Raw genomic sequence first — 283,603 nt, 5'->3', positions numbered from 1 at the left:
GCCCAGCAGCCCAGCAGCCCAGCAGCCCAGCAGCCCAGCAGCCCAGCTCTGATGGGCTGGTCTCAGCTAGAAGTAGTTGATGACCCTCCGGATGGACTGGACGTTTGCACTGAAGCCCTGCCATGCTCGGAAGTTGCTGAACTCGCCCCGCTCCACCACATACATGCGGCCACGATAGTTGGGCTCCTCGTAAAGCACCCACCTGAGCAAGAAGGAAAGATTAATGGTGTTCCCACGGCTGGGTGATGCCAGCCCCAAAGCCCAGAGCAGAGGCTTCCCCCTTCATGTCGCTGTAAGGATGGTGTGTTTATGGTGGAACGTGACCTTGCTGATCTTCACAGCACGCAACAAAACAAATCCACAGCACTGGTGGCAGAGCAGTGGAACAGACTGCTCAGGAAAGCTGTGGAGTCTCCATCTCTGGAGATATTCAAGACCTGCCTGCGATGCCTTCCTGTGTAACCTACTGCAGGAAACCTGCTTTAGTGAGGAGTTGGACAGGATGATCTCCAGAGGTCCCTTCCAACCCCTATGATTCTGTGGTTCTGTGATTCTATGATTTGGTAGCGCTACAGAGGGATCTGAGTCCCCTCAGCCCCATTCTGGACTAAAAGCAGAAATGTCCTCGCTGCAACTCATGAAATGCATTTTACCTCCTAGAGTGAGTCTTTAGTCATGAGGGGAACCATACCTTTATCTGTACTTAATACATCCTCTTTTTTCCAGCAATTCTCAGCAACCCTTCTGACATTTCCTAGCAGGCACAGATTTGGGTTCTGTTTTATTCCCCTTATCTCTTATCTCAGCAGCTCACGTTGTTGCTCTTCTCTCTCTTCACCTTAATATGCACTGTGCCATGGTCTCAGTGCAGCAACAGCTACCAGCTCTGTCCTCTGTTCACATCTCCCATGCTTGTTGACCAGGCTTTGCCATTGCTCTGACACTTCCACGTTCAGGTTTCACTGCTGAACTTTTCATCTCTGCCTCATTCTTCTTAAATCAGAGGTCACGGTTACTCGCCCCACCTATGGGCTCAGCAATGACAGCAGAGCACGACTTTAATCTCCCAAATTATCCCAAATCAGTTGGTTTTTGTGGCCCATCTCTCACCAGACATCCAGCAGTGACAATTTGGTTAGGACCTACTGCTTGTGGGAAGAATTCCTTTAAGCACAGCACGGGGCAGTGACTGCTGCAGGGTCAGCCAACAGCTGGCGAGTTCAGAGCAGCCTGACCCAGAGCAAAAAGCTGCATCTGTAGGAAAAACATTCATTTGTAAAGCCAACCACCCGTGAGCACTGTAATACAAAAGCTGGGAGCATTCAGCTGAGCCACCCCAAGGACTGCTGGGTGTGTTTGGGCTGATGTGCACTATTGGGATGCCTCCAGGTGGGTCTCAGCTCCATCTGTCCGCACAGCACCGGCTGCCTGCCTGGTCCCACTGCACTGCTGGCACAGCTGCGGTCTGCAAGCATGCAGCATTGCCAAAGAGTGCTTGGCCAAACAGCTGGCTCTGGGGTGTTTCCTACAAATGAACAAGCTCATCCTCCAGTACTTTTTGCAGCCAGTTTCTATCCAAAAGGAGATGACAAAGCCCTGCACAGGCTTTCCTCCAGGTTCGCTTCACGGCGCTGCTCACACAGCTGTAGGGCAGGGTGCCCCAGATCTCCATGCCCTCGTCGTGTATCCCAATGTGCACTCTTGGAGAGGTTGCTGAGCTCTTCACATTAATTAAGAGCGATGTATAACATCATTATCCTCCTCTGAACACACCCCAGCCTCGTGCATAATGCACACATGGATTTCTTCCTTTTCTACCCCATCCCATCAACTTATTTCTCTGAGTATGGAACGGAATCATAGGCCAAGTTGGAAGGGACCCGTCAGGATCGCTTGTTCCTCCACCTAGGGGAAGGCTGTGAAAAAAAGGGAGCACAAAGAACACCAGAAAGATGGGACTGAGGCATATTGGTCACACAAGGTGACGAGTGAGGACTTGTGTGCTTACTTAGCCCTTCCTTTATTTCATAGCATCTCAGAATCATTTCAGTTGGAAGGGATTTTTCAAGGTCATCTGCTCCAAATCCCCTGCAATGAACAAGGACAGCACCAGCCCTTCTGCTGCAGAGGGGCCATCATCATGGTGGGATGTGCTGTGTTGGTTCCTCTGGTGACGGATCCTGAAGAAAGCTGGATGGCCAAAGACAGTTCCCATTGAGCAGGTGCAGCTAAAGGGACAGGGACACCTCAGAACTGCCCCACAACAGCACTTCCATTTGAGAACTGCTTCCACGGCTTCATCAGCACCATTTCTGTCTGCTTGTCCTCAATCCCAAAAGAAAAGCCCTAAGACATGCAATGCCAAAGGCATAGAAAGCCTTCAAAAAGTCCCATCACATGAACATAAGCAGGCAAACATCTACACTCACATGCGAGGGAAAGAAAGTTTTGTGGCCCTTATTGGAAGGAGGGGGAAATCAATCCGAAAAATTCAAGTGCTTGAAAGTTTCTGGGCCGCATCCCAATTTCTCCGACTCCGGTCTCTGCTACAGGGACACATATGGTGAATCATTGGTCCCAAAGCTCTCATGGGCTCTTGGCTTTATGGCACCAGTCCTCCCCATGGTGCAGGGCCCCTGCTGGGCTCTGGCTGCTCTTCCCTCCAGAGCTCCTGATGGTAACAAACCAACACTGTTAGTGGGCAATGAAGACATCTGGTGTTCCAGAACCGTGGAACTGTGGCACTGGGGGACGTGGTTATCGGGCATGGTGGGATGGAGTGGGAGTTGGTGATCTCAGGGTCTTTTCCAGCCATAACGGTTCTGTGATTCTATGATTCTAAGCCTGGTTGGTTGGTTTTTTTCTTTTTCTTCTTTTTATGAAATGGAAAGGTCTTCTGTTGAATCAAAACAAGCTCCACAGCACACCTGGTGTTGGGATGTTGCAGTCTTGGAGTGCAGCACAGTTCTTCCTGTTCTGCAACGCCCAGCATCTCATGAGATGTGCAAATACAGCAAGACAGGCGAAATGTAACGGCACTGGGGCACTCTGCCACCCAACAGCTGGAACAAGGCAGAGCTGCTGCCCTGCAGAAGTGTTTGGGAATTCCGTGGGGCAGAAGGATGGGGCAATGCATCCACAAAGCAGCTTCACACGGCACCAAAGTCTCCACAGGGGGATCCCAGCATCCCACCTCCTCACCACAGCAGCTGCTGTTGTCTTTAAGAAAAAGGGTCTAATGTGAAGGCGAGGTGTTGCTGCCTCACATTTGCTGTCCAAGGAGGAGGTTTCTGGTGTCGTGGGAAGCCCTGGGGAAGCCACTTAGAAGGCGAAAGCCCTGACTGCAGTGCCCAGCAGGTTTCACGTGGGCTTTAAAAAGGTGTTTGGAAAACACAAGGAAATGTGAAAGGAAAAGAGAAAAAGGGAAGGGATGGGCCGAGTGTTGGGTTGCACACCCCTTGGATGCATCTCCAAGTTCGTGCAGCTTGTGCTTAGCTTCTACCCTCCTGAAATCATACCCTATGATTTCATACTCATACTAGAGCTGCTCTCATTCTGCCCTCAGTTTCAGAAGCACCAAAATCCCCGGTGCTTCTGACCACAGCCTTGGCCAGGCTTGTAGGCTCCCCAGTTCCCATTAGCTGTAGCACACTGTGGGTACTCACGCGCCATCACCGTACACCCTGATGGCGTTGACGTGGGGCTGCTCCCAGCCCCGGCCCTGCAGACAAGAGCAGTCCTCAGTGAGCTCCATGCTGCGGCCTCCAAAGCAGCTCCCTTCAAACAGCTGGATGCGGTAGTGCTGCCCGTGCTGGGGACAACGGGGCCGAGTCAGTAACAACACCAAAAAATAAAAGCCACAGAGAATTACATCCCCCAGAGCACTCGCTGATATCCCCTGGGGAAATGAGAAGGCGTGAGGAGCTGCGGGCTGAGCACTCGGGGCGCATCCCATAGCAGAGGGATCAGCACCAGGAGACCCGTGTGCTGCAACCCAGCTGAAGAGCCCTCAGTCCAACCCTGGCACCCCCTGGGATGCACGCTCCCGTCCCCCCACGAGCATCCCCTGCCTCTTGAAAACCACTGCAATAACCCCGTTGCCATTGAGTTTTACGCCCGGATTCGTATCTCCACCCCCTGGGGCAATCAGAGCTGCTCACCATGCCCACAGGTCTGCAGGAGCCCATGCGGTCGCCGCGGCCGTTCCAGCGCTGCCAGTGTGGGTACTCGCCGTGCTCCAGCACGAACTGCTGCCCGTGCAGCTCAGGGTGGTCAAAGCAGACCCAGGCCCCGCTCTGCACGCGGATGGAGTTGACACGGTTGGGGAAACCTCGCTGCTGGAAGCTGCTGCAGGTGCTGCACACCTCCAGCTTCCTGCCCGAGAAGCATTTCCCTTCGTAGAAAGTGATCTGGGGTGGGGAGGAGAGGGGGATGGAGGTGAGGATCTCAGTTGCAAGCCAATGGGAACCTCTCACCACTGCCTCATTTTGGGGTCAGCTTGGCTTTCGGTCTCTTTCCTAGCATGCAACCATCCCCTCACAAGCATTCTGGTGAGGCACTGGCACAGGTTGCAGAGAGAGGCGGTGGGTGCCCCATCCTTGGAGACACCCGAGGTCAGGCTGGACGGGGCTCTGAACACCTGATGGAGCTGTGGGTGCCCGTGTTCACTACAGGGGGGTTTGACCAGATGGCCTTTAAGAGTCCCATCCAACTCAAATCATTCTATGGTTTCCAACACGAAGATTCAAACACAAAGCCCTGCTCCCAACTGCACTCCCATCCCCACACCCTCCCCATCCCTGCTGTACTGAATCTGTACCTGAGTGGAACATCACCCAACCCTCACCCCACTGCAGCCCGTCCCAGCGTGAGGCCATACTTACTTTTCCTGAGTACTGAGACATTTCCTGATGGCTGCTCTCCAGGACTGTAAATCAGAAGCTGACCCAACCCCGCAGCACGCGAGGCTGCCCCGCTATATATGGGCCAGGCAGTGGGGCTGCTGCCACGGGGCTTTTGGGACAAAGCAGTGGGAGCTGGGGCTTTGCACAGCTGTGCTTAGTTGGCAGAATGGAGCCCAGGGCTGCTGAGCACAGGGTTTTGACTGGGGACAGGCAGTGAAACAATAGATTTGCTTGGCAGGGTTTTGGATGATTAGTGGTGCACATTTGCTGCTTCTTTTGGAAGGATTTCTTTTTAACATCACTATTTGGAACAGACAGCAATAAGAAGGCAGACTGGCAGCCTCAAAGCCCACCCAGTTACCATCCCTGCCGTGGGCTGCCTGCCCATCACCACCTCGGGCTGCCCAGGGCCCCATCCAACCTGGCCCTGAGCACCTCCAGGGATGGGGCACCCACAGCTCTCTGGGCAGCAATGCCAGCATTGCTGATGCTCAGTCGTGTGTTCCATTCCATTCTCATGGATTGAAGATACCTCTGCAAGGGTCTCTGCCTCTCCCCAGCTGTGAGAGAGAGAGATGCTGACCTCATCAAGAAGAGGTTGTGAGGTTTACCCAGCATTAGCAGCACGCTCAGAGGATGAGCAGTGCTGATTGCATAAGGACTAATTAGACCCTGCTGATTTCTCCTTGCAAAGCCAGAGCCCAGTGGCATTAATTAGCAGCATGAGCCCAGCAGGTCCTCGTGGATCAGTGCCTGCAGCACCTGCATGGGGCACAGAGACACAGGTGGGATCTCAGCCAACCCAGAGAACTTGCCATTTCCTTCCTGATTTCCCTTACAAGCTGTGCATCACTTAGCACAGCTCTTGGGAACCCCTGGTGGGATCAAGGCAGCTGCCACACAGTGCTCCCTGAATTCCAGGCAAGCTAGACAGAGTTCTTGCTTCTATATACATAACACTGGGCTACCAAGAGCACCAACCCATTTAGGGCTCTCATGCTGAAGAGCCAAACCCATGGAACACCTCAGTAAGCACAAAGGAGTGAGGCTACCCAGGATCCTCACTGCTGGAAGGTGCCTTCCACACACCTTGGGTTCCACTGAAGGTCAGGTTCTGAATCCTGAAAGTAAAGTTTTTCTACAAGTGCTAATTGTTCAGACAATTAACAGCCTGAGGACAACCCACAGAGATGAGCCTTGTCACATCTGCAGCATTTAGCACAGACTGAAAACCAAAAGCCAAGTCTAGCTGCAGAACCGCTGCAAGTATCCCTTCCATTTTATTCCTGCCAAGAATTAAAACTTTTCAATGGACTCAAATGTATGAGAAAACATTTAATAAACAATTAATAAAATATAAATAAAAAACAATTTAATAAACCTCTCCCTATATCAGCATCTTCTACACAAAATAGGCCAACTGCACTTTTTTTTCCTCAAATACCAAGTTCAAGTAGCTTGCCTCCAGACTGAAGAAGCTGCCCAAGACAGCTGGGAACAGGCCTTGGTGAAAGGCCAGGTGCTGGGAGCCCACATTCGCTGGATGCACGAGTACAGAAATGCATGATAAGCAACTCACATCTATTTGTTCGACGTGCAATTTATTTTAAACAACAGTTTTGTTTTCTTAGCAAGTTTAACTTGGCCAAATCCATTCCAACCCGAGTGCACAGCTGCATGTCAGCCTGTTCCTTGGAACAGATGCGTGCCCTCCAGCCTGCAGCTCTCACGGTCACACAGAGGAACAAGCAGTGCTGTTTGACAAAATCCAGCTGCTCCTCCACACCTTGCCCTGACACCCTTACTAAGGTGTCCCTTGCATCTCCTTTCTATAACCAGCACAAAATCCAGCTGAGTTATCCAGGCACCTTGGATGGGATTTCCTCCTAAGCCACTGCATGCTCCTCTTAAGGCCAACAGGTGAACACCTCACACAGAAACTGGCATGGGGCAACCACCACAAAGTTAAGGAGAACATGAAGGTTTGCAGCTATTTTATTTACAAGTATACATTTAACACAAAGAAACACTGATATCCAAGCCTAGTTAATAGTAGTGTAACAATATGCATCATTTTGATGATTATTCTAACCAACAAACTACACTGAAAAATTAATGCCAGTAAAATTCTTGGTCATAATATTAAGAAATACAATATATAAATTGAAAATATGATTGCTTAAAATTTGAAAATGGAAGTGAAGCCATTTGCACAGGAGTCAGAGTTTAACATAATCTGAAGGGAAAGGCTCCAAACCAACTGTGTATCTCTCAGGTTAACAGAAGAAAAAAAAAAAACCAAAAAAATAAAAAATTAAAAAAAAAAAAAAAAAAAAAAAAAAAGAAGCATAGTTTATCCTTGAAGATAAAGGGCAGTTTTGCTTCTTCAGGTAGAATGTATTCCCATTGTTTTCAGGCTTTGCAGTGGAATTACATTACTGAGCACGAAGACTTCCCTTGTGAAGCTGCCCCATCGATTTTTTCTGCCTCCAAAATTATCCTCTTAAAAACATCAACGGCGGTCTGCAAAGAGAGAGCACACGGTGAGCAGCAGGCAGGGCCAGCCAACAGGCAGCAGTGCTCAGCACTTTCACCCCCTGCACCAACACAGAATGCACCCCTGCACAGGGAAGCAGCAGATGCTGTCAGGCTGGGAGTCGCCTGCTGACGACGGCCCTCCACAATCCAAACAGGACCTGGAGGACGAGGCTCATCTGCCCTGTGCAGCACAACGCAAACGGGCAAATGAGATGGAAGGCAAAGCATGGGCAGGACCACAGCTGCCAGCAAACTGCTTCCACTAATGAAGAGTCGCCCTTAGTCACAAATAGGTGGTATACTGATTGACAAATAGGTGATGTACTCATTTACAAGTACGCTGTACTGATATTTCATTGCTTACAGCTGACATTTTAATGCACCAAGTCTTTCTATTCCTGCTTGAAAGCACCTACTATAAAAACCCACGCTTTATTCCAACAACCAAGCAGCTATATATTCACTGTCAAAGCCACGCTGCTGGGAACACTGAGATGTAGGAGTTCACAGGGCTGCTAATTCATTTCACAGGGAACATACATTCAGTGAGAAGCTTTAATCAGTGCCCTGCAGTTAACCCGTAGGAACTTGTAATTCAGCCCAAATATGCTGAAGGATTTTAGAATGAGCTTTTAAGCGACGCAGGAAACTGTTTTGCAACAAGGAATAAAGAACGCAGCCAGACTTTGTATGCATCTGTCTGCATATGGTGCAGTTACAGGATGTGGGTCACATCTAGCCTACAGAAAGCCATCTGCCTCCCTTCTACCTCCTTCCCTTGAGGAAGTGAAAGAGATGCCAGGCAAGGCAATGGGTGCTGCTGTGTGCGAGGCACCAGGAGGCTCAGTGCTCCTGCACACACACCCGTGGATGACAAAGGAACAGAGCCCAGGAGGTGCACAAATGGGAAGGTCTGAAGCCCTAAACCCAGCCCACAGCTGCTGCTCAGCTCCGTGCTGCTTTCCAAACACAACTGCTTGGTGATTTTGGAGAGGAAATTCTCTGCTGCTGCTACTGGTTGTTCTTGGCACAGAGCTGGGCAAAGGAACTCGAACAATAGTCAGGTAAGGAAGAGCATTTCCCCTCCCCCCAAATGCTCTCCCAGGGAAAGCACTCCCAAATCCCTGAGGGAGGAGAGGGGGGGAAGACTCCGAGCCCCTCTCAGCATCCTCACACACTGCACCTTTCAGGCTTGGATATGAAACTACTCTTGAAAAAGCAGCAACGTCCCAGAACTCATTTTCAGCAGAGTTGTTTTGGTGAGCAGTGGATTTTTTAAATTGTTTTTTATTTTTACTACTTCCTTCCCCCTTCTAAAATAAACCCTTCTAATGAATTCTGTGTAAGTGGATGGGCACATGAATGCTCATTACTCTCTGCCTTCAAGCAGGTTTAGGGACCAATCTGGGTTCTGGCTGTATTTCACACCATTAGCAATTTACTGTGCTGGGATTAAAGACAAAGCACTGCGCTGTGGCTCAGGGGAACGAAGCAACAAATTCCCCAAGAAAAGCCTGAATGAAGCTCCTGAAGTTAGCCCCATAGATACACAGCACTTCAACACATCCAGAAATAATCAAGCAGCTTGAGAAAACACAACAAGCACATCTAGGGCCCAGAGAAGGGATTTAATACCTGAACTCAGCTCCAGGTCAGAGCTCAGCAAGATGCGATCCTGTGTGCCTCGCATTTTGCTTACAAGATACACGATGTCCTTAAACACTTCCAGCTTGAAGTTGACTTTTAGAATGAACCAAAAACGCCCCCAAATACCCCAAATTCTTCTTGTAGGAAGCATTCACCCAATCTGGCCGATGATCTCCAACCAAGACTTAATTTAACCTGCATCTTTTCCTGGGCCCAGGATTGCCCTCTCAAAGTCCAGGGATCTCCCCAGGTGCTCAGTATGATGCACAAGCTCCAAAGCCTTAGCAGGCCACCAAAATCTAGAAGAGAGGACACAAAGCCTAAAGGAGATCAGACACGAGGTACCCTTACCAGCCCCTACCACTTACCCTCATGTCAGCTTAGATCTCCGAATAGATGGGAAGTAGGAGAGCCAAAGCCATGCCATTTCATCAGTATGGTGTCTTCTGACAACTCCCAGCAGAACAGGCCTGGTTGGATTAAGTTCATCTGCACAACCATTTGAGTTGCCTGCTGCAGCAGGGATTTGTTCCTAGGACTCCCACAGATGCTCCAAATAGTTTTTGGGTTTTTTTTGGGCAAAGCAGGAAGGGAGATGAGTCAATGCTTTCCCACCTCCTTTCACAGAGAGAGAGAGAAGCCTCTGCTAGAACTTCTAACAGGGAATGCCTCCTCTCCTCTTAGAGTTTAATTGAATTCCTTGCTAAGAGCTGCTATAAAGGACAGACCAAGTAGGTCAAACTGGAATCAGCCTACAGTCTCTCTGTAGGCTGCCCCACGTACCAAACCAATTTCAGACCAGCACACCACAGACTGCCATACTCCAGCTCCACATCCACCAAAAGCAGATAGATTTCAGAGACGAGACTTCTTTTATCCCTAGAACCTCACAGCTCCAGGCCTTATACCTTATACAAGCTCAATCATCCACCTCCTTCAGCAACTGTCTGCAGGAACATGAAGAGAGCTGCCCCACTCTGGGCTCCATTATGCTTTCTCACATACGTCCCACACATCCATGGAGCCCATCAGATGCCCACAGAGCAACACACCACCTCCTGAACATCTCAGGTCAGCCAGTTTCTAGGTGTATTACACACAAGACATGACCTTACTGCTGTACTGTAATGTCCACAGCAAGGAGGAGTTCTACCCCAGCACCAGTTGCCCATACGAATTTCAGCTAGCAGCTAACTTAATGCAGATACTCTGAGACCAAGGGACAGGCACAAATACATGGCAGTCAATGGGACTTTGTTAACACAGCAATTTAATATGCAAGGCATGCCAAGCATCATATAAAGCTTGTAGCTTCTTTGCATAAATATACACAGCTTTCCTTTTTTTCCTTTGAACCAAGACAATACACAATACAAACTTCACAAGAGTTATTAGTAAGATATTCTCTAAGATATGAATTACTACACTGTTACACACTGTGAACCACGTCCAAAAAAAGGACAAACAATGGCTCTGCCTATTCCAGAAGTACTGAGTTGTTTGAAAATAAATAATCTCATTCTTTTAACTGCTTTATTCCTCAGGCTGGCAATTTAGTTTCTGCAGGTATGCATCTGAGGCTCTCCAGAAGTAAAGATACTAAGAAACTGCATGCTTTCATCACAGCCCGTTCTGACACGGTTAGTGCAACTCTTAGCCAGAAACAGAAGTACTTAGAAACTAATTCCATACGTGGAGAAAAAAAAACTGCAAGTTTCCCTCCAGGGAAAATCCAACCTTACCCAAGTGTCTGCTACCAGCAGAGCCACAAGTTATCAGTCAGCAGCTGCTTGTTTCGCAGCTGAAAAGTGGGAAAAGAAAGGCTGCTCATGCAGGTGCTGCCCTAGCTATGGGACTGCCCTTCTGACTGCTGCTGAGAACACCTAAGGATGTATTAGGTTAAACAGGAGGCAACGTAAGCAGTGTAAGCACGTGTGCATAAGGACAGATTTCTTAAACACAGCCTGCCAGTGCCCCTGTGACCCCACCATACATCCACATCTGCAAGAAGCAACAGTGCTGACTTTGGCAAGACCAACAACAACAAAAAAGCAACACAAAATAAGTTAGAGAGGCTGACACCTTCAACCTATAGTAGCTTCTAATTACTTCAAGCTCAAACCAGTAGGTTCTTGTAGCTTAAATACTCAAGTGTAGGGCATCAAATCAGTGACAAAGGGTTATGATAAGTCACAAGGACAAGTTCAAATGCCAGAATATATTGAGAAGGTGTTTTGAAGGAAGTTAAAGCAACTTCACTACAGCTGTAACACATCAGTATCTGCCTGCCTCTGCTCTGGTCAAACATTTTTCTCCTTAGTTCTGCGCCCATACAACTATCATTCCTCCCACCAGACAGACCAGCTCCTGCCTAAAACATGAGGTTCATTCCCTTACACCAACTCACCCCCATGAAGCAGCAAAGATCCCTATTCAAGGTCACTGCAGAAGATCACAGGCCCTGCTCCACACACAGCAGAGACGCAAGTTTGAGTTTGCCACCAACTGTTTTGTTTTGTTCAGCAAAGCTCAACTTTCAGTTCTCCATTCCCGTTAAGTTACGGTTGCATCAGAAAGCATATACATGTAAACCTGAATGCAGACACCCAGTTTGTTTCCAGCCATCTACATAAGCTATCTGGACAGGACGTGCAGATATTTATCTTCCTTTATTAAGTGAAACTACGAGACATTCCACAGCACTGCTACTCAAATAAGTGAATCTTAAATCTGTTACCTGATTTTCTTTAGCAGAAGATTCCAAGAAAGCTGCATTCCAGGATTCTGCTAAAGCTTTCCCTTCTTCATAGCTGATCACCCTGGCAAAAGAGAGGAAAGCATGTTTCTTTGTAACTCACAGGACTGAAGCTTCAGGAACGTCCCCACAGTACTGAAGCACTGAAGGCAGTTATAACATTTTGAAAGGCCAAACAATTGCTATTCCTTGCTGTCAAACTCACTGCTGGGCCAGGCAGAACTCCTGTGTGACCCAGAAGAAAGCAATTGTCCCAAACACTGACTTGTCTGCCTAAGCTGCAGCATCATCTCACGTCTTAGAGTGGTAAAAAAGACACTTCCTTACTTGTCTTGAAAGAAATGTTCAGCTACTTTTTTTGGAAGCTTTTAGCAAGAATCAACATTACAACAGAAGCTGCTAGCACACATTCTGGACAAAATTCCTTGCTGGTACCTTTGTTGTAACCTATATTTTGATTTTAGTGTTGGAAAGCCAAGAACAAAACTGGCCATGGCAGCCACAGGAATGCTGGCTGCTGCCCTGCATTTCCCACATACTGGAGTTCACATACCGTTCCATATGCAGGTCTTTTTTATTTCCAACCAGCATAATGGGTATTCTGTGAAAGAAAGTTCAGAACTTCAGAATAGTTATAGTATACTGAACAAAGTATTAGCAACATGCCTGCAGTGAAATGAGATGAAAGTGTCACTACTTACTGGACTTTTCCCACCATATCCAATAACTTGCCATGGATAACTTTTATCACTTCAAAACTGCAAAATAAAGGGATGAAGTCACACGTGCACTCCAATGCTTATCCTTAATACCCAATCAATACACAAGCAATTAAATGCATATGTAGATTGCTGTGTTAAAAATTACGTATAGTGACAGAACTACAAAGATGCTGAAGTGTTACTGGTTTGTGTACAACAGACAAAACGGTCCCAGAGGCAGCAGCAAACAGGACTTTGCACATCCTTCCAGCCCACCCAGTTCTGATGCTTGCAGAAATAAACAATGTTACCCAGGACAGGTGCAGCTAACACACAAAGCCTCCATGCCCTCCCCCCGAATCTGGTTTGCATTCACAGTAAGAAATTCAGCTGCTAGAGTCCAACACACCTGGATGGACATGTCAAATTGAAGCAGAGTTTCAAAGGAATAGCATTCAATTAAGCACAATCCAACAAGAAGGAATACATAACTTCTAATAGATCTTGACTCATACAGAATTCTTTGAATTTCGTTTTGGCATTCTGTGAAAACCAAGAGAAGGCTGAGTTCTAATTTCTTTAGGATAGTGAGGAACCTGATGTGCAAGACAGCAGCAAAGCAGTGGTTGTTGAGGCACCTGACAGCTCACCTGCTGCCCACGTGATGTCTGCATGACTGGAGATAAGGAAAAGCACTGCACAACACTGTGAGGCCTGAAACCCCACGTCTGACACTTACCACTAGAGAAACAAGCTATCAACAGAGTGAAAGAGCAGATGTGCTCTTCTGATTACACTGGAAAAAAGATGCAGGTGCATGAAGAGCACACCTGAGCTTTAAGAGAGGTGAAGGTTCACAGACCCAACACACGGCTACACAAGAAAGGGGTCCTCACTTCTGTGCTTAAATTAGAATTGAAGCTCTTACAAATGGGGCAGCACTCCAATGTACATCCAAGCTCTGGTTCTCAAAGAACTGGTGTATGAATGCACCACTCAGGCTGTTGGGACTCCTTAGAGCTTCTCACTTCTGAGCAACAAACAGTACTGTGGTTCAGAAGGATTTTGTGTCAAGGAGGTCTGTTTGCATTACTTCAGCAACAGTTTTACAGACTGAGCAAAACTCAACTTCTATGCTGAGCTGGCAGGTTTAGTATATCCTGTATAGTATATCCAGAAATTAATTGTGTACAAAAAGAAGTAACTCAGTCCAGCACATCTTGCTGTTTCTGATTCAAATACAACACTACAGAATACAGTAAATGTGGAATCAATGGAAGGAATTAAGGGCCATGAAAAACTTATGCTGAAAAGGTCTAAGAGAAATTCTGGGCTTGAGAACTGGTCTTGGGCTTTCAGCAGAGTATCTCAGAAGTAAGACTCAAATGGTGTTGAGCTGTGACCAAGTGCAGAAGCAACACTACAGAGATAATCAGATGACCCTGAAAACTGAAGGAGAAATCATTCAAAGTAATTCTGATACAGACCACAGAACTGTTTCTCAGCCTGAAGCAAGAGGAGAGATGTAGCATATTAGCCACAGGATGACTGAGTCACCAATGTAACACAATCACTTTCTTTCTACTACTAGGTAAGCTGCTGCCAGTGCAGCCAGAAAAACACTGCACCACTGCACAGCACAGCGCATGCCCTCACCTATGGTTCCACCTTGTGCTGCTCAGTTCTCAGTTTCTGCTCATCTAGAGCTCAATTTTTAGCAAAATAGACCAAGGATTAACAGCTGATCTTTATTAATAGATCAAGGTGAAAACCAAAGGGAAGGCTATTTAAATTCCCACGATTCTGGCACAGAAACAAGTTGGCAAGAACTATCCAGAATGAAACTGGACTGACTGGATCAATTTAATTAATTTGGAAAGCTTTCTCAACTGGAAGGAGCAAAGGCACAAATCAGAACCCTTATCAACAAATCCCACCCCCCTTCAAAAAAGAAAACAAAACACCAAACCAACATCACACCGAGTCATGAAACACCAAGAGGTCTGCAGACCACAAGAGGTCCTTTCCAGTTCTGTTAAGCAAACAGGGTTACAGGAAACCAGTGTGAAACACAACCTGAAGGATTACCAGCTGTGCTATACAAGATCATGGAACATAGCATGATACAAATTTGGAATTTAATTAAGCTGAGCTAGAGCAAAAGCCTTCCAGTAACCTTGCAGCTGAGAGTCTGGGAATATTACAAATGTAGGGCATCAGCTTTCACTCGAGCCCCATTATAAACTTCCCAGTGGAGATCAGCAGGGAAGAAAATAATTTTAAGAGGACATTTCTATTTAGTTTGATGTCAAAGCTCCCACTCAGTTGGATCAGCACTCCAATCAATACCACGCTTCCACAGAAACTGAGACATGTGCTTCCTGGGAAAGACACCTGAGTTACCAGAGCACAGTGGAAGATCTTTACTGCTGCCTTAACACCATCTTGATACTGAACTTAGATAAGAAACTGAACAAGAAAGGATCATCAATACTTTGAAATCTGGAACAAAAAAAAGCAAGAATTGGGATTAAGTTGATCAAGATTCAAACACTGAACAACATGAATTTCTTCTTAGGACTGGGAATACTACTCCAACTTCATACAGGTCACTCAGCACCAACAACAGATCTCTGATTAAGGGAGGGAGAAAAAAAGAAGGAAAAAAAAAGTAGTTTCTTAAGACACACATGAAAGCCTCACATCTGCTGCAGTTCCCCCAAAACACACGTGCTTTCTGTTCACTACTTCAAAACTACTGATGAAAACCAAGAATGAAGAACTCCAAGAATGAAGAACTGAAAATCTGCTCAACATTAAAGAGCTCAGAAGCAGCTAAAGTTGACGACCAGACCACATCCATCTTCTGAGAAGTACAGAAGAGCCAACAAGAAAGCTGTTTCACCTGCAGTTTATGAAGTTTACTGAAAGACACTCAAGATGACTTTTTCCTGCTTTAGAGGAAAAGACATGGAATGCTTCAGCGCTTGCCAAAAGCTGGTCAGCTTACAAGTGAAGCAGTGCTTTTCTTCTATCTGAAGTGAAAGGCTTCAGGTCTTAACATCATTTTCAACAAATGAGAAAATAAAAGAGGATTATTTTGGCTGAAGATGCTGTACAGTATTAGGAAACTAAGAGTGATTCAAGGTTAACCTGCACTTAAATCAAGTAGACCAAAGTGAAAGGATAAAATAACAGAAGTTGACAATACCTTAAAAAAGGTTGAGACACTTCTAAGTGCTTCTCCAGCTATGATGGAGCCTGTCCTCATGTGAGAACTGACTACAGTTAGCAGTGAGGACTAGACAGAAACCCTGGAAAAATCTCAAAGAAGAGATTTGCTGTAGCATAGCAAGACTGAGCCTACAGGCCAGAAGTCTCATATTGCTGCTTATGTCAAAGTTTTTGATGGTTAACCAGAGTGAGTCAGGATGGGAAACCAAAGGAGTCTCAGTACTGTAACAAGCTGCTAGGCTGAGGGAAGATGAACACCTAGCTTGGCTCTTCACACAAACGTGCAGTGCCCTTGTGGTTCGTGCTGGACTCCATCTTTGCCTCTTATGCTACAGCACAAAGCCTGCTTGTTCCTGGAACCAGTCTGTGTGCTTTCACTCACACTCAATCACTGGAGCTCAGCACTGCCCCATTTCTCACACAAGTACCTCCTGCTTCGGTCTGCAAAGTGCTAGGGACATTTGGATCTGAGGGGAAAATTCTAAAAAAGCCATTCTTTTGTATTTCAATTGCATTTCTAAAGCAAAGAGACTGAAGGGACTACACATACGTAAAGAAAAATAAAGCAGAGGCAGGAGCAGAGCTGATATGTATATGGCTAACATGTGAAGCAGGAGAACACAACAGACTTTGTTACCTTTTTATTGATGTGACTGAATAAACAAGAATGTAGCCATTGATGTCTATGGAGTATGTCTGAGGAAATATGGAGTATTCATCCTGTAGAAGGAATATTGCAATTGCATTATTTATTGCCAATGCTGAGAGCTGGATGCTAGCACATCAGCAGCAGCCATTGGTTACATCTGTAGAATATTTTTGTGTAATTCTAAGAATTAGGTTCATGCCTGGTGTGGAATCTTTACCCAATTAAGAGAAAGCAAAGCAAGCTTGGGGCACCAGCTTAGTTAGCCTGTTAGTCTGTATACTCTACAACTTAATCTACAGCTTTTTCTCTTTATTCCCTCTAAGACTACGGATCAGCTAAAGCTATCCCCAATCCTCTTACACTGCTCAGTTATCAGTTTACCCTAGCACAAAGCATCCACTCTGTCCTACCACTAATCAGCAGTTACACCTCTTACCTTGCTAGTGATACACTTCCATCAAATCCCAAATTTCAGCAGCTGCGGACAGGATCTAGCAGTTCCACATTTCAAAGGGCACTGACCACAACTAACTTACCTATGGGGTCTCTTAGGCAGCTGTGGCACACCAAACGAACTAATGCTCATCACAGATGCAAAAACTGTAGGCATTAGCTGCTTTATGGCTACCAGAAGTTTGCACTGTATGGCAGTTGTTTAATAAAAAATAAAAAAGCACCAAAGCAATACCACCACCAGCACTGAGCAACGTGAAAAACAAACCCAGGCAATAAATCTCTAAATTTACAATGCCTGTAAAAATGCAAATGAACAACTCAGTAACTGAAACAGATTGACAGAATGCAGAAAACACAACGCTAATACTAAGAATTTCACGTTAAACACTGAAATAGAAACACTCTAATAGAAGTTCCCAGGTAACATTTGCATTTTGACAAGAGCCATACCTCTTACTGTACGAGCTCTCCATTTTTCAAGCTTGTGTTTCTTAGGATGTTAATTTTAGCTGAAGATTCATAACCTCCCTGTATATTGTCATGACTGAACAGATGGAGCGGTGCAATCATGCAGCTTAAATCTAGACAGCTAACAGAAAGCAAACTTCCTTAATAGGCAAATGCCAAAAAAAACCCACAACCTTTCATAAATCAACTTCCCAGATTCTGCCAAAAAAGTTTGAAAGAACGACACTTGCACATGATGCCCTTATTTGCCTTTAATGCTACACACTGAGGGCAGCCCTCCCCCACCTCTGCTTAAATGCCAAGCTGCCCTCTCTGCTGGCTGTGTAATCCCAGTGTCAACACAGAGAGATGTGAGCTGGCCTGCAAGAAAAACAGGTGAAAGTGCAGCTCTGCAGTTATTTGCCTTTATCTGCAATTACTGAGGATTGCCACAGTTTGAATTCAGGTTCAGATAAGATTTGTTGTTGCATCCTGTCCTGAGGTCCCACAGTGAGCCTCCTCTTAACTCCACCATGTAAACCTGAACATGTAACTGTGAGAGGCAGAGGCACAAGACAGAAAATAAGTACCAAGAAGACTATTTTTTAGCTTGTCAGGAAAGGAAAAAAAAAGACCATTAAGCTCCCTGGAACTCGGGGATCAAATTGAGAGCTTTGCTAAGTGACAAAACAAGCAGAGCTGTAACTTTTCAGGCTATAGCCAAGTTTTCAAGTGCATGACATAAATCTGCAATATGATCTTTGCTATACTGCATACGTAAGGATGCTCTATGAATCATTAAGCAAGACTGAACTGAGAGAAATTTGTTCAAACCACACCTTCCATAACCCAACATTATCTCTCCCTCTAACCCTTGTGAGCCACAACTCAAAGTTCAAGTCATTCACAGAAGAATCAAGGCTGGAAATGACCAGACTGGGAAAAATACTAGCTGTGCAATTCTATTTAATTTCAATTTCCCAAGCAACGTATTTATGACCCCAGTATGTGTGGTCAATGCTGTTACTAAACTCTCTGACTGATCACTTGTGGATCTAGTGCTGCTGATTAGCACCACAAGCTGACAGCATGTAATTATGGCACACAGTTATTCTTACATCATGTAGCTCTCTTTGAAAGTGATCAAATAGTCCTAGAAGGTCACAGCCCTGAATACTCTCCCAGCTATGAGCAAATGTCCTGCAGCTTTCATGCCTAAAGCATTGCCTGTGTACTGTACTGGCTGCTTAACACTAACAGTTTGGGAAAACCCAAAGGCACGATACCAGAACTCACTCAGAAAGTAAGAGCATGCAAACAGGAAGATGGTAAGGGACTTAGCAGTCCTTTTTTAAGCACAGCCCTTCAAGAGACAGAGCACTCCTGTGTATGGAGCACACACTCACCTGCAGGTCCTGCCAAGCATCCCTGTGTAATTAGCACCTCTATTTTATGAAGCCACTGATCATGCCACAGACATTTGTTTACCATCTCCTTCTGCATTCCCCCTCATTACACTCAGAAGCATGCATGAACCTTCACTTACTTAGCAACGTAAACAAACTGCAGGAGTTTCTTTGCAGCCTGGTGAGCGCTGCCCATGCGTGTTGCTGTCTACTCTGCCTGACTATTGCATGAACACAAACCAAGGTGCTGGAGCACAGAAACTAAAGAAAGTCAAGAAAAACTTCTGCATGGCTTACTGAATTGGCATTTTCCAATTAATGAAGACTACCAGACCATCACGCAGATTACTTAAGAACTTTGATACACTGAAGTTAAGGGAGCTCTTTCTTTGCTTTTTTAGGCATGTGTACTTTATGCACTAGCTACTGTTTCAATTTCAATAGAAAAAGTTACATAAACACTACACAAACACTGTTTTGGGGGAACAAAATAAAGTGGAATCATTGAAATTGAGCTTCAGCTTTGAAGACATGGTCACAATCAGGGTAGCTCTTCCCAAGCACCAACGTCTGTTGTGTTAACTCCAAAGATGCAAAGGGAGAAAGGTACTTACCTGGCCAGCAGTGTCAACCAGCTGAAGGTGATATTCTTGGCCATTTACAGTGATCAGTTTTGTAAAAGCTAGAATAAAAAACAGCAGGTACACATTTCAGAATGATGAACAAAGAAAAGAAGTCACTCATCTCTGCCACTGCTAGCTGATGGGTTAATAACACATCAGTTACAGGCTTTAAACTAGAAGGCTGCATCAGGCTGCTGTGCTTTTTAACTCGATTACAGTAGGTATTGAAACTTAGAAATTGACTTTAAAATCTCAAATTTCAGAAGATTCTTACAACATGTTTTTTTTTTTTTTTTCCTTTAGAGCTGCTTAGAAACAAAGAGTAGAAAGGCTCTACTGCTACACATCATTTCAAAGAGACTTGCAGGCATCTGTAATTTGTGGTTAACACGAGACACAAATGCAATTAACGTTAAAGCTAACTCTGAACTTCACACAGGTTATTTCCCCCAGTTTCCAAGCAGTTTAGCGAGATCGATTTCCTGGATACCAATACCACGAGGTGAATGATCTGGATTTACAAAAACCTCTTTGGGGCTAAGATACACACACAGGCTAACTGAAGAACATGCTAAACCTAAATAATGAGAATTCAGCTGAAGCTCCCCACAGTACTTGCACATTCGCCGCAGCTACCAGTCTGTTCAGTCCTTAGTCAGGAAGTACATTCGGTTCCTACGAGATGAGAACTGCTGCTTTTCCCAGGGTTTATGAAATGCCAACACACTGCAAGCTGAGGAACCTTTCTCAGTGTCTGCATTATGCAACTGCAAAAGCAAACCGTGTCAGAGCTCGTGGAGCACAACGTGCTGCTGAGTACCACGCATACCAACCAGAGCACGCAAGCTGAGCTCCAGGGCTTCATGTCGCCCTCAGCCTGAGATCACGGGGCAGCACACACACATTGGTTACGTGTGCGTTGTATACAGGTGAAGGCAGTCTTCCCAGCTGCTAATGGTCAGAGGAAGTCATTTCGTTCCTCACAAGGATTACTGGGGAAATAGCCAGCAGTGCAGCGCTGTGCTGACCACAGAACGTTCATCCTCAAGCTGCAGCAGAGCTGACTCCTCTCCATCCAGCTGCGCAGTCCTCCTCCATCCAGCTGTGCCAGCTAGCTTCTGCTCACACCTCCTGACTCTCGCACAGCGTCTCCTTGAAGCTGAGCTCCACCAGCTTTCCTCCTGCCCCCAGTGCTTGCTGCTCTGTCACACCTCCACAACATATTACCTCAAGTCACCGGGCTAGCTCCACATTGAAGACAGCCAAAACTCTTGGATTCAGCCTGCCTAAGTCACTCAAAGCATGCTCATGAAAAGGAGCAACTGAAACACGACAAAGCCACATTTTGCTGTTTGGAACAGGCTGCCAAGGGAGGTGGGGGAGTCGCTGTCCTTGAAGGTGTTCCAAAACCATAGAGATGTGGCACTGTGGGCATGGGCCAGCAGTTGAACATGGTGATCTTAGCATGTCTTTTCCAACCTTAATGATTTTAATGATTCTGTAAAGCAAGTGTCTACACGCACAGCACCATTACAGTAGCAACACATGCAGTGCGAATGAAGCTTCGCAGAGAGCTCCTACCAACCATACCCCACCTGTCCCAGCACTACAGCTGTGTTAGCACCTGTGCCTGCACACTGCAGTCAGCGAGCTGCTGGCACCACGGCACAAGGTTGCAAGGTTATGAAGCAACAATGTACAATAGCTTTTTGGCTGATACAAATTGTTGTTTGAACAGATGTTAACATGCAGGGCTGCTGTATGCAGCATCAGTGCTTCAAACATGAAGACGACACAGTGCATTACAGGTGCCAGAGCACAGCACCCTCCAGACTCCCAACAACTCCCATCCACATCAAAGCACTCTGCAATCAAAGTAGGTACAAGAGCATCATGAAGTTAATATTTAAAAAGGGACAGGGACAGATGGCAGCTCTTCTAGAAGCCCAGAATAGACCAAGCAGAAACACCATCACCATTGGTACCAAGCAATGGGTAGCAGATCACGGAAGAGAAGCTGTGGGGCAGTTACTGCAGGCTGGGCAAGGAGCTGCCAGCCCAGAGCAGAGACTCCCAGCACCACGAAAGCCTCCTCCTTTGGCACAAACCCACTCTGATGCAGTTGTAACTGCACAGCACAGCCCCAGCAGCTGCTACAGCCAAGAAGCAGTGTGACTTGCACAGCAACTCCATGGGCTGCTGACTACTGCTTGCCTAAGATCAGTTATTTCACTGACACAAACATGAATGAGAAGATTTGCAAATGCTGCTCAAATGGCAGCTGTTGTGAAAACAAGCCACTGTGCTAAGGATTCAGAGCCAGGCACACACAGACCTTCAGATCAACAGCGCTGTTGAGCAGAGATAGGGGAGCAGTATAAAACCTTTCCCAGAGCTACTGAATGGTAAATATAACCTCCTCATGAGGGCACATCAGTTACCACCTTCCGCAACCCTTTCTGACTGTTTTCAGTCCAAGTCAATGCCTATCACCAGGACAGCTTTTGCAGCAGGTGTGTAACACAGCAGAGCCCCATGCCCAGCCCTGGAGAACACTGCTCAGCAGCAGCTTCCAAGCACAATGCTGTCACCCTTGCAAGGCTTCATGCACATGGCAGCTGAGCCTTAAGGATGCCTTTAGCCAACCATGTGAACCTACACGCATTGCCTTCACAACCACTGGCATGCCTTCAGCCCCCTTCCTTTTCTAACACCCTTTTAACGACAACTGTACCAAAAAATACTGGATCTGTGTGCACATTCTCGTTTTCTATTCCTTCTGACTTGAGTTCCAAATTAAGATTCTTGGCTGATCCCAGTTTAAGAGTTCCAAATTCCTCTGTTTTTCCACAAAGAGCTGAGAAAGTCTGTGTCCATCCAGCTCAGTGTCCATACAGGCTCCTTCCATGTGCTCCTACTCTGCAATGGCTTTGCTTCTCTTGCCACCATTTCCCAAGTGATTGTCCCACTGGTTTCTCCACCCTGCTGCCTCACTAACAGCCACCCATCACAGCGTCACTCTTGTTAGGACATTAGGAAGAGGAAATTCTACTTTGTTAAGCAATTAACTCACCATCACTGCTGCCACAAAATGCTATGAGTTACCCTTCCTGATGCACAAGTTTACTGGAAGCAACTGAATTCAACGTGCTTATTAGCTTAGATAAACTAACTTTTCTGGTTCTAATGTAATAGAAGCAAAGGAAAATGCAGCACTGAAGAAGTGCTGACTTTTCTGTACATTGAGTGAAACTTGATGCAGCTCATTTTCCCTGTGCCCCTTCCAAAGAAGGTAGAGGTTTTTTCCACTGGAAAACAAAGCCACTAGAATACTCAGTCACATCCTTTAATTCAAGACTTACATTTTACACTTGTTCCTAAGAAAAATGTAGAAAGACCATTCAGAAGAATGGTTTTATACTAGGCTTCCTGCTATTTTGATCCCCAGGGCATATCTTCTAGGTCTCACCCCTACTCCCCAGCAACAAATCTCCTGATAGAAGAAGGGCCCTTCAGTTCTACCTTTCAGAAAGCAACTTTCTCCAGCTATGCCACAGATCACAAGGCTTCCAGCAAAATAATAATGCTGCTTGTTTTCCATACAAAGGAATCACACAAAATGATGACATTTTCAAGATGCCCCCTGCTCAGTTTTCATGGCCACAACACACTTCATATTAAGTGAGCAGTGCCAAGTAAGAGCCAAATACGTGCAGAATTCGCCTACAAATGAATCATCCATCCATACGTAATGAAACCCAGTGGAAAAACATAGACTCTAACCAAAACCAGGTAGAAAGTAAATCTGTATGAGGCATTTTAACATGAGTACACGCAGTTAAATGCTGCCAGTGATAGATGCACAGCTGGAGAGCACCAATTACAGCCAATATATTTCTGTGGATAAGAGTTTGTAAGGAGTCAGTCTCGTAGCAATGTGCCAAAATCCTAAACCAAGACATGCAGGCACTCTCCACACTTTAGAGACAGCCTCTGACCCCCTGTTTCTTAAGTCACTCCCATGTATCTACAGAAATCTACAAGTTTACTTTAAAAACTTTGCATTTGTAAAGTGCAGACAATGAAAAGTTACCTGACCCAAGAGATGTTAAAATGGTGGCCCTGCATGTGGCAGGGGGGCTGGAGCTTGATGGCCCTTGAGGTCCCTTCCAACCCAAGCCATTCTATGATTCTATGGTAAGATTTATAATAATGAAATCTAATGCATGAGACACCTTGTTTGATGCATCTCAAAACAAGCCTTGTTTACAATTCTAATAAAACACCTCATCATAATAGTGTTTGAACATTCATACATAGACTATCAGATCATTTAGGTCAAAGGAACAAATTAACCAGTTTGATTTGCTAAAGCAAAGCAAGAGATTCTTCAAAAAGTAGTATCTGAGGTTCAGTTCTATCCAGTAAAATAATCCTGAGTAAAATGTGCTGATGGCCACTGACTGCTAATTATTATGATATAAATCAAAAACCTCGTTCTGCTGATTACTTTATTCCAACTTCCAGACAGGGGCTCAACATCCAGTGCATTTACCTGTTCAAGTAATGAGCTGGTATTATCACTGACATAGTAACATTACAACAAAGACTTCTAATACAGTTAGTTACAGAAGAGCAGCTTATCAGTTATGTACTTACTGTTCTCTATGGTTGGATCATAGGAATCAACAAACTGTCCTTCCACAAACTGAATCGTCAGTGAAGATTTTCCTGCAAAGCAAGGAAAAGACAATTGGTACTAAAATAAGCCTTCAAGCTGTCACCCCCTTATACCTGGTAGCAGGCAGAGCAACACTTTTAGATGAGGCAATATGAGCAGTGTGGTACATGTAAACTGCAGATGACAAGTGACCTATTTTAGAATTACATCCCTAAATTTAGCAACTGGGTCTCCTAAACTTTTATCAGAAATAGTGCAAAAGCTACTCAGAGCGTGTTCTGCTTCGGTTCTAATGCTGATCCAACAGCACTATTTAAATGCCTCCTCCAGTTTAAAACTAATTAAAAGCTGCAGAGCCAAACCCTCACAGAACTAAATTCAGTGAGTTGTTCTGCTTGGAAGGTTTGTCCACCCAGAAGCAAGGAAAACCAGACATCATTTTCAGTCACTGCACGGAAAACAAGGCCTTCAGACAGAACCAAATCAGTCTTGAAAGATTTTACAAGATGGTAAATGAAAGTGAGTCACATACATTGACCGTAAGAAGCAACTTTAAAGCTCTGCAAAGAAAAGACTTTTCAAAGCTTTACCATAACCTTAACACAATTTCCATTACAGCACATCTTCCACATTTGGGAACCTACCAGATCCTATTACATGCTGTTTACTGGATAAATATACCCTTATAAAGACTGCCAAGTGTGTTAGCTGCTTTTGGATGTGTACATGCTCTGTACTCCTTCATACTCCCATCAGCAAGAAACATAAACAAAGTATGACCTCAAGTTAGAATTTAGAATCATGACCATCCTGCTCAGGAGTACTTCAATGACATCATAAAGAACAGATATTTGGGACAAACTGGTTTATGGTAAAACTGCTTTCCCATATTTAACTGCTTTCGATACCGTTGTCCACTGGCAGTGCTCTGACAGTGCTACGTTAATACACTGCAGTGGAAAAAGTTCATTCAAAAAACCAGCACACAACATTCTGAAAGTTGCTTTATTTAAAATCGAGTTCCTAGATAACTTAGATATGTAGAACAGAAAAGCACAAGCTGACTGCCCAACACTTCTCCCCCTAAGAGAGATCCCAAACCGAAAGCCATCGTCTGCTGCTGCGTGTGCTAAGTTTGGAAACAGAGCCCTAGGAAGGAGTCAGAGCCAACAGACAGTGCTGCATTTAACATCCAGCTGTATTAATTACTGCTTTCCTCCTAGCAGTGAAAAAGAAGGAAGCAAACAAACAAACAAGACTACAGCAATATTCCACCACTCTCTTCCTACATCCCCAAGCTTTGTACCAAGGCTCCCTGTAACCCATCCACGTGTACCCAGAACGTGTACCCTGCTGTCCTGCAGGAGCCACAGGGGAGCTCCCCAGACTTGGGGTCAGTCAAACCACATGGGTAAGAGCAGCAGCAGTGTCCTGCTAAGCCAGGGCTTCCTAAGTGGGCACCAGAAACATGAAACCCAGCTCAGTGCCGGTGCCATGTCTCAGCCCATGTCCAAGAAACACACAGGCCAATGTCAACAACAGCTTGGCTTGAACTTTGTCCCACAGGTTTTATTCCAAGCCTTTGAACTACAGAAAGAGAGGAGAATTAAGGTCACCACTGAACTCTTATCTCCTCTTTCCCCAGAAAGATCAGGCAACATTTTCAGAGAATTACAACATAAATACACGGTCTGCCAGGCATGGGCCAAGGAACTGCACGCAGCCGTGTTCTTACAGAAGGGCTGACTGCATCCCCGAGCTGCCATGCAGGGAGGAGGGCACAGCAGATGCTGCAATCCCACTGCACCAACACTGTAAGCATACTTCAGCATAGGATGGGCTTCTGATGTCAGGCTGCTCACACCAGCAGCAATGGCTCCATCGCTCACAGGTGAATGTCTCAAAAAAACCTCCACTCAAATATGCCCTCATTTGGAATAGACAGCAAATACTTTTCAGTTTGCTAAGCTTTTCCTCATATTATCCTCCACAATACTACCTTTCCTGTCTTCAGGTTTTAGGGAAATAAACATCCGCTGAAACCAAAAGAAGTGCACTGAGCAGGAGCAAGGCAAAGTCCCCTGGGAGCAGCTCAAACTGACAGAGCTGTGATTTCCAGGTGAAAAAGCACTTGCTAAAATCTTACTGGAGGAAGGTTGTGGTTTAATCTTTTGAATCTCTGTTCAACACAAGAGAGTTTAAGCTTACTATGAAGAAATAAATGACAGAAACGTTAAGGTTGGAAAACACCACTAAGACCACTAATCCAACAGTCAGCCCACCGCCACCATGCCCATGGACCTCAGTGCCACATCTCCATGGTTCTGGAGCACCTCCAGGGATGGTGACCCCACCACCTCCATGGGCAGCCTGTGCCACTGCAGCACCACTCTTTCCAAGAAGAAATTTTTTTTCTAATATCCAACCTGAACCTACATTGGTGCAACTACAGACCATTACCTCTAACTCTGCACTGCATCAAGCAAAGGCAACAGGGTGACTCTTCCAGCCACACTTGGTTACTGTAACTCAAAGCACTGGCTAGTCTGTGGCAAACAAGTGTAAGCAAAACCCTCCACACCTCCCACTCCTCCCATCCCTGAAGAACCAGGAGAAAGAGAAGAGTTTGAACTAATGGACTTATGTTACCTGGAATAGAGTCCCAGGGGACTCATAGCTCGTCCAGAAGTATGGGAAGGGCTATCTACATAGATGATTCATTATTTATGATTTTATGTTAGAGTGGTAAAGAAAGGCGTTTTCTACTGTCAAAACAGAAAAGCAGCAGTTTCCAGACAGAACACCATTTCAGAGAACAACCTGTCCTACTTCTGTTCGCACACCAGACCACTGGCTGAATAAAGTGAAGCACACCATGGACATTCTGATCAGTGCTCTCAGAGCAAACAGCTACAAACACCATGGAATGGAATCACAGAATGGTCTGGGTTGAAAAGGACCACAGTGCTCATCCAGTTCCAACCCCCTGCTATGTGCAGGTCACCAACCAGCAGACCAGGCTGCCCAGAGCCACATCCAGCCTGGCCTTGAATGCCTGCAGGGATGGGGGCATCCACAGCCTCCTTGGGCAACCTGTTCCAGTGCCTCACCACCCTCTGTGTGAAAAACTTCCTCCTAATATCTAATCTAAACCTCCCCTGTCTCAGTTTAAAGCCATTCCCCCTTGTCCTATCACTATCCACCCTCACAAAAAGCTGTAACCATTGTAATTGTCAAGGCAAAACGACTGCCAAACAGAGTTTTTCACTCACCCTTTTACTCCTTGGACAAGAACCGGGCTGTTGGGCCCACCCATAAAATCTGAGCTTTCTAACACCAGGCAATTCGCCCACAACGTGAACAACTGAGTACATGTGGGCACTCAAAAGGGGACGCACCACCTCTGGGGTGCCTGCCCTCCCCTCCCCACATCCTCCTCTGTAAGACAGAAGGAAAGCCCAGCTGAAATCCTCCCAAGTGCCAACTTCCCCCAGGAGACAGATGACGCAAGCGGCCCACCAGCAAGGCACGCAGCAGCTCCACAAGCAGGGCATTGTGCAAGCTGCAGCTGTCCCAAACTCAGCATCTCTGCGATGATGGCCATGGCGCACTCCTATCTCAGCAGGGTTTCTCAATGCAAGCCATGGGCTCCACAAGCAGTCAGAAAACAGCTGCTAGGGTTAAGAGCTGCCAACTAGCAAGGAGTCGTACTTCCCTTTTCTGGTGGGTTTTCAGATGTTTACAGATGCAGATGGTGTCTTTAACCCATCTTTTTCCACAGAACAGCCTACTTACTTGGCTTCATTCTGAAAGACCCAGCAGCTGGCAGCACCTAATGCATCCATGCCACAAACCCAGCAATTTATGCAAGTTTGTCTCTGCGCAGAACTGCTCCTACCCACAGAGCAACCACTTGAGGTTTGATCAAAAAAAGGTTCAGTGAATTTCAGAATAAAATGCTGTCAGCCCTATCAGATTAGATAAACCCCACTACATCCCAGAATTGTAGCATCTCCTGCACATTTACACTCAACTTTCTGAGCATGAGAAAGTCTTTGTGAAGCACAGGGAGGTGTTCAATTTAACTGTGAGAATTGGGATCTTTGTCTTTTTTCGAATTTGGAACACCAGTGCACAAAATGGAGACAGCAGCACATCCCAGCTCAACTCAGCACCACACGGTGCTTAGGTGCAGAACACAGCATGACTTCTCAGAGCACAGTGAGGTGCAACCAGGCAGCAACAGGCACAGCAGCACTGCTCTTGGACAGAAGTCTTTTCACAAGATAGGAAGGATTGCAGAATTCATCACTAGCTCATCACTCATCTCAGACTCCATCATTAGCAGCTTTCTATGTTAATTAACATTTTATCCCCCCAGGTACTAATTATGCATAGCTGCTGTTTTGCTGACCACGTCCACACAGCTCAGTGAATCATTCTAATGACTACAGGAATGATACACCTGGGCCAGTGAAGAAGTTTCTAAACTTCTGGAGATGATACCACGAGCTGTGTTTTACTGAGACACAACTTAATTCTACTATTACTACCTTTGATCGCGAAGGATTATCACTTAAACATAGCATATACATCTGCTTTGGGACATAGTTTCATTCACTTCATCATTATTTCCTTGTGACACCAACATCACAATGGGATTTTAAAATGACCCTCAGATGCTTGCAGAGAAGGATCCTGCTGGCACATGTCTCCACTGAAGTCAGGAACCTCAGGAAACATTTGTCACAAGATACAGTTTGGGTATTTTAGTGCAGTCTGGTTACCTCTGCTCTTTGCCTTTGTAGGCAGAAAAGCTGAGTGACAAATCAGGCCCAACTGTTTCAGTTTATGACACACTTAGAGAAGAAGACTCAACTTCATATTGATTTTTTTTTTCTTCCCCCACAAAATAAAGCTCAACTCACAGCGCTGGGCAGAAGCCAAGCCCTCCCCTGCACACGCAGCTCAGACAGGTAATTAGGTAGCTGAATGAAGCTGACCTTTCCTTGGATCGCAGGGTACGTGTAATATGAAATGTCTTTCAAAGACACTTCCAGTACCTGTCATTGTTTCATCATTAAATCAGCTTTAAAATTCTGTCATTAGAAATAAAGACGTGTGTATCTTGCTGTAATGCATTCTGCGCATTCCTTTTTTTCCTGGCTTCAAAGTTGCAGCTTCAACACGAAGCAAATCTCAGCTCCCAGCCAGCTCTTCCTTGAAGCTCAAGGTCAGTATACTACTTCAATTACCTTTCCATACATCAGAACCATCAGGCTTAGCACTTATTAAAGAAGTGGAGCTCTAAGTCACAGCACCAGCCCTCCATCCACTGTACAGGCACTGCAGAGGCAATGACTGCACCTGTAACACAGCTGAATTCCATCAGAAGAGAGGTGGCCAGCAGGGACAGGGAGGTGACTGTCCCCCTCCACTCTGCTCTTGTGAGGCCCCATCTGCAGTACTGTGTCCAGGTCTGGAGCCCCCAGTACAAGAAAGACAGGGAGCTGTTGGAGAGGATCCAGAGGAGAGCCACGAAGATGATCAGGGGACTGGAGCACCTCCCCTATGAGGACAGGCTGAGGGAGCTGGGCTTGTTCAGCATGGAGAAAAGAAGGCTGCGGGGTGACCTCATTGCAGCCTTTCAGTACCTAAAGGGAGCCTACATACAGGAGGGGAATCAACTCTTTGAAAGGATAGATAACAGCAGGACAAGGGGAAATGGTTTGGAGTTGAGGGAGGGAAGATTTAGGTTGGATGTCAGGGGGAAGTTCTTTACAGAGAGAGTGGTGAGGTGCTGGAACAGCTGCCCAGAGAGGCTGTGGATGCCCCGTCCCTGGAGGTGTTCAAGGCCAGGCTGGATGGGGCCCGGGGCAGCCTGGTATAATATTAAATGTGGAGGTTGGTGGCCCTGCATGTGGCAGGGGGTTGGAGATTCATGATCCTTGAGGTCCCTTCCAACCCAGGTCATTCTGTGATTCTGTGAATTCAGATGGAGCAGCAATGTGCTACGTTCCATCCTTCACACCTATACAATATACCCTACCCCATAAAATATACAAAGTTCAATGAGAAAGGACTTTGTCTAGAAGGTCAACATACCAGAGCAGCCTCTATAAGCAAAGGAAAACCAGGGGACTGGAGCACCTCCACTATGAGGACAGGCTGAGGGAGTTGGGCTTGTTCAGCCTGGAGAAGAGAAGGCTGCGGGGTGACCTCATTGCAGCCTATCAATACCTGAAGGGAACCTACACCCAGGAGGGGAGTAAACTCTTCAAAAGGGCTGATAACAGCAGGACTAGGGGAAATGGTTTTAAGTTGAAGGAGGGAAGATTTAGGTTGGATGTTAGGGGGAAGTTCTTTACTAGGAGAGTGGTTAGGCCCTGGAACGGGCTGCCCAGGGAGGTTGTGGATGCCCCGTCCTTGGACGTGTTTAAGGCCAGGTTGGACGGGGTCCTGGGCAACCTGATCTGAATGTGTATGTTTGGTGGCCCTGCTAGGCAGGGGGGTTGGAACTACATGATCCTTGGGGTCCCTTCCAACCCGGGTGATTCTGTGATTCTGTGAAAACCTCTGTTAACAGCAAGGAATGGTATAAGTAATATTAGTAATAATATTAGTATTAAGTATAAGTATTAAGTATAATATTAGTATTAAGTAATAATATTATATAGTATTAAGTAATAATATTAGTATTGCTAATATTAGTAATAAGTAATATTAGATGTTGATGTCCAGCACAGCCCCACAGGCCAGTGGGGTCACCCTGCAGCACTCCAGCACCAAGGCCACCTTCAGAGCAGAGCAGCACACACATCCACCTTGTCAAGTCTTGCATCCCTACACAAATAACGTTCTCAAAGCATGGTGCTGGCTATTACTCCGCTATTAGCCAGTTAAATCTTAAGTTAATCCAGTTAATCATAAATTCAAGTCTAGTCTAAACAGTATCTAAGGAGCTAAGTACATGACATCCACTTGGCAGAAACGGGTAAAACCTGAACTGCTGCAGGCCAATGGGTCAAGGGCTGAGATTTCCTGTAGGTACAGCAAAGCCTCTCAGAAGCAGCTTACACCCTCAGCCTGCGTATTTGGAAAACAACCCGTCTTCACTGTTGGTTTCCACATGCTGAAAGAAGCTCCAAGTTCTCCCACGGCAGGCTGCCCTTAAAAGCCAGCTCCACACACACTCATCCTGTGCTCTTCTCTATTCACCACCCTCCAGCTCGTACAGCCCACGCCCCAGTAAGCAGCTGAATGCCATAGCAGGATGCTCACATGATCATCTTCAGATTAAACAGAGGTATATCCAACAGTACCATCACTGTCTATAAATTATAAATGAGATAATGGCTTTTTCAGATCACAGTCTTTTTGCCCGGAAATCCTAAGAGAGAAGGCATCATCTAAGTTTTCTATAGGAACATTAAGTTGCACTTGTTCAAAGTGGTTTGCATTGACCGAAGTGAAGCCAGCACGACATGCAGGAGCACCAGCAGCCAGCTGCACTGGGACTGCCCCACCACCACACAACTGCAGCTGAGGGAGGGCGAGCAGGAAAACACTTTATGTGTGAGACAAGCTGTATAAAGAATGTGGTTCTGAGACGGTCAGAGGGCTCAGCCTCTCTGCTCAGAGAAACAAACTTGCTTGTCTTGCATTTAAGCCATTTCTAGATTCAAGTTTACCAACCAACAACAGATTGACTAACTCCTTCCTCCAAACACAACACCTCTCTTTAGGATTCCTTCACCATGCTAAGCCACGTGGCCGAAGCAAAGCACCATCACAAACACTCATCCCCCAAGGAAGCCGTGCAGAGAACAGCAGTGCCAAAAATGAAGCAGCAGTGTCAGCTGACATTCAAGCTTCCAAGCAGAAACTTCCAGACCTAATTCAAAACGGTAATTCTGAAACACTATTTAGAACATCAAAACATTTGTTACTGACGGTAGACTTAAAGCAAAACATACCCCACTGCATTCACATCAAGAGCTGGACTGCTCTGTCAGTTTGCAGGACAGATTTCCTGGCATTCTCCTACACACTGTGCATCCCAGCTCTCCTTCATGTAGCAGGAGTACCTTTAGAGGAGGTCGGACATCTTGAAGGAAGTTCTGGCAATGCAATCTGACAAGCTGTTGAAGCCAGACAGATGTATCCCACTAACTCAGGAGACAATGTTGTCAAGGGACACATTAATAGCATCATTTCGTTTTGCACTGGCACATGTAGGCACCCACACACTGCAGACCACTCATGCGTTCCCGCTTTTTCCAAATTAACTTAAGGACAGTGATATAACCATTCCAGAAATATTAACCCCTCATGCATCAATGTTAGATTATAAAGATCTCACTGTTTAAAGCATTCCATAATGGGGATGAAGCATTTCTTCAGTTATCATCTATTTAAGATACGAGCACTGCAGCTCTTCTGGACGAGGCTTTTGAGCATCACACGGTAGGGTGTTTTGCTCTTTAAAAGGCCTTCAGAAATCATTTATCTAGTCCTATGCCTTAAAAAAAGATTCATCTTTGGCCTTTAGACACAAATTGTTAAGGATTTCATCCAAACTAAATAACAATAAATTTCCTCATCATGTTCTAATTCACGTAGGAATTCCCAGAAGTCCCAGCTTTCCCTACTGCAGGACCTCCCAGCACCCACAAGCTGCTCTTCGCTTGTCCTCTCCTGGTCTTGATTGGCACTTTATGCTTAATAATCCACCACCTGCTCTGAGGAACTCACAACATCCATTTATCTACTCTATTTCACCACCCTCATGCCACATCCTCCATGTGGCATCTACCATTTGCGTGTACACTGATGGAATTCCATATGGCGAGCTGAGGAAGAACCTGTGCATCCAAACAGGTTAAGGACTTCTGAATCACTCCTATGCTGCCAGAGTGCTGAGGAACACCTACACCTAAATGAGGAGTCAACGGACATTTGCAGGCAATGGATATTCTGTAAAATACCCAAAGGTTTCTCTGCAAAGCAATAGAGCCTGTTGATTAGTTTCTGCAGGTTTTCAAATCAGAGAGGGAAGCGGTGATCCTGACTCCCTGGCACAGTCTGCACTTTCGCCCTTGATCCACTGAGCATTTCCACAACTTCCAAGCAGACTGTATATCACTTGTAATCCTCAAATGCAGGAGATGCTTCCAGACTGAACACAACTACGAATTTTATTTTAACTGAAGGCAGCACTTGAGGTGTGGCCTCACCAGGGCTGAGTACAGAGGATGCTCACTTTCTGCTCCTGCTGGCTGCACTGTCTCTGACACAAGCCAGGACACCATTGGTCTTCTTGGCCACCCGGGCACACTGCTGGCTCATACTTGGTCAAGCATCAGCCGACACCTCCAGGTCCATTTCTTCCACACAATCCAGCCACTCTGCCCCCAATGTTGCTTGGGGTTGTTGTGGCCAAAGTGCAGGACCCAGAACTTGGACATGATGAACTTCATCCCACTGGCCTCAGCCCAGCAAGCCAGCCTGTCCAGAAAGCCTGTCCCCATGCTTTACCTTGTTTAAGTCCTATATAAAGCATCCTTTGTTCAAACAACAATTCAGCATCCACTGTACTTCAGAGGTCTGAAAATGAGAATTCAGTTTCAAACATCCCACATTCCAGTGGGGGTCTTACAATCCAGTAAGATTAATAACCTGAGGCCCCATGCAGAGATCTGTTAGGTGACACAATGTGGACATCCTCCACATTCCTCCCATGTGCAGGACCTGCTCTATCTCTGAGAGCACCGTAACCAAAAGCCCATTTCCTGATCAGGATTGGAAGAGCAGCCACCCTTCCTCCTCCCCGCCCCCAGCTCAGGAGAGACCTTTCAGTTTCTCATGCTAGCACACTCACAACAAACTTGCTGCTCACTTCAATTACAGGCCCCAGAAAACCCAAAGTCCTCAAGCAGACAGATTTACAGCCAACAAGGGCAGCTCCGTGTTCCTACATACCGCACTGCAAGCTTGCAGCTTCTGATTTATAGTAATTTAGGCTGACAGCTGGACGGGTTCACTGGGACTCATGCAGCATTCACAACATTGGATGAAGATCCCACAGAGAAGCTGTTGAGATTTTGGACCAAACACAGAGTTAAATCGAACAGGTTCTGTAATAAATCCCTGAATGTCATCTTCAGGAGCCGCAGGAGGTTGACCACAGCCATTGGGTCACCCTGCTTTAGGCTGCTCTCCTCATTCTGGGTGTATGGTCACATCAGGCAGCACATACCGCAGAGGTGCCTGTCTCTCCAGAGCCTGTGCTTAGGGCAGTGTAATGGATCTGAAGGAAGGGCTTCGGCTTTTCATAGCTTAGAAATGGCAGGATCTACGTTTTGTTTGGTTTCCCCTGCCAACTGTAAGTCTCAGTTGAGTAATCAAGTGACAGAACGCTCCAATTGCCCAGCAAAGCCTGTGAGCGTTGCCATTACAAGAAAGCAGAGCAGGCAAGCAAAGAGTTAAGGCCAGAGCAGCGTCCTCACATAACCCCGCTGCTGCCGTTACCGCTGCTGCCATCAGATCACCGCAGAGTGCAGCAGCGCCCTGGAATGCAATGAGAGCTGCCGTGCCTGCTCCAGCCAGCAATGCTGTGCAGCTGTAAGGAGGGAAGCACTGGGAAGGTCTTCTGGCTGCTTGCTGCCTACGGCTCAGCACAAACTGCCACCACCGGCTGCATCCCAACCCGCTCCATTTTCCTGCTCAGCCTCAATGATTCCCCACATCGCAGACATTGCTGATCCTGTAAACTCAACTGCACTGAGCCACAGTGCCCATTTCTTCGTTCCTTCTCACCTAACAGCCGTGTGCTGCCTCCCAGATCACCTCCTCCCTTTGCCCAGGAACAGAGGGACCCTCACAGGGCGCCATGGTAAGAGGCCATCTTCCACAGGAGACAGCAAAGCTTCAGCCCCATTTGACAATACAAGCCCAATATTCAAGTAACTCTTGCTCTCAAAGCCAGGAATCACTGTCAATGATTACACATCTGTATTAGAGATATGGCAGGTGATTCGGCTCAGCTCATTTTTCTGCTACCTGCCTACTGCAAACACAGACCACAACTATTTCTGTCTGAGAAGTGCAGCACGGACCGCTTTTCACCTACACAACAGAGGAAGCTGAAAGTCACAAAGTGCTGCTTCACTGCAGAAAAGATGAAAGGTACGCAGCAGCCACCAGGAACCTGACTCCAAACTGAGCAGGGAGCACTCCCAGCTCACCTGTCTGCACCTATACAATGCAGGTTCCCAAACACCAGCAGCAATAGTCCTATCAGCTGCAAAAACACAAATGATAGCAGCCTGGCACTGAAGCAGACGATCCAAGCAGCGCCTCCCTGCTCACCTTACATCACAGAACGGTTGGGTTGGAAGGGACCTCAAAGCCCATCCAGGCTCAATGCCCACCATGGGCAGAGCTGCCCCCACCAGCTCAGGCTGTCCAGGGCCCCATCCAGGTTCTAAGCCCTCAAGGATGTGCTGAAGTGTGTGTGCCACAACACAGAGAATTCCAGCAATAAGCTCTAGTACAAAATGACCTAGGAAACCTCACTGACCCAGACAGAATGCATCTTTTTCTTTCTATGAGCAAAAAGAACCAATGAGACTACAAAGCATTTTGGACAACTCCGTACTGCTTTTCAGAGTGGACACTGCTCTAAAGAAACAGTGACCATCCTGACATCAGTACCTCAGTCTTGGCTGAATCATTTCCACAGACCCCAAACATAAATAGAAATAACGAATTACGAGCAGGACACAACGAGGGCAACATGACGATTCCTTTTAGTGAAGGCTTTGTTTTATAACTTTATGAAATCATATGCTCCATCACACACAGGACAGCCTTCTTCTGGAATCAGATCTCAAGTAGCTGGTCCACTCTGGTCACTTCACTGACAGCAGCACTCAAAGGCAAACTCTTCCTATTAGCAAACAATCCAATTTTAAGCTAAAAATCCATCTTACTTCTATCAGAACCTTATACAGGACTAGCATGCTTACATAATGCAATGTAACTTTCTTTTTAGATCCATTCAAGCACCCAAAGATAATGTTCCTGTGAGATTTCTGTCTAGCTTCATGCCACAACCAGTATGCTGTGTGCAAACAATTGGCCTTCCCCACCAACAGGTCCTGAAGTTCCTGGCAATGCTCCTCTGCATCTCCCTGCCCCAGGATGTAGGCTGCTGGGATCACTCCCACAGCAGAACACGCTGCTTTCACGCAGGAAAGGCTGATGGCAGTGTTGAAAGATAAGGGAGTGGATTGGAACAAGCAGGCTCCTGAACCTTCTATACCAACAGCCATCAGAACAGCAGTCCCAACCTGCGCTGTTTGGCATCGCTGGGATAAGAGGATGGTTTCATACAAGGGAAAACCAAGGGCTGAGCATGAAGCCAGCGAATACTCAGAGTCGTGTCTCACAAAGCCTCGTGGGGCACGTGCCTGCCTGATGCCATGTGTGCTGCTCAGAGCCTGAGAGAGCCGCAAAGCTGTCGAATCATCAGCTGCAGGGAACAGCTCACGGCCTGAAACGTGTCAGCTCGGTTATTTCAGCACAGAACTGAACAGGGAGAAAAGGTCGCCATTTTCTAATCGTTCTCATCTCGTGCTCTATATGCAAATTACGAGATCACCCAACCCCACAGCCCAGCTCACCTCAGCTTCACTCGAGCCATAGAGCTGGAAAGCTTGCACAGCATAACAGAGCAGCAGGGTCAAAGCTAAGGTTAAGGTTAATGGCAGTTCCCTATTTATAAAAGGAAGCTCAGGAGCCTTCAGCAGCCCTTCGGATCTTGGAATTATTCCCCATCCTGATGAAAACTAGCTCTGTTCAAAGGGTGATTTTTCCCCACAAGTAATGGCCCTCATTTCCTCTTCTCTTAAAAAGAGATGGGATCCTCTCTTTTATGCAGAGCTCAAGTGGTATTCTTGCCATACCAGGTCAAGACTTACTTGAAAGTCTATCTGAAGCCAAACCATACCTTTACTCTCCTGGACTTTACAAGGCACTCTTGGGTGGACAAAGGACCCAACCTTCATCTCACAGTCTATGTTTCTTGTTTTTCTGCCAGCCCTACATGATGGTACAACCAACAGCTCGTGTCTACTGCTGGAATGTTTACGTAAATATTTGCCTAGAAATGTAATGCTCCCATACTTAAGAGGAGTAACTCTGTGGCTTTAACATGTAAGATTTGTACCTAAGAACAAGCAAGGCAACAGACTTGTCAAGGTTAATAAAAGGCAAACTACTACATCTCTTTTCTTCCATGTGTCTACAACAACCAGCTGTCCTAATGGAACAGACCACGTCCCACAAGACCCCAAACCGCACCAGTCTCGGGAAGCTGCAGGTGAAAGAGCACAGCACTACATCCTAACGGGCAGGAGGTAACTTTCTGCCCACCTCCATCCACACGAGCACCATCACCCAAAGCATTCTGGGTCACATCCACAACGGCATTAACAGTGTCTATATGCTGTGCTGTCAGTCTCATTGGTTTATCCGCCCCAGGACCATCCAATCTTCTGACAGCTGAAAGCCCAAAGCGCCAAATTTACAGCATTCCTCCCACCGCCTCACACTGCCCATCGCTTTTCATCAGTGATCAAAGAAGAAAAGAGGAAAACGTAACAAGACAAACTCTGAGGCTGACTGTGACATGTCAGCCGCTCCGTGCAAACTACAAACGTCCTGCTGGCTGCTCCCTTCCAGCACCATACAGACACAGCACCGTTTTTCCACCACCTCACCCTGAAGCCAGGCTGCCGCTATGCACACGGCATCTAAGAAACGCCGGCGCTCACGTAACCTTTTTTGATCTCGGGAAAAGAAAACGGCGTCGTTACAGGTCCTTCGTGCCGAGTGCGTGACCGCAGACAAATCACTCACTTACAGCCAAAACCCTCCTACAGCAGAGCACCATCTCCCTACAGCGGCTTCTTTTCCAGCCGCGCATTATCCTTAACATCGACCTACGCTTTTAAGCCGATCGATGCCGAGAGCCGCACTACGCGGCCGCTCCGCTCCTGCCCCACGAGGCTGCAGCCGGCGGGGCCGTTCGGCAGCGCAGACTGCAGGAGGAAGGCCGGCCGCTGCGGGATGCCGCAACGCTCCCGGCTTCGGACGGCACCGAGAAGTTCTCTCCTTCTCTGAGGAGAGCCGTACGCTCATCCTCCATCGCCGCACGTCTACAGAGAACGGAAAAGGGCAGAAATCGGAGCGAAGGGCACGCGGTGCGCCCTGGGCCGGGCCGTGACTGAGGGGACGCGGAACTTCACCCGCAGCCCGCAGCCCGGAGGACGCCCGGCAGCGCCGAGCCAGCTCCCCGCCCCCGTCCCACCGCCCGCAGCCCCTCTCACCCCGCTCCCCCCGGCCCGTGCCACCCCCTGGCCAATTAAGGGCAGAGGCGCACGGCGGCGCGGCCCCGGGCCCGCAGCGCTCTGCGGCGCCGCCATGGCGCCTCCCGGCCGCCTCCCGCCCGCAGCTCGGACCGCCCCGGCCCCGCACCTGCCGCCGCCGCCGCCCGCTCCCCTCGGAGCCCCGCGCTCACCTACGCTCCGGTAGCCCAGGATCGCGATCTTGCGGGACTTGGACGGCGGCATCTTGTCCCCCGCCCGGCCCCGAACCACATCAAGGGCGGCGGCGGCGGATGAGGAGGAGGCGGCGGGCGGGCGGCTGTGGGAGCGCCGTCAGCCTCATGCGGCGAGGGGGAAGGGCGGCGGCGGCGGCGACGGGCCGAGCGCGCGGGACCCGCGGCGCCTGGCGGCAACAGCGGCGGCAGCGCCCGCCCCACGTGACCGCCGGGCTCGCCGGCCCCTCACGTACCTGTGCGTCACGCGTCACAGGCCAGAGCGGCGACCTCGCCGCCGCCGCGCCGAGAGCCGGCGCCAAGCGCCGCGAGGAAAAACTCGCTGCGTCATGCCTGCCCCCTCCGCCCCGTCCCTCCGCGGCGCCGGCCGCCGATTGGGCCGCTCCGCGCGGTTAAGCGGCGGGGGTTGGCTGAGATCGGCGTTCAAAGGGAGGGGGCGGGGCTAGGGAGCTGCGCGGGAGGGGATTGGCTAGACGGGGCTTGAAAACCGCGCGTGCGTAGTAGCGCTCTTTTAGAGGGCGGTTGGGAGCGGCGCGGGGTGTGGGGTGCTGCGGGGTCCATGAGGGACTCGGCGCACCTCTCGGGGCGGTGGGATGAGGTTTTCAGCTCTCTGGGTAGCCTGGGTACCGCTGCTTGACTGCCCTCCCCGTGAAGAAGTTTTTCCTAACGTTCAACCTGAACCTCTCCAGGTGCAACTTGAGCCCTTCTCATAGAATCACAGAATCCCTTGAGTTGGAAGGCACCTGTGAGATCACCCAGCTGCGATGCCCTGCTGTGGGCGGTGTTGCCAAATGCTAATTCAGCCATTAGATCAGGCTGCCCACTGCCCCATCCAACCTGGCCTGTAATCCTATGGATTACAGGATCTCCATGGCTAAGTACTGGTGACCTGGGAAATGTCACATAAGCATTAGAGAGAATGGTAGTTGGTCAGGATACTTTGAGCTGTGGGGTTGGAGATCATTCCCTGATTATACAGCCAACCTGTTCCATTTCCACGCATCACAGGAATAGGTTACCGCTTGCTTTTTCACCACCCTGGAGTATTCCCTTTAGGGAGAATGGTCAGGCTGAGGAAGGAAAATAGCACGTAGAAATCCTATCTTTGTGTGCAGACAGGTTGTTCTGAGCTCTCTGGGAGGTGTGGAGGGGCAGTTCTGCCCAGGGCAGTCACAGGATTCCCTCTGGCATGGTGTGATATGTTGTGGTGCAGTAGCATCCACTGAATCTCTCTGCAGCTTTGCTGTTATCTTTGCTCTCTAAACCGTGGCACTGCCCAATGTTTGTGCCATCTACCAAGCCAGCAGACTGGAAAGGCTGAGGGAGGAGCTGCAACAACGTAAATGGGTCAGGAAACATACATGAAGTTCATGGTAGCTGCACTTTCAACTTCATTATCCTTTCATATTACTTGTCTGTAGTATTCAGGTATTCTGGCAAGCACCAATTTTTATTTTTTTTATTTCTCTGATTGTTTTTGCTTCTTCCTTGACACCCTACTTCTGTTGATTAGGCCTTTCCCCTTATTCTGTTCTCTTACCTCACTTTTTGGACCTTCGTGTATTCGTTTCATTCCTGTTAACTTCCACTTGTTCACTGTCTATAAGGAGAGCTCACTACTGCAGATTTTCTGCTCCCAACCAGCTGATTTACTTATTGCTTCTAACTGCAATGGAGATGTTCCATCCTAGGATAGTGTCCATGCTTGCTCAGCAAGTGGGGCAGGAACCCACGGCTCATCCCTCCTGGCGTGTTTTAAAATTAGGAAAAACCTACAACTTTCTTTTCTTCCACTGGTTCTTTGGAAGGAAGTGGCTATTCCCTATGCCATCAGGAAAAACTTTGTCTTGTCTGGGCCACTTGAAATGGGCCAATGAGAAACTCTCAGACCAGTTCTGTCCTTTCTCCATGCACCGAGACTTGGTGCTATCACCAACTGGCCTTTGGGAGCAATCTGGGACGCTGCTGCTCAATCAGTAGCTAAAGCAGAGATGTTCTGGATCTGAGGAGGTATTGTTGCATTTCTCCTACTGGGAGATAAGCTGAAATGCTTCCTGTACTGCTCAGGTTGTGTCTTCCCTGCAGCAGGCTGGAGCAGCAGCATTAGCAGTAGGGCTTTTCCTTTGCCCTTCCCTAGCACTACTCCAGCATCTTCGTTCCTAGAGTGTTTGCAGGTTGTCCTGTGAACTACAAAGGAGTTCATAGAACACTGGAATGAGTTACTGACACCAGGCACCTATGCTCAGGGTGTGTTCCAAGCCAGTTCTGTACCAGATGCTCCTTCAAATTAAATGGTTGTACTGGTTATACAAAGAATACAATCGTTGATAAGTTATATTCATTTTATTGTAAACATGTTACCAACAGACATGGTCAACAAATGCAACACATCAGGCATGGTCTAGGTTCCAAAACAAAAAGTGCCGGCACAAATAGAGCATGTATATGCAGTGAGATCAGGAACAGATGTGGAGGCTGAGAAACTGGAAAGCGTCTGTCTTTTGTTGCCTGTGTCTGCTTTGCTGTGATGGAGAAAAAGCTGCGATGAATTTCCTCCAGGAAACATAACCCAGCAGTTAAGTGTTTTTATGGCAATCCAGCACATACAAACCCACGAACACAGTGCTACTCAGGTTCCAAATGCAAAACACATCTGACTTGTACATTCAGTTCCTATAACAGCAATTACCAATTTAATTACCTGCTCAATCCTCTGGCAAATCAGCAGCTTCCCGAGGAGTTATTGGAACTGCACCCAATGTTAGCACTGGGTGTGCTCCTACATGTACGGCATACGCTTTGCTGCCCACTGAAGTTAGGAAGTACACTCAGTTCCATCCTGCACTTGTTCCTGGCCCCTCATGGATTTTGATGGAGATCAAATTCTCCAACATTTGTATAGAAATGCTGACAGAATAATAGTAGAAAAAAAATTAAAAAGAAATAATTCTGCATTAAATGGTACCTGCAACTCCTATCACTGAGACTATTGATGTTATGGGCTTCTGCCATTCACTGCTGGCAGGGACACCCCAGGGATCAGCTTGCTGTATGTGTACCTGTCACCTCTCTGCATGCACCTCAGTGGGAATCAATGCAATCATCATGAGTGCCAATAAAGTAACACTCAAAACTGCCTTTAAATTTGGACCTGGAGTTAAGAGCAAAAAGCACTGTCTGCAGAACATTTTTTTTTTGCATGATGCACGTGATGTGGATACAAGGGTACTATAAAACTATTCAGAATGACGTTTTCTCCTGGAGATTACCCCTAGTAAACATTTAATGTGGGAGCACATAAGGTGTGAAGATTTTGAAGCAAACTGGCTGCTCCTGAGAGCTGAGCATGGAGAGCCTGCTGTTCAGCAGGATTAGGCACGCATGGTTTCACCTCTGCTTGGACCGAAACTGAATGACTCCAGCTTACCCTGAGCTCAATTGAAAGATGGCAAAGTGTGTTCTCAAAGCAGTTTTGGAACTGCTTCAGTCAGATTCCTCGCCTGCTGGGAGGACAAGAACTCGAGCCTTGGAAAGCAATGTCGGTTGTTTCTGCGTTACCCAAACATTCCCAGCAGAGCAATATTCTGTAGGACTGGAGATGAATAGGCCTCAGACTCAACAGTTGCAATTCAGTTGCTAGTAAACAGCAAATACAGTCTGCAAGGCTTACAGACCTCAGACCTTTTAACTGAAAGGAGTCCAGAAGTAAAACAACATGAAAGTGTTTTTATCAGCCAAATGATCAATGTCAGCAAAGGACAATTTTCTGAAGTAATGAGCTCACAGCATCTCTAGATAGTGCAAAATACTGAGGGGCTGAGCTTAATTGAAAAAATAATGGCAAACATAGTTCTACAAAGACATTTCCTTATACTTAAACACATCCACAGCAGGTCAGTAGCAAACATCATCTGATCCCTCGCAAGACCAAGAAGTACTTTAGAATAATTATCTTTTGCAGACATCTCTTGCTGGCAAGGAAACACATGGGGCAGCACAGGAATCAATCACATAGGCTTTCCCATCCGGCTGGCTGAATGGAATCCACTTCTTCAGCACCTCAGCATACCTGGGAATGACAATCTATGCCATGGAATAGTCTATCAGAGCTGTAAGAAGAACTCCCTGAGACCTCCACCTGCAGCATCACCACATCTGTGTAAAGAAAGGGAATTCTGTGGTCTCAGCTCCATAGGTACCAACTGCTGTCTGGTTTTCCCTAGCGAGCTACGTGAAAGGGAAGTGTCCTACATGAAAGCTTTAGGTGCTCTGGCAACACAGCGTGGTACATGCTGCACTGCTGCCAAATCATCCCTCCTTTCTCTACCCCCATTTACTTCTATGCCTTCGTTAAGCTGATACAAGCAGTTTCCCAGCTCTGTAGTAAACCGATCTGCATTAAAATGACATGGTTGGTTTAGTTTGTGTAACAGGTACTTGTGCCAGGACAAGGAGCATGGTAAAGGAAAATGCCTTTTTGATGATACTTTTGTCACGCTTAAATTAATATTCAGAACTGAATTTCAGAAAGCAAGGGTAGAAATCCTCTGAATACAGTTTTGCATCACTGAGGATCCCAGCTTTCCATGATTCTGCTAGCTCAGTGTCCATAACACATGCATGGCACTTGTAATAATGTTAAAACAGGGACTCTGTGCATGGCTGTTTGAAAACTGCAAATTCATTCTGCATGCTAATTTATGCAGACAGGCACAAAGCTGTCTGGATGGAATATGGCCAAAAGACTTTGTGCTAAATATAATGTAAGAAAAAAGCATCTATCAGTGGCTCAACCCTTCATTTTTTCCAGAACTACCCTAATGTAGGACTGAAAATGTTGTTCCTGCAGACTCATGCTAGGCAGAGTGAGATAGAGTGCTGCACTTAGGCAGTTCCATCCCATACCTTCTAAAGCTGGCTGTAATTCTGGTGCTGGAACAGCAAGCAGGCTTTCAAGAAGTCACACCTGTGCAGCTTGGATGGCATTTACAGGTAGTGATGACCACGTGAAATTTCAATCTACCACCAATGATCCCTTTCCACACAGCTCACGAAGCACAAGAGCTGCTATTTCTGGTTTCTGTCGCTCCTTTCCCCAGCAAAGACAAGCGAGCTGAGCTGCTGGTCTGTAACAGCAGCAGTGAGCAGCTGGCCCCACCAGGTGGCTGCTTTCTCAGTTTTGTGCCTCTCAGAAGCACAGGGAGCACAGCTGGCAGGTCATTAGTCAGAAAAGATGCTGGACAAGACAACGGTTTGCAATGAGAGTGTGAGAGAATAGTTTGTCCCTGTGTACAAGAATGTTTTTACACACGAAAAACATCAGTAGGATGAAAACTTTCACACATTTTGTTCCAAAATCTCCTGCAGGAAGTGAGGTCTGAAGAAAGGGCTTTCCATTGCTCTTAAAAACCTCACATGTTGTCAGCAAACTGCAAATCGTTCACCTTTTGCTTCAGTGTTTATACATGGAAAAATAAAGGGTCAGCCTAGTGCCATTATTGTGGGGCCACGTTCCCACTGGAAACACAGCACTGCCAGAAGCAGCACTACCTGCACCGTGCCATCAGCACAAGCTGCCTCATAAGCTGAAGGAAAATGGGAACATCTGTGTGGAGCTTACATCACCCAAAACACACATACATCACACGTGCAGAAAAACGTGGCGAGAGCCGCTAACACCAAACGGATGTTGGAGGGTTTAATTTCTTCCATCTACAATTATAAAAATCTCATCATCAAATGTTACAGTACATTTACATCAGCAAAACCCCACGGCCTTCCTCGGCTTCTGTACAAATCACATACAATACAGAGTTGCATTTTAGTCGTACAGACATCATTTTACATCTTCAACACAGTGGAAAGTCTGGTTCTCTGGCACGTCCCTTCCCACACGGTGCCTGCACAGCACAGCACGGAGCACTGCTGGGATCTCCAACTCCACTCACGTGGACTGACCAACAGCCCTACAACTCCAACGTTGTAAATAATGAGAAAATCTGCCACTGGTTTGTATAACAATCAACAGTTTATTAATGGATATGGTGAAATTTTAGCTATCCACCAAAGATGTGTAAAAAATTGTCATGAAAGTAAAAATAAATAAAGCTGTTTTTAAAATCAGTCTCGTTTTACAACTCGGTTCAGAATGCGACATTTAACACAAAACTGTCATTAAAGTTTTAAAGAAGTCTACTGATATTCAAATTACAGCTTTTATGACAAGTCTAATGAGAACTGAAACTGATTTGGTTTAGGTTTAAAGACTTTCACATTCAAATACAGTGTCTCATTTAACACAATACTTCCTTTGACAGTGATGGGCAACAGTGATGACATATTGCTGTATTTTGACATAAGGCACTATGATATGAATATGCCATACACTTGCCTTATGTCACATATATCCATTGCTGACCAGTGACTTCTGTCAAATACAAAATGAAAAAGTTTCAGAATACAGTGCATTTTAATGAAGGACATCGTGTGAAGTCTTCCAGCAAATGTTCTGAAGACGTTTTGAAATACAAGCCTACATTGTAACATAAGCTTTTGTCATGCTGCTTTGTTTTTTTGCGACATCACTGGGGGGGAATAGACTCATCATCCATCACTAAGTCCCAAAACACATTCTCAACCATCCTGCTCTGTTCTATTGCAGTCACTGTTCTCGAGACAAACTTGACCCAGAAACTTTGTTCAAGTTCTCCTACAAACGTTTATACATTCACAGCAGTCATTCACTTTCATTCTCCTTTTGTTTGGCACCTGTTAACAGAAGAGGAAAGCACGTGTGATTTCCCAATGCATACAGCAGCTGCCTCACAGAACTGCACCGCTCGTTCTGAACGCTGCAAGTACTGTCTGACCACGTTACCAGAACCATAGGACTGGACTGCATCCGTAAGGAGCACACTTCAGGACTGCTGAATGCTAACACAGGTTGAAGAAGGCCTGGAGGCCTGCCTCTAACTTCATTGGCAGGGTAATTCTCCAAGTCACAACTGCCTTTGAAGTACCGCTCCCCAAAAACGCCATGCTGCAAGCCTGTCCATCTGCCCAGGGAGCCAAGTTTAATCATCACAGTGCTCTTAAAAAGTGAGGTCATACTTGGGGAAAAAAAACCACAAGGTAGGAATTCAGTTTAACTACACTGCACTGAGTGGTTTTTCTGGCTCAGGGGCAGATTCTGCTTACAGTAAGAATCCAAAAGAGCTGTTGAGCAGAACCATGTAGTGCTGCGCCTCCTCTCCAAGCACTGCCTACACGCTGGGCAATGAGTGACCCCTAAGGTGAGCTGGCTTCGACACCCAGCTCCAGTGAGCAGAAGCTCTTGCCAACAACTGTTTGTAATACGTCATCACAAACACTGAAAAATCCATTACATTCACCCAGTTTTCATGTCACAACTGATTTCCCCCCTCCTCCTGCACACCAGTCTCAATTCCTGTCAGTCAACACATTTTTCTTTCTGGTCAGTAACAGGAAAAGGGCATTTACAGGGCGTGATTTACCTGGTCGTCCTCACACATCCACTGTAAGAGGTGAATCACATTCTGACCTACGTTGCAGACATCTTTACTTTGTCACCCCACATTGCTGGCAGCACAGCCCTGCCTGTGTGTTGTGCTACCTCCTGCTCTCTAGGGCTAGGCTCTTTTGTGACACCTGATGAATCCACAGCTTTTTTGCTGGCCAAGTTTCCCATCAGATCAATGGGATAAAGCAGCTCACAGAGGGATCTCATGAGAAGCTGCCACATGCTAAGCACCAGAAGCACATGACCTGGAGTACGGGAGTGGGAAACCCCCTTGTAACTCCCCTCAAGGATATGCTCAGCTCTGTTTCCTCAACGTGGTATTTTGAAGGCAAAACTGTGACCTTCAGACATTTTCTGTCTGTCTTTCTCACAAAGCCAGAGGAGAACTTTGCTTTAGTCGTTGTGACACTGAAGTCATTTACACAACCAAAGTGAAGTTCCAGTTAAGAACACGGAGCAGATCAGTGACTTGGGCAAAAGTAAAAAGCAACAAAACAATCCAAGTAAAAGTAGCAGAAAAAATTAAATGTGCTGATAGGTTAAAGGGAACCTGATCAAGTTTAGTGATACATCAGAGTTCTACCGGAATAATTCACTCTGGTGTGACATCTCTAACACAGCAAAAAGTGACAAATACTGACAATTAAGCACTTTGTTGGCTTTTACTTGCAGAGAAGTGAAACACTTATTTGAAGAGTATAATCAAACTTACACAACTTTTAAATCAGCAACGTATTTGTTATCATACCAGCAAAGACCAGCAAGCTGTATGCACTACTGAATGACTTACGGCAAACATCAGAATGCAACATCCATACCTGCTGGCGTGAGTACCAAAGCCTGTAGAATGTCAGAAAGGGAGATGATACCCACAATGCTATCTGCTTCATTCACTACCACCAAACGATGAACCTGCGAGCAGGGAAAACATTTTGAGAGATTTTCCTGATGTGAAGTAAGAGCTAAAGGCACACAGCTGCCTGACGGCAATAAAATCATACCTGAAATGGCAGACAAGCCAAGATCTATGCCTTGAAAATACTACAGAATGGGAGAGTGCCCTCATCTCAGCACTGCAACCCAGCTCAAGCTGGGAGCTGTGCAACCAAAGGGTCATAGCTGAGCCACCTCATAAAGAGGTCATCCTCAGAAGGATGTCTGTCACAAGTAGAGACCTTGGTACTGCTTTACTTCTTACCCAAAATGAATTTGGGCTTCAAGTCTAATTAATCAAATGCAATTGTGAAGAAAGTGAAAAATATTTCTCATCTTTTCACAGAAGTGACAGCAAGAAAGCTGCAGTGTCTTGACTTCATACAGATGTGAGTTTATTGTGGAGGTCAATAACTTCGCCGCCAGTCAGATAAAGCAAAAAGAAAAAAAGAGGATCTCAGATGTATTTGCAGAGTCACACTCAGCTGACACTGTGAGGAAACACTGCGAGAGGGGGAAAGTGGGAGAATATGTTTTGCATTTTCTTTCTGCCAAATCTATGTTGGTGATATTTTCAGTGCACACACACACACACACACACACACACACACTCTTTCTTCTCTCAGTGTAATGAATTCAAGAAGAATGGACAGTGTAGTTGTTTCACATCCAGTGAGATCAAACATTTTGTCTGGCAGCTAAAAATAGCATCAATTAGTGCCTCCCTTGTGGCTTTGACTGACTCATTTTTGCATAGCCTCACTATGTTTAGACTGAGCCAAAGGGTAGGAGTTGTTCTGAAAACCCAAATGTCTAAAGCTTCTGAAGACATTAATTAGATCAGCCACATTTGGAATCTGTGCATCAGCAATGCTAAAATCACTGAGTTTCAGGAAGAAGCTCAAGCTGATGCAGGAAGCTGTGTCAAAATCACCTAATGGAAGTTCTGAGGGGTTTTTTTTTTTTACAACATGGGAATTCTGCTCATATTAAGCAAATGTACAGTTATGGCCCCAAAAATGAAAAAAAAATGTTGTAAAATTGAAGGAGTCATTCATATCTATGTGTAAGAAGGTTCCCAGAACTAAAATCAGAGGATAAACCACACAAGAAGTACAGGAAAAAAGCACTGAGTCATTTACAAGACAATTGGTGAACAAGTTCTTGGTAAGACTTTATTCCCTGGCTTTGTTTCACAGTTTGTATTCTTTTAAGTATATGTAAGTCAAGAAATCAAATCAAATCTGATCCCTACATATGTAAACATGAACAAAACATATTTTCTTCAAGTAACCAAAATAATTCCAGAAGGATAAATTTGTCCTATTTATTAGTTTGGTCACACAACTTTTACAGGGAGGGGAAATAAAAAAACAGTGGCAAACTCACCTCAGCCTTCACTATCCTATCAACAATGGTCTCCAGTGTTTCCAGCATACTACACTTTACAACACCTTCAAAATACTGAGAACGGTGCTGTAGGGCTTGTGTCACTGTGATATCTAGGTTATTATAGGTTTTTTCAGCAGCAAGGTTCTGAAAAACAAGGCACACTGCTCACTACTTAGTGATAAAGTACTCAACAGAGCAAATATCTTGGCACCAAGTAGACACACATTTCGGGGGTACATTGAGTCTGTTCCAAGTCACATATTAAACAAAGCAGATGCTCTTCAGTTGCAGTTTTTAGGAACAGTCAAAGGTGCAACTAAATTACACATCATAGAAAGACTGGATTAACTGATAATAATGTTTTGTGACTATACATTAGGCCCATGAAAGTCTCCTTACTTCGTTACCTAATATCTGGCTTGATGTCACTCATCCTGCTTCTGCCACAAGGAAAAAAGGAAAGATGATGTTCTATAGATTTCAGAATATACTAGAAGAACAAACCATTTGTTTTGATTTTCAAAGGCCAGGTGAGGACAATATTTTGGCTAGTCTGAACTCTACCCATTAAGTAGATCCTACTACAGAGATCCAAGTGGAAAACAAACGGTAAGTCTTCTTCAACCTTTCTATCTGCAGGCTCGAACTCCCTCTCCTGGACTGTGCTGGAACTGCCACTCGACATACATTGCATCTATTTTATTAAGTACAATAAAAACTTATATATTAGCACATTAATTTCTAATTGCTCACTACATAAAAAACACAATAGAATTTAAAAGGCATACTTACTATTACATCAAATTTGGAATAAATATCTACAACTTTTCCTAGAAAGAAAAACATGTATTAATAAAGTGCTTGCAATAGAAAGAAAGTTTTCTTGTGTCCCGTTTTCATTTGTTATTTTGTAATGATACAGAGAGATCAAGAAGGAAAGATAGAAAACCAAACAAACAAAAAAAAACCAAATCAAAACTGGCCACCCATGATGAATCTTCCACGTCTGTCAGCCTCTATCTTGCATAATCATTCTACATATTCTAATCATATATATATAAATTACATATATACACACAATGTTATACATATATAAAATCAATCCAGGCTTCAACAGCATTTATCTTACCACACTTGTGTACAGCAGAATCAACACACACCTGACTCATCCACAACAGGTAAAGCCGATATCCTTCTCTCTACAAATATATTCAAGGCTTTAATGATAGGAGTGTCTGGATGTATGAAGGCAATGTTGTGGTAAGTTCCTATTCCAAGTTCATCCAGATTCTTCTTCATAAAGGCAGGCTTTGGCATTTCTGACATCTAGGAAGGGCAGATGAATGTATTTACACAATGCAGTTTTCTGCATGACACACCACAGTTACCGAGTTTTCCATACGTAATTAGGAAACATATTCACTCATCCATCTTGAGACTCCAAACAATTGTTACAGATCATTATGATAATCTGTTACTAGGTTTAGATAAAGCCAAAACAAGCTTAGATCTAGAAGCATTAGTACTGTTCCAACAAGATTTAAATTGAGACTACACATCTAAGCTGTTTTGCTTGTCAGTTTTTCTAATGGCCCATCACTAAAATCTTTGGATCCTAAACTATGTCATCCCCATTGATCTGAAAAGGGAAGGCAAAGATGTGAGATGCTGCATGCTTATTTTGACATCCTTTTGATTGCTTTGCCTCCTGTCCATTCCTGTGACCAACATACAGTACAGTAACTTGTGTTAAGCTTGGCTCTAGGAGATGAGACATTATTCTACTCATGTAATCAAAACAGCTCCTGCAGCTGAGATCACCCAGAAGACGATACCAAGATACTCAAAAAGCCAAGACATATCCCTGGTGTTTTTTGTTTGGTGTTTGCTTCTTTGCCTTCAGATGATTAAAACCAAATAAAGGTAATGTCTAGGCTACAGTGTATCACCTGAGCTTCTCTGTTAGCAGAAAAGATGCACGGAGAAACAACAGAGTGCCCAAACATGGAAGATTACCATGAAGTTTCTGAACACGTTGCTTAACATTGGAGAGGTCTACCTGGGCTGGAGGTGAGTGGGTAGAGGGAAAATATCAGTTAAAGCAAAACAGAAGTACTTACAAAAAGCTGGAGGAACTTGAGGATTCTTTTATGGGTAAGTATATAAAGTGCATTTCCACTGACGGGATCTATAACTGGCAATCTGTGGATTTTGTTTTTGATCAATGAATATACAGCATCAAAAAGGCTGAGGAGAAAAGCATATTTTAAAATAAATGGTTGCCAAGAAAGAGTAACATCAAGTGATGCATGTACAGGTTTACAAACCCATAGAAAGGACACAGTTAACGGCATTACCTTTAAATGTTACAGAAGTTAAGGCCTTTCAAATTATGTTTTCTAGGATATTCCATGCAAGCAGCTCCATTCAGACACAATCCTTATGACAAAACTGAATAACCTGTTCATGGCTTAACAGTAACAATACTACTGAGGATATTACATGCAATTACTTGGAGATAATCACTACAGCTTACTTTAAATGGTATAAGCAATCCTATCCCAAAAACTAAAAGCAAGAATCAGAAGTTCACTCTCCTGCCCTAGTTTACAATAGAAGCTGTTTCTCTGTGCGAAAGACGACTCAAATTCAGTGTTGAAATGGAGTTCGTTTCTTTCAAGTTAAGCAAAACAGAAAGGGAAATCCTACCTTGCATCTGGGGAGATGTTCACTAAAGGTTTAAACGTCTCTTGTAAATAAAGTTCTGTGCATAGAAAAGCAAACCATTACCATTTCTGTGGGAAAGCAGCAGCAGTTTCATAAAAGCACTTCATGAATTCCTTAGCACAAAATTAAACGAGCAGAGGAGACAATGACTATAGATACCCTACCACCTGTGCATGTTCATCTATGCCGACAACAAAGAGAGGCTGAAATTCCAACAGGATTAAGCTGACTACCACCAGGGGTCACTGCGACCACAGCAAACCATTTGCTGATCTCTTCTGAGCAGACTGGTTTGTGCAGAGGGCTGATCTATGTTATAACACGGCATGCAGTCCGTTTCCTCACAAAGATTCCTGGCTGCATTCAGCATTTCTGCTCACATCCCCCACATGCTATGAGTGTTGTAACCATACTGTGCAGCTCTCTCAGGCACGGCTTGCTGCTCAACTCTCACTTCACTCAATACCTACAACCATCTATTCACTCTGCACCCCGGTTCAGTTACATTCCCATTCCAGGTACAGACATCACTCTGAGGCCAGTGCACCCCCTGGTGTGATTCCATTTCTTTTTAAGAAAATATCGAGATGGTACTGAACAGGGAAAAGTAGTGAAGCAATACATAGCATAATCCTTCTAGTTCATGTACTGTTCCAGGTAGAAAAAAAAAAAAAGAGCCCCAGGAAGAAGCAGACAAGCTTTTATTATTCCTGCTTCTATTAAAAAGTATGTGGAGAAAAATATGTTATGATTAATTAAAAATCCACTGTACTTAACATTAATGATAGACTTTTAACTAGCAACTGAGCAGTAAATGAACTTACCCCTCCAGGTTTCTATTTTGTGCTCCTCCAATTCATAGATCTGAACCTACAATAGATGGAAGGTATTAATTTTAAACCCAAAATAATTAACAATATTATCTATCTCTGAATTATTCCCTTATTTTTCATTGCGGGCAATTTAACAAGAATCCAACTAATTGCCCAGACCAGAATAATATTTCTTGGCAACATTGAGACAAAAGTGTGCAATCCTGCTCGGTGCAGAATACCACACAGGACCACATCTCAGGGGACAGGAGAGATGTTTCACTTGCCCAAGCTATAGCCCAGATCTCTTCTAGACTCACCTTGAAATAATCACCCAGAGGAAAGTCTCTGATAATCCCTCATACACCTCAACAAGAGCTTATCCTGATCACCTCTTAATGCTAAAAAGTGATTAACTTTACATTTGTTGAACTACAAACAAAAATGCACTTGTTTTAGCTCCTTCCACACTGCTCATGGTTCTCTGAAAGGGCTTAAGATGCAGAAGCTGCTTTTCTCTTCAGGTACCAAGCTGCAAGCCAGCCACTCCCAACAGGTAACAGTTGTGCTTGCCATAGCATAGGCCAAAGCAGCCTGTTGCCTTCTACACTGCTCCTCTCTGCCTGTACCTCTGTAAGCCCTGATGGAGCTGAAGAGTGTGCAGGTGAAGGGTAGGAGCCTCCACAAAACCTACTCCACTCTTCTGTGAGCCAATGGAGACCATTTTTGGATCACACTGGAACTGGCACCCTTCAAAGAGTGTAAGAGAATGTTAAATTACCACACTATAATTGGGCTACGCAATGTACTCCTTCTGGGTGGTATAAAAGATGTCCAGATGAGTAGTAAAGACTTCTTTCAGGGTATTTAAAAAACAAAACAAAACAAAAGATTAAAAAAGAAGCCAGCTAAGCTTGTGGAGCACAGTTCAGTCTATCAAAGTGATGAGAAGAACAGGAGAACTCCTCAGCTGCTGAGAAGATGAGGCCAAGTCCAGCTCTGTGATGACACCATATGGATGAACGTACCTGAACTTTCCTGATTAGTCATTAAAGAATACTATCTAGCTCATGAAGAGTAATATGCTTCACACCGTGAGGGACATGGTGTGTTTAGGAGTGATTAAAATACTTAAAAACTGAATTTTCAGCACAATTGCACTTGGTAGAACTAGAGCATCCCCCAACCGAACATTTACTATTTCTTTTTCTTCTTCTACAGGAGATTGCATCAGTCACCCTTCGGTCAGATGTTGCCACTTCTCAGTTATTCACCCTTCCCCAGCCCAGAGGCTGTGTTTAGCACCACCTCTTCTATGGACTTCTGCACAACAGCATGTTAGATAGCACAAACAGGAATGGCAACTGCTAGACCATAAGTGAAACTGCACAGGAGCACTGGTTATGTGACAAGATATATCACTGTAAATATCAAGAACAGACATGATCACCTAACTTTGAGAAGCCCGATATCACAGAATGGCCTGGGTTGAAAAGGACCATTATGAACATCTAGTTTTAACCCCGCTGCTATGTGCAGGGTTGCCATCCAGTAGATCAGGCTGCCCAGAGCCACATCCAGCCACATCCACATACATCAGAAGCCTGTTCCATCCAACTGCCAATTCTTTAGCTACTAAAACACAGTACGTATATTTTAATTCAGTGGGGAATTGGCATTGACAGGAACAAGAAAGGGATGTAAATGTTTGTATGAACATGTAAGCAAGAGAACCTCATCAACCGACTGCCAATGGGAATTTTTTAAATTACAGTTAATTGAAGTCAAGAGATCTTCAACTGATTGTGTAACTCAGCCACGCAACTAAAACCTCTGCGTTTGTTCAACTAGGTTAACTCATTCTTTCTAAAGCACCACTTCAGGATTTGAGTTACCTCTTAATTCCCCCACGGCTCCACAAGCCAGCTTTGTGCTCAGCTCCACATATTCCTCTCAGAATAACTCTCTATCAGTTATGAGACAACGCTGATTTATTTATAAAGGTATACATTAATAAAAACAACACCAGCCACTGTGCAGCCACATATTTGATTTTTAAATACAACTAACTTTTTCTTACAATTTCAAGCACTCTCCAGCCCTGCATACAATATTGTTTGATAATGTCCATTTACATGGAGTTCTGATTAATTTTAATTCATGTGTTTTGAAACAATCTGGACAAAAACACATACAGTGATCAATAATCAAGTATTTCACGTTCATACATTTATACTCTGCCTAGTTTTTAATAAATAGGTTATTGCAGGTCCTTCATTCCAAGAGACAATAGCTGCAATTCCAAATGGAGCTTGGTACCCAACCCCAAGGCTCTCATGGTGAAGCACCACACAGAACACAATAAATGGCAGTGCTCATTAAGGAAATTCCTCATGTTTACACATGTCTAACAGAAGCAGAAAATTATTTTACCTGCCCAAGCTCATAGGACCTTAATGGTTAAATGGTTATAGCCAGGAATTGAATAGATGTATCCATACACCATTCTACTTCCTTGAGCAAAGCATTTTCTCTCAAAAAATTCTGAGTGTACTCATGACACGTCTAAGCTTCCAGACACTTAAAATAAGTACAGTCCATCCTTCAAGCAGTTTGATATTTCACTTTCTATACTGTATGACAACCGATAGAGGCTTAACATCATACTCACCATCGGAGATTTATAGTATCTATGCAGTATGTTAATGAAATCTGTAATTGTTAACATTCCTACAAAAAGCGATACAGAAAGAAAGTTCTTCAGACATGACACTTCAAACACAGAACTTCAGTTATTTTCTCAATTTACAGTCACACTCTATAATGTAATAAACAATAAATCTGTGCAACACACTGCCCATTTGCTACGTATGTAAATGTTCACATTGATACAAAACTTCACAATAAAAATATACAACTGTGAATTAACATTCAAAGCCACAACCTATGTGCTTCTCCTCTTCTTTCAGTCTCACGAAAGAAAATCTATTTCTTCCACTGTGGGATATAATATCCATGGCATTCCAAGTTAGTTCTGGCACTCAATGATTTCACAGTGCACCTTACTGAGAACACGCAGAGAACCACAAGCACATGGGTGTTATATTTTTCTTTCCATAGTTCTTATTTTCACGGTTCTTTTTTTGTGACCATTACGGTTATTTTTAAGTGCACAGGGAAAAGCATACACTAGATAACAAATTTCAGAAGCTCAAGACCTCAAAGAGTCACTGTGACTGTCAAAGAACAGCACAACTATGCAAGCTAACAACATTTCGTGCCTCACAAGAGAAAACAAAGAAACCCAGCAGCATCGCTTAGGATGTCAGACCATGGCTAAACCCAGAGCACCTCCCACAACAGTGCAGAGTGCAGCACGCTGAAAATTCAAATACAACTCAATCACGTTAGAACAACTTACCTACAAAACTCTGTTTTTTACTCTCCCACAGTGGAGCTGCTCTCACACCATTTGCCACCAAGGCGAAAAAGGCCTTCTTTACCTGCAAAGAAAGTGAACAGCGACATAAATCTTTGCTCTTAACTTAGCACACCAGACAGCAGCAGAAGGATTTCCACAGTTACTAGGAAAAAACATGGTTATGAAGAGGTAGCTGCTATTCAAAACAGAACAAAAACCACACGCGCTGCCAAACAAAAACCTTAAAGCCTTTTACTTCCATAGAAGGCTTAAAAAACTCAGCAAAACCAGACCTGTTTCGTTCCATTATGTGAATGTGCCACGTGAGAACCTCTGATGAACGAGTATCTCTACATCCATGGCATTGCTCTTTGGTCCAAAGAGCACAGAAGTACCAGCTGCAATCGCCTGATGATCGCGAGCTGAACAGACAGCATTTACACACTGACACTTAACATCCACTGACAGCTCCGTGCTCAGAGGTTCCTTTCCACAACAGCCAGGAATAAAAGGGCTTCACGTCAATGGAATTTGTACACAAAAAAGCAGCAACAAACAAAAATTCAGGTAGGCAAAGAGCAAGTCTGTTACTGTTCAGTGCAATCTACCCAGAGGAAGTTTGCAAAGCCCTCCAGGTGAAAGCCAGTGTAATACCACATTCAGCGTGACACCTATTTAGACATCACTGAATTATAATTTATCAGCTTCAATTTCTAGAAGTGAATAAGCCTCTCAGTCTGCAACAGAAAGCAACACCTCTTCCTGCAGCTCTGTAATTCACACTCAGCATTTTGCTACCTGGCGCTGCCCTACTTGCATGCAAACCCCAGCCTTTGAGGTGGGACTTCTGAAAGCAACCCGTATTTCTTGCAATCTCTCAACAGCCAGTCTGCCTCTGCCCTTCTCACAAGAAGCTCACCTGCTTCCCTGATCTCAGCTCAGCTCTCAAAGCTGCCTTCAGAACTCACCGATCGTTCTGCCACACCATCCATGAGCAGGAATGATGATCCACATCCACCCCTCATCTGCACTGAAACTGAAGAAACCGTATGGGAAAAAAAATACCAAGCACCACAAATAAGACTGTAGTGCACACAGCATGCACTAATTTTCTAGAAAGTGGTTAAATAGAAAGGTGCCAGAGGTATTAAGGCACCCTAGTGACACAGGGAGGTACTGAGTAAAACAAGCATTAGGAAATGCACCACAGGAGCACGCTAACTCAACAGGAATACTGAAACCACAATGAAACCCTGCAGGCAGATGCACCAAGTGCTCCCACACAGCAACATCACGCCTGCTGTTAGCACAGCAAAAGCTAACAGCAATATTTGGAGAGCACATAGGAGACAGAAGTGAGGTCACACAGACTCCACCTTGGGGCAAATTAAGTCGGTTCTAATGAACCTTCATTAAAAAGAAAGAAAAAAAAAAGAACACTCAGAGTGCCCGAAGCTGGGAACCTTCAGCTTCTGTATCTTTCCATAACACTATCACGCATTTTAAGAGGTCACTGTCAACTCACATCCCAAGCCTTCCGCAAGATTCAGATGGTCAAGCTCTAGCATAACACTAAGATTAAGATGCTTCAGGCAATCTCCAAATTCATGCTATTACTACTCTTTCTCAGACAAAACAGCACCAAAGTACACCATCTAGAAAAGTGTCCGGCTGGTAAAAATGCAAGATTAATTCTTGCCCTGGTTCTTTGATTTATTAGCAAGCGATTTGTGCCAAAGAAACCCAAATCTTCTGTTAGATGCCATCCCAACGAGTTTACAAGATGGTTTTTGGAAAAACTGAGACCTGCTGCAATGATACAACTACTAAGAGAGTGGAGCCAAAACTTTAAAAGCCAGTGAGTTCAGATTGGGACCAGCAGTATTAAACTTTTAAAATAAGTTATCATCAAAATGCCCCATGCCTGGAGGCATTAAAAGCCAGGCTGGATGCGGCTCTGGGCAGCCTGCTCTGGGGTTGGTGACCCTGCCCATGGCAGGAGGGTTGAAACCAGATGATCTTTCAGGTCCTTTTGAACCCAGGCCATTCTATGATTCTACAATTCAATGAAAACTTAGTAGGAGTTGCTTATATTATATTGTATTATATTATATTTTCCTCCTAAACCACAGCTTAAGCAATGGCCCTACTGTTCTCTCCAGTTTTATACATGAAAGTGTTATATAGTTACCTTTCAAATAATGCCAACAATTAAAGTTACATTAGTACTTGCCTCTTCTTTAAATAAGGTCGTAATGAAGCAAACACCAACTTCATTCTTATTTGCTAAAACCACTTGCAAGCGCAAGCATCCAGTCCCCCACTCACACTTTCTGTGATTTCCCAATTTCAGCTGCCCAAAGCACTGCTGGGTGGGCAGCCAAGGCACTGGGCTGTGCAGCTGGGCTTCGATCCAACACACGCAGACATTTCAGTGATGTTGGTGCAGAAAATATCCACAAGCACCTTTACTTCAGATTACGTACAGCCTGCAGCCTTTGAACATTTCCAGCACATGCCGTCATTAGACCTCCAGCAGTACTGGTAATTCCCAGCTCCACCAGCACTGCTCGCTTGAGCCAGCTTTGTGCTGTGGTCCCCTGATCTCAAGTAGAATGCTGGAATGGCCCGACCTTCCCAAAGCCATTGTTCTGTAGCCAGGTCCCAAAGAGCATTGCTGTTCAATGCCACGTACAAACATTTCAGAACAAAAGCACTTTCTTCCTTATTAACCATGCAGTGGTTCTGAGAAGCACAGCGAACCGTTCAAAGATGGTCCTTGTCTGCTCAGATTTCAAGATGGACTTGATGCATGCTGACCTTATTCACCTCACCTCTTCATAATCAACAGGGGAAGCAGTTATTTCTGGGGCACGACTCACCAGCCTTAGACTGAGACAAGCTGCATCCCACAGACACCAACCTGCCTCACACATACACGTTTACGTGTTGTTTTATCTAACTGCTCTCATAAGCGACCAATGGATTTCAAACTCACCCACCAAGCCTGCCCCATCATGAGGGTGACTGCTAACACTGCAATCATTTGTTTCATTCACCCAGCAGAAAGATTCTCATCCTGGAGAAAGGTTGTAATGGGAACCTGGTGGTGAATGGAGAACGCAGAGCACAGCAGAGCACAAAGCCGTGCTGAAGGAGACATCTCAGCACTGTGGTCTCAGTGCCAATGTTAACTTGAAAAAGGTGGAAGATAAGAGAAGTAAGAAACACAGCAACTCCAAATCTGCCACTGTGAAGCATAGGAATGACAGGAAAGATTAGCAGCACAAGCAGCATTAAGAGATCTTCCAGGACCCTGTGGTATGGCTGTTATCCAAGGCCAAAGTGATTAACGCTGGTTGTGCTCCAGAAGGGCAGGCTGAAGAAAGAAGGTGAAGCCCAGGAGAGGCCCACAAATGAAAAGACTGACCTCTGCAGCCTGTGGACACCATGCAGAGCACAGCTACATGTGCAGCCCATAGTGGAGCAGAAGGTCTGGGGAAACAACCCCCCCCTGGGGCTCTGTGCTGGAGCAGTGACTGAAGGATGGGATCCGTGCTACAGAGCCATGTTGGAGCAGTGCTTGAAGAGCAGCAGCCTGTGGGAAGCCCACAGAGGGTCAGTTTGGGAAGGACAGCATCCCATGGGAGGGATCCCACATGGAACAGGAGCAGAGAGCAACCACAAAGGAACAAATAAGACGAAGCATTAAGGACTGACTACAGCCCTCATTCCCCTAGTTTGCTTCTAGTTCTCACTGCTCTGGCCCATTATCAATAGGTAATAAATTACACTAATCTCCCTCATGCAGTCTGTTTTGCCTGTGACAGCAACTGACGAGCAATCTCCCTGTCCTTATCTCAACCCACAAGCTTTTCTCCATTGTATTTTCTCCCCCGTGCTCTTAAGGAGGAAGAGTGAGAGAGCAGCACAGTAGTGCTGAGCTGTCTATTAGCATTAGGCCTCCACAGTTCCTCACAAAAAGGAAAATAAATTCCATGTTTGAGTGATAAAAAGCATTTGTATGTTTACAATAAGAAGTGCAGAGTGATTGACAGCCTCTGCTCTGCCCTCTCATTGCAGCCTCTCACTGTTTATAGGAGACTTATAAACAGGACAGAGACCAACCTATCTGATAGTGACAGGACAAAGGGGAACAGCTCAAGGACAGGCTGGATGGAGCCCTTAGTAACCTGGCCTGGTGGGTGTCACACCTGTTACAGCAGTGTAGAATGAGATTATCATTAAGGTCCCTTCCAACCCAAGCTGTATAGTGATTCTATGATGATTTTATGACTGTCCTAGTTTTTTACATTTTGCACAGTCGCTGTAGAGTGAAGGCATAAAAGCTTTCCATATTTCTTTCCTTTCAGGGGCCAAAGCACATTTATACTTCCAACACTTCCTACTTGCTAAGCACATCAGAAGTAGAACAGTCAGTCTTCGCTGTACTAGGAAAACAGCAGGCCTCTGCTGTGATCCCTGTACTGCAAAAGAACCCCAAAACCTCAGCAGCCTACACTCCATTCCTTTGGTTTAGGTGTGTTTATGAGCTGATCGCCTTTCAACTTCTTTTGATGCAAATATCCAAAGAATGGAGCAAGATCTCTTCACCCAACATAATCTGAACTATACTTCTCAAAGCAGCACAGCTAGTCCTATGGATGCCCACATCTTGGCACACCTGGGGAACACGAAAAACACAACAAAACCCAAAAAACACCCAAACACTCACAACCGATGTATGAGATGCAAGCCTGATGCTGTCTAACTGCAAGAACATCTTCCCAGCAGAGGGAACTGTCCCTCTCTGCTCTGCTCTCTTGAGGGCCCACATGTGCACCATGCTCAGCTCTAGGGACCCCCTCCCAAGGACATGGAGGGGCTGGAGAAGGTCCAGAGGAGGCCACAGGGATGCTCAGAGGCCTAGAGCACCTGAGCTATGGAGACAGGATGTGATTTAGAGAAGGCTCCAACAAGACTACAGCAACCTTCCAGCACCTACATGGCCTACAGAACAGCTAGGGGGGGACTCTTTATCATGGTGTATAATGACAGGACAAAGGGTAACAGCTTTAAACTAGAAAGGAGTAGATTTACATGAGATATTTGGAACAAATTCTTCACAGTTAGGGTAGTGAGGCTCTGGCGCAGGCTGCCCAGAAAAGCTGTGGATGCCCCATTCCAGAGATCTTCAAGACCAAGCTGGATGAGCCTTTGGGCAAGCTGATCTAGCAAGAGATGTCCCTGCCTGCAGCTGGGGTTGGAACAAGATGGTCCTCAAGATCCCTTTCAACTCACACCATTACATGATTTTAAGTTTGAAAACAGTGTAACTTTCCCCCAGAAGACTATATAGGAATCCCCCTCTTCCACAGTTATAATCTCCAAGTGATTTATTTCTAAAGCATGAACATTTTTGAGTGGTGAGGCTGCCCAGAGAGGCTGTGGATGCCCCATCCCTGGAGATGTTCAAGGCCAGGTTGGATGGGGCCCTGGGCAGCCTGGTCTGGTATTGAATGTGGAGGTTGGTGGCCCTGCGTGTGGCAGGGGTTGGAGATTCATCATCCTTGAGGTCCCTTCCAACCCAGGTCATTCTGTGATTCTGTGATAAGCTAAACTGGAAAAAAGGACTTTAGAATTCATCTCCAGTGCCCACAAATATCCATCACCTTGAGAATCCAAGAGCAAAATAAGACAGTAAATACCTCATAATTCACACCCAGATGGCAACGACATTTAAAACACCTTTGAGGATGAAGTAATTCTCCCCAAAATCAACCTGAAGCAAAGACATTTCAGGGAGGTGAATCCTGGGAATCTCACCATTAGCTCTCCAAGCAGTCAGAAGGAAACTGAGAAAAGCATATCTTAATTTATAATCTAGGAATGACACCCACTATCAGTAAACACTTAATTTTCCACAGAAATACATATATTTTTAGGGTTTCACTAATTGCTTTGTCTGAATGTTTCTCAAGAAGTGTCAAGCAAAACATTGTGGAGGACACTAAATAACGTATAATTCCAATTTTTCTTCAAATTAAGTTTTAGCTGTCCAACTCACTTTATTTTTAATTATTTTTAAGTTATATAAAAATACAGTCCTGTAAAGGAGCTGTTTTCAAAAGCCAGATCCCTTTTTCATAATACAGATACAGTCCAGTACTTATTAACTGGCTTACTGGGGTTTGTATGCAAGACTACAACCATTAATCTCAGCATGATAACTGCTGCATTCATCTTTACTTTCTAGTTACTTTCTCTTCACTCAATGTATTTAGTAGAAACATTTCCTCATTAGATGTACTAAGCCTTTAAAAAAAAGAGCCTAATTAAGGAGTTAATAGCAAATTACACCTAGGGCAAGGGCCAAGGAGGTCTTGAAGCAAGTTTCTTCTTCTACCTTTATCACACCTTCTGCTAAAGGTGTAATTGTAATGCAGAACTATACAGACCTGTTATTAACTTAAAGGCTATGTTTGCTCCCCCACCTGAAAATCCCCAACCAACAAACATTTGTAAGCAGCTTCTCCAGTTCATTGAATTTTGGAAAGGTTACACAAATACAAATCAGTTATCTTCTCCACTCACAGGGCACGGAATAGAAACACTCTTAGGGGGATGCACTGAGGGTCATCGAGAGCTTACTAAAATGTAGGAGCTTCATTAGATGATTCAAGTTAAAACTCATGGGAAAGACAGGTAGGGTTTCATTCTCAGTTACAGGATGCAGGTACACGTTCTACATTTTTACCCAATTAGTCTGCCAACATAGATATCCTCCCCTATCTCACATATGCACCAAGAAGGTCTAATCCAACTACAGACACCAAACCAAAGCCCTAACTGACACTGAATATCAGTATGCCCACAGCCTTTAATAGCTGGTTACACTATCTTCCCTCTAACACTACATACAGCTCCATCAAGACTTCTCTGAGACAGCCAATGGTGCATGATTAGTCAACTCCACTATTCCACCTTAGTGAAGTACTCTGCAGATACTTATTTCTATGCTATTTGAGGGGAGACTGAGCCTTCTAGTTTGTAGTACAGGTATGGGAACCATTGGGTCATGGCTTGAACCAGTGGAAGGAATACACCTGTGTGACCAGAAGGGGGCAACCCTGGGTCCACCCCTCCCTAACCTCATTTAAGGGCTAGCAGCCACAAGGGAAGCATCTCCACTCAGAGATCACCTCCTTTGGAGTGTTTGGTGAACCCTGTTCCTTGGGAAAGGGGAAGAGATTCCTTCTTTATTACTGGATTGTGATCTCTCCCTTTCTTGGGTGATCCAAAACTGGTTTAAAGCAGCTGTATCTGTATCACCTATCTATACAGTACTCAATAACTGAAAGCCATCGGTTTGCTTTCTAAGAAAGCAATCACTTCAAGCTAGAATTTTTGTTACTATATGCCACACTAGTGGGCTAGGAGTCAGAAATAGTGAGCCTCACAGGCAGAGCCACTGGACCAGCTGCATTGGAAAGGGCACAGAAATTCTTTCACAGATTAAGAACCTGCCACTCCTGGCAGGAGTGGTGCAGGGAGAGCAAGAACAATGCATGACTTTCACTGAGCCAAGCACAAGTGCTCCAGCTACACCCTGTCTTGACTAAGACATTTCCATTTAATTGGTACAGAAGAACTTGCAATATCTTTCCCCAAGATCAAAGAGTGAATGCTTCCTATTGGTCCTGAGAGCTGCAGGCATCAACCTCTGACGCTTGTTATGTATAGGAGCAACTCTATAGAAAAACAGCCTTCCAGTATTACGCTACTGATTCTGGCCTGATCTCAAGGGTGCTTTTTTGTGGCCTGTCTCAGCCCACATGCCAGCTAGAAACTAAATGCATTGCTCTTTTTACAGCTCTGTGGAATGAGTAAGCAAGGAGGGATGCAAAAATGCAGACAGTTTAAACTTAGGAAACTCAAAGGGAAAAAAACCTCCAAGCCGATTAAGGCACAGACAGTCCCCTTGTAAAGCTGCGAGAACTCTTGTTATGACAGCAGACCCTGAGACTGCTGCATGCTTCTGGAAGCAAAAGATTCTAGAGCATTCCTTCTGGAAGCCTGCTGTCTCATTACCTTGGAGAGAGGGAACACCCCAGTCAAGAATGACCTGGAGGGAACAAGAATAATGAGCCCCATTTACTTCAAGTCAGCACAAGAAAGAGAAATACAAAGCCTCTTGTGCTGTTCTAGTGTGGAATCCCTTGCTCTGCGGAAGTTATACTTACTTTCAGCTTGTTAAAACAAATAAGTTTCCAGAAGATTATTCCAAATATTTTTCTAGTTATGCAGAAGAAAAATAAGTACTTGAGTTCTTCAAAGTATGTGATAGTTACCAACAAAAGCCAAGACACAGCCAGCAAGCGTGCTATTATGCCACTCCTGGAACTGTGAATTACTGCTTGACACATAGCAAGGAAGCCACGGAATCCTAGAATGGCCTGGGTTGAAAAGGACCTCAAAGACCATCTGGTTTCAACCCCCTGCCATGGGCAGGGTCACCAACCACCAGCCCAGGCTGCCCAGAGCCACATCCAGCCTGAAAATGCCTGCCTTGCAACTTAGTTTTTACCCTTCTTATAGACGGTCAATTAGTCTGTGTTACAAAACAAGCTAATCCTTCTCAAAGACAAAAAACGTTTAAATAATGAATCTGTTTGAAGGCCGAGCAAAAATCTGGCCTTAAATAAGATTAGAGAGCTAAGCTGCAGAGACTGCTATATGCTATGCTGAGAGTCATTTCCTTTCAAAATGGAAATAGAGCTCACAGTAGGATGGAGAAATAAATTTTTCTGTTGGAAAGAAGGTATAACAAAGTCAAGCTTAGGCAATAACACTGAAAAATGAAATCACATCAGTATATGATGGTAGTACCAACAGAGAAAAACTCATCTGACTGACAGAATGTGAAGAAGTGCTACATTTTGTTGGCACTTAACTACAATACAGGAATTATTGAAACAGGTATTTTCCTTTCAGAGCAATTTTGTGAGTTTCAAAGAAGTCAAATTGCTTTAAGGCATCAGTATATGCACCCATTGTCAGTTAAAACCATCAAATAAAAAGCACATGCAGATCTGGATGATGCTACTTCCCCAGAATATTGCCATATTAAATGCATTAACACACAGAGTACCCAGATACTGTGCTGAAAACACATGCAGGTAACCAGCCAGACTGCATCCAGCTCAGTGTTCTCTGAGATGTGGATCACCTTTCATTTACTGAAGTAAAAAGGAACAGCAAGGTCCTTCACTGACAGCAGAGTAGCCCTTCAAGGGACAGCCCTCCTACCCCTCCCAAAGGGGCTGGGATTTTGTTCTATTGTTTGCATCCTGGGAGATGTGCAAGAATTTCAAAGGGCAGTTTATCACAGAGAGCTGCATACTGCTGCAGCTTGCCTCGTTTCCTCTCAGTTCACAAAGCTGAACTGGCAAACTTCACAGGGTAGCACGTAGCATCTCATGGTCTCTCAACTCCAACTCTTCATGCTCAGGTCAGACTTTTATAAGTTTCTTTTCTCTGGGAAAAGCAAAGGCAGGGATTTCTCTTGAGTAGCCAGGGGTGTCAGGCAGGGGAGAGCCGTAGCATGGAGGCATAGCTCGATACATTTGAGGAGCAACTGTTTACAGGCTACAATTGCCCTGCGGTAGAAAACAGTAAAAGAACAGTTCACTGTCACTCAATAAGTGTGTCAGTTAGCACCTTCCCAGCTACAGCCACCATTTCTCAAGGTTAGTACAGGCTATGGGTCATTTCAGGTAGGCAGTCAAGTTTAGGAAGAAATATAAGCTGCTATACTGGGGCAAACGGAGCTGTGCCGGCCAGCAGACCACAGCTCTGTCTACTACTTATTTAACATATCTACTCTTCAACTTTGCAGCACACAGCACGTTCTCCTGGTGAAGCACGCCTAACTGAAGTGTACAAGCTATTGCTGCTTTCACAACAGTGCGACAAAGGTGCCAGCGGCACAGGCTCACTCCTGACAAGATGGAGTGCTGTGCTAGAAGTGAGATGTTTGGTAGCTGCTGGAATCAAGAGGCCCCCAAGCATTCTGCCCAATACCAGGACTGAAGAGATTGTCAGCCCATTCCCAATTAGCTAATACTGCTATTTAAGGCCTCCTGTCAGCTTTGCTCCTTACCACGTCCTTTTACTCAGGGATAAAGGAAGATTCCTTACAAATCTTCATATCAAACCCCTCCAAAAATACTGAGACTTAACACTTCTTGATGCTGCTTCACTGGTATTGCTTATGTCACGTGATAAAACAGCTCCAGTTTTCCCTACAGTTAACAACAGTTTTGAAATACTTTCTATAGTATCTCATGTACAAATCTGCAGGGTAAATGCTGTGATTTCTGCCCAGTAGAGGGAGACAGGGCACTGCAGTCAGATATAAACCCAATGACAGTCTGCCAAAGGATAGCATGAGAAAACGATGCAGCTCCACTGTTTCATTCTTCCATCAATTGCTGGTAGCTTACCTTTCTGCCTCACTTAGTGTAATCCCATGTACTGTTTAAGCATTCTCACTGTTAGAAATTAAAATTTCCGAGAGATCTGGGAACTTTAAGGCACCAGGCTTTTTTTTTGTTTGATCTTAAATTAGGAGAAACACTCACGTGGGTAGGAGTGAAACATCCAGGGAAGACATATCTACAGGATCACCTCCCTTTGTCAAGACTCACGGACACTGTTGTTTCAGAGGACTGCACTAAGCTACTAAAAGAGAAACTGATTTTCTATTACCGAGAATGACCCCATAATCATAGGCCAAGGCACGTCCTTTGTTCTTTGCCAGCTGCAATCCACAGTCACTATTAGGCAACCCAAAGACAGGGGTTTGGTAGAGAGTAGATAAAATGTTTTTCACTGAGTCACCTATTTTCCTATAGGATTAAGATTCACTACTTTCTTCACTAGAACTATTTCTCTAAGCGTTACCTTACACTGGCTCACTAAATGGAGATTAAACCACTTCTTTACATTAATAGCATTACTCAACACAGCTCCAGTGAGAATGGTTGGTATCTAAAAACACTTCCTGCAATTCACCAGGAGATTCGGGGAACCCAAAAGGAATGAGTGACTCACGCCATTGGCTCCAGCACCAACTGGTTTTCGTAATAAAGAGGAAAAGTTCATCTTTCTAACTGCAACGATGATGCAGCTCAAGCCTTTGGCCCAGGTGACCACTGACAGCTGAGAAGTCAATGTGTGCAATGTTCTCAAGGATCACATTATTTTCTGTTGTTGTGCAAGTAGGCTTTCCATCTTTTAGCCCACAATACTAAGGATCTTGCACTACATGCTATTATCTGATACACAAGATGGTTCTGGGAACATTTTGAGATCAAGGATCTATTAAATGTTCTTCCTGACAGTGGAAGGCTGTAGTCTGAGCGGTACATTCCATGCCAAGAATACTTCATGTGCTTATTTAAGCCAGAACTGGAACATCATTAAAAGGAGAGCAAAAAAAAATCCACCTCAAAAAACACTGATTGCAAAAATCAAGGAAATAAAGAAAGCCACAGCATCCCACCACAGTGCAAAACAGACTACCCATCTCTACAGCAGGCAGCTATTGCCATCTTTTGGCAAATAAGCTCTTCCCACAGAGCCAAGAGCCTAGCAGATGATGATTTACTGATTAAAAGCAAAAAGAAAAGCTGAAAACAAAAATTTTCTGGAGAATGCAGTAATTTGCATCATTAAGCCACCCATTTTAGTCCTAACTTATCTCAACAATATAGCAGGAACAGGCTCAGAGCACCTGGAAATTTAATTATTGGACGTGGAGCTCTATGTAAGATATCTTTCCACAAATTGACAGATATGAAGAATATAAATTTGGGGTTTTCAGAATCTCATCAGTGATTACAATTGCCAATTATATCTTCTCACTCTGTTCAGCTAGAATACCCCCCCTCCCCTCCACCCTCCAAGATCCTCCACCACCACAATGTGAAAGACATGGCTGAAACAACATGGGGTTCTCATATTCAAAGTACAGCATTATAGGAGACAATACTTCATTTAACACTCAGGAAACACACCCCCATTTCAAAAAGTGAACTGCAAGGAAAGGCAGACTGAAAGAAGAATACTCACTTGTAGCGTAGTGTCGAAAACAACAAGCTTAGAGCTTGTTGGAACAATGTCATAACACTTGTGTGACCTCATGAATCGCACATAAATGTCACTTTCCGATTCTTCAAGTGCTGTAAGTAAAAACATTTTGTTTTATTTAAAGAACCTCAAAAAAAAGAAGTTAAAAGCATGCCAAATCAACTCAACACCATTGCAGAAGGACATCCCTCAAGCAAAACTCAAATTCACACTTTCCAATCTAGACAGACAGTTCATAGTTCTGCACTTTGCATTTTGTTCATCTTTCCTTGCAAATTAAACAGCACAAAGTGCATTTTTCCCCCTTGCTGAGAAGGGATTTCAGTATAGAGCAGTTACAATTCAGGCATTTGGTTTTTAATAAATACTGAATATGCATACTGAGTACTTGAATTGCAATTACGTACAGACAAAGCCAGTTTGAAATTAAAATAGTGTCAGGCTTAACTAATTCAAGCTCCTTATATTAGAAAGGCTGTGATTTCATTTCTGTCCAGCCTACTTTTTGGAGCCCTCTATCTCTTGAAGAGGCAGCAGGCAGGTTGCACAATCACATCGCTCTACCCAAACTACCTTACAAACCACATCACAAACATCACACCATCAGTCATGAAGTCAGGATCCATTTGGTCTGATTGCTTTTTTCCCCTGTTAAACGTGTATGTCTGTAGCCAGGAGTCAGCATCCAGCCTATATAAACTTAAATCAGCTTTGCCTTTGTCTGAGTTTAGATGTATACACATGCAATCTCTACACTTGCTGCAGTATGTTGTTAACTGCGTTATTATTAATTATGCTCTCAAAGCAATTCAGCCCTCCGTTATTCACAGCAGGTACCCAGAAGTCAGACAAAGTTAACATCTCTACCAGACAGCCTTTAAGCCCTGTAATAAATGTGCAGGAAGAACTTGGGCATACACTATGCTTTTTCAGAGTGAAAAAACCCCACAAACTGGAAATAACTACTAACCAAGGAACTTTGCATTAGGAAGCAATCAGCTCCAAAACTCCTTGTTTGATGTATTTGCTCAAACATAATTATCTACTGTTAAAGAAAATACTGCCAGAGTAGCTCAGCACAGTTTCTTGAATCCAGTTCTATAGAATCAAAGCTGAACCTCCCCCTTAAGCAGCTGCTCTAATACACAGATGGTCTCTTCTACATACTAACCAAGCTCTTCATCTCCAGCTTCCACTACTCTTGGCAGGGGTGGGGAAAGAGTCCATTCCCAGCTGAAACCCAAACAGTACGAAAAAGCACTTCCAGAGGAATACAGAAGAATTTAACTGTGAGGAAGCAGAAGAAACTCGTTTGTTGGATTCAGCAAATGATGTTGAACAAGGCTGAGTTTGACAAGGTTTGCCCTACAGTCACAAATGCAACTCTTACAGTCCTTATTTACTTTCAGGTCTTTTCCCACGGGATTGTACACAATGAGAACCAGGCTTGGAGTGGTAAGCAAGTAAGACTGGGTACTAACATGATCAGTAACCATCAGATAGACAGTCCACTACCATGCCTTTCTGTAGCACCACAAGAGCTGCAACAGTCAGCAGTTCTACATAGCAGCAAACTCCCTTCTGCAACTTCTAGTCTCCTGTTTCTTTCATTATATACCTTCTAACTGCTGTGGCAAGCAAGGCTCCAGCAGTTGTGAAACCCACTGCAGACCAAGTCCTTCCCATGCTGACTGAAACAGAGGCTCTCCACAACTTTCACTGTGTACCCAGAAATGGCCATAGGCGCAGGTGCCCAGGGAAATTCTGTTCTCATTCCGAAGCTCGACTTCCTACAGATCCTGTTGTCTTAACAACGTTACTTTCTAGGCAAATAAGCACAGTGCAGGTAGTAACAAGCATAGGAAGACATCAGAAAATTGATGAACTGCAAAGTGATCAGCTATTTTTAGTTGAAGAAAATCTTAAGCAGAGCACATCTTTGCTCAATACAATTAAACCAACAGTTATGCAAATGTAATATATTCCTATAGCAAGTGCAGTAATTGCGCTTAGATTTGTAGTGACACGCTGCCAGGCTCAAACAGTTGAGGCTGCTAATGGCAGCAACATTAAGAACTCTGCATGGAGCAGCATGGTAAGGATCTGCCTATAAAAACTCCTCTCATATAGCACACACTCCTACTCTCCAAATACATGCTGTCAACCAGACCTCACATCACCATCACCCACTTAGCAGCACCTGCCCAGTGCCACACACCCTGCCTTCCCGTTTTGCCTTCCAGTTCAGACATCTGAATTAGGCAAATCACTTCAGGCACCACAAAGAAATCAGTTCCCTCACTGAGGAGGAATGGTTAGTCAGAAGTCTTGAGACACACACAGCAGCTATGTGTGAATGTTGTGTTTAAGACTCAGAAATAGCTAGGGAACCAGAATCTCAACAAGGATCCAATTGTCCAGCTAGAACTGAGGTTTACTTCTACAGAAGACCCTTATACTATAGTAGAGTATAATGCCCTGCTGTGTTAGCTACCAACACACAGAACATAAGTAGCACAGATCCACCTCATATGTTCTAAATTGGTCCATCAAGTGTCTACTGGAAAATATATTCCAAGACCTTCCAAACACTTCAGCTAGCTGAGATTACTTACAGCTGCCTTAGGTCAATTCTTTTTACACACACTGGATGTGAGCTATCAGCCTGTGCAGCTGCTCAAAGGAGAGAAGGTCTCAAGCTGAAGATCTGGTACACCTTGTGAGCTCACTTCCACACCCATCCTTCCTGCACAGCACAGGCAGCCCGGGCACAGCCTTCTTACAGTTCCTCTAACCTTCAAGAGGACAGACTTACAGTTTGTTTATATACAACCACCATCACGCTGCAAATGCAAATAATCAAATACAGATACCCTAATCTCCATTAAGATATTTCTAATCTATTACCTGTTTATCTTCTAGGTCTGGCTTAATTTGCTTTTTGTTAAATGCTCATTCTTTGCAGCTGTTAAGCTACTGCAGCCTTATCCCATATCTGCAAAGCAGTACTCCCTTCAGACAGACGAGAACAAATGCTTTCCTACTTAGACTTAAAACATCACATCTTCTCTGCATGGAAGACCATGTGCCCAACAAGCAGCACTATGTGCATATGCTGGCTATTCTTCCCTTTCACCACAAATCAGTGCTATGCTCAGAAGTAGATAGCACAGTGATGCATACTACATGTACAAGAGGCCATACAGAATCTCTGCTCCTGCCTGATGTGACTGAGGTATCCAGAATTAGATTTGCATAAGGAGCCTCGTTAGCAGAAGTGCCATTACAGTAATGGATGCCCCAAGTTGCACCACACCACAGAAGGACTACGTGCTACAGTAATTTTGAGAACAAGATCTTAAGTGCTTCTCCTTGGAAGCTGAACTAAATTGTAGCAGTGCCAAGCACAGACTGTCTTTGCCGTCCCTTTCAATTTTCCTCCTTCTTCGGTCAGATGGCTGACGTATGCCTCTCATGCTGATTCTGTAACAACTCCTGCATTAAGTGTGAAGATGGAATGGCACCAGACAATTACAGTTACCCTGGCACAGCAAAGGCACTTGGAGAGAAGCCTTGGGGAAATACATCTGTTGGAACTCAGCTTATGCTTATAGCACCAGTCAGGATGCTGCCTCCAGCCAAACAGCAGCTTCCTACAGTTCATTATCTGAACGTTCCTTGCTCACAGACAGCAGATTCCCAGCAGGAGCCATCTCAAACTAGAGCAGGGATTGGGAAAAGCGTGCACTATGATTGATCACACATTTCCATCTTGGTGCTTCCACATGAAAGCCTATTTCTTGCAAGATAACTTTCTCATAAATCTTCAGGTGGACACTGTCCATGTGCACTCCTTCCCCAGGAGTCACAGGCAAAGGCAGAAAAGCCCAAATCCCCAACCCTCCCTTCTACAACTCCTGATAAGCAGAGCAGAAGTAGAAGCCACCTGAAAAGAGACAGACTTTTGGAAAATTAAAGCACCTGAGGTCAACTGATTGAGCCCTGCCATAAAGCTTCTTTTAAGTTCAAGTATCTCCGTACCATCGTTTCAGCTATTCTTACAGGTAAAGACCCTTTAAAGCATAAATGATCCATCCATGTATTTTTCCCAAACATACTCCCCAACCACAGGTACTTAAGTGCGAGTAATTTTTATTCCCTTCTTCTTTCCCACTCCACTACAACATCAGATGTGTTTGTTTGTTTGGTAAAGGGTGTTATTTAGAAAAACATGGATAAACTATTGAGCAACACTGACTCAGAGATTGCAGTGGAACCCGGTGCTAAGTTTAACCCTCTATTTAGAGGGAGAACATAGAGCTAGCACCTGAATACCCATATATGAAAGGGAAACTTCCACAGCATTCCTAAAGCCATTCTTCAGGTCTTCTGTACAGATACCTTCAACTCTACTCACACCTTTATCACCACTTTTATCACCACACTTTCCTCCTGCAGCTTCCCCCTCAGAATTCTTCTCTTTGGAATGCCTTGGAGAAGAAGTGCCCGCAGATGGAGAACAGGAACGTGCAGTAACACATATGGTCAGCACATACTGAAAAGCCTCCAAATGCTGTCACATAGAAACCTACAGGAAGTTTCTCAGAGGTGTTTACTGCAAACTATAGGGTGCCTCTTCCTGTGGTCCATCACGTCTGATTTGCCCAACAATGAGATCCTAGGCCACACGTGTCTTCCAGCTTCAACAATACAACATAACATCTTAAAACAAAACCAAACACCTACGTTATAGATATATTATGCTCTTTATTTCTGCATTGGTATCCAGTCACACCAAGTTTAACACGTGGTTTCAGGGAGCATCTGAAAGGAGGGCATTGTGTCCCATGCAAACTGTTTCCTTTCATCTTTCAACCACATCTCTACAGCTGGAGGAGCACTCCCTGGAGCAGCCCTGCTCTTCACCATTAGGTGAAGTTTATCGATACAATTAAGCTGATAAGCTTTACTAAAAGGTGTTAACAAACTCATCCTCCCATTCCTTAACCAGCTAAGGTAATTAGATACTTGGTTAACAGAAGTTTACAGTAATCTGTGTAAGAACAATATGTCTCACAGTGAAAACAGCAACTGGTTCGTGCACAACAAATGGATTTTGTAACAGAACAAAGCAGTAAGAGGGCATGGCTTCAGTCTGCTGAGCTGACTGCTCCAGAGCCAGGAGCCCTGAAAACAGCAGACAAGAAACAAGACACCAGAAGCAGAATCAATGTCACACTCAGCAGGAAAAGAATACTGACTTCACATAAGAATGAGAAGCACAGAACAAGAAGTGGTGTTGGACTGCATCATTTGATTTATGTTCGTTCATGAGGAAGCTATTCTCAGAATAAAACCAAAACAAAACCCACAACAACCAAACACTGCCAAAAGATCATCTGACTGAGGACGTGAGTGTTAAAACCCAGTGGTAACAAAGAATGGAAAAGGTGGAAAGAGATGATTACAAAGATGCCTATTGTAAGTGGCAGGAGATAAATCACTACATTTTTAGAACAGGCTTGGAACAGCTTTGCTGCTAACAGAGCAAGAAAGGCTAGCAAAGGACTAGCTGTGTCTGTAGAAGTGATTTAGTCTGATATGCAGAAAGCAATGGATTGTTCCATGACAAGCCAAAAGGATTTCATACACAAAGAAACTGAAGAAGAGGATGCAAAGAAAGAAACAAGTGTTTTCTTTTTGAAAGCTGCAGAGAAACAGAAGATACCCTGGCAGACCACACAGCAAACTTCCAGAGCAGCATTATTCATGCAGCCACAGGCTACACGACACACAAGCTGCAGATTGGATGCTTCCCATCCCAGTGTAAAAGAATGCATGAGCTGGCAGCTAAGGAAAGATCACATTAAGTTCACAGATGTAAGACACCCAGATACAACGTGATAGGAAGTGCATCTACAGATCAGTATCAGCAGTTCCAGTGATTCAAGATGAATTCCTTATTGCAATGAGAATACAGAACTTCTGACAAGAGGAGGATTTGAGAAAGCAGGAGCATGCACAGGCACTATTAGAAAGCCTAAATTGTGCCCTCTTAGCATAGGTCATCCCACAAATGGAGGTTCTGGAAATAGATGAAACAAGAGGAAAAGAATAGGTACATGGACAGGTTAAGAACTACATGTAGAATAGCAAGCTTTCCACATCTTCAGATGAAGAATTCTCTTAAGGCACATGAAAAAGAATTAGGATTTCCTGCATCTACTCCTTTTGGCACATCAACCTGCCTTTTAAATTCCAGAATGGCCTGGGTTGAAAAGGACCACGATGCTCATCCAGTTCCAACCCCCTGCTGTGTGCAGGTCACCAACCAGCAGACCAGGCTGCCCAGAGCCACATCCAGCCTGGCCTTGAATGCCTGCAGGGATGGGGCATCCACAGCCTCCTTGGGCAACCTGTTCCAGTACATCACCTCCCTCTGAGTGAAAAACTTCCTCCTAATATCCAACCTAAACCTCCCCTGTCTCAGTTTAAAACCATTCCCAACTCTAGTTTGTGCAACTCCTGCATCACTCCAGATCACTAAGGTAATTCAGATGCTGTCTCCCCTTATCACAAGGGGCTGCTCAATGCAGAGACAAGGTTATCACATATGTAGACAGGAGAAACCCTAACAAAAGAACTAGTTGCTATACTACTTTAGTCTCTAAGTTAGTAACAAAGGGCTTTTACCAATAGTTTGATGATTCACAGGGAAAACATTGCAAAAAGACTCAGAGGATCAAGGTTTCCTTTAATTCAAGGTTCTAATTAGCAATCTCAGAAACAGAACTAGGAGATGCTTCCAGGAGTTTGCAAGAAGATTTAGAAATGGAGACCAGAATTTAAAGTTTATCTTCAAAATGAATTCACAAATGGCTTAGAGTTAATGGTATCTTTCAAAGAATACCAGAACTCAAAAAAAAAAGTGCTTGGTCAGATGAGCACGATTCAGGTAAGTGACCAAATAACAGATCCACTCAGAAAGAACTGTCCTACTGCTATTCATTTCATACATGAACTGTAAGTAGGGAAAAGGCACCGTGTGCTTAACCAGAACAAACCAAACAAAAACAAACAGAAACTCACTGCAGCTGTCACAGAACCATTAACTCCAGAAGCTGGTTAAACAGAACAAAGCAACCCTGGGATTTTGTATAGTCCCCTCTTCCTAAGATCCTAAACATAGAATGAGACAAATATCAGCAGCTGCCTTAGTGCAGAACAGAAGGGTTATCAGTCCCTGAGACAGCTTCGCTTTTCTGGTTCTGAGGCTTAAGTATCTCTGCTTCTCCAAACCTAGTAAGAGCTAAGATATTTAAGAGAAAAGTCATGCAAATAACTGCCTGAAAAAAATGCAAGATACAGAGCTTGGTTTCAGCCTACCTTGCTGTTATCACTCACTTCAAAACCCTGCACTGAGTTCTGTTTCTGAGCTTTGGAGTGAAGGATGTCCAAGCAAGCAGTCAACACTTCCTTTATCCCGCTGCTCTCTGCTGGCAGGCTGCATAAGCAAATAATGTGAGATCTGAGGCAGACAGAAAGCAACAAGCAGCTTAAGAAACTTCACATTCCGGAGCTAATCATAGCAGCTCTGAAGCTTCTTGTCCAGGCAGGCAGAGAAACTTACTCGTTTACAAGCAAAAGCTGCATTGTTTGTGAGCCACCTCAAGTTTAACTGTGCATCTCTGGAATAGCCCAGTATCACTAAGGCCAAGGTCAGGTTTGTACCTCAATTAATGCCAAATCACTGCGCTTCTGTGAACAGAGGCAGCAACATCAGCCTACAGCCTCATAATTCATTTCTTTCCTTGACAACAGGTAGTATGGTTTTTCCCTGAGCATCCCAAACAAGGATCTAATTTTAGGCATTGCCAGTTTGGAATGCAAACGCACTCCTTGTGATTGAGAGATGCCAGCTACAACCCAAGAAACCAAAGATGGTATTAAGCCTCTGAATGTTAACATCAGGAAACATAACGCTGGAGAGCAGAATTCAAGCCAGGTTCAAGGCATGGATAGATGATAGATGGAGGAATAAAGCAGCCTGTATCCTGAGAAATGCTATCTATACAGGAAGACTGGTTAAAAACAACAAAAAAACAAAAAAAACCAACCACCTTAACTTCATGGCAGTTTCTTTAAAGCAAGCACTAATCCTACTACACACAGTCTGCAGGCACTTTAGGACAGAGACACCCATTTACTGTTAAGAGTTAAAGGTCACAACTTAACCAAAGCATTGTCCACAAGATAAACATCTTCAAAATGCATCCATCACCCTCACAAGAGACAACTATATATTCTTACTGAGTACAGCTACGATCTAATCTGCAGGAGACCTTTCACTAAAGACTAACCATGTAAACTGAAAGCATAAAATGCTTTAAAGGAAGAAAAGAAAACTTCCATGTGCAAAGCCTAAGGACTTCAGGCCATATCTGCTACAGAAACAGCTTTGTCAGGTCTAATAGAATGTGTTGAAAGGAAGCACTTCAGGTATTTCCCACCTTAGCTTTTTGACTGCTGGTCCCAAATCTAGAATGATGACTGACAAGACCCACTACTGGCAAGACCCTAGCTTGAAGCTTTGAGTCATTCAGCACTAAGATTCTCATTTCTCGGTAGTTTCCCCTTACACATTTCTTCTCATTCCCTCCCTATACACAACAACCTTTTCTGAATTCTTTTCTACCTTTTCTAAATAGCTATTATTGCTGTATCTTCCGATTTAACAATCTGCATGCACACTTCAATAGTTTATGAAGTCTTCTGGCTTCAGCACATCACTTCAGAAACTCACCTAACAGCACGTACAGATTGGAGCTATGCAGAGAACTGAAGATCCAACACACATCAATATGGCACACTCAAGGAAGCTTTCTGGAACCTGATTCAGACGTTGTACTGATTGTTCTCTTCATCACATATTACTGCAAAGAGACCCAAAGCTGATCTTTCTCTGAGCTCAAGTGACGGCCATACGTTGCAAAGCTTTTTGTTCAAATGGTTGTTTATTATCATTAAAAATACTCAATATCTGAACTAAATCACAGAGAAAAGCACAGTAATCTTGTCCAAAAACAAATAAAAGCAAACACGCCTCTGAAAAAAACTGTAATAAGTGTCGGAAAGCTGCCTTAAGGCAAAATTGAGGATTGCCATCTAATCTCTGCTACAGCATCTAAAAAAACAAGTCAGGCTGATCTGAACAGCAGTCAGAACTACCATGAGAATAACCACACCACGGTCAGAAACGCGTCAGACGTGAGCGACTCCTTAAAGGATGGAGTTATTTAGGCTTCCTAAAGCTCTGTCTTGATGCCAAACTAGACTAGATGCCAAATGCCAAATTCAGCTCTGCTCTAACATAGTTCTGTTTGTACTCCATTGACTGGACAATACGTTAATATCACACACTGGTGTAACTCCTCCACGGGCAGATCTTCTCCTAACCTCCCTACCTGTCCTTTGTTAGTCTTTATACTTCAAGCAGGGCCCCACTAAAGCCCAACACTGCATGCATCTATAGCCCAACAGCCTCAGTGCAGACAGGCATGCTTTGTTTGAAGGAGTAAGAGCTGCTAAGAAAAACAGTACCTCAAGTGCTGTATTTCCTCTGGAAATAGTGCATATTTTGGACTTTCCTACTTCCCAACACCCTGCTAAGTTCTGGAAGCATTCAGATCAGTGCAGTAGATGTAAATAGCTTGCAGCAAGGTCCTAACACAACTTCTGCTGCTTTGAGCAACCTCACTTAAAGTCAAGCCCCACAAACAAACAAATACTGGTGAACATCCAGCCTCAAGGTACCCAAAACACAGTGTGCTTTATAGACAATCCTATCTTAAATAGGCAGTCATACCTGCTGCAGGTGATTCGAAAGCAGAAGCAGAAGGATTATTCAGCATAATTACACTGAGCCAATTCATGCAGATATTCCACTGTCCCTCCTACCACACTGGCATTATTTCAGTTTAAATCAAGTCCCATTCATTCAATACCCAGCTTTGCCCAAAGGCACTAAGTTTTCCAAGAGCACTGACTTGACCACGAAAATCAAATTTAGCAGCTGAGGTTACTGGACTATCAACACAACAACATGATTTCACCTATGCTGTCAGCCCTTCACAGATTCAGGTATTTCAGACCACCTCCTGAGATGTTTATGAAGGAAAAGGCAACAGTCACCCTGCACCACCACACTGCTGCATGCCCAAGCAAGCAAGAGACAACATCTTGTAGTCATCTCTAAGGCAACACTGATATGTCATATCTGCTATTTCTACCATTACTTACTGAAGTAGCCAACTGCCAACTCAGCATCTGCAAATCAACATGCTAGGGTGTTCTCAGGACACCTGGAAGGAAGTGGAGATTATGCTGTTCAAAGTCTTGGACCTTACACATAGCAGCAGTTTACCAACCTGCTGGCAGCTAATCGTGGCATTCACTAGGAAGATCATCCCTGCACATCGTGCAGGTGCAATAATACCAAGACAAATAAGCTCCAACACTTCCTATAAAGTTCTGTTCTCAGCTGCTTGCATCTTGGCTAAATAATTATAAGGACTCACTGCTGCCACGATAGGCCTTTTTTCTACCACTGTTTCTAGGAAGTCCCAGACAGAACAGTTCCACTGTTTCCAGGAATGGATGAGGGGAAAAAAATAAGTGTTTTGGCAAGCTCAATTTTTATGCAAGCTTTTTCTCCTCTACTCTCAAGGCCAGAAGCAGAGGTTTTAAAAGCATCTTCTGTATAACAAGGCTGCATCTTCTGCTGTACTCAAACATCTTTCGCAAAGGTAATAGCACTTGACATGTTTGTTTCCTGACAAAGACTGGTTACGACTTCACATGCTGCTATGAATTGGTTATTTCCTACTCACCTCTAAGTGGGGCTTTCCTCACTGTGAAACTAACCAGTACAATCAGAGCTGCATCTTTTATAGGAGCAGAAAGAATTCTGTCTAGATGAGCTGGCGAGCACTGGGCTGATAGAATACAGTACAAGTACATACAGTACTTGCACAAGGTGAAAGATCCTCGTCTAAGACAACAAAACTCCCAAAAGTTTATTTTATGCTTTTCCAAGTGAGGCTTCATGCATAAAATTATAGGTAAAAAAAAAGAAGTAGAATTTCCATCCTTGAACTCTGAAGATGAATATTTCTTTGGGAATACTTCTATGCTGTCACTACACAGCAAAGTGGCAGACAAAGGACACGAGGTTGCCTAGCACAGCACAGCACTTGATCGTAACTTCCTGCATGAACTACTGAAGCTAACTTCTCTGGAATATTCAAAAGTTCATTCTGTAACCCCTCTTGACAGATTTGTCACAGGAAAGCTCAAAATCCTCTCCAATTCTTTGCTGCAAAGTGACAAAAAAAAAAAAAAAAAAAAAAAAAGCTGAGTAAATTCAGTAGGAACAGATGCAAGTATTCAGTATTACATCAAATCAGACATCCAGAGGAAAAAAGGCACCAAATAACACAAATTTTCTCCCTCCTCACTTGCTGTTATGCCTTAGATATTATAACACAAATGAATTCTAACGCAGAAGTAGAAAATGATTCTCATTTAGGACCATATAGAGTCCATTAATCCCAATTATCCTCTCTACATAATAATTTCTTGTTATGCCCACCCATTGGTGTAACAGGCTGTGAAGGACGCGATGCACAACACCCCCTAACATTATCACTACGTACCCCAGTATTGTATAGCACAGCTCACAAGCAAAATACCATTTCTCAGCTCTCAGCAACAACAGCTCTAACAACCACATGATTATCATTTATTAGAAGCAAATCACAGCTGCAAAAGAACACAGCATCTCTGGTATTTTGCTAGTAATATGAAATAGTAATACTAAATACCATAAAGCTGCGGAGTAATTATCTTTAGTATTTCCTAAACTGATTTGCTAACCAGATTCTGATTCTCAAACAAAATCTAGCATGCACACTCATGTGCATTTTCTTACCAACTTCTTGCAACTGTTTTTGGCACACAGTGACATACTGTCATACCTTGGTTCAGATACACGCTTGCCAGTGGGAGGCTGGCAGATTGGAAGGGCTCAGCAAGGAACCAATCCCCAGAAAATCTGCAGAGTGGGGAAGGAATGACTCCAGACACAACAATTAGTTGAGAGGGGATGCAATTAGTGGTGAAAGTTTACTTCATGAGATAGCCAGTAACAAGCACATGACACAAGAGATGAAGAAAGTGAGATGAACTCCAGGGCATCACTATGAGCAATTCCTCTCACTCTAACACAAACTGCTCATCAAACAACTAAGTGCTACTTTGTGCAAGGGAGAGAGCATTCAAGAATGAGCACACAGTTCCACGACACTGAAGCTAGGACTGCTGCCTGCAGTTTGCAGAATTCTTTTTTCCAGACTAGGAATTAAGCACACGTACAACAGGGCCACACAATAAACTTCTGTCTTTGTAAAGACTCACTGAGTTAATCATGCATTTTTCTGGCATCTGCTAAGTTCTGCTTTATCAGCAGCTGCTGGAGAAGAAAAACGAGAACATGGAGATGTGCAAAGTGTTGCACCTAGGGAGAAACAACCCCAGGTATGAGGACAAGCTGGGAGATACCCAGCTGGAAAGCTGCTGGACAGCAAAGGGCCTGAGGTTCTGGCAGACATCAGCAGAACACGAGCCAGCCATGTGCCCTTGCCACCAGGAAAGCCAACATCATCCTGGGCTGCATTAGGCAAAGTAACAGCAGCAGCACAAGGAGGTGTGTCCTTACCAACCCTGAGTAGAGAGAAGGATACACCTGGAGTAAGGTGTTCTGGGCCCCTCAAATACAAGAGATGTGGACATACTGGAGAGTCAGAAGAAGGGCCACAGAGGTGATGGAGGAACTGGAGCTTCTCTGAGGAGAGCCAAGAGAGCAGGGACTGCTCAGCCCAGAGACAAGGAGGCTCAGCAGAACCTGAAAGGAAGATCTGAAGAAGATGGAGCTAAGCTTGGTGCCAGGACAGGAGGCAATGAACGTGAACTGCAAAACAGGAGGTTCCCTTTGAACATCAAGAGTTGCTTATTTTAGCAACTAAGCACTGGCCCAGAACAAGCAAACCCACAGCATGGGTAACAGACTCATGAAAGGTCTCGCAGCACTAACCTATTCCAGGCTACAAGAAGAAACTCCACTGCCTCCCACAGATAACTTCAATACCTCTTGAGAAACACAGGTAGGTCACCCCCATCCAAGGAACACTGAGCAGAATGAGTTCAGAGCATCTCATGCATTAGTGAAGTTTTATATTTGAACAGAAAGATTTTTCCAGTTCAAAGGTACTCTGGGCTTCTTACACAAGTTATTTTGGGGAAAAAGCCCTTCATGGAGTTCCAAATAAGTCAAACATTCATTAGCCTATCTTGTCCTTCTCCTCAGCACCTGTCCCATCTCAGCTGTAATGCAGCTGCTCTGTTAACCACCATCTCAGAGATGGAAATTCGCTCTTCTACATCCCATAAGAGAAGTATTATTATTTAGCCAATACTGATAATAAGCAAGGTAGTGTTCAGCCAGTAAGTCACAGTGATCCCATGGAGTCCTGTCACATACATTAACCAAACATGCTTTACACACAAAGAAAAAGACAACGATCAGCACTGATTTCAGGGACAAAAGCATCATGTGTAGCACTGCCCAATTAATTAGGTATGAAATGTGGAGGAGAGAAAAAATCCCCCTTTATTTAGAAGCCATTTCATCACGTTGGACTCCACATTTCCTTACATTACAACTTATGCTATAAATCTTCCCTGTATCACTTTTTCCAATGTAACTCTCTTAATTAGAATCCAAATTAAATGGATGCCTTCTGTACTTTCACATCCTCATTTGTGTAACCTCCAAGGGGAATGACAAGCAGGAATCCATTCCCAGCATACTGGATGGCATTCAGTGAACAGATTGAGCCTCACTTTGCAGCTTTTTTTTTTTTTTTAATTAACCTCTATGTTTCAAGAGAGCTATAGCATAATTTGATACACGAGATAATGATCAACTGACACAAACTGGAAAGAGGAAATACTCAAAAGCAAAGGCAAAACAAGTTCCATGTTTCTAGTCCACCTTTCAATGTAGGTATTGCTGGAGAAAGTTCACCGGGAGTTGGACAAAAGATCAAACTGTGGTTGCATACACTTAATTAAATCTTATCAAGATTTCAAAGCTGTTTCTCAACTTCTGAGCACTACTTGTCATCCAGCAAGAAGAAATTATCACTATCAGATGCCACTGTACTCCCCCACCCCCAACATTAGCACAAGCTGCAGCAACTAGTACAAAAATTTAGGTCATAACACGCACTGCAAGTAAGCCGCTGCATTTCCGCCTGCATCTCAATGCGCTGCGACTCTTCTTCTTCAGGCCTCCTCGTGTAGAGCCATCCTGCACAGTTCAGTTCCACATACATCTTGCCTTCCATTCCCTCTCCAGGCACAGAATGAGGCCTGTACTGACGCCAGCTGACAGCTACCTTTCCAAGTTCCCACACTATCTGAAGTGGACACAGGGTGCCATCAGGCACTGCCTTTTCACAGATCCCCAACATCTCTCGCTCCCCCACCTCAAATGCCCCCAGACAAAGCCTTTCTTTGGAAGCCAACTGAATTCTCAAAGCAAGTCAGCAGCAGCCACCAAACTCCCTCACGTTACCTCACTGTTCTCAGAGATGTACGGACACCCACCTGACCCCATCCCTCGCAGTAACACATGCTTATGTTGAAGAGGTAAAAGTGTTTCAAAACTTTGTTTTTTTTCGGTTATTTCTTCCTGCCTGACATGTTTTGCAGACATGCAGACATCTGAAGGGCTTACCATGGTTTAACTGTTAGTGAGTCAGCAGCTTTTAAGAGCCACTATTTACGGTAACCAGGTTAAAAATACACATTGAAAAATAAAATCAGTAACTTGAGTTATTTCTAAGCACAAAAGGAAAGTCCAGCTGCAAGTATGCGATCAGTGCCACAAGGGAGCTACAGGTTAGCAACAAATGCTCACTCTGAATCACACTCAGGACTCAGTATTTCATTACAGATCCAACTTTGCAACGACTCCTAAAGAAAAGAAAAAGGAGGAAAAATCCCCAAACTCTCATAGAATTCAACTGCCAGGAGTTTCCTTCCTCCATGCACAGGAAGTCCAGGATCGAGGTGTTACCTCTCCACAACGCTGCTAACCACCAAGGCGGCTTATTAGCATAGCAGCCCGGCTATTTACCTCTACAGCGTGACTCAGCCTACTATTTTCAAAGTTTTCCTTAAATATTCGTCCTACATTCCGTAACGGCAGTCAACAGCTAGAGGAGAACGCATTCCTATCAAGTTCGGGCCGCCTCGCAGCTCTGAGCGTTCAGACGGGCTCCGAGCTCGCCGAAAGACGAAAGCTGGGGACACTCGACGCTTCGCTGGATGCGATGAGAAGGGGAAGGCGGGCAGCGCTCCGGCCGGGATCCGCAGCCAGGAGCAGCAGGAAGAGCCGGCGCGCAGCTTCACCGAGCTGGGCCACGGCTGGCAGCGCCTATATTTGGTATCGCGGAGATGGGGCACGGCGGGGAGGCTGCACTCCCTAAAGCGGCGCCGGGGCCGCAGGTGAAGGCGGCCGGCCCGTCGCTACGGAGCTCTCCGGGCTGGAACAGCCCCGCCGCCCCGGCCCGGCCCCGCCGCACGCGTGCCGCCCCGGGGACAAAAGGCTGCGGCCCCGCGGACCGCTCGGCGGCGTTCGCCCCTTCCCTCCTCCCCCACCACCCCGGCCGTCCGCCGCTCGCGGTTTTTTTGTTTTTTTTTTTCTTGTTTTTTTTTTACCTTCATCTTCGAGCTCGAGTTTCTCCAGCATCCCTTCGGAGGCGGCCGGGAGCTGAGAGGGAGCCGGAGCCGATGCCGCCGCCTGCGGGAGGGAAGAGAGGAGAAGGGGACGTGATGAGCATCCAGGCGCCGACTCAGCGGCCCCGCGGCGGCATCGGGGAGCGGCGGCGGCGAGAGCGAGCGGGGCACGGCTGCCCCTCGGCCTCCCGCACACGCCCGGCTCGCTGCGCGCCGCTCTTACACACACACCCAGGGGGAGGAACCGGGACTCGCCCTTCCTTTCCCCACCTCCCTCCCTTCTCCCCTCGGCGGACCATTAACCCCGCGACCGCCGGCCTCCCACCGGCAGAGCCGTCCGAAGGCGCCGGCGCGGCTCCGCGCGCAAGCAGCGGCGTTCGGACGCGCGGGGGAAGCGGGGGCTGCCCGTAGGGCCGCGCTGCCAGCCGCGGCTCTCGGCCGCGTCTCCCCCGCGCCCCGCTTCCCCTCCCGTGGGGGAATGGTACGTTCCGTTTTGCTGCAGTCGGAGCCGCCGGGCAGCGGCGAGAGGGGAAGGGAACTACCACTGCGAAGCGCGGCGGGGAGGGCGAGGCGAAGGAGAGGGAGGTTTGGCCGCAACACCGATCTGAGCGCTCCTCTTGGCCAGTCGCATCCCGCAGCCCATCCCGCGGCTGGGACGCGCGGCCGGCTGCGCCGGGTGAGGGCGGTGCGAGAGCGGGCGGGGGGGGGAGGACAGCCCTCGGTTCCCCCCGCGGGGCGGCGGTGGTACGGCCCCGCGCGCTCACCTGCGGGCAGGCGGGCGGCACCACCGCGCCACTGGGGGGGGGGGCAGGGGGTTCCCCCGGCGGGCGCTCCCCGAGCGGGGGCAGCCGCCGTCCCGCGCGCCGCCCTCTGTTCGCAGCTACGAGAAGGAGGCGGCGCCCAGCCCGGCCGTCAGTGTGCGAGGGGCGGGAGTCCGCCAGAGACGGTGTGGGGAGCGTTGTTGTGCTGAAGGTCACTCGTTAAAACCGAACCGAACGTTTGGGGGTATTTCGTCAGTTAGAATTTTAACGATAGTGCCGACCTGGTCTGCTTCTCTCTAAGGATATTCAGTGGACAGGCTGGGAAAGTGGCAATATCCCACTCTTTGCCATAGAGACCCTTTGGAAATAAAATCCTAAAGCATTTCGCTTCTACTCAGGTCACTCTGAAAGTAATTCCTCCTATTTATTTCCGTGGCAAACTGCAACCGATACAAAGAGCACAGTAACACTGTTTGATAGAGCAAATTCTCAGCTGCAAAACACTATTTTTAAACATAGGCAGCACCATTAGCTATGCTTTTTTTGCTAGTGATGAGCAAGAGCCCCCATGCTGCACTCGTACAAATCTGCATGGCCATCCAGAACACGGCTTGTATTCACATCACCCAGCGCCTCACTGTGCTCACATCTCCTGCTTGGTCTCCATACCCATCAATGAATGCCAATGGCTGCCATTTTTTTCTGCATGGAGGAATTCAGTGACATCCCTTTGCTTCGCAGGCACTCCCGTATCAAACACCATTCTGTCAGGCTGCCCCTCTGCTGCCGTCTGTCGCACAGCAACAAAATGGAATATTGGCAGAAAGGCTCAATCTCTACTGCCATCCCACCAAGTTCACCTCTGAGATCATAGGCCAGTATCATAAAAGAGGAGGCGTTACTTTCGGAGCAGCCCTTGTAGTTATGCTTTTAAAAGACATCCAGAATTTCAGTCCGTATCCTATCTGACCGCTCACAGAAGGTCTGAAGGCACTTCCTATTAATCTGTAGCATTTTTAGTCTGTTTTGAGTGTTTTGGAAACTTTTAATGATCTCTGGGAGCTATTTTTAGAGGCTCTAAATGATTATATTCCATGCCATTTGCCTTGACATTGATGAGTTTTGCTGAACACAAGAGAGGAATAAGATGATGCCTGTTTGGAAATCACTGTTCTGGTTTTGTTTCTTGTTTAAAATGACAGGTATTTCCTCCACATTATCATCTCCCAAGCACCAGACACGAGGAAATACAATTCCAAGGTTATTTGTAGGTGGAAGTGAACTGAGTCTTGAAAGGTGCGCGGTGCATTTCACTGCTGTGAAACAGGGATATGTTTATAGTAAGCCAGGTAAGCTCATGTGATACAGTGAGCCCCACTGCACTGGGAACCTCAGAGCTTAATGCAAGATCAGGGCTTTACAGTGGCTGAAACTACATCCAGATAATGAGTTTTATGAGAAACTCAAGATAACTTAAAGGTGGTGATTAAATATAGAACAGTGGTGAGTGGAGACAGGACAAGGGGAAACGGCTGGAAACTGCAGCATAGGAAGTTCCGCACAAACATGCGCAAGAACTTCTTTACAGCGAGGTGACGGAGCACTGGAACAGGCTGCCCAGGGAGGTGGTGGAGTCTCCTTCTCTGGAGATGTTCAAGACCTGCCTGGATGCCTACCTGTGCTACCTACTGTAGGGAACCTGCTTTGGCAGGGGGGTTGGACTCGATGATCTCTGGAGGTCCCTTCCAACCCCTACAATTCTGTGAACAGGGATTTGCAATGTAAACTTCATGCTGTTACATCCATGTTGCTCAAAAAAAAAAAAACCAACTAATTGTGAAGTTAATTGAGAAATAAAGGCTGAAATTCCACCCCTATTCTGCCTCAATTTTACAATTCATTTGAACCAATCCTAAAACAAGCTGCTGTTAATGGTGTTCATTCTGCTCATTGCTTTGCATTCTAGTTCTTTTTGTACTCGTAGGCAACACAATGAGTCAGAACAGGAAACTGATGCAGCTGAAAAGCAAACAGACCAAGAGAAAAGACTGGGCTTTATCCAGATCAGTTCCTGATCCAGCTCTGCGTGCAGCAGCGCTGGCACAAGAAATGCCAAGGGCAGCAGTGGCAGTGGGACCATGCCTCTGGAAACAGCCTGCTTTAATATTCACTCAGATCAACGGTGAGAACGGTGTTGTTGACTGTGAATTGCTACAGCAGTATACAAACCAGCAGACGTTTTTGGCAATCCTGAGTAATACCTCCCTCTACAAACTCTACTTGCTGTTTTACAAAAGGATTACCAGGTGAAGGTAGGGAATGTCTGTCTTTCAAAGCAGCTGTAATTCCCACCAAGATGATACTACATGCTGTAACATTTCAGTATCTGTTTGTTATGGCTGCTCTGCTGCCACAGGAGGTTTCTATTAACTATATCCTAGGGATTTGTCTACATTAGTATTTGAATGTTTGGTACCAGAGTGTGTCAGGTAACCCATCTGAACTGTTTGCATTGCAGTGAGTATCTACTTTGTATGCTAAATATCACTAAGGAAAATAAACTTCGTATCAATCTAGAAGAAAAATTTATGCAAAGTCAAAATTGCCTGAAAGCATTTTTTCTTTGCCATGTTTCAGATTTTGTAGGCCCAAAAAGCGAGGACACGTGACATAACACTGGTAGAGAAGCTTAATTAAGAAGTGCCAGCAATCTTTGTGGAGGCAAAGAAAAGCAAGGCTAATACAGTGGAAAAAGGTACAAAAAGGCTGATGTGACAGAAGAGGTTTGGAGTTCTTGGTAGGAATGCATCCACCGGGATAGGGATCTATCAGTGGCAGTCATCAGATCAGAGTGGCTGGTTGAGCCTGTTTCCTCTCACCTGAGCTTGGACACACGCAGAGTAGCTTTTCCTAGTGGATGAGTGACCCTAGGCTGCTGCTACTGCAACCAGTGGAGAAACGGTCCTTTGTAGGCCATCATTCGTACGACCTCTTTTAGACAAGAGCTCAGTACACATGATTTGTGTTGGGCTCCAATTGCTGCACTGACTAGATCTCTATATCTCCAGTTAGTCAGCTTCATTCTGCTTGGAGTATCTGCCTCTAAGGGAAGGTGGGTGGAGGGAGCCAAGAAACTGTAAACTAGTCACTAGAACTTCGATTCCAAAATGGATGGGAGAAAAAAACACACTGATTTTAAGTTATTAGAGGGAGGGAAGATCACCAGTTACAGCCAGCATGTATGAACAACGACAAGTCAATCTCACTCACCTTAATAACGAGTTAGAAGCCTTGTGGTAGGCAGATGCAGTGTGAGTTAATGAGACTATTGACACTATCTCGCATGACACTCTCCTAAGCAAAGCAGAGAGTCCAGATGAAACTGCTGCTAAAGGTCAGAGCCATACTCACAAGGAAGGCTGTAACATTTCTTTATCTAACTGGGAGCGTTTAACAGAGGATTGCATGGAAGGCTGTGTTCTCTCTATTATTGTTCAATGTTTTCACTGGTGACTCAATGCAGGAATAATGAATAACCACATTTTCACGTGATCCAGTACTAAAAGAAGCTGTGCCTTTATGGCTAGACTTACAACTCAGATAATCTAGAGAATTCCTGAAATGCTTTGAAAAGCAGGATGCACATTGGTATGGGTAAGTTCAGAGCTATACGTAAGTGAGAATAACCAAAAATAAAATGAGAAAAGACTGGCTTTCAACAGTCATGCAAAGAAATGACTAAAGAATGAAACATGTCAGACAGCAATGTCAAATTCATGGGGAAAAAATCACACTATCTCTTAAAGTTTTATGGGTAAGGCATGGAAGTCTGTTCTACGCATTTGTTGATCAGCTAGAGAATTGGATTCAGCTTTGGGCATTGAACTCAAGAATAAACGTAGAGAATCAAAAGAAAAGCAACAACAGTGACATAGGAGTTGAGAAATAATGATGTGTAAAGAAAGAATTGAAAACCTCCTCAAAAGAAGAGGACCAAAGGGAAAAACAATCACAGGTTCCAAAATGTAATACGTTCCTGCAAGAAGGAAAGTGACAAACTATTATCTGGATCCACTGGTTATGGAATAAGGAATTCTCTACTGAGCCTTGAGCAAGGATGTCTTTGCTTGGACTTTGGGAGAACTTTCTGAATATGACAGTAAAGGACCGTTATTTGATTGTGCTGGGAATGGGCTTAAGCACTGCCACAAACATATCTGTTCTCCAGTAAGAAATAGGTGTTTTCAGTTAAATTCAAGGCTGCCCATCTCCAAGCTCTGCCTGACCGTTCTCCATCATTCTCTTCTGATCACTGAAGGCAGCAGCACTGCTGAGACTGATCTATGCCTGGGTGCCACCTGTTCAGCTCATGGTTCAGCAGTAAAACAGAATGCCCTTCGAAGTACTTCAAAAGGAAAAAAAAAATGACTTACCTTATAAAACCTAATGGATTGAAGAGCAACAAGAAGGAATTCCCATCTAAATGCAAATCAAGACAAACCCATTTTGAATGCAAGAGTAAACTACAAATGGTAATTTTCCCACCGTTCCTAGTGCTGCTTACAATTACAGTTGTATCCAGCTCAAGTAGTCAAACATCTCTTCTCCTGATGAGCTGTCAATGAGCAATTTAGATTTTTTTTCTAAATGTATGTCATAGATATGCTTATTCTGTAGCAGTCTGTGCAAAGTTAATTTTAAAAACTTACTGCTTATTTTTGGCTTAATTTAGTCTGGTTTATGAAGTGGAAAGAGACAAAAAAATATCAGAAAAAAAAAGGGTTTAATCTGCTGCTTGCTGTAAGTTGAGTTCCCACTTGTTTTCTGCTCAAGTGTGATAACTGATACCAGTGGTCTACAATACTGGAAAGGCTGGGATCATGGGGGCTGAGGTTCGGATCCCATCCTGGTTCTGCTAACTGCATGGTGGAAAGCATGACTGTAGGATATCTGAGTGCCCATGGTGTGATGAGAGAACAGAGTCAGTCCCAGTGTAGAGTTTTGGTCCTGGTTCTGATGTAGAGTCCTCCTTTCCTCAAAGACCTTGGAGTAAACAGGGCAGCTGTGCAGGTAGTGTAGTTTCTACCATTTATTCTAAGGAATCTGTGTTCCAGCACCAAACAAACTAGTAAGGAGGGGGATGTCTCATACAAAATGCTGGATTCAACTTTTTTCTTCCTGTACCTGGAAGAAATGCAATAAGATTTGCTCTAGTCTCAGAAGGCTTTTGAGATATTAGATGCTGTAGTCATTCCAGTGTAGTATGTATAAATGAAGATAGTGACAACGCAGAAATTACAACATGTTTAGATCACAGTAATAAAATACCTACAATGCCTGGCACTAAAAATGCACTCAGCATTCTGACTTTTATCCTCCCCAGTTGAATCCTGACTTGTGGCAGCTCAGTACTCTGTCCCTAATCTACAGGGCCCTAAATGAATTGAGATACAGCAATCCTGCAGCACGTTTGAAAGTATGGGGCAAGTTGTGTCTGTTCTCTATGTCTTTCTGTTATTGTATAGTGACATTAAAGATGACTCTAGTGGCTTCTTTTTACAATAGCCCTAACAGACTTTGCCACTCAAGCCAGAAAGGTTTTTTCCTTCATCCCAATGCCATCAGAATAGGAATCAATCAGTAGTCCTAACGAGGAGTCTGTTGGCATGGAATACAGATTAACTATGTATTGCTTTTACATTTCATAGGTAATTCCTAGCCTTTGAACTGAATCTGTATCCTCACACGTACCAGAAGCTATAACATTAATTACTTCACAGAGTTAATTATTACTGATCAGCAGTCCCTGTTGGGGATCTTCAGCGGGTTGAACGGATAACATAATTGGAGCAACAGTGAAATTTAGTCTTAAAAAAAGAAAGGAGCACAGAAGCACATTCAGCACCAGGAAAGATGTTGAAATAAACCCTGTGCATTTATAGCAAATCTTCACTGCAATTACAGCACAGAGTGTTGAAATCCTATTACCCCAAAGGCATACAAACTGAACGTGGAGAGTGATTTTGCATTTCTGGTGGAAAGCCCTACCTAAATATTTCTGTATGGGATGATCCCAGTGAGTTCTGTCACCGACCGGGTTGAGAAACAGGACGGGTTTACGAAACCTCTTTTGATCTAACACCAGAAAAGAAGAACCTGTCCCATGTGAGAACACTGCCCTACAACACTGTTGCTTTGTTTGAGAAGAAAAGTTGTGTTCCAGTGGCACAAGAGTTAAGTGATTCTGAAAGCATAAACTTCAAAGGAAGTAAACAAGCAAAGTGAAAATCCAGATCGCCAGTTAACCTCTCAACAAGAAATACAAGTGGAGAAAAGGCGGCCCCTCTTTGCTCAACCTCTGATCTCTGGGGGTATTTCTGTCTCACTCTGCAGCTCTGATAGAGTCTTGAGTCTGGGATATCAAAGAAGCCTTCTCCAATCAAGGCTTTGCAGGCACCATTAATTCCTTAGCTCATTTCTGTAGAATATAGATGGAGACTGACTCGGTATTACTAGCATGAGGTGTTAGTGATCAAACAGCACGACAATTAACATTCTGCCCTTTTTAACACAAAATGAAAAGCAAAGAATGTCCCGTGCTTGGGAGGGGCTGACTAGAGCTTGGTTAGAATACTGATGTCCCAAATAGTGCTATTTCTGCAAACACAAAGATGCCACTTAGCAGCTTGAAGTATTCTGAAGTATTTTGTCTCAAATGTTTGCTATCATACATGCTTGAAAAGAAATACTTCTCTTTGAAATAGGACCTCTCTCTTACCTCACTGGCTGAGGGAAACGAGAAATTATTGCAGTAGTAATCAGGTAATAAGCATGATTAAAGTAGAAATATCTGGTTGTGACAAATGTACTGTTTTGGTTTTTTTTGTTTGATGAATCTAAATCATTGATAAAAAGCAGGTAAGCATTGACTGATATGAACTGGATGGAGGAATAAGTGTGAGCCTGCATTTGCCTGACGCTTCTTACACAGGATTAGTTGTGTTAGTTAAAGTGAAGCATTTAGGTAAGTACTGTTGTTGGATGGAGGCCAGAGTCCTGCATGATGTTCCACAGAGCACAGGCTGCTGAGGATAACAGATTTAAAAAAAATACTAAGAGGCAAATCTGATTTGTATGAACATTTACTATATAGCATTTCTTCATCTTAGTGTGGTGTTTCAAAGCCTTGCTCATGGGTGGTGGCTCTACTCTGCAAACACTTACTGCACCAGCTTTCAGGCATGGTGTTTTTAAACCTAGAATTAAATAGTTTTCCCTTATCAAGCCTGAAGAGAACTGATGCCATATTTCGAGCTTGAGTAAGACACACAAAATTCTAGTAGACCTTTAGTCACTGGCCTACTGTTAAAATGGCATTTCTGTGATCATCAGCAGGTCTCAAAGACTGGAAGCAGTGAGTCCAGATGGTGAAGAGATGCAGGTGAGAGCTGCTGCGATGGGTAACTGAAAGACAGAGGCAGATTTCAGCTCAGAGCTGACTCACCCACAGCCTTGACAAAACTTTTAGCTACTGACATGCAGCTGGGCTGACAAAGAATTGGCTCTGCGGCATGGGCTGCCCTACAAAGTGGATAACTGCTGGCTAAACAAATGAGCTGTGCACTAGGGACTCGCTTTCTAAGAGCTTATCTTAACTGAGGATCTCAACCCACTGAGTATTCAGAAGCTATCTCAGAGAGGCAGGCAAGGATAATAAAGTACATTTCAGCGCAGTTTGTAAACTTGCTTCAACACAAAGCCCATGGTTGCCTTGTAATCTTCAAATAGATCATTTCTGTGACAAAAAGCTATTCTTCAGATGGTGCTCAATCTGCATAGCTTGAGGAACCTGGCCTTCCTCTGAATTATTCTCAGATCTACTGCTGATCACTCCGGGCAAAATTGTTGTGTATTGCTTCTCTTTTTTTTGTTCTGCTTAAAAGAAATCTGCCATGACAGCATCCCTTCTCTCATGCATGCTTTCCCTTTTGGCAGCCTATTAACTATATCGTTCCATCACTTCAGGTACACTACAAGTGAAAACAGATCTTGCATGTACTGCTTCTGTGGTTTGATACCATCTGGAAGGGGCTGAAGTAAGGACTGTGTTGAGCAAGAAGCATATCAAGTGCTTCAGCTAAATGTTTTATGACTACAAACAATACCATAAAGAGATGTGGAAATACCAATAAGGCTTTTCCCTGCATTCCATGAACCAGAACTGAAAAAAAAATTTAAATTAGTTCAATGTTAAGGACCTGAGATACACCTCAAATTCAACACCATGCTTACATTACTGCAGAGTTTATGCAAACATGGATACAAAAGTGTGCTGATGGTCAGGGGATGCTCACAGTGTGGGTATGGTAAGCACTGGGTGTACATGTACATAAGTTTAGATGCAGATTCAGTATTCAGCAATCTGTGTGAGGAGATTTATGTATTAACATAGTGTGGTATCTCCCAGCTATCAATATCATGAAAAAGGACCATTTAAATTGTCATTACAGGTAAGGAAACAGTTGGGCTATGAGCAAATCTAGCCTCTCTGAGGACAGTAGAATAACTGTCACTAACTTTAGTACAGTCAGAATTAAAATTAGAGAATTTAATATGTCTATATATATATGTATATATATATATATACACTAAATTGTGCGTAAGCTCACCAGAGGTGCTTCTTAATTTCTGAAGCACAGTTAAATAGCAGACTGGAAATTTAGTGTCAGTTTCAATTAAATGGAAAAAAAATGAAGTTGAATACTAAATTAAATAATGCAGTCAAGTAGTTTGAGATGAAAGTGGTTGTTTCTGCCAGAGTGGTCATATTTCAAAGTCAATCAGCTGTAGGAACCAAAAGCATCATCTTTGGAGATGGAGTTTTCTGAGAGCTTTGGACCTCTGCATGAGGCACACAACTCTGTTGGTGCTGGATGTCCAACCAGAAAGTGCTCCTGGAAGAGTGATGGCACTTCACAAGGGAAACTGCTGCTGGGTTGTGCCAAGAACACACTGACCCTGGCCATTTGAATGAAGCGTTGGAGTTTCAGCTGGGTTCTTCTGAGATGTCCAAGTAAGGCCCTGTGGGTGAGAGACAGCACGGGACATTCCTGAAAGAAGGGGAGCTGTTTTGGCTTTGACATTTCGGTGGTTGTTATATTCTTTTACAGTTTGTTTGGATGATATTTTGAGCTCTTGGGAAAAGCACGCCAAGTTCAGAACAGAAGCTTGGCTATAGATCTCTAGAACAGTAATTATTTATTTAAGGTTGTTCATCGACTCAGGCATTTCAGTGATTCACGTTTTTAAAAGAATTCTATGGGTAACTGTGATTAAAAAACAGTAAAAATAAGCAAATCCAGTGCACAACATCAAATTTGGAGCATATGTGTATGAATACTAATCTGTATACAGTCTGCAGGACATTATGTCCTATGGGGATGTCTGACCCATCCTAAACTAAGCTCTAAAATAAACATAGAAGTCAGAAAACCAGCCTGCTTTACAATGATTTTTTGCATAAATTTTGATGTGCTCTGAAAACCTGATAGCTTTTTGTACATTGTAATACATTATTATCGTCTGCAATGGAAAAGGCTGCTGCTAAAATCTTTAAATACAATGTGCTATCTGTAGTTATCTTAAGCCACTTACGTCTACGGTTCTAAGAATATCTGCTTCCTGAAGAACTTCTTAATGTACTGTTTGACTTAAGGAGGTGTTGCACTGCAGCTTTTATAAATGGGAAACTGAGGCACCAGGGGAAAAAGGGACGCAGTGATAATCATGTAAGAGATCTCTGATGGGGTGAATATGTGCACCCACCTCCCTGAGCTCTATTACTGATGCTGTGTTTTTCTCTTCTTCAAACTCTTTGTTTTCTGTTACAACCATGTAAATGAAAAGAGAAGAAATCTCGAATTCAAAGAACTAAATCAGCAACAGCCATGTTTTGGGCCTTCAGGAAGAAAAGCAGGAGTGAGGAAACAACTCTTTTCTTCAAAACGTGACCTCTATATTGGTGAAATCTTGGGTAATGGAGGAATCTATTTGGCGCCCAGCTTGTATGATGTGCTTCTGTACTGCAGTGGTGCTCAGTGCATCTTGCCATCCCTTTCTGAAGACATCACTAGCTGCTTCTGCCTGTGTCAGGAGCTGGGTGCAGAGGTGGTGCACACCATGAATATTTCCATGTAAACATGGTCCAAATGCCCACAGCTGGAGAGGCCAAACATACACCAGCAGGCAGATAGCAATCTCACAGCTGCTGCTCTCCTTGCCACTTGGCGATCAGCTATTTCCTGTTGTCACCACGACCTTTCTTCTGTCCTGATTCTCATGCTCTTTCCATTATTTACTCTTTATTTAATCTCTCAGGTTTTTCCCCAATTCCTTTTCCATCCCCTGCCTGTCCATCAGCTTTCATCTTCACTTGTGCTAGTCGTTTGTAAGTGTTTTAATAGACAATAAAAAGTGTACAAAGACCTCGACTGAGCAAAGTGGCCAACATGTATATTGCTTTAAGTGCTCTGGTACTGCTGACTCCAGCCAGACCACCAATGTACTTAAAATTGACCGCACTTTTAAGTGCTTTCCTGGATCGAGGCCATCATTGCATTGACTTCAACCAAAACAGAATAGCACCTGAGATTCAGCAACATAAATACATAGCAACCTCAACCAAACTCAGCGCTGTAACCTTCAGATTACCTTTCTTCAGTGCCTTGTGTCATCACTAGCTATGTTATGGCTACACTTAAACCCATTCTGCAAGTACATACTGGATGTAGTGCTTAGGAACCATCCTGTTTGAGTCAATGCTTATGGTTTTAGAATTTGCCTGGCCTGTTTGCTAGATCAGGCTCTCGGACAATGAAGTCCTCGGGGCAAGAGTCATGTTTATTTCTCTGCTGAAATCATCTGTGCTCACATTCCACGAAACAGCAATTAGTAACTTTCTGTTCAGAGGTACAAGGAAGAAGGATTTCTGCGTGCCACAGACAGACGCGTTGTGCAGCTATGGGCAAAAATTGTGCTAGAGAATAAGCTCAAACACCAGAGGTGCTGACCTCGGCACTGGCAATTGTGCACAACCTTACACATGCAAGAAGGCCAACCAAGTGTCTCCACTCTGTACCTCTGCTGCCTCCTCACCCTGCTGGCCTTGTGCCTTTCATCTTTTCTATGGTCTGTTCAGGAGTTAGGCTCTGTGATCCTCATGGATCCTTTCCACAGCAGGAGACGCAGTAATTCTGTCATCCTACACTCCATTACTTCACCTTTCTACACTTCAGCTTACTCGCCCCGTGCTGTAGGACTTCTGTTCTTTGTTAATCATAAAACACGATTATTCATACCTCGGGCACTGCACAAATTATTACTGTCTTCCTAAAAATGTCATCCACACGGCCCTGCCCTCAGTGCCCGCTAAGAATGCTGTTGGGAACGAGCTCAAGGAATAAATATTTTGCATTCATTTCGGGAGCACAATGGAAACATTTTTCCAAGCTGCTGCCAAGATGGTATCTGGTCCTCCTCTGAGTCAGCAGCCCATGCAGCTGACTTTCAAATGGCCAAACTTGGTTGATTGTTATCTTAAAAGAAAAAGAACCACAGACACGAGCTGTGTTTCTGCAGAGCCGTGTTGCTCTCCTTATGTACAGGCTGACAGCGACACTACCGTACAAATGGAAGGCAGGGTTACTCAAGATGTCCCCCTTTTATCTCCCAACTTCAGCATTTTGTTTCATCCAAACAGAGGAAGGGGTAAGGCTGTGCGGAGAAGAGAAAAGGATATCGCTGCTTTGTGTAATCTGTGACCTTTGGGTATCAGCCGGGGATTTACATTCTGTAAAGCTCTGCTGGCTGTTAAAGATTGTGTATCTAACAATACAATATGGACGAAACCGAGCTGAGAGAGATGGAGATAGATGAGGAATTCATAGAGTTCCCTCTTAAGGATCCCGGCCTGTGTAGCATTTCTTCCTTCCTGTAGCTGTATTTTCCACCCACCTGAATACATGAGAAGGAATGGTGCAACAGAGAAGTTTTCTGAGTGCATGCAGAGCTCTCTTCTAAAAGACTTTGGTTTATATTTTCTGCTGCTTTGTGCACAAGCACACGTGGTACATCATTGTTTTCCTGAGAAATACTTGGTAAGAAACTGGCAGCAATGCTCTATTACACTGAACCTGTGCCTTAAATCAGAAATTAGGTTTCAGGCTGTGATCACAAACAGAGCTCGCTGTTAATAGAAGAGTAGTACTACCATGCATAGTGCAGGACATGGGGAGATAAAGGTAACTTTGCTTTCAACTTTTAACCAGAAACTCCCCATTCAGGATTCTGGGGTCATGAGTTTGGTACCAAGGTGTACCATAGAAGAAACACACAGTGCTCTGGTTTTAATTGTCTTAGCTACTTAGTCATACAAGCACTGCCAGAGCAGCTGGGAATTGATGGGACTCAGCATTTTGGCTGCTCATCCTTTCATCCTGGTCTTTCTCCTTGGGCTCTAGGACTGGCAGGAACAGGAATCGGAGGAGTTTATGCTGTTAAGATAAATTCAGCACAAGGTGCACCCATAGGTATCTGCATAAATCGCTCTGCTGAAAAAGCCACAAGCAGACAGACATGCATTTCCTCAGGGCAAAGAAATTACGCAATATAAATTCTCTACATCCTATGATTGATTGCCAAGAATCCGAATGCTGCGACCAGAATACAATTACAATTACATCCGGAAACTGGCATTACAGCAGGTTGTAACTGTATTTTTTTCCTCCTAAAATAAGTAAGTAATTCTAGAAAAGGCAAATTAACCAATATAAAATTATTAGCAAGGTGCCTGTTGCGTATTTTAAATAGGGATAAAAATGCCAAATGTGGTAAAAGAATAAGACTAATAGGGAGGAGGTAAAGGGACAGAACAGAATATTAGTAGAATGGGTCTCTTCATTTCCAAGCAAGTTTACTGGCTCATTTAGGTTTTACTTCCCACTGAATCTTACTATGGACTTTCAGTGATGTGAAGTCTGCTCAGTGGAGCCATCCTGACACTCTGTCAAAGCAGATAAAACAAATCAGGTGGGCTCAGGACATTTTTTCTATTAATATGGTGTGCAATTGTTAAGTGATTGAATGATACATAATCACAAAGCTGTTGATTTACTAGGTTTGCAACTAATCACGTACCAACAGTTGGACAAGTATGTTCCATTTTTACATTAAATGCACTTTTACACGGACAGCAGCAGCTGCATTAGGGAGAATGTTGCAACCCAGCTGGCTTGTTGGAGCCCAGAGGATCTATTAGAGAACATCTCCCAGAAGGAGTGCTGGTATTAAAGCACTTAGAACTAGTCTGGACACAGCAACACTGCCAGAGCTTTCTCACTGGTAAATGACAGCCTTGCTGGCTCTGGGTTCCGTGATCAGTTTACTGTGGTATAAATCAAAGCTGAATCAGAGTAATGCCTTGGCACTCATTTACTTCCTTAAACCACACGAATGCTGAAATAAAGAGTTCTTGCACATTTGCAGACTGGATTCCATTTCTCCCAGCCTGTGGTTTTTGTTGTTTTCCTTTTTTTTTTTTTTTTTTTTTTTTTAAGACAACATCAGAATCAAAGAGCATTTTCAGTTCTCTTCATCAGATTTAAATCTCTTTTATCAGCCAGGCTGATCACGGCGCTCTGATAGGTGCCATGGCTTTTTGGAGAGAGCCAGATGGGAGGACCTGCTGCACATATCCTGGTTCCCAGGCTGCCTGCCAGCAGGGTGTGATGTAAGAGTCTTTCACGCCAAACAAGTTAACAGCCCTGTTTTTGAGTTTACTACATTCTGGCTGAGAAACAGCACGAATAGCCTCACAGGGAAATGCTGCTGCTGAACAAGCAGGTAGCTGCAGAAACCATTTTCTCTTTACCTCTGTGTTTCTGCCACTGGAAGGGAGAGGCCTGGCTGCAGACTCTACTTCTGTTCCTGGAGCTGAGTAACACTGACTGTGTAAAATGGATGCCAACTGTATCTTCCAGTTTCTCCTGTGTCCTACACGTGTGGCTTGAGGAGGATGTGCTGACACAAGCTCAGTGTATGTGTCAGACTGTCTTCTGCATGAGATGCCCTCTTTGTAAGAAATCTCTGGGAAAGTATTAGGCTCAGAAGTTTGTTAGAGAGAGAGCAGTGGTTCCCAGATGGAAGATGCTGTTTGTATGTTCTGCTTTTGTCCCTTCTGAGCAGAGGGAACCCTGCTCCTGTTTTCACCACAGAAGAGCTCATTTTGGAGCAGGCATCTTACTCTGGCCATGACTCCTCATGCAGAGAAAGAAGAAACTCATGAAGGCCAGGAAATGATGTACCACAAAAATGCAGGTGTTTGCAGAAGGCAGAATACTGCTATTTTCATGGTGCCTTACATGTCAGTGGAAGAAGAAAGGACAAAGTGAGAAGGATGCAAGCACACTGAGCTCAACACACTGCATTCCTCTTCAAAACAGGGCAAAGCGGAAACAGAGAGAACATGTTGGTTACTGAATTTGCAACCTCTCTGCATTCCTTTCATGGTTAGTAATGTTGCTTTAGAGGGGAGTTATCATTCACCACTTAACAGCCTGAAGGTTACACAGTCCAAACAACACAAGGCCGAAGTACAAAGTCATGAACTGTGCAGCAAAAAATCGAGTCGCTCCTTCCCTATTTCATGTGGGGCACGCTAATCTTCTGGAGTAGCTTTGATCTCTTATCAGCTGATTTCTCATTCTGAGCTCCTAACTGAACCACCAGGAACACCTCCGCAGCCATTGGACGCCCACGAGAGCTGCTGCCATGGCCTGACCCAGCCTCACACATCTGCTTTGGGCACCCAACAGAAACACCGTGGTCAGAAATGCAGCACCCGGAGTCCCTCAGTTGTGAGCGAGGCAGAGTGCTGACCAACCCTCTGAAGAACCCATTTATCCTCTCTGAGATACAGAGGCAACCAACGTAAGCAGCTCAGATAGGTTTCTAAAGTTAGGCAGGATAAATCCAGGCCTGAGTGATTACTGCAGGCACCCATTAGCATGGTGTTATCTGCTGAGGTACACACACTGCATTGAGATGCTCCTTGTGGAAGCAGTGTCTCCCTCTGCCAGGGCCTGTCTCCTGCTTTTTATTCCCCTTATCTGAATAAAAGGGTTAAAAATCACAGCAAGATACACACTGAGTGCTACCAAAACACAAAAGTGATGGTTACATCTGCTGGGAAACAAATATCTTTATTCTTCTCTGTTTTTTAGCAGATTCTACCATTCTGTGCCACAGCCTCAAGCGTATAAAAAGCAAGTACACAATCAGCTTCAAATGCAGGTGGATGTAAAAATGGGCTGAGTTCCAAGCCCTGGTGCTACACATTCCTATACTCATCCATTGGCTCATTTGTTGGGTTTTTTTCAGCAGTACTTCCAGCTCTGGCTCCAAGAGTTCCTCTTTGCTGTTGCAGTGTATTCCACAGTCATGAATCATTGATAATAGTTTTAGGATCACACACATTATCATCACTAATTAAACAATGTAATGAGATTTGAGTTGACAGAGCCCTTGTAGGTAAGAGTCAACCTCTCCTTTCAATTGTCAACGTGAGAGCTGCTCTGTCATTAAAGTGAACATCTCACAGTGTCCACTGTGAAACCACTCATCCTATAATTTATAATGCTTTTAAGATTTTTGGAATCGTTATGCCAAGAAAGAGCTATCTAAGTAAGCAAGAAATGGACCTCGATCTGTTTATGACATCTTCACTGGGAAAACAAATATTTAACCCATGACTCAGAATAACTGAAATGTCTAAAATGCAGTATTCAGGGTGTTGTCACATTTGTAAGGGAAATAACTTAGTGAAACGAAAACCTAATGATTCACTGCCACCCTGTGCACTCACTCTTATAAATGAGATAGATATAAAACAAAGAGTACAAAAGCAAAGTATACAGAACAAAGAAAGTCAGGTGTTGTACATCCTATGTGTCTTATATATGTTTTTCTGCATCTGTTGAATAGGAGATAATTGAGTACAATATATTGAGTTTCCATCCAGGCTATCTTGTGCAGGCACAGAACCACTACAGCTGATAAATACTTGCCAAGAATTCTGTTTCTTTATTGTCCCAAGCAGCAAATCATTAAAAACAAATAAAAAATTAGATCTGTGTTTCAGTCGCTGTTCTAGCAGATACAACAGACCCCTGGGTAGCAGCTGAACAGAAACCACGTTCACACGCCAAGGATATGACCAACAGACTGAAGCCTACCACAAACATTCCTGTGTCCTGCAAGCCCCTGAATTTCATAACTTGTGCATCCAAGCCTGCTCCTTACATGGAAAGGCAGCAAATGGTCTGGAGGAAGGTTACTGCTGGAGTTCCTAACTAGGAGTGTAAGATTGGTATTATTCAGTATTTTTAATTCTTTACTTTCGCCTAGTGGCAGAATAGGAAGGTGTTTATTTTGAAAGTCTGGCTTCCTTAGTCTAGAACAACAAAGCTGGCTTTGGATACAACAAGCCATAATGAGCAATGAGTGAAAATGTCTATTATTTATAAGACCAAATGGTCACAGCACCCACACACACACGGTATAATGGCTGCAGCCATTCCTGTGGAGGTGCAGGACTCAAAGGAGGAAATGTGGGACTGCTGGTTTAGCGTATCCAGAAGGCAGAAGAGCACAGAAGAGAACAGTGATTACTGTGAGGCTGAGGCTATCCAGAGGAGGGGAGGGAAGACAGAATCACAGAATCACAGAATGGCCAGGGCTGGAAAGGACCTCAAGGATCATGAATCTCCAAGTTCACCCAGGCCCACCTTTCCAGCCTCTCGAGGTCCTTCTGAATGGCATCCCTTCCTTCCACCATGTCAACCGCACCGCTCAGCTTGGTGTCATCAGCAAATTGCTGAGGGTGCACTCGATTCAGTCATCAATGTCACTGATAAAGATGTTAAAGAGCACCGGTCCCAAGACAGACCCCTGGGGGACGCGTCTCTCCGGCCTCCACCTGGACACAGAGCCATTGATGACCACCCTCTGAATGCGGCCTTTCAACCAGTTTCTTATCCATCGAGTGGTCCACCCATCAAATCCACATCCCTCCAATTTGGAGATAAGGATGTGGCGGGGGACCATGTCAAAGGCCTTGCTCAAGTCCAGGACAAAGACATGCAGTGCAGATGTTGCAGAGGAGAATATCAGAGGTTAGAATTCACGTTTTCCTGGAACTGCTGAGTTCCTGCATTCCCAGGAGCTAAAGAAACCACTCCTACAAAGACGCTGCTACTACCTGGGGTCTGCTTAAATACCCAGGTAGTTCCACCCTTCTGTACTGTGAGCTGGGGCAGACAGAGTCACAGCAACCAGTGCCATTAGACTGCAGTTGTCCCAGTGATCTCAGACTTCTGAGGCAGCAGGAACTCAAAACCCTGCAGCTCACGCTGTGAATTTCTTTTTGATCTGCTCTCCTTGGCTGCTAGCCTTCTCATCTGCTCCTTTCAAGGGATATAAAAGACAATCCTAAATAAAATTGTATCCTTCTCTAAAGCGGCATCTCAGCTATGCGTGCAGAACTGTGCAGCCACTGCAAAGCTCAGTTGAGCTCAATGCAAGAACTGATTGCTATTTGGTTAACTCACAAGAAGAGCTCCCACCTCTGGATTCCTAATGCCTTGCCAGCTGAACGCTGAGAGCTGACACAAGCCTGGGGTCTAAGGCACATGAAATTGTTCTCATTCCATTCCACAGGATGGACGCACCAGTCCTAGCTCGTAGTATGAGAAACAATTTTACACACACCACTGTACATTTCCCGGTGGAGAAGTGGACACAAGCTCTACTTACTGGTTTTGAGGTAGCACAGAGAGATGGTGTCATTATAGGAGGCTTGGCTGCACTTTGGGATGGAGGCAAAGAAAATCTCTGCCCTATGTCCGGAGGAGAAGAACAGTGAATCCGTGTTTCTAGTCTCTCAGGCTCATGCTTATAGGATTCAAGAGGAAACGTGGACTGCTTGGTCACTTGTGTTGGGGTAGATGGAGAAGAGGAGAGGCCAGAGGCTGTAAAAAAGAATAATTACTAACGATCAGAAGAGAAGCAGGCAGAAATCTCATCTTTACAGTAAACCTATATATATTTTTATCACCTTTCCCAGGCTAAAAGCATATATCTCACCCTTATTTATAATAGGGGATTAAAACTCTGTGAATTGTTTGGCTGCTTGAACTGTCTGAGCCATTGTCCAGGGAGGTGTATTTGCAAGATGAGACAGCTCTACGTCTCTGTTCTATTGGCCTCCCATCTGCTTCCTTACTTCTAAAGCAATCCTCAGCACTGGTGTCACTTTCTTGTTGCTATTTTAATGCTTCTGTGAATCTCAGGATTACCTCTATCTCATGGTAAATGGCTCAAGATCTTGAACGCATACTTTTGCTTCATTTTGATGATTCTGTCTCAGCCAGCAGCTAGAACAAAATTAGGAGGAGAGGCAAAAAGAAACAAGGGGTATATCCTGTGAGCTTCAGCCCACGTTCTGTAGGGCTCCTAGCAATGCTTTCCTACAATCTAGATTTGTTTTCAGCAACCTTGGAGAGGAAAGATTATTTTCCTCTTGTGCTGAGAATCAGTATCAGCAGCAGATCATTTGTCTGGTGAGCATCCTGCTTGTGTTTGACACACATGTCTACCCCAGCTGTATTTTAGGTTGTGTTCTTAGGGCAGTTCTGAGCTGTGATCAAACAGATCATTTAAGCCGTATTTATTATCCATTTAAGAACAAGCATCCACATCCAATTAGAAAATTCATTACAACATCTGTGTTTCCTATGACATCTATGTGTTTGTCAGCAAACAAAGGAAGATTCTTTTATACCAGCATAAATCAGAGCTGATTTAAAGGCGTAAAAACTGAAGCCGGACAGAGCTTCAGATTTTGAAGTGGGCTATGGGCACCTCTGTGGCCTCTGAGTTGGGTTCACTTTTTGTGCTCCCAGAGGTCTGTGTGGATAACCAGTGAATCCACAGGGGACTCAAGTGCATCAAAAAGGAGCAGACAGGTAGCTTCTAATAAGCAGGAAACTCCAAGCCATCCAAACAAAACTTCAAAACATGATAAGGCATCTCCAAGGCAAATTCAGTTTGCCTTCTCAGTGTGAGCTTTCATGGTTCTACCAGAGATTTCTGCACACCTCTGTTCCAAGGCTTTGCACTGGTGCAAACACAGCCTCCACTGGTCCTCACTCACAACCCAGGCCAAAGGGTATAAGTACAACTCCCTTGGTACTCCAGCACTTCTGCAATCAAATGCCTGCAGAACCACGAGCACTGGTTGAATGAACCCTTGGGAAGGTTTATATCCTGTCTTGCATTGACCTCAAAGGGTATTCATTACCTCTCGGTGTCCCCATTCTGCCTCACAAACAGCATTTATAGAGAATACTTTGTATTTTAGGAATGTAAATGATAAAGCTGGGCAGTAACTGCTGATCACAGAGCTGTCTTTTGGAATTGCAGTTGCCCACCGAGGATATGTGTTTCATTAGAGCTCTGCCAACCAAGCAGCAGTTATCACAAATGCAATGGAGATGGGTGTTTCCACAGGGAGGGGCAAGGAGAGTGGCCCCAGTGTTTGGGATGCCCTCAGCACTGCTGATTTTAGTGAGATTGGAGCATGTGCCATTTGCTGAAGGACTAAAAGGATTGTTTTTGCTTGCAGATAGAGATGAATAGTTTGGGGAAGATGCTCTGATCTTCTGTGTTTTTATGGGTGTACAAATGTTTCCTGAGCTCTCAGACTGGGGTTTGTGGTGGATGGTAACTGTAATTGATGCAAATATAAAACCACTAAGAGGGAGAAAAACACCATTAGATCTTAAATTCTTACTGCTGGAAAGTATTCACTGTGTGCTAATGTATCAGCAAGTCTACAAACAATTTCCAGGATTAACAATCTTTGCCAAAAGTGTTATTACCAGGCATAAGGGAAGCTGACAAGGCTGCCATACAAGTGGAGAGGACAGCCAGAGGACACAGGAAGATGTGGATGAAAGGAGACCACGGAAGTAACATCACTCACATTCCATGAACACTACTGTAAATGTGTGATGGCACAGGCAGTAAAGTTCCTTGCAGACAGCATGCCTTCCATTTTATAAGAACAGCCCGTGCTGGGGAGCCTCCTCTTGGGAAACTTGGCATGAGTTTTTATAGATGATGAGTGTCTGTCCGGAAACTTCACTGGGAGCACTTTGATCCCTAGAACAGTCTCTGCCTCCTGGGCTCTTAACACAGAAGAACTCAAGGCAAGGCACACCCTGACACACTTCATCTTCACTTTTTCTGTGACTATTTCCACACGGAGGTGGAGAGAAAATCATCATTGTTTTGGAAGGTATTGGATTAAATTATGTGTTAGCCTTTTCAATGTTTGCTATTTAAAAGCTCACCTCGTAGCGTTATTGTGGTACCTATTTTATTCACGTTTCTGTACTGCCGAGGTTGAAGGAAACAACTGTAATTTTATGATAATTAAAACAAAAGCTCAATGTCTGAATCATAGAATCAAAGAATCATGGAATCACAGAATGGCCTGGGTTGAAAAGGACCACAATGCTCATCTCGTTTCAGACCCCTGCTATGTGCAGGGTCACCAACCACCAGCCCAGGCTGCCCAGAGCCACATCCAGCCTGATCCAAAACCCTATAAAGAATTTTATAAAAGTCTGTGACATTAAAGATGGAAAATCTCCAACACACCCCCAGGAGAAAATCACTTCAGGAGTAACAGAACTCTGTGTTAACAGATTACTATTGAACTGCCATCTAAACAGATGGAATAGATGTAAATATACGGGTATGTGTGCATGCAGTCACTGTGCTGGTCTACTAGAGAAGAAAGGGATCGAGGAGACAAGACACAGCTTATATCCCATGTTAGACAATATAGCATTAAAAAGCAGCCACCGTTTCTAGACTTCTCTGTAACAAGGCTGAAAAATTCAGTACAGATGAGGATTTCTGAGAAAAAAGAGTCTTTGAAGCTGCCTGCAAACTCAGCTGCTGCTGATAATGAGATGAACTGTTATGGCACATAATTATCTCTAATGCTAATGTTGCTTTCATCAGACAATGAAATGCGTAATCAAGTGTGGTATTTTCATGTCGGCAAACTAAATAGCTCTTCTTTTTTTTTCCCATTAGATTAATAAAAGAGTTCTAGACAGGAAAATAAAGAAGAAGGGAAAATTCTGGATTAGTTATTGTATCACTGGCCAACAGAAGGCTTTGTCCTGTATTTTCTGTTGATTGCCCTAGTACAGTTTTATCAAAGAATCACAGAGTATTCCCAGCTGGAAGGAACCCATAAGGATCACTGAGTATCTTTACTCATATTCAGCATCTATTTGTGAGACCGTAACAACTCTAAATAGCACCAGTTTTATGTTTGATCAAAATGGGGCAATTTCCAGTTGTCCTTTCCCTACCACAGGGTTGCCTGCAGCAATGGTCCAACATTCAGTTCTATGCCTGCATTTGCACAGCTCCAGCTTGGATCTCACCCACGTCACATGTTGCATAGAAGAGCCTCCCGAAAACACCACTGTAACAGCAGAGCCCACAGCTTTGGCCCAAGATAGCATTTGTTAGTCACACACATACAAAAATAACACTGCTACCACTTGTTTCGTTAGATATGTGCAACTATTTCCTTTAAATAAAGCCCTTATTTTGCATGGTGTTAAAATCTCCACCCACCTACTGGGTGCATTCTGATGCAAACCAGCCTTCTAGCAAGGTATAACAGCAAAGGATAAATGCTGAATGGCCGTTTGTGGACTCCTAAGAGAAGGGTGGCCATCCTCCTGTATCCCTGAGTGAGGCCCACAATTAGCACTGTCACCTGCACACCATGCCTGACCTGGCAGGATGCAGTTGATGGCTCCAGACAGGACGCTCACAGCCCAGGAGCTCTGCCAAAGCCTCCCTTTCATTTATCAGCTGTGCTATGCTTCGATCTGCCCGGAGCTCTGATCCATCCCTCTCCAGAAAGTAACACTGCCCATGGGCCTGCAGAGCTATCTGCCCACACACTGCACTGAAAAAAGTGGGCTGGAAGTCCTGCAGAGCTGCTCTCCCCTGTCCAGTGGCCAAAGAAAACAGCTAGAAACCAGCTGTCAAACATCCCATTTGCATTGATGTGTTTAAGGTGAAATTGTTAAAGCTGCTGAAAGTTACGGGCAGTGTCAAACAAAACACTTTGGCAGTGTAATCATCCTGATGGATGAAAAACTGAACATGAGCCAGCAGTGTGCTCTTGCAGCTCGGAAAGCAAATGGTATCCTGGGCTTCATCAGAAGAGGGGTCAGCAGGGACACAGAGGTGATTGTCCCCCTCTACTCTGCTCTTGTGAGGCCCCATCTGGAGTACTGTGTCCAAGTGTGGAGCCCCCAGTACAAGAAAGACAGGGAGCTGTTGGAGAGGATCCAGAGGAGAGCCACGAAGATGATCAGGGGACTGGAGCACCTCCCCTATGAGGACAGGCTGAGGGAGCTGGGCTTGTTCAGCATGGAGAAAAGAAGGCTGTGGGGTGACCTCATGGCAGCCTTTCAGTACCTAAAGGGAGCCTACAGACAGGAGGGGAATCAACTCTTTGAAAGGGTTGATATGTGTAGGACGAGGGGAAATGGTTTTAAGTTGAGGGAGGGGAGATTTAGGTTGGATGTCAGGGAGAAATTCTTTACAGAGAGAGTGGTGAGGTGCTGGAACAGCTGCCCAGAGAGGCTGTGGATGCCCCGTCCCTGGAGGTGTTCAAGGGCAGATTGGATGGGGCCCGGGGCAGCCTGGTCTGGTATTAAATGTGGAGGTTGGTGGCCCTGCATGTGGCAGGGGGTTGGAGATTCATCATCCTTGAGGTCCCTTCCAACCCTGGCCATTCTGTGATTCTGTGATTTAAATCCTAGGGATCACACTTCAGTTTTCTCGTGTCCTGTACCTGAGCAAGCAGATAAAGCAGATAACATTGCTGCTACAATAGCTTTCCAGGTTTATATGTAGGGTGTATTCATGTATCACTTAGACTGAAACTTCTCAAGAAAAAAAAAAAAAGAAAGGAAAAAGAAAAGGAAAAGGAAAAAGCCAGGGGAGTTTCCATTTGCAGCAGCTCCAAGTGACACTTTCTGTCTGGTTCTTTCCCAGGACAGCACTGGCCTTCCATTTGCATTCCCCAGCTGGCAGCAGCACAGAGAAGCAGGCAGACTTTGGCTGCTGAATTTTAAGTAGCCAGAAGCCGCAGTGGATCTGCGCTGAGCCTGCTGCTCGTTAGGCTGATTCACTCTTCAGACACAATAGCACGTTAATTCTGACACATAAGCAAATCGATGCAAATTATGTGAAATGAAGTTTACTGCCACTTAGTGACAGTAAAACTAGGAAGCTCGAAGCAGGTAAGTGGCTACTGGCTGTTCTCATTCATGTGGTGCTGGTGATATTGACTCCAAATGTTGTACAGCATGTTAGTTAATAGCAAAATAAAAGTGCTCTTAATAGTTAATGTATCCTGAAACATAACTGATAGCGCCCAGGAAGCTTTTCAGTTTCTTTTCTTGATCCAAACCAGATGACTTATGGGTGGCTGCCAACCCATGCAAATAAGCCACGTGCAACAGCTGACCCTTATCAACACCGTGATAACGCTGGAGGAAAGCCTGCACTGCCCTCCCAGCCGGTGTCAGAGCATCACATGGCAGGGATTCACATGGGCACTTGTCCTGTGTGCTGGTCACGGCTGGCTGCTGGGGAAATGATGCCCACTGCAGGGCTGCTTTATTTACTTAATGCACCACCTGGCATTTACACTCTCACAGAGTACCCTGTGTTCAGCATCACGGGCTTTAATGAAATAACTTCGGGTTTTATTTTAGGACGTCGGGTCCGGCTGCTACAGCAAACATCCAGCAGCTCTTTCCACATTAAACTTGGGTATCTCATCCCAGCCTTTCCTTGCTGTTTTGTTTCCAGTTAAGCTATTGTAGAAAGCTGTAACCTACAATTCTTTGGTGCTATTTCAGCAGCCAGCACTGTCTCCTCCATCACGTGGAAGGAGAGGCTATTGCCATCCCAGCTCTGCCCCAGCACAGCTACAGCCATCCCAGTTCTGCCCCAGCACTGCCACAATCATCCCAGCGTTGCCCCAGCCCTCTCCACGTAGCTGCTTTGCATGGCAGAGGTCCCAAACTGCAGGGTTACCATCACTGTGCTTGTTTTGTTGCTGGTGGCACGCATTGTGTGCAGCACAACAGGTAGCACAGGCCTTGGCCTGGAGGATTTACGTTTGGGCAGGTGAAGGGAAATTAAGGGAGGAGAGAAGGGAAGGGGAATGCTGAATGTACAGCATGTGAACACAGGTCGGGAAGTAACAGCTTGCTTGTTCTGATGCTTCATTTCATACTACAGGTTTCATACGCAGTCACTCCACTACATGTCAGCTTTCTAAGAGCACTTGCTTGGGGAAGCACAGAATGGTGCGTGTTGTTGCTTCTGGGAAATGGAAAGAACAGATCCTGGCCTGCAGAGCCCTGCTGAAATCCCACTGGGTGCACAGAACAGCAGCTCTGTGTAACCAAGAGACAGAGGAGCAGTGCACATGAGGACACAGGGATATCTGCACACACCACTGCACACTGCAGCCCCAGCGCCGTGCTGGGGGAATACACTGCAGTGGTGCTCAGCATGAAGGCAGATGCTCAGAATGTGCCATGTGGGGAGGTCTGAAGCAGCAGAGCACACTCTTTAGGACTCAGGTCCTCGGATTTGTGCTCCACTGAATGGCTCCATTTGGGTTACCTTCAGTTGTCTGCTCTCACAGTGTGTGTGGCTCCAGAGCTGTACTGAAGGCATCGGAGTTACTACTGGGTTGCAGCCTCACAGCACACTTTGCTGGTGTTTGTTCTCTGCAGTGCTTACAGGGGAGCAGGGATGAGAGTGCTGCAGATCCTCAGGACAGCCATCGCTAAGAATAAAGCCAAAAAGTGCCATTTCTTTGCTTCTGAAGTTCATGTTTTTCAAAACCTCTGTTCTTCTCTTATTAAAAGAACAACAAAAGTCTCCCTCACTCCAGCTCCATTCAGAACTCAACAGGAACCTGAGGACGGCTGCAGCCTGTGACGTTCGCCTCTCCCCACTGCGCCTGACTCAGGCTTCTGTCTCATCACAGCTCTCATCTTGCTAACCTGGGAATTAATCTCTTTCTGCACATATGGTGCATAGGAGACAGCATGGTGCTCTCAAGCACACCTACCCGAGCCTTCTGGAGAAATGACAAATGACTTTGTGGCACTTGTCTGCTTGAAAATAGATTGCTACTGGCCTGCTTCTCTGCCTTATGCCACTTGGCAGCACAGTTGCCACTGCCTTCAGTTGTACTGCAGCTGAGTTTCGATGCAGAACACAGCACAGCCTGGAGAGTTCCAGCAGCACACGCTCACAGTTTCCAGAGGACTGGCCAGGTGATTTTCCTCTCCAGGAAATCCTTCCCCTCCTGTGTCACCCAACCCCAGCTTCACTTCAGTTCACTACTACAGCGTGGTTCCAGCACATGACAGCAGTCACATTCCTGTCTTGTTTTACTGCTCAGAGCTGTCACCATGCTGCAAAGCATCCGAAAACACCAGCAGCCAAAAGCATTCAACGTGTCCAGAGAGTGAGTACATAAGCAGCAAAATCTACAGAGCAGGGGACACCATAGAAGATCTCCCCCACACAGTGGGGCAATGCGATCTATTTGATATCAACCATTGCTCTTTCCCTCTGCCTTTCCTCCCATCACAAGTGTCCTCATCCCCTTGCAGGTGTCTCCTTCCCTTCTCCCACTGCATTTCCCTCTTTCTAACAAATCTCTAGACTCGTCAGTCTCATTCCTGCCCCACCAGCATCAGCTCTGCATGGGCAACCCCTGTTGCCACTTCAGCTGGCTTCTGTTCGTGTTGGGGTTAATGCTCTACCCCAGGGCAGGGATTTCACAGATTCTCCTTTCCCAGGAGGCCCAAACCTGGTTCTTCACAGACAGAGAAGTGAGAAACCCAGAGGACCAGCACATTTTACACTGCAGAACATAGGCAAATCTGGCAGCCATGCAAATCTCACAAAGCAAACACCGTGTTTGGTGCTTTGATTTGTATCAGGTCAAAACTCGGTGAGTAAACCTGCAGAGGCCCTTCCCTGAAGTTTGCTGCCGCTGTGACTTCAGGACTGAAGGCTCAGGAATCAAGGATGCATATGAAGGCTACAATATGAATGTCAATATTGTCAATAGATTTCAAGGGGAGAAAGCAGAACAGCTCCAACTGGCTGCTGTGCCAGACAAGAGAATTGTAGACAGGTCTTCAATACCTGATTTCATTATATCTTTCTACTGGGGATAAAAGCTACATCCTTTACTAAAAGAAGAGAACAGCTTATGGGCAGTGATGGTCTGCTCCGTGGTTTTCTTTAATTTAACGGTCAAGGAAAGTGGGTGTATAGAAGACACCTACAACCTTTTATTTAAGGCCTTAAACCCACCTGCACACAGGCAGACATGAAGAGGAGGGAACCATAGGCCTTCTTGCTATTCTGGGCTGCATTCCAAAGAGCATGGCCAGTAGGGTACCTCCCGGATAGGAGGGTGATCCTCCCCTCTGCTCTGGCCTGGTGAGGCCACATCTGGAGCACTGTGTCCAGTTCTGGGCTTCCCAGTTCAAGAAAGACAGAGAACTGCTGGAGAGAGTCCAGCATGGGGATACAAAGATAATGGGGGCTGTGAGCATCTCCCTTACAAGGAAAGGCTGGGAGACCTCGGGCTGTTCAGCCTGGAGAAGAGAAGGCTGAGGGGATCTTATCAATGCTTATAAATATCTAAAGGGTGAGAGTCACATGGATGGGGCCGGGCTCTTTTCAATGATGCCCAGTGACAGACAAGGGGCAGCAGCCACAAACTCAAAATAGGAAGTTATGTATGAACATGAGGAAAAGCCTCCGTTGTGAGGGTGACAGAGCCCTGGAAGTTGTGGAGTCTCTTCCTTCTCTGCAAATACTCAGAACCCTCCTGGATGCTCTCCTGTGTGACCCACTGCAGGGAACAGCTTTAGGAGATTGACTCAATGATTCACAGAGGTCTCCTCCAACCCCTACAGTTCTGTGATTCTGTGATCTTGAGGGCAGAACCAGACCTCCTAGAGGAAACAGAAAGTTTTCCTTCAGGGAAGAAAGAAGTTGTGTGCATCCCTGCTGCCCCCCCCAGCCGGCACTATAGGGCTCAAGGGATGCACAGACAGCCCTGGGTGCTGGGTATGCAAGCACTGACTCAGATGTCACAGAGCAAAGCCATCACTGCAAAGGCCACAGTGAGCAACTGTCAGACGATAAAAGATTCAGACACTGCTGACCGAGGCTGGTTTTAAGCTAGAAGGGAAAGGCTTTGTATCTGATTACCAGCCCACTGCAGCAGTCACTTCCCTCCTCGGCTGCACTATTTTGACCTCGTTTCTGAAAATACACCATGAGCTGTTCTCTCCTCTTAACAAGCCACTGTTGTGCTGGAAACCGGGTTGTTTTTGGTTGTTACAGCCAGACAATGCTGCAGGCTGTTCCTCGAAGCACAGGCAGCTCAGGACAAGACCAGTTCTATCCTGATCTCTGCATATACCCCATGCAGCCAGGACTCTCTCTCAGAAAGTCACTCATATTGAATATGCATCTGAAAGTGAACTGTGACAAGTTTTCAGGCATGTCTGCAAGAAGCAAGCTGCTCTGTATTACTCCAGTTTCCCAAGCATTGGTGACATGGTGTTTGATGCTGAGATCCAGCTGCTGGTACCCAGTGCAAAACCAGTCATGGTTTGGTTGGAAGGGAACTCAAAGATCATCCAGTTCAAACCCCCTGCTACAGGCAAGGCTGCCAACTACTACCTGAGGCACCAGCTCAAGGCCCAGGGCCCCATCCAGCCTGGCCTTGAGCACCTCCAAGGATGGGGCACCCAAAGTCTCTGGGCAGCAGTGCCAATTCCTCACCACCCTCTCAGTGCAAAATTCCCCCTGATATCCAATCTCTCCTCTTTTAGTTTAAAACTGTTCTCCCTTGTCCTAACATTTTCTACACAAGTAAAAAGTTGATTTTCCTCCCATTTATAAGCTCTTCTCAAGTACTGGAAAGCCACAGCGAGGTCTCCCAGATTCCAGCTTTACCAAAACCAGTTCAGAAGGAGAACTGCTGCCGAGTGCTTCCAGCCCAGAATCAGGGGACATGAGACTAGGAGACACTGTCCTTGCCAAGAGAACCACAGCCTTTGCTTTCCTGCACCTCTGCTTTTACTGACAGCTGATTATGATCCTGACACCTCCGGAAAAATCAAAGATGACACTGCAGAGATGGTGCGAACATCTGATCCTTTACTCCTACCAGACCAGGACTTTACATGTTAGCTGACACGCTTCAGGAAGTTCTGCACCATTCTCCTTTCAACACCCCAAGGGAGGACAGAGAGCACAGAACGGTACTTGTGACCCTCCAGGTGTTCCTTGAGATCTGCAGGCTCTCATCACAACAGGGAGCCACAGCAGTTTACTTGCATCACTCATACCATCACACTGTGGTGGAAGATAGCTGGTATTTAAGCATTCTTCTTGATGCAAAAGAACATAAAGCCCCATCCTGGAGTTCTGCTGGACCTGAACATGACGCATGTAGGAACAGCTGAGCTGAGCTGGATGTGGGGCACAAGCTGAGCTCTAGCCCAGGCAGCTGATGCCCGGAGCACCACGTGGCTGGCACTGGCCCTGCTGGTGCCTGAGGTATTCACACCGTGTGTGGAGCCAAGTGTACGATGTCTGACAGCATTTGCCTTTCACTGGCCATCATGATGATGCAAAAGGACTCAGCCTGACGGCGCGGTGTGGGCTGTGCCAGGTTTGCTCACCCCATGGAACCCTGGAGCTTGGGTGTGAGCAATTTCCTAGCACAGCCTTCAAATATTACAGAGCTAACAGAAGCAAACGTAGCTGTTAGAGGAGCTTTGCTGTCCATGTAACTGTGACAGCAGCAAGAAGAGAGAGGGGAGTGGTTGTGCCAGCACCGACCAGGGGGCAGAGCAGGAGGAATGAGAGGTTGGGAGCTTCATCAAAAAGAGAATTATTTGTCTTGCACTGAGTGCATTGCTTCATCAGGATAAACAAAACTGTAGTGAAATTATAGGGCTCTGACAAAGCTATTGAGTGCGACGGAAAATAACCAGAGCTGAGCAGAGGGCTGGGGCACAGCTGAGTGCAGCAGAAACTAAAAGGGTCGGAACCAGAATGGGGTCAGCCACTAAACAGCCAAGATAAACGTGCAGGCTGTGGAGGCCCTCACTGTTGTGCAGTTAGGAAATAGGTCCCTGACAGACAGCGTTGAGTCCCTTTGTCACTGCGCTGAGCTCTGACCTTGCTTCCCCATGCCCTGTGTCCTCCCCTGCTGCTAGGCTCCCGGCCACCAAGCTCCATCCTGCAGAGTGAGCAACACAAGGACAGAAATCAGTCTGTGCAGGAGCGACAGTGTACTACAAACTGTATTTTAGAACAATTGATCCAGCATGTAAAAAATCCCAAAGGTGACACCCCAATTCCTCTGCTCAAACCAACAAAAATCATGCTGTTTTCGTTCACATCGGTATATTCTTTTCTATGTCTTGCTGGAGTTTCGATGACATTTTGCTCTGGCTCTGTTTTCAATCCCGCTGAAGATAAATACATGCCAGCAGCAACAGTTGCTGCAGATCCAGTGTCAGAGTGTGACAGGCATGCGGATGGCTGCTGGAGGTGGGGGACGCATGCTGGGGACCTGTGATTCCCGGTCACATGCCAGAATGTGATCCAGTAAAACCTTTCCCTCGATCTCCTTCCTATCCTCTGAGCTGTCAACTTTCCCCCTAGCACCTGGAGCCATGTGGTTTGATTGGCACAGGGGGTTTCTCTTAATTGAATAAAGCCAAGACAGGAGAAATGTAGATTGAAAGCAGGGGAGCTATCTGACAGCAGGGTATATGAAGCTGAGAGTGCAGGAAACACCTTTGAATGTTTATTTACAGGCAGTTGCAGCCACTTGGACCCTCCTTTATTCATCTCTGGACTCTCCTGTAAAACTTTCAGGCGGATCCAAAAGCTTTTTAAAATCCAAGATCCCTCTTTGTCATCTGTCAAACCCTCATCCTGATGAACAGAGACCAAATTCAAGGTTAAATCTGGAAAGAATCACTCAAATGCACTGCAGAAGACAAATGTTTTTTTACACCAGCAGCAGAAATGAGGACCTTCCAGGGAGCCAGCTGCTGTTCTATGGGGATTAACCACTGTACAGATCCCTTCCAAGTGGCAGTTTTCTTGTTCTGTGGAGAGTTATTGCCAATACAACTGCCTTAAAGCACCCAGTAATGCATGTTTATACTGCTCTGCCTCTTAAAAGTGCTAATCCATTTGCTCAGAACAACAGGCATTTTTCAAGACCGAAGGAGTTGGTAGTGGAGGATTTCTAAAGCAACGCAGAGTCATGACTGGGCACTGAGAAGTTCTTCCTAGATGCATTCTCTGGCCACAGAACTACTTAAAATGTCACTTTAATGCAATAGGGTTATTTATACCTGTGGTGCACTGTGTATCAATTGATCAAATTGCAACTTAAGAAGGGTCTGAAGTGCTTGGAAGCACAGTATGTTTAATTAATAATGTAAAACAAAGCCCAGCAGAGGACAGACCTCAGCAGGGCAGTATACGGGGCTCTGCAGAAATGAGCATCCATTAGACTTACCTAAAGCAGCTCCCTCCCCTGAGAACCCAGGTGCAATCTATCCTTTGAGCCACACATTGTCTTTTGGAGTCAACCAGCATTAACATCAATTATGTAAAGCATAACCTGTAATAAGATGTAGGCAAAAATAGCAGCCTACCCATCCTGGCTTATCAAGCTGTGCCTTATGTAGTCTGACTCAGAGGCTGGGTATAAAATATAGTTTGTAACGTGCTCTGATTTGTTCCTGCATGGACTTATTTCTGCCTCTGTTCCAGCAGTATGTCTCTAGTGTGTAATGTGGCTAATGGTGGCTTTGTTCTGCTTTTCCTCAAAGGCAAGCAGGTCCAGAGGAGGCCATGAGGATGCTCAGAGGACTGGAGCACCTCTCCTATGGATACAGGTTGAGAGAGCTGTGGTTGTACAGATTGAAGAAAAGAAGGCTCTGAGGAGACCTGATGGTGGCCTTCCAGCACCCAAAGAGAAAAAAAGGAAAGCTGTGTAGGGACTCTTTATCAGGAAATGTAATGATAGGATAAAGGGTAATTGCTTTAAACTAAAAAGGGGTAGATGTAGATAAATATAAGGAAGAAATTCTTTGTGATGAAGGAGGTGAGGCCCCAGCACTGCTGCCCAGAGAGCTGTGGGTGCCCCAATCCTGGAGGTGCTCAGGGCCAGGCTGGATGGGGCCCTGGGCAGCCTGAGCTGGTGGAGGTGTCCCTGCCCATGGCAGGAGAGGAACTGGATGAGCTTTAAGGGTTCCTTCCAACCAAACCATTCTGTGATTCAGAGCTTTCTCACAAATCTGAGCCTCTCTCCACCTACTGTAATTTCATTCCCCTCGGATGTGAAGCAGGCTCTTTCCAGGATCACTGCAGCTCCCCAATAGCAGCCCAGCCCTCCAGTTCTCGTGCAGGAGCACAGAGCTGCCCTGCTCAGCTCTGCAGCACATAGATTGAATTGTATTGAAATGCCACAAAACCTTTCTTCCGTACATTGGCATCTGTAAGACATCCCCACGTCAGAAATGAAGCATTTTTTTTTGAGGCTCAAGCTGTTTCTATTTCCCCTTCCTGCAGGCCACCCCCAGGGGACTTTCATGGCTGGCCATCGTGCAGCCCCAGCTGTGCTGCTGGTGGCTGCTGGGCCTGTCCCCACCTCCATGTGTGGGTCTGGAACTTGCAGACGGGGACTTCTGTAATTTCCAAACTGAGCCACTGCCTTTGTCCAACAGCTCTCTAAAATTTCCCCCTGGGGATGCACACGAGGTAATCTATATGTAAACAAGCCAAGGCTGCCAGAGAGGCCTACATGAGCTGCTCCTGGGCTCCCCGTGTTCTCAGGGTGTTTTACACTCTGATCCAATTTTAACTTAAACAGCAATTCATGCCCTGACATCCCACAGAGCTCTGCTCCCTTTCTTGTGTGTTGCACAGTGAGGAACAGCAGCAGCATGTCCAAAGCTATGTGTGTAGAGTCAAAATAAAGTGAGTATACAGCTAAGTTCTGCTCTAAATGCTTGCTTTTTCATTGATGCAACTCAGGTGAAAATTTGGGATTAAGTTAACAAAACTATGTTGTAATTACACAGCTATTGGGAAGGGAAGAAGGGAAAGGGAAATGTTAGAGGAAAAATACCATTTGATGCTTTGCAAGAGGAGAAGTAAATTCAGCTCCTGTAGGATTCTACATGGGAAACAAATGCAATGGCAATCCCAGGCAAATGTGAGTATGGAGACTTTTCTATCTCCATCCTAGGACAGCAAAACTCCCTTTGTGCCTCACAGGACATTGCAGAACCCTTCCACTGCCAGCCCTGTCAGGCTCATGTGGCAACAGGCCAGCACATACAGTGCATGCTCCCTTATGGGCACTTTCATCATCTCCAAATCCAGCACTGAGGTTCCTGCTACAGTAAGAAACAGCCACACTCTTCTGCCCAGGGTCTCTCTGCTGATTGCCACCTTCCACAGCTGGCTTGTTTGCTTCTCATGCTTGGATTTCAGTGTTAATCTCAATAAAAGGCTGTAGTGTTAGTAGGACAGATACTCTGTTTTGCTCCTATGGAAGGGTTTATGCAAAATAAAATATAAATGCTTAGAGCTGATGGAAGCGCTCACTGCTACAAATAGTCAGCATGTTATTCATGTGAGGAAGTGTTCACAGCATTTGAAAAGCCATACACAAAAATTCTAATGTGGTTTTAATATAGTGAGAACATGTTTTCTTTAATAACACACGATGCAGGGTCACTCATTGATAAGTACAATGGCTCACATCACCAGGTGGTGTAAATCTGGTGTATCACTGCTGATGTGTGTACAGCCTCATTGGTTCAGAGCAGCCAAGACCACAAAACTCAGCAGCACTCTGTTACCACTGAAAGCATCACTTCTTGAATACTTGATGGAATCATAGAGTCACAGAATGGCTTGGGTTGGAAGTGACCTCAAAGATCATCTAGTTCCAGCCCCTCACCATGGGCAGGGCTCCAACCCCTAGAACAAACACTGGATCAGGCTGTTCACATTGCATTACCACTCGTGCTACCAACACCTTCCTGGAAATGTCAGCACACCTTTGATTTTGGGCTCTAAGCTGTGTCCTGCCTCTTGCTTTGCAGAATCTGCATCAGTAAAATAACGCCCATGAGCTCCTGCACAGCTCCTCCTGCCATGAAATACCTGCAGCAGATGGTGTTTACAGAATCGATCCCAGAAAGAATCAGATCTCCCTTGAGATGATGTGGAAGAGCAAACAGCAGATTTCTGATTTTCTGAAAACCTCGCAGTGCATCGATCAAAACGTTACATTCAGTCTCAAATGAGTGAATCTTTAAATCATCATCTCCTCTATTAATGTACATCAGATAGTGACAGTTTAGATAAATTAAATTTGGGAAGATTGGAGGTAATGCCCAATACGGTGACGTTCTTGAAAAAGGAGATTCTTCATCTAGATTTAGTGCTCACCCAACACAGCCCTGCTAGACTCCTGTGCAACAGGGAGCTCTTACTCCATAAGTTTTGCCAGCTAGGTGAACAGAGAGCTTAAGGGAAGAACCGTGTTAGCACCTGCACCCAAATCCATACCATTAATTGATATATACATATCGAGGCTGACCTCCATCAACCTTACTGAGGATTCCCCATACCACTGAAAATTGTTGTGGCATCTTTGCAGGGCTTTAGGAAATTAGCTGCAAACACCTGAAGGTGAATGCTTTTATCTGATTTAATCAAGATCACTCAGCAAGCTCTGGTCAAAGAACAAAACCTTCAGTCTTCATTTCCCCTCTCTCACTGTAAGCAGTACACAGTAAGGCCCAGACCAGACAGGGGAATCCTAACAATCTGAAACCAAGAGCACGTCTGTAGCACAACCAAGAGAGTTGAGACCACAGCCACTGAGCCTGCCAGCACCTTGGGGAGGTTAGGCAGGTTTGAAGGCTCCCTGCCCCAGTGGTACCTGATTTAACTCAATTAAAGCCTACTCTGTACACCTGCTAGGCAGCTGTGTGCAATTGCAGTGTTGGAGGCAGGCACACTGACACAATCCACCCGTTTTTTTTCTGCGTGGCCACCCAAGTGAATTGAAATGTGCTGCTCTCTTTTTTATGTCAGCAATATCTGTCCTCACAGTGAAATTAGAGATTATTCCACGTGTCTGGCTGCTTTTCCCAAACATGTAACGCAATGTCATATTCAAAGGGATGCAGTTCCCACAAGAATCCCACTGCCTGAATTTCTCTGCTCTTGCTCACCTCTTTCCCTGCTGACACCGACGAAAACCAGTACAGAGAAGCAGGCTTTCACAGTCTGCTTCTTCTCGGCGTTAAGCAAGACTGTTTACCTGTTTCCCAAACACAAGCCTGCTGGTTTTCCCCTTTGCTTCTGTGGCCTCAGAAACAGAAACAGCTTTAAAGTGGGAAAACTCCCCACAAAATTAACGTGGGAGAAACCACTGCAGAACCAGAGCCAGCTTTTGTGCCCTGGTGTTTGGACTCCAAGTTGCCCCTTTAACTGTGAAATACTCAAAAAACTGTGGACTCATCTCTCCAGGATGGGCTGGATGTGAAATCACAAGGGGTAGGTGAGCTTTTGCTGAAATTTCCTTCCTAGACGAATGTCCTTGTTGGCTGGCTGAGTAGGGATGGTCTCTATGACTTACCATCCAAAAGAGGATAAACAAGGGTGTGAGCTCATCGTGGTGTTAGCAATCATTCTCATTTGAAGGGAACCCTCATTGTTTTTCTGCTTTATCTTTCTCAATAACCCTAATGATAGCATTCTTCCACTCTGCTGCTCAAAAACTCCTCTTGATATAAAAAGGATGCCATATTAATAGCTATTACCAATGAGCTTTTAAGAGCAAGGAGGAGAGCTGGCTGAAGTTCTGCCTGGCCTCCATGAGGTGGTCCAGGTACTCCTCCTGGCCTCGTAGGGGGCAGCAGCTTCTGAGTGCCCCAGCAGCTTCTCAAAGGCTTCAGATCCCTCACAGAGTCTGTTTGTGGGATGTGGTTATTCACTGCTTGGGAAGATATCGAGCTCTCCAGTCCTTCCATATAGCCTCAGAAAGGTGTTACCTAAAGTTAGCCCTATGAAGCCCACAGCACAACATGTCTGGGTGAGCAACTAGAACATCCAGATCATAGGGACATAGAATATCCCACGTTGGAAAGGACTCACAAAGAACATTGAGTCTGAAACTGGCAGGCTTGGAGTCATGGCCACTTCCTTGGGGAGCCCGTTCCAGCTGCTTCAGTCATTTCAAAATGATGGCATATCTCTCCTCTGAAATAGTCTAGGATGAACAGCTCAAGATAGGTCACAGTGTGAGGTGTATTGCAAAGCTGAACCCAAATAGCCTTGTTGGCAGATAAAAATAATCCAAATGAAATACGTGAATCTCCTGATATTCTGTTTGATGCTGTGGAAGTCATCATTTGAAACACGGTCCTTTTCAGAACAGATAAAGCCAAGATGATTACTTATAAAAGAAGATGCTTATGAAGCAAGTAGTAAATTAAAAAATAAAAGGAACTCATTACCAAAGTATCACCGCAAGTAACTGAGCCACTGTTCAGCAGGAAGTCAGCCTTTGTCCCTCTACCTGTCATGAAACTATTTAAATTGGAGTAAAATATGCAAAACCCTCTGCAAATGCAGGTGGCCACGTGAAGTGTGCGCTGATGGGAGTCGTGTGGGTGGGGATAACTGAGCATAAAATGCTGCCTGTGGGTATGCAAACTGAAAACTGACACATGGCTGCGAGTGTCCCAGGGCAAACCAGACCCTGTGTTACGTGTCTGTAAACCAAGCAGAAGCTGTGGCCTGTCCCTCGTGCATCTTAGCAGGGCAGGTGAACCATACGATGCCAAAGTGCACAACAAAAGTAGATCAGCAACGCTGATGTAAGCAGAAGCATTTGTTCCATATAAACCACACTGTCCAGCATGAGCCAGCCTGCAGTCACCATCCTCTCCACTTCAGCAGAGAAGTGCAGTTTGAAATAGCAGGTCTTGGGGTGAGCTTTTGGCAAGGAAATCAAATTTCACTTCTACTTCAATACTGACTCTTTAGAATGCTACAGTAAAATCTCCAAAGTGAAATACTTAGGCAAAAGTTGTTCTGGGTAAGTAATGCTAAGAACGTTACAGGCACATCCAATTAGTCTTCTTTAATCAGGGCTTTTTTTAAACTCCTGCTACAGTGTCCCAGAACATCCCCATGTTACCCTCTCACTCCATGGAAAAAATGACTGTTTTGTGCTCCTTGCCCTTGCTGGTAGAGTCATAAAATAAAGTCACAGAATCGTAGAATCATTAAGGTTGGAAAAGACCACAAAGCTCACCAAGTCCAACCAGCAACCAACCCATCCTCACCATGCCCACTGACCACATCTCACAATGCCACATCTGGAACACCTCCAGGAACGGTGACTGCACCACCTCCCTGGGCAGCCTGTGCCACTGCATTAACACTTCAGAAGAAGAAATTCTTCCTAATATCCGCTCTGAACCTCCGCTGATGCAACTTGAGGCCATTCCCTTCTGTCCTATCACTGGTACCTGGGAGCAGAGGCTGACCTGCACCTCAACACAACCTCCTTTCAGGCAGTTGTAGAGAGCAGTGAGGTGTCCCCGAGCCTCCTTTTCTCCAAACTGAACCACCCCAGTTCCCTCAGCCTCTCCCCATAAGACTTGCCCTTGCTGGCAGCAGCTTACTTCACTACCACTGCGAGCCCAAATTCACCAGAGTTGATTTCTTCCCTGCGAATGGGTGCAGAAAGAAAATAAGAAGCAGCAAACCTCCTGACTTCAGCAGAAGCCCTGCAGTGGCTGAGCAGCCATCCCCCCCATTACAGCCCCAGTGCAAGCAGAGCTGCTCCCAGCCACAGAGCAGCCTCAAGGCATCTCAGAACCTTGCCAGAAACTCCTCCATGCGAACAGGAGTCAGCTGGGGTGAAACACAATCCAGCAGTGCAGCCAAGACAGCCCCAATTTGCATCTGCTACAGTAACTCCTCTTCTTGTAACAACTCATTTTCCCGCACAGCCTCTCACAGCAGCTTTTAAAACCACGTCAGTCACATTTCTTTTGTCAAGCCTATGCAGAAGGTTCAAAAGAGGTCTTAGGAGACTGAGGGCATGAAGGGAAGCAGGGAATCATCCTATCATTTCCCTGCAAATAATACATTTTAATATAATTCAGCTATTTCATTCTCAAATCCTTCAGAACACCAGAGCACACCCAGAGCTGGGACCCGTTCCTGCATCAGCGCGTTGCTGCGTTTCTCATCTCATCTTTCTGGTTAACAAGAAGGCATTTCCTCGGTGTCTTTGAGAAGGATATTATTGCAAAGAACATAATCAGCTTCCCCTGCATCTTCTTGTCCTTTTGCTGGTACATAATGGAATAAATCCAGGATTTCCATGAGTTCCCATTTCCTATCTGCCAGCCAGCGTCCTGTTCTTGCCTCCCCCTGTGTGCTCCTCAGACCCTAACACTCAGGGGGTTAAGCTCTTGTGTCTTAGATCCCTCTCTTCCAGCTGCCAGCTCAGCCTAGAGGAACTCCGGAACCTCAGAGCATGCAGGGCTCAGCTGGGGTAGGTTTGTGCTGGGTGAGCAGCCTGAATTTTAGAAGTGTTCTCTTCCCACAGGCATGAAGATGTGGGTGCCACCCATGGCTGTGAGTAAATTCAGGATCAGGTGTTGCAGAACTTGTCCTGCTCATCACTTCCAACCTCACTTGTATCTGCTCTGCACATCACATCTCCCTTCTGCATCATCAGCCTCTTGCTTTCTCTCCTTGCACCTTGACAACTCTAGTCAGAATATGGGAAGATCGGAGTGAAGGAGGGCTCTGACAGAGAACACAGAGGCTGTGCATTCTCACAGAAGAATAACTGGGCAGCAGACAGATTGCCAACTAGGGAGTTAATAACAATTTAGGATATTTGAGGCAGGGTGGGGATCACAAAGCAAGGCTCCCCTTGCAGTCACGTGGAATTGATTGATATAAAAAACAAAACCCAACTCATTTGCACATACAAGAGTTCTTTTCCTCAGCTAGAGGAATGCAAATGCTATGCAGCCATTACATTGTCTCACACGGTTTGGCTGATTATCACACCTCTAATTCCAGTTCACACACTCCACATGGCACTTTCTTATTATGGATGTGCTGCTGACATGTGCAAAGGCTGATTAGATAGTGAGACAAAAGCCAAGGAAATAATAAGGACACAACTCCTCTTTTTAGAGATTGACTTTACCTTGGGCACTTGTGTGCACAGCTGAACTTGCCTTCAGAGCTTGATCTCTGCCCTTTCTGAGCAAAAATGTTTCAGCTACTGAGTGAAATCTTCCAGATAGATACAACACGTCACAGTACTTCCCAGGTTTATCATTCTTCCATCTGCCAGACAGCCAACTATTCCTCACTATCTTTATTACAGCCCTTACAAAGCTGCCTTCCTAATCCTATCAGTGGATGAGCAATGCTTTTGCCTTTATATGCTTATCTCACCCTGCACATGTACCCATTCTTTGTAGTCAGATCAGGAAAAACTACCCCGTGAAGACCAAGCACACAGTTTTTCAAGTGAGCAGCCACCTGGATGGCCAAGAGAAGTCTTCTGGTTATGTGCCATAGTGGACAGTCTGCATAGGATGGGCCTTGTCCTGCTCAGTTGTGGGCTCTGCCCAAAGGAGCCTTCATAACACAGAGGTCCAGAAAGACTCCAGGCCATGCACTGCAATGGGTAACCATGGGTTTCTGTAGGATCAGCCTCAAAGTGGAATCCACAGAACTACAAAAGATGCAGAAAAGGCTGACAAGGTATATGAAAGTACGGGGTTACTTTTCAGATTAGGAAAGCTGAGTGGAGGAATCAGGATTGGGATAAAGATGGCAGACAGGGAAGGGCACATAGGAGGAAAATGGCATATGGGAGGTTCATAACAAAGGAAAGGGAATATTCCTGATGTGTCACGTTCTTCAACTGCAGAACATTATACGTACTACAAGTTTGGTTTTGAAAAGCAATCACACATGGTCGTGGAAGAAAAACTCATCAGGGCTACAAAACACCAGCTCTAGCTCAGGACCTGAGCCACAAAGTGCAGGAGGCTGGGAAAGTGTGTCAAGAAAGCACCTCATATTCCTGTCCTGCTCTCATACTCCTCCATGTATTTGTGTTACAAAAAGAGACCCCCCCCCCTGCCCACAAATCCATAGTAAACACAAAAATGGGGGAGGCTCAGGATGCTGTTTTCAGAAGCATGAAGGGTCAAGTCCAAACCTACGTGGCCTGTTTATTGCAAGGTATTGCAACACCAGAGATGGGATCTAACCTGCTGGATGCCTGACTCTTACCAGGAAAGAAGGTGAAGAAACAAGCTCAAATTGCACTGCTTGCAGTGCTGTGCAGACGTATCCTCTCTGCAGAACATGCCTGGGAAGCAAGGAGAATCAGAAGCCCCATTACAGGGCAGCTGGGAGGCTGGAGCTGTTGGCATTAGATGCTAGCTGACTTAAAGTTTGCTCCTGTAGAGTTATCTTGCGCAGCAGTGGCTGCCATAGAGAGGCTTTCATGTCCCTGTTGCCTCCCAGGGCTGTCACAGCACCGCAAAGCCACCCCAGCAGATCTTCAGCAGCAAGGGGACTCCAGCTACTCTCCATCCCTGCATGGGGAATAAGCCTCCAATGCTGTGATTTCTTGTGTCCAGTTTTCCTCTTGCTCAGGGGGACTTTCCCTTCCATGTACACAGACTCACAGGTCTCAGCTTTCAGCCAAGACCCATCCTCAGCTCCCTCCAATGGAGAGGCAGCAACCCGTGAGCTCCCAGGCAGTGCAGTAATTAAATTTTAATGAGCTGCTCACTCGTGTTCTTTGCAGCAGGCTTTCATTTCAGCTGGCAGCTCGCACCTGTAACCCAGGCATTTCTCTGCCGTCTCCTCAGTCAGGAATGGTTTTGTCATTCTTGAGCATGACAGGGTTTCTGCGTTAGCCTCCATGTCTCAAGATTAGTCTTACTGCTGGGATTTCTTGCAGGGAGTTTGGTGCTTTGCTTTGTGCTTTTTACAGAAGCTTCCAGTGCTTATTTGGGGGAACATCTGTAATGATTTACACTGCGGTCCTGTTTTACAACCCTTCGGTTTTGGGTTCACACAGATTCCATGCAGCCTCCAGGCACTAGTTTTCACATTGATGCTGCCAGGAAGGATCTCCATAAAGCTTTAAAGAAGGATCTGGCTGATAGAAGGGAAAATCTGGTATCCTTTTAGGAAGGAAGGAAACAAGCCCAAATCTGACAGCTAACCTCAGTTCATGTTCCCTGGGGACTTGGCCAGCTTGGGATGCACAGGTCCTTGAGGCAATGTGTGCACTGACCAGGATCCGTTTGCTCTCACCTCCTTCAGCCAGACAAGGGGGATGCTCTGGGGATGCTCACTGTCCCCAGACAGTGGTGACAACAGGCACAGGGTAGCCTGTGAGCTTCACATTGCCAGTAAAATCAATAAATAATTTTACTCTATTCTAAAGAATTACATTTCTATTTTCACACCTCTGTGCATTCTGTTTGGGAATGCACTGAGTTTCTACTCACTTCACGGTGACATTTCTTCATAGCCCCAAAACTGATTAAGAAGAGCACCCAGTAAAGAGGTGTAGAATAGGGTAGAAATCCCCAGATGGTGGAAAAGCAGTGAATGTCCAAAATATGTCATAATAAATAATCTGACCTTTTTCCTTGCAATATGCATCAAGATTGAAGAGAATTGAGGACTGAGATTAGTACCCTCTCTCACCAGCATCCCTTTGCACAGGTGTTCCCTTGAGATTCTCTGTGCTACCATAGCAGACTGCTTATCTCAGTGCTAGGTGAAGATGAAGATGATAACAAACGCAATAAAAAATATGAAATAAAAACAGTGCTCACAGAGCAGAGGGTAGGGGCAGCCTACAGATATCATGTATCAGCCATGCTGACAAACCATCAGCCCAAACGGGTCATTAAAACAATCTGGCCTCTTATCAGGAGCAAACTCTCTCTGACAGCACTGAACACCATGCTGGCTGCAGCCACCTCTGACAGCTCAGCTGAGTGCCACACACACTGGGTGGGATTTGTGAGCTGAGTAGATGCTGTTCTTCTCCCACCAAAGGCATTTTCAGTTGGTTCTGCGGCCCTTTGAGTGTGGAACAAGTCCCAAAACTCAGCTCCCACCAACTTCAACATGAAACAGCAGCCACTTTGGTTACTCGGAAGAAGAGATCTTTCATCCCCCTAAGCAGCACCCCTGTGTGCTTAGTGGCAATGGCAAACACTTCCCTCTGATAAAAATGCAACGCATGCCCTCTGCTAACGCCTCAAACTCTCTGATGCTGTGGAGTGCCTGAATTAAAGAGATTCCTTTCAGATATTTGCTTTACACAATAGATTATTTATAAGTAGTTTCAAATGCTCCATCCTTCCATTAATTGTTGGCTGTGCAGCTTCTGATATCACTGTCCTTTCTGACTTCCTTTGGTTTTCTCTACTGGAGACCAAAGCTATCTATTTTTAGTGTCATGGCAGGTTATGTGAGGAGCTGCTGTAGTGACAGGTTGCTAATACAGATGCAGTCCTGTTGTGGTTCCTCCAACTGATCAGTGGGGATGTCACCCCACGGGGCACTGCTCAGCTCGGTACTGCCTTAAGGATGTCCTGGATTCAACAGGCCATGCTTCATTTGTATCAACCATCCAGAAGGTAGCTTTTAATACTAGGTGCCATCTGCTTGAAACACAATCATAGAATCATAGAATCATCACAGAATTGCTTGGGTTGGAAGGGACCTCACGGGTTATCAAGTTCCAACCCCCTGCCACAGGGTACTAGAGCAGGCTGCCCAGGGCCCCATCCAACCTGACCTTGAACACCTCCAGGGATGGAGCATCCACAACTTCTCTGAGCAGCCTGTTCCAGCACCTCATCACTCTCTCCGTGAAGAACAGATCTCACTCCTCACTGAATCCCTGACACATGGGTAGAACAGACCTATGGGGCCCCTCCTTTAAGCTCCCCCTCCAAGCAGGCCTGTTACCAACTAGGAGTGAGTCAGCCATGGCTTCCTTGAGCTGATGCTTCTATTTCCTCTGCAAAGCTTTCATCTGCTTCATTTCTCCAGTTGTTGCATGCTCATTTCTCCACTGTCTGAAATCCTTCAGTTGGTTTCTTGTCCTATTCTTTCTTGTTCAACATCTCTAATACACTATGCAGTAATTTTGAAGAGAGTTTATATTTTGTGTAGGATAAATAAAACTATACAAAAGCACTGAAATGGAACTGAACTACGCAACTAACCAGAAATCCACTAGATTTTATTCCTATAGACTATAGACTATGGACATCATTCACTGCAGATGTCTCTTAGCTCCTCACCAGTCTGTGCATATACGTCCACTGATGTTCTCCGAAGGGAAACCCACTCCAGCTGCTCTCTGCTCTGAGATGTGTCCTCTTACTCCAACTGGATGCCAGAGGACAGACATCTCTTGAGGTCTGAATGCTGCTGGAGTTCAAGAAGCATTTGGACAACACTCTCAGACATAGGGTTTGAGTTTTGGGTGCTCCTGCTTGGAGCCAGGAGCTGGTCTTGGTGGTCCTTATTGTTCCCTTCCAACTTGGGATATTCTATGGTTCTGTGATTCATTACATCTTCCTCCCACTGCCTGTGATGCTCTAAGCCACAACAGCGTGATGCCAGCAGAAAGCAGCAGAGACCTCACATGTTCTCCACTCCTCCCAGCAACATCACCAGAGAGGCAGGACTTGTCCCGGGAGTCCCTTATGCTTCATGATGGATCTTGTATGGACTGAAATAAAGCCACAGGGCCAGACGGGCAGCGTCTGTTGAACAATCCAGCTACTGTAGTTCTGAGCGTTTCAAAAGGCCCCTTGTTCCCCTGCTGAGAACACAGCCTGGGGAAACAGCTGTTTTTCGATGCCTGGAACAAACTCTGAAGAATCAACAGGATGTTGTTAATTAATATCAGCTAATCCTATCATCTCTCTTCAAGTTAAGTCACCCTAACTTTATCCAAGGAGGAGCAGAGAAAGGACAAGCTAAGAAGGGAACTCCTCAGTGCCAGTGTGCTGGGCTGTGTTCCTGAGCCAAGCACGGCTGCGTGACCTTTCCAGCCCAGCCAATTCCTGCCAGCTGCACAAAGATTGCTCCTGGAGCAGCGTCTTGCTCTCAAGACCTAAGCCTTCACCTTTCAGCATGAATCTGACATGACATGAAATGACAATAAAACAGCTCCAACAATTTTGTGGTGTTAAATCACACCTCTCAGGGCATCTCTGAGTCCTTGAGCTGCTTTTAGGTTGGACAAGAATAAAGTTGAAAGTGGAAAACAGCCAAATCCCAGCAATTCCAGGGACCTGCCGATCCCATAAGCCCAGCAAACAAACTGCCTTAACAGCATCTTTTAAATTGCACTCCTGCAACTGCAATTGCAGCAGAAGTCAGTCTAGGATAACAGCTTCTCGTGTAGTTATTCTTCTGAGAGTCAGAGCCATGAATAGCAAAGTAAAAGTAGGCAGAGGCAAAAGAGCACCATAGCTCTCCCAATGGAGGCAGAAAGGATGAGAGTGCAATTTTGATCACGTGTGGAAATCAGTAACTGCTGTGCATTCTCCTTCTCTGGAGATATTCAAGATCTGTCTGGACGCCTACCTGTGCAAACTACAGCAGGGAATCTGCTTCAGTGGGGGCTGGACTCGATCTCTTGAGGTCCTCTCCAAGCCCTGCAATTCTGTGATTCTGTGATTTGGGGATGTAAATAGAGCTCCTGCCCCATTTGGCATGCAGACACTTCAGGCTGCATTCGCTAAGCTGTGACATCATACATGCAAGTTCTATTTGCATTATTTTCTTTTCTCATAAAAATAAGATAAATTATTATATTGCAAGGTAATTAAGATGGTTTTCCAGACTCATCTACCTATAGATATCATCTGCTTTCAGCAAGGGTTAATGTTGCATCTGCTCTCACTCACAGTCAGTACCAGGCTCCCTTCTTTCTCAATTTCTCCTCTTCCACCTCAGTGAATCTCCTTTCCTCTCACACTTGCATTCTGCAGTTCTACGCAGCATTAATCCCAACCTTTGCTGTTAATTTCTCTCCTTCAGAGAGAATGATGCCATTTGAATTGCAGCAGAATTAAAATATACCTAAGACAGGAAAGAAACAAAGTATGTATGGATCTGTGTGTGGGAGACAAAGCCCTGCACTAATAAGGACCACAGCCACAGATACTCCCAAAACAGGAGCTCTCTCTGCCAAAACCAGCTACAGATTTTAAGCCAGGCTGCCCAAAGGGAGCTTGGCTCTGCTGGTTTTGCAGACACAAATGCTTCAGAATGAGTATTTACAGAAAGCAGCAGCACAGAGACTGTAGGGGGGCAGAAACTGGTATTAAAAATAAGGTCTCAGGCATTTCACCACGCTTTGTCACTGCTTTTCTTCTTCCTGACAATCAACCACAGAAATTTCACAGCTTCCACATCCTGGAGCTCTCTGCAGTACAAGATTAATCGGCACTGATCAGCCAGGGCTGCACATTATCTAAAATCCCTGTCAGCTCAACAGAGCATGAAAACCAGGAGAGAAAATCATTAACAAAGCAAAGCAGTCTCAGTTTCTCATGCCTGATGGTTTTAGCTGCTTCTAAAGAGAAGCACGATTTTAAGTTTTTATCCAGTTCTTTTACAGCACTGCTGAGTGGCCGAGGAAATGGGCCCAAGCTGCACCAAGGGAGGTTCGGATTGGATATTGGGAAGAATTCCTTCATGGAGAGGGTGGGCAGGCATTGTAATGGACTGCCCAGGGAGGTGGTGGAGTCTCCATTGGTGGAGATGTTTCAAAGATGCATGGATGTGGCACTAGGGACCACGGTTTAGTGATGGGATCAGATAGGCGAGGTTCATGACTGGACTTGGTGATCTTGATGGCCTTTTCCAATCTAAATGATTCTGTGATTTCGGACCTAGAGGAGAAGACATTTCCACATGGGCTGAGCCTCAGAGCTGCTTTAAAGTTGTTCTAAACCACAGCAACTTGGGGATGCGTTCCAGCCCTTCTCATTGAGACAGGCAGAGCAGGGTAGCAGGGATGCACATTTGCACTTGTATGTATGGGGCCTGAGACTGATTTCAGCAAGTTAACACTTAATTTAGCTCTATTTTGGACCCAAATACCTGTCCAGCACACATGATAGGGAAGGAGCCCTGTGCCTCAAGCCTTGGCACAGGCTCAGCGGGCCTCAGCTCCATCTTCTACAATGCAAATCTACACATCTTGAGAGAGGCAAGGCGCAGGCTGAGCAGCTCCTGGGCAGCTCAATGAGGCCAAAAGCATCCAAAGGGAGTTTGAGGCACAACACCAGTGCCTGTAGCAGCTCTGGCCTCACTGCAGCTGCCTGTGAGGCAAAGGGGTTTCCGTGATGGACACAAGGAAGAAATGCTTTCAACACTGCACCTTTTGCATGTGTTATTCAATCTGTTGTGGAATGGATGGTGTCCTTTAAAGGGCAGAGCAATGAGCCTCACTGGGGTCAGAAAACTCTCCCCTTCAGAAATGCCAGGGAGCCTATCCATTACAGCACACTGCCCTGCAGCAGCCAACAGCCATCCTGCCCTACAGACAACAGTAGGGAGGAGGAAATTCTGCTGGGTCTGCTACAGTCCCCTGAAAAGCTGCTCAGAAAGCATTCTGCAAGGTGTAATAGCAGCAAGCTACATATTAAAACTAGTAAATAACACAAAGCTTTTCTTTGTGACATTTCCCTGCAAATAATTAAGGCCATTTGGGGCAAAAAACATTAACCATTTGTAAGTGTTAACCTGGTTCCCAAAAAGGAGTCCAGACCCTGTGGGGTTTCCATTTGCGAACACGGGGGGCAGAGCTGACCAGGCCTCACTGTACAAGAGCAGTGAGGATGAGTAGTGCAAATGGTGTGCAGTGAACATTATGCCTTCCACCTATTTTTTTAGAGCTGTCACAGACATTGCAGTTTCACACAGACAGCATTCTTGGGACAGGATGGACTACTGTCTATGGAGGAGGAGAAGCAACAGGTTTTGACTGCAGGAAGCAGACCTGCAGCTGTGGCCATTGCTCCTTGCAGGGAATCCTTTTGCAGATGGCTATTCCTATCCCAGTGGTGAAACACGAGAAGGGAAGCTCAAGGTGCCAACAGAAACCCTCAAGTTGCTTTAGGTCAACACAGAACAAGACACAGTATACCTTAGATTTAAAAATTTAGTTGCTCAAAACAGGAGAAAAAGAGAAGCATTTAGTAGGACATCTTACATACATCACGGTTAGCCACTAGATAAATCACAAAACATCAAATGATAGAAAAACCAGCTCTCTGGGTGGGCAGCCACTCCAACCATCAATACTATCTCCTAGTCACTACATCTGTATGCACCTCTCTGCACCACCCATACGGTCCAGCACAACTCACACTGGTTGCTGGATTTAGTGTAGTGACTCCAGAGTGACTCAGGAGCCTTGCAGACTTGCTGAATGAGTCTGTCTCTCTAATCTCCGCCTGGTGCTGCTGACACTGTAACTCATTTTTAAACCACTTGGTCACAGGGCAGAAACTTTCAGTAGAACTCATGGTCTTCGGGGAACCACAGCGCTGTGAATCAGCTACAATTAATCAATATAGGAAATACATTGAACATCACCATTTCTCCACTGCCCTTTACTAATCCAGATCCTGTTGTGTCCCAGCAAAAGTATGATGTTCCCCAGCTCAGCCCCTGCACTGCAGTTACCTCTCCGTGCCCAGGAAAAGTTTTTGATTCATGGAAGTGCATCTTAAACACAACTACACAGCAGACGGTGATATCAGAAAGACATGTTTTTAAACATGAAACTTATTTATAAGTTATTTAAAATAAGATAAACTTATTTTAAACAAGTAACTTAGATCGATATGCATTTCTTTTTTACTTAAAATCCATCTTTGAATGTACAGTGTTGGCCCTAACTCAGCAGTTAGTCACTGTTTTCCAGTGAAAAGCACATTATTCACAGTCTCTTTTGAATGGATTTTGTAAGTTTTGCTGTAAAGCTGTAGTATTGCTCTTTTCCTATAGGTAAATTCTGTGTGTTAGAAGTGTCAGCTCAGACGTCCACCCCTGGTGCAAAATAACATGCATATAACCCCCTGCAACAGCTGCACAGTTCAGTCAGTGGAATTAGGAACCACAAAATTGTTGCTCAATTACCCGATACCCCCACACAGAAGGACCAACATCCCCACATCCTGATGGGAAGCATTGCTTATCCCTACCTAAGAGGCCATGAGGGTCAGACCAGCGTCTCTCCACATTTTTGTACTGCTCCTTCCTCTTCTTGCTTCCCCTGAAGCTCCCGAAACGCTTCATGAGCTGCAGCATACAGCCGTGCAGCAGCAGCTGTCGGTCATGCCCCGTCGCAAAAAGAAATCACAGCTGTAATCCAAAGGAGGCACAAGGGGCAGAAACGTGTCACCTACACCCAAAGAGAACGGGCAAGAAGATAAAACTCCAGGAGGACCGTGCAGTCAGGAAAAGAGGGCAGCTTGCTGGAAATCCAGCCCCCAGGCACTTGGTTGTGGTCTTGGTAGGGAGAGGGTCCCCAGCAGGATGCCCAACCTGGCAGGTTAGTAATTCCGGCGTGCAGGAAGCAGCTGTGAGTAGTGGGATGGGATCAAAGTCAGCCCACGGCTGTCAGAAACCTCAGGGAGTGGAACATTTCCCAGCAGATCCACTCATGCAGAAAGGGTCAGTGAGTGCCCGGTAAGCTCCCCTGTTTAAAAACCACTAACCGTGCAGAGGCACCACGAGCCCTCTTGAAGGGGATAGTCATGTGCAGCGCAGCATGATGACTCTTTAAAAGGCTGTAAAAGGAAACCACCCCTGTACAGACAATTCCTGGCACCAGGCGACCCGGGCACGCTCGCACCGTGCCATGACATCACCCAACTATTTTGATTCATGAGCGCGAGGTCTTCGCAGGGACAGCCTGGTCCTGCTGCCTATTGATGAGCTCAGACGTGCCCAGCCCTCCGCAGCAAGTGACGAATGGCTGAATGGAAACAAGCATCTGCCAATTCAGAACAAGAACTGAAACTGTTTCCAAAGCTACAGGCTGGACTTTCTCCAGCGACAAGCCCTCCTTGTGCTATGCATATCTATATGCTTGGCATAGGTTGCCCTATTCAAATTTGCAAAGCAAAAAAGCGCCTGAGACAGCCGGCACAAATGTGCAGCACAAATCTGCTTCGTGGCCTTTCCAATGAGACAAGCACTCCTTGGGCTGTTCTTCCCTACAGGCAGATGTGTATTATGGTAAGCTTTGTGCCTACTTGTATTATGCTGGTTTTTAGGGAAGGGATGAGCAGTGTGGGCTAGAGCTTGGGCAGGTGGGAGGGGATGCAGGCATTACCCAAGTCATAATCCAACTACCGGAGCCAGCCTTGCAACAGTTATCACAGAATCATAGAATATCTTGAGTTGGAAGGGATCCATAAGGATCACTGAGTCCAAAACCTGGCACCACACAGCACCACCCAAAAATCAGATCATAATCATGGTAAAAGTTGTGTTAAATAGAAAGCTTTATCTCAAAGTCTCAGTGCCAGCCTTTCCTCCAGCCGTCACTGGAACCTGACGCTCAGATCTTTCAAAAATCAAATCCTACACTTCCAATCTAGACTAATAGAGTCTTATCTTTTTAATATCTAGGAAGAATTAAAGGCCTTACTACATTTTATTTCTCCAAAGAAACATACTTTTCTCTTTGTGCCCATGATTGCTCATGGGTCTTAATATCCTTAGAAAGATAAAGTGGCCAGGAATAGCAGGGAAAAAAATTTCATCAGTGCAGATTGCTTGCAAGCTGTGGTCTCTTAGGGATATTGTTGCCATTGAGGAATCCACACAGGGGCATCCCGGGACTTCAGGGACCCAGAGGGACACTAAAGGTGCCAGCAAGTCCCTCAGCCACCAGGGATTCCCTCCATCTCCCCTGTGGAGAACATGGAAGAAGCCAGTACAGATGGTGCCTTTGTCCTTTCACCTACCGAACAAAAGAACAGATGAAATTATCAACAAGTCAATCATCTTGTTTGTAAGGCTCTCTTTGATATCCAAGTGAAGAATCACAATAATCATTTTAAGGCTTTTCCCAGTCTTTCCCTTCCCGACTTGTCCTCCTATTTGAGCACTATCTCTGTGGCTCTGGCCACGTGTTTCAGCTCTGCATGTGAAGATCCCCATTCTTCTCAACAGTTCTTTGCATAAAACAGCCCATCACCTCAGTGCTTTAAGGAAGCCCTTTCTGCAGCTCCTCCCCTGGGGCTCACTGTTCACCCACTGCAGAGGGGAAGCATGGGGAGCAATGAGAAGTGTTTAGGGACTGGGGAAAGAATGACTCACTGTTACCTAAATATATATATATTTGTATACTTGCAGCAAGTGTCAAGCTCTTTGCACTCTGCTGGCCTTGTGAAGCCACCACATTTATCTCTGCAAGCAGACCCAGTGGGGCAGGCTTTGGCTGTCTCCAGACATGTGCCATGGGCCAGTTCCCCATGAGAGTTGTGACCTTCACAGACATTCCTCTTTGAAAAACAACTCCCTTACAGCAAAACCGAATCTTCTTTGCTGCAGTTTAAGCCCACTGCTTCTTGTGTTATTCACTGTGCACATGAAAAACATATTGTTCCCTTCTGGAACAGCCATCTACGTGTCTGAAGATAGTTATCAAGTTCTCTTTGAGTTTTCCCTTGCCCAAAGACACAAGTAATGCTCCCACAACACCAAAACAATCTGGACCTCAAGTTTCCCCTCCTTCAGAAAGCATTCCTTCCTCTTCAGTAGCCAAAAGACTGCTGAGAAGGACTTAATGTCATTGCAAACCGAAAAATTTAAATCCCTTTTTAATGAGATAAAAATTGGTATTGCTTCAGCGCAGAAACAGCCTCCTTTTCAGTAGAGGCCAAGGCTAAAGAGGAGCTGATGACCTCTTTGTACAGGGCCATTGCACTGGGAGGATTCATTCCCCCTTATTAAGGAAAGCAGCAAGACCCTAATGCTTCTGCACAGAGTTACCAGCAAATGAAACAATGGTGCTTAACTTGAAGAGTAATTTGTTAAAAAAATGCACTAAAGTGCTTTGAGTATAATGATTTTGTCTCCCACTGCTAATGGTCTTCTATAACACCAAGCAACCCAAGTGAATCACACAATCATAGAATGACTTGAGTTGAAATGGATCTCAAAGACCATCTAGTTTCAACTCCAATGCTGTGGGCAGGGTCACCAACCGTTAGACCAGGCTGCCCAGAGCCACATCCAGCCTTGAAGCAGCACTGTGCTAACAGACTGTCCTTGCAGATCAAGATGCTGGATCAGCTTTTCACAGCAGATTTCCCTCACATTAATTCCTCCTGCTTCCCCTCTCCCCTCTCCATATCTCAGCCCCTTCCTAGTTCCCCATTTCTACTAAGCTGGGTTGACCTCACCAACCTGCATGCTGACCCGCTGCCCTTCTGCCACAAACCATCAGTTCCTCTGGCATGTCTACCCACAGTCAGGTCTACAACAGAGCCTTAAAAAAGGGCTCTGGAGCTAAAAAAAAAAAGAGCCACTTCTCTTGCAGATCTCCCTTATACCACTTCTTACCTTTGCCTCATCAGCCACAGCAACCTGCCACGCAATGTCCTTCACTGTTCAGCCCAGCCTTCCACTCCCTTAAACCAGACGTATTCTTTTTAACAGAGAGGCCGGAGCACATAAAGTAGAAAAAATAAACCTCCTTTTCTATTTTTCCCCTAATGCATGAGGCCACATAAGGAAAGGAGTCATCTGCAATCCAACCCAACAAAGCCCCATCCATGGCCATGCTCCCTCTGCTCGATGCTTCCTGCATTTCAGTTTCCCTTCTCTCATGATGAAAGCACTCAGATAAATGATTTAATGAGACTCTTCAGGCACAAACATAGCTAAAACCTTTCTAACTCTAAACACAACGTGAAAACTTGTTCAATGAGGTAGAACTGGAATTTTTGAAGATTTGGTCTCCCCTCTGATAGGAAATAAGGATGTCATGGTCTTATGGTTTTCCAACCATATTCCATGATGGCACTGCATGAACTCATAGCAAGCAGCACGTGCTGTCTGACCACCCATTGGAGGCTTGAGACACAAACTAATTCAGCCCTCTCCCAGAGATGTAAATTCTGTGCTAAAAATACTTTAAATGCTGACATTCTGAACCATTTCTTGCCTGCCTTTTTAATGGAGACCCAATGCACAAATGCAGCAGCAGAGCATAGGGCAAGTGGTGGAAATCAGTGAGTCTTATCAGGGGTTTTTGCAGTGTGAAAATGAAGAAAAAAGCAATATTTTCTGCCTCCAAATGAAAGATCTTCACTGCTACAAAATGAGAAGGCTGAAAAGAAAGTGTATCCCCTTAGTGAAATTAAAGTTTCAGCAGGCTTCAAACTGCAAGTCAACAAACCCAGCTATTTCCCTTTGCTGCTGAAACTTCCCACGTTCAAAAATCCCTCTGGTTTTGTCTTTGCTCATAGAAATCAAGGGAAGTTCAGATCTACCCTCAGAAAAGAGAGTGGTGAGGTGCTGGCACAGGCTGCCCAGAGAGGCTGTGGATGCTCCAATCCTGGAGGTGTTCAAGGACAGGTTGGATGGGGGTCTGGGCAGCCTGGTGTAGGATCAGATATGGAGGTTGGCGGCCCTGCATGTGGCAGGGGGTTGGAACTTGAGGTCCCTTCCAACCCAAAAGATTTTATGATTCTATGAAAAGTAAAACACAACATTTTGCAGTTCTATGTGCATCAAGTTTCTCTGCCTTGTTCTCCTTAAAATTTTCCCTAAACGGGAATGTTTCTGAATTTCTCTTCTCAGTTCTACAGGCAGATGTTTGCAGAGCTGTAATTACTGGCTATTGCCACTGGTACCCAGCCACAATTCTCAGAAGACCAGAATAGTTTTAACTGCAACTGTATTTCATCAGAATAGTGATCTTGGAAAGTATTTCAAAACAACATATAGAGAAATGAGTAAAAGACATTTCTGCTATGTATATGTATATGTAAAATGATGCTCAAGACTGCAAGCGATGCAATGCACAATAATAAAATGCATGTTTGCCTAAGAACATTTGCACACCATTTGAGCAGACCATACAGCCACATTTCAAAGGGAAATACAAACTAGCACTTTCTCCATCTGGTCCAAGTCCAGCTCACACCCCATAAAAGGACTGCAAGTTTATGACTCCAAGCTGGGCTCAATTACTTTCCATAATCATAACCAAGTGTTTCAGTGTAATGAGTTTTTGCCTTTATCCCTGTTTTTTTTATAACACTTCATGTGTTTTCACTGTGCATTAAGAAAGATTTCAATCTCGGAAGTTGTCAGGCTGGAACTAAATTGGTTTTGAAAAACCTGAAAGTGAAATTTTACTTCTCTTTCAAAGTCCTCAAGGTGCATTCTGGATTCCCCAGATCGCCTGATAAATTACTTATAAATTACATGCTGGCAGCTTTGTGGTGCTTTTCTAACCCTTCTTTCCAGAGCTTATAATACAAAGCAGCAGGAGCAGGAGGAATGGTGATGGGAGCGTTGGCACAGTGCTGATTCCAGAAATGCAAATACTGTATTTCAGGCTCAGCACCTACCCCAAAAGAGCAATAATTTGGGACTGGTGAACGTGATCCTATCCAAATGATAATTTTACCATTTCCCCCATCCTTCTAATGTACCATGGTGCTATGTTTGCAGTGCTCACATTTCTGGTGATTTCAGTTTGTGATGTGAAAAACGAAGCTGTTCTTATTACACACCACTATCTGGCTATGCTCAAAACAGCCAAACAGTCTTTGATCCAGTAAGCACAGGATGTCTGGTGCGATGAATGCAGACCCTAAAGTTTAGCAAGTTCTCAACAAAAGGAAAATATCTCAGTATTCACTTGTACAAGATAAGAACAGTAGAGGCAATGAAGTTCTACAGAAGTATTTTTCCACTTGTGCTTTTCTCGTCTCTTCTTGTCATCAAGTCTATCAATCACATCCACCCACAAAGCCTTGAGAAGGAGATGGGATTCACTGGAACTTGACGTATCTCCTCTTTGCCTTCTTCTTGCTCTTTTTCTTTCCCCCTTCCTCACTCTTCATGCAGGAGTGGAGCAGAATGAGTGACGTTGAAGTTGTGCTGGGCATTGTGGGGCTGAACAAAATATTCCCTTCACTTTAAATGACAGAAAAGGTCTTTCAGGCAGCACTAAATAGGCCATAAATTGAACAACAAATGGATAAATCACAGCATCATGGAATGGTTTGGGTTGGAAGGGACCTTTACTAGGGATGGCCAGCATCACAAGAGTGAAATGTGTACCAATATTCAAATGAATGCCTCAAAATACAAAAGGCTGAAAATCAGAGCACCACAGCTCCTCAGAAACATAGCCCTGCATTGAATTTACCTTAGGAGACATCTCCAAGCATCAACCTTACACTGACACAGGTGGCACTCCTTCCCTGCACAGCCACAGCTCCAACATTTGCAATTCAAAAGCTGGTAAGAGCATCACTGAGAGAACAACTTCACACACATCTTGCTGCAGTTTTAACATTTGTGCTGGCACAGTTGTCACAAAATAAAACTCTCAGAAACAAACACGCACATTTGAAGCAACACCCTCATCCTAAAATCTAGACAGGGAGATGAGATTTCCAAGACATTTCAAATTCTGTATCCCTCTGGTCCCCACAATAAGCAGACAAATCTGACAGCAAAAGCCAAGAAATTTACTTACACATAAAATAAGATGACAGATAGACTCTTTCACTGGCTTGGTATTACTGTTATCTACTATTTTAAGTTGAAAATAATTTTAAGTGTTCCCTAACAATAAAAAATGCAGACAGTGTAATTTTGGGCTGACAGACATCCCACAGATGACCCACTCCTCTGTCACAGTAAATATAATAGAGACTATATAAATGATAAACACAAAAATAGACAGTGAACAGCATCCCAGTAGATACATGAGACAACATGGACAATGATGACTACAAAGAAAGTTGGACCACACCTTGAAAAGGAAAATGCAGCAAATCCTGGTGGGACAAACCTTCCTGAAGAGTTCCCAACTTCCAGCCTGAGGGGAGCAAAGCAGTTCCCAAAGCCTGCTTCTTCTGTTCTTCTTAGCTGCTATCCTGGTGCACAAGAGCCTGAGGACCATGCTCAGGTTCCTCTACTATGGTATTCATGCAGAATGGACATTTTCTGTTGACACTGAACTACTGACAACCCAGTTTTGCCAACAGAAAGAGGGTCTTACAGCTTTAAAGCAGAGGTGATCTGAATTACTCACTAAACTCAAACTCAGTGCTCACAAAATCCCAGTGACCAGCTGGGGTACCTACAGGAAGGCTTTCATCTCCTTACTGCATAGCTACCAAGTGTGTACTTCAGTGAACCACTAAGGACATCACGCTGGCATGAATCCCAGTCTCGTGAACTAAACGCAGGCAGAACGCCAGGAGGTGAAATTCCTAACGGATCATCCAACCCTGCATTGTCATTGCAGAGGGATTGCTTGGGCTCCAGCCAGGGGATTAGAATAGAAAGAGGAATCCACCACGTGCAGGCAGGGACAGCACTGAAGTCCACCCCTGCGTGGCACCAGCTCCCTCAGTCTGCATGTTTAAGCCATCCCAAACAGACAGATCAGATCTTCATTTGCTGATTAACAAATAATACAAGTGGCTTTAAAAAACCAACAACTGCACAAAATCCAAAGATCTATTTTCACATTTCCACCCCTAGTTTTCCTACCCCGACATTTTTTTATAAATTAAGGATTCCAAAGCACCACTATTTGTAAATAAGAGAATAAAACCAAGCGCATTGCATGTTTTAACATCAAGACTAACTGAACAGCTGGCAAACCAGCCCTGTTAACGTTCTGAGACTACATCTTAGGTGCAGGGGAACTGTTGGATCACTGCTTGATCACCTGAAGCAAGTACTGAGTGAGATATAGGAGCACAGGCGAAAGCAATTCAGCTGTGTGACCAGAAAGGGTGGCTGCACCTCTTCTAGACCCCATTTAAGGGCTGACTGCCACTGAGGAAGGATCTCTCTCTGGAGATTGTTCCTTGTGAAGTGTCTTGTGAGCCTACAACACCAGTGAGCACTTTCCATTTATCTCTGATTGTCTTTTCCAACATGATAATCTGACTAGCCTAACTTCTCTGTATACTTACTGATCATCCAATACTTTACAACATCTGTATATTTATTGATCTTACACCAGGGAACACCACTGCTAAGACCACCTCTCAAAGCACCTTTGGATCCCCAGCACGATGAGGTGAGCACCATATTTTGCACCTTTGCACAGCAGGGAGCAACTTTCCCAAAGTCCCACAGCAGGCTGACATCAGGCTGGAAAGGAATAGGAGGTGATGGAGGTGTGCTGGGTATGGTGGCTCTGCTCCTTCCTGTGCAAGAACATAACATATTGCTTGGAACTGCAGTGTGAGATGTCTCACATCCCCAAGTTCCAAAGAGATTATTGCAATTAGTGGCCTAGATTACTGAAGATCTGCCTAAGCAGATGGAAGTATGGAAGAGGAAGTGTTCATAATCACATGCATGAGACCTGGAACATAAATCGTTCAACATCTTTCTGCTTTTTCTTTCCAGTTTTTTGGTGTGTTGTTTTTTTTTGTTTTGTTTTTGTTTTTTTTGTTTTTTTAATTTTTACACCCATGAAAAACACAGCAACTTTGTTGGCAGAAGAAACTTCACTGAATTCAAGAGAGATGAAAGCACAGTGAGAAAGACAGACCCTGCAGCTTACTGACATGGCAATCTAGGGAGCTCAGCAGTCTGCCATGGTACAGAAGGAAAAAAGCCTGAGATAATGTGTGTATAATGGAAAGCTGGCATGGATTTGATGTCTGCAATGAGCAAGAAACAACCCAAACCCAAATTTCTTGATAATTCTACTGATCCGTGCAATTTGCAGAGACATAACTTGGAAAAAGCACCCAATGCACCCACGGCATCCAATTTATAAGCTGCTGTGACTGCTGGAGCCACTCCTGTGATGGAAGTGAGTGAAGGAACAGCATGGGATGTCTTGGATCGTAAAAAGCTCCATATTTATTTACTTTGCAAGTGGAAAGACCAAGCAGTGTCAAGTTCAGAGATGCTATATTTAGGATTGTGTGAAAAATCTCAGTGGGCTTGCCAGGACCAATGCAGACACGAACTAGAGAAGGAGTTCTGAGTTCTTCTTTTTGCCTAAAAGACAGGAGGGCTGGAAACTTGGAAGCTATGTGGTAGTAAGTGAATACTGCTGGAAAATCCAAGCCTGACACTCTGCACAGGAAGTACCTGGCAGGAGGAGAAAAAAAAAGTATGAAACCTTTCAACAAACATTCCCAATATTCCCAATAGAGAGAAAGAAAAAGCCATGGACCATGTCCTTGGGAGAGCATCCCAGAGATGGAACGGCAAGAAGCAACAGTAACTCCTTGTGTAATTCTTCCTTGGGTATTAGATTTTAAGACGCCCTCATGAGTCAGAGGGCAGGTACCAGTGCTTGGGCTGACCCCAGCTTGACTCAGTTCCCAGACCAATGCTTTAGAAAAGAAACTTCTGGAACTATGAAATCTCATTAAATGGTGAATTAGCTTAGCAATGCTTTAGGCCAATTACACTCCTTTTTTTACCTTGTAAAGCTCTGTTGAAAATGACCTAAAGTAGTACCACAGATGACCAGAACTCATTGTACAGTGCCATCAGATTCCCAAATCTTGTCCAAGGACCGACTTTGTGCAGTGACTTGAGTGCTTAAAGCAGAAAGCACTCTATAAAGTAGCCCAAACATAATTAATCGGGTTAAATTCCAAGTTGGGAATCAAAGGAGAGACTCAACATTATGGTTACAAAGCTCTGGTTACCTCCAACAACACAAAACCCTGTTGTTGCATTTCCTGCTCTGCCCTGAAAGCACCACACATCCATAGTCCAGCATGGTGCAGGCTGCTCTGGTCCTGGCTCTCAGAGTCCAGCTTACCTTAAAAAAGCCTGGAAAACCCTACCAGATTGAATGCTTTTGTTGTTATTATTAATTAATACAGGTGTGGAAAAAAAGAAGCAAAACCAAACCACAAGTCCCTGCCATGGTCTTTGTAACTAGCAATAAGGCCTGGCATGTCTGATAGTCATATTATTTGCATGCAACTGGAGCAAAATTATATTAGAACCTCTGTGCTAACAGACAGGAAAAGAAATTATGGCTCCAAGCAACATATTCCTGTAAACCAGGTAGGCTGTTTCCAGTCATAATAAAATACTGGCAGAGAGGGCAGAGGAGGTGAGCAAGGAATACTGAAATGGGACTGAGAGATGAGTTCAGAGACTCCAGTTTTATTCTCCTTTCTGCTCCTGAACTGCTGCATGACCAGAGACAGAGTCATCCCTTGTCTCCAAGGGAGAGGACCAGGAATTGAGAAACAAAGTGCCTCAGACACAGAGAAACAAAGCAGCTCCTTCCCAGCCTCACATTCACCAAAGGCTTTTCTTCCCCTGCCTGATTCTGACTTCTTGCAAGACGTGCATGTGCTCTGTGCTGCCGAGCCTCGCATCTGTTGGATGGATGAGAAATTAATTTCTAAGAATTTCAGTGATGTCAGGCATTTTCTTTTTTAATGTGACCATAAAGTGGCAAGAGACGTCAGCAGGAGTTTAGCAAAAAATTGTTGACGTTGCTTGGATACTGAGCTCTGCTCCACTCTAGGATTTGCTTGCATGTCTGCATTTGACAGCAATAACTCCTCAGGATTTGGGGTTTTCTTTAATATTCTGATAGCCGTGCAAATATCTGCCCTTATTCAGAGCTCTGCTCCTCTCTCCTCCTCCACTTCTTGGCTTTGTAAAATACGAATTAATTCCTCAACCGTAGTAAAGCCATAAATAAGAAGTCATAAAAATATTTTTCTATCCTTCTTTCTCCAAGGTTAATCTTTTCAGTTATATAAGCACTTTACAAAATAGCACGGGGACGGTATATGAGAATCTGTTTATGTGATTAAGACTTGGCTCCTTCTTTAGTGTGTCCCAGTGACAGCACCGTATGCTTTGCAGTCACTGCCGAGGCTCCCACAGCCATCTCTCCATGACCTCCAGAGCAGCGACGTTTAACATCGCTTTTCAGAGTGCTTGCAGTAGATCATTATGTTGGGTACCCATGCAGCTTAGGAGAAAGAGCGCTACCAAGCACCTGCTAATTTTTTCATTACAGTGGGTGGATTCCAGGTTTTGCTGATGGCAAAAATCCAGCTACCCCAAGGGGAAGTAAATTTTTCTCACTTTTTCTCTTTACTGCTGTCTTGCTCCATATATACAGTGTGCACAAACAGTCTCAATGCCATTTAGTGGAGTGCTGTAGTGCTTTATAATCTTTTATGGTAAAGAATTTGGAAGGATTTGAGAGAGGGCTTAGGACAGAACAGAAACAGAACTGAAATGCAAGTACAAAATCACAAAGCCGCTCATCCTGGCAGCTAGATGACAGAGAATCAAAAAATCCTCTGCAGATCATTTTCCAGTCTGGTCCCTGATGTTTCCTATGTGAGGAATGATGGAGTTATCCTCATGCTCTGCTGCAGCAGGTCTCAGCACCCTGTGGGGTTATTTTCCCAAGGAAATGACATGCTGCTTGGGCACTTCCATAGTGCAGTTTGTTTTATTTACTTAATAACTTTTCTGGATTCAAATATGCAAGCAGCTGGCAGCACCCATGATACCAGAGCATGCTTTCTAAGTCTAGACGTGCAGCCTCAATAGTTTAACTCCTTCTGAGTGATGCCTACACGTCCCTATAAATATCACCTTGCTTATTTTCAAACTTTAAAATTGGAAAGGACAAAGCCACAGCAACACACAGCGGAAAGAATGATCGCTGCTGGAGCAGGCTTGTTTGGTGCCCCTGTCTCTTGTGCTGCCTTCACAAGCATTTCGTGTTTGACTTTAAAGCGATTTAATTGCAGTAATTTGCCTTAATAATAAATCCCATGCCAAGAAACTGCAGATGGAGTAAGAGCTGACCCAGGGCCACTTTCCCAAGAATTTACAACCCCGTGCTCTAACGTACTGCCTCTGGTGCCACAGAAGAAGCTTTTCAGGATCTCCCAGGTGCCTGCAACCACTCTGACCGCCTGCACCTCCTGCTACAGCCATACATAACAAGGTGCTTTACCCTAAACTGCACTCCTAGAATGGCCACAATGTCTTCTTCTCATAGTGAGGGGCCCAACACTGAACACAGCACTCGAGGTGCAGCCTCACCAGTGCCGGTACAGAGGGATGATCACCTCCTGCTCCTGCTGGCTGCCCTATCTCTGATCCTTGCCAGGATGCTGTTGGCCTTCTTGCACACCGCTATTAATTAACAGCAGTTCAGCCAGCTATTAACTAATACCCCCAGGTCCTTCTCCTCCACGCAGACTTGCAGCCACTCTGCCCCAAGCCTGTAGCACTGCATGGGGTTGCTGTGGCCAAAGTGCAGGACCTGACACTTGGTCATGCTAAGCTCTCACTGCTGGTCTCAGTGCATTGATCAGCCTGCCCAGATGGCTCTGTAGGGCCATCTCACCCTCAGGCAGACCAACACTTCCTCCCAGCTTGGTGTCATCTGCAAATTCACTGAGAGTGTACTCAATCCTCTCATCCAGATCATCTTATTGATGGTACATGTTACTGTGGCATATGGAGATGCTCGGCATAACTTGCAAAGGTGTGACAACCTGACTTTTTTTTTTTTGCATTTTCATACTTTGATGATTTTTACACATTCTTCATCCCTATGGTCCAGATAATAATAGGGAAGCATAAATAACTGTGGTTAAACAAACATGTAGGAATTATGGCCCATCACTAGGGAATAGGAATAGGATGCTCAAGGAACATTTGGATGTTGTGTTGCGGGACATGGTTTAGTGAGAACTATTGGTGATAGGTGGATGGTTGGACTGGATGATCTTGAAGGTCTTTTCCAACCCTGGTGTTTCTGTGATTCTGATTCTGTGATGATTATTAATCACATATGTTGGTGAAATTAAGAATGCTAAACCTCAGTTTCTTTCTTAGTCTTTGTTACAACCACAAAAGAAACCAGGGAAAAAAGAAAAATATTCCTAACCAGTGCGACAGAGCCCTGAGCTGTTACCCCATAGCCCCGGCTTTGGTCATTTCTCTGAACTCAGAGCACTGATCTCTGCCTGTCATTGCTGAGCATTAGCAAGAACCTGCTGATAAGTCATGTATTTTTCTGCAGGCTGAGCTTCTGACTGAACGCAATCTGGACAGCTGTACAAACTGGTTTGCACTAATTGCCACCATTTGCTTGAAAGCTTTCTGCCAGTGAACATAGGAGATGCCAGGTAGGTGCTAAGCCTCATTATTACTATTTATGTTTTTAAGGTGGAAATGGTTGTTAACGAGGCTTTTGTCAGAGTGCCTTTGACTGTAAAGGAAGTAGGGCTTTCCTTTGGCTCTGATGGATTTAGACCAATGCTTAAGTGCTTGCACAGGAAACTATTCCTTACTGCTCATGACCTTCATGCAAGTGATGAGCAAATAACAGTGAAATTATGCAAAATATTTCCTCTCCATGTTTGCTTTATTGAATTAAAAAAGTTCTGTTGTTCCCTCTCTCCCTCCTTTCTCTCTTTCTCTCTTTCCCTCTCTCTCTCTCTCTCTCTCTCTTTTTTTCTTTCTTTCTTTAAGTCAATCAACTTCCTAGCATGGGTGCCTCAGCAAAGAATTACGCTGTTAACTTCAGACAGCCAAGTCTGGAGATTGTCAAACGCACAATATAGCACAATTCGACATGCACGGGGATAGAAACCACATTTTACACAGCTTCAAGGAAGGAGAAATGCTTTCTTGTAAAAGATGAAAAAAAATCAGCTAACTGCTCATCTAAGTGCTGATGTTGAACCCTTTTTGAAGTTCATTTTCCCAAACAAGTTTAGGCCAGAGCTGCACTGGCACCATGTGCAGCTGAAAGAAGGCCCCATGCACTGCTGAGCCAAAACACCATTGCTATTACCTTGCTACGTGCTCTTTGTGATTTTTGCCTTTGAAAAATCCTTTGCAGTAAGGCAGCTGCTACCATAGAATAACAGAATGGTTTGCATTGGACCTCAAGGCCCATCCGATGGCACCCCATACCTCCCACCTGCTCAGGCTGCCCAGCGCCACATCCAACTCAGCGTTGAGCACCTCCAGGGATGGGGCATCCACAGCTATGCCTGCTCTCTGAGCAGCTGTGCCAGTGCCTCACCACCCTCTGAATAAAGAATTTCTTCCTAGCATCTAACCTAAATTTTCCCTCTTTCAGTTTCAAACTGTTCCTCTTTGCACCTATGTGCCTAATGCAGCCCTGTGCACCCTTTCTGCAGCAAACTCAAGGCAGCAGGTGCTTTGCATGGGTATTATTTGCCACGTGTAGATGCTCTCATTTCAGTACTACATATTCATGTGTGGTTTTTTCCCCATCATCCATCATTCAAGCTCAGGGAGGGTAGATTCAAGCTCAAGGGGGGTAGATCTAAGTTAGATATAAGGAAAAAATCTTTCCCAGTGAAGGTGGTGAGGCACTGGAACAGATTACCTAGTGTTGTGGTTGATACCCTGTCCCTGGAGACTTTCAAAGTGAGGCTGAATCAAGCCCCAGGCAGCTTGATCTAGCCATAGGGTCCCTGCTCATTGCAGGGGAGTTGGACTAAATGGCCTTCAGAGGTCCCTTCTACAATTGTATGATCCAAAAGTCCTGCCCTTGCAGCATTTAGATGTGAATTTTGGGCATGGGTTAAAACATGGATTAAACACAGATTTGGCCTCTGATATGGAGGCAGCTAGGTGGAATTGGAGACAGAAACCTCCATGGGTTGGAGATGGAAGCTCTGCAAACAAGATCAAACAGCTGCAACCAGCAATGTCCTGCTGGAGTCATGAGTCAGGCTGCTGTGTGCAATCCACTCCTCATTAAGCCAATCTGCAGTAAGACTGTGAACATTACGAGCTATGGAAACCTTATACTGAGAGTAAGCAAACAAATCTGACACCAAACCTGCCCAACACACGCAGGTGGTTAAGCAGAAATATTCAGTCACCCTGAAATGAGATGCTCAGGATTTCCAAATAATGCCAGTCGTTAAACAACATGTGATGAATGAATGGCTTACCTTCATATTGCTTCCCAAGAAGCAATTAATTGTGCCACAATGTGGTATTTGTCAGCACCACGAAATGTCCTTCATACTGAGAGCTACGTTCTGACCCCACTGTTGGCAATGACAAACCCTCCTGAGACTATGAAACCTTGGTTCCCTGAACAACTCCAGAAATTACTACTGCTATACATCTTGGATGGAGGGCTGCTTTTATCCCTCACTCTTTGAATGGGGTTAGAAGCAAAGCAAAAATAAGCATAAAAAAGGGCCCTTAGCTAAACCTAAAGCAAAGCACCCAGAGGTATGCAAAGCAATCCCGGCTCTCAGTACAGCAGAGGAGCAGCAGGATGCCCACAGAAGGGCACCTACATTTCATGGTTGGGTATGAGCTCCAGGGAGATACAGCTGATGCTGACACACACACTTGTCACCACAGTGCTGTACCACATGCCTTCATGGGGCTCTCAGAGCTGCACTTACATTCAGTCTCAGAAAGATCCTATTTAGATTTCAGCAAACACTCTGTTCTCTGTTGGGAGGGGAGGGCCGCCAGCCTGCTGGCCCATCCCAGAGCACCCTGCTGGCTCTGTGTTTCTATGATTGCCATAAGACAGTTTTTGACATGTGAACCTTTCCAGCAATGCTCTGTAGGGGTGCTGTTTAGCTGGGCATTCCAGCATACTGAAAGTGGACCAAAGCAAAAGCAACCAGCAGAGAATATGAATTACGGATTGTTGCTCATAGTGTGCAGGTAACTACAGACTCAATACTTCCCTTCAGAAAGGTCACTCTGCAGGACATTGCTCTCTAAATTACAACAAGATAGTTTTTTGCTTATCACAGTTTTAAATGAGGCTATAATGAATTCTCATCTTGTTGTCCCATCCCGTGCACTTTGTAGAACACCCACAGACACTCACTTTGCATATCCTGGCTGGAAATCCACTGATAGAGCTTCTGAGTGATGGATAAACTCCATCCTGACAACCCTCAGATGGTGCACGCAGCTCCAACTGATGTGCACATGCACCCCTATGACTATTAAAACACTTTTCTGGACCTGAATTGGGTCCTCTGCACAGTGGTGCCCTTAATTCACTATGTCTGTCCCACACTGTGCCAGGGAAAACTGCCAGAAGTTGTGCTGGGTTATCAGAGCACCCACAGCAATGGTTGCTGGCTCCAGTACAGACATTATCCTGCTTAGAGAATACATGAATCAAACAAACTTCTTCAAAGGTCCTGACAGCTGGGACCCATTCATAGATTCAGTGAGAAGACCCAAGCTCATATTCTGACATGGCCAGACCTTGCCTGTCCTCTTTTTATTTTAAGAACAAGTCTTCTAGCCTCCTCCAGCTGACATGTTGATTATTTTAAGAATAATAAAATCCAAATTGGTTAAATCAATTTAGGCTAGGAAACCAAGTAATTTTTATAAGTGGCACCATTGCTCTCTGCTTTGACAAAAGCAAATATGTAAGCTTACTTTAGTCAAATAACAAGCAGCATGGGAGGACTTACCTCCATTACACAGACACACAAAGAAGTGAATTAGATCAGTGGCATTAACTTTGGTACTAGACAATTTCTGTGGCGTTTTCACCTCTGTAAACTTGCAAGTACAAAAAGACTTTACTCTAGGTCTCCTAATCCATTCTGACATTTGACTTAGTGTGGTGATAGGGAAAAAAAATTCAGAGCTTTATACTGAAAGAAAACTTCTGTGCTTCTCCACATCCTCTCATCCCAGCGACAACCAACATGCATTTCATTTTTCTGTCTACACGAAATGGGCCAACAACTCCATAGCTGCAGAACAACTCCACAAGCTGCTCTAAGGTGCTCCAACTCCTGACCAAGTTAAAATGGGTGCTACAGCCTCGCCTTGCCCAATTCACCTCTGCTGAAGCGAGTGCTGGGAGCTGACATGGTGGTTTGTACCAGCTCAGCTGCCAGTCTGTAGTGTCTGCCCATGCCTACTTCTCATGCAAGTGGCCTACTAGAAATTGGAGAAACTTCTTCCCTGAAAGTCCATAGAAAATGTATAACTGACATTCACTGTACCAGAGTGTCCACAGCTCTCAGCCTGTGAAATCGTGCATCTTGCTGCATTAAAGTCTCCTTCACCACCTTCACCAAGGGCACATTAGAAAATGACTGATGGTTGCCAGCCAACACCAAATGTCAGAGGTCATTCTCATGCCACTGGGCTACTATGCAAGATTAAGAAGGTCCTTAAAGGCATTGCACAATCAGAAGTCCTACCTCATCTTCCCAGGTTATTCATCCAGAACCAGATGTGGTGATAAACTGCAGGTTGCTGGACTGAGTCTGGGGTTTCTCTACACTTCCTATACAACACACATTATATTCCCCAAACAATGTATTTTTCTGCCCTGCGATTGGGTTCTTTCATTCCATATTTTTCCAGATCAGAAAACTGACTGATTCAACATTTACGTCATGGTTTCATGTTTTTTGTTTTTTCGGGTTTCAGTATTCCACATCCAAACATCATCTTTATTCATCATTTTTTGAGGCATTTTCCATGGCTTTTATCTAAGAAGAAAGGACTCTGTGAACCTCTGATATATATCAAGTTTGGCTCTAATACTTTAAGAGAATGATAACACTCAGACTCAGACCGCATTTCAAAAGAGATTGAACACACAATGCAGCTTCCATGAGATCATGACTAGCATTCACTAAGCTTCAGGTGAAGCAGTGCCCTTAATACTAAGGATGTGAACAAAGCTACTAAAATAAACAGGCCTTCTTTATTACTTAAAACCAAGTATTTGCCTAGGAACCAAATTCTGAAATGGTTGATCTCTGTGTAAATTAAATCCCCATATGTTTGAAAAGCTCCCCATACTTGTTTTCCTGGATTTTCAAACTGCAAATATTTTCAAAAAGAAAAAACCCAAACCAAACCAAGTCGCACTTTATTTCCAAATACTTTGCTGTCATTAGATTCTTTGAGACTTTGAAACTCTCTCATTAGCTTTACTGCCAATGGGGAAACAAAGTCGCTTGCATGTGAGCACTGCCCTGCAGACCTCTCTTTCACAAGGACTTGAAAGAGACTGGCAGGGAAAGAGCACCAGGGTTCATCAACCTCTCGGGTGTTCAAAGTGTGTATTTTCTATTTGTACATTTGATATACAAATAAACAGGGAGAGCATCATTTTACCGAGTGAGGATTTCTCTTTCCCCTGCATGTCAGTAAGAGTCTCACAAGAGTCAATATAGAACTAAGGTCACTGTCTTCTCATCTATACATTACAAGAAATAGTACCTTGGTTAGTTAGCAAAAGCAATCATTTATAGCATGTTCCATAGTTCCAAATCCCAGGAAAGACTGAAAGTGAGAATGACTCTGATCCCACGTCCATCCCATAACACTGATGAAAGTCAGAGACTGAAAACTTACCCCCTTTTTTGCATCATTGCATCTGAATCACTAGCAGTTTGAAGATAGCCTGAGAAACTCTTATTTCCTAGAAAGGTTGGTAAAGTATACAAAAGTACGCTGGCTGTGCTCCACATATGCAAACTACAAATAACATTGACCATGGGAAACAAAGGTGAAATGGGAAACGCATTGAGAGATCCCTCCAAATTAAGTAAAGCCAATCACAACAGGCACATTCTAAGCAGAAAAATCAGCTGCTGCTGACAGCTGATGTCAGTAACTGGCAGAGGAACCAGGGCTGAACATGGCTGGTCTGTGGCCATGCAAAGCTCCATGTGGCAGCAGTTCAAATGCAGCCGTGCTGCTGACACATGTTGTCTGCAGAAAGTCATTTTTCCAGTGTAGATAAGATTGAAATGAATAGTGTTAAGCCTTCTGTCTGACTTGGTGGGCAAAACAAGCTAGAGCAATCACAGTTAGATGTACTTGCACAGCAGTACTGGGAAGTGGAGGAAGACAGAAATGGCTCTGTACCTTCCCTAGGTTTTACGGGATGAAGTAGGAAAAGCCTTTGCCAGCATCCCAAGGTGAACTGCAGCCAAGCAGCCCCATCCTTCCACACCCCATCCCTTGCACCATCTAGTCAGATTTAAGGGCAGAGTCACAACCAGAAATCAGAGTTCTGGTTGACAACAGTTGGATCTGAATCAGCTGCCAGCAGGGCCAACCATGCCCTGCGTGCATCAGCCCAGCGCTGCCACCAAGTGGAGGGGTTGTCCTGCTCTGCTCTGAAGAGTGGGAGACTATGGGATGAATTTGTTGATTAGAAATCCAGATGTAGATTCCAGAAGCTGGTATGAGGGAGGACAGACCAACCTGCACAGCACGGGAAGGTTAAGAGCAGCAGTAGGCAAACAGCTTGATCCAATGGTACACGAGATGCCTGTGCCTGGCATCCCATGCCTGCGTCAAACTGAAAAACTGCTGCTTCACTGGAAATTATTACCTAAACATCAGGAATACGGAGCACAATCTGGCAGACATGAATTGCAATTGGAAGTTTGAAGAAAAGATTCAGTACAGATCTGCTACGGTGAGGAGGCCTACAAGGTTGCCCAGCTGGATGGGCTATGGGAAATGAAAGCTGCTGGCTCCATCTATGGGTAAAAACCAGTATAGTTATAACCTTTCCTTACAGAGAGCATATTCTTACCACAAAATGTTCTCTGAAAATATAAATTAATAGGACAAATACAATATCTGGCAGCCTTTCCTTTTTGCTTCTCGCATTCTTCTGAAAAAAAAAAATCACCACCACCACCTATCTGGCCCTTTATCACTGGAGCACCAGGACTCCACCTTATGGATTTTGTGGGGCACCACAGTTAATAGCACTGAATTTCCAAAGCAGAAAAATTATTTACGATGAGAAAGCAGAAAATGAGCATTTTATGTTGAAAAATACTTCCTTGCTCAAATACAGTACAAGTTCACCTTTACGCAAATCTGACCACCAGCTTCAAGGTGTTGGAAAGCTGTGTAATTTTAGATACAGCATTCGTTAAACAACCTTTAATCCTGAGCTAATTTATGTTTTGATTCTGTCCATCACAGCCCAAAGCTTTAGGTCAACGGAAACCTTTTAATTGATTTCCTTTGCTGGCAAAATTGGCAGCACCACCGATGTGTTGTGATTACTGCTATCACCTTGGTATTTTTGGAAGGGGAAACAGGTCTGGAAATGCCCTGCTGCCTTTCAGAGACAGCGTTCAGCCCTTGGTAGAAAGTTCAATTTCTAATAACTTAAATTTCCTACACCCATGTGCTTTTAATAAAATGTTCACTGTACTTGACGTTAATATGTCTACAGGGATAGCTGCCTAGTTTTCACTCAGTGAAAGAATGCTCTCCTCTTTCATTTGTATGTCTTGTTTCTGACGTGAGAACATACTGTTTCTGAAGCAAAAACTCATGCAAAACCACGGAAGAATGAAATTTGAATTGTGTTTCCTTGCAGTGCAGACCATCCTCCCACATTTTCTTCAGATCACCATAGTTTGCACTACTGAGAGAAAACTTGTGCCATTTCTTGTTGCTCTGAGCTTTATACCTACTCATGCAAACTCACCCAGAGACCAGATGCATTCTCTTTCGGGGTGTGCACTCACAGCTAGCAGAGCTTAAACAGCCAAGACTCAGTAATGCTTTGGAGCACAGGGCCCTGTTTGTCATAGAATGGCTTGGGTTGGAAGGGACCTCAAGGATGATGAATCTCCAACCCCCTGCCACATGCAGGGCCACCAACCTCCATATCTAATGCTAGACCAGGCTGCCCAGTGCCCCATCCAACCTGGCCTTGAACCTTGCCCAGGGACGGGGCATCCACAGCCTCTCTGGGCAGCTGTTCCAGCACCTCACCACTCTCTCTGTAAAGAACTTCCCTCTGACATCCAATCTAGATCTCCCCTCCTTCAGTTTAAAACCATTCCTTGTCCTGTGAGCCAATAATGCAGCGTCCTCGCAAGCCCACGACAAGTTGGACAGCAGTTCCACAACACCAATGTTGTGGAGTTACTTTTCACAGCACTTCAGACTTGAACACGCACCCATATATTTGCTCTTTGTTCTTGTCTGTGGTGAGCTGCTGTTAGCTCTGTGACAGCTACACCTCACACGTGCTCTTCTAAAATTAGAAAATTCTTCTTTGCTCATTTTTTTCTTATCATCTACAAATAATCAGAATGCAATTGCTCAGCATTCCATGGCTGCTCGCTTGCCCACACTTTCAGCAGCAGTCAATGCCAGATAGTGAGCTCCTCACCTCCCACATGTAACCTCTGCCTTCAGAACACGTGTGGCTTTGGGATGTGCACACACCCTCCCAGTAAGGATCACATGGAGCCCATTGCCAGGAGGGAACACGGTGGCTGCAGCATCTGCTGCTTTTCAAGGTGGGACACTGGTCCCCCCAGTTTGCTCTTATAAAGCTTTCTCTGCAAACATCTAGCAGTTCATTTTGCAGGAAGGCATCTTTCCTTTTGAGGCAAATAGATTTTGAGGTCAGGGCAAGGGGTTATGGCTGGATGCTGAAGTGGGGTAAATCGAAAGGAAAAGACCCAAAAGATGAGCTTTAGGCTATCAACAAAACACAAAATAAAATATTAAAAACTGCATTAAACCCCTTACATCAAACTGGAAAATGTTTTAACTCGTGTCTGCAGATCACTTTTTGGTTTAACTTTGCCCTACCCAAACAGTTCATGTAAACTGTGTATCTTCGAATGGCAAAATACCTTCACTGGGAAAAGAACAGCTACACGGGAAAGAAAACACTGCAAATGCTACACACAGTCTTTGAAATGAAAACAAGCTAGGAAGAGGTTGCTTCCAAGAAAAACAAGGAATACGCAGAGTAACAGGTTAGTGTGTGTTTTGAACAAGGCAGAGGAAAGATGGGGGATGTTATTTACAGCAGAGATGGCATACACTTCCCACACATACTGCTCCAAGATGACAGGCAAAAGGGGTGTAGAATGGATTCAACTCAGGTAAAGCTGGGGAAAAAATCCTTACTAACCTTGTGGACTTCAGCCCGGTGCTGTTTTCAATTGTAGATTGCCTGGATAAAGTGCAGATTTGCTGTAAGGCATCTCTATGGTCCCCTGCTCTGATGCTATGTCACCCCCCTTCCCCCCCCAAGAACATTTTTATTAATGTCTGCCTGCAGCTGCCCTTGCTGCCTCCTGTCCCTTCATTGTGAGCTCCTGAGATGCCCAGCTCTGCCATCTCCATAGCCCCTCATTAGTTAACTAATGAAAAGAAAATGTCTTCTTTTTCTCCTTAGCTCTGTGCTCCAGCCCCAACCAACCCAGTGTCCTTCACTGGGCTCACTCCAGTACATCCCTGCCTCTCATACAGTGGAGCCAAGTGCTGGAGCCAGCATTGCAGCATTAAGCAAAAGGGAATCACCTCCCTCAGCCAGCTGACAATGCTCCTGCTAACGCAGCCCAGCATGCAAGTAATTTTCATTTTAATAGTGCTAACACAGTGCCAAGAGCTGATCGGCTGCAAGGGCAGGCAAGAACAGCAAGCCCATGTGATTTCAGCACGCTGTCATTTTCCAAAGAAATAAAGCAGCCTAAGCCCCATTCACTTTTAACACAGCTATCCCAAGCTGCTTGAGAAAATGGGATTTTAATCACAAAGGATGTGACAATTTTGATCACAGAAGCATTCAAATACCTTGGGAAACATGTAGCCATGTGTTGCGTTAGCTCTTAGAGCTCTGCAGCACAGCATCTGCACAGATCTGAGGTCTCTGAGCTGAGGAGTCACTGAGAACTCTTGTCACTCAGAAAATGGTGTGAAGGATACAGAGACTCTGTTTTGAGTGGGACTTAACCAATTAAGCTAGTGTTTCATAATACATAGGGTTATTCTTTCTTTGCAAAGTAGCAGGATGTAAAAGTTTGGTCTGTGAAAAACTAAACAACGCAACAGAAATGTTAACTTTCATACATTTCGTGAAGTCAAATCAATCAAATACGGTAAATCCTAAGAGTGCAATTCATCACCAACCAGTGTTAAGCACAGTGTGAATAAAACCTGCTTTAATGTGACAGTGAGGCACATGTGTCTGCACGAGCCTTGCCATTAGCGAGCTGAACTATGTGAAAGCACCTGGTATGAAATGCTGATCTTCAAAAAGCTGCAGAATGGGGCAAGTTATTGTTTTTATACACAGTTCAACCATCACACCCTCACAGGAGGCAGTTCCTTCTGCCTTAACAACAAAACCCAGCCAAACCCAGCACAGCTCCTGCGACCCTCCCTGGAGCAGCAGGGTCATGGGGATCTTCCGCCAGCTCAAAAATAGCATGGCCCCATTCCAAGCCTGTTCCTGTGATGTGACCTTATCAAAAGGATTTTGCTGACTACTGAAAAGATTCCTTTATTTAATATTCCGATGTACCTAGCTAGGAAAAATTTTAAATGGTGCTATTTGATGGGATTACTTTTTTAAAATGTCACAGGATGGCTTTGCTGTGCGCTGTGTCTCACTGTTATTCGTGCAGCAGAGAGCTTTTCTTGGTGCATTGCATCAGCAGCTTATTGCCTGTGCAGCATTTAAGCCTATCTAGACTAGCAAAAAGAGCTCAAATGGACTTTAATTACTATGAGGCTTGAAACAGAGAGGTGCATAAAAGCAGGTTTGAACTTTTAATAGAGGAGAAAAAATGTCCTTGAGCAGAAATGATGCCTGCAGTCCACTCGGAGTCCTCCAGAAACATTGGCTCTTTCAGTCTGCTAATGGTGCTCCAGAGAGAGGCAAAGACTGGGACAGATGCAATCTCAACTAAGCTGCAGCAGAACTTCTGGTCAACTAAAAGAAAAATCCACTACAGGTTTGTATAGCTGTGTCAGTGCACACAAAAGTAATGAAAAAATGATTTGTTCTGATTAAAACCTACATTTTAAAGAGGAATTTTGCTGAAGAAAAAGGAAGTGCCTCTTCACAGTTTGTAAGTCACAGAAAGCTATCAATACATTGCAGTAAACACTCAGTCAAACTTGGGTATGTGCATCATTAACTCTGTATCTACGTTGTTTCAGAAGGTTTGCCAAAAAATTACCTTTAAGCTATTTCTTCTGTTCCCAGGAAGGAAAACACACTGTGTTCTGACACACCAACAACCTCAGTGGCACAAAGTCATTCCTCTCTTTCCCCTATAACCAAATCCTCCTCCTACAGCTACTGTCCCCAAGGCAGAGCAACCACAACCCTTTGTAGATTGGCGCTGGGAATCTTCATTCAACAAGAAAGTATTGAAATCGAAGCCTTTTCTCAGCTCTCCTCATTTCTGAGTTGTAGAAATGTTGTATTAGCACACGGGCTGTTGAAGAAGCCAAATTTGTTCCTAATACAAAGCAGGCAACTGCTCTGAACCAAGGAGGTCAGAGCAGTTTTCATATGATTTCATATTCTAGCAGAGTAGCCCAAACACTCTCTTAGTGGTCATTTGATTGTAAACGTATCATTTATAACCATCGAGTCAAGGCCTCTTTTTCACCCAAAAACGAGACAATTCTCTATGGAGTCTACCCAAGCAAACCTCCCTGAGCTCCCAAGGCAACATCCTTTCCGTGCCCATCTCCACCCCAGGCCCCATGACTGCTCCCGCTCCTCTTGAGCCTGGGAGCTGATGTCCAACCAGCCTCGATGAAACTGCGTGGACACTGCCTGTGCCACAGCAGCAGGATTTCTAAGCAACACTCTGATGCATGATTTCCCTCCTCAGCCATTATAGGTGTCCTGGAAAAGTCATTCCCTACTTGCCAGACAAAACCCCCAAACACAGTGAAAGCGATAACGAACAATTAGCACATGCCTCTTCTGCACTTACTTCACTACCGCAGGTAAAGAATGGGCCAAGCCCAGAGGTACTGTGTATCTTCCTGAAATAACATGAGCAATTTCTTACTTTTTCTTGATCTGGAGAAAAACTTGATGCCCCCAGGAGAGGTAGACGGGTTAGAATTGGGGGAGGACTCTTTGGAGGAGGACCTGAAGATCCCACTGAAGCTCATTCGACGTGGGGAGCGTGGGGGAGACTCCTGGTAGGGGAAGGGGAAGACTGTTTTGGGTGAGCCAGGGCTGTGTTTGGATCTCACAGGGGCAGAAACAGGGCTGGAAGGTCGGTTCTGGAGCCCTTTTGAGAAAATGCCTTTCGAAGGACTGCCTGCAGAGTAGCTTTCGTCCACCTGAGGAGGAGAGAAAAAAGAAGAGAAAGAGAAATCACCATTATTTCAGTTCAGTTTGTGCCATTAAGATCGCAGAGCTTGTCTCAACATGGTCACTCCTGTTTATTCCAGCTGTGTGTTAGCCAGACCTTCCCACCCTCAGCCTGCACTGCTATGTAGATGTGTGTTTTGTGCCACCTCACTGGGCTCACTGCTGTTAAAGATGTCTTGAATTTCACAAAAATTTTAACCTATGTGCATGAACTTTATTATCACACATACACTGCGGGATATTTTTTACCAGATTTATTTGCTGCACATTCCCTTACCTTCCCTAGAAAACCGAAAGGTGGGTGGCAATAAATTTATTACGAGCAATGAATGACCTCCTTTAAGCTAACACAGCAACCTGAAGCCTCCATTCTGCATTTAAGCACCCATCTGTAGTACTCTGTAGAAATCTCTACTGCGCAATGAGGCTCAGCAGAGAGCATGAGTTCTCAGCGCCAGACACTGCCATGGGGGTTTAACTCTAGTCCCAGAATAGAGCAATCATTCTAGAGTGGCAGTGTTACAGATAATTAGCCCAGCCTCCAGCTTGGGCACGACCTTTCTAACAGCTCTGTCTCTTCATTGACCTGTGCTGGTTTTCCAGCTAGCATGAATATACACACAACACAGCACTGCACCGTGCAGGCTCATCTAGAGAGGTGAAGGGGAAAAGCCCAGAAAAACAAACCAATAAAAGAAGCAAAGATGAATTTCTTCCCACATACAATTAACAGAAGCCTACACAAACTGCTGTGTGCCCAGGCCTGAGCTATATGCAGAGTTTATTTCTTCCTGGATGCACAAAATACTTTTATGGGCACAAAGCTTTTTTTTTAGCTGGGGTCATTAATTAAGAGTCCTGTTCCTGGGGATCAGTGACAGTGGGTTTCAGGTCTTAGTGAAAGTGGAATCAAAGGCCATGGGCACAGCACGCTGCCTTCTGCATGAGGTTGATGGGGTTTGAATCTTTTGCATACTTGCTCCTCGCTCCCGATATGCAAAGCAAAAGGGATGCATGTATGTATGGAGCATTAAACAACTGCTGTCTGCAAGGTGCACATTGTATGTCAGTGAAGCTGGGTGTGTTGCTGCCATGGGAGGAATGGTAGGGAAAATAATATATTTGTTAGTATCACAGAATCATAGAATGCCTTAGGTTGGAAGACACCTCAAAGATCATCAAATTCCAAACTCCATGCGGTGGGTTGGCTGCCCTCCATGGGACCAGGCTGCCCAGTGCCCCATTTAACCTGGCCTTGAGCACCTCCAGGAATGGGGCATCCACAGCTCTCTCGACAGCCCGTGCCAGTGCCTCACCACTCTCTGAGTAAAATATTTCTTCCTTACATCTAACCAAAATGTTTCCTCTGTTAGTTTAATGCCATTCCCCTTTGTCCCATGTAAAAAGTCACCTCCTCCTGTCTGTAAGCTCCCCTCAAGCACAGGAAGGCTGCAATGAGGTCTTCTCTTCTGCAAGCTAAACAAGCCCAGTTCCCTCAGCCTTTCCTTGTAGGAGAGGTGCTTCAGCCTCTTGATCATATTCATGGCCCAAAGATGAAAGAAAAGATGAAAGCTGGGCTGGGTCTTGCTCTGTGGAAACCACAGAAGGGCCTGCAGTGGTTCCTCACTTGGGAAAATTTCCAACCTGAAAGGCTGGTGGCATTTGGTCTGAGAGATGGACACCAGCAGCCAGGGTCAGCAGCTGGAGCATGGAGACGTCTGGCAAGACACTCAACTGCTTTTCATCTCTGCACATTTATTTCTTACTACCTTTGCCTTTGCAGAAGGACTATAGGACTAGTCGCCCTCGAGGGGAAATTTTTGGAAAGGTTAAATCAATTCTAACTAAAACACTGGGTACCAGAAACAACAACAGACTCTTGACAGTTGTCATCAGGGAAGAAAATACAGTGTCTCCTTTTCTTCTCTTTTTTTTTTCCACTCTCACTCTCCTGTTTTTTAATAAATAAAGACACCCTCTTGCTCAGTCAATGCCTCGACTCCATTCTGAGTCTTAATTTGCAGGGGTTGGGATCAATATAATGAAACACAGGTCACTTTGGCTTGCAAATCTCCTTCAGTGCCACTCCACGTCCTCTGGCACAGACACCATCTCACAGTGAGTCAAGAAGAATCGAGCACAGTCCCTCAAGTGAGACCTGGAATAATTAACAGACTATAAATAAATTAATAAACTCCACTTTTGTTAAGGGTAAATAGCCCCCAAAAGATAACTTCTTCATGAAAGCTCATTAACTTTATTAAACAGCATCTGTAGATCACCTGAGACTACCTACACAGTGTTCTCTGCCCAGCTATGTAGTCCAGGAAACAACCGTGCAGTGCAGCAGCATCTCCACTCACTGCAATGCAACCAGGTCTATCATTTTTTCCTAAACTGACACGCCATGGAAGTTGTAAAGCTAAGAGAAGGACGTCCTTCTGGTGCCACCTTTAATATCTCATGCATCTTTTTTTGCATGCTTACTTGGTAATTACAAAACACCACTAGGAGACCCTTCAAAAGTCCATGCTATCCTCACATCCTCAAGAAACAATCTGCCAAATAACATCAGTGTTCTCCTGCACGCACAAGCCAGATATGGAGCAAATCGTTCTCCAATTCTGAGCAGAAGCAGCAGGATGTTTTCTTTTACTGCAATCACAACCCGCTACTTTCTCTCTATCGTGCCAGGCAGATGAATTAGTTAATTGCTAGAGCACCAGGGGCATGCTACTGAATACACATGTGCATGCTACTAAATTAAAGGAAATTACTACAACAAATTCTTCTCCAGCTGTTCCACACATTAATTACACACAGGTTACACCCACCGACAAAGAGGATAAATACCTATGATTTTGCTTTGGGAATTATATCAGTATTTCTTTCTTGGAATCTTAATTGAAGCCAATGGTTGTGAGTTTTAAAAGATGATTGATGTCCATGCATCAGCTGGGAATGCAGAAGAATCTCTGCCGTGGAATAAACTGTAGCAACCCATGCAGCATCTGCACAATGACTCCTGCAGGAGTGCTGGAGGAAGGCTGCACAGCTGGATGGATCATCAGCCTGTTCTTCACGTGTTTTGAGTTCATTCCCTGAAGCTATCACAGACAGATGGGCACAAGGAAAAGTCAACTTCTGAGCACAGGTCTGCAGGGAATGGAGGTGCTGGAATAAAGCTACATCAGCAGGAGTGTAATAAAAGAACACATGAGTGCAAGTGCAACCCTACCTATGTCAATCCGTTCCCCAGGGAGGCTGGGCAGCCAAGCAGACACCCACAGCACATTATATGAGCTGCTTTGGTTGTTCAAGGTTAACCCAGTTACCTTACATAGCGCTGAGTAAACATAGACAAAAATGCTGCAAGGCTGCCATCTCTGGAGCACAAAAGGATCCTCAGCTGGGGACCAGGGAGAAACTGCTCTGTTTTACAAACTGAATGATCTTCGTCAGGCTCCTAAAATGTATCTAGAACTGGCTGCTGTTGAAAATAAAGCAATAAAACGAGAGTTGCCTTGGACTCCTTTATATCTAGAAGACGTGCTTTCAATTTCCTGAGTAAAATGTAAAGTGATAGCTTGGCACCTGCCTGAGCTGGACAGCCCTGGAAGATTCCATCTCAGGAAGCAGCATCTTCATAGCTTCTTGGTCATCTCACCTGGGTGCATGGCTCTCTCCCTAACCTCCTCTTCATTTCTCACAGCAATGCACATCAATGGCTCAGAGCCTTCCACTGATGGACCAGCAGATCTGCATCTTCATTTCTCATTGTCTTTTTCAATGTACTCCTCAATGACAAAATCCCAGCATAAGCCAGACTGCACATGGCCACTCTGCTTCAGTGGGTATGAGAATCTGACTCTACAGCAGGACTGTGCCTAAGCCCATCCTGGACCACAACCCTTAACCTCTCCTACATGCTGCTACTCCAGATGTATTCCAGGTGAACAACCACGTATCTTGTGCTGTTAAGAATTACCTGTCCTGAAGATCACCCAGATTTTCCTGTCCCTCCACCCAACAGTCTTCTTTTTGACAACAGCCTGGCATATTTCCCTTCTTCAAACTGTGAGAAAACTTCAACTGTTTTCTCACCTAACTTGCTTGCAAGATGAAGAATTGCAAGTCGCATCACGTTTAATCACAACCATATGGTAATCCCCACTGCAGTGAACTGAGACCAAACTATTCACACTTCACTGCAAACCATTCTCTCGTCACCCACACAAAATCCATCTCAGTCCTGCCTCTTCTCACTCACACACACAAATCTTCTCCACACTGCCCTTTTCTTTCCCATGCTTTGTATGGAAAATCCAATCCCTCTTCTGTTTTGCCAAGTGTAGCCTTCTATAAGAAGGCATCTGTGCTGACAACTTAAAATTTAAGGACTTCTTAACTGCAAGGAAGAGAAGAGTCCTGACAAAGAGACGTGGACAGAAAAATAAATGAGCTGTGCTGAGAAGACCAACCACAAATAGGTGGACTGGGCCAGAGCCAGGGAACCCTGCTTCTGTCCTTGTGCCTTGCAGCACCTCACTGCAGCCAGCTCCCCAGGCCTTTTCATAGGCACACAGCCTTCTTCAGAGGATTCCTTCATTACCTGCTTCAGGAAACACGAAGATAAGGCACTTCCTTGGATTTCCGCTTTTCTTCCAAATTTGGACAAATTCTCCTCTCCTTGGATGTGCCATCTTTCCTGTTTGTCCTGACCAACTCCTGCAGTGATCCCTTCCTGTCTGCCATGGGACTTACGCAGCTCAGGATCCCTGAAAAATCTCCATCTCTGATTCAGTTGCTGGGGAATTTAGATTCACTTTCAGAACAGACCAAATTAAAACCTGTCTGGAATGTCAATGGGCTCAAGCTAAACTGTCTGAAAGCCTCAAAATGCTTCTGAATTTATATGAAAGTTATTAAATGCTACTGAGCTCTGCTCCTTTTTCTCCAGCTCTAAGTAGTTAGGACACTTATGAAGCATTTGAGTTTTTTATGCTTTTACAGCAGTGATTTATTTCACATTAATTTTGCTTCTTTGCTTAGAAAAATCCAGAAAGCAAAAATCGCCTTCCACCTCCCTTGTCAGGGACAGTAAGCACAATTAAGGACGACACACGAGATAGATGTCTGCACTTATTTCTTGCCCTTGTGCTGAATCTCAACAAAGAAGCCCTTTAATAAACTTAATTGGATGATTCCCTTATTACGGTGGAATAAAAGAGCTCACAGAATCACAAGAGCTGACTTTGTTAGACCAAAAGGTAATGAAGGACTTACTCTCTTGGGCACCATGTGGTTACATTCACCCCCATTAGTTCCCTCGGATCTGCATGAGCAAAAACAATTGATATGACAACGTGTTTTACAGGATCAGAGATGTCACTTCCCAAAATTAAAGCCCAGTGACACTTCCCAAATTAAAATACAATGGGATGCGGCTGGCTGATCTGGCAGGCTCAGAGTGCCTGGCATGGCTGTAGGGTTGGGATTAGGTTTCCCACAGCAAGCAGGCCTGCTCAAAGGTAGGAGCAGGGCAGGGAGGGAAGAGCAGGTCTGGCTCCAGGTGAGAGCAGGATGGCTCCAGGCTCCATTTCCTAACACAAAGTGTTTGTGGCAAAGCAGTGAAGGGCCGTGCAGCAGTTGTCACTTATGTCCTCATTCTGAGCCTCACTGCATCCACTGCCAGTGCCCCACGTCCGCTTGGGACACGCTGCCTGTCCTTCCTGCTGAGGCCAGCTCACTGATCACAAAGAAACGGATAATTAAAGGCTGAGAAAAAAGAGATCAAAAGGAGACTTGTTATCCAGCGAAGGAGAAAGGGGGTAAAAATGGGGTATTTTTTGCTTCTTCTCCCTGTTCCACCGTTTATGAGTCACTGCACAAAACAAAAACAATGCTGGGAGCAGAACCAGGACAAAGTGCTCGCCTGAGCCCATCAGCATCGTCCTGCATTACTGGCAGCAGAACTGTGGGATGATGACAAATGCAGTCATAACAAAGCCTATGTTTTGCCCTATTCCTTTGTTTGCACATCCAAAAAACAAAGTAATCCTTCAGCCACTGCGTCACATCCAGAATCCACATAGAGCTGATTATCGACAGCTATTCTCAAAATCTAACCAAGCTTTGTGGCAGACTTTCCAAACAACCTGGTCTGCTCCCAGGTGCAACTGCTCCGTTTGAACCACTTGCAAAATGTGTTTTAGTGACTCAGGGCATTTTGCACTCAAGAGTTTCCTGCTCAGAATGTATTACTTTCTCCCCCCTCGTTTTTGTAAGAACTGCACACTGTATCAGTAATGAGCCTGTAGTTCTTTCAAGTCCCTGATAAAGTATTATACAGTATAACAACAGTATGTTTTCCCTGTTTAGAAACAAAATTTTCCACTGATGAATCCCAACTCATTTAATCATCCAGGCTTTACTCAATTCATAGGCTCCCAGGTCTGTTCAGCATCATTCCACTTTCTTAAATCTAAGTGTCTGTGCTTCTTTTTTATATACATGACACCAACACCATTACATTTTCCAACCAAATTTATAATCTCCTTGAAAACCCAAATTTGCTCACTAAGAACTGTTTGCCATTAATTCCAATCAAAATGAGTCTACTATAATAGCATCATTAACTATTCAACATTAGATATCTCACTGTTATACCCAGGAGTAATGTCACGCTGACAAATCTGCAAATTATCCTAATTGCAGATATTGTAAATATTAACAAAATAATTGCTTTTTTCCAGTCTTTTGCAACCTCATCTCTGCTCCAAAGTTTATTCAAAATTAGCACTAGTTGGTCACAGAAAGCTCTGCCAATCCCTTCAGAGCTGTTTTATCAGAGTTGTTTGGGTTTAGCTGTAGCATGTTCCATCTTACACACACTTAAGTCATTTTATGAGATAGAGCTGCCATTATCACATAAGATAAACACCTCACCCACTTCTTCACATGCAGAGAACAGTCAATGCATATTTCTTTTTCAAGCTTCCATCTATAGCTTATGACAAATGTCTTATAATGATCCTGTGAGGCCATTCCTCCTTCAAGGATTCATGCCATTTCTGGAGAGTCTCAGTTTGAATACGGGGCAATCAGCAATACCAGTTACTCTAGACAAAGCCACCACAAGTATTAAAGCTCTTTGTGAGGCAACGAGAAGCATCAGAGTACCTGCAGCTGACACAAGAGCTACTGTGCTGCATCACATTGTGCCAACCATTCCGTGCGAGAGCCGGCAGAGTATTACACCTTGCCTTCAACAGAGGAAGGTCAAAACCACCACTGCCCCCCTCCTTCCTTCAGGTCATAAAGGAAAGAAAAATACATCGGTTATAATAATAGCCATGCCAGTGAGAAGTGATTAAGGCTGAGCTTCAGGAAATATGTGACACATTCCCACCTCTGTCAAAAAATTCCTATGTGAATCTGAACAAGTAATTCCGCACTTCAGTTTCCTGGCTGCAAAGTGAGGATTACTGTCACAGGATAATGATTGAGAGGCACTCACACACTGAAGTGCTGAGAATCCTTGTGAAAAATGTTAATACAATTTCTAAAAGGTTTTCACAAAGATCAGTGGTACTAAATTAATGGCAGATCAGAAAGGCAGGCTGTGAGCTACTCTTCTCTGACTTGACATATAGCCCAGCTGACAGAAGAGTTCAGCGAAGGAAGAGAGATGTCCCTGATTAATCGCCAGTCTCCAACACTACTGGTGAATGGAAAAGCCATGCTGCTGATGAAATACTGACTTACGGTGTACAAAAGGTACACAACACTTTGTGATTTCAGACTTGGACAAAGGAAACCCATTTTACATGAAGGAGAACAGTAAAAATTGGGAACTTCTTTATATTGCACCAGCAGGACCTGGAAAACTTTGAGTTTAAATTAAATAAGATACTGCAATCTGATGGTGGCCACCAGTTACTAACTACAAAGATCCCATCCTTTGCATTAAGGAGAAAAATGCTATTTAGGATGAGCTGCAATACATTTTATTTGATGATTTGTTCCTGATTGGAAGTTGGGCACTGTCAGCTGGTCTGACAGTGAGTTCTGTTCAACACATGCAACAAAATGGTAAAAGGCCTTACATGTCAGGTAAATAAACCATTTTGGATATAGAGCCTGGCTGCACTGTTATTCCAAAATCCACACTCCCACATGCAGAACTTGACCCAAGTTTTGGGGAAAATAAACAGTATTCATAAAAAACACTGAGGGAATGGTTTTAATCTCAAGATGGGAAGGTTTAGATTCAATGTCAAGGGAAAGTTCCTCACAAAGTGAGTGGAAAGGTGCTGGCACAGGTTGCCCAGAGAGGTTGTGGGTGCCCCATCCTTGGAGATGTTCAAGGCCAAGTTGGATGGGGCCCTGGGCAGACTGGTCTAGCACTGGATATGGAGGTTGGTAGCCCTGCATATGGCAAGGGATTGGAGCTTGATGATCCTTGAGGTCCCTTCCAACCCAAGCCATTCTATGATTCTATGATTCTATGAAATTGCAAAAGGGGGTGACTAATCCAATGCTCTTCCAGTTTTTCCCAAGAAAACCGCTCATGAAAAAACTGTTCCAAGACTGGTAAGAGAAAAAACAAGGAGTTCATAAATGGTAAAACTGAAATTGTTTAACAATATCACAAAATATTACACATGAGCAACATCGGCTTTGATATATCTTCTTCTTCATATAGCCTCTTCGCCTCTCCTTGGGAAAAATCAAGCTCCAGTTAGGAACACCAGCACTCTTTCAGCATGTCATCATATTGGCCACTTTATTCAGACCCATCAAACAAGAGCATTTTGGTAACACTGTATTTTAGCTTCCCTGGCATCTACAAGAATTGCTCTGTGTTTGTCAGTGACTCCTACATCACAGTCCTAAAAGGTCCAGCGCAGAAAAGGACAAGGCCACTGTTATAAACATATTCAGTTACTGCTGGACTGCAGAAGTTTTTTTAAAACAACTGTCCTTTGCCACGAGGTGCAAAGGCATAGAGATGCATGCTGTCAGCAGAGTTAAATTATTATCATTCTAGATGCAGATTAGCTTCACTAAGGAGATATTTATCGTTTCACCTGCCTTGAACTATAACTGCAGACTCACTGACAAATGGCCTCCCTACAGAAAGGTCCATATCCTTGTAAATATTGCCACAAATCTGCTGTGTTGCTACAGATCAGCTTTTGAGATATCTACTGTTGTTCAGAAGGGTATCTCTCGTCACCAAGTCTGTAACTTGGTTGGCAGGAGGTCTACGTTTAGCAGATCAACTCATATGTCAAAGCTCTGTGAAAATTATGAGGCCAGGAAGACGAGGCACCGCACTTCTGTAGCAACACCACACATTTTGGCAGCTGTTTTCCTGAGAATACAGTAATCCAATATCACTCCATCAAATTACAGTGTTATACAACACATCTGCAGTATCTAAAGGAACCGAGGTTACTGTTCTTTACAGGTGACAGCGTTAAGCACTGTCATGATAAGGCCTGCAGAAGTCACAGTGTTTGCCTGAGAGTATCGCTTTCAATGGGTAAATGGCAGGAAAGGTTAAAAGCCTGAGACTTCTCCAAGTCTAAGGAATTGTGGTTATCACCGATGGACTCAGCAACTACAATGAAGGTGAAGGTTTGGAAATACCCTACCTTGCGAGAAGCATTTTTGTCTGCGTTCTCCACATCACCGTCCAAGAATGGCATGGCAAAAGAGCTGAGATCCTGATGGGAGAGAGAAGAAAAAATGATGCCCTGTAGCAATGTCTCCTTCCTTATATCAGAGCATCCCATGTCTGTAGCCCACAGTTCTACCTCCTAAGTGCCTGCTGCCTTACCCATAGCTACTGCTGGAAAGGATAACACGGGATCTGACATGTCTGCTTGCATGGCAAGGAGAACAGATTTAAGTAACTTGTGACTAGAGAGCCCTTAGAAGCACTCCTAGTACATCACTATCAAAAGGCACTCAGTATCTGCACAGCCACAGTGGAAGGTCCTGTGCTGAAACTTTCAAAGGGAGGAACCCAAATCCCACAGAAAAATACAGCAGGAAATTACAGTCTAACTGGAGCCCCTTGCTCAGCTAAAGACCGATGTGGCTTTTAGCGGGGACTGCAGTCTTCCTTCAAGGAGTATTTATGGCAATAAACAGAACCTGAATGAGAATATGTTGATGTTCTCAAATGCAGACGTGGTGCCTGAGGATGCAATAACCAACTCATTTTCACAAGGCAGAGAGGAGCCCCCTGTTCTGTGCTACTCACAAAAACAAAGCCATAAAAGACGCACACATGCTCATCTTTAACTAACAAAAACAAGATGCAATTATGTTCTACCTCCTGCCGTCTGTTCTGTTTATGCTACCTCATGTCCTAGTCTTGGGATTTTTAGGGCTCCTAATGAAGTTTTCTGTGTTAGTGTCAAGTTTAGCATTTGTTTGATCAGAAAAGTAGATAATGAGTAACTGTATGAGCACAAGCACGGGTTGGCAGCACTGTATGCTGAAGATCTGAGGCTTGGATCCCAAACCTTGATCTCAATGTCAGGAAAACATGCCCAGTGCAGAACCTGCCTGGTGCAAAGCATCACCCTTTAAATGTAATGATTCAGTGCTTCTCTACCACCACATCTGCATCTCATTTAAAACTGTTCAAAACAAAAATAAATAGCAATTTCACGTAAACCTAATTTGAGATTAAATAGAGCTTAATTAAGAATTAGCACAGGCTGGGATGCCTGCAAGGTTTGCTTGCCAAAGGCCTGCATAATTCAGAACAACCACAAGTCTAATCACATCACATTGTATAATCATACTAAATCCAAACTGCTCAAAAATGTGTATAATTCAGGCGTAATCCTTGCAAATGTTTGAAAATATTCTAGTTACATAACAAACAACAAAAATAAGGAACAAAATATTGAATTACTGGAAGCGAAGCATGTGGGAGTAAGTCATGCCAAGCTGGAAAGGGAAAAAGAAAAGCAACCCCACTTGGCCAAACTGGCCTTGAGTCCCTAGGCCACAAACCAAAGCATCCACGACATATCAGTGTGCTCTGAGCTCTACTCATGCAAATTCAAAGCACCAACTGAGCTATACAGTGTCACCCTCATCGCCACACTTCGACATGTGTTTCAGGTCATGTTCAGTGGAAATGGAAATGTAAGCAAATATCTCAAAACCAAAAGAAGAGTTGATCAATTTCAGCTTTTGTTTTCACTATGGTCAAGATTTGACAGAGGCTAGCCCTGGCACCAGAGGATCTTAAGCACTTCTGTATTAATCTGCTAATTCCTACCATTAATTAAGAGCAAAATGACCTACATGCTCCAATAAAATTAATCAGCCATAAGCAGTGTTTATAAACATTGCCAATACATGAATTAGTATATTCATACTTAATATATTACTGCCAGACTTAAATAATACATCTCTGTGAAGAAGTTTAAGAGCCGAATGGAAAGTTACACAAAAACACATCCCTTTGTGTTTACTTTAATTTAGCCAAAGGATTTACCAACATTTTCCTCTATCCATCTTTGGTAGTGAAGAAGCTGGAATTTGATGTGTGCTAAGTCATTTTCCATGCAATAAATCAAGCAAATAATCTCTGAGCTCCACATGTTATTGTCCCTGTATTACTACTTTTCTAATTTGCAGAGAGGAAACCTGCAGCTTGGGAAGGCTGAAGCCTGGGAGAAGAAAGTGGGTTTTGAAGGGACATATAGCTAGCAATTACAGTAGATAAAGCTGCAAGAAACCTGGAACAGCTGGGAATGAAACCAGAACTTCACTTCTGAGCAGAAGCTTTCAAAAACAGGAAGAGGTAGGCAGGCAGAATTACTTTCCAGTGAGCTAAATTTCAGCTGCCAGTTACAATTCCAAGCTTGAAAATGGATGCATGCTATGTTCTAGAGCCTAAACATATCATGAAACCCACCTGATGTCTTTATTCTAATTTGTAACTGTTAGATACCACGGAGGTGTGCTTTCTTCATCCGTTTTCAAATGCAGGAGATTTTTGAAATAGGAGATCTCTACTTCTAAGCAGAAATTACTGGAGCTATACCAGAGCCCAGTGGGGCAGCACAAGACCCCTCTTAGTCTGCTGGAAAACATTTTAAACAGCGTGATAATTTTGAGTGCTCTGATAAAGCCTGTAATTGCAGCTGCTACTAACAGTTTCTTCATCTTCTACTTCCTCATGGGACTGCAGTTACTGAAGGAAAGAATGGGTAGACGAAAAGCCGAGCTACAAACACTGCTCTCTGAGTTCCAACCACTTGGATAAACAAGGAAATAACCGCATGCTTGTTTGCTCTTTACATGACTCTCTGTAGAAGACAGACTAGACATCTATTTCGTTCTTTTATTGCTCTTCATTCAGAAAAGTATGCAGCTACAAGGTTGATGATCCAACATCTCTTAAAAAAAAAAAAAAAAAAAGAAAAGAAAAAAAAAGAAAAAGATAAGAACAGTTTCACAGAATCACAGAATGACTTGGGTTGGAAGGGACCTCAAGAATCATGAATCTCCAACCCCCTGCCACATGCAGGGCCACCAACCTCCACATTCAATACCAGACCAGGCTGCCCAGGGCCCCATCCAACCTGGCCTTGAACACCTCCAGGGATGGGGCATCCACAGCCTCTCTGGGCAGCTGTTCCAGCACCTCACCACTCTCCCTGTAAAGAACTTCCCTCTGATATCCGACCTATATCTTCCCTCCTACAACTTAAAACCATTTCCCCTTGTTCTGCTATTACCTACCCTTTCAAAGAGTTGAAAGTACTGAAAACTTTCAAAGTGTTGCAAAACACCTGTGGTTCTTTACAGGTCAGTGGTGTGGCCCTGGCTTTAGTGCTTATCTGTGTGCTCTGATCTGCTTCCAGCTGATGCACCTATTACACTTGCTCTGCCATTAACCTGGAATTTAAACCATTATTGGACAGCTTTCTCACTCCTAGAAAAAGCTGGTGCGGATATTCTCCAATAGCCCTCTCCAGGGGCTCTCTCTGCTTTGCTTTATATAAGAGCCCTTGGAAATTACATGGTTCTGGGCAGATATTAAAAATCTTTTGCCAAAGAAATCCTTTGATGTGTTGGTAGGGGAATAGACCTTCTCATTTGAAACTGCAAAACACTGGCTGAAGAACGAGTTGCATCACTCCCTGTATCCATCAGTTCTGCACCACATCCTTGGATAGAAAACTTCTGTTGGGATCAAAGTCTATGGCTATCTTTGTAAGGAAGGAAGGCCACCAGCAGCTGCTGGTCCTAGTGATGCTAACCTGGAATAAAGGCAATGCAAAGCTTGTTTTGTACAATTCTGTTGGCTCATGTTGTCATGAGTGTTCATGTTGCTCAGATCCTTCACACTGCCCAGTGCAGTCTGACTGTCAGACATCAATCTTGCCACCCCCTTAGAAAAGATGAACTCTTGAGCAGTTTAGATTGACTTTACATCCACAGGGCTGCTCCAGGTTAATATTCAGACACACAGTGCTGCATCATTCCTTCCTGAGTCCCCTTTTTCCTGGGACAGCCCTCATATCACAATACTTGGAACGATGCGAAAAGAAGAATAAAAGTTTTGTTAATTGGTATCTTGGGAAAACAAAACAAAACAAAATCTTTTTCTCAGAAGTGCTCTGCAGAACAAAGAAGAAAACCACACTTCAGGATATGGAAAGCAAATATGTTGGCTGGCAAAACGTAGCCAAATAGCAACAGGAGCAAGATCTGGTTGGCTAAGCTATTTTTCACCTTTTCCAGTCAGTTTCCCTGTTTCTTTCCTTACCGGAGAGAATTCCTGCCAACAAAGCCTGCCCAAACACGCTGCTCTGGCTGCTGCTGCAGCTGGGGACCTCGGTGTCAGAAGAGTTTCCAGCAGTTCTGCTGCAGAGGCAGGAAGCTTAAGTAACAGACCACTAAAGCCTCGAATCCAGTAAACAACATAGAATAAAAAAGGATTCCTTTTTATTATGGTTTTGTTTCAAGGCTATTTTGGCAGCTAGGCTACTAAAGCTCCTCTGTAATAGCTGAAGCCAAGGAGCCAGCCAGGCACTCCAGGGTGTGTGGGGATTTACAAGTCACAGACCCATTTCCGAGGTGTTTTGAGTGGGAGTAAGACATTTTTATGGCCCCAACCAGCAGTCGTCTGGAATTTCAGGGGTGGGTATTAAAAGAGCATTTCACACACGGCTCCCTGCTGCCAGGCCTTCCAAACAACAGGCATGGCCACGCAACATGTCTTCTCACATCTGTGGTGGTGGGTCCCTGCTCCAAGGCCATGGCCAAGTCTTTGGCGTGGTTCAGAGGTGCCTCAGGTTGGGATGGATTCACGGCAACACCACTGGCTATTCCTGCTGGAAGGCTGAGCACCTCTGCTGAGCAGCTCCAGAATCCTGGTGTAGGTGTCAGCAGCACGCAGTTCTGATCACTGATGGTGTCGGCTGTGAGACATCGTTCTTCTGTTTCAATAACTGCTGTGTATGTGGTGGTGTTGCATTGAATTTAAGGATGTGACACGCCTGCCAGACATTACAGTCATTTTGTGCAATGTAAATCAAGCAGAAGGTGGCACTTTACTAAGCTTTCTAATATGGGGAGGCAGCTCCTTTGATAAAGTAAATAAAACAAGATATTGAGAAATTGAGCAAAGAGTGCTGGCGAGATCCCTGATGCCACAAAGTACTGCTAGAAATTTCACTCCTCAGCACCACGTGTTCACAGTGCTCTCAGGATCTCCCCCTCTGCTAATGTTACTGAGCCATGAGCACGTCAGCTGTCCTACCAAGGACAAAGAAAGTCACAATATTTATTAATGTCAGTTGTGAACTGCTTCTTTCAGCTCAATCTGCGCACCAGCGGATTTTTTTAGATCAACCTTGGTTTGTACCTATTACAAGCCGATGTAGAACTCTGAATAGTAAATATACTGCATATGCTAATAGGCTGTGAATAGAATCCAAAGCTTGAACTCTATGGAATAGGGTATGTAGCTTGGCAGCACTGACTGAATTAAAAATTACCTTTTTCAGAACAATCCTGTGCAGAAGCCTTTGAGGATTTATATCAGATGACTCAATTATTGCACAAAGAATTATTCAAAACTGACATATACAGGAATTTCTGTCCTTTTGGTTTTGTTGTTTTGATGTAATAGGCACAGTAGCATATAATAGGGCTTGCTACATGGCTTTATTCCTTTAAGAGTAGGTTGCTCATTGCTTTGCTTTTCTCCCTCCCCCATGCCATCAAGACTGCAGCATGTGTTTTGGAGAAAGAGACATAAATCGCACTGTGAGGCATAGGATGCTGGTGACTAAGTCTCAGTATGACTCAATGGGAGTGGGCAGTAACAGATGTACAAAGCTGGTTAGATTTGTGCAAGCCAGCTTTTGTACTTCACAGGGCAATTGTAATTTATTTGTGTGCTATTCGTTTTAAGGCTGTTCATATTTAAAAAGAACCTGGACGGTTTGAGATGGTAGAAATGAAACACAGAGACTTGAGTTTGTGTGCAGCACGACGGTGCCAGAGGCAGCGTGGTCCAGGAGTCAGCTGGGTGATTGTGCAGGAGGAATTGCACATGCACCAAAGTGGATAGAGCACCAGGCTTGAAATAAAAAGCATAAATCACCCTACCTTTTTAAAATTAATCAAGATAAATAAGTGACCTGCCTGGGTGAAATGGAAATATTCAGTCCCAAAGAGACACGATCTAAAAAGTTAAGGATTTATTGCTGGCTGAACTCCAGCACAGAACCCAATAAGTGAAAATTGCCATCCATCTGGTAATTATTCAATGTCCTACATAAAAAAAACTTGGCAGTTTCATGGGCGACAACAGACACGCCAAGAACTGAAGAGCTACTGGAGCTACTTTTCTCCATTTCTCACTCGTGAGTTGATGGTTCAAATTGTCGCTATTTGATCTGAAAGAGCTGCTGACATTGAGAATTTCCCAGGTATGGGAATAAAAAGACCAGTGAAACCAATAATTCCGTCCTAGTTCCCTCAAAAAAGCTGTCCAAGCTGGGTGGCAAACTGGCAGTCTGCAGCACACCCTTCTAAAGCTCTCAATGGTCATTAAGCTCCAGCAGCCTACATTAAATGCACCTTTTCTTCTGAGGCTGTAGTCAAGATTCATCTAAAAAGCACTGTCAAGAACCCATGGACGGTTTTTTGTTTGTCTCTCAGCGTCAGCTTCAATTGCAAGAGCACATTACTGTGCTGTTCATGGAAAAAAATTAAATTTTCTTTCAAGCCTGTGCTCTCCTGCCAGGATTCAGCCTTTGCAAAGCAGCCGAGTGTAGCCTGCAGTATGTGGACCTGGGGTGGGATGCAGCCACTTCTGCCTGGTGCCCCATCCTGTGCACAGCATGCACAGAGCTGGGAGGGTACACTGCTGTCCCCTGAGCAGTAAATCACAGCCCATAAAGAGACAGAGAAAGGCTGAGAGAAGGGCAGAGAAAGCAAGTCAACGGGGAAAAAGAAATTCTCAATGTTCTCTGTGACACCACAATCCACATACAATGCCTGCAGCAGCAAGCTCCCAAGTATTCCCAGCCTGTGGGAGAAAGTGGCTGCCTTTAAATACTGCAGCCTGATTTACATGTATGGAGCTGTGTACCAAGTGGGGAGTGGATTGACCATCACCCCAGTGCTCTGCAGTCCCTGCTGGGTACAGACTCTTTGTTAAGCCCCTTCCTGGGTGCTCAGGCAACTTTCTCTGTCGAGACATTTCCTCCAAGAAGAACAAGTTAAGACAGATAAAGTGAAAGCAGAAGATAAGGTACCTCAGACCTGGTGAACGTGATCAGATGAATGATGAGGGAATTAAAAAACAACAAAATGAGACACCGCTATGGGGAGAGGCAGCAAGAGACTGCAAATGTTACCCTTCAGATGGCACGTACTCCGTGCCAACAGAGTTCCTTTCCAATACTTACATAAACACAACAAAGGATTCCAAGGTATTGCAGAGAAAAGCACACATTTTCTATAAAACAGAACATCAGCCACATTAAAATAGCAGAACCACAGCAAACAAAGGATGATTTTGTCGTAACGCAATGAAAACACTTGAGACACGCTATAGCACAGGGGCAATCTGAATGGATTCAGTGCAAGGACCATCAGGAGCCAGTAAATCATCTCTGCACTATACAAAGTCACTGCAGTTGAATGTTTTTCCCAATGTCTGTAGGCCAGATCTCTTAGAAAACCATGGAAGGAAGAGGGAAACAAAACAAAATCAGAAATAAAACCCTCCAGCTGATGGCCTTGTCTGAGCAGGGCTTGCTGGGTTCTCTCTTGCATATATATGACTTTAAGAAGTGACATTCATGGCAGACAGAAAATCCCTGCCCTAAGTACTTGAACTACAACTATTTTTTGCAGCTCAGTGCATTTAGGAAGGCAGGTGCCTACTGCTTCCTTTTGTTTTCAGTTAATAATTGTGGATACTCTTAACAACAAGAAGAAAGCTTTTAGCTGGAAAGTCAGGTGAGGGAGGGATGTACTCTGAGCAAGGAGGCCTCAGCCAAAAAAAAGAAAAAAAAAGTAAAAAAGAAAAAAGGTAGAAGCAGAAAATGAGGAAAAGAAAGGAAGAACAGAATGGCTTCGTGTCTGGTGTACTGGAGACCAGAATGGGAGCTCAGAGGGGACAGTACATGGAACCTACGGCGAGGGCAGATTCCCTGTTTGTTCTCCTGCTCTATTCTCCTTTGTAATTCTGCAGCAGAAAAAAACATTCCAATCTACAAAATGTACAGTCGCTTTGCTACAGCTTTTGTTTTAGTTTTAGCACCACACGTATAAAGAGACCATTATATACAGGGTGCTTAATTTCATAGGATAGACTATTTGTTTTCCTTTTCCCAAAAGAATGGATGACTTTATAGCTCCTTGTACAATTTGCTGAAGCTGGCAACATAAAAAGCCCTCAAGGACAGAAGGAAGATCAAATTCTCAGAGACAATACAGAAAAGATTGTCACAGTCACAGTGTGATACTCTGCCTTAAAATCAGCTTGTGTGTCCTTCAGTCCCACTGTATGCTTTGAGCTGAGAGCTGCAGACATAGAACTGGTACCTCTCTTATTTTTTCTGGTTAGCGGTGCCATTCAATAGCAACAAATGACATTAAATCATTCATTCTGTGAGAATCCAAACTTCATTACAACCTGCATATCAACTTCCAGACTTACACAACATCCTGAGCTGAATGGAACCTGAGCAAGAAGGAACCATAAGGATCACCAATTCCAACCCCCAGCTCCACACAGCGGCACCCAAACCCAACCCTGTGTCTCAGAGTGGTGTCCCACAAGCTCTGGCATTGGGGCCGTGCCTGCTGCCCTGGGCAGCCAGCTCCATGCCCACCACCTTCCGATGAGAAGCCTCACCACAGGAGCTCCATCGTACTACAGGCACATCTACACAGCAATCACAAGTGTGGCATCAGCCAGCTCGCTTTCGCCCCGCTCCGACACAAGGGTAGCCATGACAACACCCAGTGAGCGTAGGCTGTAAAATCCCCGTGGGAGGCTGAGTAAATACTCCACAATTTAGCTCACTTGGAGCTCCTCGCTCCTGCTGCTGTATGGCTGTCAGGACTCAGCCGGGCTAATTTAAGGCAAGCTTCAATCACGTCTTCCCGCAGTCTAGACACACTGTAGGCATCCATATACAACAGGTAGCACGATGAGGTCCTACTCTCTGTTGGTATTTCTAAACGTTACTCAAAAGTGTATTTCTAATACTCTACATGCAATGCTACCATTTTAAACTGGATGTCTCCCCAAATAAACTGCGGGCTTCTTTCAAGGTCTATGGCTTCCCAGTGCAGGAAAGACCTCTTAGAAGTGAGCTATATTCATTTCCGGCTCCTTTAAGAAGTCTTCCAATTTCAGCCATCTCAATCCTCACGCACCCATTAAGCACGATGGTTGCAATGGACCTGTCTGAATACGCTGTGGAGAAACGACCAGGAAACACTCTTATATGCCGGTGAATCAATCCAAAACTTAAGCATGATATTTACACACCTGTGTTCCCAGAAAGTTGTTTCTGCCCAATGTACTGTTTTCTAAACCCAGCAGACACTGGCCAGCCAAAACAGGCAAATTTGCATTTGGTTTGGCTGGGTACAGTTGGTACATGACCGTGTTTCAGAAAGCATTTGCTCCTGCCTAGAGAGTGCTGGACATGTTTCCATGTTAGGAGGGCTCCCTGACCATGGTGACAGATGGACAGAGTGCCAGCCTGGCACGGCTGGGGCTGTTTGATACACGGCTGTTGCTTCAAGACGTGTGGCAGACAGTCCCAAAGCAGTTTTCACAACAAAATAAACCTCCTCCTGGGATCAGCGACCCAGGCTCTGCCAGGGGCACTGGGAGAGCTTCTGCCTGCAGCTCAGCCCATCTCAGCTACTCACTGTGCCATGGGGCTTCACCAAAATCCTCCCATAGAAGAGATGAGCAGTGGAGCAGAAAACAAAACTAAGCAAAGAGAAGTACACCATTTGTTTCTCAAGGTGAATTAAAACCACAAGCAGAAAACCTTGACTCAGAATAACATTTATTATTTTTGGTTGGCTTTCTATTTTTATAGAGAGACAATACTAGCAAAAATTAAGTTAATGTGAGCAATATGGTCCTGAAAGTATATTGGTTATTTTTCTCATTAAAAACAATAATTTCTGTCTGTACATATTAAGTAGTTGCACTGCTATCAGTAAGCATTCAAATGCGTGCTGCAGTTACACCTCTTTTGAGTTTCATTAGGATGGAAATTTTACTGCCCACAGTCATTATAAGCAGTTAAATACCAATTAGAAAAGCATCTCTTACATAGGAGCGAGAGGATACATTTACCAAAACATATCAGTTCTACAAGCAAAAGCATTAGTTCCTACAGTGAGAAACAGGAGCAGACTGTCACTGCTGACTGTGGCCTCCAGGGACTGGAAGTGGCAGAGCTCACCTCACAGGGCATCTCTTCTTGTTTTACTTACATCTAGTGCATGCTCTCATATGTGAGAATATATATGGTAAACACGTGTATAGTCATTTTCTGCGTGTGCATATGCATAACAAGCTCACCAACTGCTGGTTCTCTTAAATTCAGATGATTTATTATTTCTTGTCTTTTAAATCAGCTCACTGCTGGAGCGACTCGGGCGATGGAACGTGCCCAAATGGCACAGGGGTCTGCTCTTCCCAATGGAAAGCCCTGCCTGCATACAGCCAGCAGCAAATTGTACTTGCAGGTGGCTTCCACCAGCTCTGTGATTTACCTTTAAAGGTTTACAACAATATTGCTTTGTATTCTCCTAATTTCTTCCTGATGGCTGTAAGACATCCTGGTACAGATTAATGGTTGTTTGTTTGTTTTTTTTCCTGTGGTTTTAGCCTGTATTTCAAATTGTGTCATTTTTCAGGATGAATACCCTTTCATTCCACCCTCAGTAACCCCATACAGAAAAGAGGAGCAGCACAGCCCTGTGGGCTGGCTTTCCTGCTGCCTCCCTTTCAATCCATCGGCACTTGAAACGCAGTGGGCTGGCCCTGTGTCAGCAGGATCCATTTAATCCTCCTGCCAATCACTCTCTCTTTCCACTGATGCTCCAGGCCCCAACTCCCAACTTCAGATTTCTCTTCCAGATTCAGAGCAGCCTCTGCTGCCCCACCTCTCCTGGAGTCCTGACTCCTTCCCATACAGGGATCGAGCTGAAATCTCTCCCCCAGAGCAGACACCCTAATCCATCCCACTCTGTGCAGCTGAAATGTGGTCCATAAGAACAGCTACAACACAGGGACCAACAAGCACAGCAGAGAAGAGCTGGCAAAATCCCCTATATCTTATACCAGCATAAATTCCAATTACCCTTCGCTGAAACCCCCCCATCACCTCGCTAACAGGGCACCCAAAGCTTTGCATCTGATCCCAAAGAAGAGCCATCATCATTATTGGACATTCATTCATTCACAGGCCCATGAATTGCAGTGAGCTCAGCATTAAGTCTGGCAGCAGAAAGGGAAAAATGCAAAAGGAACATGTGAAGGCTGCAGTACGTATCTCTACCCTGACATCGAGTCAAATATCACATGAAAAGACAGGCAAACAGCAAATAGAAGCTCTAATCGACGAGCCTACCAAAAAGCTGCAATTTGGGGTTTGCAATGCCTAGCCACAGCAAGGGGTTGCACAGCAGTTCAGGCTGCTCTGTGATGATCAGGATGAGAAAACAGGCATTGCAGGATGCAGAGAGCAGATGGTTTCAGACTGAAATTAAATAAACACCCCAAAAAGATAATCTGTCTTTCCAAAACATTAAGGAAAAGTTATGCAAGGAAAAAACCCCGACTGCATTCTTTAACTGCATAAAAGAACATTTTGTTCAGCCTTGAAATATCTATTGTAACTAAATGCTGTAAAAACAGGACAGCAGCCCTGTGCCAGCCATGCATACAAAAGAGACAAAACAAGATGAAAAAAAAAAACAAAATACCCGAGAACCACGCATCTCTTACACAGCCTGAAGAATGCCTCTCAGCTGAGTCCTGCAGCGCACTCAGGCTTCTCCACTTAAATGAATGCAAAAGCTATTCCCTTTTCGAGTCCGTCAGAACAAATAAACGAAAAGAAAATCGAACCTGAAGAAACCCACAGACGGGCAAGCCACATTCTGACTTACAGCTCTGAAAAATCCCGCAGTCTGGCTGGAAACGTCCATTGAAGAACTGCATGCAAGGCTTTTCCCTAAAGGCAAGCACATTTAAACATCTCAGGCTCTGCTACTGAAGCCGATGCTGCAACAGATGGGGAGCGGGGCTGGGTGTGTTCCTCCTTCCCATCGCAGCGCTGCGCGGGGACAGCGGGAGCGGAGGTAACTGAGGAGAAGGCAGGCGACGCGGGCTCCGTGCCAGGGATGCTCCGACCATCGCAGGATTCCATTACCCGGCTGCGGAGACCCGCCACGGTGGCTCCAGCAGCACCGCCTGCGCAGCAGGGTCATTAAGAGCCGCACCGGCTGCGTTAGCTGAACGCTGCGGGTCCAGCGGGGAAGTTTGCGAGTTCAAATAACCGCAGAGGTTTTTAGCGTGATCGGGAGAGAAGGGAGCCTATTTTTGGGAGCGGGAGCTTCACGTAACTGAGGCTGCATCTGCATCGGTGCACCGGGGAAGGCAGCGCAGCGCAGGGCTGGGTGCTGTGCTGGAGCCGTGGGCCTGCTCTGTGCCAGTACCAAAGATGCCCCTGGGCTTCACTTCTCCCTTCCGCAACGTGAACAGAGGAAGATTTAATTTGCTTTGTAATTTGCTGTAAGGACCTCGCTGGGAAAACAAGTTGTCTGACTGCAGAGTATGACATTGGCATTAGAAATGAAGAGAACAGCACAGCTTTTGGAATTATATCATGTGAATTACATGCAAACAGCAGTGCAAACCCTCCGACTGTGAGCTGAGCGATGGGGGACTTGAATTTTCTTTTTCAGCAACAGGTCTTTGAAAAATCTTTCTTTATAATCACATCCAGCTCTGATCAAAAGGGGGCTGATAAACAGGAGGAAGACCGACATTTTGTGTAGGCAGTTAGCGATAGCTTTAAACTAAAAGAGGGAACATCCAGGTTAGATGCTAGGAAGAAATTCTTTACTCAGAGGGCATTGAGGCCCCAGCACTGCTGCACAGAGAGCTGTGGGTGCTCCATCCCTGCAGGTGCTCAAGGCCAGTCGGATGGGGCCCTGGGCAGCCTAAACTGGTGGAGGGCATCCAGCCCACAGCGGGGGGTTGGAACTGGATAGGCTTTGAACCAAACCATTCTGTGGTTCTATGATCAATCCACCAAGCAATCTCATAAAGTGTCCTTTACTGGCAAAGCACCTCCAAGCCATGCGGCCCCGTCCTTGGCTGAGACACTGGTGAAGTCTGCCACGGATCAGGTCACCCCTGGGAGAACAACACCAACATTAGGGCAAAAAGCAGAAAGATCCTGTTGCAGCATCCAATGTTTTAACAAAAGGCATCAAAACATTCATGCAATGAACTGACACCTCTCTGGAGAAACAGGTGACCAAATCCTGAGCCGTGAGGCTTTGCCAACCCTTTCTTGGCCCATTTCAGAATAACATTTGCCAGGATGGACTGAAACAGTTTTTAACATAGGGGGCTTGCTTTTAATTAATGGCTACTGGTTCCTACATCATTATAGTGTGAGCAGTGTGGCTCAGATACCACTCTCACACTATTCAGAACTCAGAACAACACATCACAGGAGCCTGCTCCCCTTTGCACTCAGGTGCAACCAGTGCTGTCCTTTATTCTGCCCAAACCAAATAACAAACATCACCAAAGCCAGGAAGGTACTTTTGTTCAGCAGCACCAGAGGCACGCTGGGTGTGCGTCCATCTGATAAAACGCAGACGTGGTGTTTGCTCACAAATGGCAGCTATTGCTTGGAGCACTTGGAGACAAGCTCAGCATCTGCCTCTTTCAATACAGAAATGAACAAATATTTAGTGTTTAGGAGGCTTTTCCCCAGCTTAATGAATATTTTATGCACGCAGAACATACAAATAGTTTGGGAAAATAAACAAGCTTCCTCTTATAATTCTGTTTCTGTGTTACCAGAGAAATCAGTCTACCAGCTGGGGCAAGAAAAACACATTTGTGCCTGTCCCACCGCAGCTGTAGGAGAAAGGACCCATCTGTGACTGTTCTTAGAAAGGGCAAAAAGGAAGATTGGTGCAGTCGCAGTCTTGGAGCAAAAGAGGCTCTCCTACCAACCAAGCCACAAGGCAAGGATCAGCTCAAACACTTCCGTGCATAGGCAGCTTAAAGGGATTATTCTGATTAAAGATCACATCAAATAAAATAGGTATTAAAGCCAGGAAACTGTCTCATATCCCTAAATCATTCCTTTCAAATCACTCGCAGTGCTCAGTTTGATACAGCCAATTTAAAGGAACACCAAGACCTATTAAAGGGTTTTTCTATTAATTCATCTTCAAAATCAATTCTCATAGTCTGAAATGGCACAAAATCCACCTTGAAAATATCCCCTTTCCTCCCCCACCTTTGGATAAGGAATAGAAGCAAGAGAAACACATTGCACAACCACAACTGAGATAAGCAGAACAGTTAATGGTTCAGAAACAATTTCATAAATATTTGCTGAAATAGTTGTTGGATTCCATCCAGCTTCTGACATCCACAAAAAAACATTTAGTAATTTGCCATTTTTCTTTCACCCTTCTGGGATGAAAAATAGGCAAGAATTTTTATCATTATTATTTTGAAGTTACTAAATGACTGCTTGCATTTATGTGGCACACGTCCTGCCCAAGAGCCCCAAGGTATTCCTGAACCCACAGGCCTGAGGTGTCAGTTGTGACTGCCCGTGTCTGTGCTCTGGTGTGAGATGGCAAGGCTGTGTTTGCTCAGAAGTGAAATCCAGCAGCCTGAGTGACAAAGAGCAGGGCTGAGTTAATGCACATCATCTCACATGAGGTTGTACAACGTGAGAAGGCCACCAACACGTTTGCAAATATCCTTTTCTAACAAATTCTGGGAGTCTGTAAGGATACAGATCCAAAATTCCCTATGCTAGTGCACTAGCTTTTTCTTTATACACTAAGGACAATCCTATAAGCCTCCAGAAAATGTATTATATAATCAACTTTCCATGCAAATAGATTTTTCAGTGTGATTTCTTTTTCTCTGAACCTACTTGTGCTTTCTAGGGTGAGTCAATCTCTCACCTGCAGTCCATAGATCAAAACAAGAGGAAATGCACGAGTACTTCGTTCTCACCAGCCTAGAGATACAAAGCTGGCTGCCTAACTGGAACAGTCACTGTTGTACCAGCTGTATCTTGTTTTTCCATTCAAAGAATTTAACAAAAAATTTCAGAGCCAGGCTTTCAATCAGCTTCAGATTCTGTTGCACACAATTCCTGCACAATTCGCTCACACTGTTCCAGAACACTGATCCTATTTCTTCTTTTTGGGCCAAGAACAAGCCTAAAATATCACAAATTTCCAACTGGCAGTACAGCAACCTTCCACCATGTCCCAGAGGAGACTGAAAGGCTTTGCCATTGGTTGGTGCTCTTTATATGCTATAATTTCCACAAAGATCCAGTGGTTTTGTAAGTACCACATACATGAGCTTATAGGGCCTGATTCCATTAAGATTTTCTTGTCCTGACTTACTAAGCAAGTCTTAGTGAGTAAATCTATGGAGAAGCTCCTTAGAAAATGGAAACATACAGTTGAGCTAGAGGCCTGCAAAGTAGGGCAGAGCATTTGTTCATTGTGGGTCCTTTTTCAGACACCTATTTACACGGAATACAGTCATCATATTTATGGCTGCCTTATTCCTGCAAAACGCTGCAGGGAGCAGCAACCAAAAGCAGCATGCAGCACAGATGTGCACCACAGCCTGCAGCCAAGGAGGCAGCACAGCTGGGAGAAGCTCCTTGAAGAGCATGAAAAACCACAGCAGTGGTTGGAAGGCAAGGAGAGCCCAAGTGGAAAATGAACCGGGGACTGAATACTGCCAATATGCACCATAAATGACACCGGTTCTTAGTGGGATGTGATTCTCAGCAAAGGGCAGCTGTGATCTGCAAGGGCTGGAAAAGGGAATACAAGGAAAAAAGCAGGACACCCCAACAGTAAGAGGTAGCACTGAACTGTGGAGTTCATCAGCAAAAATAATAAAAATTGGAAAATAAAGGTGATGGGGATGATATGAAAAGGAAAGAGAGGAGAGAAACATTCCATGCAAAACAAAATCCACAGTTCTTCTTTTATTCATCTCAAACAGTCAGTTTTTTCTTTGCAATTTTTCAGCATGATCTACCAAGCAATGAAACAAACAGTTGGAATTTGTGACTCACTGTTGACAAGCCAGAAGCAGAGCATCCATGTGAGAGCCACCAAAACCTGGTGAGTGAGCACCCATCTCTTGGAGTCAGCTCCCCACACACCTCTGCAGCCAAGGCCCTGTGCCAGGGATGCCCTGAACCAAAAACAGGACAGGTGCATACAGCCGATACCTCCTCAGGTTAATATGCCTAATTCACCACTGTCTGTTTATCCTCTCTGTATTTACATGCATATCCAAACCACAGCCATATTGAAATGACTGAGTGCTCATACAGAAACAGCTTTGGAGGCTGAGAAATTGCAGCCTTGTGCCCTATGTTGCACTGACCTTTCCCCCTGCCTTTCACACCTCATCCTCATGTCTGGAGACAGACGCAGCCTGCTTCCTACGTGGCTGTGGCAGGAGGCACTGCAGGAGATGTGTCAGAGTAGGGCTGTGGGGTCAGTGACGGCTTCTGAGTGATAGAGGAGAATTATGAGGGTTGGGCTGGGTTGTGGTGCCCAATAACTCATGAAGGACTGACATTTTGGACTCTAATCTTCTGTTACAGGGGTGAAGTCCTTCAGAAATATCCTGATCTCCATGGAAAAATAAATCAGAGAGCAAAATTAGTGTAGGAGACTCAGTGGTCCCTCAGTGGTTCCTTGCCTGAAATAGATGTACTGAGAGATTTTAAGTCAGAATTGTGCAGCACTCAACAGAAGCTGTCACTGAATCAGTACGTCCTGAATTACACCATGTAGAAAGGAACAGAAATAGTCCCACAAGAGAATAGATGAAGGACGACACTGTGGCATCTGGAAATCGGAGAAAACAACATGGGAGTAGGAACTGGTGGATCAACAAAAAGCTCAAACTGTGGGCTTCAGCGCAAAGCCCTGTGCTTCTGTATGCACACTAAGGCTTTTGACTGGAATGTATGGAAACCTGTACCCTGCAGTGTCATTTTCTGGCTTCAACAGTCCTAAAGTGGGACCTCCAAGGATGAGTGCTCCATGAGGACATAGCGTGGATGCATCCAGTGGAGATGCCTCAGCTCTGCTGTTCCCTCTGTTCCAGGTGCTTCAGGTACCTCTCCCCACAAGGATGGGGGAATCAGGGCCCAAGAAGCCAGGGAATGCTTTGGGACAAAGATGATGGTCATCAGCTCCACCTAAAACCTGCCCCACCAGAACTCTCTATGGTATTTTAAGCCTTTGGTTTAGAGTCTGAGGCTGAGAACATAAGAAGTTATAGCACACCTGCAGCTCTCTGAAGAGCACTAAAAGAAAGTATCCCACTGCAGTAACATCATGGCAGCACCACCCAGGAATTAAGATGTTCCTGCAGGTTGCACAGCCTGTTTTCTTTTCTTTGAGCTTTATGACTCTTCATTACTCATCTGTGGGCTCAGCCATGCTGGGCACCGGACTATTTCACCTAAGTTGTCCCCATGACTCCAGGGCACAGGTGAATTACTCATGTACTCCCATGTTTGCACAGCCTGCCTAGGGACAGAATGTTCTTCATATTAGGGATTCTGGGTTTTCTAAGGCACTACGTGCACATACCAACTTTGCTGCATGCTAGTCTGAAGTATGCAATAAATAGTAACCATTAACTTTGAATTGAAGCAAGAGCCCACCTAGAAAAGGATAAAGCTTACATACCATAATGAGCAGTTAAAATGTCATCAAAGGCTTAGAAGGTGAAGTACAAAGATCTCCACTGGTATCAACTGGCTGCTGAAAAAAAAATGGAGGTAACACTGCCCTGCAGCACTTAAAGAAAGCACAGTCAGAAAATAAATGCTTTTAAATAAACGTATTCTGATGCAGACAGCTGGCAAAGAGTCAAAAACTCATCACAAAGAATGTGGTACACATATTTGTCATCTTAATGAAAGTAAAGTAAACCAGTTTATCTGCTCATTTTCATTTGCAGAGGCACAGTTTAGTGGGAGGCTGAATACCATGGGTACGAGCAACATGAACATTTGCAGACTGGCAGGAATGCTTGAGGAATAGTCTTAACCCTAATACCATAGCAGTTCATATCAGAAAAAGCAGTCAGACATCTTATACTGTAAAGAGAGGGATTTTTGGTCAACAGGAGGATTAATTACCTGCCTAAGAGCAAGGCTGCTTCATCGCCAGTGCAATACCTGCGAGTTGCCCAGTTCTAAGAGCAGCGATGCAATAGCACAGGCTGCCCAGGGAGGCAGTGGGGTCACTGTCCCTGGAGGTGCTCTAGATCCAGAGATGTGGCACTGAAGACGTGGTCAGTGGGCACGATGGGATGGGTTGACAGTTGGACTTGATGACCTGGGTGGTCTTTTCCAACCTTCCATGACTCCATGAGCTCTTGGAGAAGAATGCTCTACAGATGCTGATGAGTGGCTGGGCAATTCCAGGTGTGGGGGCCTCACACAGAGCCACGTTCCCTCCCCAGAGGGCAGCAGAAAGCCTGGAGGCAAAGCCCTGCTTTTTCATTGTAGCATCCACTGGCACAGCGGAACCCTGTGGTAAGGAGCTCTGAAATAGATGCCATTTGTGATAAGAGCCCAGTGTTTATTTAAGTTTGCAAAGAACAGTTTGGATATAGGAAGCATCCGGGGAGAGAGCAGTTATTTTAAGAAGAAATGTTTGATTTCCACTGCAGGGAATTATTAAAAAAAAAAAAAAAAAAAAAAAAAAAATCAAAATAATAATTAAAAAACTAACAAATAAAGTACTCAGAGTGCAAGCTTTACTTCCTATTTTTACTGTGTCAATAATAATTTAAAGCAATCTACCCCTATCAGAAAGAAAAATGTTCTCCCAGTCTTTGACCATGGGCAACAGCTTTTTAAACACATCCTGGAAGTACAATTTGCCTAAAGAAAAGTGAATGTAATTTGGTTTTAAAGAACTCAACAAATAGCCAGCCGACAAAATAATAATAATAATTTATAAGCATAAATACAACCACAAAGGATCATTGCAGAAGAAAATGCTTACAGCATTTCTTTAGCATTCTTTTTTATGCTTTGTTAAAGAAGCGATGGGGCATTGCACACAAAACAGTCACTAAGGCCATCAAAAGGGATTTCCACTTGAGAGATTCATGAAATAAAGGAAAAGGTACAGCCTTATGGAGGGAGAAACCTACACACACAGCAAATAAGAGGGTATAACTGAATTCATCTTACTCATAATCAGAGCCTGAGTAATAAGAGTAATAATGCGTATGAAGATATATACCTCCCTAGTAACACGTACCCACGTAAAGCTATGGATACATATATAAAAGCTAGTGCTGCTCATGAATGCTTTCAAGCCTTCCCATCTTTCCTAGTCCATACTCTCTGTTATACGTGCTCAATAAAGGAGTGAAAGGTGCATCCATATTAACAAACGTCCCATCAGTGTCTTCCTGGAAGGCTGAGCTGTGTGAGAAAAAGAAGGCTGACACTACAACCTCTCCCAGTGGTTGCAGGAGCAGAGCGGCAGCAGCACTTCCAGCCAATTGGTTTCACAGCCTAGCTGTGAGCCATCCCTTTAAAATTCCCTTTTAGCACGCTTGTCCCAGATTTGGCAGAGCAAACAATAAACAGTAAATAAATAATGAACAACTTTAGCCATTTGCCTGAAGCAGCAAGTGACCTCTGGCCATAACCAAGCTGCCCAGTCCTCACCAGCTCTTCTGTCTTTCAAGCTTTCAATTTTCTACACAACAGCTACTGCTCGTTATCTACAGATGAAATCCAATCAGCCAATCTGATTGCTTTATGGGCATCTTCCTGGCACTTGTTTTAATGTTCCCAGGACAGTCTTTGTAATTACAAGGTCTGCTGATATTAAAATCATGTCGAGAAAGTTTTCATTGGCTTTCTTAGCCATGGACACCTGAGATTCATTCCCAGCTGCACCCCACTTTGCTAAAACCAAGCAGCACAGCTGAAGAAACAGCCCTGGAGAAAACCAGAAGTCAGCAGGGAAGCCCCGATTTCATTTCAGTCATCACTTCTAACCAAAAACATAATTATGCTGAAAAAATACAGCAGTGACCAGAATGCTCAACTCTGTCTTTAAAATTGGAGAGATATTTTGCTTAACCAGAATTAAACCCAAACTCCCACGAGGCACCCTGCAGCTACCAGTGCCAGGTGAGCTTCTGAGCAGGAATGAAGCCCTAGAACAGCAGCATCACCTGTTTGGAAGGATGAAGAATTAAATCTTGTTTCTTGGGGAGCATTCTGTAATTGAATGCATCATTTTCTGCTTCTTTAGACTATGTGCTATTCAGTCACAGTGCTTTCTTACAGAACAGCATGTATCAGCATGCACCAGTTGGTGTGATTTGGATGCAATGATAGCACAGCATTAAACAGGCAGCATTAGGAACCCTGGGGTGGCATTTGGTGGGACACCAGTGCTGAGTGTGACAAACAGCGCCGCTGGATCAACAAACAGCCACCGGCTGAGGGCTGTGCAAACCTCTCCAAGCCTTTCAACCTTGCCCTTTCTGTTGGATACCTCTGCAGTGCTTCCTGCCAAAGACAATCCGCCCCTACAGTTCATTAAAATACTCTGAGAACTGTATTTTAGAATACATTAATTGCTATGTGCACTTACTGTTGGCAACGCTCTTTTAGAGAATGCACAAGGTGGCAGCTGTTTTGGAAAAGAAGGAGTAACTGCAGCTCCAAAATACTCTTGGATTGCCCTCTCATAGCCCTCAGAGTTAAAAACACTGCTAATGTGGCATAATACACCAGTTATAAAGTCCTGAAACAAAATAAACATTCTCAACCGCACAGGGCTTGAGGTATTTGTTTCTCCAGGACCACTGATTCTCGTCTTGATTGCAAAGAAATGTGAAAAGCAAATTCCCCAGTCCCTTGGCCTTCCAGTCCCACACACCTGAAATACCAACATTTAACAGACTGCGGGGTCTGTGGGGACCTCCGGCTGCAGTGCTGCCAGCATGTTGGCTCGTGTAATAAGCTGCCTTCCACCCCAGCCATGGCTTTCGTGCAGGATTTTTCTCTGCAGAATGTTCTCTTCAGTGTTGGAGCCCAATTGCTTCTCATCAGAGCCTCAGAACAGACTTCCACTGAAGTTTTATTGGCAGGCACAATTTCAAGGAAAGGGATATGGAAACATCTTAAACTTTGCAGCATAATGTTTCACTGCTTTTGGGAGTCAGATTTTTGTGTAGTGTGGTGACAGCACCTCAATCCGTGGTAGATACTGAGCTATTTTGCTCTATTTTCCCTAGAGCGGAAGGAAGGGATGCAAAAAGAAACCAGGAGATTAAAACAGAGGCCATAGAACTGCCTGCAGTATGCTATTTCAAATGACAGATTTCAAAGTCAAGGATGAAAGTGACCACTGACTACATTTAAAGTTAACATGGAGCTTAACACCCAAGGCAATAGCCTTTACCCACCTGCCTTTGATAACGCTAGATGTGGTCTTCCAAGACAAAGCTGTCTCACACAGAGCCATCAGGAGAAAACAGGACACCAGCATCATCTGTTATTACATGGCTAACCTTCCTCTTGAACATATTACTCGCTTTAGTTTTGCAAAAATAAATAGGTTTATCTTGGTTAGTGCTAGAGTGTGAAGCTCTTGTACTGAAAGGATAAAAGTAATGCTCTTGCATGGGCTGTATAGAGGATCGCTGGGAGAAGAAGAGGTGATTCACATGCTCAAGGTTAAAGCAAGTGGAGAAATTTGGTCAAAACAAACGGAGAGCTTTGGGACAGGAAGAATTTCCTCTTCTGCCTTCCCTCCAGCTCCAGTGTGAAAGTGCTTTGTTTGGTTGTCTGCTTTTCATCTTTTGATGTGTGGTCCCTTTTCCAGGGCCACCTGGGAAATATATCTAACTAATTCTTCCTGCCAGGAAAGTGTAGTTCAAAATAAAAAACTGGTAGCATACTTGATGACTCCGGCCCCTTTCCTGTGGCAGATCATGGTTGCAGCTTTTGGTTTTTGTGACAGGTCTAGGCTTTGTCATTAGAGGCTGTGAAATATGATGTGGACCATTGTGTGCTTGTGGCTCGGTGTACAGGGTGTCATAGGTGTTCTCCTGATCCTTGTAGTGTGTTTTGAAGGCTGCTGGCACCAATGCTGGCAGGTGAACACCTCAAAGAAGGAAAGAACTGGAGACATTTCTATCCAAAAACACAAGCGCAGCACTGTGGGGCTATATCTCAATGTTTCTCTCTCTCAGTGCACACATAAACAATATGCTCACTGGCAACAAGTGTCATTGCACACAATTTTAAGAAACTTAATTTGTTGTTGCAAGCAACCACCAAGCTCAGCTCGTTCCTCCAGATGTAACCACAAATATTCAGCTGCTTAAATGATGATTTCAAGCCAAATTTGTTTCTTTTTTCATAGAGGAAATGAGGTAGCAGGACAATACAGAGCAGTCCACAGCGAGCCTTCCCCACTACTGAAGTTCTTTGGTTTATAAAAGTCATAAAGAGCAGTTCCTGTGTCAGCTGCCCAGAATGCTGCAGTGCAAGTCAGCAGCTCTCATACCTTACAAAACTAGTTTGAAGGTCATAAACTTGATATATGGCTTCAGCTACAGACACATATTCAAAACTGGAATTGCATCTGAATCAACTATTTGGCAATTTCTATTTTAACAACCTGTTTTAAGTTGCCTTTAAGCCTTGCCAAATAGTAATGAGAAAGAGCAGAAGTTTTTCAAAGCTGCATCTGCCCCAAACAGGAACTGACTGGGGAAACTTCAGCCAAAATATTTCAGCCATTTCTCAAAAACATTGCAGGAAAATGTCTTTTTTTTTTTTTTTTTTTTTTTTTAGTAGCAAAAACAATTTGATGGTGACTTCAAGTGGGAAATTTCTAGCTTGTTCTTGGTTTTAATCGAAGAGCCTCAATTCAGCAGGGCAAATTCTGCACCACACAAACATTTCTGTTCTTACAAAAAAACTCCTAAATGCAGCTGCTTTACATGGGGATGCTGACACAAACACTGGGCAGGCACTGGCAGCACTGGTACTGGCACTGGGAGCTGAACAATTGGCATCATCAAGAGGTAAAAAAGGAGAAGGAGGATGGAAGAGTTTGACAAAACTAGCTAACAAGCAGCCACACATCTGGAAATATCACCACTGGAGCAAGGGGAGGCAGAGGTAGAGAAAAGAATCTTGGCCTGGGCAAGGAGATTGAAACTGAGCTCAGACACCCCTAAAATGGAAACTGGGATTAAGAAACAGCCATGAGGTAGAGTCAGTGCAGAGGGACCCTGTCCTCTCACAGGATGGGAATGAGGCAACTTTGCAGTGAATGGGCAGATTAACACTCACTATTGACTACCTCCAAAAAAAAAAAAAAAGCAGAATGGAATCCTCTTGCAGAAATAAAGGTATGAGATTGGATAATCTGACATCATCAGCAGGAGTCAACCCAACTCGAGCTTAGGTGTCTCAGCATAAGTGTCTGCATGTGATCCAGTGTTTAAACTCATGGGATAGCAAATGGATACTAAAAGTGGCATTCAGCTGCCCGAGCAGACATCCCTATTGCCACCCGAGAACAGAAGAAAAGACACAGGGCTGACAGATCTGCCACAGCATCTTCCCATGATCTGTGCTCCACAGGAGAATGCTTCACCAATATGCCTGGCATCCCTTGGCAGGAATTTTGTTGTCTTTCTCTGTGATTGATACAATTTCTGCAAAGAGAGGACTGAAGCTGGTAGCACTGCCCAGTGTCTGTATGGATGCAAGGAGGCTGAAGGCCTGGTAGGTTACCTCAGCACAACTCAAATGCTACATTACAGGCTTGCATATCAGAGCTGTATCTTAATGCATCTGTAGAAAGGAATATAGGCTGGATAGACTACTTATATCCAAATGTTTCCTAACTTTGGCCCACACTTTGTAACCTTACCAATATTCTTTCAACACTTCATGGGTGAGTAAGCTTATATAAAATCTTTATACATTAATTTGGTCTGGAATAGTCAAAAACACCTAATGAAATAAATACAAATCCTCTTTGATTCATAATAGCCATTAAAACAGCACTCTGCATACATAATAAACAGCATGTTCTTTGCTGTTGAGTACCTCTGCCAATTAAAGCAACCCCAGTGCTGATTTTCCCAACCACCAAAGACAAACATGATCAAAAAAATTATTTTTGAAAGTCAATAGCAAGGCAAGCTCTCCCACTGAGAGAAAGCCCAGCCTGGTCTACTTCACTGCCTCCTGCCCTTACGTGCTTGGGGAACTCAAACACAGTGCAAACTGCATGTATCTTGTGAAGAGCAAAGAGGAACCTGGAAGTACTATAAAAAGGTTATGGAGGAGAACAACCAGAAACGCAGAACAACAACAAAACACACATGTGCGTTTCACACCGTGTTGGCTATGAGTACTTCCTGTTTGAAATCTCAAACATAAGATCAAGCACTTCATGCCCCAATCCCGATGTGGATATTTGGCAATCAGCTATCTGTGCGCAAAAGAATAAAGCAAATGCTGCCCTTTGTACTTCTGTCCTAGCTGTTTACTTTCTGGCAAGAGTTTGCAGTTCCTGAGATCTTATAATATTTCGTGCATCCACCGAGCTGCAAAGGTTTGAGAACTCTACCAGACCCTGGGCCAACAGTTTAACTAACAACTACAAAAGAAGAGCTGAGATCTTCAAAGAGGAAGAGGAAGGAAATCAGCTGTCAACCTAAAAAAGAAAAAAAAAAGCAGATGATTTATTGCTCACCAGTTTACTTTGGGGAAAAAAAATCCTATGAGACTAAATTATGAAAGGCAACAAAAGCTTCAGTCCTACCCCTGAAAACGGACAGCATATCCTCTTCAGCAGGGATGGGCTACCTGGTCCTTCATAGAGCCACCAGTGATCAAGCTCCCCAGTCCCTCTGGGTAACCATAGGTGACTCCTCAACTCTGAGGTGATCTCACACATCCATCCACACTGAAGAAGCCCTTCAGCAAAGCAGCAGGGGCAGGTGAAATGTTGTACCCAACTTTTTTGGTTTGTTGTTTTTTTTTTTGCCATCTTTGGCATTAATGGCGGAAAATACTTGAGACGTTTAGTGTTGGTGATCTACCCGAAGCTAAAACAAATCATGCATTTCAGATAAAAGTAGCTAAACACCATCAGTAAGAAAGAACCATAGTTTATTTGTATTCACACAACTGCAAGAGAAAAATATTCTAAGTTTTGGGTTATTCTGCATATGCTGTTGCAGAGATACAGTGCACAGCCAGGGCTGACCCCAAAATTGTTCTTGGCATCTCTTGTGATCAGGGGAGTCTCCAACACACAAATTGAGGTAAAAAGATCTTTGTGCTTCGCTCACAGATGCCAAACAAAGACAAGGGAGGTGAAGTCTCTCTGGAAAGCACAGGAGTGAAAAAGAGGCACAGAGACGTCACAGGAGTCGAAGAGTAAGGGCGAAAGGAGGCAACTGCTTAGCAAAGTGGGAAGTGGGAATGTAGCAAGAGAGCAGGAAAAGGAAACCACGATTGATAGTTCACATATAATTCAGTGTTTTTCACTGAAGAGATCTCAGTTAGTGAAAAAAAAAAACATATATATTTGCTGTAGAACTATCACCAGCTCTGCTCATGGTAACTGTAATTTCAGCTGAAGAAGCACTGGGTTAGTTTAGAGTACACAGATTTTTGTTATCCCAAACAACAAAGCTCTTAAGCTTTGCTAATGACCCAAAATGATCCACAGGCCTCCTAGAGCCTGACGGCTCTCAAGTAGTGTTTGTTAACAAATATCAGATACTAACACTAATAATAGTCAAGAACCTGCACTCTGTAGCAGCAACAGCAATCTCCACAGGCCATGTTTCCCTGCTGGGATCCATGAGTACTTTTGACTACGAGCAGCATCTTATTACATAAAGAAATATTTAGATAATTATAGCAACCAAGAGCGACTCCAGGAAAAAAAACTATCCTACTTTATTCAAGTACCTCAACACCGTAATAGAGAATTCAGCTCTTGTTGCCTGTCCCACATAGTTGCAATCCCTTTGAGCAGTTCCAAAGTAATGCCACCTTCAAGACAAAATGTCTAAATCTGGGAGGCAAGGCAGCCCAGCGGGCAGCTCCCAGGTGCTGGGAGCAGAAAGAAATTCCAAAGCCAAAATGCTATTCAGAAGTTTGAAACTAAGTAAGGAATTTTCACCAGAAAAGCCGTGCAGCAAAGTGGTCTGGCTGAACTGCCAGCTGCCAGGGAAACACAAGAGTGGATGACTCTGCAAGGGGCAAGGCATTCTCTCCTTGCTGAAGTGACAGGTTGGCTCCTATTCCTCCGCTGCCAACAGGCACAAATGGCTTTCGCAACCCGCAGTGCAAATTTGCATGAAAAAAGAAGTGCAACAAATTAAAAATGCTATGAAGATGAAGGCAGAAAGTAGTCATAAATTAGGATTTTCCAGGCTGCAACTGGTTTGTGGGTTGTTCGTCAATTATTCTGTGTTTATAAGGTTGTTACTATAAATATATTCATTAGGTCATCGCAGATATTTGGTGAATCTGTTCACCTGCTATTCATTTTTATGTAAGATGGTTGTAGGCTAATGCTTAATGTCAAGAAAGGCTCACCAGGTTAACAAGGAGGGCAGCTCACAGTAATAATAACATGCAAGTAAAAATTTTCATGCCTAATGAGTTTTACAAGCATGATCCAGCTCATCTTTACAATAATTCTATTAAGGAGATAAGGACAGGTTTTCCTCCTTTGTAGAAATCAAGAAAAGAAAAAGAAAAAGAAAGTGGAGCTTGTCAGGGATTTACTCAGACTTCCTTCACTGAGGGAGCAAACAGGAACCAATGGGTTTTGATCTCTAGTCGTGCACCAGCCTGCTTATGTCTCTCAGAAACAGTTTGATTTTGGGTGGTCCTGGTGGAGCCAGGAGTTGGACTCACTGTTCCTTGTGGGTCCCTTCCAGCTCGGGATATTCAGTGATTCTGTGCTTCCTTTTCTCACCACAGCTATCGGATCTGTGGCGAATTCCTTCTTGCAAGGTCTGTTCCTGTGTCAGAGCTGTCAGCCAACATGTCAACAGAAAGACACAAGGATACTTTCCAATGGAACAGTTCGGCAGTGGGACAAATTAGGACCCTTTCTTCTTGCAGGCTTGGCACAGAAGGCTCATTAAAATTAACAACAGATATGAGACTCGTGTGCAATGGAAAGCGATTAGAGCCTTAAACCAGTCAACATCAGGATTACTGAATCGTTCCACTTCAACAACTTCCTCCCTGCCCACACCGATGCCGTCCAAAGACGTTTGTTCCTACTTGCTTTCTTGTTTGCAGTGATTGTTCTCAGACAAATACAAATCTTCTGTATTCAGCGCTGCTGACAGAGCTGCCTCTGTCGGGAGGATGGGTGGCTTTAGAAATGGTAACACCTGGATTATTGGGAATGTGAGCACTGGGTGTTGTTACAGAATGAAGGACTTTAATCAAAACAATATGCAAAGCTCATAATTCAGCAGAGAACTGCCCAGAGGGATGAAGGTGTACTCTGTGAACACATCTTTATTTTCTTTTTCAACGTGGCAAAATGCACCAGATTTTGGCAAATGGCACCTTCCTTCTGCTTGTCTTATTCCCAAACACACCTAGGATCAGCCCAAGGCAGGACTTACTGTGACACTTTGGGTCTGCAAAACCCACCTCTCTGCTGGTCACACCACTGCTCTCTCTCTTACTCTGTTTACCTGGAGCCAGCGGAAGTTTATCAATGACACATGCATACTGCACTAGAAGAAAAATAAACAAATCTAGTGAAGAAAACACAGCTGCAAGAATGGTCTGGGCTGGAAAGACCTTCAAGATCTTCTAGTTTCAACCCCCAGCTGCCAGAGAAGGTACAAATTAGAAAGGTGTAAAGGCATATAAACACAATAAAACAGTCTTAAGTTTACAATAACACAAAGCTCAGTCATATTAAAGCACAGAGAGAGGAGAGAATTGGTGTAAAGATGCTTCTTAAACATGCCTATAGGCAACGGCAAATTCGCTCTCAAATCTGCCAGCACAAAAAGCACTTTGCACTCTTCCCAAGCAATCACCATACTATCACCAGTATGAACAACAGGATCTGCAGAGGGAATCTCTGTTTTTTCCCCAATCTATACTCAAATGCACCCCAAAATACATATTTTTATACGTGTATGTATGTATATAACAAATTGTAATTTCTTTCTCCAACTGGTACTTTACATCATTAGGATGAGGGAATTACAGAGCAGGAAGCACAGCCCTATTCTATAATTTAAGGTTCTTTTGGGGGATCCAGGGGTTACTGCAGCTACTTAAGTAAGAATGAAATAAGTATCTTACATGGGTATGTCAAGAATAAATCACACACTAATCTAATTTAACCCGAAGTAGTAAACAGCCTTTGAGTAAAGAAGAAACAACAGATACATCTTAAATTCTGTAAAGCTTCTTACTTTATTCTACAGGATGTTCTCATAATCAAACTGGGGAAACAAGGCACAGATGAAATCACTGTGATAAAAAAAAAAAATGCCCATAAAATAAGAGACAGTAATTAGAGATGGCCTGCCACTAAGGCTGGAAGGCTTTTGCATAGCACTACTGTTGGCCTGGTTGGAGGGAGTGTCTTTATTTACTGCCTTTGTAAGACTCCTGCAAGACCCCTGTCCAGAGGTTTTTCAAAATACAGTGCCCCAAAACCCAACAGTCCAGAGAACAAAAAGAAATTTATCAACTGTGATCTGGTGTTGACTAGGAAAGAGAAGACAAGAAAGGACACGTTTGTGGCTGTCCTAAGAATGCGAACAGGTCTCCATGGCCACTGATCCAAGAATAAAAATAAATCAACTTTACTTGTAGGAAAGGTTGGTTGGATAACATTCTGTCTAATGGTGACAAAGTTTAAGAAACTACTTGCCTTTGAATTCATAAAGGCTGAATCCATTCCCTCCAATATAATTCATAGCGGTCTGATGATCCATAAGAGGAATTCTTCCCTGTGCATCCAGAGCTTTAACCAAGATGGGCACACAGTGGAGTGGGATGTAGCCAGTCCTCCACTCCCATGGTGAATGGTATGGCTCCTTCAGTGTTAACACATCTGTCTCCCAGCTCATCATCCACACAGCCCCCTCTGCTCTTTGGTCCCAAAAACACCTCTATTTTGGCAGAATCTGCACGACTCCCTTTCATCAAGAACAAGGGATCGCTTTTGTGGAAGAGCACTCCAAAAAAAGCACAGTTTAACTAACAGGCACATTGAGTAGATTTTCTGATCAGGTCTTTTTTTTTTTTTAATTCTGTATTTGCATTGTAAAATTCCCAAACCAGGCTAAAATCCTACCAAAGCTGTTCACCAAACACTCTAGCTTCATCTCAGCATTCTTGCAAAGTACTTAAGCACGTTCCATTTCACTTGTGGTGAGAATGCAGTACAAAGCATTCCCACAAAGTCAACTACAGATTCAAGAGCAGAAATTGCCCTAATTCTTCAATGCTTTTCCATCAACACACCCTTTGCAACCACTCCATAACCCATGAGAAGGTGAAAACTGGAAGAAGTGAACTGCTTGCTATTGCACTGTCACGCTACTGAGCTTGGTTGCTTTGCTGCTTCTGGACTTTCCTTGATGGGACAGAGGCGTGTATGACACAGGTGGGTGGGTAACACAGAGCAGAAGCAAAAATGAAAGCCCTGCTCCACAACCATGGGCTTGCTCAGATAATATTCCTATAATAAATAGGTGCTGAGAGTGCAAGCGTGAGCTCTGTCACAGTGTAGCACTTAATAATTAAGCAAATTTTGAACTTCCAACATAGAGAAACATGGGTCTGATTAGTGTCAAAGCAACATAAGCTATTTTTAAAAAGTTTTATTACAGGTGCAGAAATGAGGAAAGAGAATGTAAAGCATCCCAAGCTGTCATGCTTTCATTTCAACACAGGCAACTGTTGAAACAACAGGCAACAAAGCTATGGAAACTTCAACAATTTTATTCCTGTAGTTTTTACCTGGAGAAACGCAGGCATGGTACCATGCCTAACCAGCCACGCTGTAGAACATTCAATTTAGAGCAAAATTTGCCTGTTTAAGGTTTTCCTTCAGGTGCTGAGTCTTAAGGTAAAAGAAAAGCCACGTGGCTAACCACAGCACGTGCTCTCTGAAGACACAGAACAAAAGAGGGATGGGGAAAAATAAATCAAAAGGAGAAAGTGAAATCTTCCTGCTCAGGTGGAGTTCAAGAGCGAGACAAAGAGATGGTACTCTCACATATGTTGGTCTTTCCATCCCAGACCTCTGAAGCCATTCCTTGGGATGGTGACAAGAAAGGCCCAGTGTTGTGATAGAGAGACAGCAACTCAGCAGCCAAAATAGCAGAACAAACTTTCATTAGCCCCCAGTATTCCCCCGTATCAGGCATTCCCCAAATACCAGATAGAGCTTCTGCCTCTCATCACCAATGATGGAAATCAGAAAGCAGTACTGAGCAGCATGCTCCTCTTCTCATTGCTCATATTTAGAAATGGGGCTTTAATTCCACTTTAACAAGCTTTGGCCCACTGATTTCTTGTTCTGGACTTCCCATTTACCATCTGTTTTCTTAAAGTAGTTTTTGGGGCATCACCAAGCCTAAGTCATTCTTTTGCTTTGGATTGTATTTGCTTCTGTAAGAAAACACAATACTTCTGAGAAATTGGAGAACAAAGCTTTCTGTCCTATGTATTTGCAGAACAAAAACCAGATTACTTACAGTCCAAAAGTTTTTGCACCGAATTCTATATTTTAAAAATGTGGGTCATATTTGCAGCATAAGGAGCTTAATTATTCTTGTAGAACACAGCCTGTTTTCCCACAGTCATACTACGATGCACTGCATGAGGAACCAGCCCAGTTGCACAAGGGAGGCTGAGAAAAGAGAACAGATTTTCACCATGGTATGAGAGACTGACAGCTGCTGGAGGCAGGTTACCAGACTTCAATGACAAATTATTTCACCTTCTATTGCAAAGCCTGCATTCCTAAGTGCTTTAGACAAACCTCTCCATAAACCTCTTAATGTGCCACTTGAAACAATTCCCAGGCTGGAACAGTCACCTCCAAGTATTGTGAAGTTAACCCTCACCAAAGAAAACTCACAGCCCCATAAAGATGTGCTCCAGAGCTAGCATGAAGTGTGTGCATGTTCGTTCAGATCTGGCTGATTGGTAAAGACAGAGGTTTTTCTTTTAAGAGGGGAAAAACTGAAAGTCAATGTTAAAAATAAAGAAGTTAAATAAAAACTTACAGGAATGAAGAAGTTGCAAAGAAACAGGAGCTGCCAGCCAAGTCCTCTTATTAAAAACCACGAATAGCTAGAGATAAGGTTGAAAAAGGTGCATTATTAAACTGAGGTACAGATGAATTAATAGAGCCAGAAATTTTTCCTTAAATGTTTTTAATATTACATGTTGTAAACATGTAATATTTATATGTTGAGGACAACGGCAGTCTTACTCCTTGAATCACAATATTTATCAGAGATTATAACATCTTCCCAGATATTCACTGCAACAGAATTCCTAAATCCTGAATGATCAGATGATCAAGTGAACAGGATGCTCAACTGTCCCTTCCATTGCTGACGTTTCGACTTTTAGTACAAAATGTCTCTGTTGTTTGTTGTTGTTGAAGCTCTTCCTCAGCTTTTACCATAAATAATACAAACTCCCCAGAGTAAAATATTTTCACTGTATGTCTACAAAGGGCTTAGCATCTAATGGAACAGGATTTTACTTTAATGCAGGCAGCAACAAAGATTCATAATCCCTGAAAGGCCATTCTTCTCACAGTTTGATTTCTGCAGAGGCCAAGGAATGCTGTACCGTAATTTCTCCGTTCATCCCAAGCACTTGCGTTTGAATTGCTGAACCCCTTCTGCCAGTGACCTGCAGACCTGAATGCAACAGGCACCAAAGTTTCAAATACACTGATTCCAGGTAGAACATCCAGCTGTGCATCCCTTGTGAGCAAAGAAGTTAAAAACAACCTGCACTTGAATGATCACCTCATGTACTATCACCGCATAACCGATCACCTGTGTTTGGTAAGGACCTACTAAGGACTTATTTGAGGGGAATTGTGCATTGTTCAAAATCACAGAATAATTCAGAGTGGAAGGGACTTTGGGATCTCTAGTTCTACCTCTTGCTTGAAGCAGGGTCAACACTGAACTCAGACCAGGTAGTGCAGGGTTCTGGCTGGTCTCGTTTTTAAAACCTCCAAGGATTCATAATTATCTTAAGATCTGAAAGAAGCAGCCCCTTCCAAAACAACCCAGAGAGTTCTCCCCCAAAATAAAGTTGTTCTACCCACCTAATTCACCATGAAACAGAAACACTGGGCTATTGCATTGAAGGGGTTTCCACCTCAACTTCTCTCTGCAGTGCTAAAACTCCCAGATGTGGTATTGATGCCACAGTCAAACTGAGACTCCGTGTATGATGGAGATGGAGTTTCCCAGCTTTCAGTAGAGCCAGTCCTTGGATACAGGCTCCCAAACACACACAGATGTAAATTTAAACCCAGGATTTCCTACTTGAAACTGGTTGATAATTATATTCACAGAAGGAGACAATCTTCACGTTCAGTAACGAATCAATTCCTTACTCAGCAGATCTAAAATGCATTTCTAAGATCCAAAACAGGATCACAAGATCAGAGAATAGTTGAGGTTGGAAGTGATGGGTGCAAGTTTCTATTCCAACTTCTGGCTTAAAGCATGGTTTCCTATGTGGTCAAATGGGGGATTTGCAGAAACATAACTACACGATTGAGGTTGATGACTCAAAAAGAGTATTTCAAAAATTATAAAAAGAAAAGCAACAACAACAACAAAAAAAACACCAGATTTAATTCAACGCCATCATCAACAGATTGTTTTTTTTTTTTTTTTCTAGAAGACATTTTCAACATTCAGTTTTGGTTATGTGGGAAAGCAGACAATATTGTGTGGATAATGAATTGTTTTGGTGTTATATAAGACGTTGGTTAAAAATCCATGTGACTTCAAAGGGAGATTACACAAGATTATAGACCAAGGGTGAAATTCTGGCTCTGATTAAAATCATTGGCAGAAGTCCCACTGACTTGACCACTGCCAGGATTTCACCTCTAAGCCGAAGCGAACGTGTTTTACTAACGTGGCCACATAGACCCACACATGCCAACCCAGACAGATCTTACAAGAGCATCTCTATACAACATTAAAGCCTAAAAATCCTTCTGTGATCTCCCTCGGAGCTGTGCAGTTTATCTCTCTTCCACTGTAGATTATTTATGTACAGATTAGGAAGACTGTGTCTGCAAGCAAAGACAATCCATATTTCTGAAACTCACATTTTCCTTCTTACTGCCCACTTGCCTTTTCCATCAGGATGCTACCACAGCAACAGTTCCATGGCCAGATAAACCAGGCTAAAAGCAATCATTGCAGGGCCATTAATTACTCCTTGTCCACAGATAATATTTCCTGTGGAGATATTGAGACCAGCTCAGAAGTGGTCACATAAAAGCAAGTTCTGGCCTGAACTCAAGCACTGTGGTGGTGGTTTGGGTGTCACAGTATAAGAAGGATATAAAGATATTGCAGAGTGTCCTAAGGAGGGCAAAGATGGGGACGGGTCTGGAGGGGAAGATGAGGAGCAGCTAAGGGTGAGCAGTTGTTGGGTGCAGAGCAGAGGATGCTGAGGGATCCTCAAGGCCATACAGCTGCTCACAGGAGCAGGGGGCAGTGCTCTCAGACATTGGGCTTGGATTTGGCTGTGTGGAGCCAGGGGTTGGACTCAATGATCCGTGTGTGTGTGACGGCCAATTAAGAGTGTTCCATGGCTCTGTGATCCTGCCTTATTCTTGCAAAAGGCATTTCTGAAGCCTGTCCCACTGCCACTGTTCATTTGACTTGTCTTCCAACACAGCTGTATTTCAGCAAGAGGTTTCTCCAGCTATAAAATGAGCATCATGCTCATTTATAACAATAACATTGTGACAGTTAACTATGCAATTCTTGTAAAGCCTCTGAAAATATAAATCACCCGAGCACTGAATTATTAACCTTCATTATTATTGCATATGCAGAACTTTGGGTTGGAGCTTAGAAAGGCAACAGAAGATTAATTATAACTTGTCCTAAATGCAAAATAGGAGGAAGTGGAACACCCTCAATTTTGCTCTCATGAAAAACAAGGCAGTTGCTTACAGCAGCCTGCAGCTAACCTGGGAGCAGCGTTTGGCTGAGGCTGCCAAGCTCAGCAGTGTGGACACAAGTGTCCAATGGAGCACTAAGCACCCAGCCTTTAAACAGGCATCAGTTGGTTCCTGCCTCTTGACAGCACACAGACTGGCAGTACGGCTTCACAGGCACAAAATGCTCTCTCTCAAACTGTCCCAGTGAGAAACTTTGCCATGTACACAACTTACAAGTGACAACTTGGAAAGATCCTCTTCCCGAAACCACAACTGCAAATTTCATCATGCTTTGTCATGCTACTGTCAGGAACTCAACACAGAAACATTAATTTAAATTCTGGGGTTAAAATAAAAGATCACTACCAGAAATCTCAATGCAAGTTTTAAGGTTTCCAGGGTTTTAAACAAAAGCACTGTTCTGTGCCCCATGAAGATACTACAGACTGTTACAGTGCTGGAGCAGGAGAGGCAGTGGTGGCAGCAGGCAGATGGGTGCTTTCTTGGTGTGTGCTCAGGAGTGATACAGAGCACGTGGCTTCTACAAGAAATGACACCCCTAGTAATACTAGTAACATTCAAGATGCAGCATGTGAAACCAAGACAGCACTGCTCTTACTTTCAGAGAAGTTAAGCATCTGTTTAGTTTCTTCAAAAGGCCAACAGGACCCACAGATCTTCTTTCCCTTCTCAAAAGAATCAGATCATAATCTGTCACAGACATCTTGCACGACGAGCTCAGCACTCTAGAAGCATCAACATCCTTGTACTCGTCATTGCCCAGACAGATGGAAGAGCTGCAGAGCAATCTATGTCAGTGTGACAAGAAAAAATTAACCCACTGCCAGCAATAGTTGCAAAGTCAGTAACTTTTCACCTTGATCTCCCCAAAGAAGGAAGCACTGCACTTGAGAAGACCTCATTAAAAGATTACCAGAGGTTAGCAGTTTGGGTACCTCTGCAAGTGAAACTGATTCCTATGTTGATACTGAAAACCTTCTGCTGGCTGCAGGAGCAAAACAAGCAGATTTCTGCAGAGGATGGGGGACAGTTGCCTGAGACTTCTTTGGCCAAACACACTGTATGTGCTAATCAGAATTAATTTGCTTGATTCAGCCTCTATTTCTTTATTTGGAACTAAAGCTTCACAGAATCAGCGGGGATTTTTTTTTTTTTTTTTCCTAATCTTGCTGAGATGGAAATTTCCATACCACAATTCTGCAATGATTGTAAACAGGAGAGTAGTTTCAACATCATTGGACCTTAACCCTTTATATAATGAACAGCGGCTGAAAAGTCTGTGTGTAGGGAAGGGAGAGCAGGGCAATTCAGCAAGGGCTCTGCTGAAAGAAAACAGAAAGAAGGAACTGAGACTGCATGCCTGCTCAGCTCCCCATTTTTAAACTTGATGAAGAAAAACAAAAAGACAGAAAAGAATCAGAAGGTCACTAACTTAACAGAACTTCACACCTTAACATTTTTATCTGCTCCTTAGCACAAGATTGCAGATTACCTCACATACAGCAAAGTAAACAGGTTGCAAGAAAAAAGCTTACACAAATACTACAGGATTCCTTCCAATTCCCTCACCTCCTAGTTCAAGAGCAAAATATACACACTTCCCACTACTGAATGACTTCACATTTGAGCATCCAAAATTTGATACCTTGAGATTTTTTTCCATCAACCTGAACAGCAAACAGGGATGGAACATGCTTCCTAAGAATACAGTCTTTCCCATTGACATTACCAGGCTGCTGCAAGGGAGAAGCAAACGATGCTGTGGACTTCCACCATCCATGCCCTGCATCCCCTCAATCTGCTGTATGTGCTGGAAATGACTCTGCCTCTGTCATACCTTTAACAGAGGATGTTTCCCCGAAATAAACGCACAGAAGAAAAGGAGATGGGATTTCTGGGATTCCAGCTCCAGTCCTATGCACAGCAATTGATTTTGAAGCTACTTCAAGATCAGCCTCAACTTCTTGCCTCTTGGATTTTTGCAGGCATCTTCAGACATGAGTGGAGGCATTAAATGTTTCAAGGGAGCACTTATATAATCTGAGCCTAAGGTATCCCTGGGATAGATTGCCCGTGCCACACCTCTCCATGCAGCAGCCAGGCAGGTTTGCTTTCTTTTCTGTCCAAGGAATAATAGAATATAACAATTAAAAACAAAAACAGAAAAAACAAAGATCTAACGAACTTCACAATGACTTGGGATTTAATCCCAAATTCTAGCTCCTCCTTAAGGCTCAAGTTATAAATGAAATGCCAAACTGTCAAAACCTTGCATCACATCTATCAAATGCAGACAGATTTTTGGAGTGCATAAAGAGCATTTCAACCCCCTGACACACAACCAGCCTGGTTAACAAATGCGTGTTCCTCAAGCAGAGATGTTCCAGTTCGTGGCTCCTGAACTTTGTACTGAGAAGCGACCCAGCTGAGGCAGCCTTGTGCAAAATTTGCTATCTGCATTAAATAGATTTGTTCAGCTAGCACTCTCCTTTTCCCCCAGAGTTTCACTTGAACATCCCCACCTTTCATAAGGCTCACTAGAGCCTTGTTTACTGTCTCCTGTTTAACAAGATACTCACAAAATCCTCTTGCTATGCTGTTACAGCAGTCGGAACAAAAACAAAAGCCAGCTCCAAATGCTTAAGGCTCCTTCCAGTACCCGTGTATTTTTGCCATCAAGGGACAATCGTTCAGTCCCTTCAGTTCTACATTCACTAATGAATACATTTTAACTGAATTACAGCACTAGCAGTGAAAAAAAACACCAACCCTCTACCACAATCATGAACAGAAATGCATGAAATACCATACCACCAATACAAGTGTCCTTTCCAAATAGGATGAGCCTCCTCTCTTGCAGCAGGGTTTCCTTTTATTTTTCATGTAAACTTAGGTAAGTGGAGGGAGCTGGACAGCTGAGCTCTTTGTGAGCACCAGACTCTTGAATGCCTTGTCTGAGTTTGCAGCCTATGTATAGTATTTGGTTAATATTTATTTGACCATTTTGACTTCCTTTTGAGCTCTGCATATCTGACTTGTGGGCCCAGCTTCACTGAACTGGCAGCGATCCCCGTTCAGATAAATTTTGGATTTTTACATGCATTAACATGAATACATTTTGAGACTATGTTTTGAGTAAAGAATTGTGCTGCACACAAAATCACAACTCCCCTATATGTGTGCATAGGGCTGAGGTTTGCTGCTGGATTATAGCGTGGATCTGCGCACACAGCTCCAAGAAAAGCTCTGTAATTGTTTAGTGGTTGGGCTGCTGGCAGAATTCCCTGCTGTTTTTATAAATAGGCCTAAAGACAAACAAACAAGCTACTAATAACAAGTGTTCTGTTTTAAAGCAGCTCTGCTTTGTGTTGTCCAGCACACAAGAAGCTCAGATGGTCAATACAGCAAAACCCGTGGCAAAAACTAAGAACATGCCAATAATCAGCAGCACTTCTGGTTCTCTAAAGCACTGACATTTCACTTCAATTAAAGAAGCTTAATTTAGGAGAAATACCAAGATATGCAAGGCTGCGTTTGGCTGTGCTGTCTCATATTTCCATTCACACTGTTGCTAGAAGTTGGGAAATGGTAAAATGACTTATTAACAGATAAATACAACTCCAGAGGCCTGGTACATGCCTAAAGCAAAACAGTCTTGTTGGCCTGGCTTTTTCCACCCATCAATTTCACTGTGTCAAAGACCTGGCCATGACTCAGAACACCTTTTCTGACCATTACGAAGTTCTTGGATTTGTCAGGAACAGCACGACTTCCAGTAGGAGCCCCTCTTTCCACTGGCAATTCCTTGGGATCTGAGCCATCAGCAATGGTTACAGTTTCTACCACCTCTTTTTCAGTCTATTCACTTAATATTGTGATTTTTGTAACATTTTACTTTTTGCTTTCAGAGTTCTGGAAGGGTGATTCAGCCTTCCTAGCTAACCACTCAGACCCACTTCTGAGTTCTTCGGTACTTTTCTTCAAGAAAGACACTCTTTCTTCGGTATCTCACTGGTATTTCATATCTACCTATTTCAGGAAGTAAGCAGGAAAACATTTTTCACCTATCTATGCAGAAGCTTATTTGTTACCAACTAATGGAAGCCAGAAAAGTTTATATAGGAAAAAATATAGGATTCTGACACAGAATCTCTTTTAAGCGGCGCAGATGTAACAAATTCTTTTGGAGGAAAGGAGGGAAAATTAGGCCTCTAACCCTTTTTAAATTCCTTTTCTGTTACTTACAGATCTTATCTCTGTTACTTGGAGGATGATCTTCATCAGCCTCTATTGGCCCTGGGTTCCCTGGTGCAGACGTCACCATTTTGCTGCCTGCTGCTCATTTCCTCCACTAAGCCTTCTCTTGGAGGGCCTTATTTTTAATTTCCATAGCCGTGCTGGTTTTGCTTTGTTTTGCCTTTTGTATCCTCTTGGAGATCATACCTTGTCCCCACAACCCTCCTCATAGACTTAGCAGCTCTCTTTATCTCTTTCTTTATGTCATTCAGCATTAGCAGCTTAGGCTGCAAGAAAACAAATCCTCTTTGGTGCTGATAAGAAGAGTCACTTACGCTATTCCTTCCCCTTTGTTTGCCCCTCTCTTCAGAGGGAAGAGCTGGCCAGCCTTCACGTGATGACGCAGGCCAGAGCAAAATGCCAAGTGGGCTGTGCACAGTTGCTATTGAGGTGAGTGCTTTTCTGCTAATGCCCACAAATGATGGAGTCAGCATGGATTAAGGAAACAACACAGCGCTCAGCGTTTATGGCAGCGCTGAACACACAGTGACGCATTTCAGGGCACACGCTGCAGCCCCAGGGGAAGCTGCAGTCACACTGATAGCACAGGTGAAGAGCCACTAGGTGACTGTACAAAGACACCTTTACCCAGAAGATGTCCTCTGTGGTGGAACCACGTTGCCATAGCAGTGGCACAGCACAGAGAGGAGCTGGTAGGAATTATGGTCACCAGAGCAGGAGATGGTTTCTCTTGTCACCAACCATAAGACACAATTTCCTTGGCATGACAAAGGCCACGCAGCCCTCCCAGAGAGTGCCCTCAGCAATCACCTTCACAGCCACCAGGTGAGAAAGCACCCAGCTGAGCTTCAAACGGCCCAAAGTCTGCAACATGGAACTCGCAGAGCTTTCAGCAAAGCATAACTTCAGAAGCCTCTGCAGGCTGATTGGGGGCTAAAGAGGCACTGAAATGGTCAATGGAGGAAGCTCAGCATCCTCTCAGATTGGCAGCTGAGCTAAAGGCAATGCCCAATTAGGCTCTAGGCAGCACTTGTTCTCTTTACAGGACTGTAAATCCAGCAAATGTTCTGAAAACACTAAATCCACGGGAAGAAAAGATCCTTACTAAAACATAAGTGTTACCAAATGGTAACTACATTAGTACACACAAGTGCAAACAGCTTTGTTCTTGAAATCTCGCTACTTTCTCAGCAGGTATCTAACATCACAAGAAAACCTTACATGGGAAGGCGAGGAACGGGTGGGGAAAACAACATTCTGTTTCAGCTTTAAGGAAAAGTGTTGGTTTTGTTTCTGCAAAACAGTTTCTGCTGTTCTGCAACACAACAGCTGCTCCAACCCCACTGACAGTTTTAGCCAATTCAAAGTCATCAGTTTTCAGCACACCGTGCAGCTGAAAGCAAATTCAGCTGGTAGCACTGCTGGAAACAAATCATTATTTGTCCAGATCTCATATTAACCTTTTCTTTTCCATGAACATCACCACTGAAAAAGTACAGTTCATACCTTTCAAACAGACCAGTGGAAAAAGGCAGCAAAAAGAGAACAGCCTCTCAAGTCAGCTATGAAGACCTCGAACCAGAATCTGAGCAATTTCTACTTCAAATGAGCTCTGTTTCTCCCAGCAACTCTATATCCCATCAAATCTGTGAATCAGGTCATCCTAAATAGAGGGAGACCAAAGCATAAGCAGGCTTAGTTCCAAGGATCATGCTGTTTTAGCCAAACCACCAAGCTTACAAGCTTGCCCTGATGACTCTACCATAAAAGTAAAGTTCTATATTGCTATTACTGCTGCACAGACATCAGAACTATTTCTAACTAAACATTTAATTCTGTTTCATCTTTAGCTACTTGGTTAGGCAGTTAATTTGCCTTCCTGCATTGAATTGTTCTATTTTCACTTGTACATCTGCAGCAAGGGGTCTGTAAGTCATACAAAATATAGCAAGTGCTACATGAATACCTTGCAAACGTAAATCCTGTCCTAGTGGCCTACAATTCAACAAACTGTCAGATGCTCACCTCAAATGCACATTTTCAAACTAAGCTTTAGCTAATGGCAAAGTTAGAAAAATAAACATTTTGCCAAATTAAAAAGCCAATACAACATTAATCTGAAGAGAGCTATCATTTGCAATAAGACATGAGGTCTGGGAGGGTCTCACAGGGTACATGAATTTGTCTTTGGCCATCTGTGCGACTCTCCCCAGCTCTGCCCCATGCCAAGCCAGTTAATTTCGATCTCCTCAATTTCTTATTTTTTCTTCCAAGATTTAATTGGTAGATGGCAGATATCCCTTTGTTATTCTTCTGCCCCACTCCCTCCTGCTGGCACCCCAGCAAGTCACTGATGCAAAGAAACGATTTATTACAACACAGATGAACAACATGGTTTTTTCTTTCTTCTTCCCCCAGCTACTGTTTTTAATCTTAGCTCAAGAGTCCCCTCCAGATACTCTAAACTGAGGCAGACAACTTGGTAATGATACAAAGCTACCAGGCTCATTTGCTAACAGCAGCAGATCTCAATGAATTACATTGCTGAGTGAGGGAAAAGAACTTAGGCTAATTTTAATCAATGTAATGAATCTAGTTTAACCCCTGTATTCACATAATTATGGACTATAATTTTGTCCAAAACTTGAGAATTTAACAGCTGGATAGAGACTAAGCAAAACGTCCATGTCTCTAAAGGTTAATGAGGAGCTGTCATCACACTTTTGCTACGCATTAAGCATGTGTGCTTACAGAATGCATCAGGAAGCCTTGAGAGCAGATAAAAGAAAAACCTGAATATCATATATATATTAGCACTGTGAAGACTCATCTGGAATAATGTGTACAGTTCTGGTCATCTGTGCTCAGGAAAGGTTAATTCATCTGGGAACAAGTGCACCAAAAGACTATTCTGATGATGAAAGGAACAGTTTCTCTTATGGGACATGACTAAAAGAGCTTTGCTTGCTTTGCTTTGCAGTTGACAGCTGAGAGTGCATGTGATTGCACTTCAAAGCTACATTAGGTGGACAAACACCACTAAGGGAGAAGGAAGATAAAGGACACTTTTGGGTGCCATTGGAAAATGGAAATAGATTATGAATAAATTCCAATTGGATGTTAGGAGGGGGGAAACGACATTCTGGAGCAAAATTCTAGCAATAGAAATGGGGACAAAATCCATAGAGGCTCTTCAGACTGATGAAATTTCTTACAGGAAGACATAATGCATCTGCCTACAAGATTTTCCTACAGAATTAGGAAATGGAACTAAATGGGAAGTTAAAAGAAGGCTCCTTCTAGCTTTATGCATTTTCTACAACAAGCAGGAAAGTAAGGGATCATTATTACTTGCAGTTTTTCCAGCCTTAAGAAGCTCTGCTTCTGTTGTGGAGGCCCCACAGCTGACAGGTCTGCAGACAGAAACAGCCCAGAAGTCTGATGACTGGTCTGGAAGACCAGAAAAAGCTACTGACATCTGGAAAAAAAGTCATTCTATGTATAACATGAGGGTCAACACAAAAATATAGGATGATTAAGAAGGTTAATTCTGGACCACTTCCCAAATTTGCAAAGAGACCGGTATGCAACATGTGTCTGTGTCTCTGAGAACAACTGTTCCAGTGCTCAGAGCATGCCAACCATAGCTCCTAGCAAGGCCTGCAGCAAAACATGGTAAGCCTGTTGTAAGAAGTCCTTGCTGTATGCGTTTCAGAAACCTCACATCAGATGTGCCGCACACATTACACACAAAAGTGCCTATGGAAATATGGGTGTATGCAGGCACACCCACATTCAGGTACATGTCACAAAACTGGGATACTGCTCATAAAAACATTTCATCTGCTTAGACAAGGGTCTGAAGTACCCCCAGATTCGAGGAGCTGTATAATGGCTCTAAAGTGTTATCAAGATGATTCTACTTACCTAAACTAACCAAGAAGCAGTAATAATCTCTGTAACTTACTGAATAGCCTAGAAAAGCAAATAAGCAAACCATTGATGGCTCTGCAAATCTGAAAGAATGTATTTGTGGCTAGATTTAAAAGACAAGCACAAAAAGAGGAAGGGAAAGCTCTAAAAGTGAGATTACAACTAAAACAAGATGGAGAGAGAAAAGGGGAGAAAAAAAAATCTTCCTGAAAATGGTTAAGAAATGAAACATACCAACATTGGTTTTGTCAGCTGGGAGCTCTGACCAGCCACCACCACAGTCCCTGCTTTCACCCACCTCAGCCTCCTGGCAGACACTTTTACCAGGTAAATAAAGCCCAGCCCCTACTCTGCAGACAGCTGAACTGATTTGTCACCGCACTTCCAGGTTCAGACCGTGGTTCCCACGGTGAGGGCATCCTTCCCAGCATCTGCTCTCCCCAAGGCCTGGGGAACAGCCAGCTCTCCAGAGGCATCAGCTGCAGTCACTTTGGGAGCATGGTGACCTGCCTGTTAAAATAGTGAGCTCCCTCAGCAGTGCTTTTAGGGAACCAAGAGCATGCCAGAACACTGCTTGCCCTCATGCACAACCGAGGAACAAACAAGCAGCTGTGCTCAGTTTAAGTCAAGGCTCTACTTTCTCAGCCCTTATTAAAGACTGGCTTATTTCTTCACAACTAATGGCAAGGAACGGATGCTTTATGGGGAACCACAAGCTGATGGTGCTATCTGATTTTGCCTCAGCTGGGTCAAACTCATATCATCCACAATGGAAGGCTGTAAATCTATTTACAGAGCAGTGAACCTCATCACAGGTAAATCCCTAAAGCCAAAAGGAGTCTTATTACTGTTGTTCTTACACACAGAACGCTCTATACAGAATCAACGCAGAATCAGCACTGCCAGCATTGATTTACCTAGAACTGTCTGGCTTTAGGCACAATGTTTTAGCTGACATCCAGGATTAGGGAGCCTTTCAGCTCTATTTTCCATCTTGCTATAGATTTGGGCAAATTACCTTTTATATTTTTGCTTTTGTACTTACAGACACTCATACATTTCTGCTGAACATTTTGAAATTTGCAGAAGGAGGGAGACAGAAGAGGGCAATGCATTAGGGCTATTACATTATGTTGGCTCTGACACCAGATATTCTTTTCAGGAGAGTTTTAAAACAAATATTTGAATCAAATCCCCCAGTCAATATAAACCTGGACACCTTCCAGGAGTCCACTTCTTTGGCAAGTTCAAATAAAGCTGGTCTGGCTGTGTTTAAGGTATAAATAAAATCTGGAGTGCACAGAAGGTTGATGTTAGAGGGTCCAGCTGACTGATAAGAGCTGTGATCTACAGAGGACAAACTGAATAGCGTTCAAGATGATACTGGCAACTATTAGGACACTGCAGGTATCTGAGAATGCTCAGGTCAGATTGGTGATATTTTCCATTTCATGTTCACTGCAATTAAAGCATTGATAGCATTAATGGTTCACTAGGAATTACTCTGCCCTCCAAACCAGGATAGGCAGTTCCCAAGACAGTGCTGGCAGCCAGTGTGCTGCAGAGGCACTTGAGTTTAAATGCAATGAATAAAAATATATTTTTCTCTAGATACAGGGAAATAAATTGCTTGCGTCCATTCAAAATCTCATGAAGCTTTCCTTTAGAAAAAATGGCTTTAAACTAAAAGTGGAAAGATTTAGATTTGATGTTAGAAGGAAATTTTTTACTCGGAGGGCAGTGAGGCACTGCTAGAAGCTGCCCAGAGAAGCTGTGGCTGCCCTATCCCTGTAGGGATAGGTGTTCCCCAAGGGTTGGTACTGAGTCAGGTCTTGTTTAACATCTTCACTGGTGACCTGGACTAAGGGGTAGACTGCACCCCCAGCAAGTTTGTTGATGATACAAATGTGGGGGAAGTAGCTGACACACTGGAAGGCTGTGCTGCCATTTAGCAAGGCTGGAGAGTTTGTTGTAGAAGAACCTCATGATGTTCAACAAGGGCAAGTGTAGAGTTCTACACGTGGAGTGGAACAACTGCATGCGTCAGTACAGGTTAGGGGCAGACCTGCAGACAAGGATGTAGGTGTTTGGGTGGAGAACAGGTTGGCCATGAGCCAGCAGTGTGCTTTTGTGGCCAAGAAGACCAATGGTATCCTGGGGTACATCTCCTTTTCAAAACCCACTGTACAATCTACTATACATAATATACTCTACTATATATATATATACATAATATACTCTACTATAATATACTCTACTAAACCCACTGTACAATCTACTATAAGGAACTGCTTTAGCAGAGAGTTGGACTTGATGATATCCAGAGGTCCCTTCCAGCCCCTTGGATTCTGTGATTCTACAGTTCTGTGATGCTGAATTCAAGCTCAGGTTGAATGGAGCCCTGGGCAACTTGATCCAGTGGATAGCAGCCAGCATGGCAGTGGGGTTGAAACTGAATGGGCTTCAAGGACTCTTCCAAACCAAGCCATTCTGTAATCTATGATTCTACAAAATACTTCTAAAGACTTTTGTAGCTTCATAGTTGGAAGGTTTGCAGATCCATATTTGTAGCTTCATATTTGAAGCCTTGCAACAGTTTCAGAGTTACCTCCATGTCTGCTGTACCCAGCCAGTGCCAACAGGTCTGTGGAGCCAGTGCCCAGTTTGAGTACATGTTCCTCTAAGGATCAGAACAAAATCATCAGGGTGTTATGGTCAAGTCTACCAAGAGGAAATCCTTTTCATCTTTACTTCTGACACATGGAAGGAGAAGCACAGCTGCATCCAAGATAAAGCAAGCTTGTGGTTAGGAGGTTGCTCTCGTTAGCAGTCTAGCTAGACTTGCTTTAACCACTAAATCAACTGTGTATTTTGGAGTTGTTGAGGAAATTAGACATTCATGGCCAAGCTTTGGACAAAGTTTCAGATGATTCTGTTAATGAATTACCAGCTATAGCTGAGTTTATATTTGACTGAATTTCTGTGGTCAGCTTAAGGAATGCATATACTTGGATCTAAACAAGATGCACATTCATACCTGCTCTGTCAATATACTTACAATATACAAACACGTTGCATCAGTTGCAGTTGTTCTACATATAATTTTCCAAAAATAAAAATTTAAGAGCAAGAAAACATTAAGGCCATTGCCAGCACCACATCATACATTTCCTTCCCAAAGTTACAGCATTCTGCAGAGCCCAACCAATGTGTCAGAGAGAGCTCCAGCTCCAGCACTAAGTTCCATGTCTCCACTGGTATTCTGGATCCTCCTCTGAGCAGTTCCCTAAAGTGACACAGTCAGACCCACGGACAGCTGTGCTGAAAGGCCTAAATAGCAGAGTGTCGTAGGAAAAAAAATATCTAACTTCTTAAGGCCTAATTTTAATTAACTGCCAGAAAGAAACAAACCATTTTTCCTCAGAACTTCTAGAAGCTTCTCAGAAAAGTCAAGCTTTCCTCAGAACCAGCCTTGTGTTCAAACTAGGACTAATAAAATATTTTTTTCGTACTCAATAGATCATGATAAACTCCAACGTGATGCTCAGAAAAGATAATATTAACTAACCCACCATAACAATTCCAACATAAAACACCTCACTAAGCATGTGTACTGCACATACAAAAGCATGTATTAAGGAAACAGTTGGAATTTACCTATTTTCAGCCCATGCATTGAGGCATACTTAATTTAAATGACTTATAAGTCCATTAAAAGCACAGGATTTAGCCTTGTAACTGTCTCATGATGCACACTATTTCCAGGTCTCTATTTAAACAAAATCTGGGCTGTCAGAGTTCTGACTGGCCTTTTTGTACTTCGTCTCCATAACATGGATGTGAAAGAGAAAGGCTGAATGCATCTGTTCTGCTCTCTGCAAATTGCACACAGAGATATTTCAGGTTTCTGGCTGACACTGAGTTCAGCCACTTACCTACTTTCCCATTTAGACCACTGGAAGAAATCACAGCTACAGAATTACCATCGTAACACAAGCAGCAGAGAGAGTGACTCATGCATTACCACTCACCCATCTCCATCACACATCTCTCACACTGTCCATTTTGCACAGTCCTCCTAAATGGCACCTCAGATTTTAGTATTTCTTAGCAAGGTGTTTGTCAGGGCACCATACTTTTGGCATCTATGCTGGCTATTGGAGCATTCACAAGTTGAGGTGGTTCCCTCTGCCATCTTCCTCATCTGAGAGAGACCCCTAATGAAACCTGAATAGTTTAACCTTATGCAGAAATAAGGTCCTCAGCACTGACTGCTGACTGCAGCAGTTCTGGAAAGTGACAGGAAATGAGGGCAAGGAACCAGAATCAGAGCCAGCACACACCAAGTGGTAAGCAGCTCATACAACTGGAAGTCCCTGCTCAGCATTCAGCAGGAACTCAGGCTAAAAGATACTCTTTACATCTCCTAAAACCCTGCTTATGGGTATCCTCCATGAAATAGGAATACTCTGCCCAAATTTAAGCACCCGAGGTTGTCAGAGTTTTGGAAAAGCTGCCATTCATCCCCAGTGTCCACGTATGGTTCTGGCACACAAATGAAACCAAAAAAATCCTTTCACTAAAGGCAGGAGATACAATTCCATGAGAATGACTTTTACGGTGCACGTATTTCATGTGTGGTGGCTTTTTTAGAAACTGTTTCAAAAGCATCCACTGCTTTTGGTTGGGAAGATACTAAGAAATTGTTTTATTATTATTTTTTTGCAGAGGGTACAGTGGCCTTCAGAAGTAAACGGATTACAAAAATGGGATCTTTTTTAAAGAACAATCTGATGTGAAAACTGGAATGCTTGGCAAAAAGACTGAGAAATCTTTTGGCAACAGGTTCAAAATCAGTCTTAGTCAGCAAAAACATTCAGGAGATCACTGTGAAATGAAGTTCCCAATCCAGTGCCAGGAAGTCAGATTTCCTCACTGCAACAATAAATATCTGCAGCGATAATGGCTTGCGGGCCAATCCTGCCTGTCAAAACAGAAGTGTCACAATGAATTGTTGTGAGGAATTCTCTCTGATGGAATTGGTTTGTGCTCTGAGCCACGACCAGTCTTCAAAGCTGTCCTGATGATAACTGTAATTTAAATAATTTCCACTGAAAAGGGATAAATTTAACTCTTTGGATAAACCATCATATCCTTCTATGTTCTCGCTTTTCAGCAGTCATATTTCTACCGCTAAATAGTTTTCCATCTTCCTTAACTCTGTTACCATTTTCCATTTAAAATGCACTATGGCATAATCAGGCTGCTCTTCAGCATCAATCAGCCCCAGCAGGAACAAGTATCTGTCTTGGAGGAAAAGAAATGGCACTGGCATAATCACATTACTAACGACAGGTCCATTATATAATCAACAAATTGGTGTTTCTGCTGGCTATTCCCTTTTCTCTCGCTTCCTTAATAGTTCTTAGTTCAGTTTGACATCAGCAATTCATTTAGCAAATGGATAAAGTAAGCCTTTGGATTTTTACCAACAGTGTCAGTTACTAATTGCAGTCGCTACATTTCACTGCAAAAACACCGACTGTTCAGTGTAAGGATAATGATGGCAGGCACAGGTGAACGTGCAATTTCCCCGTGCATCACCTGAGCTCTGTGTTTCCTTGACGCAAAGTGAAGACAAAGCACAGAGCTGGTGGCTTCCCCTGTGCAGCTGAAGTGTAGCAAAGTACAAATTCACTCATTTCACTGTCTGAATCTCAGTAACTTCACTAACTTTTCAGCTGCCCATTATTTGCTATTGCAACCATCGTATAGGATAAATATTTCTTTTTGCAGCTTGTCCTAGCAAACAGTCATCCCTCCATCATTATTTGTCATCTATTGTCAGAGCTTAAGGAAAACACAGGTTAGACATTTTACTGCAGCAATTCTTGAGAGCAAATTCTGCTTTTGTTTCATTACAAATAAAAAAATCACAAATATATAATTTTATTCTATTTTATGCATTATAAAATTGATCTGCAAAGCACTTTGGGCTGCTTTGACTTTGAGGACACAGTAAGAACAAGATTCACTTAGACACTGAACCTGCTTTGGCATGATACGTTTCAAAATGCCATTAGCATGTTATATCAATAGCTAATCCATTTAAATTTCACATTCCCAATATGTAGCCGCACTTGATAACTAGAACCAAAAAATTAGCATGTTTTCAAGCCAGCCCAGCAGGAAATTGCCGCTACCTCTCACGATTCATGGCTCCTAAAATCCACATCCCCAAATACCCAAAAAGCCTCTACAGGTATACAAGTGAAAAAGAAAGCTTCTAAACTCATCTGGCAGGAGCAGACTAGAGCACAGGATTCCTGCTGTGGGAGTTCTCCTGTGCTCCACGTACATTCCCAAAGAGCAAGTCCAGGCATATTTGTTTTCACACAGCCGTTTCCACACTAAGACACATTTCCATTCCCCCCCTCCCTCCTTCTGCTTTTGTATTCCATCGTCCACACCAACAATTAGTGGAAGCGGCTGGCTGCGCCTGCTCACGTTGTTCCCAGGGTTTTCTCCCCCCCTCGGTGAGCTCTGAAGACCATGCATTATTTGACATGACACGACTCAGAGTACTTCTACAGCAACAGCTGCACGCAGGGAAGCAGAGACGAGAAAGAAAGTTAGGTGAGACTACAACCATCTCGGACAGCAGGACTCAAATTAATATACCCGACTGCCTGACCGTGCTGCCCAACATGACTGGGCTTTAATTCACTTCATCTTGCAAAAAAGAAAGACAAAAAGAAAGAAAGAAGGAAAGACAGCGTAAAGGTCAGGACACAAAGTCAGCTCACTGTTCCATTTGTTTTGTGACGTTAAAACAGGATATGAAATTGAAAATAATCTCCATACAGCTGGAAACTAAGTCCAGATGTTTTAACATCAGGCAAAAGCAAATTCATAATGTGGTGTGTTGTGGGTGGTTGGTTGTTGTTTTTTTTCTGAGATCGTTAAATATCTATTGCATTTTGCATCACAGTTCATTTTTCTGGAACATGAGCACTTTGCCAGCTTGTACATGCACACTGAAAGTATTCAGCTTATAGTAAACAGCTGCACGCAGGGCAGTTTCCTTTCGTCCATACACACACAGGCTCTGCACTTGTGTCCTTCCATGTTTTTTTAAATCAACCCAGCCAAGTGCATGGAACATTCAAGACCATAAAACATAACTTAGACTATTGCTCCCTGGGAACGAACCCTTAGAACTTTCTTATCCAAAAAGGGATGTTCCCTTAAAGCATACACTTAATATTTCTGGTTGTTTTGTAGCTGAAATGCACAGAAATAAGATTTCACCATTCCTGTGAAAGAAGGTGATCTCCACATGAATGTCCACAGATGCTCAGCTCGTGCGTTCCAGCTCTCATCCATCAACATCCATGTACACTGCTAATTAGATTAGCAGTGTTAGCCTCAGTTACTTTAACTGTTACACATTCAAGGCAATAAGCTGTCATACAGCAGACATGCACATGGAAATTTCATAGAATGATAGAAGCATTTGAGTTGGAAGGGACTCTTAAAGACCACAGAATCACAGAAAAGAAATTCCCCTGACATCCAACCTAAATCTTCCCTCCCTCAACTTAAAACCATTTCCCTTGTCCTGCTGTTATCTACCCTTATCAAAGAGTTGATAAGGCCATCTGGTCCAACCCCCTGCAATGGACAGGGACACCTACAGCCCCATCAGGTGCTCTGAGTCCATTGAATGTCTCCAGAGACAGAGCATCCACCACATTTTCTGGGCAATCTGTGCCAGAGTTCTGCAACTCTTTTATTACAAAAAACTTCTTCCTTAAGTCCTTTTTTCAGTTTGAAAACATTTTCTCTTTTCAAAGAAACCAGCTTTCAAAGACAAAGCTGGTTTCCCCATCATCTTCTGACAACTTGAGGTGTCTGCTCTTCTCTTCCCAGTGCCCACAACCAGCAGCACCCCACAAAGCAATATCAACAGTGCAGACGCTCCAGCATCTCCAAATACATCTAAATCCAAATACATCTGTTTCATAAACATTTCACAGAATCACAGAATGGCCAGGGTTGGAAGGGACCTCAAGGATCATGAATCTCCAACCCCGCTGCCACATGCAGGGCCACCAACCTCCACATTCAGCCCTAGACTATTTGGAAAGAATGCATATGCAGACTGTGGCAATGAAAGGTATTTTTCCTCTTAAAAACTTTTAAATATGCAATCAGTGATTGTGTATTTCTTGTATAAATATACAACCAAAACAACTATCCACAGTGAGTCTGAACGCACTAAATGCCTGCAGTAGATGACAGATTTTAAAAGCTGCACAGGTAGAAATACATAAACAAAAAATTCTCCCTTAAGAATTTTGCTGCACTTGAAATGAGCTCAGCTTTTTCTCAAGTTATATTTAAAATTAAAGAGAGTTGAAAAGGAATTTTTTTTTAAAGTCTTCATCATCTGCTGTAATTGGTCACTCCATCAAATATAACTTCATATGTAGTGCAGCCCACCGTGGCACACAGTGTGAGTATTGGTAGTGGTGTCAATCTTTATCATCAAGAGAACAGCTGCTATTTATCTCTCCCCAAATTACTTCCTGGTATTACTTTCCATCTCTGTTCCATTACAAACCAAGCTAATGACTCGCTTTCTTGTTATTTTTTGTAGAGATTTTTAAAAATTTTATTTTAGCTATCAGGTGCAAGAGAATGCTTTCCCCATCCTAAGCTGAAAACACACAGGGAGTGGAAAAAGTAGAAAATCAGCTTTTGTTTTGTAATGCATATACATAAAACAGAATGGGAAGAATGGTGTTTTGATAGCCTGAAAGACATGAGGCTAGATGTTCAAACGTAGGTACTTCAGGATTTCTTGATCTTCAAATACTGCAGGGGGAACTGATGTGCCTAACATCTTAGAAAAACCTAGTCTCTGAACTCCAGCATTCTGAGCACCTAATGCTTTTTCTCTAGGATTAATGCTTGAACAGCATTTCAAGTGAACCTGAGTAATCTGTTATTCTTGGGTTTGGGGGATCTCAGACTGTAGTCAGACGGGCATCAAAAGTGAATGAGTTACTGTGGCTTACTGCTTCACTGCTCATCTGTTTTAGCTGACAGTGCCCACTATGAAAATGAATCACGTCAGATATTGAAGAAAGCATTTTAATGTTTTACTCACTATCTCAATGGGACAGGAGGATTCACGTCTGCTAATGAAGTCAAACTGGCAAACAGCATCTTGCTTTGCCTTGGTAGAAGTACAACAGGACAGCTGAGGAATGGAGCACTACCCAAAGGTGAGACACATTTTTGCCTTCCTAAGTAACAGCGACTGGTCTGCTTCTGTGTGTGGTTAAGCAAGGCATGTGTTCTCTTTTAATGAAAATCAGACTTGTTCATTTAACAGCAACTTCTGCACGCCTGCTGCTGATGCCTCCACAGGTCTGTTTCAGCAAAAGGAGCCAGAACTCTTTAAATTCATAACAAAGAAAAAAGAATTGAAGTAATTGCAGTTTTTTAATTACTGGTATTATTTTATAAAGAAAAATGTTGGCAAGTACCCTCCTGCCTCTGTATAGCTTAGAGCTGTGTACAGTCATTCTCAGGAAGATAGAAAAATAAGGAAAATGTATAATTAATCATCATCCGACTAAAAGAAACCTACTAAAGTACTGTTTACCTTTAACATCAAGTAGCTAAAATAAAAGGACAAAGAGAACAGCTGAGTAATGTTTCTTACCTCCCATTCATCTCGGATTATAAATCTTACATTCATGAACAGTGTTGGCTCAACTCTTCAAATGGCAGAAACTCTCCATTTTCCCACTGAAAATATAGAGCTGGTATTGAGCACTGAGCAGATGTAGGATGTTAATGGGAGTATCCAAGAATAGTTTGAGCCCATGCTGGTATTCCCTGTCTTACAATAAGCTGGCAGAAGAAGAGAGGAATACACAAATGGAGCAACTGGAAGAACAAGTCAATGGACTGTGGGAATGGAGGCCGGATGCCCACAAACTCTTTGGAAGGTGCTCTTAGTTGAACACGATTAGTATAGTGTTGTTTATAGTGCTTCAAACCCTGTTGCATTTATGGATGATTATGCAATAAACAGCTGAAGATCATTTGTTAAGGGATCTCTGCAGCTGATGTGCCACCACCTATTCAGAAAAAAAAACCAAACAACAAAACCTGATTTTTCCACATCCACACGAACCACATGGAGGGAATCTCATTGATGTTTCACTTCAGATGTCAAATGTCATGTAGTCTTCCCTCACTTATCTAATCTCCTCTATGGTCTTCCTGATCAGGTGGTCAAAAGAGCCCAAACAGTGTTATTTTAGAACACAGAATGACTGTCTGTAGAAATGAAAGGGGAATCCTTGAACTTCACACATATTTTAAAAAAGCAATTACTGAAAGTAATTGCTACCTCAGTCCTGTACAGGGATCCTTATGTGAGAAACACCATAGGAAACAGGATAGGGTTATTATTAAGGTGAACTAACCAGGTTTCAAGATCTCATGAGTGCAACTACCCGCTCTTGTACAACATGGGACAAATTGTTTAACCCCAACCATCTTCCTGAATATCAGTACTGCAGGGATTACATTTCCTCTCACACCTGCATTCTATAACATCTTTCAAATCTTCAGTCTTCAGAGAGCTTGTCTCTACCAACTTCTAGATCCCATGTGAGCATGGATGTCTAGCTCAACATTTAGCCATGTGGTCTTTCAACGTGGCATACTGATAAGTTAAAAGCAGTTCATAGTTTACCAGCCACCACGTCAAAATGACGGAAAGGTGATACAAAAAAAGTATTACTGTTTTGCACTCTATGCATGGAATATTATTTGTGGGTCTCAAGGTTCACGTTCACCAGTGCAAAGCTTACATATAGCACTCTGCTTTGTCCAACCTGAGGCAATACAGCAGATAGAGATTCAGATAGCTAGGTGATGATTTCATGCTCTTATCCTTGAACTGCCTTTCCTCATGCTTCTTGATTTAGATCATACTTCCAACACAGAAGCCCTGATTAATATTCAGTACCAGCAAATCCCCCTCTAATTAATTTATGCAGAAGGAATGACAATGCATGATGAAAAATACAATCCAGAGGACACAACGCTCTACTGAGAAGCTGGCAAGCTCCCATAAATATTGTGATAACATTGACTAAGCATCTTTCCTAATCTCTTCCTTACTCTCCCTATTTTCCATAAGCCTTCCTGGGACCTCTGTGCCTCCAGTTTCATTCCCGTCTGACAGTATGCTTTTGTCAGAAGTCTACACGACATGACCAAATCCAGTCTCACTTCCCAAATGAACATTACACTTTTGGGATCAGATCCAACCAACTGTGCAGTTTATCACTCGTTTGTTTGGGTAGTGTCTAAGCGATATTTAGTCTCAATCACCTTTCACATGCCCAAATGTGAGATTTCAGAAACATGAAGCTGTGCAATTTCCATCCTTGGAGATTATGCAAAATGTGAGGAAACAAGGTCCTCAGCAACGTACTTCATCCAACACTGCTCTCAGCAGCCGTGGACCAAAAATATCCAGAGGTCTCTTCCGACTTCAACTCTTCATGATTCTGTAAAAAACACTTGTTGGTAGATGCACCTCATAAAGGCAACATCATGAAAAAGCAAGGCAACATAGAGGTGCTTACTGAAAACTTGATTATTTAAAGGAATATAAAGTCCTGAATCTAAAGAAATTTGGCAAAGGTTATGGCTAGGTGGCAAAACTAGAGACATCATGATACACTGTACAGACTCCATTCAAAATCAGTGTCATGCAGGTAACAATTCATTTTTCCCAGCATATATGTTATAGGAAATATTAATGGCATCTGTTCAGTCAATCTCATTCTTATACTTTTTCTAAGCAGAGCTCGTCTTCATTGAAATATTTCCACATGCTTGGATCCAAATCCAAAAAGAACTGCAATCACTTCAATATTGCAATCACTTCAATCCTAATCCACCTCAGCAGGTACTGATTTCTCTGATGCCATAAAAAATGGGTTCCCAAATTTTTCTAAAGGAATCGACAGGCATGTAGCTTCTGAAAATCAGACCTGTGCAACAGTGATTCATTGAAGACCAATATGAAATCTAGAACCAGGCAGGAAAATCCTGTGTTCTGTAGTGCTCTACTCCAGCACTCCAACCACTGTGGTAGCTTATCTTTCTTCTGCTCTCAGAAACAGGGTATTTTAGTGTCATTATTCCAGCATGATTACCAACATGAAAATTTGACTGCAAATTGCCTGACACCTGTTGTAAATAAATGATGATAAAGGTTTCGTAGAGTGGCTGATAATGTTTATAATGCACACATTTCCTTCTAATGAAACTCTAGATCTATGAATATGCTCTCCAGCAGCTTAAAATGGGTATATAGCTCAATCACCCTGCCTGCAAAAATAGATTAAGTCTTCAGCTTATGACATAGGTTCTGTTTTTGGAACAGAAGATCATCAGTTCCCTGTATAATAATGACCAAAAGGTCTGAACAATCACAGTATGTCATATAAATGACAACAATGAAGCACAGACTGCTATGCAATTGCTATGCATCCCAGTAAGTCATGCTTACATAATGTAATTTACTGCTATAAAGATTTTGTGTGTAGTTTTATGCTAGTAATTTGAGAGACAGCATTACAGAAGCAAGCACCGAATTGATGCATTGCATTACAAACCCTAAACCGCCTAAAGAATACACACAAAAATCAGTGTGCAGCAGAAACAGTCTTTTGCACCACTTCAACTCACTGCTAATACTGGAGGTATTTCAGTGGAAGCAAAGTCCCGAGTCACCAAACCACCAATAACATTGTATCGTTACCAGTGACATCTTATATTCACTTACACATAAGATCATTCCAACTACATGCAAAACATACTCAAGCTACTTTCCCTTTTTGCCTTTGAGGACATACACAACTCTCCCAACTTGTCAGGCTCCAAGGCTTTCTCAGTATATCTGCAGTGCAAACAATGGTAGAAAATTGAGACAGCAGACATCTGCAAGCAGATCAGGCTCTGAAACAGGCTAATTGTCAAAGCCTGATGAGCAGCCCAGGGTAGTGTAGTCCACAAAAGGTCTGTTTTTATGCCAGACAGACATGTTCTTCACTCTTCTCGTAACAGACTCTGCTCTTTCACTTTTCCCTATGGAAAAAGGAGCACCTTTTGATATAAATTCAGCTTTTCTTCAAGAAGCTGACAATGTAAGACGCACTCAATCAACATGTATGCCCATAACAGTCTACCAACAACCATGCTGACGCTGTTTTGAATTCCTACTACTTTCTCCTCTCCTTTCCCACTAGCCATGCTGAGCCAGCACAGAGGCACATCAACCAACTTTTATGAGTCCACATACATCATTAACACAACTGTTTACATCATTAACACAACTGTTTAACCCTGTCTTCAAGGCTAAATTCTGCTTCAAGTCACCTCTGAGCAGCTCCCTTGAAAGCAGTGTGGTACCCATGTGAAACTGGGTGTAATATGGACCTTGCAGATCTGTGAGCAAGACAGTGGAACCTCTCATCCTGTGTTAATATGGGCACACAGTAACCACAAGATGCTACTGGAAATGATTCAAGAGAAGGAAAGAATGTATCTGGTTTCCTGATATTCTTAGACTGGCATATGAGAAAAGGAAGGAACAGCTTTTGGGAACAGACTCACTGAGGCAGACATAACATGGTGCCGTGTCATCTGGGCTCTAAAAAGTATGGCTGACCTTACAGTTTACATATTAAAACTGAACTAACTCTTAACAACATGAATTCTCTTTGGCAAAGGACTACAAAATCATGAATTCACCTTCAGAAGACTACAAAATCATGTAGTCTTTCAAAGGACTACAAAATCACGAATCTTCAGAAGACCTTTGCTTAGTCCTGATCTCTCCAGGAGGGTGACACCTCCTTCTGTTTCAGTAATTCCCAATACAAGCATGGTGTGAACAACATTCCCAGGAACCAAGTTTCAATATCCACGTTTCTGTAAGTTTTCTTCTACTTTCACGACTTATTCCAACTATGAAATTCACGTCTTTCCTCTGAGCTCACAGACCTCACAGGGCTCTCAGGGATAAATAACAGAAGGAGGATGAGATAATTTAGGAGTAGAACCTTCTATTAGAAATGGGATGTTTTAAAGAAGCAGTACTTTTCAACTAAACGATGACCACTTTGTGTTATGCTTTAAAACTAAAAACACTAACAGCTTCTTTAATCACAGTAGCAACTATTGATTGCAAACAGGAATCCTTTACTCTTCAGATAGACTCGAAGTACAGACTCAAAGCTCCTTAGCAAATACCTGTTGCCTTCTTCAGATGTTTAAGATGTCAGCCCTTTAGGCAGGAGTCCAAACGTAAACTTCAAGGCCACAGAAGCTCAGGACAACTCAGAGTCTGCCTGTGAGAGCAAGAGGGAGGACAGCTGCAGATTTAATTTTAGAGAAACATTTCTCTCTCCTCTTTGTCTCCATCTCCCTCCACCTCCTCTTCACAAGAAAAGAAACACCTTTTTTCATTCTTTGATCCCATCGAAAGCTGATTTCTCCAATTTCTTTGAAAGAGCCAACAACCTTACTTCTCATCTGCAGCTTTCTAAAGCATTCCTTAGACTTATGTGCAATTCTCACCAGCCCAACCAACAATCACCAGGAGACAAGACTCACCCTGCAAAAACTGTCACTGAACAAAATCATTTCACAGTGACTTATTAGGCACACAGCCTGTAATGACTTTGCAAGCGTGGCAAGGAAGATGGAGAGGCAAAGCCTGAGCGAACACTAGCTGTCAGAACATCACTGTAACTTCTCATGTCAGAAAATATTAAGCCATCTGATGTTTCAGCCTGGCATTCCAACATAATAACAGGCCTGGAAACAGTAATCAATTTGCAAATTGAGGAATCTGCTCAGAAATACAGCAGATGACAGAGAAATATGCAAGAGTGTACAGAAACGTTTGTGTGATATTGACAATAAAGGTCTTCCAGAGCCTCCCTGTTGCTTTGTTGTCAGGGCTGAAGTATCTGAGACAGTGGCCACATCACTGGACTGAAAGAAGATGCTTTCACATTTATGTGCAGACGTAATCTTTGTCCTTATTATGAAAAAAAAAAAAGAAAACCTCTTTGTTTCTTTGCATAAAATGTCACCTTGTGACATATTTGGGTACAAACCAAGGAAGTGCCAAAGCTCTGCAATTCTCACCTGCCAGGAGCAGCAGGTGCTTGGAGCTTGCCATGGTGAGGCTCTTGAGACATGTTCTGCTCTCAGCCACAATAGTGTAAACACAACAGAACTTTGTTGGCACTGACTGAACTATCCCAGCTGTAATAGAAAGCAAGCAAGAGCAGAATCTCTCCTTTTTATAGCAACATGGGACAGAATGATAATATTAACATTAGAACAGACTGATTTTGCAAGATGACAAAAGAACATGCTGATCTCACTATGGTGAGCTCCTTCCTACTCAGTAGACAATTGCATCCCATCTTAGAGGTCTTAAAACGTTCAAAGCAATGTGGAAGCATTATCTTCTAATAGCTTAAAAAGGAGTTCTATAATGCTAATGTCTTCATCTGAAAGATGTGATGCACCTAGAGAGCAAGGAGCTGTATCTAAATCTGTAGTGGATTCCAATGGCAACGGATCAGAAATTTCCACTTGGGCATTTCTAAATTCAAGGCTTTAAAATACACTGCTGGGAAAGGCAGAGGTTGACACAACCACTACCTCACAAAGGCTCCTGTGGTCGTATTGCGGCCCATCCAAATCAGTAGTTGGTAGTTGTGCATTTGCAAAGAAAACAACAAAGGAACTAAAAAGTTGTTCAATCAGTCCAGCACTTCAGCAAATACCTCCCTGCCATGCCACCAGAACACTGAGTCCCCCACTTCACTCTTGGTTACCGAATGACAAGTCTAGAAGACTCAACTAGCAGAAACTTAGAGGTCTACTGCTATTCCCAGAAGCAAAGCCTGGGCACCACCAACTTGTCCCAAAGGAGATTCAACACAGAAAGAAAGCAAAAATAGACTGTTTTATATATTTTCTTAATAATATCCTGATGCTCTTGCTCAAGAAAGATGTACCTGAGAAATGTCCTGGGGTGCTGCAAGACACAAAACCAGCTTTCTTAAATTGGTGTTTTTTCCCATTGTCAGAAGCCAACCAAAAAAAATAAGACTGCGTGGGAGAGGGATGGAAAACATACAAGTTATTATTTCGACATGCTTACTATTCCACAATTTTCTAACCCAAACGGAGGGCAGTTTGCATTATTCACCTTTCTTTTTCACAGTATTTGTCATTGTTTTCAAAGTCAGAATTTCTACACGGTTAATAAAGATGCTTTAGGACAGCCTGCATCACAACAGCACCTTTCTCTCTTGCTGCAACTGACTCCTCTCTCTCTTCCTGTTCAGACCTTTCCCGTTTCTAACTTGAAGATCTCAAAGAGCAGGAATTACATGTCTCAGCAATAAACACGATCTCACAATAAAACAAAGAAGAGGATGAACAAAATAAAAATGACTGTCTGGTGAAAGCTCCCTTGACAACTACAGCTACACTGACAGGCGCCGCTGAAATAACAGGAATGATGCTTCAAAACAACAGCCAAGAAAACGTTATGAAAGAGAAAAAAAAACAGTCTAAATGGATCTTTTCAAATGCAGATTCCACTGTCAAATGAGGAGAATGACAAAAATGTTCTTCCTTACAGCACAGTCGCACTTAAACTGCCAGATAACAGAAAACCACCAAAAAGGAGGGTACTACCTGTAAAGATCTGGGCCCAATAGCTCACTTTGGGAATGATAAAATAATGCAGTATGGAACAGAGGGATCACATTTGGAGGATAGGAAGGAGGGATGGAAGGCTTGTTACCAAGTCTTGAACTGCTCCCAACTGGGTGAACAATAAAACTCATGTGGGCTTCGGTGCAACATCAGGCTTGTGTCTGAGTAACCACCACTAGCTAAAGGAGAAACTGACGAGCAGAGAAACGAAACCATAAAGTAACATGAAAAATTAAGGTCCAGGACTCATGATGTTCCATCCAGGACAGAGCTGAAGTAACGCTTGTGAAGAAATATGCCTATAAGCTTAAGGAACCTCAGCTGCAAAGTACTGCATGATAAAGATTAATGCTCAAAAACTCCCATCACAAACACACAGCAGCACCACGTTAGACCCATTTCTCCCAGCACTGAGTGCACTCACACAGAACAGCAGAAATTTGGCTTAGGCTCCTGGGTTTGCAGTCATCTCCAGAGAAAAACGAAATCTGCAGAAGAGCCATGAGTTGCTCCTCCATCTTATTCCACATGCTTAAGACCTAATGCACTTCTTTTGACTTCTTATTTCTCTCTAAAAGAAAGGAAAAACTTACAAATATGTTTTTGCTCCTTAGTGTCCTGGCAGACACATGTGCAGGACTGTTTCCCACTTCTATATGATGAGATTAAATTAAAAAATATATTCAACAAAGAAACAGAGTGCACAGAAAAAGATATCAGACATTTCCTGCAAGAAGCACTGGAAGCAAAGCCACGTACTAAGAATAAAACAACTAAATAGATAACAAGAAGGCCCTGATAGCAAAATAATAACAAAAGCAAGCAAACAACAAGAAAGCAATAATCAAAAGGGATGTAAACACTGCAGGCTCACATAATGAGGCAGCTTCTGAGTACTCATTGGAACAGAGAGAAAGTTCTGGTCTGAGATTATTTGGTACATATATAGTACAGATTCTTGCATTTTTCCTTACTGTGTGAACATATGACCCAAAACTGAGTTGGGGCACGAGTGCATGGCTCGATTCTCTGTTCCAGTGTGGTCATACAACTGCTCCTGACTCTTCAGCAACGAACAGACTTGTGGGACAAAATCAAAGGGAGCTCTGGGTCCCCGTGCCGGGGGAGATTCAGATGTGAATTGGATCCGAGACACGAAACCGTCAGATAAAATGCACTCCGTCAACCCCAAAGCACGGACAGTTTCCAGATCCACCAGTGAGGATGCTGGGACCAACACCCCCACCTCCAGACCGCGGTACCCGCAGCAGAAACACCGTCCCGTGCCTCCAGCCCCGTGTCAGGGAAAAACAACGCCGCTGGCTGCCAAGGGGAGGGAGAGTAGAGAACCACTTACGGGGATGTGCACTCGCAGCACGAGCTTCTTCTGGCTGGAGCCTCTCCTGCCGCTGCCGGACGAGTCCTTCTTCTTGGTGTCCATGGCAGTGCTGCCCATCCCGGCCCGGAGAGGTGGGCTCTCTTCCACTTATCCCATCGGCAGCAGTCACTCCGTGCTCCCGTGCTCCTTAATTATTTAATTTTTTTTTAATGGTCTTAGGAAATAAGGGGGGGAAGAACCGGGGGGAAGGGGAGGAGTTTCTGCAGCTCCAGCCTTTAATCCAGCAGCGAAGTGTCAGGGGTCCCTTCTGCGGAGCGAGAGATGTCCTCAGCAGCGCTGCTCGCTTTGCTTCTCACCCTTCCGCCCTTTCAAAAGTATCCGGAGTGTCCTTGTTGGGGGGGGGGGGAAGGTAAGAAAGTTTCCTCCCCTTCTCTCGCGCTCTCCTTAAAAGAAATTAACTCCTCAATTATTATTAATAATAATAATTACATACAAATCCAAAGGGCCGAGGTCGGAGGAGTGCGTAAGGCGAGCTGCCGGGCCCGGGCCGCTCCACACGGAGCTCCGCAGAGCCCCGCGCCGGGCTGAGGCGGGCGGGAGCCCCGTGGGGCGGGAGGAGGTGCCCGGGCGCTGCCGAAAGCCTCGGGCGGCTCCACAGGAAGTGCAGACAGAGCGAAGAGCCCAACTTTCCTCCGGCAGCCCCTCCGCGTGTGCGAGGAGCGGGGCTCTGCCCGCGAAGCCGTGCCAAGAGGGCCCCGCTCCTCTCCCGGACGGCATTTTTCCACTCCTGCCCGCCCCAGAAGCCTGCCAACGTGAGAGGAACCGAGGGACGGGGGCAGATCGCGCCCTTCAGGCAAACGATTTTCGTGTTACAGAGTATCGAGAAACGAAAGGGGTTCCAAAGGCGCTACGCCGTGGAGATGCTGAGGGCTGAACTCCGGGCAGCAAATCCAAGCCCGAGGTCTCTGCCTTAAAACAGCCCTTGGCTTTCATCTGTTCTGAAATGAGCATTCTGGATCAAAACACAAGTTTTGGGTATAGAAGTGGCTCTTCTTCCCTTAGCAACCTCTTTCCCACATACAGGTGTCCGTAGTTGGCAATCACACCCAGCCTGTCCCGCAGCTGCTCCACTTCTTTGCTCGCATCATTTAAATGCAGATTTTTGCTGGGTTCAAATCCATGCATCCATGTGTTCACAGAGCGTATGCTGTAATCACTGCAAACAAACCCCAGGAGACCCTAAAAAAACATGATTTATAAGTAGTGGGGATAAGGGAGCAGTGTTTTCCATAGAATTATCCTTATCCTCTGAGAAAAGTTGAAATGCGATGGCTATCCTGGAGAAACATAAAGCTCAGATTTATTTTGCTTCTCATGGAAGTCTCAGGAATTAGCAGATACAAATTCAGGTGAATGATCTGCAGTCATCGTTCTAAAATCACACAGGTAAAAAGATATGAAGATACTTCTTTAATGCTTGGAGAAACAGTGGGTGCCCCATCCCTGGAGGGCTGAAGGCTGGGCTGGATGGGGCCCTGGGCAGCCTGAGCTGGTGGGGGGCAGCTCTGCCCACAGCAGGAGGTTGGGACTGGATAAGTGTCATAAGGTGGATAAGTGGATAAGGTCCCTTCCAACCCAAACCATTCTATGGTTCTGTGACATGTAACTGTCCCATACATCCCCTCAGGATGCCATGGAAGGAAGCAACCCCAGAAATGAAACTGCTGGGTAACAGTGCCACCAGATCTCCAGTAAGGCATCATGGTTTTGCTCTTCATGTTGTTCTAAACAATGCCAATGCAGACATCTCATGGACAAGTAATATTGTGATTGCCGTGAGAGTTCACATTATTTTTCCCATGTTCAGTCCTGTCTGTTCAGCTGCCAACAGCCACGTTTTTAGAGATGCAGGCATTTAAATTACTGATTTCACAGACTAATGGGCACCTAAATACCTTTGAAAATATGACCCTAAATACTGAAAGGTTTTGGGCATCTTCAGAGGCAGACAGCAGAAGAGGATCACAAACACATCAGCCACGTCTTTCCGTAGCACAATGCAAGTGCTCCTCATTAACAAGCCCTACCTACAGCCCAGCACAAACAGCACATACTTTGGACTACACCCCATCACAGCACTTGCCCTAGATATTCCTTAAATACTGGTTGAATCCCTTTTTCCATTATAAATCATCACAGTACATTCCTAAGTTTATGAAATAACTATCAAAGTTTGTTTTTTTTTTTTAAACCTTGCTTGTATCAACTGTAGCTGCCATAATTAAAATGCTATTACACATCTACACCTGTCCCCCTGTACTCACTCTTACCTTCTACATGCAGAACCTCATCACATTGCAGGGAAGGGTTTTCTAACATACAGTCAACATGAGGAAATATCTGCAGACACATAAATTGCACTGTTTGCAGCAAAACTGCAATTAGAATGGCCTTCGGTAGGGAAATCTGAAGGGAAAACTACAAATTCTCCAGGAGAGCAGGTTGGACAAAAGTGAGATAATGAGGTTAATGAGAGAAATGTCTGTGCCTGGTGGGACAATATAACAACAAAGACTGACAAATCTTGTCAGCTGAAGGAAAGGTTGTGTGGTCAGGTGTTTGTGCTTCTCTCTGGACTGGCATTTAAACCTATTCCATTTAAACCTAAGGCGCTGCAGAAATGATTTTCATGCTTCTCCATGCATGATGAGCACAGGCAAGCAGAGGAGGGGCAAAGTGTGCATTGATGCACATCCAAGATCCCACCTGATCAAAACAAAAGGTGACATGTTGGGAAAGTTGCTCAGATGCAGTTCTTCCATCTGCACTAGCAAACAACCAAAGTGGCCCTGTGACTGCCCATATTGTCTAATTATTTATGCCGTCTCCACACACTTTTGGAGCAGGCCAACTACAACTCTCCAAGATGCCGTCAAGTCACAGGAATTAACACTGGTCTGGGATCATTCCTACTAGGATGTTTGGACAGAGCTGCTCTTTTTCAGATAGAGAAGTTCTCTCCAAGCCTTGCTGCACCAGGAGGCCTTGGGATGTGAAAATCACATCTGAGATCTGCACCTTGGACCAGCACTGAAGGCTGGCAGTGTTACACACCTGCTCTCCTGCACGTGTAGATTCCATGCAATCAAGTTGCTCTCAGCCTTTTTCAGGTCTGTTAGTAGACCACGTCCACAGAAGAGACAAACATGATGTCCTACTATGTTCCTCACATCGCACTGAGGTGTGTAATGCTGGAGGTACCAAGAGTCATAATTAGAAGCCAATCATTCTGTCATGTGAATGGCCTTGGATACATCCAGTTAAAGACTGAAGATTGTGCATTGCCATAGCAACGATGTAATTCCAAAAGTATATACTTATAATGTAGATTCAACGCATTTCATTTTTCACTTCAGAGATTCTAAAGCAGGGAGAATTGCTTTAGGTCTCTCAGTGTTAGAAAATGGCAAAAAATGACAGCAAGGGAAGATGTATAGTTACATAATTTCATGCCGGAAAGAGCTTTTGTTTAGAACTAGCTACAAATAACTGTATCGGGTTCTTAAGTTGATGGTCTAAAACCTTATCAGAAGACTTTTAGAAGTAACAAATGTCTAAAGATGGCCCTAGACAACAAAGGTGCTCCCTACACTGGCTCCAACCAACTCCAAACAGATAATTTAGTTATTCTGACTCAGTGTAGCTTCATTGAGATTATTAACTTTTTCTCTGTAGAACTTTAGATTATGTCTAATTGTGCAAATGACCTGGACTTCAGAATCTAAAATTGAAATTGAAGAGATAACACTGTAGAGGTGTGCATAAGTCAGTGGATAACGTAGTATGAAAAGGGAGTTAAGTAAATGGCTGAAGGAGAAAGCCTAGCCCTTGAAGATAAAAATGAAACCAAAAAGAATCAGTAATTGATTATGTCCTATCAATGATGAATAGTCTATAGTTGTGATGTCGCTAGGAAGGGTACAAAATATCACATAGAAGGCACAAAGCACAGCAAATACCAATCTTCAGAGGCTCACTGGCACAGATCTCAGAGTATTTTCTAGTGAATGCCCTCCCACAAAATGAAGACTAGCAAGAAAAAATCATTTCTTACCTTTGTAACTGGTAACCACTTCGGCCCCTATTTTGGGCCAGTCTGAGTGCTTTCAGCAGAAAACAGTCTTCCTCTGGGTCCTCAGCACTGAAGGGAGAGCACAGCAAAGTCTCGTTGTTACGGTATTTTAAGTCGTATTGACTTCCCCATTTTTGCAGTTAGTTTACTTCCTATTCAGCAATCATCTTACAGAATCAAACAAATAGAAGCATGAGCAGCAGGAGCACCTCTTCTTTTAGTGAATGAGCACATGGTCAGAAACTCACACAAAGTGCTGCAGAAGGCTGGAAAACAATAGGAAGTGTGTGATCAATAAAGTGCAATTGCCTGCAGGAACCATGGAGCGAGGGGATATGAATGATTTGCTTAGAGTGAACAGATGTCAAGGTGAGAGACTCAGACAGGGAGAATGCTGGCCAATAAGCAATAAAGATCTCTCACCTGAAATACATGACAGACAGCTGCCAACCAGGACTCAAAGAAAGGCAGCTCTTGGTCAAAGTCTTGCCAAATAGCGTGGAAAGAGCAACTATGGATGTCCTAAAAAGTGCTGCTGAAGTACCCACTGGCAGTCTAACAGCAAACCTGAGGGGAGAGATGCGTTCAAGCTGAATTTGGAGACAAAGATCATCAGGTGTGTAATTAGCAGGATAACTGATTGATAACCTGAAAGTGCAGCGGTTGAATGGACACTGGCTCATGCTTTCTCCTCTTCCTGTCCCCTTCTCCAGTCACAAAGCAGCTAGATCTAGTGATGCTTAATACCGCAAACTGCTAAAATCCTGTGACAGAGCACAGATGTGAAAAAGCCCTGCTACATAACAGAATACTAAAATCAGGAAACAGTATGAGAGGAAAAGAACCTGTATATGGGAAGAGAATAAATATCAGAATAAGACAGAAAGAGGAAAATTTATATAAGACTAAAAGTCCATATCAGTTGAGATGCAAACATGTTATACATAAGGGTTTTTTGTTGTTGTTACACAGTAGTTGTCTGTGCTGAGCATTATTCTGTTACCTGAATTGATAATCAATATCTTGAAGATTATACTGGCAAGTGTTTTGTGCCTGGAAACTGCCATCACATCCCTATCACAGCAGAATTTTGAGGAGCATTCACTACAAGAGTAATTAAATAATAATAAAATAGTAAAATCTCCAGAAATAAATGTAAGTTTGTACTAAAAGCAATGCCAAAGTAATAACACAGAATTGTAATATGCAGATATAAACATAGGTGCATATGTAGCCAATGTACCTCAAACTGATCTCAAGCATTCCATACAAAATTGGCCCCAAGGTAACTATGCTTTCTAAGGGAGAAACTGTAGATAGTTTCATGCTGGAGGCAGGCCACGATTACTAAAGCTGGGACTAACCCTGCAATCCTATCATTACAGAAGTTTTGTTTTTAACCAGTCTTCAGAATTCATATTAAACAACTATTATCTCACAGCCAGCACAAAATGTGAAGTACTTTACATTTACGTTTATTTTCTGGAATATTCATATTTGCTATTCAGAGCCACTCAGGCAATTGCTACCTAGCACTCAGTTCCTTGGTATGTGGCCTAACAATTATGCTGTTCTTCAAACTGTTAAGGTTTGTTACCATTCAACTCAGCCTCAGGACTTGACTCCTGAGAGTGGAAACTTGGACATTTCATTTAAAACTGTTCAAAGATGAAAGGACAACTTTTCTTATTCATCTCTTCAGACTCTGTCAGGAATCCCTTAGCAAAAGGCTTGGTGCTACCAGAACTAAGATGTGCCAATAATTAGGACAACTTTAGGAAAGACATTTTAGTATATCCTTCTGTTAGCAGTAAAAGAAAAAATGAAGAAACCCCAATAGCCAAGCAAACACATGTCAAAGGTCAAAGAAATAATTAGCACAAAATCATACAAAAAGTTATTGTTTCATGGGTTATGTGGAACGAAGGATACCGTTTTCTTATCTATAAAAAACCTAAGCCTCGGTAATTCTAATCACAGTAAACCATCTAATTATTTATTGCCCCATTATTTTCCTCTTTAATATCTTCTGCAAGATACTAACTAGGTATTTCAAGTCACAAAAGATGAATTGCAACAATCTGCTAAAACTGAAGAAGCGCCTCAAACAATTTGTGGGTGTCAAAGCATTTCTGTTGCTGGGCAGCAGGAAACACAAGTTCTCTATAAAGAAAACTGAAGAGCTTTGGAATTATATATTTATAAGGGCTTTCAAAAAGTATCAGCTTCTGAAAGTGTTCTCAGCTCCCACTCATTAATCTGAAGTCTAAAGCTGATGAAAGAAGAAATATAAGTAAATTGATTTATACATGTTTACCAGAGGAATTAGAAGTGCTTTCTTAGCTATAAGAGCAAGGAAGACCAACAAGAGATTTTCAATGAGAAACTGGGACCAAAAAGCCCCAACTGTGCAATATATTCATTAAAAGGATTGTACAATCCAATGTGAACAATCATAGAATCATAGAGTAATAAAAGGTGATTGGAATATGTTCCCACAAAGGATATAAACATTAATTTCAGAACAGGGACCAACAAGGTTTGATTATGGTTACGCGTGTTGTGTTCACAACTGGATGCCACAAATGAGACTTCCCTGTCAATATATTGTTCAGATATTGCACCTAGCTTACCTTTTACTCAGAGAAGGAAATGTGACTTTAAAACCTTGGTGCTCCTCAGTTGGAAAGCTTATATTGAAAGTATCACATCTATCAAATTTACCTTGGGCAATAAACTACATGTAAAAGAGATGACTCATTTGAGTGAAAGATAACTTCCTTAAGTAGAAGAAAAGCTATTTTTCAGTCCTCTGAATATATGTGCCTGCTCAGAAGAAAAGTTGAATTGTTCCAAAATTCACAGGGTAAGGATAGCAGTGACTCATTTTATGATAGTCCTGCATACTGTGAGATAATTCTGAACATTATGAGATGCACACCAGAAGACAAAGCCAAAGATGGTATGGCACTGCCATTAGTGCAGCAACTCACAAATGACTTCACCACCTGGCTTTATACAGTAATTGCACAGCAAATATCACTTACCCTTAGTAGAGACTACTGTAATGAAAGTAAACTTTTTTTGCAATAGCTCAGAACATTGTAGAAAATAAACAGTCCTGTGGCAAGAAATCTGTGGAAGTGGAATACTTGCATGGCACAAGGAAGTTCAGACTGGAGAAAAAAAGGAGCATAATCAGTGAATAACGAAAAAACATTAACATACAAATTAAGGAAGACAAACAAGAGTGGAGGCCATAGCAGTTCTCAGGGGATCCTGGACAGGGAGTTACAGGCTACATGCCCTCTGCCATCACTACTGACACAGGAATGCATTGTCTTCTTTGTCCCTTTTGACCCTCAAACACCGCCAGTCACCAAGAGTCTCACCTCCAAGTAAAACGTCATGGTTAAGTTATAGTTTTACAGCGGTTTGCTGACACACTTGTGCAAATGGTGAGCACCTTGCAAAGCCCTTAGAAACTTCCTGAAATCAAATGCTGAACTTGTCTCTTGTGAGTAACAGAAAACCACAAGGCAGTCTTTTCGTGTTCCCTTATCACGTTAGATCTTCAGCTCTTTCTATATTGTTACAAACAGCCAAAGTAAACCTACTTCTCATGGATTACCATTAACCTATAAAATCTACATTTGCTCTTTTGTTAGAAGAGTTTTGGAGCCCTTGGAGATAACTACTGATGATAATTATTCAACGTTTTTAAATGTGCCTATTCAAACCTGGTAGGAGTATTTTGCAGGTTATTTTTGTTTTTAGTGTTCCTTCAAAGCATTTTGCATGCTTTCTGCAAAGAAAATAAATAAATCAAATATTATGGCAGCACAAGTTGGTCAATTATTAGCTTTTGCATACCCAGATCACAGTCTTTCTTTACAAGGACACATGTTAATATATAATAGGAGTGTATTTCAGTTCTTTTGTAATTGATTTTTTCAGATGTATATTGCAGTCTTATAAGGTCAGCTGGAAAATAAGTTGACCAAAGAGAGGCCTTTGAGGAAAAGAAGCCACTAGACAGACATAATGGAAAACAGAACAGGAGAGAAACATGATTTTACTTTGTACCAGTTCAAGACAGGCATTTGACCTACGCCTCATCAGCCTCACTTAAAACTGGGTGAACTGTGCAGATCAGTGATGCCATAAATGCAGCGGGCCATTTCTTCAGCTATGATGCCTACTGCAGCTGTGACTATCCCTGTGGAGATGCAGTTGCTATTTAGTATACAATCCTCATTTTCTGGATTTAGAAATGATAACAGGGAGGGAAACTGCAAGCAAGTTTAATCTCATTTTGTACATCACAAATGAGATGGCAGGGAATCCAAAACGGCCAGGCAAAGTAAACACAGCAATCAAAATTTGTGTAGCTACATTCAGGGGCAGAGCTAGGAAATGTGAGAGAGAAATGTTTTATTTCAAGATAGATTAGACTAAATCAGAGATTCCTGAACCAAAACATTCCTAACACATGCTCAAGATGAAAATGGCCAGAGAAAAACAGGATAGAAGATTAGAGAATGGTAGCCAGAGAATAGCAACCAAAAACAGGCAGACACCGAGGCAAAGAATCAAAACCCAAGCAGTGTGGACATGCCTGGCCTTCTGGGGAGACTTTTGATAAGATAAAGGAAAATCAAATCACAACAGTCCAGTTCAGCCTTCAACAACTGCCTGAACTTTGTACTGTTGTGTCAGATATGAGGTAGTTTTAATGCAAGAAGGACTGTATTCTACGTGATCATACTGTGCTGAGACCATGTTCCTTCTGTCCCAAGTTCAAAATCTTACAGAGGTAAAAAAGCACCTAAGTGAGCTTAAATCAGAGCTGTAAAAGTATGAGAACTGTACACTCCTGCATACGTTAAGAGCTTTCTGGAGCATTCGATGGATCTAGTGGCTAAGCTCACTCACCTCTTTGCCAGACGGCGGTGTGAGGAGTGTATGAGGATAAAAACTTCTATAACTTACAGGAGCGCTGCACCACCCAATTCCAATATACATTTAACTTAAGAATTGAATCTAAATTGCTAAACATGAGCTAATTTGAGCTAATTTGAAATGGGATTATAATAATACATCATTTATGAATTGCATATTACATACGTATAGGGTGTGATTTGAAAAATTTAGCTAACTGTCTGAAGGGGCTCATAAAAAAAAAACCCAAACAATTCACAGCTGAATCCACAAATGTTCTAATCAAAGTGTACAATAAAGAACTCAGTTTAAGCACTTTAAGGAGAGTAGTGCACAAAAGTGACCTCGTTTCCTTCATTAGCGTGAGTCTGAGTGTCCAACCACAAGAGAAAAGAAATGAAAGTGTTACCAGGGGTAAGTGACAACAGCCTGCTTTAGGCCTAACTGGCTGTTACATAAGATTTTAGGAACCCTCTTTATCAATAGGGACATGAAAAATACAGCTCTGATGTTTTCTGGGTGCATCAAATCTGACATAAATGGCACACACTGATCAGTCACTCATCCTCATACTGCATGAGACACTGGAGAAGCTATGAATGTGTCTTAGTGACACATCTTGTACCTTTTCTCCATTACTGAAAATCTTTCATTCTTAAGTATTGTTTTCCCTTTAAACTTCTCCCATGACAAAGCAGATTCTACACATCTGACAGATGTGAAACACAGCAGTCCTTTCAGTCTCATGAATCTATCACTGGTGGGTAAATGGCAAAATTCTGGCATTCTTTCTGCAGACAACCTGTGGGACTCCCATGAGTCACGATTTACCACTGAGCTGCAAGGTCTGAGCCACAGGCAGGCAACATCAGCTCCCTGGGTGCAAAGAGACACCTGCTTACCAAGTTTTAGATTGAGCCTCCTCAGCAGAGTGAAGCAATGGAGGAGCTGCAGATTTATGGTCATCATTACAATGCTATTTCTTAAGCTGACATCACATCTGAAGTTATATTGATGAGATTCTCTCACATTACGCATCTCATGTTACAGATAAAGGAGATGCAGGTGAATTTAATTAAATCCTTCAACTTAACAGGAAAAACAAAACGAGTTTGGAACTGTCTGGGTAAATCTAGGACAGCAAACATTTTTCTGTTTATACGATCTTGGGGTTTAAAGTGTTTTCATCTCCAATTTGGGACTGTGTCCAAATGCTTTATGAGTGTTTTTCATTTTATTGCATCAGAAAAATCTATACAGAAACCTGGAAATCTGAGATACCTATGTTTCTTTTAGCAGTAGGGACTTTAACCTGGTCACACAACACATGCATACATGTTACTAAATAAGGTTTCCAGCTTTTAACAGCTGTGAGGAAAACCTCATGAACTGCATCAGTGCAGAAAGGAAGGTTTGCAAGGAACATGGAATATGAATTCTGAGACATACATCAGCTCAAATGCCTCCTAACAGTAATTTGAAGGCCAACGTTGTTAAGGAAGCTAATCATTAATTTCTAAATAAGTTTATCAAATATATTTTTGTTCATTACTGTTTCCATAAGATAACAAAGGCAGGTCATAACTTACAAATGCCTTCCCTGGTTCCACAAATTGGATGATGTATCTGTAATTGTACTACAATCCCTATCTTCCAGTCAGGAAGAAACTCAACTGAGATGTCTGCTGGCAGTTTTCTTCCAAGCTGTTAAGGATGTCTACTGCCAATCACTTCAGATTTGCCTTTCAAGAGCACTGTGTGCTCGTGGCTCGGGTTGAAGTGGGAGTTACAGCCTTCCCCCCCGACCTCAGGATGGACCCGATCCCACAAAGTTCATTCATCATCACTGACATTAGCGGTCTGAGGAAAGAACAAAGAAAACATCAGTCTCCTCCAATGTGGAAATTTGGCTTAAGAGATATCTTATAGGGGTTAAGGTCAGTGCTACTGTTTTCTCATTTGTAAGCCATTTCATAGGGCTGTGGAATGATAAAAGGTTTAATACAGATGTACTGAAGTAGTAACATAACGTGCTACATACCCATGAGACATTCTCTGAAAACTAAACAGAATCAGACAAAAATGTTTTTAAAAGCTATAGCTGGAAAAATAAAGCTGTCTTTTCTTCTGTTCTGAGTCAGCTTCAGCAGATAGGGATATACTGCCAGAAGTACACAATAATTTTTCTGCTTTCAAATGTGGGAAAGACTAAGAAGTGAGCTGCACGCTGCATTAAAAAAGGATGATCTGAGAAAGTATCTGTCATGTGGTTTACACAAATGTCGCTGACCTTACAGTTTCTCCTGGTTTTGCTCAGGCTCTTTCAGGATAGCGTGTAAGATACTGATGATCTAATATCTGGGAACAGACAGACATTTATTTCCAGGTGAACATTTTTGCCTATGGAAAACCCATTGATGTCAGTAGAACTCACTGTGTACACAGAAGCGTGGTAATTGCAGTCTAGCTAGAGCATTACACTTTTGGATCCTAACTTTCAGAAGCTATTAAAGTACTTCAGGAGTAACCTGTAGCAGCTAGAGTCCAACAGCTAAATCGTTTCAAAATCAGGCCTTTAGCACCACACTGAACTGGACCTCTCTGACTTAAACTTTGCATGACAGGGCAATGTGCATTGCTGTTACGCTAAGGAGAATTTCTTTCTTCCTTCTGCTTTTGCCAACAATTTTGGCTTGCAAAGACTGCTGTGTAAAGACCAAAAATATTCCCCAGCTTCTCCTCTTGCTTCCAATCCCTCATCCCAGAACATACAGTTTTAAAGCAACCATTTGTGCAACATACAAAATAAAACAGCTGGCTGCCCAGAAGGCCTCACCCAAGACAAAACAGTAACAGTCCTTCAGTTAATCTATCTCCCTGGCTCAACCAGATGCCAAGGAATCCAGAGCCTCCCAGAGTTCTGGGAAGTGAGCAGATGTCCTAAAATGCTGTAGGTCAGATCATCTGATGCTTCTTTGCTCTCTCCAATCTATAGCTGTTAGGGAATAGCCAGTCCTCAGTCCATCATGGTGACTGTCAGATGTAGTACCCCAAGCTTGCATTCCTGTTCAGCTCCAACACATTAAATAGATTTTACTGTGCATGGCTTACACTGGCTTTCTTCACAGGGATGGATTTCACTCTTATATGACACGATATGATGACAATTTTCCACATTCCTTTGCTGTTAGCAGCAACTATTCTTCTCAATAGAAAATGAGAAAATCTCACAACCTATACATTGTTACTTCCCATCTCTCTGTATCTCCCTTCCCTCTCAGTCAAGGAAAACTTAGTATTGCCATTGAGGAGCTGAATAAGGGAGACAGGGTGCACAGTGATCAGTACGTGATGGTTGTGGTCTAGGAAGAGACTGAGCATACACTGATAAAGATTGTGGTTGGAAGCCAAACCAAATGACCATGTTAGAATCAAATCGAACCAAATTAAATAAAGGCCCTCTGCACTCACCCAAAAGCACTCAGCACACTGTTGTTTGTGCCCTGAAATACCATATCTGTTTCCTAGGTCTTCCTATCCAATTATTTAAAGCTTTGGTTCAAAAGAGATAACATACAGAATCTGGCTGTCAAAGATCTGCTGCCAGCTGCAGTCACCTGCAGAGACTGGGAAGAAAGACATGTCTGATGATAGCATCAAGACTTTGGCTCAGGCAGCCAAGCTTCATAAAGCTGTCATTGTTTGAAAAGTGATGTCTGTTTCTTCTTCACTGTGATGGAACCAGCAATGATCCATCCCTTGGATTTCACCCAAGGAAAGGCCAAAGAGAAACGTGAAAAACAAAGGAAATGAGCAGACCGCTGTTGCCTTCCTCTGCTCCCAACCACAACCCACACATGCTCAGTTTGTTGTTTTGGCAGGAGCACAGTCACTGAGTAAGCAAGAAAAGCTGAAACTGGCAAAACAGTCAGAAAAGTATTTAGAGGTTGTTTATGTATGCATGATTGCAGGGTGGGAAGGGCAGGCATCTCCTATTTGGATAGATCAGGTAAAACCCTGGGGGCAGTGCTGAAAACAGAGCCCTTTGCAATCAGATGAGTAACACGAGCCTGGACTGCTTTCTCTTTTCCTTCGGTGCAAATTCCAAGTTACAGTCGAGCTTTGCCTTGGAGTCCTACTGAACGTCACTTTCGCAGGCATTTATCAAATCTTGCTATAGCCTAGAGGATGCCTATCACTTTAATCCTCTTTATTAACAACTCTCAAATTTTCTGTGCTATAGTCAAGGTTTGCTTGCTGACTCTCTCAAGAAGCCTTGGAATATTTATGCGGTCTATTGACCTCCTTCTAAAATACTTCGATACAACCTCCTATAGAGGAGGAACAGGTCTGTCACTAGGAATACAGATATGCCACCCCCAGCTATCCCAATCACATTCAAATCCTGAATAGTAAACAGGGAAACAATCTGAATCTGAAATGGGCAATGCCCGTTTTCCACAGCTAATCATCTGACTGAGAACACACTGTTACTTGACATGTCAGATGCTGCACTACTGCCTTTATTGTAGGACTGTATCCTTCATAACCACAGCCACTGTGGGGCAGTAACACATAAGCATCCTTCAATGCACATGTGCTTTGCATCTCCCAGGGTGAGGCTGGTTAAGTCTTGTTACCCTCTGCCTACAGACAGTGGGGCGAATGTAAAGGTTAAGGGTCAACATCCTTTGCTGTAAGCATATTTCCTAATCAGGGTGACTTAGTGATTTGGGAACAATTACAGTTTTTGAAGGTAATGTTGAAATAAGCCATCACTAAAACTTCTTTATGTAGTTTGTATGTCTACTCTGAGAAATGTTGTCAATAACTCATAGCTTGAGGATGTTTGAACTTAGCAGCACACAGTGCCAAATTATATGTTCTCAGGAGGATCACGCCTACATGCAAACAGGCAAGTTGCTATTTGCTCCTGCCATTTTCCCAGAGGAAATGATGGTGCCAGACAAGTGTGAGCAGACCAACCTCATATAGTGTGTCTGGCTTTGTGGTTTGAAGTTCTGGAAGTAGAAATGACAAGTGCTCCTGCTTCACTTTGTGTTATTTCCCAGAGATGCAGAACAGTGACTCTAATGCAGCAGAGTGGGAGATCCCCTTCCCAAAACAGTCTCCAGGCACAGACACATGAGAACTTTCTAAATCTCAACCAAGGTTTCAGTGGAATGCCTCACTGTTCCTCATTGCCCTCATTGGATTCCTCAAACATTGTACTCAGTCTAAACGTACACGTAGATTTGGCACAGAGCTGAAGAATGGAGATTGTAACTGATAGTGGCTTGATGATGAAGAGATAAATACTGGAGCTCAAAGCCATCACTTGGAGATATATAAATAAACTGAAAGAATAGAGAAGCTATTTTTTTTGCAAGTTGGGATTCTTGCCATCAAAATGATACAAGGAAATCATTAAAACTGCCTTGAGTAAGACACAGAAAATTCCACCTACTTGCCAGGAACCAGGAAATCTGTTGTTATAGCCACTGCTGAGGATCCATTTTAAGCCACATCTCTGACATTAAGTACTACTGTGCCTCTGTGTTCTGTGACAGCCTTTGTCTTGCCTTGTATTTGTTATCTGATGGACCAAGATTTTCTGACTTTGAATATATACAACACTGAATATCAGCTTTTCTTAATACAATTTGGTTACTGAGCAAGAAAACCATCAATTTTAGTTCTCCATTTATCTTTGTAATACATGATGCAAGAATTTCCTAAACCCTTTCTTCAACCCCTAAGCACAGATCACATGAAACAAAACCTGTAGCTCCATCAAAATTTGCACTTCTTGCTGGATGAATTATTTTACCCTGTCACATAAGCAGATGAAATAGATTCACTTAATGAGCCTGGATAAGAGAGGGAACAAAAACGAAGAAGAAAAAAATAAACCCAAACCTCCCAGTAATTGAAATATATCAGCTAGGCTGTTATGATCTTTCTGTAGGATCCAAGATACGAGAAGTGGACATTGAAAAGGCAGCTGATAAGCCACCTGCAGATAACAGTTATCCAGTCTAAAGTTAAATTAGCAATATAGATTATACTATACAGAGAAAACTAGCTCTATGTGTACAAGCCTGAATGCATTAAACAGCCTGAACCTGACAGTATAGAGCTCTTGACAGGTTAATTGAACTTCTTTCATGACAGTGTGAAAACAAAGCCTGAGATGGTAAAGAAACTAAACACCTCATCATTCAGAGCACCATGAATTTAAAGACCATAAAGCTCTAACCATAAAAAACTAGCATGCTGAATAGATGCCCTGTTCCTGACTTGCAGGTCTCCCGTAGGATGATGTGACAGATGGGTGCTGCACCAGGCAGGAATCAGACTCAGATCCCGGCTGGGGGAGTATCACAAAGGGCTCCAAAGGATACCTTATATGCTACCCACCACTGGGTCACACTAGCTTTCTAATTGTATGCTATGAAATATTGCTAGTATCTCACTTTTTTTCCCCTTAGTTTTCATCATGGGGCACTATGGAATAGAAAAGGATAAAGCTTCGTGTTTGGAATTTGTTTTGGTCAGGTTTAGGGAGTAAATATTTTTTTATACATACACACTTACAAATCGAAGGTCCTTGGAAATAAAATTCCCAAAGATTTTAGCTAAAAAATACGTTTTCTTTTATAGACATCCAATAAACACATGAAAGGATACTGACTTTTGTTTTTTGTTGATCAGAAAGCATTGAAGATACACAGGCTAACTCCTGATCTTGGAAAGGAGAAATATATATGATATCGCTAACCAACCAGCTGTGCATCACCCTTTGAAAGCTAAAGTGATTTCAAAGCTTGATGTGACAATACATAAACTGCTACAAGGCAAAATCAAATTTGTTTTAAACCTCAGTTGAAACAGGTTAAGTTAGAACAGAATATTCCTAGGAAGATCCCCAGATCCACTCCCTTTATGACAACCACCCAGCATTCACTCAGGTTTTGAAATCACTCAATTGTACATCCAAACATGTGGTGCAGTGAACTTCTGCCAAACAACAAAAAGGAGGGGAGGAGGGCAGTAAAACTCCCTGGGAGATGCATTTTCCCAGACGTGTTCAGGCTATTCAACACATGGCCAACCCAGTGTACTGTTGTGGGGACCCACCTAGTGAAAGCATGAGGAATTACACCAGATCATAAAAGGAAAGAAAGGGAATTTGGAGCCAAGGAAGCAAATAATTGAACAATATAATTTAAGTGATGAAACGTGGCTAGATGAGAGAGGCCACCAGTTCCAGCCAACCTACAATCACAATCTGGCATTGCTTTGCAACTGTCAAATAACTTGGTTCCATAATGTGGTAGAGCAGAAGGTTACATTTAAGAGAAGGGATAATGTATTTTGTTTTAACTCAAGCTGGTACAGTGCCATAAGACATATTTGGGATGTATGTTCAGTATTACTAGCCTGACTGTTGAAAAAAGCAGGATTTGGTCTTTATAAAACCAGAAAGGCTTTATTAAAAAACACTAGAAGATATTTCATTTTCTCCTTGACTCTCGTAGTATGAGCCATCACTTCATGTATGTGTCAGTGTTCAAGGCCTTATTCCTCTGTCCACAAGGGCTGAAGGCATTCTGTCCAATGGAAGCTGAATTTCTTGCCTTATTTGCTTTGCCAACAAGGACTTTAAGAATGCTAGTATTCCTTGGTTTACAACAACATTGTAAGTTTTGTTACTACCAATACTGAGCAGTTCAAAGGGATTTCGTCCTCATTTGCTAAGCACTATGTCCTCAGCTATCTAATTCACAAGAGAAACATAACTTTCTTAAGTATTCAATTTCCAAAAGATGTCAACATTAAAACCAGCCACCTGGCTAAACCACTGCTATTTTCTTTTAATTGTATCAGACAATATGCTCTTTTTTCCACCATAAGGACATACAAAAAGGGAAAAGGTTTTCATATTCAGAAAATACTGAAAATAGCTTGTGAATGAAAATACCCACCTTCATTTTTTGGCATCTGAAGATTCTCCAAAAGAAAGCTGCAAATACTGAATATCTAGTTACAAGTAACTATGATATATTGTAGGAATCCTCCCCAAATCTTACAGTCACTTGCTTTGATTCCTTTCTTGTGTACATACTTAAAGTTCCACAGTTTATGTGAATTTTCAGAAAAATACTTGAAACCCAACCCCAGAGAACCCCTTGTTAACATCTAGAATGGTCATTTAAGGTTGGTGAAGAGCCGTGCCAGTTTAGAGGCAAGAATGGGATTCTAGTTTATCTCATTATCATTCTCTCTTCCTTGACAACATTACAGCAAGAAAATCCTTACTCTTTAAATCCTCCTCATGCATAACCCCAGAGCCTGACATTATTTTCTTTCTACTTTTTCCTTGTCTCACTTACCAGGATACTACTGGGTAATTAATTGTATTTCCCTAACAAGGAATACTTTTGCACTCTGTTTAAATGTCTGCAAATTTATTTGCATTAAAGAAAAGTTCTGCCTGAAAAGCAGGGCTTTCATATGAGAGTGTTCTGGTGTTCAGAGCACCACTATTTGGCAAACGGGGGCTCTATTCATGTTCTGGACTACATAGAAACATGAAGTCACACAGGTTGTGCATGCACAGCCACGAGTGCCTCCGAAAGAAAGAGAAGCAGGCATTACAATTGCAACAGTGGTCCTTAAGAGCAGTGATTTTTGACTCCAGAAACTGGAACAGAAAGCCTCACTCCCTAAGGCCTTCCTCTTCAGGTTGGCACCTTCTATTTCTCCCTTTCCCTTTGCTGAAATATTCCCTTTCTCTTAGAATCATAGAATGGCCTGGGTTGAAAAAGACCTCAAAGATCATCCAGTTTCAAGCCCTTGTGATGAGCAAGGTCGCCAACCACTAGACCAGGCTGCCCAGAGCCACATCCAACCTAGCCTTGAATGCCTCCAGGAATGGGGCATCCACAGCCTCTCTTGCCCCCTCTCTGCATCTCCTCCTTCTCCTCAGCAGCCCCAATTAAGTAGAAATTGTTGTAGGAAGAAGAGAGGATGCATTGTTGCTTGTGGCAACTGGAGTTGAGACACACGATTGGAAGAGTAGGTCTGAGGGTCCTGTTACCCTCACAGTGGTTCAGCAGAGACATCCAGGTGAAGAGGGAGTCACCTCTCCCAGGGGCTCTCCAAAGCCTCTCTTCTGTCTGTAGCCTCCACAAAACACTGCTGATCCCTTCCAAACCAGGATCCCCATGATGGATCCCTATCACCACCCCATTTGTCACTCCTCTTTGCACTCCATCCAGCATCTCCTCATTCCTGCTACTCAAAATACTACTCAAAACTGAGATTCCCAGAGACGATTTTGCTTAGTGTATATAGCAGTTAGATCCTAAATGGCACTGTGACCAATCCCCTTTTTCACCTTTGCAGCTTTCTGTAGCTTCCATTTATTGTTCTCACTTTCTTACCCTCTGTCAGGTGTTTTATTACCCTGTGACTGTGGGTCCCAACAGAAACAGCAGAGCTTTGTAACGCCAGGGGGCATCTCACAACCTGCACAGGATGTTACAATATTCCCTCATGCAGTCCCAGGTCTGTTCTGGACAGATTTTAGCAGTATTTATCTTTCACTTCTTTCATTTTCCTTAGACTGCACACCTCTTTCAGAGTTTGATATTTTCAGACAACGCAATAACGGCTTCCTCCAGACCCTTGTATAATTGCCTGCTAATAACCCCTCCTAAAATCATTAACACAATGGTCATGTTATTTGCATCAGCTTTTTTAATAATCTCCAAAGTTATTTTGAGATTTTTAATCAAGTAGAATTTTTTTCTCTGATAAAATGAGTAAATCTAAAAGTAACTGCATGGAACTTCGTTTCTGTATAGACCAATTAAGATATTTGTTTTCTAATTTGTTTTCAGGCTCAAGCCATTTACAAAACTTACACTTGAGAAGCACTGCTTTTGATAGCCTTCCGTAGCACATGTCTCTGGAAAACCACAAGCCAGAACTGCCTCTAGTAGGTTAGGAATCAGAATAAATCTGTAAGACTGAAGTGAAAAATAGAGCTACAATAAAATCATGAATCTTACCCAATAACAACCCCTTCCTTTTACATGTCCTTCTTTTTTATGCTTTTCTCAATGTAAGGAAAGTAAAAGCCCCCACCTTGAAAACATAGAAAACTAAACTTCAGCACTAAAAAAGAAAAGACTCAGCATCCTGTTGTACAATAGGTATGGAGACCAAGGCTAAAGTGTCCCTGGATACTGGAAGATTACACCAGCTATGAGGCTGTCACCTAAAAGACAGCAGCACAGACCAGGCTTTAACACCATTGTCTAAACTCTATCCAGCCCCAGTACTGTGATAAAGGTAAAGGCTTTGGTTCTAGGCTTCAGGAAGACTGAATGTTTCTCTCACACTTACCTATGAAAACTAAATTTCAGACATTTCATCAAGATAGGAAGGCAGTGTGATGGAACAGAGTGAGAACTGAAGGACTCCATTCCATTTTCCTCCTGGTTGCTGCTCTTTTGGACAACTTGGAACAAATAGTTTCATATTTCTGTGCTTTAACTTCCACATCTATAAAAAGAAGATAAGATCTATCTCCTCTGCAAATAAGGTCTTGTTCTTTTCTAATCAGGGTAAAAAAAAACACAGGTGGAGAGGGATGATTCTAAAATACTTCATTGGAAAGATTCCAGTTCAGTTATGAGATTTCAGGGTTATGTGTGATTGCTTTCATTCTTACAACTTTGCAAAACAGTCAAAAGTGGAACAGAAATCAGCCAGGCTGGCTCAGATACCGAGCCTGGGAAGGGATGTGAGCACAGTTGAGCAATGCTGGACAGAATGTTTAGCCAGCTACCTCCTTCTAGACTGCAAAGAATGTTTTATTTCAGTAAAATGAAATGACAGAGAAAGTAACAAGACATTCCCAGCTCTAAACAGAACTTCTGAATACAAAAACAGACAGAATTTTGTCAGCAACTCTTAAAAGCTAAAACACAACTTTTCCACAGTGCATGAGAGACTCTATAGAAAATATCAGAGAAGTATAAGAAGTACAGGAAAATAACACAGATCAGGCTGAAAATTGGCATTACGAAGTTGAAGGGACTGGAACAGAGCACGAAAATACTACAGCTCTGCAACCTCTCAGTAATGTAATTCCTTGCTGAGCCAAATCAGGGCAAGATACTTAGGTCTGTGAATTCTGCCACACACAGTCTGTGGCTCATGTCACTGCCTCCCTATGGATTTTAGGGCCGCATCACAGATGGTCCATTACACAACTTCCTTCTTCCATTAGTATGGGTTAATGTTGCTGCATTCAGCTAGTTGTTAGAGCTTGTGTCTCAGGTATGAGATAAGGGACAAGGGTCTGCCATTGGATCGTGGAAGGCTTTTTTTTTTCATCTGTCTCATCTTGAAAAGCAAGGCATTTGGGAGACATAGATGGTTTGTTAACAGCAGTTAACAGACAGTTTGTTAACAAACAGTTAACAGATGCTGAGAGGGAGTCTTGGTTATTTATTGTACTGTTAAGACATTCTGTCAATAAACATCAAATGGGAACGCTGCTGTAGTTGCACAGTTACCAATTTAGTTTTAAAAGCATAAATGCTCCATCATAGCTAGTTCAAAGAAATTCCAAAAAGTGAGTATGCTGACTTACTCATTTCACTAAGATTTTCATGAAGGGGAACCCTGGGCAGCTTGATCGAGTGCTTGGCAACCTGCCCACAGCAGGGGGTTGGAGCTTGATGATCTTTAAGGTCCCTCAGCCATTCTATGATCCTGTGACAACGCAGGAGTGCTACAAGTTTTGCCTTTCCAACTAGAAAACACTAGTTTTAAAACATTTTAAGTGCAAGAGACTGGGAAGGAAATTGATTCCAAAAGTCATCTAATTATCATTTGGCTTTTCTTCTTACTGTTCTATTTTAAGCTTGAACGTTAGCCGAAATTCCCTTTAGGCAAGTTCTGCTACTCTAACAAGATCCAACTGGTCTGATTCATAGAAGGGTGTGAAGCTGTCATCAACCAAATTCGTTTTGATTTACCTTTGTGAAAAAAATCGCTTGCGCTTACAGGATCTAATGGCTTAAGAATTTGCTGTTCCAGTGGCTTCATCAGCAGCATCTGTGGCTGCCCCAGAACTCTCAGCCATCAGGCATCTTTTAGGCTTAGGGATTTATGAAGCTGCATTCAGTATCACTACACATCAGGGCATCATTCTACAATACACTGTGAATCTCAGATTTCATGCAAACCCTATTATTAATCACATCTGAATGTTGTAAGAAGGTTTTTCATGTGCAATATTCTGTCTTCATCCCCTAAGTCAACACCAGCTAAATCATCTCAGGTGTCTGACTAGCTAAGGGAACTTAAGCAAACAGCATAATGAAAACTAAGCAATTTTACCTTCTGATACAGTCTGGAAAAAGCTGTACATTCTGACATCTAGCCTGAAGTGTCCCCAAGTAGATGCTTTCATGCCAGTCTACGTTTCTCCTGCAGTCAATACAGAACTACTTGCTACAGCTAATGAAGTCAAGAGCCATTCAGTTGTCCAAAAATAGGCAGATTTATCCAGCCTACAGTGATCTGAATAGCTTGCTGAATCAGCTACAAGCAGGGCTCAGCTTAGTGACAGCTATGATGGTCTGAGAAATCAGGCTCCCACATGAGCCTGACAGATATGACAGTTCTGTGGGTTTTTGTAGGAGACTTGAATGTTCTTGGAACAGGAGCTGGAGGCCAGGTAGGAGACTCCACGATGCCTTAAATGGCATTAGATGCCTGCATTTATGTAATTAAATCCCACATTAGTTCTCTAATGAGCATCAAAGGATCTTAGACATCTGGTTCACACAGAGACACCTGCACAGTTCAACACAAGTGTAGGTGCCTTAAGCTGCTAGCTGAATCCACTCCTTTACCTGGAGATTTCCTGAGCTGGCAGCTGCATTAGCATTATGCTAAACATGCCTCAATGGACATATTCTCCCTGTCCACATCTAACTCATTCAGGAGCACAATCATATTTTTGACCTCCCCAATATACTTCTAGCAATTTGCAATTATAACTCAAGGGAAAACATAGTTCCCTTTGTTTCTTTTAAAGTTATTGCCTGAAAATTTCACTCTAGAGTCCTAAATCTTGTCTTTCGTTCCTACCCTAATATTCCCAATAAGCTTTTTGCCTTTTCACCTACCATGAATCACAGAACTGATGTTTTCAATAGACTAGCCACAACAGCTCCACAGTCTTCCCAGTGCGCTCCTAATGAACTTAGGGGTATGTGGGATGAACTTGTTCTACAGGCTTTCCTCAGTAGTAGGAAAGCAACCTCTCTCCCATCCCGACATCCACTTTTGCAAAGCTACTCGGAATATAATCTCTTTGAGATCTTCACCCACTGTCAAATTTGTTGAAAACGGCCCAAGAGTTTAAAAGCATTTGAGAAGAGAGAACAGATCAGAAAACCCACATACATATTCCAAATAGTCATTTGACCTTTTCTTTTTTTGGAAAGAGCAGGCAAAAGAAACCCTGCATGACATGCAGTGAAAACAAGTGGTAGAAAATTCTGAATAGAATGCCCAGTGCTTACAAGGGCTTGTTTACCCCATTCCAAACTGTAATCACATAGAAATTCTAACAGAGAATATGCAGACCCTGCCTTTAGTCATGGACAACCCGCACACAAACTTACACAAGGAAATCACTGAAATAAATGCATTTTTTCCTGGTTATTAAAAGAATGGTTGGAGTTTCCAACATCTTCTCTATCACAGCTGGCCAACAGCTCTACATATCAGCTGGAGACATTTGTTCTGCATGATCTGCATTTTGAAGAATAATATGTTAGTTCTGTTCAGGGATATTCCTCTTCTTTGTATTGAAGAGTCAGTGTAAGAAAAAGACACAGAATTTATCTTTTGTAGCTCAATATCTCTTTCTCTTCTGTCCTTTCTGTGCATAACATGTCAATAAATATAATTTCAGTGCTTGAATACACATGGATTCCAAATTCTGAACATAACTCATATTGGCAGAGCATTAACTTGGGTTAATATTTCTAGCCAGCATCTATATACAAATCCTTGACTCCTGCTATGAACATACAGGAAGAGAAGCAATCAGTTAACATTAATGACTTATTATAGAGCATATTGAACAATTGGGCTGGGCAGATTATTAGGGATTTTAAGAAATGACAGACATCTCAAAGACCGTACAGTAAATGAAACTAAAAAGTAGCAGTTCATTAATTGTTAATAAAATGATAATCCAGGCAGCAAGGAAACTCTCTGCAGTAAGAACTAAAATAACTGCTTGAGTAGATTAAGTAATTGGAATTTGGCAAGAACTAGCCAAATTAGGATTACAACAATAATAAATCTGCATGAAGCAGACAGCATATGTGCTGAGGCTGCTTTTACCTAAAACTGCTTCGCACATACCTAAAATCCTCAGGCTGAATTATTATGAATGAGAGATCAAAGCTTCATATTAGCCATTATGAAACAGAAATTACGAAAAGCTGGCTGATGGGGATGCTAACTACAAGGCTATCTCATTGCACACATTACTTTTATCTTGATCCCTGCTGCCTCCTTGTCATCTGCCAGCTAACCCTGTCACTCTTCTCTTACTGAAGCTGCTGAGTACATGCTGCCTTTTTGGTTCCAGTATTTTAATGCTGTAATTAAAGCCTTTCAACAAATTCTGCATTTTGCTCTATTTGTGTTATTATAAAGCATCTTATTGTAAAGTTCGGGGCAGTAATGCACCAAAGAAGGGACTCAGTGTGTCAAGCCTGTTGAATTTCCACTAAAACAAAAAGGTTTTATTTACTAAAATAAAATCCACCATCCTCAAAATGTCACTCAGCAGCTAGCTATCAGATGGTGCAGGCAGCTCAAGTTCTGTATCTGGGCATGCTCATAAAAGCTTCCAGTCCTGACTATGCTGTGCAAGTCATCACTTAGTTCATTCCTAAACCTCACCAGGATTTACAAACCCAAAATGTCTTTCAGTCTCACACCTCAATGACATGTCACGTTCTGCACAAATATGGATGAGTGGTGAAGCTACCCCACCATCCTTTCATCGTTGGTTAGATCATTTATTCTGGATCTGAAAGATCTGAGAGTTCAGCATGCCACTCCATCTGAAAGGACATGAACTCTCGCACATTAACTGCCAAGCTGACATTATTTCAGCATAGCTGTGGCTAATTTCTCTCAGCTCTCTCTCCATTCTGCAAGTGGTAATCACTGGGTCAAAAGAACAAGTGTGATAATGGGGCCTGATTTCAGGTTTTTCCCTTCTAAGGAACTAACCCACAACCCCTACAAACTCATTACTTCCCATAGCTTAATTAGTATTTAATTACACATGCAGAGCAGAACAGCTCCCAGAGGAAGTACTGAACACACTCTGCTGGGGCACATACTAAGTGTCAGGCTGGTACTTCTATTCCCCAAGGCAGGGAAAGAAGTTAGTCCTATACACACTTGACAGCTTCACAGCAAAGGAAATAAAGATATTTAGCCCAGACATTTCCTGTCAGCCTAACCTCCACTTGTTTCTTTTCTCCCATTCAGAGATCTATGATAAACACTTCCAAATGTCATTCAAGGACACGAAGTCCAAAGCAGGACCTCCTGAGGAGACTGGAAATGGCTTCAGTCTTCAGAGAAAACTGCAACAGAACTCCCGAGGGCCTTACTGCATCCAGGTCTGGGGCCCCCAATAGAGGAAAGATGTGGAGCTGCAGGACTGGGTCCAGAGGAGAGCCATGAAGATGATCAGATGGCTGGAGCACCTCTCCTACGACGACGGGCTGAGGGAGCTGGGCTTGTTTAGCCTGGAGAATAGAAGGCTGTGAAGAGACCTCATTGCAGCCTTCCAGTATTTAAAAGGGGATTATAAAAAGAAGGGAAATGAACTTTTTACTCGGGTAGACAGTGATAGGAGAAGGGGGAATGGTTTTAAGCTCAAGGAGGGAAGGTTTTGATTGGAAGTTCTTCACAGAGAGAATGGTGAGGTGCTGGAACAGGCTGCCCAGAGAGGCCGTGGATGCCCCATCCCTGGAGGTGTTCAAGGTCAGGTTTTATGGGGCCCTGGGCAGCCTGGTCTGGTATCATATCTGGAGGATGGTGGACCTGCCTATGGCAGGGGGTTGGAGATTCATGACCCTTGAGGTCCCTTCCAACCCAAGCCATGCTATGATGCTATGATTCCCAGTCTCTGACCAGATGTGCAGAGCTTTGGGCTGTGCAGACTGAAGGCTGCACCTCCACCTCCGAACCCCTCTGTGCTTCAGTGCTCAGCGACAGAATCACAGAATGTCCCGAGCTGGATGGGACCCAAAGCAGCTGCCTCCAACTGCCGGTTCCGCACAGGACCAACCAAACCTGTCTCAGAGCGGCGTCCCAACGCACAGTGAGCTGCAGGACTCGGGGCTGTGCCTTGCCCTGAGCAGCCCGTTCCAGGCCCACCGTCCTCTGGGTCACAACCCTTCCCTCACCCCCAGCTGCCTCTCCCCTCATAGCTCCAGCCCAGACTGGAACGACTGGACAAACCCACAGCCCTCCAAACCATCACCGCCATCTTCTCGGTCCCTTAGCCCCGCCCGTCATGGCGGCCGCGCCCCAGCGTGTCACATGGCAGGGGCGGCCGGGGAGGGAGAAGGAGGAGAAAAAGGAGGAGCAGAAGGAGGGGTTACGTGGAGCCGGCGCCGCTGAGGGCGCGGGGCGGTGTGAGGGGCCATGCTGCCGCCGCCGCGGTGAGTGCGGGGGAGCTGGCGGTTCTGAACCGCGTGGGACGGGGGCGGCGGGGCGACCCGGGCGGGGAGCTTAACCCGACCAGCGGGGACGGAGGTCGGGGCTGGGGGCTGCGCCGCGCCGGGTGGATGGCGGTGTAGTTTTGTTGTTGTTCCTGTGCTTTTCGGTGCGTACGTTGTACCATCGAGGCTCCCTTTCCCCCCGCGCAAATGCGCGCTGTGTTACGTGGCTTGACTCCAGCCCTTCTAGTGAGTTCTCGTGGCCTTCTCCTTCCTTTTTGCGTGTTAAGCTTAGAAAGGAGGCTGCGGTTGGAGGGAGTGACAGCCAACGACCCGCTTTGGGAGGCAGAAGAAGCCGCTGTCCCTTGGTTGTGCGAGGACGGGGCTCGGCAGCTCGGGCTGCGCTGGGTCCTGGCCCTGCCGCGCCCTCAGAAGCCCGGGCTGCTGCCTCCGCCGGTACAGGTGTGCTGAGCCCGGCTGCGAGAGGCCCGGCAGCACCCTGCTGTAACCAGGGATAAAGCAGCCCCTGCTCCTGGGGAGGGAAAAGGAAAGACCTCGTGACCTGGCTTTGATGCTGCCCTGTCGATAATCTGTGCTTTATCCGTGTTTGGAGAGTTGCTTTCTGCTTGAAGCCTTGGTGAAATATCCTAATTCCAGTACAGCAATTATAGCAGGATCATCAGCGCTGCATTAATAAGCTTGTTTGCTCTAGAACATGCGTTTCAGCTAAGGTCAAATCTCTCCTCTCCTTGCTTAGGAAGTGCAGCCTGTAAGTAATGTGAGATATTTTGAGATCTTTCTGACCTGGCATCTGTGGTTTCTTTTTCTTTTATGGGTCTCATCTGAATAGAGATGCTCCCGGGCATCTCTAGTTAGATTAAGCCAATCTGTTTGCTCAGGGAAGGACGGTAGCAATCCACCCAGCAGTGTCTCTGCTACCTGCAGCTGTGAGGAAATCCAGCTGGGATCCCTGGACCTGGTTTTAGAGTAGCACAAAGGACCAGGTGTTTCCAGATAAGAGGCTTTTGATTAGCACGCAATTGGCCTCCCCTGGTAAAACTGTCTCTGCGGCACTGCATGCCTTCTGCATAAGCTTTGACTCATCCCTGGGTAAGATAAGCTCCTGTGGAGTTTTAGGAGCTCTTCTGCAGCAGGGAAAGAAAGTAATAGCGCTGTAGCTATAGTGAGCCCTCATCTCTCAGCCTCACAAGGGGAAGCCAGGAGGCTGCCTGGCCTGTTGTCAGTTAAGAGATTCTCAGGGCAGATCCCAGCACTTCTGCTTTCTAATCACTTTGCTTTGGAGGACTCAAATTGATACTCTGTTATGCAAGGAAAGGAGTTCCTTATAGGTTACTGTGTGCCAGGACACAGAATGAGTGGATGTCATCGTCCTCCCAGTGATGTAAATTAATAGGAAGTGTGATGTGTGTTTCAAGCCTTCTGGAGGTATGGAAGCCCCCAAACAGTATGGCAAGGGAAATAAAGGTGAATGATGAGTATGTAGAAAGCAATTACTAGTGAAATAACAGTTTTAATGACAGACAGAGAGTGTGTGTAGATCAGGGCAAGCGGTGCATCAAATGGATGGGAAGAGAAGGAGAATATGAGCAGATGTTTAAAATGAGGAATTTGGATCTTCAAGCAAGAGAATAGTATACAGCAAGGGCAAAAAGAATAAAGGGGGGATTGGTGTTACTGAAGTTACCTTAAGGTTATGTGAAGGATTGCAGCCTGAGCAGCTGTCAGGGTGTTTGGCAGCTGTGTGTTGATTACAGAAGCAGGAAAGTAAGGGGAGACTTCCAACTGTAGGGGCAAGGTCAAATTTGGGGGTTGGACCAAGTGACCTTCTGAGTTCGTTCCAACCTCAACTGTTCTGTGACTGTAGAATTTCAAAGAGTAGGAAAAGGTCATAATTCTTTTCTGTGGCAGTTCAGCTTACGAACTTCCTAAGCTGATCTATCTCTCTGGCTAGGCAGCACTGGTATCACTGAATTTAAGTAATGATTCTCTTTGGAGAGATGCTGCTCTATGTTACTCTCTGTTAAAGAGCAAAAATATGCTCGTATGCTTCAAGTACAAACGTTCCTCTGTTTTCTATTCTCTCAAAAAAGCATTGCAGAGGTAAAGTCTGTTTCAATCCTTGTTAAAACAAGAAATGCAAATACTCTCCTGATTCTTACATAAGGCTCCAAAACATATGGTGGCTTATGGAGATAAATGCATCTGCTGTTGCAGCTACTGTGTTAATGTATGCTATCAGTACAAAGTCTTTGGCTGTTAAACTGGTGTTTAGCAGCATGAGAAAATGCATTTGTTTGGCTCGTTTTGTGTAAAAGTTAAGTGTCTTCCATGCCTTTCAGCTGTGCTCTAGCATGTTTCTGGTGTGAGTTAGTATTGTCTAATAATTAGTGTGAATACTTTGAACACTGTGAAAACCGCAGCAAAGTGGGGAAATTGGGAAGCTGCTGATACTCAGCCCTTGTGCATTCTAGGGATTTTCTGCAGTCAGATAGTTTGCATGTTTGAAACTGGAATACAGTGCTCAGGGTGAAGCAACTTTTCTGCTGTTTATACAAGCTAAAAATCTCTAATCCAGGCAAGTTCAAATTTCATACTGAAAGCTGTGTGCATGATCAAGGAATAGTTGTGCAGGTAGGTAGTTGTGTGGTGTTGCTTGCAGGTAGGTACTTGGATGCCTCTACCCAGCATAGGGCAGGTGAGCTGCTGTGGTTTTATTTCTTCTGGTGGTTTTATTTCTTGTGGTAATAGCTGTACACAATCCTGTATTTCTGATTTGCCATGACTCATGAGCATTTCCTTATTGGGTCTGCTGCAGTGGCATGCGTGCTCTGATCCCTCTTGCCATAGAGCAAGCCATCGAACAGAAAGGACTTATCTCTCTGTGTGAGATGGAAGGAGTGCACACATAGAGAAATGTTGCAGAGCTGCTGATGTGAGGTAACTTACCTGCAGTAAATTCCAATGTCATTCCTGTGACTTTCACTGAGACACAGCCACCATTTAAGATGTCTAATTTTAAAAGGACAGGCTCACTTAATAGACTTGCAGAGGCATGCAAGGTACCTCAGTAGGTAATAAGGTACCTCAGTAAATGATGGCTATGTGCCATGCTGATTTAAACATAATAGATGTTAAGAGTGTATTCAGAGGTTGCCTTTTAGTTTATATAAAATTGTTAAAGAAATATCTGGCTAAATGGCTTAGATTTTCTTGTGCAGACAAGGATTAAACTAGATGCTGTAAACCTCAGGGGTAGCCTGAGCGAAGAGATCCTCTTCCAGGAAGAATAGAATTCTATCCCACTTTGATATACACCCCTTTATGAATAATTCTTTGTAGGTATTTTGACTACTTTGCTAGTTCCTTTAGCATGGCACCAAGAGCAGACAACTTTACGGGCTCTGCTACCTCTCGTGTATGTGTTAGGCAGTTTGCTTTCTAGAATTGCATTCCTTACTTTCCTATTTCTTGGAATACCTAGACTTTGTCAGTTGGCATCTTATCTCTTGCATCAGGAGACACTGAGACTCATCGCTTATGAAACCAGGAGTCTGAGTTCTGGGTTATGTGCTGAATGTTTGTGCTATCAGTGTACTGGAAATTGGCTCCTAGTGAAGTGGGGAAATGTGTTGTTGATCCTGTTGCAACATCCATGGTTTCAACATCATAATCGTGAGAATGTTTGCACATTAAAAACATTGGCAATAGATAAGTAGAATAAAAGTGGCTAAGGGGGGATGGAGAAGTGCTCCACAGCACTTCTCTCAAAGGAGGTTCTTTGGAAGAGTAATATGTCTGTAACATCATGTAGAAGGAAATAAAAGGGCAATCTGTTTTTTGGTTTAACTTGTAGAAGTTTCCTTTCCGTACAGCATGAAATCTCTCTGCTGATGATTTATCACTCTAATCTAACAGCTAAAGTCTACTTTTGTTTCAGAATCATGCCAATACAAGGTCTGTTTGCTGATGTATTTGAAAAAACCCTACTCTATTGTCAAATTCAATATTTAGCAATGTAAGTTTTAATTTAGATGCATGTTTTCATTGACTCCATCCATAGATACAGTTGTAGCAGCAATGGTGGATTACTCTTAACTGTATTTTGTTAATAGGAAAAGCAGACTGTCTCCTGTGCAAGAGTTCAGTGTAATTCTTAAATTGGCTTGGAAGAGCTCTTGCTCTTCCACTTGAAGTTTCACTTGTTACTTGTATTATTTCTGCCTGTTGTGGCCTTGAAAACTTTGATGTATTTGCTTTAATGTGGCATTCAGGTTTAAAAAGTGAGTACTGAGACAATGAACTTCTGAGGATCTCATCAAAATCCATAGCAGAGCACATAGGTCAGCCAGAACATCCCTGGGCTTTGCAAACCTTAATGTGTGGTTTCCTGGCTCACTCTGTAAGCTGAGCAGAGGAGTTGGTTTGTATCCTTGGGCTTCCTCTCCTATGTTGATGGCTGGAGACATCAGTGAGAAAATGGGAGAAGTAGAGAGAAATTGGTATGTGGAAATTACTGTAAACTTCTGTTGTGAAAATAGATCCAAAACAAAAACGATGATGAGTTTTTTGGTCTTTCGGGAAAGAGTTCCCTACCGGAAAACATGAAAGTGCCTTGTTATGTTGTTCCAGATGGCACAAATACTGTGGATTCTGTGCTAAGGCTTGAAAACAAAATGTCAAGTGACCTTTGTTTTTGGACACGAGAAGTGCAAGTAGGCATTGAGTTCAGTTAAACTGTATTTTTAATATTTCTTTTGCTTCTCTGTGATTTATCAATGGCTGGCCATGCAGAACTCATAAGGTAATACATTAAGGATCTTTCCAAGATTGTGCCATCTCTTAACAGCATGGAGAGCCATAAGAGGAATTAGGAAATCCTAGCACTTGAGAATGAGTTAAATATTTTCCTATCTACCAGCTTTTGGGAGTTTAAACCATAGCTTGTTTTAACCTTGCTCACCTAACTATTAGATTTTGTTACAAATAACGTGTGTGTGTACTAACATCAGGTATTTCAGCTCCATAAAGGCGTTTGGTGCAGGGCTACATTAGCTGCCCTGCAAGAGCAGAATCACAGAGTCACTCAGGTTGGAAAAGACCTCTAAGATCACTTTAGTCCTGCTGTCAACCCATCCCCACCATGCCTGCTGACACAGTTCTGGAACCCAGCATCTCCCTGGGCAGACCCCAGAGCTGCAGCAGTAGGCACAGCCTCGAGTTGCTGTCTCATGGCAGCTTCTGGCATATAATTGTAAGTGAATGTAGCATGTGGGGCATAAACATAGCACTTCTGTCGTGTTTTTATGTAAGCTTCTGCATATTGAAAAGGCAACTCATCTAGGAAAAGAGAACTGAATCGGCCTTGTGTGATTTGTGGGAAATAGACTTGGAGGTCTGTGAATGAGTCCTTGTAATGTAATGCTGGAGGGCAAGATGAAACCTAACCATTCTCATTAAGTCAGCTTCACAGAGTTTCCAGTTCTGTAATATTAGGAAATAACTTAATTGCATCAGGTTTGCATTTTGTACAAGTTCAGCTATAGTATTTTGCAGAAATCCTGGTCTGAGATTGTAGATGTTTAATACATTATTTTTTTTTTTTTTGTATGCAGCTGTTGATTTCAGTGCTGAATTGCCCACAAGGGGATGTCTGCTTACAGTGAACTGCACTGCTGGGATTTAATGAGAGTCTTGTGCAGAATGCAGTGTTGATGGTCAGTGGTTACAGGCTTAAAACTGAGCCCATCAACCCCAGTTTTCACTGTCCTGCTCCCAAAGTACTTCATGAGGTCTGTTTTATCGCCAGAATTCTTGCCAGCAGTTCTGGTGGAAGGGCTGTACAGTTTGTGTTTGTTTTTTTTTTTTTTTTTTTTAGATTTGGAAAATGTAAAAGGCTGGAGGAAAAAAAAAAAAGAACAGAAATCATACCTGCTAAAGGTTATTAAGAATGTGGAAATCTTATACAGGTACTAGTGGTTTGGTTAATGAGGAGTAAAAGAGCTTTTAGGATTAAAATTTGCATGCGAACTTAATGATGGCTTTTTCTAGCATGACTGAGATCCAATCCATTGGTGTTGTAATGGAAGATTCCTTAGAAAGACATTGATTGTGCTGCTTTAGTGGCAGTAAAATGACTGCTGCCAAACACATGCATTGTGCATCACCTTTTAAGAACAAAGCTATAGCAGTTCTTCAGAGCTGTATGTGCAGTCAGATGAGGTGTACAGCCTCATGGAGCTCGTGTCCTAAAGCCCATCCACGTTAGCCTGTTGTCATAGTGAAGTCTGTGTTTGTTGCCCTGCTCCCAGTAATGACTTGGAAGCAGTTCTCAGCAATCAAGTGTTAAGTTTCAGGCTCAGCATTTTATTGTGTACTGGGAATGAAGACACCAACTGCGTTTGACTGTTACTGCAGTTGGTGTGTTTTCACTGTGTAACCTTGCACCGTTTCTTTAGTGCTGACTCTTCTGGAAGAGGTGGGTGCTTTTCTATTCAGCTGCTTATGCAGAAGTATTTCTCCAATTGTTTTTCATGCATTTATATTTTTACTCCTGTTCTTGTGAGCTCTGTGGGCATAATATGCAAGGAGCAGGTAGGTAGATTTGAGATGCTGAGAAAAGGCACTAAGCAGCTTACTTAGGCATAGCTGACCTTGTAAGGTCTATTGCTGTTTGTGTATAGCACTGAGGATCTTTCAGCTAATATTTAGATCTTTAATAGGAGAGAAGTGCATTAAAGAAATTGTCAGTGTTGTTTTTAACCCTGCCTTTTTTTTAAGTTGTATATAAGAAGGAAGAACTGCATTGCAAAATGTGGGCACCTTTCCTTGGAGACAGTACATAAGTGTAGTACATTGGAGACAGTACATAGAGGATTCCTTAACAGCTGGTTTTGCAGATCTCATTGTTTCAGTTGGAAGAAAGCACCTATTAGCAAATAAAAGGGAGAAGGTAATTTTAGGGCTCCATGAATGGCATGGTATATATTTATATGCCAGGTGGCTGGGAGTAACATCCAGCAGAGCAGCCCTGCAGTGCAGCACGCTTGCTAGAGATCCCTCTAATTCCATGCAATTGTCCTTTGGGCAACAAGGAGCTTTACTGCAGGGGGGCAAAGGGCATTGTAGCAGAACAAAACTAACTGTTGTATGGCGCTTAGTTACTCAGTACTGGGCACTGGGATTTTCATGAATTCATGTTTCTAAGTCCAAATGTACTTGCTGACTGTAATCACTAACTAGGCTGCTATGTTAATTTTCTGGATGTTGTGCCACTGGTTGCAACCGAACCTGGTAGATTGTTAATGAGAGCCAGAATTTTATGAAACTTTATTCCAAACTTCGAACTGCTTTTTGCTTGAAAATTGTATCCTCAAATGTCCTTTTTGAAGCATTTTCTTTCCTTGGAGGGGAAGAAATATATAGGGAGAAATGTATTCCTTGTCAATAAGGGGGAGGGGGGGAAGTCTAGTTGAAGAAGTGAAAGTTGTTAAATTTTGAAGTATCTTCCTCAGAAAGGAAACATCTGAAATGGAGGTGGCTAAAGACAGAACTTGCAGTTGAGAAGTTCCAAAAACCTTGACAACCAAAGCTACATCCCTAGAGGAGGTATTCAATATTTAGCCTACAGATTTAAAGACAGTAGCATGTGATATTTAGGCATCTGTGGTTAACATCCAAAACCTGAAATACAAATCAGTGTTTGTACGTTGCAGGCAAACCATTTGACAGTGGTAAGATAGGAAAGAGTGGGAGCATACAGCCGTAAAGATAAACTTCAACTATTTTTATAAAACAGTCTTCTTCCAACTTGCAAACTCATAGCACAGTTGTTCAGGTTTTCAGCAGCTCATGCAGCTATTCTCTCTATGCACCTTTCTTTCATTATGAAGGATAATGAATGTTATTGGTATTTTAAGACTTTCTTTTTCTGTTAAGCGTCGATCAAAACTTGTATTCGTTCCAGCAAGATTTATTTTAGATGGCGTGACGTAGATTTCTATAGCTGTGCTGAAATGACTAAACTTGGATCCTAAAGCTTTTAAAGTTGCATTTAGAAGTGATTTACAGTGGCTCATTTAAAAATAGATCTTTGTGTGTCATCTCATTAAAGTGAGTGGGAGTGATGATGTTATTATACAGGAGGACAGCTTGTGGCCCAGAGTGTATTTCTGACAGTTGCTGGAGCTAGATTGGTCTGGCTTTAGCTCTTCTGCTCTCCCACGCGCTGTAGCAAAGAGCACAGCTCTCTTTGGGTGGTTCCTGTCCCTGCAGGTAGGAGCAGGCTGCTGTCAAGACCGTCCTGGGTCCTTTCCAGCTGCTTCCATCTAGGGAGCTTCTCCGAATCATAGAATGGCCAGGGTTGGAAGGGATCTCAAGGATCATGAATCTCCAACCCCTTGCCACATGCGGGGCCACCGACCTCCACATTTAATGCTAGACCAGGCTGCCAAAAGCCCCATCCAACCTGGCCTTGAACACCTCCAGGGATGGGGAAACCACAACCTCGCTGGGCAGCTGTTCCAGCACCTCACCAATCTCAAGTAAAGAACTTCTGTCCTGATGTGAGGCTATTCATGCTAATACTTTTTTTGGAAGTGCAATATTGGTTCCATTGCACTGGGACCGAGAAATATATGAAGAGTTAAGGCTATTAAAAGAGGGAAAACTGCTTTTGTGAGTAGTGTTACTTTATTTTCTTGACTTTTCCTTCCCAAAGTAAACTTAAAAGGAAGGAACTGCGAAAGTCCACACAGCTATTTATCCAAGTACTCTGTAGAAAGATAAAAATAACTTCAATTATGTTTTACTAGAATACTCCTCTAAAATATGAAGTTTATCATAGAATTGAAGGAGTTGAAAGGGATCTTGAGATCATCATGTCCATCTCCCTCGCAGAAGCAGGTACCCTACAGCAGGTTACACAGGTAGGCATCCAGATGGGTCTTGAATATCTCTATGGGAGGCTCCACAACCTCTATGGGCAACCTGTTCCAGTTCTCTATCATTCTTACTGTAAAGAAATTCTTCCTCATGCTGCTGTGGAACTTCCTGTGTTCAAGCTTTATGCCTTCCTAGCATTCAGGCATGTCAGCCAATCCTTAGAGCTTTGTATCATCAGCAAACAAGCTGAGGATGGACTCTATCCCTTCATCCAGGTTGTTGATAAAGATGTTGAACAAGACTGGACCCAGAACTGACCCCTGGGGTACACCCCTAGTTACAGGCTTCCAACTGGACTCTGTGCCCCTGATGACAGCCCTCTGAGCTCTGCCAGTCATCAGGTTCTCAACCCACCTCACTGTCCACTCATCTGTCCCACGTTTTCTAAGTTTCATAACAGGAATGTTGTGGGAGATGGGGTCTGACACCTTGCTGAAGTCAAAGTGCACGCCACCTTCTGCTCTCCCCCATTTGCCCAGCCACTGATGACATAGAAAGCTATCAGTTGATCAAGAATGATTTCTCCTTCGTGAATCCATGTTGACTACTCCTGATAACCTTCTCTTCCAATTGCTTGGAGGTGCTATCTAGTACAAGCTGTTGCACCACCTTTTCAGGGATGGGGGGTGAGGCTGACTGGCCTGTAACGTATCTTTTATACATATCATGTACATAACGTATGATTATATGTATCTACACAGACTTGCAGAAGGAAATCTGGGTGGTATCAATGTCCCTTTTTTTTTTTTAAAAGTAAGGCTGTTCTTGGAAAAACTTCAAGCAGAGTTGAAGGATTTCTCAAATAATTCTGACTGCTGTTTCGAAGATCTTGAGGTTAATCTGATCCTCTGTTTGACCTCTGACAAACATGAGTTTTGGCATGGCTGTGAAACATCCAGTCATACGGTGTGTTTACTAAGTTGCTGAGGTTAATCCAAGCAGATGTGGTGTTTAAGTTGTGGCTGCTCAGAGATCCTGTAGCTACTTTTTCTCTATTAGCCAAAATATTGTAAAATATGGTTGGCATTTTCTTCATTAAAAATATTGAAGGCTCACACATTGGGCCACTGTTAGAGCTGCACAGGTTCCTAACAGCAAACTCTTCCAGGGTGTCTGGTGAAACAGAGTGCATCAGTGTTGCAAAAATTGTTAAACGAATGTAAATGTTTGAGGTTGCATGTGTGAGCTGAATTTTGTGATGGTGCTGTAAGGAACCTACACCAAGTCAGAGCAATGTGGAAAACAGTGCTGTGCAGTGAGCTCTGCAGCTGGAGTCTGGCAGGTAGGCTCCTGGAGCTTTTGGTCTCTGCTATTGATTGACTTTCAGAGAGTTTTACTGAGTTACTTATAACTTTTATACTTGGAGAAAAAATTAATAGTTGACTACATCTGCAAGGAAGTGAGATATCTTCAGTGGAATTTGTCAGGATTAGAGAGGAATATTTTGCTCTTGGTGTTTCTGGCATTATGTCATGCAAACTCAGTTCTTCCTGAGGCTTTGTCAAAGTGAGAAAACCATCAGGCAATAAATATGGCAGTCAGAATAGAGAGAGAGAGAGAAGGGAGAGTCTGAAAGTCAGAATATCTGGTTAGAAATATACGGAATGCTGTGGATTGCTATATAGATATATTTTGAGCAGATACTGGGGGCAGCTTCTAAATACATGCATTTTTCTCTTTCTTGGTCACTCTGCCTCCAGAATGGACCATAACTTCCTGATGGAGGAGATGCTGCCACCTCAAATGATTTGTGTTTGTCTGGGTTATGGATCCTGTTCATCTGTTCTCATTGGATTCTGAAGTATCCCACTGCAAGCAGCTGTAAACCCCATGTATTGCTAGGATGCTGTGTGTGTTAACAAGGGCTTGTAAAATATCTCAAGATATGGTTGTATGTCTATTTATTATTTGTTGTGAAAGCTCCTGTGTTACTGAGAGGAATTGTCTTCCGCTCATTTTGAATCTTGACTCGCTACGTTTGTTTTTTGGAGGATTGTTTGAGGTATTTTGGGAGCTCTCTTTTGACAGCTGTGTTGCATTTCACCCCTCCATTTCTGAAAAGCTTTAGCCCCCTCAAATGTAGTCTGAGTTATCTTGAGGAGCTGTATTATCTTAAAATCACAGAACCACCGAAGTTGGAAAAGACCTCCAAATCATCCAGTCCAACCACCCAGCTTCCACCAATATTTCCCCACTAACCCATGTCCCTTAGTAGAGCATTGGAATGTTTTCTGAACACCTCCAGGGATGGTGACTCCACCACCTTCCCGGACAGCCCCTTCTACCACCTGCCTGCTCTGAATCTCCCTTAGCACAACTTGGGGCTGTTCCTCTAGTCCTATTGCTAGTTCTGTGATAGAGAAAGAGAGAGACTGATTCATAATACATATTATGAAGTGTTTCTTGTTATGTTTAAATTGTAGTTTTAGGGGGTAACAATTTTTGTTTGCATTTGATTTAATAGAAAGCACAGAATTGTAGGAATTGCAAGGGACCTCTGCAGAGCATCTAGTCCAGCCCTCTGCCTAAGCAGATTCCCTATAGTAATTAAATTTCAGAAGTAGTTCATATTTTTACTATCCAAATTGCAATTTAATGGTGACTGAATTGAATGTTACTGTATTATTAGCATAAATAAAATAAGAAAAATATTGTGGTGAGCATGTAGACAAGGAGAAGGCCAAGGGAAAGATGAAGGCCTGTGTGGCAGTTGTCCCTGTGACTGCCTCTTCTCTTCTCTCTGGAGCACCTCAGTTATTTTGGCCATAGTATTTTGAAACAAGTGAAGCTTGGCTTGTTGAGGAAGGCAGGGATGTACTGATGCAATTGAATGCATGTGAGTGTAGGGCTGGAGAGGGTCTCCTGGCTCCTCAGGGTGGGGCCCATGCAGAACCTTGTGTATAATGCTTGAAAAGTTAGTAGAAATGGTTGAAATCCATAGGAAGCCAGTTGTGTAAATGCTCATGTGTTGGTAAATAAGGTAAACTACTCAACCCTGCTTTCCTTTTGCAGACAGTGTTTGTTTTTTTCCAATCTGCCTTCAAAGCTAAGTCTCTAACAGAACGTTTGGAACTCAGAGGAAATAAATAATGGCTTTGTATTTTCCTGCCAAATGTATTACCAAATGTCTTGGTTGAATAGCAAGCTACTGAAAGGGCCTCGTTTCTGCATTGTGGAGGTTCTGTCACTTATTTTAAATGCAATTTTTCAACCTTTGTGTCTTCTCACAAAGCTGCAAAACAGCAAAGGAAGGGAAAGGAAAGTGAAGCAGTTCTGCCCTGGGAAAGAACACGTGGAATAATATCACACTCAGGTTTGTGCTTGTTGTAAGAGCAACCTGGCAGCTCTCCAAGTGTGATCTTCAGGCTGGCCAGAGGGCTTTCTGGAGATGGAAGGGATGGACGTGATCTTTTCACTCTGGTGATCACTCGTTTATCTCTTCCTTTTTCACCCGAATGTCTGATCTTGGGTATGGCAAACTTTGTGTCTGGATTTGCTTCCGTAGCAGCACAGGCTGTGAGTGTTAAAACAGATCAGAGAAGATGAGGAGAAGCTTGTTCCATCATGAATTCTGCTTTGTGTCCTGTATTCCTACTGTTATCTAGGATAGCAAGGGTAAGATCTGGTTCTCCTGTCCAAACCTCAGTGTGGATATACCCTTACATAGCTCTGAAATGACAAGGTTGCTTCTGCTGCAGGAATTGCTATCTTATTCAAACAGCTCTGTTCCACAGCGTAAGTACATGTGTCACAACGTGGGATTGTACATCTGTGTTACCATAGCAAATGGAAAAACAACTCCTGCAGGTTTTGTGCAGCAGTATTAGGCTTGGACAAGTCTTGCAGCAGATGACCTTCTTGTGGCTGTGCTAGAAAAAACTGGCAAGTACCCAGATCTTCGAGGATAAGTATTAATTGTCTGCAGACTGTCTGGCAAGAAGAGTAAATGTGATGCAACGATAATAGCTGTGTATGTAATCCTGCTTCTTCGCATCTCCAGTGCTTTTTCAGTCTGGATTTGCTTTATTGTATGGTAATTGACCACTGTTAAGACATGATATCCGATAAGATATTGGAGTCTGGTGTTCTGCATCTCTCTAGCTGCTAAACCCATCCTGTTAGCTAGAATGAGGGTTTGGTTTTTGTTTTTTTTGTTTTTTTTTTTTTGTTTTTTTTTTTTGGAATCACTTATGCCCCAGAGCATTTGTTGCCTGACTGATTTCATGGCCTGCTGGTTAAGCAGTGGGATTTGTGTATGGCAGCGTTAGAGCCTGTTTCACAGAGCATGCAATTTGTCTGCTTGCACGGAATCAGTTTGAGATTTAAACCCTGTTTAAGACCTTTTTAAGCTCCTTGGGTTTAACTGTCGCATAGTTTTTTTTTTTTTTTTTTTTTTGCCTTACGGAAGTGAGGGAGTTTGACTTGGTAAGAATAACAGGTAAATTGTTTTTTGAGGAGGCTTTTTGCTTCATTCTGTGTTATGGAAGTGTTCTCTTTAGGGCTCAGAATTACACTGCCAAAATGAGTGGGATCTTTATAGGTTTCCTTGGGATCGTAGTGCCTTCTGCCTCTGTTTAGGAGTTTTCTGTATTGAGAAGGGAATATTGTCTGTGCTTGTAACTGTTGTTAAGGTTTGTTCTTTGCCAGCCTGACCTGAGGACTGCTCTTAGTTTCCAACTCCTTGAGAAGCCTGAGAAATACATTAACATAAACTCTTGATCCTCCTCCCGCCCCAATCCTCAGTATTTTGTTTTCTTCATACAAATGTTTTGCTAATTAAATATGTGGCTAAATATTTTCTTGACTTATTGCTACCATGCTAATAATTCACTGTGTTTAGATAAGGATGAGAGAATTCTAATTCTTTCAGGGTTTATAGTTTCTGAAGTTTAGGAACCAAGCCTTGTTTAGACAGGAGAGTCTCCAAACAGTTTACCTGATTCTCCAGGGCTGTAAATAAAACTTTATCACCAGTTTCACATGCTTTGTTCCAGGGGTTTGCTCACCTGAGTAACTGCCAATAGACTTTGGGCAAGTGGTATTAGTGGTGGGATGCCTACAGGAAAACTCTGGGCTGGTTTGCTTCCTTTCAGTTTCAGGTGGGCATCTCCAAGGAGGATGGAATCTATTCCAGAGTCTGCAGATGCCTTTAGGGAGCCAGTGAATTTCCCTGGAGGCTTTTATTCTTGTGCTACTCTCTCTTTGCTACTTTTGTTTCTGGAGAGAGTCTGTAAGTGTTGCTATGTCACTGACTTGGTACTGTGTCTTAGCTACATTGCACTCTGATTTCTGGGGTGCTCATGATGGTTGGTGTTCTTAAATTTGGAATGAAGGAGTTAACTGCATTGGTTTTTGAGTCTGTGTTCTCTCATTCCACATTTCAAGATAGGAACTGAAAGCAGGAACGAATTCTTTGTATCTGGTATGTACTTAAATACTGATTTGGTTAAATGAATGTAGGCAGATGAAGAACATGCTGTGGTGGAAGAAAGATAATTATGTAACTGCTCTGCGAGAATTAATTGCTCACCTTTAAGCACTGTGTGTCACTTGGTTGTTAGTGATTGTTTGCTTCGTGTTTCAAAGCAGTAATGGCCACACATGTTGGTCAACTGTAGTCACGCCTCTTGAATGGGAAAGTGAAGAGGCATTTCATTCTTCAGGTCCGCTGTTAGTGTTACAAAGTTATTTAATGGAACAGTAATGGATAGAATGAACTTCAATAATGTATAAGCCTAAGGAGTGAACAGGCAGTGCTCTCAAAATGCGTTTTTATTCTCTTTCAGGTAATTGAGAATGGGTCCTCAACGATGCTGAGTGTACAATGGGAAGCGTCACGCTCCGCTATTTCTGTTATGGGTGCCTTTTCACATCGGTGACCTGGACACTTCTGCTCTTTGTTTATTTCAACTTCAGTGAAGAGAACCAATCCTTCAAGAATGTGCCCGTCAAGGGGCTAGAACCTCAGAAGCCATTTCCAAAAAAATTCTACCCCCGTTTCACTCGAGGGCCAGTTAACGTACCTGAATTGCAGCAGAAAGAGAGTAAATTTAGAAATCCTATTGGAAATCATGTCCAGGACCCAGTAAAGGGAGAGGGAGACTTCTCTCCTGAAATGGGTGAGTGCCTTTTAGTGTGGGTGACAAAAGAATAGAAAGAGAAAATGAAAATTGTCAGTTTGTTCAAAGAATTTCAGGGTAAAACCGTATAGTAAGGTAGCTTTGGTGTTAAATGTAGGTGGTACAAGTGGCTCTCTTAATTAAGAGTTATTTGAAATTTTATTTTGTTGTGTATAATCCAAAATATACTATTTCTAACAGTTATAATTCTGCTGTGTAAGTGTTAACAGGGAGTGGATTACACCAAGATGTCTGCCCTTGATGTGGTTCTTGACTGATTGATTTATTTTTTAGAAGGTTCAGGATATATGTCTTTCATGTCTTGCTTCTGTATTGATTGGGCTCAAATACATGAACTTTAATTAACCACAGAGAAGCTCTGATCTTATGCAGCTGTTAAAAGCAGCTCGATAGCAATACATAATGAAGAAGACCATTGATATGGAGAATATTCTTGGAGTATGAAATAGCCTAAAAAAAAAAATGTGGGATGGCAAAATTACAATGTAAGATTAATCGAAATGATGGTGATGGTTGTCAAAACCTGCTTATTTTGTACCAACAAAAATCTGTATGTTCCCTTGGAGCATATTTCATCAGTGAGATTAGGTTTGTGTTCCAAACTAAAATGCTTGGTGTTTTCTGCTGTATTTGAATATGCATTGACTATTAGCCTACGAACTTGCTTTAAGTCTGGTACGTATTGAGTGTTTTAATATCTACTGCTTTTTGGGGAATTGTGTCAAAGTACCTTCCATAGCCTGGAGCTTAACACTTATATCCAACTGAACTCTTTCATTATTACTGCATCATTAGCTGTAAAAGTCTGTAGACCTTTAACAAACTTGTATGATAGGCTTGTGCTCGTATGTAGAAAAACACCTTCCAAAACAGAAATGCCAATTTGCGTTGCCTTGTGGCATTACAAATGTTTATCAATTCATTGCAAAAGCCACGAGAGCCAAAGGAGGTGAAAGCCAGCCCAGAGGTGCCATTTCTTTCCAACTATTCAGTGCTGGCCAGGAAAGAAATTGGAGCTTTTCAACTGAGGAGTCTCTTGATCTTCAAACAGAGTGACTAGTTTGGTTGGTGAAAGCCAAGGGGATTTGTGGTGCCAGGATAAGCTCTACATGAATAATGAGGAGACAGCTGGCTCTGTTTGAGTTAGGTCAGGTGCTGCAGGAAGGGGCTTCATGCCTCTCTGGGGTAGGGCAATGATAAACATGCAAAGAAAAAAAAAAACCCACACCAAAACCCAACAACAGAAGGATTGGCATGTGATAGCTGAAAACACTGATCTGGTAATCTGTTTTTTCTTTGCAAACTTATGAAATCCACATAACACTGCTGAAGTCGATCCTGAGCTGATGTTTCCATTGCAAATCTTCTTTTCCAAAGGCTTGTATCTGCTGTTTGGACTGAAACCTTCCATGTCTTTTGCAGATGTTTTGGTGTTGTTCTTTATGAGGATGTTTTAAAAACTATTAGCATTTCTTCTAGTCCGTATTCAGAAGATTGGAATAAAAAAAATAAACCGGAATCGGTTGTGTATTGGTGGGTTGTGGAAGAAAACATTCAGTGTGTGTTTCTTAAGCTCGTGCTTTGTATAAAGGGAATGTTTTAAGTTGACTCAGTGGCACTGTGTTACTGTGATGTATGTAGACATGATTGAGCTGGCTGCCTAAGCTCACAAGCTGGAAACCTTTCTCTGAAACTTCATGTGTTCAAAGGAAGGCCAGCTTACCCTTTTAGGCCACTGGTGCTTGAAGAGAGGCGCTGCTACTCTGACCAGACCTCATTCCTGCTCTCTGTAGATGCTCTGACATTCGTACACTTCATAGAATTGTTTGAGTTGGAAGGGATTCCTAAAGGTCATCTAGTTGTCCCTCCAGGCCCTGCAATAAGTAGGGAGACCTACAGCTAGAACTGGTTGCTCAGAGCCCCATCCAGGCTGACTTTCAGTGTCTCCAGGGGTGGTGCACCCACCACCTCTCTGGGCAACCTAATCCAGTGCTTTACTATCCTTACTGTTTAAGGAATTGTTTTTGCTGTACTCAGGACTGAAGGCAGTGGAGTGAGAATTGTAAGAGATGGGAATCTGGGTATCTGGATGCAGATTTTCCTCTAGAAGGTGGTCTTGCTATACCCATAGGTAGACTTTGTGCTGAAACAGCTGTGATGCAGCTGTGCTTTGAAAGCCAACCTTGTTCTTAAGCTTGAAACTTTATTTCTTTGCATTTCTTATGGTCTTTATTCTGTTTTCTAATCCACTGCATTTTCCCTGCATTTGAGCTCAGTTGGCTTTTGCATAGCTGTCAAAAACTCAGCATGAGGAATGAGAAGAGTCTGGAAGGTTTGATTTTATTCTGCTTTACCGAGAAGGCAAATGAGTGAGAGAGTGAGAGATTGCTGTCAAAAACAACTGTAGGGAAGATGGTGTTGTGCTCTTACCACTTTCTTCTACTTGAATTTTTTTTTTGGTAGAAGATTCATTTGAAGCACCACAGTAGTTTGCTTTTCTTCACCCTGGTGAGCATTTGGCTCACTGAGAGAGGAACCCTGGCACTGAATCAAGGCAGGCACAATGGCATTTGGGATTTCACCTTGGCCTCTGGCAGTGTATTTATTTATACTAACAATTGCTGCCTCTGCTGTGCTCAGCAACAGCTGATGCTTGTGCTAAAATAATCAGCAAAGGAACAGCTAGATTTCTTGCTATTTTTTTTTGTTGTCAGTGTCTCAAGTGAGAAATAAGAAGTTGCCGATTCTGTCGTAGCTCTTCTTGTTACTGCAGGCACAAGAGAACTGTATGGAATTGGAGCTGTTTCTGTGAGGGCTTTTTTCCCACTGTCACTATTTTTTTTTCCTCTCAAAAATCCCACTTCTAGACCTGGACAGGTGCTGATTCATTGTGTGAGCAGTCTTTCCTGTCTTTGATGTTGTTTGGCAGTGCAGGGCTTAAGAGGCCATTTCAGAAACGGGAATGTGTCTGTTAAGGCAATAAATACAACAAAGCCTTCAGTTTGGAGGAAGATTTCATGTTGTTGTAGCTACACAGACTGCTCAAAAGCTCTATTTATCTGAGGGGTAACAAAAACAGTTGAGCAAAAATACAATCCACAAAACCAGAGAGTAAAGGAATTTCTGAAGAGCATGGTTGGTTTTGGGGAAAGTTAAAGCACACTTTTCAATCCTTGATCATTTCCAATTGATACTTTAATTCTTTTCACTGACCTTGGTGTGTTCCTTCTGCAGGAATGATTTTTAATGAAGAAGATCAGGAGGTCCGAGACTTGGGCTATCAGAAGCATGCTTTCAATATGCTCATCAGTAACCGGCTGGGGTATCACAGGGAGGTTCCTGATACAAGAGATGCAAAGTATGTACGGTTATTCAAATATGTATCATATTTATTTAATTTTTGTGAGCTGTCTTCCTAGCTGTGCTCTCAATTACTTCAAGTGTGCTACAGTACTTCTTTTTTCCAAGCTTTATTGTTGATGCTACAAGTACTGTAATTGTCAGAAGAGATGCTATAATTGTCTTTGGTACCATTGGAAACTTGGATGTTAAATGTTCAGGTGCCCAAGTGGATGAATGTTCTCTGGAGAAGATGCTTTCAGCTTATATATGCTCAATGTTTGCTGCAAGCCCAGAGGATAAGTTAGATGAGAAGAGCTTTCTACTTCTTTTTTGAATTTGTTTGGTATCTGCATGGCACTGCTGGATATACTGTGTTTTATTATGAAGCAAAATTTTACTTTAATCCATACAGTGCATATGGAAAAAATCATCACAGTAACAACATGATAAGAAAAAACCCACTGAATTGAAAAAAATAAATAAGTCTGCTTCTGTTTTTCTAGTGGTTGCTGTGGTGTGGGTCAAGGTAATGAATCGTACTTGCTGAAATCCTTCCCAAGAGCTGAATTCATTCCAAGTCAGTGAAGGCTGCTTTTGTATACCACTGTTTCCATTTATGGTTTTCCTTATTTTTGTTGGATTCCCTCATGCCTGGCATCTTCAAATGGCATTAATCTGTGATACTGTAGCCTATTGGAGGTTATAGATAAAATTTGAAGATAAGTAGAATGAACTTCGGCTTTGAGAGAGATTCAGCGAGGAGCTTAAGATGCCTAATTTAGTTATCTGCATGTTAGTCAGTTGTCTCTACTGTTATTACATTTAGCAGAGATCCAGTCAATGTAGTTAATGGAGCATACACAGCTCTTCAGCTAACAAAATGCACTTCTCTGCCTCAGGGTGAGCTGAATGCTGTCTTGACTTCACTGATAGTATTGACCAGATTTGAGTGTCTTCATCTGCGGGCTGAATCCCAGTGTTTGGTTCTCTAAACAAGTATTTAGCACTACTGGAGATACTTTCAAATATCCAACCAGCTCTCCGCTGGCTGGGCAATAAATGTATTTGTCATAATTACACAGAATCACAGAATTGTAGGGGTTGGAAGGGACCTCCAGAGATCATCGAGTCCAACCCCCCTGCCAAAGCAGGTTCCCTACAGTAGGTCGCACAGGTAGGCATCCAGGCAGGTCTTGAACATCTCCAGAGAAGGAGACTCCACCCCTCCCTGGGCAGCCTGTTCCAGTGCTCCGTCACCTCACTGTAAAGAAGTTCTTGCGCGTGTTTGTGCGGAACTTCCTATGCTGCAGTTTCCAGCCATTTCCCCTTGTCCTGTCTCCACTCACCACTGAAAAGAGTCCGGCCTCGCCATTCTGCCCCCCACACCTTAGATATTTATAGACCTGGATCAGGTCCCCTCTCAGTCTCCTTTTCTCAAGGCTGAACAGACCCAGTTCACTCAGCCTTTCCTCATAGGAGAGATGCTCCAGTCCCCTCACCATCTTCGTGGCCCTCCGCTGGACTCTTTCCAAGAGATCCCTGTCTTTCTTGTACTGGGGAGCCATTCTTATACATACCTGAGCCACCTTAGAGTGCTGGGCAGCGTTTTGATAGCTGAAATAAGCCTTTACTATTTACTCTTGTTATGTCTTAAGGATCTGTTATTCTCCTTCCCACTACAATCCATCATATTTTTTCTATCAAGTAGCAGTGCTAATTGTAAGCTTGCATTTATGTGGAGAGTAACTTACTATGCTTAATCCTGTAGACATTAACTAACTTGGATATAAGCACCTTACGACATTTAAAGAGTGACAGTAGCCCTTTGGAGATCCCAGATAACAAGATAAGTACTATATTTGTTTGCAGGTGTAGAGAGAAATCCTACCCTTCTGATCTGCCATTTGCCAGTGTTATCATCTGTTTCTACAATGAAGCACTTTCTGCCCTGCTTCGCACAGTGCACAGTGTCCTGGATCGCACTCCTGCACACCTTCTTCATGAAATTATTTTGGTGGATGACAACAGTGAACTGGGTGAGAACTTTTGGAAATATTTCAGTCAGAGCTTGCACTTCTCAGCTTTCCTGAATCTTCCTGTGCTTTACTACCAGTCTGAATGTAGAACCTGTAAAACTAGTTGTTACTGCTATCTATACTTGAAAAGTCCTAGCCACTACAGATGCAAGATATTCCATTATGTCCAGAATTATATCCACTTTGACACTTTCCTAATGTGCCATTTTCCTGATGATCTTTGCATTCTTTGCATTATATGGATTTCAGCATTCAGAAACTGGTTTTTGAAGCTAATAACAAGAGGTGTCCAGGTTAGTCAAGTGTTCAGAGCAGATAACTCTTTTAGCAAATTTCTTGGGCCAATCCTGCCTGTGAACGCTTCTGAAAGGCATTGAATGCACATAATCCCTGCTGAGGCCTCACAGATAAGTGGATGTGGCACTATGGAAACAATGCCTTGTTTTTTTAATACTTGTTTGATATTTCAGGACGATGGAGTGCTCCATCGGATCAGAGCTGGAGCAGAGCTCAGCCTTTGCTGGAAGGGTTCTGCATGGCTCTTGCACAGCCCCTTGTGGCCGCCCTAAGAGTAGCTGTTGCTGGCTCTTTGTGGAGCAGCCATCTCCACCAAGCCATGCCCCAGAGGGGAAGACCTTGCAGAACTTCAGTACTCTTGAAAGATTGATGCTCCAGCATTTTTCTCTTACACAAAGCAAAAGGCAAAAACAGACATAATCCAGTGGTTTGGTGTCTCAAATAGTTGTATGCCAGTTGAGGAATGCGTTAGTCCAGCAGGACTTGCAAGGAGGATTGTGCTAGTTGCCTGCCTCTATATAAGTCCAAAATTTTGTGCATTTTTTAAAATGATTTTTAATCTCTTTAGTACACAGGACCTTTCTTTATCTCATATTTGGTTTCCAAGTTAAGGTCTCACTTGCTTTGTGAGACTGAGATGCATCATCTCTTGTAGAATTAAATTCTCTTGTTGTGCAGCTATTTTCTGTCTGTGAGGTCAGGTCAAATGTTAAGATGTGGAGAAAAGAGGTCAAACATCCTTGCTGATAAGTAAGCATAATGCTTAATAACTTTTGTTCTTTTGTTCTTTGGAAGCAATAAGCACTCCCTGCTACAAGTCTCTTGTGCAAATTGTTATTTTCAAGTTTGATATCCTTCATTTTCAAATCTAAGCTTACTTCAAAACCCTCTCTTTTTTGAATATAGTTACGCATTTGGTTAATGTCTGTTTAGGAGTAATGCCATCACTCTTCTGGCCTGTTACCTAATTCAAAGGCCAAATTAGATTCAAAGCATTGAGTTGTTATTCTTGCCTTTCTGGCTGTTAATGAGTATGTTCTGCAGCTAAGGATGGGAGAAGATGCTATTTTTAGAGAACGATTAGTCTTATTGGTGAAACAACCAGTATAACGCCAATGTATGCAGTATGAGGAGCAAGCAAGTCCCTGAACTACAACAACAGAGGGATATGTGAATCCTGTGACTGATGTGCCATGGTGTAGTGTTCTAGGCCATTCAGAAGGGACAGGCAAGGCAGGGTGTTCATATACTTCAGTTAACTTTGCTCTCTTTCAAAAGCATGTGCTTGTCAACGTTGCTCTTAATTCCAGTGCTTCACAACCCTTACTGTAAAAAAACAAAACTATTTCCTTGTATCTCAGCTCTTTTAATTTGAAACTTTTCCCCTTTTATCACTAAGTGGTCAGTTTGAATGATTATTTTGAATTTCAGAAAAGGAACTACCTGTGAGGGGTGTTTGTAATTCTGTTTATCTGCTGTTGAGTCAGAAGGTACAAAGGATGAAATGTGTTATTGTGCTTTTCAAGTGTCAGTATTTGTTTCAGTATGTGGAACATAATTTAAATCGCTTTGTGTGAGTGAAAGGACTTTCATTACTCTTACTGTTTTTGACAGTCTGCATTAAGAATTTAGGAAGAGAAATGTTATCTCCTCATATAATGACCTTAAACTTATTTTTTTAGCAGTGGTAATTCCTTTTAGCACTGAGTCTGTTCTTTCCCATTAACTTGAACGATATTGTAGTAAAGGCTTTGCAAAATGATAGCAATCCAGTCTTCATTCAAGAAACTGCAGCTTAATATTTAGCCCCGATTTGAACATCTTGGGGCTTGAAACAAAACTCTCCCAAAGCATCCATGCTGTTGTTGATCTTATGTTCTCCTTCCAGCTGACTTGAAGAAAGACTTGGTTGAATATGTTAAAACTCAGCTTCCTAAAACAACAAAACTAGTAAGAAATGAGAAGCGGGAAGGTTTGATTCGAGGAAGGATGATTGGAGCCTCTCATGCTACAGGTATACTTTCTTGTTTCTCCTTTCTTTGCATACTCTGACCTTATTTTAGTGACTCTTCTCTTTCTGTGATGCAGCTTTTTCAGATGCTGAGTGTTTGACATGCAATTGCTTTACCCCACTGCAAAGGTGTCTGTTATGCCAATTTCTAAGCTGCACAACTGAAGCTGGGGGAGGAAAAATTTGGTTAACACTACTTCAGGTGTAAAGTGTTAAATAGTTTCAGCATGTCAGCGACTCTGTTAAACTACATTACAACAGCTATATGAAGTCTATTGGTTGATACCTATATGATGGTGATTGGAGACCTTAACTAATGTTAATTAATAAATGTTTGCATGATGATATTGACAGTGTTCTACAGAAAGTCTTCTGTATTTCCTCCTAGTTTTGCCGAATTACTCCTCATCTGAGGTTTTTGTTACTTTCCTAATGACTTAGCTCTCCTAACGACTTCATTAGAAGGAGCAAGAAAGATTTGTTTTTTGTTTTAGTGAAAATGTAATGTAGATGTAATAAAGATGTTTTTATGGTTTGTAATTTGGTAAAATGGTGTTTTGTTTTTTTTTTTTTAAAAAAAAAAAAGGAAATTTCTGCTGTGTAAGAGGGGAGTAGACTTTTTTCCAAATCACCCAAGCAATGACTTGGCAAATCTGGAAGCAGATTTTAATATCTTTTTACTCTTATCTAAGTATTGATTTATGCTTTTCTTCCTTCCTGTATAAACTCATTTTTAATAAGTGAATAATAAAAATGAGTTGATTATTTAGAATGGGTCAGTGAAATAGTCAAAAACAATGCTTGACTACATTTAGTGAGGCAGTGAGTAATTTACCTTATTCTTGATTGAAGGATCTGTGTTTGAGGAGTGCCTCCCTCTGCCCTGGGTATTGAGTTGTCAAAGTATCCTCAGCATGTTTCATGTGGGCATTATTGCCCCCAAATGACAATCTGCTTTCTTACCACAGTAAACTCAGAGGTGCCTTCTGAATCACCATTTAACTGTAATGATTCTCACAGAAGCTTTTCTGTTGTTGTAGTGAGTGCTAATTGGGATAAACTGTGTCTGGTCCTTCATGTGTACTGTGCCATTTACCTTAATGTACTTCCTTGTTAAGCCTTTGTTGCATGAGGAAGTATAGAGGACTTCTCAAATAATTTTGATTGGTGGCTAAAATATTGTAATTGGTGTTTCCTCATTAGCATTGTAATGGCATAATCCAGAGAGAAAATTGTGCTTACATCTTGTAAACTGTGCTTGGACCCGCTTGTGTTAGTGTAATCTTAAGTCATTTTACTGCTCCTCTGAACTTTTGGAGTCTGCTTTTCCCCTCAGTCAAAAATTGCCTGTTGTTAATAGAAACACACAGACATAACTTGTCTAAGTGTTTTTTTTAAAGCTCTTTTCCATTTTTTCCACATTATGTAAATTTAATGTTATTCTAACGTTATGCAGTTAAAGTTCAGATTTCTTAGACTAGCTGAACCTCTCAGGAGCCAAATTATCCTCTCTGATCATGGCAGGTAATCTGATAGACCTGACAGGACTTGTTGGTTGGTCTCATACTGGTGGGTCTGGCTGTGCCACATCAGGGCATTTGCTCTCCTTTTCAAGGTCTGGATCCACGATAACTAAAGCTAGTGAAATGTAGAGATTTTTCTGCATTACTTTACGTTCAGGAATTGAAGTGCTGTCATCTGTGTCTTGAATGAATGCAGATTAATTTGTCAGAATGGCTCGGCTTAAAACTCACAGATCTTAGCTACAGCAGTCAGTGCTGAAGTGTGATATGAAGGAAGCTTAAGGTGATTACAGTCAATGGACAAAAGCAGCTTTGTCACAAGGATGGTTCATCCAGCCCAGTAACTGTCATCTCTGTCTGCCTCTGTAGTCTTGTTCATGCATAGAAGGTGCTCCTCTTCAGAACAGGTCTATCTCTAGTCTCTGAGAGTTCTGATGTTCCTTTTAAAGTACAGCAGTTGTGCTTGGTCTGAGTGTGATACCTGATGCCTATTTTAAGCAGTTCATAATGTGTGATAGCCAGGATCTACCTTCTGCTTTAGTGACTGAACTAATCCCAGTGCTGTCTAGTTCTTCCACCCTTCTGAGTGAAGATGGCATTTCCCTTCTGTTACTCAGAGTTGTGAGGATACTGCTGATACTCTGCAGCTCCAATTGCACATGTTTGTGTATTTCATGTTACCTCAAGTCTTTATGTTTTGTGTTTTTTGGCCTTTGTAGGAAAAGTGCTGGTTTTCCTGGACAGTCACTGTGAGGTAAATGAGATGTGGCTGCAACCTCTGCTGACTCCAATCAAAGAAGACCGCAGGACTGTGGTGTGCCCTGTGATTGACATCATCAGTGCTGACACACTTACCTACAGCTCTTCCCCAGTTGTGCGTGGAGGGTTTAACTGGGGCCTGCACTTTAAGTGGGATCTTGTTCCTTTGTCAGAGCTTGAAGGTCCTGAGGGAGCCACTGCTCCAATCAAGTAAGGCTGCTCTTGCATGGTGTGCAGCAGTCAGCTCTGTGTAATGTATGGGTGCTCAGGAGCACTTTGAGGTGTTATGAAATGTATCTGAGCATGCAGCTTTAGAAGCAGATGCCTGACCTATCAACTATTTCTCTTTATTATGTTGCCCAGAAGTAGTTTTATTTTCTACTACCTATTTCACTTCTGTTTCTAGTATTTAATCATGTATTAGTTGATTAAGAAGGTACCCTCTTTAGGGAGAAAAGCAGCAGCATATTAGCAGATTTTGCTGAAGGCACAAGTCTTAAAGAGCTTGTGCTCTCTATTAATGGTGAAATTATCTGACAGATTTAACCCACCTGCCAGTGTTCGTTTCCAATTTGATGTTTTTGGCTTAATGATCGTAATTTTGATGTGATCTTGTCTCTAGTAGCTGCCTGGCTATTCCACTAGAGCTCACAGGCTCTGGACTTCCTGTGGTGAAATGCCAAAGAATTGCTAGTCTGGGAAAATGCATTTTTATGGCAATGTGAAGGTGATTTCATAACTGATGGGGTAGGATGCAGTATTTGCTTATCTTCTGTGTCAATGTTTTTTTTCCTATTTGGATTTTGTTTTCTCATTTGAGCAGGGAAAAAGGTTTAATGCTTTGTTTGAACTTTTATTTTGTCATAAAGCTTTGTAAATGAATGCACAGGGACATGAAGGCCGTCTTCAAAACAGTTCTGTCTTTGCACAATATGGCAAATGTCCCAGATAGCTTTTTGGAATCCTGTCCTTATTTCTGTGGTCTGGATAGCATGAATACCATTCTGAAACAAAAGTCTTAGTAAGATTTAGCGTGGGGCTGTGAGAACATCCTCCTTAGCCTTTTAACCATTCGTGGCTGTCTGACCTGTACAGAATGGCAATATCTGGTTCTTACTGGAGCCGTAACTCTTATAAACTGATTTTAGTAGACGCCTTTCTTAAGCAGTAGACACACACAGCTCAGGTACAAGAACAAAAGCATTCCCATTCATTGTCTGAGAAGCCAGGAAACTTTCTGTTACTGAACAGCTTGACTGGCTTGTATGGGGAGTGTTGCTGTAGCAGTTTCTGAAGGAAATGGGTGGATTGGGGGAATATGAATAAGGAACAGTCATAGATAGACTTAAAATCTATATTCTATTTGGAATCTTTCTCAAAGGTTACTTGGGGCATACCTGGAGATCAGTTCTCACTGTGTTCAGCATTGCTGTTGCCTTCCTTCACTTCACTTGAAGTTTTCAAGTGCTCAGCTTCACTTCAGCTCACTTTTAGGAAAATCTCCTGTGAAGAGGCAGGGGACTTTATACTTAATGGTAGCCTTGTCCTCTAAGGAGATCATTTTCTGAGTGTGAAAAGGACTTCTCATACATACTCTGCTTGCTTTGACAGAGAAGCAAGTTTGCTGTTTAGCCTTTGAGAATGGCTTTCCATCAAATGGAAAGTCTTACATTTTATGATCTGGAGAGTTTTGTAATATTTTGATGTCAGGGATGGAAAAAGTGAGGTTTCTGTGAAATAGATGGCCATTCTAGGAGTGCTCAGGCAAGGTAGAAAACTGGGAAACTCCAATAAGAACGTGTGTGCAAGTACAGAAACTCAAATACTTATCAATGACTTTACCAACTGACCACAGCATTGATGATGAAGCAGTGCTGCTCCTGGTACTTGAATCCTCTGAGGTAGAGTACCATGTATTTTAGCAGGCTGCTTGGCTTGTATGACTGAAGTTTTGATCTTCTTTTGCTTAACTAGGGTATTATTTCTTGATCTTATTAATGTGCCCTCTGGATTCTGCTCTTTTTTCTGCTGTTCAATCAAGCCCAGTCAGTATAAATCCCTCCTGTAAGAGGAAGATAAACACACATCATTGTAACTGCATTGTGATTGCATTTGTGATTGTAGGAAGATGATCTGTCTTTACCAGCAGCTAATTAAACATGGCTCCTAATTCTCAATTTAGAAAACTAAATGGAATTCAAACCTGCACAGGTGTTTGCTATTTTTTGAATGGAGAGACAGCAGTTTGTTTCTCTTTCTGTTCCATCCTTCTGCCTTGAGTTCACTATATGAGGAAATATGGTTTTATGGGTACATCAATAGTGAAAGATCACAGGGAGAGACTATGGAACTGAAATCCTGCAGAAAGTGGAAATCATCAGCTAAAAATTGCAGGTCTAAATGCAAGCTTTTTTTAACCAGTTCAGCTGAAATCCCTCTTCTTGCTTAAAGCATTGACCAGCTTTCACTGTTCCGTTTTAGATCACCCACTATGGCTGGAGGCCTGTTTGCCATGGACCGTGAGTACTTTAATGAGCTTGGACAGTATGACAGTGGCATGGACATCTGGGGAGGAGAAAATCTGGAGATATCTTTTCGGGTACTCTCACTTTGTGTGTATTGGAGTATGAATCTCAGTGTCTGGCTTCTCTTCCTCTATACAGTGTAGTAGTAGCACTGGAATAGCTGTTTGCACGCACAAACCAGTGCTTTTGTTCCTAGGAGGGATGCCTCTAGCACACTAACCTTTATAATAACTTTCAGGTCAAGTTTTAATAGGAAAATTGAAAAGAATTTTGAGCTCATACTTGAATTTTTTTTCTTTGTTTGGCTAAATTTTTCATGATACTGGAAATAAATCACTAGAAATAATACTAGACATACACAGAAAAGAGTAATCACATATTTATGAAAATGGTTTATACAAACAGTTAATGAATTCTGCAGATAGGTTGAAGATACACGTGGCTAACAGCAGTGTAGGCAGTATGTAAAGTTATATTTCCTTAGCTTGTGGTGCTTTTCAAACTCCATTTTGAGGGCATGGGAATGTAAAACTTCTGCTGTACTCTTAACTCACAAAAAAAACACATCATATTGGTTGGAAAAAATATGAAGAAAATCATTAACAAGAGATTTGAAAGTGATGCTTCATTGGGATTGCTTTATTTTCTCCTCTTCACTGTCACTCCCCTGATAGAAAACAGCTTTTCGTGCTCAGTGCCATGTTTTTATTCTTTGCTTCTGTGGCATGGATTCATCAGCAGATGTGATGAGGATCTGCTCAGAAATGAGATGCAACCATGGGAAATACAAGAAGGGGATCAGAGGAAAGTGAAAACAAACAAACAAAAATACCACCTCCAAAGCAAGAGCAAACAAACAAAAAAAGCAAACACTAACCACATACTCATAAACTTCAGAGAAATCTGACAAATTGAGATATTAGAGAAACTGAGATTGGAATTAAAAAAATAAGAACAAGTAATCATGAATTTGAGTTATTTTACAGAGTTGTGTATGGAATATTTTCCATGTTTTTAGTACAGAATAGAGTGTGGAGTAAGAGCAGATTAACTGAGGAGTATATGCAGTTCCAAGGTCTGGAAGCTCTGTCTCCGTTGGGAAGAGTTGGGAATAGTGAAAATTAGTCGTTATCTTATCCAGGCAGAGTTTAAGTGATTTGATTACAAACTGCTCTCTTGATGACATTGACTGACCTACTTGTATGTTGTTTGTTGTGGAGCCATGGAGATGCAATTCTCATGTCAGTTTTCTTAACCTACAAGGTAAATCCCAGCCCAAACGTTTCAGAATTTTCTAATAGGTCATTAGAACCATATCATTTAGGAATAGCATACTGCCTGTTCTGAGAAGGCCATGATGTTGTGAGTGGAAGAAGTGATGGCATGACTGAAATGTTTCTTTCTCCAACCCAAAGATCTAATAACTAACTTATCAGAAAGCCTGGCATGTAGAAAACATTGCTGACAATTATGTTGTATTGCGCATAAACCTACTGAAAAATCTCTTGAAGGTGAGGAAGAAGCGAGCCTTCTCAGTATGCACATGGTAAGCTGTGCTCTGCTTTTCTGTGGACAGATTTGGATGTGTGGGGGTCGACTTCTGATCATTCCCTGCTCCAGAGTGGGACACATTTTCCGTAAGAGACGTCCCTATGGCTCTCCAGGGGGACAGGACACTATGGCTCATAATTCATTGAGGCTGGCACACGTGTGGATGGATGAATACAAAGTAAGAGACATTTCTAGGACATGAAATATTTATTAGCTGGCTTACGTGTCTGAAGGCTGTGTCACAATGAAGACTCCTGGCCTTTCTAATGGGATCTTTCTTCTGTATTCTGATTTCCTAATGTTTATTTTGGTCTGAATTCCTAAACTCTGTAAGCTTGTGGTTTTGCTTTTGAGTGTTGAAATTTCACCCCTGTTGCTGCTACTGCTTGAGGGAGATTCAGTATTATGCCTTTTTAATGAAGTAAAAGATGTGTAGGTTTCTTGTAAGCTCAGCATTGTTTTGTGTCCAAATCACTTGCATGTGGGAGCTGGATGCCTTTAGGTAGTTTCCATGTTGGTGAGATGGCAGTTTCATTGGTTATTTATTTGCTTTTTGTTACAATTAGCAGTCTGATTCTTAATCTGTCTAGCGCTGTAAGGCCAATTGGGATTGACTTTTGGATTCAAGGGCAAGAATGTTTCTTCCCTGTATTCAGACCTGGCACTATGCTTTTAAAAGTAGATGCGTCTATTGTGTGAAGCCCTCATCTCTGTTGTATTTGAGGGCATTTGTCTTGTGAGGGCATAGGATTGGCTTTATTGCCAGCTCCAGTGGTCCCCATAATTTCTGTAGAAGAGATTTTTCTTAACTTCATATTCCTTAAAGTTTTATGTTTCAAGGCCCATCCTTTGTCTTGATACTCTGTCACTTTGAGGAATCTATTAGGAGTTGTTAATTTTTATCTTCATTCTCCATTTTT

The 283,603-nt window shown here is 43.7% G+C and overlaps 4 protein-coding genes across 11 annotated transcripts in view; 1 reads left to right on the top strand and 3 right to left on the bottom strand.

The window, feature by feature from the left end:
- Nucleotides 1-6: 6 nt before the first annotated feature.
- On the bottom strand, nucleotides 7-5,617 carry CRYGN (crystallin gamma N). Its single transcript, XM_042888707.1, has 4 exons — nucleotides 5,340-5,617; nucleotides 4,161-4,409; nucleotides 3,666-3,811; nucleotides 7-202 (listed from the first exon to the last, which is right to left on the bottom strand). Exons 1-4 carry the CDS (start codon nucleotides 5,613-5,615, stop codon nucleotides 67-69), a joined length of 807 nt encoding a protein of 268 aa, XP_042744641.1. The 5' UTR covers nucleotides 5,616-5,617; the 3' UTR covers nucleotides 7-66.
- A 1,264-nt stretch (nucleotides 5,618-6,881) lies between these two features.
- Nucleotides 6,882-38,778, bottom strand: RHEB (Ras homolog, mTORC1 binding). 3 transcript variants are annotated; one of them, XR_006181778.1, is made up of 9 exons: nucleotides 38,626-38,778; nucleotides 24,020-24,091; nucleotides 19,352-19,419; nucleotides 16,417-16,499; nucleotides 12,546-12,602; nucleotides 12,398-12,445; nucleotides 11,827-11,908; nucleotides 9,078-9,388; nucleotides 7,343-7,427 (listed from the first exon to the last, which is right to left on the bottom strand). XR_006181778.1 is itself a non-coding variant. In XM_042888374.1 (8 exons), exons 1-8 carry the CDS (start codon nucleotides 38,675-38,677, stop codon nucleotides 7,335-7,337), a joined length of 555 nt encoding a protein of 184 aa, XP_042744308.1. In that variant the 5' UTR covers nucleotides 38,678-38,771; the 3' UTR covers nucleotides 6,882-7,334. The 3 variants fall into 3 exon arrangements, 2 of the variants coding, with proteins under 2 accessions (XP_042744308.1, XP_042744309.1); XM_042888374.1 differs by lacking the exon at nucleotides 9,078-9,388 and having other exon boundaries at nucleotides 6,882-7,427; nucleotides 38,626-38,771; XM_042888375.1 differs by lacking the exons at nucleotides 9,078-9,388; nucleotides 12,546-12,602 and having other exon boundaries at nucleotides 6,882-7,427; nucleotides 38,626-38,772.
- A 2,214-nt stretch (nucleotides 38,779-40,992) lies between these two features.
- On the bottom strand, nucleotides 40,993-228,217 carry PRKAG2 (protein kinase AMP-activated non-catalytic subunit gamma 2). 4 transcript variants are annotated; one of them, XM_042888104.1, is made up of 17 exons: nucleotides 228,163-228,217; nucleotides 227,688-228,057; nucleotides 166,792-166,863; nucleotides 156,819-157,098; nucleotides 102,133-102,347; nucleotides 83,486-83,567; nucleotides 67,625-67,734; nucleotides 55,490-55,571; nucleotides 54,740-54,798; nucleotides 52,081-52,126; nucleotides 51,239-51,293; nucleotides 50,650-50,776; nucleotides 49,690-49,855; nucleotides 49,322-49,359; nucleotides 48,527-48,673; nucleotides 47,023-47,116; nucleotides 40,993-45,432 (listed from the first exon to the last, which is right to left on the bottom strand). In XM_042888104.1, the coding sequence occupies exons 2-17, from the start codon at nucleotides 227,784-227,786 to the stop codon at nucleotides 45,401-45,403; spliced, it is 1,704 nt and encodes a 567-aa protein (XP_042744038.1). In that variant the 5' UTR covers nucleotides 227,787-228,057; nucleotides 228,163-228,217; the 3' UTR covers nucleotides 40,993-45,400. The 4 variants fall into 4 exon arrangements, with proteins under 4 accessions (XP_042744038.1, XP_042744040.1, XP_042744042.1 ...); XM_042888106.1 differs by lacking the exons at nucleotides 156,819-157,098; nucleotides 166,792-166,863; nucleotides 227,688-228,057; nucleotides 228,163-228,217 and adding exons at nucleotides 131,943-132,142; nucleotides 132,459-132,532; XM_042888108.1 differs by lacking the exons at nucleotides 156,819-157,098; nucleotides 166,792-166,863; nucleotides 227,688-228,057; nucleotides 228,163-228,217 and adding exons at nucleotides 131,943-132,142; nucleotides 132,286-132,448.
- Nucleotides 228,218-253,463: 25,246 nt separating this feature from the next.
- The window catches only part of GALNT11 (polypeptide N-acetylgalactosaminyltransferase 11), a 40,264-nt gene continuing 10,124 nt past the window's right edge, over nucleotides 253,464-283,603 (top strand). For all 3 annotated transcript variants that reach the window (XR_006181822.1, XR_006181821.1, XM_042888633.1), the window contains exons 1-8: nucleotides 253,464-253,541; nucleotides 268,286-268,618; nucleotides 271,874-271,997; nucleotides 273,851-274,017; nucleotides 276,203-276,328; nucleotides 278,568-278,817; nucleotides 281,089-281,206; nucleotides 282,709-282,861. Coding sequence is in view for 1 of the 3 variants with exons in the window: in XM_042888633.1 (XP_042744567.1) it covers nucleotides 268,324-268,618; nucleotides 271,874-271,997; nucleotides 273,851-274,017; nucleotides 276,203-276,328; nucleotides 278,568-278,817; nucleotides 281,089-281,206; nucleotides 282,709-282,861 (1,233 nt within the window). In the remaining 2 variants the exon portion in view is untranslated. The remainder of the gene's footprint in view (nucleotides 253,542-268,285; nucleotides 268,619-271,873; nucleotides 271,998-273,850; nucleotides 274,018-276,202; nucleotides 276,329-278,567; nucleotides 278,818-281,088; nucleotides 281,207-282,708; nucleotides 282,862-283,603) is intronic.

The sequence above is a fragment of the Lagopus leucura genome, unplaced genomic scaffold (genome assembly GCF_019238085.1).
Source record: "Lagopus leucura isolate 7727_CA_CO unplaced genomic scaffold, USGS_WTPT01 Super-Scaffold_100157, whole genome shotgun sequence".
NCBI classification, from domain to species: domain Eukaryota; kingdom Metazoa; phylum Chordata; class Aves; order Galliformes; family Phasianidae; genus Lagopus; species Lagopus leucura.
Note: the sequence above shows the minus strand (reverse complement) of the source record. Positions and strands in the feature narration are given on the sequence as shown.

Excerpts from the sequence above, each read along its gene's own strand:
- RHEB (XM_042888374.1), bottom strand. The coding sequence starts at position 38,677 with ATGCCGCCGTCCAAGTCCCGCAAGATCGCGATCCTGGGCTACCGGAGC. Across the intron at positions 16,500-19,351 it reads TGGTTGACACTGCTGGCCAG|GATGAATACTCCATATTTCC; the intron begins GTAAGTACCTTT and ends TTCCTTCTACAG. Across the intron at positions 12,446-12,545 it reads GATATGGTGGGAAAAGTCCA|AATACCCATTATGCTGGTTG; the intron begins GTAAGTAGTGAC and ends TTTCTTTCACAG.
- PRKAG2 (XM_042888104.1), bottom strand. The coding sequence starts at position 227,786 with ATGGGCAGCACTGCCATGGACACCAAGAAGAAGGACTCGTCCGGCAGC. Across the intron at positions 52,127-54,739 it reads GATACTATAAATCTCCGATG|GTTCAGATCTATGAATTGGA; the intron begins GTGAGTATGATG and ends CATCTATTGTAG. Across the intron at positions 45,433-47,022 it reads TTTGGTACTCACGCCAGCAG|GTGCCAAACAAAAGGAGAAT; the intron begins GTATGGATGTTG and ends TTCTGTTAACAG.
- CRYGN (XM_042888707.1), bottom strand. The coding sequence starts at position 5,615 with ATGCCACTGGGCTCTGGCTTTGCAAGGAGAAATCAGCAGGGTCTAATT. Across the intron at positions 4,410-5,339 it reads TGGGTGCCCCATCCCTGGAG|ATCACTTTCTACGAAGGGAA; the intron begins GTGCTCAGGGCC and ends TCCCCACCCCAG. Across the intron at positions 3,812-4,160 it reads CCTGCAGACCTGTGGGCATG|CACGGGCAGCACTACCGCAT; the intron begins GTGAGCAGCTCT and ends CGTTGTCCCCAG.